Source organism: Emys orbicularis, chromosome 23 (assembly GCF_028017835.1).
Source record: "Emys orbicularis isolate rEmyOrb1 chromosome 23, rEmyOrb1.hap1, whole genome shotgun sequence".
NCBI classification, from domain to species: domain Eukaryota; kingdom Metazoa; phylum Chordata; order Testudines; family Emydidae; genus Emys; species Emys orbicularis.
This window is the reverse complement of record NC_088705.1, coordinates 6,955,176-7,229,577: the sequence shown is the minus strand read 5'-3', so window position 1 is coordinate 7,229,577 and position 274,402 is coordinate 6,955,176. Positions and strand designations below refer to the sequence as shown.

General features: G+C 50.2%; 12 protein-coding genes across 17 annotated transcripts; 9 read left to right on the top strand and 3 right to left on the bottom strand.

Moving 5' to 3' along the window:
- The first annotated feature begins 4,805 nt into the window (after positions 1–4,805).
- Positions 4,806–45,279, top strand: KPNA6 (karyopherin subunit alpha 6). Of its 2 annotated transcripts, XM_065421905.1 has the most exons (14): positions 4,806–4,873; positions 29,566–29,705; positions 31,548–31,643; positions 32,002–32,101; positions 32,526–32,620; positions 33,619–33,750; positions 33,979–34,067; positions 35,794–35,893; positions 37,696–37,859; positions 38,824–38,902; positions 39,681–39,806; positions 40,430–40,557; positions 41,949–42,127; positions 43,781–45,279. In XM_065421905.1, exons 1-14 carry the CDS (start codon positions 4,870–4,872, stop codon positions 43,966–43,968), a joined length of 1,620 nt encoding a protein of 539 aa, XP_065277977.1. In that variant the 5' UTR covers positions 4,806–4,869; the 3' UTR covers positions 43,969–45,279. The 2 variants fall into 2 exon arrangements, with proteins under 2 accessions (XP_065277977.1, XP_065277976.1); XM_065421904.1 differs by lacking the exon at positions 4,806–4,873 and having other exon boundaries at positions 29,237–29,705.
- A 9,427-nt stretch (positions 45,280–54,706) lies between these two features.
- TXLNA (taxilin alpha) lies at positions 54,707–65,484 on the top strand. The gene is made up of 11 exons (XM_065421705.1): positions 54,707–54,776; positions 56,323–56,573; positions 57,548–57,886; positions 59,515–59,606; positions 60,678–60,848; positions 61,717–61,911; positions 62,546–62,665; positions 63,018–63,092; positions 63,713–63,805; positions 64,402–64,497; positions 65,052–65,484. The coding sequence occupies exons 2-11, from the start codon at positions 56,357–56,359 to the stop codon at positions 65,367–65,369; spliced, it is 1,716 nt and encodes a 571-aa protein (XP_065277777.1). The 5' UTR covers positions 54,707–54,776; positions 56,323–56,356; the 3' UTR covers positions 65,370–65,484.
- Positions 65,485–72,003: 6,519 nt separating this feature from the next.
- Positions 72,004–78,538, top strand: CCDC28B (coiled-coil domain containing 28B). Its single transcript, XM_065421819.1, is given in 7 exon segments — positions 72,004–72,120; positions 75,565–75,600; positions 75,602–75,798; positions 76,217–76,386; positions 76,680–76,834; positions 77,091–77,113; positions 78,457–78,538. Coding segments are annotated over 7 exon segments (759 nt in total). The 3' UTR covers positions 78,518–78,538.
- Positions 78,539–80,916: 2,378 nt separating this feature from the next.
- Positions 80,917–89,554, top strand: IQCC (IQ motif containing C). 2 transcript variants are annotated; one of them, XM_065421734.1, is made up of 5 exons: positions 80,917–81,001; positions 83,807–83,950; positions 84,652–84,994; positions 86,925–87,046; positions 88,511–89,554. In XM_065421734.1, the coding sequence occupies exons 1-5, from the start codon at positions 80,954–80,956 to the stop codon at positions 88,550–88,552; spliced, it is 699 nt and encodes a 232-aa protein (XP_065277806.1). In that variant the 5' UTR covers positions 80,917–80,953; the 3' UTR covers positions 88,553–89,554. The 2 variants fall into 2 exon arrangements, with proteins under 2 accessions (XP_065277806.1, XP_065277805.1); XM_065421733.1 differs by having other exon boundaries at positions 84,649–84,994.
- Positions 89,555–90,931: 1,377 nt separating this feature from the next.
- DCDC2B (doublecortin domain containing 2B) lies at positions 90,932–103,794 on the top strand. The gene is made up of 11 exons (XM_065421842.1): positions 90,932–91,209; positions 93,063–93,120; positions 93,932–94,008; positions 96,258–96,389; positions 96,949–97,095; positions 98,442–98,481; positions 99,647–99,715; positions 99,960–100,149; positions 101,483–101,586; positions 102,368–102,427; positions 103,717–103,794. The coding sequence occupies exons 1-11, from the start codon at positions 90,932–90,934 to the stop codon at positions 103,792–103,794; spliced, it is 1,233 nt and encodes a 410-aa protein (XP_065277914.1).
- A 793-nt stretch (positions 103,795–104,587) lies between these two features.
- Positions 104,588–109,902, bottom strand: TMEM234 (transmembrane protein 234). 3 transcript variants are annotated; one of them, XM_065421502.1, is made up of 6 exons: positions 109,866–109,902; positions 108,057–108,208; positions 107,550–107,616; positions 106,685–106,777; positions 105,395–105,501; positions 104,588–105,107 (listed from the first exon to the last, which is right to left on the bottom strand). In XM_065421502.1, the coding sequence occupies exons 1-5, from the start codon at positions 109,876–109,878 to the stop codon at positions 105,431–105,433; spliced, it is 396 nt and encodes a 131-aa protein (XP_065277574.1). In that variant the 5' UTR covers positions 109,879–109,902; the 3' UTR covers positions 104,588–105,107; positions 105,395–105,430. The 3 variants fall into 3 exon arrangements, with proteins under 3 accessions (XP_065277574.1, XP_065277572.1, XP_065277571.1); XM_065421500.1 differs by having other exon boundaries at positions 104,588–105,501; XM_065421499.1 differs by lacking the exons at positions 104,588–105,107; positions 105,395–105,501 and having other exon boundaries at positions 106,440–106,777.
- A 19-nt stretch (positions 109,903–109,921) lies between these two features.
- Positions 109,922–119,125, top strand: EIF3I (eukaryotic translation initiation factor 3 subunit I). Its single transcript, XM_065421498.1, has 11 exons — positions 109,922–109,994; positions 111,472–111,564; positions 112,615–112,702; positions 113,343–113,408; positions 114,331–114,480; positions 114,589–114,716; positions 115,183–115,293; positions 115,826–115,915; positions 117,244–117,317; positions 117,487–117,579; positions 118,668–119,125. The coding sequence occupies exons 1-11, from the start codon at positions 109,992–109,994 to the stop codon at positions 118,747–118,749; spliced, it is 978 nt and encodes a 325-aa protein (XP_065277570.1). The 5' UTR covers positions 109,922–109,991; the 3' UTR covers positions 118,750–119,125.
- Positions 119,126–119,453: 328 nt separating this feature from the next.
- On the bottom strand, positions 119,454–129,832 carry LOC135893645 (myotubularin-related protein 9-like). Its single transcript, XM_065421497.1, has 10 exons — positions 129,636–129,832; positions 128,154–128,262; positions 125,171–125,296; positions 124,560–124,733; positions 123,870–124,087; positions 123,322–123,483; positions 122,575–122,716; positions 122,067–122,287; positions 120,272–120,423; positions 119,454–120,045 (listed from the first exon to the last, which is right to left on the bottom strand). Exons 1-10 carry the CDS (start codon positions 129,830–129,832, stop codon positions 119,867–119,869), a joined length of 1,680 nt encoding a protein of 559 aa, XP_065277569.1. The 3' UTR covers positions 119,454–119,866.
- Positions 129,833–133,379: 3,547 nt separating this feature from the next.
- On the top strand, positions 133,380–136,586 carry FAM167B (family with sequence similarity 167 member B). Its single transcript, XM_065421877.1, has 2 exons — positions 133,380–133,694; positions 136,323–136,586. The coding sequence occupies exons 1-2, from the start codon at positions 133,380–133,382 to the stop codon at positions 136,584–136,586; spliced, it is 579 nt and encodes a 192-aa protein (XP_065277949.1).
- Positions 136,587–142,433: 5,847 nt separating this feature from the next.
- Positions 142,434–170,835, top strand: LCK (LCK proto-oncogene, Src family tyrosine kinase). Of its 2 annotated transcripts, XM_065421826.1 has the most exons (14): positions 142,434–142,459; positions 155,221–155,312; positions 155,558–155,580; positions 155,727–155,806; positions 156,955–157,045; positions 157,547–157,645; positions 157,929–158,032; positions 158,681–158,830; positions 159,314–159,466; positions 163,639–163,818; positions 166,228–166,304; positions 166,979–167,132; positions 170,096–170,227; positions 170,633–170,835. In XM_065421826.1, exons 2-14 carry the CDS (start codon positions 155,226–155,228, stop codon positions 170,833–170,835), a joined length of 1,533 nt encoding a protein of 510 aa, XP_065277898.1. In that variant the 5' UTR covers positions 142,434–142,459; positions 155,221–155,225. The 2 variants fall into 2 exon arrangements, with proteins under 2 accessions (XP_065277898.1, XP_065277897.1); XM_065421825.1 differs by lacking the exons at positions 142,434–142,459; positions 155,558–155,580 and having other exon boundaries at positions 155,221–155,327; positions 155,725–155,806.
- A 4,285-nt stretch (positions 170,836–175,120) lies between these two features.
- HDAC1 (histone deacetylase 1) lies at positions 175,121–195,743 on the top strand. Its single transcript, XM_065421782.1, has 14 exons — positions 175,121–175,217; positions 180,302–180,414; positions 181,614–181,731; positions 185,330–185,404; positions 186,956–187,094; positions 187,706–187,847; positions 189,551–189,643; positions 189,940–190,048; positions 190,232–190,372; positions 190,849–190,957; positions 191,077–191,207; positions 191,814–191,960; positions 193,580–193,628; positions 194,130–195,743. Exons 1-14 carry the CDS (start codon positions 175,169–175,171, stop codon positions 194,155–194,157), a joined length of 1,443 nt encoding a protein of 480 aa, XP_065277854.1. The 5' UTR covers positions 175,121–175,168; the 3' UTR covers positions 194,158–195,743.
- Positions 195,744–198,034: 2,291 nt separating this feature from the next.
- Positions 198,035–201,508, bottom strand: MARCKSL1 (MARCKS like 1). Its single transcript, XM_065421668.1, has 2 exons — positions 201,146–201,508; positions 198,035–199,378 (listed from the first exon to the last, which is right to left on the bottom strand). The coding sequence occupies exons 1-2, from the start codon at positions 201,239–201,241 to the stop codon at positions 198,746–198,748; spliced, it is 729 nt and encodes a 242-aa protein (XP_065277740.1). The 5' UTR covers positions 201,242–201,508; the 3' UTR covers positions 198,035–198,745.
- Positions 201,509–274,402: the final 72,894 nt, after the last annotated feature.

Here is a 274,402-nt window from a genome sequence, read left to right as displayed (position 1 = left end):
AAGCAGGTCCATGATCTGCCTAGGTGTATTCCCCTCCCTGGAGTGTCTCTCTCCCCTCCAGCACCAGCTGTGGGATGCAAGGGAGACCTGCCTACTCTGACTCTTAGCCTCAGGCTCCGGTTTTCTCTATTCCTGTCCAGCCAACGTGCTCTGGCTTGCCTGGCACGAGGCTCCGCAACCTAGGGGCAAGCAGAGTGCATCAGCTCCTTGCCTCCCAGCTTCCCCCCCCCCCCCCCCTTTGCACCTCCAGCTGTAAGGCCGGGTTTGGCTGGGTGGTAGCAGCAGCAGCTGCCTCCTCCATCCCTGAATCTGACCCAGCTCCTAGCAGGTTGGTGAGGAGGGCCAGGGGGAGACTAACTTGGCTTTTGTTGGAGGGCCTCATTTGGAGATGAGACACCTTTGGAGGGGTTTGATTTAGGGGAGGGAAAGAGGCTGGATGTGGGAGGAGGTTGGGGTGGGGAATGAGTGATTGGGTGGGGGAGGGGTTGATTTTGGAGAAGGGGAGCATGGATTGTGTCGGGGCCAAATAGTTGGATTGCGGGGTGAGCTGTGCCATGGGGAAGCCCTCCCCAAATCATCTCCACAGGGGCACTGCCAAACTAGCTTCAGCATCCAGGGTGGGAGAGCGAGGCAGAGGGGGCCCTGGTGCTAAGTGTATGTCCTATGCAAACTGCTTCTCCCCGGCTTTTTCGTGGGTCACAGCAGGCAGATCTGGCTGCTGGTAATGGGTGGAGGTGAGAATGGGGGTAGGGAGGGGGCAGCAGCTGGGTCACACAGCCCAGCTTGTCCTGGGCAGGAGATGCGCTAGCATGGCCTTTCCCTTAAGGTGGCATGTGATGCCAGTCATGTCCTGCCTCCAAAGTCACATGACTTAGCCAAGAGGATGCACTCTGGGTGCTATGCCTCTGTCCTTGAGAAGTTTGAGACCAAAGGGGAGAGCGGATTTGCCCCCTCTCTGGGACCCAGCTGCTTCTCCCACAGCCCAGCATGGGTCTCCCTCCTTGCTCTGCCCTGATGCATTTGAGTAACTGCAAAGAGTTGATTAAAGGGCACCCATGAGTGGCTGGTGCAGAGAGGATCCCACTCCTCCACCCCAGGCCGGGCTTAGTGAAACACCCAGGGTTGGAGCCAGCCCAGGTGCTGGCCCAGCTGACATGGGCTTGTTTTTCCTCTAATCTTAGCTTGTATCTAATTTTATAGAAACAACCAATTGGGCACAAAGAGCAGAGCAAATCCAGCTGCCTCTGCCCAGCAGCTTGCAGGCTCCCTGCAGAATGGAGAAAGGGTCTCCTGTGATGGGCACTCCCCTCAGCCCTTGCCTTTCCCAGCTTAGAGTCACCACCGGGCCGCTCTTGGGGAGACCCCTTTGCCCCTCTTCTCTGGCCTCACTTGCCTTCCCAGGCTGTGTGCACCTGAGCCGGTTGTGCAGGAAGTTGCTACCTCAGCTCCTGGAGCATTTGTAGCCGGTAACAGAACTTGCTATGTGTCACTTTCACAGAGATGCAGGAAAGTGGGGGTGGTCACTGGCTTTCCTCCGGCCCTACCAGCCTGGAACTAACACTGATCTTCTGTGCTCGGCCACAACAAAACTTTGCTTTTAAGCCCCGTGTTAGTCCAATCAGCTGTGAGAGTTCACCGTGTTCTGGACTCCCCTAATGGATGACTGGCCACAGTCCAGGCTGGCTCTGTGCATGTCTGTGGCATTTCCACTCTACTACCTTCTATAGAGCTATGCCCTGCGACGGCTGCCCTTCGACACTTAGGAACGGAACTTCTCCCTTCCTGCCAAATGCGAAAACTTTATTTTTGTTCTTCGCTCCCTTGAACAAGCTGGTTTTGGAAAATGGTTGAAGCAAATGTGTATCTGGGATGTGTCTTTGCTTTAATCCAGGGCTAGCCAGTGGTTGGGATTTTAATGTTTAATCTTCAATACACAAGGGGGGGGTCGGCTTCGCTCCAGCCTTGCGCATGGGATAGACCCTTACAGCTGTGCAAAATGGGTGTAACTAGCATTCTGATTTGGAAGCAGTTAAGTGACATATTCCAGGTGAAAGGCAGGGGGGAATCAGGACCCTGGACAACCTGCTGTTCTTGATCTAAGAAGCCTTCCGTGAAGATAATAAACAGCAGTGACATAAGTAAACTGTACATACGGAACTACCAAACCATTCTTCTCAAGGAACGATAATAGTTTCTCAGTGTTTTTGGGTGCGGCTTTGCTCCTGTTCCTCTAATTCCTTCACTGCCAATCCCACCCTTTGTCCATTGATCAGCAGGTTATTTAACTGGGGACCTCTGTGTGTGTGTTTGCATTGTGATAAGAACAGGCTGCTTGGTCTCCACGGTCTGAAGAAAGAGGTGAGTAAGAGAAGAGAGACCAATCAGCCCCCAGCTCACAGAAGATTGACCAGCCAGAGCTTCATGGGAGGGGATGTTGACTTGTGCTCCAGTGTATTGGTAAAGTTTGCTGGAGCATGTGAGGCTAGCTTCCAAGCTGGGATGTGTATCTGACCAGTTCTGCAGGGCCTGGCTTGCGTACAGTACAGCCAGACGATGCCACTGAGGTGGGGCTGGGGATATCATGCTGTCCCAGGAACCGTAAACCAGTGGAACTCTACGTTGTTATCACTGCATAGAGATCATGCTCCTCTCTAACCAAAGGAGGATGCAAAAACCCGGAGTGACTAGATGGCAGCTGGGCCCCCAGCCCTTCTCCTTCCATGTCTAATAGAGCCAGAGGAAGGATCATCTTAATGCTGATTTCTCGAGGGGAAGGAGAGAGAAGTGCCCCCAGCAACCCTATGAGTGGGAGGTACATGTGGGTTGTATGTGACTTATCCTTGGCAGAGCTATGAGAAGTGCCCCCAGCAACCCTATGAGTGGGAGGTACATGTGGGTTGTATGTGACTTATCCTTGGCAGAGCTTCATTGGGAGTGGCCGAGCAGCCAGGGCTGGAGAGAGGGACTGATAGGCAGTGGAAGGGTGCAAGCAGCAGCCGTGCCTCATCAACGGGGAAGCCATCAAAAAAAATTAAGGCTGCCCATGGGACAGAGTTCATGGGAAGGAGGAGAGCTTCCTCCCATGCAAGAGGAGATGGCAAATCTGAAGCTGGATTGTCTCCTTTATGTACACCCCCCCAACCTCCTCCCCCCACACCCCACTTCCTTTGAAGGTTAGAGGAACACAACTGGAAAGTCGCTGCCTCCTCCAGCTAGGGTGAATATTCTTGGGAAGAATTTTATTCTGTACCACCGCCAGCAACTTCCTTTTCTCTTCACTCTATTAACAAGAGGAGAACAAACATCAGCCATTTCCCTGGGTTCTTTCTACAGGATGCCCTAAGCGCTCTACGAAATCACTCCCACCTCCCGTAGTGAGTCAGCAGAACCCACTTAATCCTCTCCCAGCAGGCTTGATGCTGCTAGCATAACACACAGCTGTTTTTTTTGGGGGGGGGGATACGGGCAGGCTCAGTCCTGCACTCTCTCCAGCATGGAATACACTTAACAATACTTCCTACCACAGACAGCAAGAAAATGTCATTCGCCTGGATGTGTAAATCTCCCTTGCCCGCAGAGACAAGCAAACAGGCTTCAAACACATAAGGACATAAGATCTCTCTCCTGCCATCCATCTCCACTCTCTGGCAAACGGAGGCTAGGGACACCATTCCTAACCCATCCTGGCTAATAGCCATTAATGGACTTAACCTCCATGAATTTATTCAGTTCTCTTTTAAACCCTGTTATAGTCCTAGCCTTCACAACCTCCTCAGGCAAGGAGTTCCGCAGGTTGACTGTGTGCTGTGTGAAGAAGAACTTCCTTTTATTTGTTTTAAACCTGCTGCCCATTAATTTCATTTGGTGGCCCCTAGTTTTTATATTATGGGAACAAGTAAATAACTTTTCCTTATTCACTTTCACTCGCACATTTCCTAGGGCTGGGTGGGTAGTGATGCTGGAGGAACAGTTACTGGGCGCAGTCAGAATTGGAACAGGATGGATCAGGGAATGAGTCATGGGATATGGAGCCTTTCACCTCTGGGTCCCAGCTCCAGTCTGGGTCGGGTGGCAAGTAGCAGAAAGTCGTTGCACTGAAGTCTGTTGGGACATGTGCTGTGGGACTAGCTTCGGGTGGGTGAGAGCGGCCAGGCCTAGGCTGTGCAGAGGGGGATGCTGGTGCTGGAGTGAAGGGGAGGTTCTGATTGGCCAGAATCAGCCAGCCTGGTCCAGAGGAGGAACTGGAGGAAGCAGGATGTCAGCCAAGGCTGGCAGGAGCAGGGGCAGGGGTCAGGGCCGGCGGGAGCAGGGGTCAGGGCAGGGGTCAGCGCCGGCGGGAGTAGGGGGCAGGAGCAGGGGTCAGGGCTGGGGGGAGTACGGGTCAGGGCAGGGGTCGGGGCAGGGGTCAGGGCCGGCAGGAGCAGGGGTCGGGGCAGGGGTCAGGGCCAGCGGGAGTAGGGGGCAGGGCAGGGGGGGCAGGCTGGCACCCTGGGTCCTGCCACCTCCAGCAGAAGCCCATGGGCGCTGTGGGGCCCCGGCCTTGGGCTCCCAGACCAGCCCCCCCATGGGCCCAGGCCTGACCCCTCTGGGCAGCTCTGGGAGCCCTGGCTCGGCCTGGCGCCTTATTCCCATGCCCAGCCGCAGGAGGGCGCCCAGGAGCGCAGACGCCTGCCGCGGGCGGGAGGAGGCACCTCGTTCCCCCCGGCCGTGTCTCTACCCCTTTAAAGGGCGGGGCGCGTTGTGGGGAGGTTTGTCCGTTCCCGGCCGCCGTTCTCCTCTCTCCCTCCCTCCCCTCCCCCGTCCCCGTCCGCCATATTGTGGCCGCCGCAGCTCGAGCCGGAGCCTGGTGACGAGCCGCCGGAGCCGGAGATGGGTGAGGAGGCCGCTGCGGTCCCGCTGCGCCCTGCGGGGGGCGGGCCCCACAGGGGGAGGCTCCAGCCCGGCGGGTCCGGCCGCCCCTGCCCGCTCCGGGGCCCGCTCGCCGGGCTCTGACACCGAGCCCATCACCCTGGTATCCGAGCGCCGGGTCTCCGCGCCGGGCCCCTGGGGTGGGGTTAGCCGCCCCCCTCCCCCCGAGTGTGTCTGGGGTTAGCCGGCCCCTGGGTGCCCGGCCCCCCCTCAGCTCCCTGGGCGTATCTGGCTCTAGGGGGCGGGGTCTGTCCCCTGCCCGCCCCGTGCCCCCGCTCTGTCTCCCCGGCTGCAGCGCCGGGTCTGCCCCCCCGGCCCCCCGCTCTCGGGCAACGTTTCCTGCGCTGGGGGTGGCGAGCGGGGCCTGGCGTTGCGGGGCGGCCGGTGTTTCTGACTCCCCGGTGGGGTGGCTGGTCGTGCGTCCGTGGGGCCTGAGTCTTTGATGGGGGGGTGATGGCGATGCTAGAGGGTGACTCCGGGGCCGGTCTGGGTGGCAGCGCCCTCCCGTCTCTCTAGAGACGCTTCTGCTTATTCATTCTGAGCGCAGGTTGCTTGGCACTCCCCCCCCCCCCCCCCCATATATCTGCCTGTTCTGTCTTCTGGTGAAAGCTGCCCCCCCATCATGGTGAAGCAGCATCCTGCGGGCATGAGGACACGCATGCTGATGGGGTGTAGTTAGGGCCCTTGGCTTGGATGCAATTTAAGGGGTTGTGCAGGTTTTGGGGAGACCATGAGAAGCAATAAAACGTTGCTGCAGCCTGCTCTATGGGGGGATGCACAAAACCCCCTTGACCTTTTGCATAATAGGGGGTTTGTCCCAGTGTCCTAGCCAAAATTTCCCCGCCCTTCACTTTTGTTTTAATTAGTTTGTTGGCTGACATCTCCCACCCCAGAAGTGGTAACATTTCAGAGGTACTGCCCTTTTCATCTAGAAAGGAAGGTGCTATATTGTGCTTCAAATGTTGCATGGTAAAGAGTATTTGGTTGGGCTTTATCAGCAATACTCGGAAGAGAGGAAACCGACAACCACAGTCATTTTGTTGTTCCCCAAAAATCATTGCAGCAATGGGATAGTTTGCCAACCATGGGCCTGTTCACCTGGCTGTCAGGCTGGTATGCCAGCCATAAAATGCACAGGGTGGGGAGGAATCACTTTATCTCTTGACTTATAAAATGTACTTACCTAACCAGCTCTTTGGAGCTGGGCATTGTCTATCTGCATGTCTGGGAAGCACCTAGCACACTGTGGCCTCTGTCTAAATAATACTCAGGGCGTATGTATGAAGATTAAAACATAAGCTACTCACTATCTGCTACTTTCTGCAAATTGCTGCTAACCAATCCCTTCCCCTCTCTCATTGAATAGATGAGCCGTATACACTTCCTGAAGGTCAGTGGACCAATTCTTCCTAACCCAAGGCACCCTAGCTCTGTGTGTGTTTTTACCAAAGTCCAGTTCTGAGGCAAAACTTTCACTGTGTATGTGGGGAATCAATCAGTCTAGGACTGTTTCCTAGTGACTTAGTAGGGGAGATATCCTGAGGTAGTCAGGAATGAGACTTAAAAATGCTTCTCTGTTCTGCAGATCTATTTAATCCTTTTGAGAGAAGCATGCTGCTGAGTAGGGGCCTGTATAGCTCTGCACAGATGTTCGGCTTGTTGGTGCCCTGTCCTTGGTTTCAAGCTAACTAGCAACAGCTGTTTGAATGTGAGCGTTGCTTACAGGTTTCTAGCGTTCTCTGAGCAGTATGAAGAGGAATTACTTTTCTGAGAACTTAACTATATAGCTGACCTCTCCTGCCTCTCGGTACTGGTTATATAGTACTGTTATATTATTGTTCTTGGGTTGGGGCAGGGGAAGCCCGGTTCTGCCTTCAAGGAAACTATGCCAGAAACCTTCCAGCAGCAACAATGTTCAAATGCAGCTGTTGCTAGCAAATCTTCATCCACAGTATGAATATGGTCTAGTGTCAGGTCTCTCATTAATCAACGTGTATCTAGGGATCTTGGACTGCTTTACATTTTAAGCTTCATAGAAGGTGAAGATTAGATTAGCAGAGGATTGTACAGAATGGACTGCCGTGGTTGCAAACCTCCTGTAATGGAGATGCCACATAAGAAGCTGATGACTGGAGAAAACTGAGCTGTTCCTAGGGGCCTGTTTCCCTTGCTGTGTTAAGGAATTAAAGTTTTGCAGGATAATGCTGCAGTCATGTTAAACATATCTAGGTCTTCCATGGGTAGCCAAGATCAAACTGTTGTAACACCACTCTGTTAAAATGGTTAAGACCGTGTTTTAAACACCTGAATAGAGTGCTGCTCTGATTCTGACTTAGGTTAAAATAAAATCCTATTTAACTATAACTACTCTATTTGTAATATGTAGTCCATGGTGGTGGTAGACGAGTACAGTGACTTACTCAGTTCTATAGGCATCAGCACTTCCTTATCTTTGCTTTAGGGAACTGTAGTCCTAGAGTTCAAGTGCTGGTTGTGGACTTCACAGAAACTTGATTTGACTCTTCTGTCTACAGCAGAATAGGCTGTCTTCTGGCGTTGTGTAGAGAATGAGAGAACTCTCCTAGCTGGGCTATTGTCTAGTCCTAAGCTGTGTAGTAAATATTATGGTTTATAGCAAACTGACATCTACAAACAAATGACAACTGAACATTGCCTTTCAAAGACTACTTTAGTAGCATCGTGAGAAGCTCTGATCTTCTCTCATTGGGCCTGAAATGAAGACTTCCTACCCAGAAAAATGTGAGACCCTGTTTTCTTGGGTTTTAACTAGCAGGGCATGATTTGAATTGGAGAGCGGGGAAGAAAGGACAAACTATACAACAGACTAAAGATTCTTTTGTAAAAACAAGGACTAGCGTCTTGTTGGAGTTGACTGCTGATATTGTCTAGTAAGCCAGCTCTAGTTCAATGTCCTTCATGGGAGGATACAATTAGCACACCATGACCTTGCCACAAGCTTTTACTCCACCTCCAAATACCTCTTCTGTGGCCCACCACAAAAATACTACTTAAGGTGGCCACAAGTCTGGGGAAGGTGATGGTTAAAGATGTTCTAGACTGTGCAATTCTATAAGGACTCATGCTAGAGCTTGGAATGTAAATCCTGACCAGAGAATTAGATATTAGATTTAAAAAAAATCACAGTAGACAAGTGTCCAATAGCCTGAACAATTAATTTTAAAAAAATATATTTTCTCCTCAATCTAAAATTAATGGTTTAATCCAAAGATCACTTTCCCCTCCCCTTAATGTCTCTTACTAGCTTATTTTAAAGAGACATACAGTTTTGTGACAATTATTTAATTCAAAAAAGACCATTTATTAAAATCCTACACTGATAGAATGTTAAGGTAGCATGGCATGCTGGGATTGGACAGTGTGGGATGGATCACTCGATAATTTCCCTGCTCTGTTCTTCCCTCTGAAGCCTCTGGCACCGGCTGATCAGAAGATAAGATGGGCCACTGGTCTGACCCAGGATGGCTGTTCATATGTTCTTAAGTGTTCAAAAGTCAGAAACTGTCAAAGCTGAGGTGGTGCAGATGGTGTTAACTCTGCCTCTTTATGTATCTATAACACTAGGCCAATGATTTGGCCATGTATGTTTGTCAAATACAATATTACTCTACTACTCTTATATGTGCGGTGTTAGAGAAGAGCTCAGAAGCAAGTGTTCATTCATTCACTATGCAACTTGGGCACATAAATGATGTTATTGGACTGTTTATCTAGCATACCAAGTAGCACCAAGTGTTGGTACTAAGACAGTACTGTTTGGGTCCCAAAGTTGGCAAGTTTAAGTAGTTAGGTGGCTGCTTTGGCTTGATTGTACATATTGGTCTGGATGCAGTGAGCATGTATTTAGTATTGGGATAATTGAATGTGCGTTAAAATGGTTAGTGTAATAAAGGTAGGGGAATTGGTATCCCCACTACCTACAGTTAAAAATTAGTGGTTTTGGTTTTTTAATTTCTATACAGTACAAGTAAGCGTCACATGCACCTAATCTCTTATTGGAAAAAAATATACAATACTATCTGACTCTTAAAGAGCACGTTAGCAAAGATGGGCATGCCGGGATTTTATATACCTCATTGCCTTGAAACTCATCTTGCAAGAAGGCTATCTGGAATGGTGCAATTGTCATGAGTATTTCAAACACTGAGTTTAACTGTTTGACTTAGTTAAATGCCTAATCCTCTTGTTTAAGCACTTACTATAAAGGCCTAGCTGACTTTAGCTGTGGCAATATTACACATTATAGATTTTCAACTCCGTCTGTGCTGGGGAACTGCACTTACTCAGGTGAGAAGGCTGCTGAAAACTTCAGAATCTTGTTTGGGGGTGGCTTGCAAGCAGAACTGAAGCTGGAAAGTGTTTTTGGCAGTCAGCTGAGGAATGGATGGCTACCTTTACATGGAGGTATGGGGAGAATAAATGCAATCTTAACAGGATTGAATTTAGTGAAAAACCAATATAACAAGTGACTGCTGATTCCCTAGAAGAAAATCTTTACTTTTCCCTCTCTACGCAGCCAGCTCCATGAGTAGACTGGCTGCATGTTCCAGTAATGATGTCACATCACTAGCTCTTGGTAGCTAAAACAGAAGGGAATGAGCCAATGGTGACTGGTGCACCAGACAGCCAAAAGAACTGCGTGGATAAGCGTTTTACTAGCACAGAATGTACTGTGTGCAAAGCACACAGCTATGGGATCTAAGGCAGGCTATGTTAAGACAGTTCTCAGCGTTCACTGTATTTGTTTTTATTTGTGTTAAACATTCAGGAACATGTTTGTTCAATTAAAATACCTACCTTGAGAAAATGTAAAGGTTGGAGAGTCAAACATTTAACACAGAAAATATCCTAGTTAAAAGAACATTCCTAAGTCCTACTCTTTGCAGAACGGTTTCCCTATTAGTGTTTATAAGTAACACTTAAAAATAGTGTAACTAAGATCAGAAGGAATATTTTCAGTGTAATCTGTACATTTGATGGTACTTTCCAGTATAGTCAACTTCACTCCTTTGTGTCTTCCACTAGGGGACAAAGACAACTTGAAAAAGTCACTGTAAAACTGCACAAATTAGTAGGGGGACTCAATGGCAGGTGCAATACAAGAAACCACTTTTAACTAGTTGTTATTAACTAATTTCAAGTTGTTGCTGTCCTTTTAAGGTTTATATGCAACACTGACTCAACCCCTTTGTGCATGTGCCTTACGACAACTAAAATACAACTTAGTTTTTCCCCTACAATTGTAAACATCCTGCAAATTCTCTTGGTTTAGTTATGAACTCTTCAAGAAGGGAGTTCCTAAGACAAATGTTGACAGGTCCTTATCTGTAGCTGCTGCTGGTAAACCTGTTTGTGGAGGAATCTCTTTGCCAGCTTGTAAAGCAAGAGACTGTTCTAAATTAAATCCCCCCCCCCCCCCCCGAAGGACACTATCCAATTAAATTCTTTAAAAGAATTGTTCAGAATCCACTTCGATAGCACATCCTTTGAAATAGTGTCCTGAATTTTATAAGGGTTTTTGTTTCTGTTCCCCATTAAGATTAGTCTGTCCAACAAGGGAGAAACTGACTCTAGAAGAAGCAGTGAAACAGGCCATATACAGTGTGCTTTCAATTGCATAAAGTAAATTGAAAGAAACAATCTTTTTGCTAACTTACTTCAGTTACAGTAATCTCTGGTAGGTACAAAAATTTTCCACCTGTGGTTTTCAAATTGAATGGGTTTCTTCCATCCTTCAACCTAGCCACTATATTAGGAAGTTTAAAGAAAGGGGAGAAGGACTAAAATGAAATTCCAAAATATGTTACCTCTTGCTGTTTCATTATCTCCATAATGTTGAATGGTTTAGTTTTCTAATTGAATGTGACCATTTTTCTGCCACTTCCTTCATCACAAACTATATCACCAACTTCCTGCTAGGAAGTGCCAATTAGCAGATGAATGCACTAGAGAGGCTGGAAACTTTGATTTATACTACGTTAGTTTTAGTAGAAATTTGTATTCAGAACTATTGCACGTTCATAGCTCTTTCCATTCAAGGATCTCAAAGCACTTTATAAATATTAATGAGTTAATCCTAGCAACCTTGTAGGTGCTGTATAAATCCAAAGTAGTCTCTGATGAAAGAGCAGTGCATACTACTCACACTGAAGCAGGTTTCCATGGTCTAACATAATACTTGCAGACACATCAGTCACTTAAGATTTTCATGAATAGTCCAAATATTGTATGGTGGTGATCCACTTCATTGTTTTTTTTGTCCCCCCCCCCCCCCCCCCGTCTTGGTTTCCAGCACCATTAAATAACCATTAACTCATCCTTCTAACCCATGAAATGCTCATCCCTTTGGGATGAAGGAGGTGTGTATTCTGCAGTAGGTTTGCTTGGTTTTTAAACCTAAGCCATTCCTTCAGAGCACAGTTTGTGGAAGGGCAAGCATTTCATTGGAAACAATCCCTTCAAAGAAAGGAACCTACTGAGTTTGTCACCCTAGTGATTATTAAAATTGATCGGTTTCCTGTTCAGTATATGTGGGCCTGTTGACCTCCTTGAAGATAATTGTGTAGGTAGCTGAAAATATATGTTGATTCCTTATCTGCTGCAGGCAGCTGTTCGGGATTCGGCAAAATGAAACTGGGCTTGGAAGACAAACTTCTAGACAGAAGTAGAAACTTCAGAGAAATGGGGAAGGAAACTTTTTGTTTCCATTGAAGCTTGCAGAGCTTGATGATTTGTCCTTGAGATGCACATGCAGTGCAGTCGATTTGTGTGTCTGCAGGCAAATACATGCCAATCTGTATTGTAAAGCCTTGGCCACCCTATAATGAATCTCTCTCTCTCTCTCTCTCTCTGTGTATATATAGCCATTATGAGACTGTTCCTACGTTTAGAGGTGAATGATGTTGTAAATCAGGTGTCTAGTCCACTGACTTGCCTATTAGTATTGCCCTTTGTGCTACAGTTTCAATTCAGAAATACTTGATTGGCATGACAAGTCAGGCAAATGTTGACAACATATAAAGGACCGTAGGTATCTGTCAGAAGTAGGTATGAATTGTGTTCTGTGATTTATCTTGTGTGCCTTTGTTATTACTATTTCTGCTCCAGAGACAAGGTGAGAACATAGCACTAGGCCATCTCTGCCATCTTTCTCCTTTCTCGCAGGCCTGGGTACAGGTTCTGGGCCGCCCCCCCCCTTGCTTTTGGTGGAAAGTTTTATCATTCTTGATAACGTGAGTATTGGTCTCACTGATTGGTTTAGTAGGCAAGTCTGCTAGAGGTCAGGTGGGGGCTTTTGGTTGCTGTGAGATTGTCACATCTTAACGTCTGATATTGCCGATAAAGTAAGACGAGGAAACCATGTTAATTGCACTTCATCTAGGTTTGAAGTGTTGGATTGAAATGCTCCAAAACCAGACACATGGGTTCACCCAGGTTGTTTTCCATGCTGTGGTTGGGGCTCCTCAGATTTCATAATATAGGAAGAGTTTTTTTTCTCTTGGGACTGTTCACTGTCCTGAGCTCCTAGAAGGCAGCTACTCGCTTCCTCCCAGATGGATAAACTGAGTTCAGTGCAGCTTACTGGACTAGGATCTCTTAGATGATGTCAGCCCCTGTCTTTTCTGGATGGCCATATAAATATCACACTTGTAAGGAGGCTGTTAAGGCTGTATTCCTACTTTGAACTTTAGGGTACAAATGTAGGGGCCTGCATGAAAACTGCTAAGCTTATCTACCAGCTTAGCTCTGGTTCGCTGCCACCATTTTAAGAATTCCCTTCCTGGGAAGCCTTGAGAAACCTTTCACCAATTCCCTGGGGAATACAGATCCAAACTGCTTGGATCTTAAACAAGGAGAAATTGACCCTTCCCCCCTCCTTTCTTTTACCAACTCCTGGTGAATACAGATTCAAACCCCCTTTGGATCTTAAAACAAGGATAAATTAATCAGGTTCTTAAAAAGAAGGCTTTTAATTAAAGCAAAAGGTAAAAATTATCTTTGCAAAATTAGTATGGAAAATAACTTTACAGGGTAATCAAACTTAAAGAGCTCAGAGGAATCCCCTCTGTCTTAGGTTTAAAGTATAGCAAACAAGATAAGCACTCTGGTAAAAGGTACATTTACAAGTTGAGAAAACAAAGTAAATCTAAGACGCCTTGCCTGGCTTTTACTTACAATTTTGAAATAAGAGAGACTTGTTTAGAAAGATGGGGAGAACCTGGATTGATGTCTGGTCCCTCTCAGTCCCAAGAGCGAACAACCCCTTAAACAAAGGACACACACAAAAGCCTTTTCCCCCCCCCAAGATTTGAAAATATCTTGTCCCCTTATTGGTCCTCTGGGTCAGGTGTCAGCCAGGTTACCCGAGCTTCTTAACCCTTTACAGGTAAAAGGATTTTGGAGTCTCTGACCAGGAGGGATTTTAGTACTGTACACAGAGAGCTGTTACCCTTTCTTTTATAGTTATGACACGCCCCCCAAATCACAGATAGTGTTGGACGTTTGGTTCCACACTGGCTGTGATTTCTTTCCTGGAGCTCTAGGAGAAAACAGAGTTAATAAGACACACGTACCTTTAGACATACTACTGATTATATAAAAACTAACAATATGTTTCATTCCAAAAACAATTGTTAACCAGTTAACTCTGGGAAACTTTTCCGGGAGAGTGCATCAGCCACTTTGTTAGAAGCTTCCGAAATGTGTTGTATTTTAAAATTAAAATCTTGGAGAGCTAAACTTTACCGAAGAAGTTTTTTGTTATTTTCCTTGGCGGTATGAAGCCACTGTAGCGCAGCATGGTCTGTTTGTAGTTGGAAACGCCGTCCCCAAACATATGGGCGTAGCTTTTCTAGCGCGTACACAATGGCGTAGCATTCCTTTTTGCTGATTGACCAGTGGCTTTCCCTCTTAGACAGTTTCTTGCTGAGAAACACGACAGGATGGAATTTTTGATCTGGTTCTTCCTGCATTAAAACTGCTTCCACGCCTCGCTCGGAAGCATTTGTGGTTATTAGGAACGGTTTGTTAAAGTCTGGGGCCCTTAGCACAGGGTCAGACATGAGTGTTGCCTTAAGCTGGTTAAAGGCCTTTTGACACTTATCAGTTTACTGAACTGTATTTGGCTGTTTCTTTTTGGTTAGGTTTGTTAGCGGGGCGGCGATTTGGCTGTAGTGTGGTACAAATCGCCTATAATATTCGGCCAAGCCTAAGAAGGATTGGACCTGTTTTTTTGACTTTGGAACCGGCCACTTTTGGATAGCATCCACTTTGGCCTGTAGGGGATTTATAGTTTCTTGACCCACCTGGTGCCCCAGGTACGTCACTTTGTTTTGGCCTATTTGACACTTTTTAGCCTTAACAGTTAGTCCTGCCTGCCGGATGCGCTCGAAGACTTTTTTTAGGTGCTCCAGGTGTTTTGTCCATGAATCAGAAAAAATGGCCACATCATTGAGGTAGGCAACTGCAGATTTTCCCAATTCTGCTAGGAGACCATCTACAAGTCTTTGGAAGGTGGCGGGTGCATTTCGCAACCCGAAAGGGAGTACATTGAATTCATACACCCCTGCCTGGGTGACGAAGGCTGACCTTTCCTTAGCGGGTTCATTTAGTGGTACTTGCCAGTACCCTTTGGTTAAGTTTAAAGTAGAGATGAATTGGGCATGTCCCAATTTTTCCAATAGCTTATTTGTGCGTGGCATTGGATAGTTGTCAGGACGAGTTACAGCATTTAGCTTACGGTAGTCCACGCAAAAGCGTATTTCCCCATCTGGTTTGGGAACTAGAACCACTGGAGATGCCCATGCACTGGTAGAGGGGCGGATTATACCCATCTGTAGCATGTTCTGGATCTCCCTTTGTATAGCCGCTTGGGCATGAGGTGACTCCCGGTAGGGTGGGGTTCTAATTGGGTGAGCATTACCTGTGTCAATGGAGTGGTATGCCCGTTCGGTCCGCCCTGGAGTGGCTGAGAAAATTGGTGCAAAGCTTGTGCACAGGTTCTTTATCTGCTGTCGCTGCAGACGTTCCAGGGTCGTGGAGAGGTTCACCTCTTCCACGCCACCATTCCTTTTTCCTTCATAGTAGACACCTGCAGGCCACTCCGCGTTATTAGTTTCCTGGGCTGTAAACTGGCAAACGTTTAATTCTCTAGAATAAAAGGGCTTAAGAGAATTAACATGGTATACCTTAGGCTTTATGTTGGAGGTGGGGGAGGCTATGAGATAGTTAACAGCTCCTAGGCGCTCCTGGACCGTGAATGGTCCTTCCCACGACGCTTTCATTTTATGGGCCTGGAGCGCCTTTAAGACCATGACTTGGTCTCCTACTTTGAAGGACCGTTTTCTGGAATGTTTATTATACCAGGCCTTTTGCTCTTTTTGAGCATCCTTTAGGTTTTCTTTAGCAAGGGCTAAAGAGTGTCGGAGGGTGTTTTGTAGGTTGCTTACAAAGTCTAGAATGTTAGTCTCTGGAGAAGGCGTAAACCCCTCCCATTGCTGCTTCACCAACTGTAATGGCCCCTTAACCTTGCGGCCATACACAAGTTCAAATGGTGAAAACCCTAAACTGGGATGTGGTACAGCCCTGTAGGCAAAAAGCAACTGCTGCAACACTAGGTTCCAATTATTGGAGTGTTCATTTACGAATTTACGTATTATGGCCCCCAAAGTTCCATTAAACCTCTCCACCAGACCATTGGTTTGATGGTGATGAGGGGTGGCAACCAAGTGATTTACCCCATGAGCTTTTTACAGGTTTTTTATGTTCCCTGCCAGGAAATTAGTTCCCGAATCTGTAAGTATGTCGGAGGGCCACCCTACCCTGGCAAAAATGTTTGCTAATGCCTGGCACACACTTTTAGTCTTGGTGTTGCTTAAGGGTACAGCTTCCGGCCATTGGGTAGCAAAATCCATGAAAGTCAGTACGTACTGCTTTCCTCTGGGTGTTTTCTTTGGGAAAGGACCCAGAATATCCACAGCTACTTGCTGAAATGGGACCTTAATTATGGGTAGTGGCTGGAGAGGGGCTTTAACCTGGTCTTGGGGCTTTTCCACTTGTTGGCACACCTCACAAGACCGGACATAATTAGCAACGTTCTTGCCCATTTCCTCCCAGTGGAAGGACTTCCCCAACCGGTCTTTGGTTCTGTTCACCCCAGAATGGCCACTGGGATGATTATGGGCTAAGCTCAAGAGTTTTACCCGATACTTAGTGGGAACTACCAGCTGTTTTTGAGGATGCCAGTCTTCCTGGTGCCCACCAGAAAGAGTCTCCTTGTATAAAAGTCCTTTTTCTACAACAAACCGGGATCGGTTAGAAGAGCTGAGAGGCGGTGGGGTGCTCCGTGCCGCCGCCCAAGCTTTTTGAAGGCTGTTATCTGCTTCCTGCTCGGCCTGGAACTGTTCCCTTGATGCTGGAGACATCAGTTCCTTCTTGGACTGTGGACTGGGGCTTGGTCCCTCTGGAAGCGATGCAGGTGCTGGGGCTTTTTCCATTGACTGTGAACCGCTGTCCGCTGGTGCACTATGTGGTATTTTAGGCTCTGGCTGAGCCTCTTGGGTAGGGTTATCTGCTGCTTCCGCCAGTTTAGGCTCGCTGGTGCCCTCTGGCATTGGAGTTGTAGACGGGGTTGCAAGCGCTGGACTCAGTGCTGGCAATGGTTCTGGTGCTGGTTGCGTTGCCAGTTCCGGTTCTGGGACTGGCTTTGGCTGGGTCTCTGGGATTGGATCCACTACGGCTGTTGCAGTCGTTGGCAGGGGATCCGGTTCCACCACCTGTGTTTGGGTCTTCGGTAACACAGACGGGGTCCTGGTGGACGGCTCAGGAACAGGGATGGGGGTGAAAGCTTGCTTAGCCTGGCTGCGGGTGACTATTCCCACCCTCTTGGCTAGCTTCACATGGTTAGCCAAGTCTTCCCCCAGTAGCATGGGAATGGGATAATTGTTATAGACTGCAAAAGTCCACATTTCTGACCAGCCCTTGTACTGGACATGCAACTTGGCTGTAGGCAAGGTTACAGACTGTGACACGAAGGGTTGAATTGTCACTGTAGCCTCCGGGTTGATGAGTTTGGGGTCCACTAGGGATTGGTGGATAGTTGACACTTGTGCCCCAGTGTCCCTCCAAGCGATAACCTTCTTTCCGCCCACTCTCAAGGTTTCCCTTCGCTCCGAGGGTATGAGAGAGGCATCTGGGTCTGGGTTTCTTTGGTGTGATTGGGGTGTAATGAACTGTAATCGGTTGGGGTTCTTGGGGCAGTGAGCCTTTATATGCCCCAGTTCATTACATTTAAAACATCGCCCTGCTAAGGTATCACCGGGGCGATGTTGGTTGCTGGAGACTGGTGTGGTGGGGTGAGAAGGCGTCTGGGGTTTCCCTTGGGATGTGGGTGGGGTCTTGGGTTGTTCCCGGTGATAAGGTTTTGTTTTGGCTTGCCCCTTCTGATATTCGCTCCAACTGCTACTAGCTTTTTTTTTTCTGTCACCTCCACCCATTTGGCTCCAATCTCCCCCGCCTTGGTTACAGTTTTGGGCTTCCCATCTAGGATGTACCTTTCTATTTCCTCAGGAACACCCTCTAAAAACTGCTCCATTTTTACTAGGGAAAGCAGATCTTCCAAAGATTTAACATTTGCTCCTGATACCCAGGCATCACAATTTTTGTTAATGTGATAGGCATGCCGGGTAAATGACACATCTGGTTTCCACCTTAGGGCTCGGAACCGCCGACTGGCATGCTCGGGTGTTAGCCCCATTCTGAGTCTGGCCTTGTTTTTAAAAAGTTCATAACTGTTCATGTGTTCCTTAGGCATTTCAGCCGCCACTTTTGCTAAGGGTCCACTGAGCTGCGGCCTCAGCTCTACCATGTACTGGGTTGGAGGGATGTCGTATCCAAGGCAGGCCCTTTCAAAATTTTTTAAGAAGGCCTCAGTATCATCGCCTGCCTTGTAGGTGGGGAATTTCCTGGGATGGGAAGTGGTACCTGGAGAGGAGTTGTTAGGATGGTCTGATGCACCCTGCCTAGTTCGTGCTGCTTCCAGTTCCATTTCTTTTTTTTTTAGCTCCATCTCTTTTTTATGGGCCTCCTGTTTGGCTTTTTTCTCGAGTTTTTTAATTTGAAGTAGTTTTTGATGTTTTTTTTCATTTTCTTCTGCTTCTAGTCTGGCCAGTTCTAGTTTGCTAGCTGCTTCACTGGTAGTTATTTTCCTGGTTTTCTTGTGCTGGGTCTCGCCCTCTGCAGTTGACTGAAACTGGGATGTATTTAGCTCAGGCTCCTGCTGAGTGCTGCTGAGTTAACAGAGAGTTTCTAACTAGCTACTTCCGAGGATGTAAAAAAGAAAAAAAACACAATTCAGCTTGTAAATTATCTTTACCAGTTGTTTGCTCATTAATTGAACCCTTCTCTTAACAAAGGACCTTGTTAAAAAAACTTAACACCTCTGCCTTCAGGCAAGGAGAGATAAGATATGCATCTACCTTCAGCTCTGCTTTCCAAGCAGCTAGAAGGGAAAAAAAAAATCTTACTGGCTTTTGGGTTTAAAACTATCCCACCACTGCCACCATGTCAAGGCTGTATCCCTACTTTGAACTTTAGGGTACAAATGTAGGGGCCTGCATGAAAACTGCTAAGCTTATCTACCAGCTTAGCTCTGGTCCGCTGCCACCATCTTAAGAATTCCCTCCCTGGGAAGCCTTGAGAAACCTTTCACCAATTCCCTGGGGAATACAGATCCAAACTGCTTGGATCTTAAACAAGGAGAAATTGACCCTTCCCCCCTCCTTCCTTTCACCAACTCCTGGTGAATACAGATCCAAACCCCCTTTGGATCTTAAAACAAGGAGAAATCAATCAGGTTCTTAAAAAGAAGGCTTTTAATTAAAGCAAAAGGTAAAAATTATCTCTGCAAAATTAGTATGGAAAATAACTTTACAGGGTAATCAAACTTAAAGAGCTCAGAGGAATCCCCTCTGTCTTAGGTTCAAAGTATAGCAAACAAGATAAGCACTCTGGTAAAAGGTACATTTACAAGTTGAGAAAACAAAGTAAATCTAAGACGCCTTGCCTGGCTTTTACTTACAATTTTGAAATAAGAGAGACTTGTTTAGAAAGATGGGGAGAACCTGGATTGATGTCTGGTCCCTCTCAGTCCCAAGAGCGAACAACCCCTTAAACAAAGGACACACACAAAAGCCTTTCCCCCCCCAAGATTTGAAAATATCTTGTCCCCTCATTGGTCCTCTGGGTCAGGTGTCAGCCAGGTTACCCGAGCTTCTTAACCCTTTACAGGTAAAAGGATTTTGGAGTCTCTGACCAGGAGGGATTTTAGTACTGTACACAGAGAGCTGTTACCCTTCCTTTTATAGTTATGACAGAGGCAGAGGGAAGGGACTGTCCCTTGTTCCACTGTTGTGTTCTGGGCAGCTTGACGAGTGCCTTCTTTCCCAGAGGTGGCCATGTTTGTGGTGCTGTAGCCTTATACTCTGAAGTGCCCTGGGATGGACAGAGCTATGGATGTATACAGTATTGTTTTGGGGGGGGGGCGGAAGAGGAGTATTTTGATTGTGTGACTTTTTGAAAACCCCAAACATCTGACAACTTGCCTTGTCAAAGATGCTGTGTGTTCAGGGATGTGCAAAACATGAGCATGAAGTGTGTCTCCTGCTCACTTCCCCACTCCATCACTGACAGGTCTGTAGCTAGGAAATCTGAGGGGAATTTATGCAAACTACAGGGTGGCTTTTGTTAGACCTCTGCAAGTTAGTCATTCTGACCAAACTGTTTCAATGTGTCAAGTCAATAAAATACCAGGAGACTGAGGTCAGCAGTGACCAGGCATTTCTTTCAGCTGTGGGTTTTATGGGAGCAAGGAAGGGTACAATGCAGCAGGAGTACTAGTGTGCAAACTCTGAGCTGAGAAGCAGGGAGGTAGGTCAGAAATTTTGAGTGGTTCCTTGGAACTTGCAGACAAGTCTCAGAAAGATGAGAGGAAAATATAACTAAAACAAAGAACATAGTAAGTGAGGTTGATTGAATGGTACTTGGCAGTTATTAGTCAATGAATTTTTCTGGTATTTGTCAAATAACTTATTTGGTGCCATTTCAAGGTAATTGACCAGCTTCACAGCTGGTCAGTACTGTTCAGCAAATATGTTAGATTGATACCAGTGGAATTCATCACATATATTCAATGAATTTCTCTACTGCAGTTGTAGAAATCTAATGCTTTTTTAAAAATTTAACTAAGCTGATGATGCTACAGTTAAATACAGCATATAATAAACTTAACACAACTGTTCTGTTTTTTAAATCTGAAGATGTGGCCTCTTGTGGTGGGGGTGTGGTGGCACATGTCTCTTTCACCCTGGTTATTAGGCTGTCTGAGACAGTAGGTGTTAGGTGTGGTTTCCCCTGCCCCCCCCCTTGTCCTGCCCAGCAGCAAAACTGCTTTCATATTCTATTTTAGTTATAGAAACTTTCTTCCAAAGCTGCCTTTGGGAAAGGGTGATTGGGCTAAAAAATTCCATGCTATCAAATTTGCTAATGTAATTGTTTCCCCTTTCTGTCTGCTTTTGCCTCTGACTCAGCAGCCCAGGTCCTGATTTAGCCATGTGAGTCCCTGCAATGACTCAGCGAGGAGGCTTTTAACCAGCTGCCAAAAGGGAAACTATTTGAAGCAGGCATGTTCTGTAATGCAGGGGGTGAGCGAATAACAGCCTGAAAATTCCTAGTTGGGTTTCTGATCCAGCAGCCCTAGACTGTCACACAGGAGGTTTGTAATGACTGCAGATGAGCGGGAGAGTAGAGATTGTAGCCCATGTTGGCCTGCACCCAGATGCTTTTGGAGGGGTCAGAATGGGCAGTCATTAGACCAACGTTGCGTACAAATTGCAGGGATTCTCCCTTTATTTTAATTAAAATGATTTACCCCTAGCACTAGTGTATGATTAGGGTTGGGGTGTTTGGGGGATGCGGAGAGAGATGAGCTGCGCCTCTAAAATTGTAACAGCACATTTTAAATTAGCTTTACAAAGCCTCAATGGGACCTAAATCAATGACTTTAAAAAAGTAAAACAAATGATTTAAATCCTTCTACCGCATTCCCAGCTATGAGAAATAATCACTGGCTAACAGGGTATGGTTTTTGTCATGCATCACTTAGGCTGAGGATACACTATTAATTTTAGTGAGGTGTCTGGATACCGTGACGTTGGGCATGGTATTAAAAACCTAGGTAGGATTTTAACAGCTCTTTTGGTAATTCTCCACGGGTTTCCTGGCAGAAATGATCTTACAAAAGGAAATGAAAAATTAATCTCTCATCTGCTAGTCTACTGCCAGCCTCTCACCGGGAAGAGAAAAATAGTCCAACTGTAGAGGAATGATTATTTAAAAAAAAAAAAAAAAAAAGGAAGGTTGTTATGGAAAAATTAACACATCAGTTATGTATCCTGAAAAATAAGACTTGTACTTAGATATTTGGTTATAATTTATTCAATAGTCAAAATACATTCACCTGCAAAAAAAAAAAAAAAAAAAGCAGACCTGTCTATTTTTTGTGTATTAACATTTGACAGACATGCCTGGTCTCTTAAATATGGATAACTGGATGTCACTCAGTAAAATCACTAGAAACATGTCATAGGTGTCATCATGATGCTCACTCTGTCATATGGTAACACCCTGTTAAACAGAGATCTGATGACTGTTACTGGATAATGTCTCTCTAAACAAAAGCTACACAGTTGTTGTTATTGTTTTGTTTCTGATATTTACCTGGCAAGGATTTGTTAACCTGTTACTACTACTTAAATAGTAAAAACCCACACCCTGCCTCCAAAAAACTCTCGGGTAGGATTTTAAAACCACTTCCATTCTGTCTCTCATTCTGTTGCCAGAATGGAAAGGCGGGAGAGTGAAAAGAAGTCGCTTACTTGTAATCCAAGCAACCACTAGTCTTGTGTTTTGTGCCACAATCCTCTGAAAAGACATGACACACAGTGTAGAAATAACATCCAGTTAACTCTCTGATTAGCTGAATGCCTTACAGCCCTGTAAAGTGTGTAACCTTTATTCACTGTTCAATTTCAATGCATATGCAGAATTGATTTGGAAAGGCTTTTTATACATTTATGTACTTGCATTCATTCTGTGACGGGTGTGCTATAACATCTCCCTTAGTCTTCAGTGAACTGAGCTGCTAGTCTCCAGCTGATTTTTTTTCTCCTCCTAGATGTAACCTCACTAATGTTAATCCAGTCTCATCAATCTCTGAATCTGAATCCTTGTTCGGTTTCTGCACCTGTTCGGGTTTTTTAATGGATTCATCTGTTCCCACTGGAATTCAAATACAACTTGCCTTTGAGATGCTGTGCTGCAGCCACGACCCTCTTGGTCAAGAAATTAGTTTGGTTTCTGACTGGAGATTATAGCACTGCTCCCTCAGTTAGCCTTGGGGTGGGGAGTGGTCACTTCCCCTCCTTTCCTGTGTTGCCAAACTCAGACTGGACTCTACATCTTCCCTACACTGGGGACAACTATCCTTCCAGCCCACCCAAGGACTACGTTCAGGACTAGTAATCAAATGTATTTTTTGCATGTCTCTACTGATCCCTGCCACTGCCTGGTCTCCTTGATCGAAGCTTCACACAGCCTTGCTCCATGGTACATATTGAACCATATGCTCTATACAGTTTTTGGATTTTCTGAAATACAGGTCTGGCCTATTGAACTAGGGCTGCTTACTGTTATGCATTCAGGCTGTGAAAGAACATTTACTACTTGATATGCACAGCCTGTTTCTTAAACCTATTTAATGTGTCATTTTAGCACCGTTTATTTGATGCGTTTTGATTTGGCATCTTGGGGGCTAATAGCGGATTTGATTTGGAGGTACAGAGCTCTGGGATTCTTGAGGAAAGAGCTCTATATAAATGCAAATAGTAGCTCTTCTACTCAATGGAATTGCTGTGAATAAACTTTATTGCAGTAAGAAGCTTCTTAACTATGGAACGCATCAGCCTATGAATGAGCAGGATATCAAAGTGAAATCTGTCCCAGACTTGGCCAGAGCGATGTGATTAAACCGAGACTAACTAGACTAGCCACCTGCATGTTCCTCTTTTAAAGGAAGAGTCTGAGCTGTATTTTGTGTGATGAATGAGGAGCAGCTTCTCAAATGGGCTTCAGCCTCTGAAAGTGAAAGAGCCGGGAGTTCTTAAAGGTTAACGGATTTGGTTTTTGTTGTGCATGCTCAGGTGCTGGAGTGACAGCCCTCCAGACCGATGTTCTTTAGCCACAGAACAAGCATTGTCTAGGCAGATGCAGTGCAAGCTTCACCTATGCTGCCTTGCCAGTGACTGCCATCCCTGCCTGGACATCTGCCATCTGGGAATTAGATATACTTTAGTTCAAGCAGCAATTAAATCGGGGAAGTCCTGTGGGCTGTGCTGTCTAGGAGGTCAGACTAGGTGATCACAATGGTCCCTTATGGCTTTATAATCTGTGAATTGAGCTGAGACTTTCCCAACTCCATTTGTACAGGTCAGTGATCAGCCATCAACCGGCTTAGTGGTCTTCCAGTTATGAAACTAACTGGAACGTTAGTGCCTGTAGATTAGGATAAAATCACTTGTGGTGCTGGACCTCTGGGGTGGGGACGGTGGGGTGGAGTTTCTAGGTTACTGTGCTGTTTTTTAGAATGGGTGTCAGAGGTTTAGGTGTGTGAATGAGGTACAGCTCTCTATACTTAAGACTGGCTGCACATCAGTTGATAGAACTATTTATGAACCTAATTATACCAGCACGAGGGAGAAAATGACTTAAGGCAGGTGAACTTGGCCCACAAGAGGGCAGCTAGGACACTGGTAATGTGCACTCTTCATAGCCATTTATTAGGCAAGTGGTAATACTTAACCAGTCCGTAACACCTGCCAACCAAAGATCTTGTATCTTCAAACACTGACTCCCTGCCTCTCAGGAGTTCTGTGAGGCTTAATTTTCTCCTTTTTACTGATGGCAAGCAGAAAGGCAAAACTGAACTAGAGAGGCTGCGACATGCTGGGGTAATGCAGTGTGATGCAAGAAGATCCCCAGACAATTAGAGTGTTGCTGCCCTTGGCAACATGAGATGAGAGTGAGGACCAAGGGCAAGCTGGTGAAATGAAGTACAGGAGGCTGGACGTGCTGCTGCCTTGCTGTCCTGAGAAAAGGATGTTCATGGTCCCCTTTGCAGGAGTCTTCTGAATTCAGGCTCTTATGTCCAGGTTTTCCCTCTGAGTCTTCTCCAACGCCAAGACAAGCATGTTGCCGGAGGAGGGCAGGACATGGCCCTGCTGCTGCCAAAAGGGCCAGAGGGTTTGCTACCAAATGTAGAGGCCATTCCCCACTCTGGGGAGCAATTGGGCAAGCTGAGCATGTTGCTTGAGCAGCATTCTGGAGCAGAGACTTACTCTTCTGAAGTCTTCCATGAGGAGAATAGATTGCTTTTAATTAGCTCTTTGCAGTTGTTTTCCTTGAAACAAGCACAGTAGTTAAGCTGGGAATCCCAGACTCCTGACTGGTTCACTACCCAGTAAATTTTTTTGGCATAGCATAGACACGACTTGATGATTTTGGGCAGTGATCTCATCAGATCTTGACTTAATGGGTAGGACTGAGTCAGTGCTTGTAGAGGGGGAAACCCTCTCCCAAGGAGAACTCAAGGTGACTGGATAGATGGCACCCTTGTAGTGAGTCAGAACAACTTACCTTGTAAAATGCTTTGGGATCCTCCAAATTCAGAGCAGCCATATAAATCTAAAATTTCTAGATTATCAACATCTAAAACTCATGAGCAGTTTTTTAAAAGAAAAGTGCTGATATCCAGGTTTACCTTAAACTACAGCCCTTCTGGTTGTGAGAAACATAGCATTTTAAAGCACCAACTCAGGACATTAAAATACCAAGTGGAAGTGTGTGGTTTGAGTGGCATTTAAACATCTGTCTTCAATATTTTAGGCCGTCTTGAAGCTTTAACAGTTGATAGCTCTTCCTAGCAGCTAAAGATTTTAAACTATGTGAATAGCATTACTCAGTGGGGCTGTCCTGCAAGTATTTGAGCAGTGGTGAAGTTTGGGTTAATAGTTAACATTGACACAGCTTGACTTGCAGGTAGGTTGGGTTAATAGGGACTTTTTCACTAGAACAAACTTAAAAAGAAGCAACTTGTGCACAAAGCATTTTTCCTTGGCAAGGTCCTCTCTATTCCATATATTTGCATTTGCTGAAGAGCTTGTACTTCACAGCCCATCTCCTGCTGCCTGAGCTTGTAGTGAAATCCTAATCCTGAATTTGTGACATCTCTGTTGCCATGGAAATGGGATGTAATGTCACAAATTCAGCATTACTACTTCACTAGAGGATCAAGGAGAAGACTCCCTGGGAAAAGAGTCGGATGAAAGCACCTGAACTAGTGAACGTGTACAAGAGGTAATGGAAGATCGAGTGCCAGGTAAATTGTCTGAAGTCTGCTGTGCTTTGTTTTAGCCAGTATGTAAATCCCTCTTGAATGGCTTGCTGAATCTACAGGGCCTCCCAGCAGTAGCCCAGCATTTGTAGCCCGCTCAGATCCATAAGGCTCTTTCGGATGAGGTACACGGCAAACTTGGCACATTTTAAGAACTTGGATCCTGATGAGACTTCCATCTGGTGCTGGTCTCACTGCGCTGTTTTCCTGGCGTCCAGAACCTAAGAGAGCTGTCCAGAGCACCAAGGCGTGCCCAGCCAGGAACAGAGATTGGGATTGTGCAAGTTTCCAGGCAGCTGAACTGTCATGTGTCATTTGGCTATTTATATGACTAACAGGCTAGTAATCCTGTATGTCGTACTAAGCCACTTAACTATTTTCCTCCTCCCTTTTTGTTTTGTTTCTGTCCTGTTCATTAAAACTGCCTTTAACGTGAGCCATCACTTTTTGAAGGGGAAGTCTTGATCTGGATTTTTTAGGATGCCTTTGTAATCTTTCAGAACACAACTAGTTGCAGTTACTGTTTACCGTATGTGGCTGTAATAGAGCCATTAATGTTAAGATAGCAGTATTGTTACTTATAGGAGTGGTACTAATGCTGCTGCTGTTGTATCGTTTCATCCCAATTAAAGTTTATGTGCTGACCTTGGTATTTCTAATGTGCCTATTTTGACATCTTGGTACAATATGAATAAGGATCTTAATAGGTTTCAATCAGCTCTACCCTCTGATTCAGCTGCTATTACTTAATTCTTGCCTCCTTTCTAAGCCCCCCATAATAATTGGGCTGAGGGGAGGCAGGTGGGAGAAGTTAGTTTCCACATGGTCTTCACTTTCATCTTTAGTGAAGAAAATCCATCTTCAAGGGCTAGTCATGCATAACTGGTGACATTTAGAATAAGGAAAACTGCTACATTAAGTATATTCTTGGGAAATTGCCAGTTATTCCTCTGAACTTCAAATATGAGACAGACCCAAACCAAATCAGTGACCAGATCCAGCCTTCAGTTCAGGCCCATTTATAGTCTTATGAGGCTTTTTGCCAAGGGGTAAAAACTACATTGGTTTGAAGTGCAGAGCAAAAGCCCCATCCATAGAACAACTATATGGTAGTCGGGGGGGGGGGGGGGGCGGGGGGATCTGTCTGTGACAGAGTAGTAGTGTAGAACTATATCACCCTAACTGGGTGAAACCCCTAGTCCAAGGTTTTGTCAGAGTCATAGGGACTTAGTTAGGTCTTGCCTGTTTAGAAGAGGTAACTGTTGTAGTTAGGCTCCCTGCAGGAGTAGTCAATAGATGGACTGCAGGACAAGTCTGGACCACTAGATGCTTTTGAACACACTGTGAAATCTTTTTATTTACTTACTATTTATCACTACTGTTGCATTTTGTATTTTGCTGTGGAGTCTGGACCTTGACTATACTTTGACCAAGAAATTTGGACCTTGACAAAAAATAATAGATTACCCCTGGGTCCCTGACTTAGCTGTAGTATAGACAGGGCCTTGGTAAGTGAAAAATGCACTGCCATTTAGAAGAGGGACCAATGATTGTGCTTGAGGTTGTATGATGTGCCAGGGCTAGAAGTGCTTGGAACTATTACAAATGTTTTCAGGCTGCATAAACTTTTCCAAGCAATGATCCAGGATCAATGCTCACTAAAAGACATTTTAGTCCTTGACTTACTGTTTCTGAGAAGGTAAGCAGGGACTGCTGTACCAAGGCAGAGCAAGCCTTTTTTTTTTTTTTTTTTTTTTTTTTTTAAGGGTTTTCATTCTTCAGTTTAACTAAACTTGTACCAACGAGGAACTGCCTTTTTGCTGGGCTTTGAGATGTTAAGCAGAGTTAGAAGTAAATAGTTTGTACCATCTTGCGATCCATCCTGCCACTCATTCCATCTCTTCATGCATCTTTTGTTTTCTGGCCCTCCGTTGTCTTGCTTGTCCATTTCACAACAAGGAACAGTATGGGGTAGAGAGGCTGGCTGCTTGCAACATGCATATATGGAGTGGTGCAGATATCCTGGGGAGTTTGGCTTTTTTGGTTTATTTGTGTTTGCAGACGAGTCCCCTCTCAGTTTTTTTGGCTGAGGGAGAGAATGTCCTCTAACAGCAGATACCATAACAAGATTCTCTTTTTTCTGTGATCGTGTCTGTGTTAGGGTTTCTTCCATTTTTTTTTTTTTTTTTTGTGTGTGTGTGTGGCTTTATTCCCCTGGGATTTTGGATCTCTAATTCACTTAAATCTTTACCTTTCCTATTCACAGGTTAACTCTCCTGACTATTTAACTTGCCTTGACATTAAGATGTTGGTCACTTGTACCTCTCTCATTTATGTAATCTGCTATAATAGAAGCTGACCCTAAAACTGGGTCTTTAAAATATTTGTCTTACACTAAGCTAGTAACTTGCAACTTAAATTACACTATATCCTGAAAACCTTTCCCCTTACTAAAAAGAACAAGGAGTACTTGTGGCACCTTAGAGACTAACCAGTTTATTTGGGCATAAGCTTTCGTGGGCTAAAACCAACTTCATCAGATGCATGGAGTGGAAAATACGGTAGGAACCCACACCCACACACCACTCTCTGTGTGTGTGTGTGTGTGTGTGTGTGTGTGTGTGTGTGTATATAAAAAAAAAAATCTCCCTGATGTCCTCCTGCTGGGAAACCTTAAATGGGTTCTCCTGACTCACTGAGGCTTGTGGCTTTAACTCACGTGGATATAAAGGAGGAGGGAGAACCTCTAGAGAAGACTTGGGTGTGGGTGGAGTAGTCCTGAGGTAGGAATCTTAGGAGCAGCCAAGCTTTTTGGGGTAGGGAGACTTGTTCTGAACTTTATCGTGTGTTTTTGTTCTCCTGGGAAGGGATTACTCTACACTCTGTAAATTGTATCTTAGAACAGCATTGGGAATGACACCTGCTCATGTAATGTTTGAAACACACTGAACACAAGGCTTGGCTGAATCTATACTTGAATACCAAACTTTTTTAACCCTGTTGAGGCAGTACTATGTTTGCATAAACTGGATATCACTGAGAAACTTACATCGTCTTACATCTGAGTTCCTCTTTTGCCACTAATTAGCAATAATTGCTCTCCCTGTGCCAAATACAAGAATGTTTGTTTATTTCTGTGAATCTAGAGTGGAATATGTAGGCACCAAAGTTTACAATATTGTTATGAAACAAATGACAAAATAATTAGCAGTGCTTCTCAGAGCTGAACACCATCAAAATAGTCTAGTTCTCTGGACAAGCCTGGCCTACATGCCATTCCCAGCTGAATGATGTGTTGCATGCTTGTAATTTCTTTTTTTTTTTAAAGGGCCTGGAATTAGGCTGAAATTTGTTTGAAGTGAATTTTGCTGGACTGTTTTATGCCTTGTCTAGACTTCAGACCTACTTATGTTCACCTCTGAACGGTTTGGAGTTGTGCTTGTGCTGTGTTAAATTTATGGAAGTGTGAACTTCATAAATTGCAAAGTCTCCCTACATTACAACATAAAATGGGTCTAAATGGAATTTCTTTAACTCCTAACTCAGTGTAACACCTTCTGTGCAGACCAGGCTGCTCTGAAACGTCTGAGTACATGTTGTGGTTACTGGTCATCAAATTCTTGACATGTTGGCCTGCTGTAGAGGACGTGGGGTGGGGAGGAGAGGAAGAATAATCTTCTTAGAAGGTGTTGTTTACACCTGTGATTATAGTACGGTGCAGGTACTCTTGGCACAATCTAAAGTATTGAAAATCCAGGTAGCTTCAGGCTTGCTGTCTCCTGAGGACACTGGTATAGTTCAGTGAGTACTAACCTCATACAGTGAGAAGTGTGCCTCATACAGTGATGTACAGGTCCAGGTTGCTTTTCAGAGTTGTAGATATGTTTGTGTCAAGCTTCTAGCTTAGAACATTCTCACACTAATACAATAACACACCAGTTGTAGGTCAGTAATGCACTTTCTAAGTTGGCTATCTAAACTGCATCTTATGTTAAGAGATTGTTAAACTGAACTATTCTGTGCAATGGCACACGTGTGCCCATTTTCCTTGGGGGAGAAGGGCAGTATGACTGCAATGAAATCTGATCCTACTTTTCTGGTTTCTTCTTTCATAGAAACCATGGCAAGTCCCGCGAAGGATAAGGATAACTATCGAATGAAGAGTTACAAAAACAAAGCCCTAAACCCTGAGGAAATGCGTCGGAGAAGGGAAGAGGAGGGGATCCAACTACGCAAACAGAAACGAGAGCAACAGGTAACCTGCTGGAGGGGGATGTTCAGGGGCTTAATTCGACCAGAAATGCTGTTACCCAGCAGTTGCCCCTTCAAGGGGCCAGCTGATGAAGAGTTGATGGGTCATTTTTCTCTTTTCCCCCTCTCTGGGCCCCTTCAGCATATGGATGTGGAATGTTGCTGTTTTTTTCCACACCCTTGTTCAGAATGTGGCTCGTTTGGAGAACTCTCTGCTCCCTGCGGGATTCACAGGTATTGCGCATGCTGCAAATGCAGTGTTCCAGATACCACAGTGGAATTCTGTCTGGCTTTCTGTGATCATGGATAAGGGGAAGACTTCCTAGATCTCGTATCTTTGGGCGGGGGGGGGGGAGAAGCAGGGGGATCTAAGGACTTCACGGCCAGCTAAAAAATGGCACTGCCTGCTCTTGAGGAGCAAGAAGAACAAGTAAATGAATGGGCTGCAGCTTTTCCTTGTCCTTGGTATTTTTTTAGTTGGAGTATGTGAAAATGAGATACAGTGACTCCTCACTTAGTCACCCCAGTTAAAGTTAAGTCACTATTCAATTAGAGAACACGCTCGTTTAAAGTTGCACAATGTTCTAATGCCCTCCACCCCTCCCCAGCGCCTCCTGCTCGCCGGAGGGCCCCATGGATCAGTGCCCCCCCCTCCATCTCTGTGCCTCCTGCCCGCCGCAATCAGCTGTTTTGTGGCGTGCAGGGAGGTTGGGAGGGAGGGGGGACGAGTGAGGATAAGGCATGCCCTAGGGAGGGGGCAGAACTGGGGAGGCAGGGTGGGGCCTTAGGGGAAGGGGTGGAGTGGGGGTGGGACCTGGGGCAGAGCCAGGGGTCAAGCACCCACCCCTGGCAGTTTGAAAAGTCAGTGCCTGTGGCCCAAGAAGCCTATGGCTGTCTCCATCTCTGCAGGGATCTAGAGGCCCAATGTCTCTGTGTACACCATGCAACCTGGCAGCAGATTGGTTCTCTTAGGAGATGACTGGACTCCCCAGCACCCTGTGGGAGATGGGGGGGGGGGGATTAATTGACTAACTGGATCAGGCATTTGTGTGATCTGCTGCTCCGAGGCCAGCAGAGACATCCCCATTGGGTGCTGGGGAAGGATGCAGCACAGTGTCCCTTCCTATGTGCTGCCGCTTGCCTGCTCTGCCTGGCTCCTGTGTCAAGCCCAAACCCACAGAGCTTGCACGGGGAGGACTCTGCAGGCCTAGGAGTGGGGGTGGTGTTGGCCCACACCCTCACCAGAGCTCTGGGGCCAGAGGATATTCACTTACCTAGCCACAGCTGAGAGTCAAACCACATATAATGTCTTTTGTCTGGTGAAAAAAATTTCCCTGGAACCTAACACCCCCACCCCCCTTTACATTAATTCTTATGGGGAAATTGGATTCACTTAACATCGTTCCTCTTAAAGTCACTTTTTTCAGGAACATAACTACAATGTTAAGTGAGGAGTTACTGTAGCTAGGACTACATGTAGAACTGGCAAATGCTGCAAGCTTCCCGCACAGCTCTACCTGTGCCTCAACCCTGGTCCACAACCTGGCTCTTCTTTTCTAAACTCATTGGGCCAAGTTCCGCACTTGCCTACGCCATACAGTCCCAGGGAAATCCATGGATACTACTAAGGGTAGGACTTGGTCCACTCTTACCAGGATTCATAGGTCAAACTATTCTGCAGAGGTGCTAAGCTAGTGTGTTAAGCTGCCACTCCCTTATTAAGTTGCCCTTGGTCTAGCACATGGCATATTTTGTTTGTGGAACAAGACTGCCCAGTTGCGATGGCTCGAAGTCAGGCATTGCCTTGTGACCGATACCACTCACTCTGGTTGTAATCTCTTTTCAGCTATTTAAAAGGAGAAATGTGGAACTTATTAATGAAGATGCTGCCATGTTTGATAGCCTCCTCATGGATTCCTATGTCAGCACTGCCACAGCTGGGGTAAGGCCTCTTGAGTAACGTTGTCCCTCCCTTACAGACTCTTAATTCTGTGGATCACAAAATCAACAAACTTTAACCCTTTACAAATGCATAGGTACCATGCCCTAGTACTCCTTAATTCACTACCCTTCGTAACCCCATGTACTCGTCACTTCTATGAATATTGCAGATGGGACTCCGGTGAGTTTTAAAAAACTTCCAGGATTAGACTTTCAAGAGTAGTGTGGTCCTGACTTGGATTAGTCTTCAGATCAAAAGGATGAGCACAGGATTCTGGTGGTACTAAGTTCTGATTTTTGAGGTCTGCAACCATAAGTTTGGAGTTGTGGTTCTGACATTGTTTTTCCTGCCGTCTTAGGAGGGAGTGATCACGAGAGAGATGGTAGAGATGCTTTTCTCAGAGGACCCTGATCTGCAGCTAGCGACCACCCAGAAATTCAGGAAACTGCTCTCCAAAGGTAAAAGCAGAGCGCCTTTTCTTAGCTAGCTCATAAGCTCTCATAGGTAACTGTCTTAGCTGCCTGAAGCACTTAGCACAGTCTTGGTGCTGTACAGAGAATTAATAACTTTGGGGGCAGAAGAATTCCATCTAATGTCACTTATGCCCATTGCCATGTCTGTTCCTGATTAACATTGGATGGGGAGGGAATACCAAACCTATATTGACCATTAGTATGGTCTTTTACTGGCTTTTCAGCATTTAGAAAATGCTCCCGTGACTTACAGCTGGGTGAACTGTGGAAAAAGCCTTCTGGCTAGTTGCTTTGTCAGCTCAAGTACAAGTTAAAATTGTTGGCGTGGATGATTTAATGCAATGAACTTGACCTCCGTATTAAATTTAAATGCCCCTACTGAGTATTGACCCTGCCTCCTCCTTCCTAGAGCCGAATCCTCCGATAGATGAAGTGATAAATACTCAGGGAGTGGTGGACAGGTTTGTTGAATTCCTGAAGAGAAGTGAAAATTGCACACTACAGGTAAAGGAGAGTACCGTGAAGGATTCATATTGTGAATAAAAAGCACTTAAATAAGATGACACTTCAGAGCTGAGCAGTGTGAATCTTACAGCAGCGAGCAGGCAAAGGCGGTATCTTAGAGCCCAGAAGTTGCAGAGCATGAGCCTCTTTGAGGAGACGACATTTTCTCACATCCAACTGAGGGTGTTATGAAGATGGTCATCTACTTCCTTTTCCTCCAGGAGGTCTCATGTCATAGGGATCAATCTCCAAGGAGAATTTAATGGGAGCTTAGCCATTAGTCACTCGTGAAAGCATGCAGCAAAGGGAGATAAAGAGCAAAATATGCAGCTCTGCCTCACCTGGGGCTCAGAATAACCAATGCCAAACCTATGCTGGTAGCCGGGGGAGTGGCATGGGATCGAGTTGGCTGTTTGAGTAGAACAATCTCTTCCCTTCCCACCCAATACAACGATCTGGTCAGGAACTCTTCTGGGCCACCTGGAGACTGCATTCCTCATAGTGGGGAATGGTCTGAGGCTTTGGGGTGTGGTGGTGGTGAGGTAGTGCTTTCCGGCCTGACCACTGAAAAGTGGAAGTGAGCTGCAGCCTTGTTAATCCCATGCTGAGAAGAACTGCAGTCTTGGTGCAGAGAGGAGACACGTGTGCAACTGCTTCAGTTTTTCAGTGTCCAAGACCGTAAAATGATATTCCCTTTGCTTCAGGTGGGTGTGGGCAGGGTCTACCCTGGGTAACCCAAAATCCACCCCCTCCTAAAAAAGCTGTAGATTTCCCTAGGACTACCATTGTTGTGCCAGAAACTAGCGCGCTCAGTGAGCAGCCAGATTATGGAGGAAAACTTGTTGCCTCGTAAAACAATTCCCCCTGTAGACATGAGAGCACAAGATGAAAGGAGGATAGGCCAAAATCCATAGCTAATGTTTTGCTCTGGTTAGGGTTGTAGGGCTTATGCCATTGTGCAGCTGTTGTGTAACCTATTACTGATGTGCTTGTTTCAGTTTGAAGCGGCGTGGGCTTTGACGAATATTGCATCAGGAACCTCCCAACAAACAAAAATAGTCATTGAGGCGGGGGCAGTTCCTATCTTCATAGAACTGTTAAACTCTGACTTTGAGGATGTCCAGGAACAGGTATGGTTCATTACAGTTTTCTGGGGATAGGCTGAGTGTTATAGACACTGGATTTCAACTAAGTGTTTAACATGCATGAAAGTGTTTGGCAAGCCGCTCCAGAGCAGGAGCTTCTGTCAGTTTGGCCTAGTTACTTGGAGTCCTAGAAACATTTTCCTAGGACAGTGCTCCCTTCTTCCTCTATTCTGAGACTGTGTGAATGCTAAAACTGCTGCTCTTTCCTTCCAGGCTGTCTGGGCGTTGGGGAACATCGCTGGAGACAGCTCTGTGTGTAGAGATTATGTTCTTAACTGCTCTATTCTTCCTCCCTTGTTACTGTGAGTAGCCATGAACACTTGGCAATACAGTTCTTAAAGCCCCAATGTACTAAAGCAGAGTATCCTCTTGGTGTCCAAGTTGGGTTAACAGAACTACCTAAGAGTGTGTGTGTGTTGGGAGTCAGCTTAGCCTGCAAATAGGCATCAGATGAGTTAGCAGATGAGACTGGTGTCTGATACAACATGTCAGGACTTGCTAGATAACTCGCCTTCTCACGCATCCTTACGCTTGCTGTGCACAGCATGAGCGCCTGTTGCAGAGTATGCCAGACAGCCCTTTCTGAAGTCACAGGGCCTATTTAGAAGTGCATATACAGTAAGTGCAGAGAACCCAAAGTAGGGTGACCAGATGTCCTGATTTTTATAGGGACAGTCCTGATATTTGGGGCTTTTTCTTACGAAGGCTCCTATTATCCGCCCCACCCCCTGTCCTGATTTTTCACACTTGCTATCTGGTCATCCTAACTCAAAGAAATACAGCTACACTATAAACTTCAGGAACCTGTTAGTCTGAGGTCTTCCCAGGGTTGAGGAGAAGGAGGAGTTTGCACTGTGCCCTCTGCCTCTGTTTGTTTAACACTCGAGTCCTGACAGCTGCTTCAGCACACTAGAAATGGAGATGGGAAGATTCACCTAGATAGAGTGCTTTCAAGTACTAGCCATATTAATTACTCTCAAAACTGTCTAAATTGCCCCATCCTATTCTGGGTGAACTGATGCTGCTTCTAGTGGCAAGATAAGTGCTTTGCCACAGGTGGTGCAAGCAAGTCAACAGACTCTTCTTACTGTAGCTGCTGACTTCAGGCCCCTAGAGGGTAAGCTGGTGACTTTGGTGTCCAAGAGCTAAGGGATTGATTTTATTTGTGGTGGTGATTGTGACAGGTCCACAGAGCTGGTCATGGTTCAAGAGGAAAGTACCACATTGCCCCATCTTATTTCATGCAGAGTCTTAAGAGCTGGGTGGGAACTTCTCGCTCTGTATAAACCATGAAGTGTTAGAGAACAAAGCTTCTAATTTCAACTGGAATTGCTGGGCCCTCTAAGAAGGTTAAAGATTTAGCTCTTTAAAAACTGGTTTTCTCCTGAAATGTACTTTACTACAGGTTAAATCTTCCATACTATCAGTGTTGGCAGTGTTGCCCCCTCTCCTCCCCCTCCCCCCCCCCCCCCCAAAAAAAAAAAACAACCCACACGAGAAGTGGCATTGATTGTATTGCAAATAGCTCTGTTCCTGGGTCAGTACTGAACTAGTATTCTGGAGGCCTAAAGCTGTTGATCTCTTCAGATGAGATCTAAAAATGAGGTCCTGATCATTTGTGGTAACTGAATATCCCATGAACCTCTTCATAAGAGTATGGGTGCTTCTCTGGATGTCTTAGCCAAATTCAATCGTGGGAAATCGCATTCTGCCAACCTAAATTTCCCCCCTGCAATTTTAGTTGAAGACAGTATATGCTTCCTGTTCAGAGTTGTGCTGTTAAACAGCTATTGTTTCTGCCCTAGGGGTAGCCACAGTTCATCTTTCTTCATGATCCATGCGTGAGGCTCATGAAATATGCAATATTAGCATTATCTGAATTTTTCAGACCTGGGCTTAGCAAGTGGGTGCAGCTGTCTCGAACTTCTTGGACTCTTATTGCGTTCCTTCATATTGAATCGTGCTGGTTTACAGGCAACTCAAACTGACTTAACCTGGTAGTATAATAGCTGGTGATTCTCTTTTTAGGCTCCTCACCAAGTCCACCAGGTTGACAATGACTCGAAATGCTGTCTGGGCCTTATCAAACTTGTGCAGAGGGAAGAACCCACCACCTGAATTTGACAAGGTGAGGAATGAATCCTTTCCTGTTAATGGGAACAGAAGCTGTTGTGGAGAGGGAACCCCAGCAAGACCCTGAGGTCTGCTACCTCTAGAGGTCGTCAGAAACATTCAGACTAACCATTTGTTGGCGTTTGCTGATCTGTCTAAACATCTGATGGAGATGGATGAAGTTCTGCTGGGAATAAGGCAGGGGCCTGATGGGACACGGGCTGCTAGGCAGCTTTTGAAACCTGCCTGTTTCCTGCTAGCTTTCCATCCCTGGGCTCCTTGGCAGTCCACTTGCTGGACTGCCTCTGAGTCAGAGACCCCAAGGTCTAGACCAGGGGTGGGCAAACTTTTTGGACCGAGGGCCACATCTGGGTATAGAAATTGTATGGCAGGCCATGAATGCTCACAAAATTGGGTTTGGGGCACGGAGGGTGGGTGGCTCTGGGTGGCGCTTACCTCAAATGGCTCCCGGAAGCCGTGACGTGTCCCCCTCCCCCACCCCAGATCCTATGCGGAGGTGTGGCTGGGTGGCTCTGCTACGCACTGCCCTGTCGACAGGCACCGCCCTTGCAGCTCCCATTGGCCATGATTCCCGGGCAATGGGAACTGCGGGGTGGTGCTTGGGGCGGGGGCAGCATGCGGAGCCCCCTGGCTGCCCCTATGCATAGGAGCCAGAGGGGGGCTATGCTGCTGCTTCTGGGAGCCATGCGGAGCGGCCCCCGACCCTGCTCCCTGGCTGGAGCGCAGCAAGCCCCAGACCCCACTCCACAACGGGAGCTTGAGGGCCAGATTAAAATGGCTCAGGGGCCGGATCCAGCCTGCGGGCCATAGTTTGCCCACCCCTGGTCTAGGCCATGCAGGCTGCCCCAGAGCTGGGGCTCCATTCTCTTCAGTGAGAACTCAAAACTTTGGAACAAACTGTGAACTTCAAAATATAGAACTCCTTCACAGCAGACTTACTTATTACCCAGGGAAGGCCTTCTCTTCTCCGCACCCCTTCCGTTTGGTGCCCCGTCCTCTTCAAAAAGATGGTCAGTAACAGCATGAACATTAAGCAGGACTGGAGGACCTTTACTCCCTATTTTGGTTGTTAACACTGTGTGGTTAAGGTCTGTTACTTGACAACTCCCTTGATAAGGCTGGAGAAGCTGCAATGATGTATAGTTAGAAATATGTGTAAGGCTGTGCACTGTTACATAGGTTAACCAAGTATGGTGGTGACTGTTTGGGTGGCTGTCTGTCGACAGTACTGGCTGTTCAAGATTATCAAAGGGGCAGGGAATGAGGTGGCTTTCTTACATGAGAAGAGTGCTTGTCATCCAAGCTGCAAACAGTCCAGCTGTTGCTCATTTTATAAAGAATGGTAAAAAGCTCATAACTGGATATTAGTTTTGGAGAGGGATGACCCCTTATATGCTGGGTTAGTGAGCGTTGGAGAGGCCCTGTTGTAACATGAATCTCCTTTGCTACAAGTTTTTGTGAACTATGTAGAAACCTGTGTATCCAAAACTACCCCCATTACATCAACAATTCTCAACACTTTGTCAGACAACTGGCCCCTGAACAATATATGTAAGGTCCTATGTAACAAATGTATGAATGGAAACTTTGGTTTCTGATGTTCTTTGGTGCTGTTAATCATGGTGGGTTTAGAAATCTAGGTGAGAACCCCACCCGCCCACAGGATGGCATCCAGTTCATCATTCACACACACAGACATTTGGCATAGCTTGCACACAAAGCTGCCTTGCCTCTTCTGAAGGAACCTTTTCTAAACTCTTTCTCTGGGGTGGGGGTGGTTGGTTATTCTTATTTTAGGTGTCTCCTTGCTTGCCGGTATTATCCCGATTATTATTCAGCAGTGACTCCGACTTGCTGGCAGATGCCTGCTGGGCACTCTCCTACCTATCAGATGGCCCCAATGAGAAAATCCAAGCAGTAATAGACTCCGGGGTGTGTCGGCGACTGGTAGAGCTGTTAATGTAAGTGTGTTGCCCTGCATAAGAGGCAAAGACCTTGGACCGAACAGCCCATGTGAATATGGGTTTGTCTTGTTAACCTTTGCTTATCAAGGTAAAGCTCACCACAGCACTAATGTTTTCAAATTGGTGCCCATTGGGCACAAAACTAAGGCTGCTTGTGTCAGAGGGATTATCTAGTATCCTTGGGTATATGGGAATATGTGACATGGGTTGTGTTGGTCTATCGGACGGGGGGGAAGTCTCTGTATAGTGCTGGAAGAGTAGCTGTAGTGCCTTATGCTAGGAAGAGCATGATACACCAAGACCATGCTGGTCCTGAGACTAGTCTAACCCATGAATGGGCAAAGGCTATGGTATTGATGCCAGACTAAGACCGTACACTCTGTGCTGCTCTACTGCTTTAAACCTCCTCTATGGAAGCTTAAAGTAATCTTTTGTTAGCTCTATTATAATGTTAGAAGAAAAGGATCAATAACCGAATAAGTACAGCACTTTCCAAATAAACTTGTCTCTTGTTGACACTCCTGTAATATTTATCCATTGAACAATCTGTAGAGTCATTGCTCTGTTTTAGATCTGTTGATGAGTTTGTGTGTTGTCTAATGCAGATGGCTTTCATTTGCATTGCATCTTGAGGGTTTGAAAAATAAATGCATTTTCAGGAGTGTTCTGGTTACTGTTAATTGGATGCCACAACAGTGAGGAGGGGCATGAAAGACTAAAGTTAGGAGTGATTTGAAGGTGACAGGAAGTGGTCCATGATGAAGCTTATGGTTGTAAGAGGACAAAGAATGTTCTTATGGTGACACAATCCTTGCTCTTTCAGTGACCGTCTTTGGTTTGGACACACGTTGCTGTGTGCTTCTGATGGTGGAATTTTAACTAAATGGGGGGTGAAGAGGGTGGAAGGATTCTGTTACAAAGGGCTTGGACTGATGTTTCTTTCCCTTCCTCTTTCTTGCAGGCACAATGATTATAAAGTAGCTTCCCCAGCTTTGCGAGCTGTAGGCAACATTGTGACGGGTGATGACATCCAGACCCAGGTGAGTGGGATGTGACTAGGTCTTCTCATATTCAGTGTTCGAGCAGGAGGGAGCGTTAAAAATGTCTCAGATAAAAACCCAGATCATCACTAAGAGGAGGGAGTAAAGTTCTCATGGCAGATCTGCGCTCAGATTTCTAGGCTTGCCACTAGAAGATGAAATCTAGCTTAGAACACCCACCCCTTAATCAAAACAGGAATGGCTCAACCTGCAGGGTTGCCCATAAGATGAATTGAGCCATGATGGCATGGCTCAAGATTTAGCTACAACAACAAAAGTCCCTTCTGTGTATTGGTGCTTGTGAACAATATAGTATATACAAATATCTCATTGTAGCCAGTGTTTGTGTAGGGAGACAAGTCTCAGGACTCCAGTCATTGAAATTTCTCATTTCCAGCATCCAAGAACTAGGGATGACATATTCTGCCTCTGCTGCCTCCTCCTCCTTGAGCTCTGCTACAACAGGAGATGAGGAGCAGGATGCAGTGGAGGGAGGCTTGTCTTCTGTCTGCCTCCTGAACCACACAGAGCGCATTCCTGGTAGAACACTTTGCAATTGGGATGTCTGATCCTACACATGCCTCTCTGAGATAGGAAAAGCATTCTCTTCCTGCTGCTGCCTAATGGAACACCTCATTCAGTGGCAGGAGTTTCTGGAAAATGTTGGAAGAAAATATTTTTCCCCATAAGAATCCAGTAAAGATGTGCTGAAAGTATCCACACTATGGAAGTGGAGGAAGGCGAATGGTGTCATCCTATCCTGTACTCTTCTCTTAAGGTGATCCTGAACTGCTCAGCTCTGCCTTGCCTGCTTCATTTATTAAGCAGCCCTAAAGAGTCTATCCGGAAGGAAGCTTGCTGGACCATTTCTAACATCACAGCTGGAAACAGGGCTCAGATACAGGTAAAGTTTCCAGAATCCTCGCCAGGCCCACCTGCAACACTCTTGGATCCATGGAGCACCATTAAAACAAAGCTTATGTGATTCTTAGTTGGTGTTTAAAGGCCACATTTTACACCCTGGACTTCCCTCTTTTCTCTGGTTATTTGCAGGCACAATTAGTCTCATTGTTCTACTTGACTGCCCCCACAACGATAGTTAGACATCTAAGTGACACTAACTGTGCCCACAAATGGTGCCTGGTCTGAAACATGCTCTAAATGTCTAATCACTGAGTGAGCTTGGGGAGATGGGGATTAATCTGCCTCTTCATTGTGGTTCCAAAGTTCAGATGTACACCTAGAATAATGCCTTTCAATCGGTGTACAGCATTGGATTGTAATTCTCCTTTCTAAGGGCCTAAATCCAAACAGATGCACACAGTGACCAAAGACTGATTTTGGTATTGGTGCAATAATAGGAGATTAAGTTCTTGGATAGTAAACTTAATCTTACACTTACAGGACATGGTAGGAGAAGCAGGTGAGGATCACTGAAAAGGTTATAGGTTTCGGTTCCCGGAGCCTGCTAGCTTTTTAGGAGTCGCTTGGCCTGTCCTAAATGCTGCTTCTCTCTTCTTCCTTCAGGCAGTCATAGATGCAAACATTTTCCCAGTGCTGATAGAAATCTTACAGAAAGCAGAATTCCGCACAAGGAAAGAGGCAGCCTGGGCCATCACGAATGCGACATCAGGAGGAACCCCAGAGCAGATCAGGTACGTTGAGAGGCTGTTTTTATGTGTACTTTGTCTCTGACTCCATGAAGCTATAGCAAATTTGTACAATCAGTTTGCCATCCGCATTTGTGGCTATCCATCCATCGACTCCTCTGGCTACCTTGGCCTTGAAAGAAGCTCCAAGACCTATTCAGAGATCCAGCATGTATTTATAGCTTTCTCTAGGCTCTAATTCTTTCAATGAAGAGACTACATTTTTGCTGTAAAGCCATTCGAGTAGGGATAAGTTACTGGTGCTGCTTCTGTATTCACCATCGAGACTTGCTGTTGAGAACCAGAAGAGTCCTTGTTCATTGTTCATAGTTCAGAGTCTGAGCTATAGATTAGTGTAACTGTTTTTTATATAACTATGCTACATTTGAGGTGTGTTTTTTAAACAGTATCTATTTAAAAATTTTGTGCCACACAAAGGATGCACTTACAAGTCTTTAGCATCTTGGCCATGCAGTCTAATTCTGGAAGTATCTGGTCTGCGTCATGTACCTGACATGCGTATGCTCACACTCTGGCTCTGATACAGTTCAAAACCCAGTGAAGCACTTTAATTTCCTAATCCATCAGTACTTGCACTTGGGTTTAAAACCCTTTCTGATTTGCTTCATTCAAAGTACATTTCTATGTCTTTAAAATTCTGTTAAGCGTGCATCTAATAGAAGCAGCAGCATTACAAGGTGCCCCTATAACTTTGCTAGTATTGTGTGCTTTACCCAGGAAAAATGTAATATGGACTCTATGCAGGTGAATTAGTGGTGTTAACTTTGTTTTTCTGCAGCCGGTGTAGGAAATGCACAAATAATTTTGCAAGTCTAAATTTAAACAGATGTTGGGTATAAATCTTTCACCGTATCAAAGAGTATAAATACCTGGCTAATTATAGGCTAAATAATTTAAAAATATGCTGCAAAATTTAAGACCCATGCAAATGTCTTTTTTTTTTTTTTTAAATTCCAGTGAAGTTTTTTGGTGGGATTTAAATAGTGCATGTGACTGTAAACAAGCGATACAGATGACTCCAGTTTCATAGTTTACTTTGTGTCGTTTAAGCAGCTTGGACAAACCAAACTAGAACGTCAAAACTTGCCTGCCTATAAAGTCAGGCACCTTAATAGATCTGGATTCTGACTTCAATGGGAGTTGAGTGCTAACACATTGTAAATAAGGGCCCTGGTTGTTAGAGGTTAAAGTGTTTAATTTAAACACCCGGCTTCGAGAGCTAATGGTGAAAAGGATGTTACCTGTTAGGCAATATTTAAAATACAAATTTCCTTAAACCTGTCAGTGTCCCTTTAAACGTAAATGCATGTCACAATGTTACTTAACCTTCCTTCTTGATAAATTGAATGTTTGTCTTCCCTGTGCCTTCTCTTCAGGTACTTGGTAAACCTAGGCTGTATCAAACCTCTATGTGACCTGCTGACTGTCATGGACTCCAAGATTGTTCAAGTGGCCCTGAATGGCCTGGAGAATATCCTGCGGCTCGGTGAGCAGGAGGCCAAGCAAAGTGGCACAGGCATCAACCCCTACTGCAGCCTCATTGAGGAAGCCTATGGTAAGTGGCTCTCACTGGCCTTGGAGGAAGTAATGCAGGATATGTGTTAGAGCAGAGGTTCTCAAACTGTGGTCCGTGGACCACCAGTGGTCCATGAGCTCCATTCAGGTGGTCCGCAGATAGTTCCCTCTCAGGTGCGTGCCTGGGCAGCCACACATGAGAGAATGAAGAGCCACCCACCTTACTATGGAGCCACGCAAGCGTGGCTCCACTGATTAGGTGTCTGGACCCTGAAGAGGACGCACATGTAAGGTGAGGTGGTGGCCTTGGGGGGAAGAGGGGGTAGGTGGGAAGGGGCAGTGGGGTGAGGCAAATTTGGGACATAAAGGGCTGTGGTGGCCAGAGAGAGCACACTTTCCCCAGCTCCAGGGCTGCAGCTGCTGGGGAGAGACCCCCCCTCCTTCCCAGCCTCAGCTCTGTGGTGGGGGAGACCCCCCCCCCTCCTTCCCAGCCCCAGCTCGGGGGCTGCCATGGCAGGGGAGAGGGCACATCCATTGCCTTAGAAAGGTAAGACTACTGATATTAAAATATGAGTTGTGTGCTTTTATTTGTAGAACAAAAAATGTTTAAGGTTTTTTAATACTGCGTTTTTATCCAAAGCGCTTTACAATAGTTAGCGAACGGTACAAACAACATTTGGAAAGATCATTAAGTGATCTGCCAAGACCCTCCGCAATTTTCAAGTGGTCCATGGGGGGAAAGTTTGAGAACCACTGTGTTAGAGGCTGCTTACGCTCTATTGCTGAAAGTGTTGGTCCACTTCCTCTAAACTTCAAATGGGTATGAGATGAGGGATGCTAGAAGTTCTGGATTAACTGCTGTTTTACCCCAATAGTTAGTCTGTATAAGCACACGCTCTGTGGCTTGTTGCATTCTGTGATTACGGGTAGCTAGGATGAGTACCAGGGAAGGTATAAGTGCCAAATGGATTCCTTGGACCAGAAGTCGCTTGCATCCAAGATGCTGGAGGTGATTGAAGATAAAGTTGGGGCTCTCACAAATTGGCATCATTGATGTCCCAAGTTAGGGCTGCCCGTCAGGAAAACGAATGACAATTCCGTAATTTTCTTTTAGGTACTAACAAGACACCTGCATAAAAATCACTCTTTTTATAGGGCCCAAAGGTGTGCTAGTCACTTAATGAAAAACAAGAGAAGCACAGTTCCTACCCTGGAGAGATCACAGTCTAGTCTTGTCACTTCACTTCTCTTCCCACTTCCTCCTATGTCTCTCCAGAATGTGAGCTCTTTGGGGCAAGAACCTGTCTTCCTTTTTAGTCTGAAGTGCCTCATGCACTGTTGGTGCTCTGTAAATGATCTGGCCTGTGAGACTTCTGATTTGTGGTGTATCCTCCAAATAGGAACAACTCCTCATCTTACTAAGTTTTAATTGGACCCTTTAAACATGGGCTGGGAGAGAGATTCAATCCAAAAGCTCTTCTGGAGTAATGGAGCGTGTGTGTGTGTGTGTGTGGGGGGGGGGGTTGTTGTTGTTGTTGTTGTTTTAGATATTCTAACTCTGGGCAAAATGCAAGCTGAACAAATGGTGGTCTTGTGGCCCCAAACAGTTGAAAGGGTGAAGGATGGATGGGGGCTGGGAATAGTATGGATGTTCTGATCAGTCTTGCCACATTCCATTTTTCTCTTTCCTAAGGCTTGGATAAAATAGAGTTCCTGCAGAGCCATGAGAACCAGGAAATCTACCAGAAGGCCTTTGATTTGATTGAGCACTACTTTGGAGTAGAGGATGATGACTCCAACCTGGCTCCCCAGGTAGACGAGAACCAGCAGCAATTCATCTTCCAGCAGCCTGAGGCCCCTATGGAAGGCTTCCAGCTATAATGTGTTCAGATGGGGAAGAACACCACAAACTTGCCAGAAATCAACTGGGAGCAGCCAGAATTCTAGTCCCATTTCCCCCCTCCTTACAAACGGAAGGCGCAAACACCCACGCCAACCCATTAGGAAACAGTTCCTCCTTCGAGAACAGCTAGAAGCAATGCTTTGCTCTCATGGAAAGAAGGGGATTTTATTTTTTACACTTTTTTTTTTTTTTTTTTTTTTTTGCTGCTGCATACATGTCTCTAAAGCAGGCACCAAGGTGGAGGAAGGACACGGAGGTAACAAATTGCACCTCTTGTTTTAATTTGTGGTGATCTTTCACAAATATTGTGTCACTTGTTACCTCGGGTACTTAAATGAAATTTCAGTGGGGGGGGGCGGGGAACACAAATCAAAAGTTAAGCATTCTCTTCTCTGACAACATTAATCCTGGAAGCTAGGGTTGATCTATTTAATTTTTTTTTGCACATCTTACTCTTTGTTAAAGACTCTAATCTGCCAAGAGCAAAGTTTAGCCCCTCACCTTTTCACAGCTCTCCTTCAGTGGACCGCGCCATTGGACATGGGCCAAGTTCCCCTTGAAACATACTGTAAATGGACAAAGGAGAAGTGGGAAGACTTTTCCTGGGGAGGGATTTTTTCCCTTTGTTTAAATTTTTTTTTCTTTAAGAACTGTTATTGGTATTTAAAAAAAAAAAAGAGGCAACAAAACCCCAAAGATGGTAATTGTGAAGAGGTGGGGAGATGTTTTGGTGGTCTTTGAAAAGAGGAAGCACAGCTGCCATTGCACGGGCTTCACTTGCATTGCTACTGATTGAAGTCACAGAACTGTTGAAATGGTGAAACCCATCTTCATCTTTACTTGAAATTTTTTTCATGAAAACGTGTATTAAGATTTGGTTTTTTTTTTCTGAATGGATGGGGTGGGGGTGGATTGTTTATTTTATGGGGTGGGGAGGAAGGAGGGCATAGCTACACTTGACAGGAGCATTGTGTGCAGTGTTAACTCCAGTAGCAAAGGGCCTGAGTTTTCAGGATTACTTTCTGCTCACAGTTGGATCATGTACATTTTACTTCAAAAGGAAGAGTCAAAGCTCTGTATTTTTTATATATTATATATAGGTAGATATTTGTCTAATTGGCTTCAGAGAAAAATATATATGAAATTTCTGTAATTTATGTAAATAGAATACTGTGAGGCAGGTACACCTGGAAATGATGGTCTATGAACTCACTCACTGGTTGTCCTGCTTCTTTTCCTCTGTTTACTCACGTACTGTACAAGCAAACATAGATTTGTCTTAAACTCCTTTTCCGGATTGAGTTTACTTAGCCAAGAGTGATGATAAACACAATAGGCTATGGAAAACCCAAACAATTTTGGGATTTGAGGGAAGGGGATGGGGGAAATGTGGTTCACCAAGGTGTCTAATAGACTCGCTGTGTGCATCCCCCTCCCTGTTCTTGCTGTCCTAAGCAAGTGCAAGTTTGGAAGCCTTTGGGACTGGGAATTTCAAGAGGGTAAGAAACAAAGCATGGTGCCAGTTGTTGTATGAAATCAAGAAATCCAATTTCACAAGTCCTTCACGTTTAAAAAAAATAATAATAAACAACATCTGTGCATTTGACTGGTGGCTAGCTGTGGCTAGAGTGATCTCTAAATGTGTAAACTTTCTTTATCACTTGCTGCAGTACAAATTTGGGGTGGATTATTTAATATTAGCTAGAGCCTTGTGGCTCATGTGTGACAGCTTAGCCATGGTGTACTGGAGTGCTGTGCTATTGCAGGATCTGGAGAAGCCTACCAGGGAGCTTGGACGTTAAAATTGGAACCTTTGTTTATCTGTGAAGAATGAAACTGAATATTGTATTTTAAAAATGTATTAAGGTTTGCGAGTTAACTCGACAAGCCACTTACATTAGCCCAGTGGCTCACTCACATGCCTCTGGCTAGTGTGCATCCCCTCCCTGTTCTCTTTAAACAGAGTGGGGAGAAATGCTTTTGTCCGTCCTCTAAAGCAGTGGTTCTCAAACTAGGGCTGCCGCTTGTTCAGGGAAAGCCCCTGGCAGGCCGGGCCGGTTTGTTTACCTGCTGCATCCGCAGGTTCGTCTGATCGCGGCTCCAGGCCAATGGGGGCTGCAGGAAGGGTGGCCAGCATGTCCCTCAGCCCATGCCGCTTCCTGCAGCCCCCATTGGCCTGGAACAGCGAACTGCGGTCAGTGGGAGCTGCGATCGGCCGAACCTGCAGACGTGGCAGGTAAACAAACCGGCCCGACCCGCCAGGGGCTTTCCCTAAACGAGTGGCGGCCCTAGTTTGAGAACCACTGCTCTAAAGCTTGGGTTAGCTGCTAAGAAGGCTTTTGTATTGAGGCTTTTATGAAAGAAAGGTTCATTGTGTAGTTCAATGTAATATGTATTGGGGTAGCTTGTTAAAGGAGAGCATGCAAATTAAAATCTCTTCTAATGGATCCTTATGCAGTTGATGGAAGATGAAGAAATAAGAGATCTGGATTTATATTCAAATTCAAGCCTTAAGCAGAAGGCTAAGTCTCAAATACCATCAGTATGATGGCAGAGTATATTCCCAGATTCTGGGATGATCCAGGGGTCAGCCTACCTACAATCTAACTGGTCCAGTCTCATTCAAGAGTCTTGCTTGCCTCAAGAGATTTTTTTTTTTTTTCCCCCCATTAAAAATATCAGTGAGCAACTGAGGGTTAAGTGAAACTTACACACATTGGGTGTTCTATCTTTCTCCTAATCTTTTTTTTTTGTAGTGGGGGGGCGCGTGGGTTGCTGCTATTTTTCCTTCTGCTTGTAGGCCTTTCAGCACTAGCATCAATGAGGGGTTTCCCATGGCCATGCATAAGGTACTTTGGGTTCTAGGACGTACCCTAAAGCTCGGTTGTTGCACTGACACCTTTCCCTCACCTCTTCTCTTCCTGTATCTGCAAATAATCCAGCAGTGGATTTGGAAGAGAATTAGATGCTGTAGCAAACTGCTTTGCCAGGGATCATTGAAACTAAAAAATGCTGCCCTGAATTGATGTATAAGCAGGCACCCACTTTGTGGAGAGTAGGAAGAGAATGTGGATGGGTAAAAAGGATTGTTCTCCTGCATGGCTGTTTGGGAGACCTTCAGGGGCTGGATGTGGTAGCCAGGCTGCCTGAAAGCCTGCAGGTGGGGTGGGCTAAATCTGCAGAATCAAGCTGTTTATCAGTAGAAAATAACCAGTTTGTTGAATAGGAACTGTTATCAAGTGAAGAAGGGCTTCAGAGGAACAAAATTCATATGATCTGTTTCATGGAGACAGTGAAATTCACTATGGAATTGAACAGTTCTCCAATCAATAAAACCTTATTTTAAGCTTAGGGTAAACATATTCAGTGTCTAATTTTTTTAACCAACTAGTCTCTGGATATTCATATTGTATTTGAAATTGGATCTACAGCCAAGGGAAGTTAACAACTTTGAAACCCAGAACTGGAGAAGACTTGTGTGGGACTCTCCTGTTTCCCTCCTCCTCAGCTCTCTGTCTCCCATCAGGCTTAGTCTGGTATCTGGTCAATACTGAGCCCCATCTTGCTTTTATTCTTCCAAAAAGGCTCCCTCTTTGGCAAATGAAAAGCAGTAATGTATCCCTTCCATAGACAGGTTCTATGTGGAAGGCCTTATGAGGTATGTTCCAAAGCCATCTGTGACCCCATGGTCCCTTAACTCATGAGGGAGACATTCTTGGAGCTGCTATTCCACCAGTCGGCTATCTAAGGTGTTATATGAACCAGAGTACTATATTAGGTCTGTGGTGAAGAGAACATATCCTTCCAGGATAGAGCCTGGTACCTCCATGGCTTTAGGACTGCATCTCTATAGCAAAAAGGTAACCAAACTAGGTAAGATCTTGATTCATCCACAATCTTAGTCTTCTGATGTAAATCACTTAAAAACCACGGTTTTGTGTGTTCTATGCATTACCTCAGGACCATGCAAAAGAAATGAAGCTCTTCACTCCATTAGAGCTTCTTCCATTCATTGCAGCATGAAGAGGCATTTGGATCTGCTTTGCAAGATCGCTTTTTTTTTTTAAATGAGACTTTCGGCTCCTGAAATAAGATTGAAGTGAAATGATGTAGAACTACCTAACAAACTTGTGGCAAAAGCTGCAGAGGTAGTAAGGATGGCTTTTTGTTTAGAGTGGTCCTACTATCTTCCTGCTGTGAGGAAGCTTGCTTCTTTCCTTGATAGTGAGAGCCATTCCTACACACAGCCGTGAACTATTGTCTGAATTACAACTCAAACCTTCCCTTAGCAACCACAGAAACGAATACTTAGGCCCAAGCCATGTGTTGAGGTATTGCTCCTTCTTATAATTAGCTTGACAGCTTTTCACAGAAAATGGTGGATAATTGGTTTACCAAAAAAAACTTGCACCCTGCCCTTCTCTTCTCCTCCCCCCCTCACCCCCCCAACAAAAAAACCCCAAAACAAATCTTAAGGGCATCACTTCCTGCTGTCTTCTGAATCTGAACTTTACGACTGGTATTAGGGAACAAGTTTTTGGCTTTTGGAAAGCTGCTCTTGCAGAGTGCAGGAGAATCCATGCTGATGTCAACCTTGTTGAATTTATGCTAAATGTCTGTAGATAAGCTCTCTCCAGAACCTCCACAAATGCTGTTCTGGGGTGTCGCTTGGTTTTTAACACACCTTCATTTTCCTCCCTCCCCCCACATTTAAGCTACTTCTATTTTTTCTCAGCTCTCACAAGTGCCATTTAGATCTACAAGAGATGTTGAAATGTAAGCATTCATCTTATAGGTCGACTTCTGTTTTGAATATTACTGTTTTGTTAAACAATGTATGGCCTTTTTTTCTATTAGTATTGCACTGCATACAGTAGTTGCACTACAGACTCTACCAACCCATTCAGTTAACCTCAGTGCTACTTTTGTGCTGTCAGCAACTTGGGCATCATAAATCCCCTAGGTCTGGTGTCTACTTCATACACTTATCTTCTGGGACCACCATCTCTTAGCCGCCAAAGTGTTTTGGGAGCACCTATTTTATTTCCTGCATACTATATTGCTCAGTAATTGTGCACATCTAGCATACCTCCAAGTGTGGCATACCCAGTGGATGCTAGCTATAAAAACTAGCTCTACCATTCTCGTTGTGTAGGGACTTCTGCCTGTTGGCAGTACCTCCTTTTTATTGGTTACCTAGAGCAATAGTACTACAACCCAGCGCGAAAGCAATATCAACACAGAACATGTTGGGGATAATTTGAGGAAGGGTCCGCAAGCAAGCATGCAATTACAGTTAACTGCTAATGTTTGGGTTTCTGTGGTCTCTAATACATGACTAGGGCAGATACCTGGTACAATTAAATCTCTTAAAGTATTTAGCAGAAGTTTAATCTATGCAGTTTACTGGATCCCTTGCCTCATAATTCTGTCAGATCTCTGCAGGTTTCATAACTTGAAGCACTCTTGAGGGTTTTTTTATTCCTAGACCAGCCTCTTCAACACGATACTGCATTAAACAGCACAGCCTCTTCTCTCATTGGCTGACTTGGTATGTTTTCACAATCCAGCAGTTCAGTTAGGTCAACATTCATGTGCCCTTCTTTAAAGGGTGCAGTAAAACTTCAACTACAACATTGTCGAACCAAGGTGCCCCAAAGGGGATTATAACACTGCAGTAGCAAAAAATGGAAGATCCATTGATGCAGAGGCCTTATATAGTACTAAAAACTGATCCAAATTCTAGTGTTAAAATGGTCTAAATCCAGACTGACTTCAGCTTGGCTCTGTATTTAGCCAAGTTACAGATACTTGCTAATATGTTGCAAATTACCAGTGATGTCTTTAAGCAAACTACTACTTTCTCTTAAAATTCTTTGATCAGAAAACAGTCTTAAGGCTGCCCACAGTAGGTACCATTCTGTCCTCCTGTCATATAAAAAAATGTGAGGACCTTATCTCAGTGGAGTTTAGGATCTTCTCAGCCAGGTGTACAGACTAAAATCTCCATTGTCACATTTCCTAATCCATAAGCATTGGGGCCTGTTTGCTATGTTGTAGAGCAGCACTAGTGCTGAGCTTGCATTCCTGACAGCAGTCTCATTCTGAAAACTGAATTGCATCAGACTGGTGTGACAGACATCTCCAGATTAAGGTGATGATGGGGCTAGAGGCTGCTGATTCATATCAGTGTGATCCCTTTGGAATTACTCATTTTAGGGCAAAGCATTCCAGGCTTCTAGTATCTTCATCGGTTAGAGCATTAGAATTAGCTAGTCAGTCTAAACTTCTAGTTTTTCCTCCTTGGGCCCTGTGTTAATGTCATCTTTAATACCTTATCGCTTTAGTTTGGGGCTAAGATTTCATCCTTTTACTGTGTGGAGCTTGGGCTACTTCAGTTAACCTAAGGCAAATAAGCTCTCTGTATTTGAGGATCATGGGATGTATATATCCTCCTTCCATTTAAGACTTGACCTGTGCTTGGTGTCTTGTATCGATAGGCAGCAGCAGTCAGAACACACAGCAGCTGTCTGCACAACAGAACTGGTGCAGTGACTTCAAAAGAGCCATAAAGGAGGTGGAGCTCTTCATCTGAATCCTACTTTCCTTTCCTTCACTGGAGGTGCAGATCTAGTTTCTCTAGTAAACCTGAACTCCGGCTTGCCATTTACCCTTCATTTATTACAGATATGGTAAACTCCTGAGTGAATAAGCCTTTTATCAGCACAGGTCTATGCAAACTCCAGAATAATCCAACTGAATATTTTTGTTTTTGACAAATGACCTTCTACAGCCAGTGTCACAACTGATCAGGATTTTAAAATTCATTCTGGGGAGCACAGGAGGAGAAGAGATGGGTACAGCTGTCAGACCTCGAGCTACAATACTGGGCTGGAGTAAAGACTACTGGAGAGTGAATAGTATTTTGGAAACTTTCCTCATCAGTTCTGGATCCTTCCTTGGAACAATCCAGGGACCCAGAAACTGAAGATGTCTACCATTTTTTTTAATTTTTTTTTTTTTTTTAAAGCAAACTGTTACAGGCCCTAGGAATGGCATTTTAAAAGGCTTATTCTGCTGCAGTAACAGTGCTCAAAGCACTAACCCATATGAAGCCAAACCCTTGGGGTGGAGCTGATGCTGTGTTCTGACTTTTTTTTTTTTTTTGGTTTATTTATCAGCTCATGTGTGGGTTGTGTTATGAAAGCACTAGTGGGCATGGCACAAAAAGGAGGAATAGTATGTGGTTGTTTACCCAAATCAAAAGTCTGGGAATGGGACTTCAGGATGTAGCCACATCAACAGCCAAGAGTGATTCAACCTGTTTTGTTCCTCTCCCCCCCCCCCCAACATTTCTTTTATAAAAGTCAAACAACTCTGGCTATTTTTCCAATGTGTGGCCCTTTAGAGGTACATTATAGCCGTACCATGGTTGGTTGATAGGCCTTGTGAGGATACACACCTGACTCTAGTGTGGATTAGTATGATGTGTACAGATTAAAGAAATCTCTACACATTCAGAGTTGAAAATGTATCTAAGTTTCCAACACTGTAATAGATACAATGCAAAATAAAGAGTCTGTTCCAAAGCTGCTCTAGGTGCTCAATCTGTCTGGATTATTTTGAGTTTGTCAAAATGTGGGGCTCCTGGCAGCTGGGCTAAGATGCATCAACAGGATGCCCACATATTAACAGAACATCCCAGTACCAAAAAGCTTACATGCCAATATACTGGTAAAATCATTGCCAATAAATGAGTCACTAACCGCAAGGAAAACTCTCCAAAAGCTTGGATATGCATAAATGTTCAATGTGTAAAAAGCTGACCACTTTGCAGGGCAAGCACATTTCCCTCTGTCTACCAATAAGTTTGAACTGTGCCAGCTCAGTCCTTGCCTATTACTTACTATATTGGGATCAGCCTGTCATGCCTATTTCACTCTAACCACAGAGCAGGAGGAGGAAAAAGTACTAATCAAAGCAGTCTTCAAACTCTGCATTCTGTCCTTTCCACTCAGCTGGGACTGAGGTGCAGCTGAAGGTCTGAGCATTCCTAGCTGTAGGAGACCATTTGTAGTAAGACTAAGACCAAACTATAAAGGTAGTAAACACTACTTTAACCATCCTATATCCCATACTGTTGCAGGTGGCATGTAGGCAGTACTGTGGAAACGGAGAAAGGTCCCTGCCTCAACATGCTTACACTTTAAGTTACCCAACTAATTCATTCACAGGGGCAAGGTTTAATTAAACAGTACCAGGCATATATTGTAGATCATATTGGAGAAATTTTCATACAGGTTACCTGGTCCAGCAGTAATTGTTAAGTGCTGGAGTGGCAATTTTCTTCCAACCTTAGTACAGTAGAACCTCAGTTATGAACTGATCAGTCACAACACACCATTTGGAATCAGAAGTACACAATCAGGCAGCAGCAAAAAAAGCAAATACAGCACAAGTACTGTGTTGAATGTGAACTACACAATCTAAAGGGAAAGATTTTAAAAAGTTGACAAGGTAAGGAAACTTTATGCTTGTTTCATTTCTTCTGCGTAGTAAAGTTTCAAAGCTGTATTAAGTCAATGTTCAGTTGTAAACTTTTGAAAACCATAATGTTTTGTTCAGTTACAAACAATCTCCATTCCTGAGGGGTTCATAACTGAGGTTCTACTGTATGGCAAGACTGATGTCTTCTTTAGACAAAATGTGGCCCTCTAGTCTCTTGGTTACCTTTGCTGAGTAAGCAGTATGGTGCAGCCCAGACCTGTTCCTGGGCATCAAGTGTACACCTCAGCCTGCCATAGTTGCCGAACCAACATGTAAAGGGTAAGGAATGCAATTTCCACCTTAGCTAACATCAGTTCCATGTTTGTATGGAAGGGTGCAGCTGTTCCCTAAACAGCTTAACAGCCACTCATATAACTCAGGTTTCAGAGTAGCAGCCGTGTTAGTCTGTATCCGCAAAAAGAACAGGAGTACTTGTGGCACCTTTAGAGAGCTGTAGCCCACGAAAGCTTATGCTCTAATAAATTTGTTAGTCTCTAAGGTGTCACAAGTACTCCTGTTCTTTTTTCATATAACTCAAACTTCCTTTGTGTAGGAGCTAGGGCTACATGGCCTAGCCTATGTCTGTTTCCATTAGGTCATTTTTCTTGATTTTTATCAGGGGCACACATTTGCTCCAGACCAAGGCTACCCCTCTACCTGCAGTGTAGCTTAGGGCATTTGAAGCTGTGCTGGGGTGTAGGTAAACTCTTAACATTAAGGTGGCAAAGTAGCCTCTGCCTGTCCTTTAGGATTGCCACCTTTTAAATTGCACAAAACCAAACACCTTTGCCACAGCACCTGTCCCACCCCTTCTCTCTACCCCCACCCAGCCTCGCTTTCAGTGGGCTGAGATGTGGGAGGGAGTGCAGGCTCTGGGGTGGAGGCTTTGGAAGGGAGTTTGGGTGCAAGAGGGGGTTCTGACCTGGTACAGGAGGCTTGGGTGTGGGAGGAGGTTCAGGCTCCAGCTGGGCAGCACTTACCTCCGGTGCCTCCCAATCAGTGGTGCAGCAGGACTAAGGCAGGCTGCCTGCCTGCCCTAGGTCCCTGCCGCTCCAGGAAGTGGCCAGCATGTCTGGCCCCTAGGCAGAGACGCAGCCAGGCACTGCCCCTGCAGCTCCCATTGGCCAGGGTCCTGGCCAATGGGAGCTGCAGAGCCAGTGCTTGGGGCAGGGAGAGCGCACTGCAAGAAGCCTACCTTAGCCCCCCTGACTTTTAACAGCCTGGCCAGCAATGCTCATGGGAGCTGCCAGGGTCCCTTTTTGACCAGGTGTTCCAGTTGAAAACCAGATGCCTAGCACCCCTGTCCTCCACCCACCTCGGGACTAGACTGTAATGCTTGTCAAACACAATCAACAAAAAAGCTGCCTTTACCACTCCCTAAAGCAAGGGGGGGGGGGGGAGGAGAACTAAACCTGCTGCTGAAGTTATGCTTAAGAGACATTACAGGAGCCAGGCTTGTGCGTGAGGCCTCCCCTCGCCTCACAGATCCCCACCCCGCCCCATGGCTTGTGCCTCCCTGCCCCCTCTCCTCACAGCTTCCCCCACCCCATGGCTTGTGCCTCCCTGCCCCCTCTCCTCACAGCTCCCCCACCCCAGGGCTTGTCTCCCTTTCCCCTCTCCTCACAGCTCCCCCACTGCACCCCAGCAGTTGTATCTCCCTGCCCCCTCTCCTCACAGCGCGCTCCCCCACCCCACCGCTTGTGCCTCCCTGCCCCCTCTCCTCACAGCTCCCCCGGGCTAGTGCCTCCCTGCCCCCTCTCCTCATAGTTTTCTCCCCCGCCGCTTAGGGCACGAGGAGGGCGCTCCTCCTGCCTGCACTGCTCTCTCCCCCATGCCGTTCCTGTCGCGTTGCACGCCGGGAGATGTATTATCGCCCCCTGGCGCGAGGCACGCCGGGAGATGTAGTCGCACCGGCTGCCCGCCTCGAATGCCGCCGCTTAGCTGTATTTCCCGGCAGGCCCCGCGCCGCCCGCTCGCGGATTGGCTGGCGGGCCCGGCGGGTGGCGACGCATGCGCTCTCTGTACCCGCTCAGAGGCCCGGGCTGGAGGCTGCAACCGCTTGACCCGTCGCAGAGCTCCGCCGCGGGGAAGAAGGGCCGCCGAGCGCCGAGGAGGAGCTGGGGGCAGTGGGGACCCGTATGTAGGGGGCTCTCCAATCTACCGGAGTGCGGCCGGCGGCCGCTACTGATTGGCTGAGGGTAGGGAGCCACGTCAAGCTACTCGGCGGTGACGTCACGTGGTACGTCGGTGATGTCATTGCAGGGTAGGGGTGACATCCCTGCCTGCAACCTTCGGGGCAGAGGGAGCCCGTGCGGGGGGGGGGAGGGGTCTGTGAGGGCCAGGGCGTGGGGGGGGGGCATGTGTGTGTGAATGGGGCAGGGCTGGGTGCTGTGGGCGTTGCGGGCCAGGCGAGGGCAGTGCGGGGAATCACGGGGTATCTAGGGCAGCTTGGGGGGGGGGGGGCATAGTGCATAGCGCAGTGGGGGCTGGCACAGGGCACTTGCAGGGGATGCTGAGACAGTGGAGCCTGTGGGCTCTGTAGAGTTGGGTGTGGCACCACAGGGCACACTGGGTAGGGTAGTGGTGTGTGCAGAGCGTGGGATGCCACAGCGAGAGGGAGCGTTTGTGACAAAGGGGCTGTGGGAAATCAGTGCTGCTAGGCCTGCATGTGAGAGATGGGTCCATCTTGGTGCCTGTGCATGAACAGGTGCCGTGCTTGCCTGGCCCCCGTTACTTCTTAACTTCCTCCCCTGGCTTCACGTGGCTGGTTGTGCCCTGTGTTGCCCTCTGAGAAGAGGCCTAGATTAACCGTGTGTAGCTCTGCCCGAATTTGGGACAACGTTTTTCTCTTGTCATATGTGGGATCCAGATTGTTCTGGGACAGATAAGCTGCCTGTGTTTCATAATTATAAGTGTCTCTGAAATGGGAGACTGCAGGGTTGCTGCAGCAATTGCTTTTCCTGTCATCTGAGTGGTGAATGAGAGATTGAGGGTGAGAGAGAGAGAGAGAGTGTATCCCTGGAGGGGCATGAACATAGAAAGAAGGTGGAATTTGGCCTGCGTCTGTCAGTTGTGTTTCATGGAGCTGTTGATAAATCTCTTTGACCACCAGCTCTTCTTGGAAATTGCATGCTTTCCCTCCAGCCAAATGCGCCTGTTGTTTTAATAGACGCTGGCCCCTCTTCTGTCTTGAGGATCCTGATTCAAGATTTTGGCCTCTGTGCTTAGTAAAGGCAATGCATTCAATACTAGAGAGAGAGGTTCTCATGTCAGCCTGCATGGGCCCCTCTAGGCTAATGCTGTGATCCATGGAACCCATTTCCTGGTGGCTTGTGGAATGAAATGTTCTGAGAGCAAAGCATGAAATGAGGGGTGGGGACCTGGGTCTGTCAGAAGGCTGCGGTCTGCAGAATACAGAAGTGAGAGAACCATTTACTCCAGGGGTTTGGAGGAACAGTTTACTCAGCTGGAGGAACAGTTACCCTGACATGAACCCTTTATGGCAAGGGGGATAGCTTGGAGATATGGGAGGAAGGATGTGTGCGCTTTCCAATAGCAGAATGGGGTTAACAAAGCTGCTGTTGAGTAAGAGGCCGTGTATGAGTCTTACAGCTAGCAGTGGATGGGGAGGGTCAGTGAAGAACCTTGCTCTCCCAGTTCTGAATGTTTCGATCCCTGTTGATTTCACCTAGCAGTCAGTCTGTTGCAGGGTGGTGATTTCTGCTAAAATCCCATGAATCCTCATTTCTTAAAACTAAACTCAGGTGACATTTCTCTTTCACCAGGGTTTATTGAGACTGAGTGGGGAGAAAAGCCTTGATGAAGAACCAAGGTGGGGAGAACAAAGCTGCTCTGCTGCCTGCTAGTCCTCCCAAAATGAACAGCAATCTGGTGCTAGAGGAAGGAGACTTAGCCGAGGCTGCAGCACCCCCTGAAGCTGGGGACTCCCCAAGCCAGTCCAGGACATGCAACTCTGAGCCTTCTGCTGCTGGCAATGCTGAGAGCCTGACCAGTGAGGAGCAGGATAAGAATGAGGGTGTGTTTCTGTTTTGAACTGAGTGGCCAAGTCTGGCTGTGGCTTTCTCTCTGGGGTGGCTGTTGTAACAAATTTCCATTCACTCACATGCGGGAGGCCTGTGGCTTTAGAAGCAGAGTCCTGGGTTTCATATCAGGTGTGTGTAATATCTGTATATGTGCAGTCCCAAAGTAGTAACCGTGTGTATGGGATGGTGGATACAAAGGGGTGAAGATGCATCCACCACTAGTTCTGAGCTGGCTGTATTGAATTATTTACTGTTCATCCATTGCTCTGACCTCTAGGACCTTAGAGTCAAAAAATCAAACAGACCTGCTTTATTGGGCATTATTATTAGCCGCCCCCTCACCACCACCACCCCCGAGCCTATACATTTGCTCTGCTATTGGTGCTATAGATATAACAAAAATAACGCTCCAGCTTGGGAAGCCCTCTAATTAAGTAAGTAGTTGGTTGAAATGAACCCTGCCATCCACACTGATGACCAGTAAATTTGGGGTCTGGTGAATGCCCAATGGCTGGGATGACTTCACCAACTGCTGGAGGACCTTACTGACCTCTGCTGTCAGGGTGGTGCATAAGGAGAAAGTCTGTCTCTGAGCTAAGATAGGTTCTAAACCATATACTTCACTCCAGGAGCGGATCTTAGCAGGCTGTTCTTATGAAGGAAAATGCACGTTGAGCCTGCTCCCAATAAATGTAGTGGGAGTTTTCCCACTGACAGATGTTGGGAGCCTGGTCATGCTCCCTAGATCGGAAGGGAACTCAGCCAGAAGTGCAGCTCCGTTGTCAGAGCAGCTAGAGATGCAGTACCCCAGGAGAGTGCATGTTGTTGAAAGTTTGCTGGCCCTGGTAGGAAGCCTTTTCACTGCTCTCTGGTTATTACACAGGGCTACCGCAGAGAGGAGCTAGCAGAATAGAAATTGTTAGAGAAAGTGTCATGCTTTTGTCCTCGCCTCTCCTGTCTCCCACAGCTTCTCGTGTGGAGGAGGAGACAAAATCCTCCCAGCCTGCCATGTGTGATGTCTCTGAAGAGCTGAGCAGGCAGCTGGAGGACATCTTGAACACATACTGTGTGGATGCCAGCCAGGAAGGTCCAGGAGATGATGGTGGGCAGAGTGAGCCCGCGGAGCCAGACGAAGCAGACAAGTGCCGGAGCGAATCCCCCAGGAACGGCGAGCAGGAGCCAGGCTGCCCTGAGATGAATGGAGAGAAGGAGGGCTCCAAGGGGACCGAGGAGTTCCGAGCCAATGACGAGTGTGGGGACCGTGATCAGAAACGGGCCCAGGAGAAGAAGAAAGCCAAGGGTCTCGGTAGGGGTTCCCAGCCTTGGTCTGTGGCCAGCCTGGGGTGGGGAACTTTCCTCCTGGGGCCTTCCATTGTCATAGTGATTTAACTGCCCTATGCTAAAGCCAGTGAAATAAGCATCCTAACCATGCACTGCACAGCGATGCTGAAAAATCATATGGCTCCGTGTGCCATAGGGATGTGAAGAAATATGCCCTGTGCTGCTCAGGCCCAGACCAACCCTGAGCACTGACGGAGTGTCTGAATGCCGGGTGCACACAGTTTTGGGCAGGGCATGTACAGCTTCGCGCTTCGGGCCAGGCTGAGTGCACGGCTTCTGAGAACTGTCTTCCCCCCCCCACACACACGCTCAGTAAAAGAGAAGGATGCAGGTGAGATCCTACAGAGACCATCAGTCATTCCTGCATTTGGATGAGACCGTAAATTGCCCTGTTTGATCTGCATAAGCTGGCAACAGAGGATTTCCAAATAGGGTAAGCGTGCAAAACGAGTGTGCAATTGCCCGTCTAATTTGCATCTACGTTTATTGTAATTGCTTTAAAAATTAGGCATGAAGTTGCACACACAACTATGCACTAAACTTCTTTCCTCCGCTGCATTTACCGGAGGTTGGGATGGTTTAGCAGTTAAACCTGGACGTGTGAGTCCAAGACTCCCAAGTTCTATTTCCTGCTGAGCCACATGCTGTCTGTGCGGCCTAGGTCAAGTTGCTTATCCAGCCATCTGTCTTAGTATTGATATGACCCCCCCCACTACTGTAATATCTGAGCATCTCATTGATTTAATGTACTTATTCTCCTGGCACCCGTGTGCAGATGGGGAACTAAGACTGAGGCTCAGATCTTCAAAGGTATTTAGCTATAGAGCCCTGCAGCCTGACCCGAACCCCATGGGATTTGACTACAGGTGTTGAGTCCGGGTCAGGTAGGAAAACAACCAGACCGGCTCTGGTCGGCGCTCCTCCTGCCCGGGGGTCAGCACTCGGGTGGCTGCATGTCCTGCTCGTACTGAGCACCACCACCTCGCTGCACCGTGTGTGCTGCAGACTGGTTGTGCTGAGGAGTCACAGTGCATGCAGGCACTTGCAGCTGCCCCCACACTGGCCCCATGGACCTGAGGAGCAGATCCAACCCCCCAGCAGGAGATGGCAGTTGTGCTGATGCAGGTTCGGGGGTGGGGAACTGTTGGGGTCAGGTCAGGAAACAACTTGACCTTCTTGAGCTTACGTCAGGTGGGCTTGGGTCTGGGTCAGGCTTAAAAATTAGGCCTGGGAAGATGTCTATTTAGGCACCTACCTCTCACTGAAATCAATGAGGTGTCTAAATACCTTTGAGGACCTGGACCTAAGTAACTTTCCCGAGGTCTCACAAGAAGTCAGTGGCAGAGCAGGGAATTGAACCTAGGTCTCTGGAGTCCATCCTCCCAAGGAAACCACCCCAAACTAAATTACACTGGTGGCTCAAATTCATGTGGAGAATCTAGGAAGTGCATCCGGGATCCTAGCTGTGGTTTTATGTGTATTTGGTGCAGGGAATGTAGCAGCTTCTGGTTTCCACTTGGGTGCTTCCCCTTTGTCTTGTGACCCAGAGCTCCGTGTGAAAGAGCTGTTTCTGCTTTATGTCTTGCATTTCAGGCAAGGAGATCACTTTGCTGATGCAGACGCTGAACACGCTGAGCACCCCAGAGGAGAAGCTGGCAGCACTGTGCAAGAAATACGCTGAGCTGGTCAGTTCCTAGCACTACGCTTCAGGCTCTAGGGCAGGAGACGTCTCTCGCTGCCGAGGGAACAAGATTGTTTGGCGACACAGGGGACAGACATGGCCCTAGGTTGAGGGGGACAGCCCACGCATACGCTGCAGTTATTAAACCTGGGTTATTAAACCTAGCTGCATTTTTGAACCCAGGTGTCCAGAGAGTTTTTAAATCCAGATTGGATATTCTTCTAAAAAATCTGCTCTAGAAATTATTTGGGGGAAGTTTTATGGCCTGTGCCATACAGGAGATCAGACTAGATGATCACAATGGTCCCTTCTGTGCATCTAGAGCAGGGGATAATGATACCGACCCATCTCTCATGGAGTTTGTGAGGGTTGATTAATACTTAGCATGTCTACAGCACCTTCCATGCAAGAAGCCTCACAGTCCCTTACAAGGTGGGTAGCCTCATCACCATTTTACAGGTGTGAAAACTGAGGCACAAAGAGGGGAAATCACTGCCCCAGTATCACTGACACAGCCACAGATGGGATCCAGGAGTCCAGACTCCCAATTTCCCCTGCACCAACCACTAGACATCACTCCCTCTCCACAATATAAGAGCTATTTTAATACTGGAAAGAAGCACGTGGATATGGATTAGCTGTACAGGGAACGGCCTGACTCAGAGCCGTCCTCACAGAAATAAGTTCCATTGGAATCCAGAGTAGCGAATGGTGCCCAAAGAGGTTCCTGTAGAGTGATGAGTCCAGGGATAGAGGCTGAGGCCCACGCCATTGAGATAACACTGCATGCCACACCCCACCCGCATCTAAGCCAAGGACAGTATTTAATGCTAGAGCCAGCCCCTGGCTGCAGGAAAGGTGCTGTGCCCAGCGAGAGCTCTTGCTGGAATGGGGGGCTGTATAAGCCATGGCTTTCTCCAGGCCTCATTACTGCAGTGACTGTTTGCACTGTGATGCTCTTGTTATTCTCTTGGGGGCTAGAACATTCTCCCCCTGAACCCAGAACCCTCTCCCTGGGGTGTAGCTGGAGTCTGCTTTGCTGCATCTTTCCCTCTCTGCTTCTCCCTCCCTCCAGCTGGAAGAGCACAGGAACTCCCAGAAGCAGATGAAGATCCTGCAGAAGAAGCAGACTCAGCTGGTGCAGGAGAAGGACCATCTGAGGAGTGAACATAGCAAGGCCATCCTGGCCCGCAGCAAGCTGGAGAGCTTGTGCCGTGAGCTCCAGAGACACAACCGCACCCTCAAGGCAAGAGCCTCCTCGCTTCCCACCTTGGGGGCTCTGAACCTGAGAGAGAGGCACCAACGGAACAGGACTCTGCTTTCTCTCTCTTCCCCAGATCAGTGGTTGCCAACCTGTTAGGGCAACTGTACTCATTTACCAGAGTAAGGGCTTGGCCGTACCAGCCATTGCCTACTGCCTGCCATTTGTTAGTGTGCTGACCTTGCACTGCTTCTTAGCTTGCACAGACAGTGAGAGACAGGGGATTTGGCATGTCTAGTGAGACGGACAGACAGTTTAGAGCAACTGGTGCGTTGCGATGGGCTAGAGCATCCCAGATGAAGGAGGTGTGCAGTGGCAGTGCCCTGGCATCCAGCACAGAGGCTCTTTGGTAAGGTGGGAAGCTGGGAGCCTGGAGTACCAGTTGCACTCTTGAGTTTTCATAGCTGGGAACCCCTGGGTAGAAAGCAGTGTCTGGCGTTCAGCCTTACCCCACATGGGAGGCCAGTCTGGTCTATGTGAGACTGTCTGAGGCCAGCCCACTTTCTGCATAGCCCTGTGTTAGATTTCACTCCACGATACTGCCCGTCGCTAAACCTACCCAGTGCAGGACAGCTGAAATGGGCAGATCTGACTTGTCCATTGTCTGCCTTTTGTCTCAGGTGGATGGATAGTTGGAGACAGGGGGGAAAAGGGCACCAAGGTGGGATGGGAGGATGCAGGGCAGGGGCCACGCAAACCTCTTTCCTCTTTGGCCTAAACGATAGAACCTGTGCCCTGAAGGGCAGGGTGATCTGGGTAAGTTGTCTGTGGGTCAACTGGTCCAGATGTTCCCTGTGCATTACACGGGGGGATTGACCTGGGTCCCTCCATTCCTTTTCCTCTTCTCCCATAGGAGGAAGGCGTCCAGCGCGCACGGGAGGAGGAGGAGAAGCGGAAGGAAGTGACGTCCCATTTCCAGGTGACGCTGAATGACATCCAGCTGCAGATGGAGCAGCACAACGAGCGGAACTCCAAGCTGCGCCAGGAGAACATGGAGCTGGCAGAGAGGCTGAAAAAACTCATTGAGCAGTACGAGCTGCGGGAGGAGGTGGGGCACCCATCGGAGGAGAAAAACGGGGGCCTAGCAGGGATAGGGTGGGGGGGTCTGCAGAGCAGATGGAATCCTGGGGCAGCTGGGAGGGGGATGTTTCCTCCACTTCCCTCCCACCCACCCACCCACCCACACACACACACACACACACACACACATACGACATGGATTCCTGGAGACTGGGATGATATTCATTTGTCATGATAGCACTGCAGTGCTGTTGGCTGCACAGAGCTAGTCACCCCAGACCTGCCTGATACTCCTTATCACCATATTACAAATGGGAAACTGAGGCATACAGCGGTGAAGTGACTTGCCCCACGCAGCGAGCCAGTGGCAGAGAGAGGATTAGAACCGAGGAGCCTTGTGCTCTAAGCACCAGACTGCTGCCTCCCCCATGCAGTCACATGAGTTATTGGAACCGAAAACATTGAGGTCCCTCCTTCGCTAACCCAGATACTATGAACTAGTGGGCATGCCCCACATAGAACGCACAGGGCCACTGGGCGGCCTGTGGAAGTGTCCTCCAGGGTCATATGCCCTTCTGCTCCTGCAGGATCACTAACGCACCATGTGGGGAGCAGAGCGTAGGTGACCATGTTAGTAACAGCCCCTGTATTTCCCTTGGCAGCATATCGATAAGGTGTTCAAACACAAGGACTTGCAGCAGCAGCTGGTGGATGCCAAGCTCCAGCAGGCCCAGGAGATGCTGAAGGAGGCAGAGGAGAGACACCAGCGGGAGAAGGACTTCGTAAGTCTCCAGCTTTGGCAACTATCTTAGCAAATCCTGTTGAACCTTTTAGCTCTCGCCTCCCTGCTAATGCTTTCCTAAGAGCAGCTGGCCCGTTGGGAGGTAAGGAATTGCCCAGCCAGATGAGGCTGTCCCAGTCCAGTAGCCTCTGCAGTGGCCGTCCCCAGCAATAGAAGCCTTGGTCTGTTCTTCAGCACTGGCTGTGCTTTGCTACTGGATCAGTGCCAAGCCCCTGCCTTGCAGGTGTGTCTGATTCTGACCCAGCTGGCCCTTCCCGAGCTAGGATGGACTCAAGCTCTTCCCTGGAGTCCAGTTAGCTAACTGCATTCCCATCTCCCTCGTTCTCCTCTAGCTGCTGAAAGAGGCCGTGGAGTCTCAGAGAATGTGTGAGCTGATGAAGCAGCAGGAGACCCATCTCAAGCAGCAGGTGAGGTAGCATGGCCCAGGCTGTCTGGCTCTTATGGTTCCCTTCATCCTGCAAAGAGGTGGAAGGAAACCCGGTTCCCTTGGGGGAGGGGGCGGTCTGCACTGGTGTGATGGCACCTGGATTTCAAAGCTTGGAAGGTCTCCATCAGCACAGGAGGTACAATGCAGAGCGGGACCTCCCTATGCCCTTTAACCTCTCTGCTTCCTTGGAGGAAGGAAGAGGTCCCGGTTGTACCAGCATCTTTCTCCGTGCTGGGGTAGGTTGTCCTTTCACACGGGACAGAAGGCCTGATCCCGCAAGGTGCTGAAGTCAGTGGAAGTTGAGGGCACGCACCACCTTGCAGGATTGGGCCTAAGCAAGATGGGAGGATTGTTCCCCTCTGTCTAGTCCAGGACTCTGAGCATAGCAGCTTGGTGCTGCGAGGTACACCATAGAGCCCTGAGCTCTACTGAACCACAAGGGCTTGAATCCTAAGAGTTAGCTCAGTTCTTCACAGAAATCCAGCCTCTCCCATGCTGGACACTGGACTGGGGAGGACTGGGGAAGGGAAGCTGAAACGAGATGCCCGCTGTGCAGTGTCAAGGTACTTGGCGCTGAGCTGTAATTCCCTCTCTCCCTAGCTGGCCCTCTACACAGAGAAGTTTGAGGAGTTTCAGAACACGCTTTCCAAAAGCAGTGAGGTGTTCACTACATTCAAACAGGAGATGGAAAAGGTACTGTGGCTGTCACCCCTATTGGCCAGAGAGCTGGCATGGGCCTCTCTGATGTGTTAGAGCCACTGTCTGCCACCATCCCCACTGGGTTTCCAAGCTGGTAAAGCGGCAACTCCTTGATCACGTGGAGGCCAGCTTTCACCATCCTCAGAAATCCTCGAGGAGCCATGTACTCCTGGGAGGTAAACCAGCTAGATACAGCAATCATTAGCAGAAGGAGCTTTCCTGTGGAACAGAATGGATGGAGTTGATCTGGGATTGGGTGGGAGAGGTTGGTCTAGGGTTAGTGGTGATAGGCAGAGCCTGCACCTGAGCCATCTCAAAGGTATGAGGAATTTGGAGCTGGGCGTGGGAGTGGCTTAGTCCCATCTCTTATTTGGGTTTGTGGGGGCCTGGTCAATATTCCCTCTCAGTGAAACTGACTCCAGTGGGTGAGATGAGGCAAGGCGGAAGGGCTGCTGCACTTTCCTGGGCCGGCTGGCATCTGACCCCTTGCTCTGGGAATGTCCATGCCCCCTCAAGGGTGCTGTAGAAACTGGCCAATCGCGACGCTCTGTATCACTGTTTCTCTTCCTTTTATTACTGTATTTCTGTAGATGACAAAAAAGATCAAGAAGCTGGAGAAAGAGACCACTGTGTATCGGTCTCGCTGGGAAAGCAGCAACAAGGCTCTGCTGGAGATGGCCGAGGAGGTAAGCCCCGTCCTTGGTACCACGCTGCGGCACCTAGTCAGGCATGTGGTTCAGCTCTGCATTTTATTGGGTACACTGAGACTGGCAAATAGCCCATAGCGAATGCATCAGAGAGCGACCTAGTGGTTAGAACAGGGAGTCAGTACCAGGAGTCTGATTCCTGGCTTTGTCACTGACTCATTGTGTGATCTTGGGCAAGTCCCTTCCCCTCAGTGTACAGAGGGGCAAATTAAGGCAAAGGGGATAACGAGACTCACCAAACTCGTGGTGAGGAAGCAAGGGTTAATGATGATGCTTGAAAGGAAGGTGCTACCGAGATGGACAGTCACTCCCTGTACCCCCGGGGAACAGGTAGGTTGAAAAGGATGGTGACAGTATATGAGTGTTGGGTCCTTCACTAACTGCTGATATGTTTGCCTGTGAACTTAGCCTGTTTCTTCCAGGAGTTTCCCTTTGCCTCTCTTCCCCCGCCTCAGACCCTAGGTTGCTGTATTAGCTGTAAGACTCTCAATTCCTCACCTTTGCTGCTTAGGGACCGTTGACTCTTTTTGCAGAAAACCCTTCGGGACAAGGAGCTGGAAGGGCTTCAGGTGAAAATCCAGCGCCTGGAGAAGCTGTGCCGAGCCCTGCAGACCGAGCGCAATGACCTAAACAAGAAGGTGCAGGACCTGTGTGCCCATACGCCCCAGGCCGAAGCAGACACGCTGGAAGCCCTAAAGGACCCATCTCGAGACAGCTTTGGTGAGCCAGCACTAGGGGGCGCTGTAGCACAGCAGTGTCCCAGGGAGGATTGTCTTCGCTCAGCAAAGCCGATGCACTGCACAGAACCTGCGGAGAACCCCGGAGAACTGAGCATAGGAGCTTTGGGTTAGGCTGGGACTGAGGAATGCTCTCGCTGTGCTGACTAAGCCCTTGGATCAGCAGGTGGAGATAGGGGAAGGGATGGTAACATATGATTGGTTCCACAGACTGATCTAATGTCCTTTCCTTAGTCCCGGGACTGGGGGCTTTGAGATTTTCCAGTTTAGGCTTTTGGAGATTTTTTTTTTTTTAATATATACATATATAAAACGATGTGCAGGGCAACATACACTTTTATATATGAATATATATAAACTAGATTGACCCACTTCCCTGCGTGTGCGTGGATATCTAATACACGGATTTTCAACTGATTGGCCCTTTTGCTAAAAGACCTTGTTAGTGGTGGGCTGTGATGCCCTTTTAAAAGCTAGTGCAGCCCAGGGGGCCAGATGGGTGAACCGTCTCCAGTCCCTCCCGCCAGCTCATAGCATCCAAACAACTGGAAATGTCACGAGTGCGGTCTGCAGCCGTTCTGCTTTCAACGTGACTTTAAATCAGAGAGTGGAAATGGGGAGAATTTGAAGCATTTCTCAGCCTTGGATTCTCCTTTTTCTCCTTCCTGGTTTAAATCTGACCTGGCTGTAGGCAGGCTGCTGGGGTGTGCTGGCTTATTTTTTCCTGGTTAGCACTTTCTCTTTCCCTTAGAAGAAGGAGGGAAGAGGCTGTTTTTCTTTGTCATACAGTCCATGTATTGTATGGGAGCAAAAGGAAATGGAGAAACAGTGGGGGTCTTGGACACATCAGAAAGCCCCCTAGTGGCCGTCCCTCTGGGCCTTTGATATTTCCAGAACCTGCTGATGTCTCAATAGCCTTATAATTCACAGTTGCCTCTATGCTATACGCACACATGCACAAGTGTATTAAAGAGTTAATCCAAAGGTCTACTTCCTACTTGTTTTGCACATGAATACCGTGAGGGGGTGAGGAGGTCCTCCAGGTTATTGTCTAGATTCCTTTCCCTGTGGAAGGGCCTCTGTGCTGCCCCACGGTAGGTGTTTACAAAGCAGTGGTTCCATAAAGACAAAACCTCAGCTTTCTCCTTGGCTGAATAGTTGGGCCCATGAGCAATGTGCTCTGGGCTGAGCCCCTGAGAAGGGAGCTATGTCCACATGGATATTCTACTGGCTGGGACGTGCTGCTGCTCCAGTGCTCAGGCAGGCTCCTTTTGACTTTGTCGTAACAGCACCTCATTCACAAGTACCCTTCCCCAGTAACATACCCATCGGACCGTCTTCCTGGCTGTCAGACTGACAGCTGCTCTGCAGGGAAAAATTGCTGAGAGAAATGGACGCATGCAATCTCTCCCTTCAGCAGAGTGTGAGAGAAGCACACGATTTGTCCATCCAGTCAGGCCCATGAGATGGGGAATCTACTGCTTTAACAGGTCCTTATGGGGGCAAAATCTCACTGACTTCAGTTTGGGAGTCTTGCCTGAGCAAGGACTTCTGGGTTTGGCCCGCAGATAACCATTTCTCTAAACTCCTCCATTCATGTAAATCTCCCCATTTTGGGGGGCAGTCCTCTGGTAGTTTTGAAGCAGGCCTCACTAAAACTTTATTTCACGATATACTTTATTTTCAGTACCATCCTCCTTTGCTTAAAACCCAAACATGATCTGCTCCAGTAAATTTCAGTCACTCTCTGCTCTGTTATCTTGCTTGGACTGGACCCGTTTGGTGGGGAACTTTAATTTTTCTTCCCACTGTTTCTCTTCTGGCAACACTGCTTAGCAGCTTCTCTCTGGGCAGCTACACAGGGCCTTGTCAACCATCCACAGTGCTGTTTTGGGGATCGGCCAGCAGAAGGTGCTACTGTACACTCGTCCTGTCTCCACTTGAGTTCAAACCGTATTGACAGTATGACTTTTCCGGTTAATGCAGTATGTCTGTAGTGGAGACAGGACCTAACAAGCTGGAATCTTTCTGGTCTTCACAGAGCAGGAGGTCTTAGCCTGCTGATTAGCCTGGGTCTCTCCTTAAGTCAGTGAAACGTACTCCATGGAGCTTGGCTTTGGTTTTGTCTTCTGGCCCCCTTGCTTGAAGTATCACTACTGTCAGCTCAGGGAAGTCTCTCTCTGCCTGTCAATGCAAACTGGGACTTACTGAGCAAGAGAATGTATTTATGACCTGACGGGACCACGCCTCATTTTTGGAAGGTTAGTTAAGGTGAAGGGCTGCAGCCTGTATCCGGACTTTCCTCAGCTCCTGCTGTTTAGAAATCCACACTCTTTTTGCGATGGTACAGATAACCTGTGTCTGGGATCTGTTGTATGTATCTTCATATCCAATAGAAATGCACATAAACTACTTGCTGGTGTGTTTGTACTTCTTTCCCCCTACACGGTGAGCCAAGTTTTCTGTATCTTTCTAGAGAGAATGATGTTCTTTTCCTGTATCCTAATTACAGGCTGCATCCACCATGGAGTGTGCATAAAATATTTGCAAGTAACCAGGGAGAGCAGGAAATGCTGGGCATGGGGTGGGTCAGTGCATCACTACATCCATATTGCTGCTTGTGGGGCTGCACCAGAACAGGGCCCTCCTTTGTGTGTTAGGAGGAAGCATTGATGAGCTGGCAGCCAGTTCAGCATTTTAGCAAGAGCTGGGGGCAAGGTGCAGTACATTGTACCCTTTCCACACAAGAATGCTGATGCTGTGTCTACACTACAGACTTCTCCTGCCAGCAGAGTTTTGTCGGTCTGGGGTGTGAAGAGCAATGATCACTGACCGACTGAGCTGTGCCAACCACAGCCACTAGTGTAGATACAGCTATCCCACCAAAACAGAACTTTAGCTTATCTTGCTCAGGGCGGCTGGAATAAGCCATATCAGCAGAAGTGCAGTTTTGCTGGTTTTAAGCTGCATCCACGCTAGGAGTATTTTGCCTATCTAGTGTAGACATGGCCTGAGCCTGCCGGCCTCAAACAGCATTCAGGGAATCGGCTGTTTTACCTCAGGCCTGGCCCTTTGTTTATCGCTTGCCAAACACTGGCCCGGGGTCTTGTCCCCTGTTCCTCCTCCCCGTGCTCTTCTCTTTGATGCCATGTAACCTCAGTGGCACTGAGCTGCAGTTTTGATTTTGCCTTCGTGGGGATGTCACTCCAGATGAGCCCAATTTTACACAGGTCTTGTGGCTGTCGTGAGTTGGGCTTGCACTGTATCCTGTCCCCGGGCAGAACAACTGCTCCTGGTGAAGCTGGGGGTGGCAAAGAACCAGCCTACCCAAGTCAGGATTGTCTTTGAGCGTCCCTTCAGGCTGTAAGTGGTGCCTACGCTCGCTCAAGGAGAGCTAGAAGCAGGGATTTCCATTAATGGAATGTAAAGGGATGAGATCTCAATGGAAGCACAGCTTCTCCCTGGGCTGTTAGGCAAAGACTTGAGTAATGCACCAGCCCACGGAGCTGGAGGCCTTTGGGTGCTGAAAACTGCCAGGCTTGGCTTTAAATGTAAGGCATCAGAGGGAAATCGACTCCTCTTGATGCCATCCCAACAGCCTCCCCCCTGTGAGGGCCTTTTTCCTCCGCTTGCTGTGTGACCCCTTGTACTAAGCACTCCTATGGGACCCTGCTCTGAACTGCAGCTACCCCTGGCGATCTCCCCAAATGGTACCTCTGAAGCACCAGTCCTGGCATGGCTGTTAATGATCAGCTGGAAGGGGCTGTGGAGTGGAGGGCAAAAAGCAGGTGGTGCCTTTTGAAAGAGGAAGGGCTTGGCAGGAAGCACGTAGCAGGAGATGTTGCCCAACCTGCACAGATGTCCTGGAAATGGATCCTGCTGCTGGAGCCTGTCAGCACTGTGAGGTTGGGAAGCAGCATCCAAAAGGCTAGTATTGCACCTATGGTGAACCTCTTCTGTCCCCTGCAGGAGACAGACCCCTGTGTCCTTGCCAACCAGCTGGGCTGCTGCAGTCTCTGGCATGCGGTGTTCCGAGAGGGGGATTGAGGGTTACGTTCACCCAGCTGGGCCCGAGCCCTCCTTTACAGCTAGCTTTTAACATTTCCTTACCAAATAAAATGCGGTTCTTTAGCTGGACAGTGCACTTTAAGTTGGAAAGCCTGTCTCTTTCACCAACAGAAGTTGGTCCAATAAAAGATATTACCTCACCCAGCTAGTCTCTCTTAGGTGAATGAGGCAGTTCACACCTCTCCGAGCCATTGTTCCAGGCTCTCTGCAGATTTCTCTCTGCTGTAGTTACGCTTGGTTCACATTTTTGAGATTTTATTCACAACCATAACAGTTAGAGACTTACTTATTATGATTATTTTACGTATGAAAGCTGAGATTGTGGAGAACAAGATGACAGATTGAGACAGGTGCCACGCCCCTGTCCCGCTGCATACTAGTCCATTCTGGGCCCTGCCAGGAACAATATTTCCCCTCTCTATATCACCGACCCACTACCCTGCTAGGGCCCACAGGCAATTCCTATATGACACAGTGTACTGCAGGCTTTTGCCATCAATGTCAGCGGGATCCGGATCCAGATCCATGAGGATGGAAGGTTCAAGAGAAATGGCAGAATCAGTTTTAGCATGGCCAATATTTCAATAATTTTTTCAACATTAAAAGTCTGTTTAAAATCATGATATATTTATAAAGGGATTATATTAATAATACAGCACATGTGTAGTAAAAGTATTAATAGCTTTCTAGAATAATTTTACCAATACAATATATAACATGGATACTATATATTTTAATATATAATTTAGTATTATCCTACATAAGTTCAGGGCACCTGCATTCCTCCTCTATGGTCCAGCAAGGGCACCCACTCTAGGCTGCCAGCTCCCCAGCTGTGGCCTCTCTTGGGTGGAGACCCACGGTTCTCTCCCTTCTGATCAGGGTATTTCCAGGCTGAACGGTTGCAAGCACGTTTTAGTCTCAAGGTAAAAGCAATACAGACAAACCATATTAAAAACAATAAAAGAACCGACACACGTGCTAATAAGCTTCCCAGAGATCACCCCAACTCCAACATGGGCTCTGGCTGGTGAGCAGGCCTTCAAATCCCCACACAGAGGTTTGCTGGTGGTTTCAATTTTGTTAACACCCTTTGCTCAGAACAAGATCCATCATGGATCGGTGAGTGAGTCCTTTATCCACAATCGGGGTTTTAAAAGAGACCGTGAAAAGGTAATCAGCCAGACAATGGATCCTCTCCTGGAGGCAAAACTTCCATAAGCCGAGTTATTGACTAATCGGAGGAATTATATTAGCATACTACTCCTGCCCCCTAGGGATTTCCTGAGAAACCCACTTAATTTTAAAAGTTCATATTGTTTCAAAAAGTCATTTGAAGTTCCTACTGTTTCCCAAGATTTACATTAGTCGTGCCTCCTAGGAAAATTACATACAATCCCATAATGACATGTAAACAACTGTATTTTAATACCATCAACACCAAAGGTATTGAATTTAATTCAGTAAGGTTCATCCAGGAGATTGCCCTGTTTGCCACAGTGAACTTTAAATGTATGTCTACACAGTATTTTGGACCAAGCCTCCCAGCCTGGGTCAACAGACATATGACCTCCCCTCCCCCCCTCTTCAAAGCCTAAACTCCAGCTCAAACTGAAACTTCAAAGCACTGTCAACACTGGTATTTTTAGAGTTCTAGCACAAGTCCCCCTGGCCCATGTCTCTCGACCCCAGGCTGGGAGGCTCACTCCAAAATACTATATAGACATTCCTTAAGAGTTAAAAAAATCATGAGTCAGGCCCCAAAAATCAGGAGAATGGCTTCATTTTTTAAAAATAGTAAATGTCGAATTTTGTGCTTTTTAGGGGGTCACATTTTCAAGCTTTTCTCTGCAGCCAGGAGGGCTAGAAGCTTACTTTTCTTTTAAGCTGAGATAATCACATGACTCCATGAGCTGGGGCTTTAGGGAAAAAAAGACCCTATGTTGTGAGACTTGAGATAAAATTGTGAGGGCTGGCAACACCATCTCATTTTAATGAGACTCTAGCAGTTTCAATACACATTTCTGCTAAAAGGAAAATTGGAATATATTCCATATAGGAAAGGAAAGGGTGAGAGTGTGATAGAGCAGGGGTTCTCAAACTGGGGTTTGGGACCCCTCAGGGGGTCGTGAGGTTATTTCATGGGGGGTCACGAGCTGTCAGCCTCCACCCCAAACCCCGCTTTGCCTCCAGCATTTATAATGGTGTTAAATATATAAAAAAGTGTTTTTAATGTATAAGGGGGCGGGGGTCGCACTCAGAGGCTTGCTGTGTGAAAGGGGTCACCAGGACAAAAGTTTGAGAACTACCGCGATAGAGACGCTGAGCCAGATCTTCAGCAGCTGTAAAGGGACACTCTGGCGGCGCCCCGTGCCTGTGACAGAGACAGTGATCCTGTCTCACACCAGTTTCACACCACTGGAGCTGTTCTATGTTGCACCCATGTCACTGACAACGAAATCAGGCAGGGGAACCCAAGGACATGAAAGCAAACCCTGGGCTTGAACTCCGCTCTCATGAAACGGGTGGCAGTCAGCAGTTGCCCCACTGAAGGCAGGGGAGAAGTTACACGGGAATTAAATCAAAACCTGTCCCTCGTGTGAGTGACCTGATCTCCGGACATCTGACTGCGCGTCTGAAGAGCCCCGCCTAGGCTGGAGGAAGGCCCCTTCCCCTTTAAATGCAAATTGTTGCGTGGGCCCGGCTCCTGTTGACACGGAGGCTTGCAGGGCGCTCTGCCGCTGGGAGCAGAACGGGGTCAGGTTGCTGTAACCTTACCACGGGGGGTGCCTCTCAGGTCAGTGTCACCTCTGCGGGCTCTTGGCTTGGCACGGGAGGGGTGGTGGAACGGAGGCGGCCCGAACGTTCCCTTTTGGAACGCTGCCCGGCTGCATTGTTGCTCTGCGGGTTCTGTTCCGGGCACGGGGCTTGTGCCGCTTTATTCTGCAGCTGCTTCTGCTGTGGGGTTTTTTTGGGGGGGGGGGAAGCAGGGAGGTTAGAGACCATGGTGCGGGAGTCCTGCAATTTGCTGGGAAGGGGTGAGGGGATGGGGATGGGACTGGGAGGGGAGGCTGGTGCTGTCATCTTGATCTCACACCGTGGCATTTCTCTTCTCTGGACATTGGCTCCCCAGGTGCAGTTAACTCCCCGGGCTTGTAATGCTCGGGTGGAAATGAAAATAGGCTCTGAATCTGCTAATTGACTGTCCAATGTCTGGGGGGTGGACGGCGCTAAATGGAGTGGATATGCTGCTGCTATTGGGTTTTTTTGGGGATACTCTGAAATAGCTGTCTGGGTAACTTCTTATGAACCACAGCCATTTTCATACTGAACAAAGGGGGGATCTGTTTCCACAGCCTATGACTGGGCTTTGATCAGACCCAGCAGCTAACCGCTTCACTGAGGTGCCATTGTACAGAACAATGGGAAATGAGTATGGAGGCAGACTAGCGGGAACCCTGCTGTGTGTTATTAAAGCTTGATCAATGGGGCTGGTATAAAAGTCGGAAGGAATCCCCGTTCTGCTGAGATATCGCCACAGGGCTGGGTTTGGGCTTGTTGCTTCGACCTGCCAAAGTGTTCCCATGCTAAATTGGGTCCTAGAAGCAATCCAGTGTAATTAGGAATCCTAGACTGCAGTAGTGCTTAGAGGCCTTGATTGGGATCTGGGCTCCATTGTGAAAGGAGGCATTGTACAAACACACAAAAGCCCTGTACTGAAATGTAGAGTCTCTAAAGAATATAGCCGGAGAGTTCTGCACAGCTTAGAGTGATGGGATAGAGCCCTTCATGTCTTGGTCACAGGTGCAAATCCCAGGTCAGCAGTACATTAAAGCAGTCTTCATTTGGTGACCTCCTAGCAGGTGTATGTTTAAAACAAAACAAAACCCTTTCAGTTGGAACTAATTAGCCCCTGGCTGATAGTCTCAGCAGAGGCTGGAGATCCAAATCATCTTTCCCTGCCTGATGTGATTTCCCCTCCACCCCCAGACTTGAGGACATTGGAGTGGGTGAATCTTGCCCTGCCCCATCTCTGGGGAGGTGCACAGTTTGCTCCCCAGGGCCCCTTTTGCCTAATTCTTAACAAATAACAGACAAAATGACTGAACAGTCTCTTTCATTTGTTCATTTCAATATAAAATGGTGTTTATAAATAATACTAGCTTGTGCAGGTCAAAAATCACTGCAGGTAATTAATTAAATAGAAATAAACCCAGAGCAAGTGTCCTCAACACCCTCATCTAATTCCTCTTGCCTTTAACCCCCCCCCCCCCCAAATGTCATTGACCCTCTCTTCTTGACCTGGGCTCTTACTCTGAGCTTCAGCCTGCTTTTCCAGCCTGGCCTTTTCTGTTTGAATGTAATGGGCCAGATCCCCAGCTGGTGTAAATCAATATAGCTCTATGGAAGTCAATGGGCTGGGTCCCCAGCTGGTGTAAATTGGCGAACTCCTGACCTCGATGGAGCTATGCTGTTTTAGGCCAGCTGAGGATCTGTAATAGGAAAATATCATCTGCTGGTTGCGATTACGACTGATCAGTGTTAAATGCTCGCTTGAGAATGTCACTTTAAAAACCAGGATTTTGATTCTTCTTAAACACTAACATTTTTATACCGCGCTTGGAGAAAAATTGAATAGCTGCTTCATTTCCTTGCCCCCACGTCCTATCTTGTTAGATACAAAGAGAGCCTTGAAACTTACAAATATACTCACACATAGAGTGCATTTTTAATATTTGAGGGGACGGATGTAGAAAGAAGAGAAAGTAAAACTTTGGGAAAGGCACCAGGGGGCGGGAGAGAGAGAGCGACCCAGGGTATGTGCTTGTTTGGATGTGTGGGTATTTAAATATTTCTTCTCCTGCTGTGATCTCATCTGATCTTGTTAAGCAGGGTCAGGCTGGGTAAGTGCAACAGGCCATGCTCAACATAGTGACTGGTTTGAAAATGATACTGCGGTTACTGCAGCTTCCTGGGGCAGTGAATAGGCAGTGTTCTGTGGCACGCATTGTACTCTGATCGGAGACCTCCAGTGGTAACACAGGTCCCTGTGAATGAAAGTAATACTGACCCCAGTGCCTCAGCATGGAGCTAGGGGCCCTATACCACCAGGGCGCTGTCCTCTTCTGGATGAGATGCAAAACCAAAATAGCGACCTTCAGCTCGGACAGAACTGGGGACCTAAGAGCATGAGCCACTACAGGCTTGAGTCCCCTAGCTGGGACCTGCAGCAGAGGTCTGTCATCAGTGGAATGGGCATAAAGGGGGATATGTAATACATGCTGAACAGGGAGTTTCGTGCACCCCTGTGTCTAGCTCCCTCTTATCCCAGAGGTGGCCGCATTTCAGCAGCAGGTGGTGTGGCTCCTCGTTTGGCAGGCACTTGAGGATCCTCCTGGCTGAAAAGAGCAGCTTCAGTGGAACTTGCTGTCACAGACCCATCCAGTTCACATTAGCCCTCCAGACCCAAAGGGAGGGACTGGGAGTGAGGCTGGGCAAAGCAGGTTGTCTGGACCCTGTTCTATTGGTCATTTGATCCTGTAATTTTTCCTAACTCCTCCTCCTGGCTCCTGTTTGCAGACACCCCTTGCTGTGGGGGTCGTTTCTGGAGAGGCTCTGGGTGCTGTTCCCACCCTTCAGAAAAATGCTTTGTAGTGAAAAGGAAAAGAAGCCCAGTGGTTAAAGTGCGAGCCTGGGGGGTCAGAAGAACCAGGTTTAAAACCTGCTCTGCCGTACTACTTGTGTGACCTGGCACGAGTCCCTCTCTGACTCAGTTCCCCATCGATTAAATGGGGATAACACTTCCCTGCCTCAGACAAGTGTTGTGAGGATAAATACCCTCAAGATTGTGAAGTGCTCAGATAAATACCTCAGGCAGATCTCCTGATCTGGGGCAGAGGGAAATCTGGGAAGTACTGAGCATTCTTTTTCTTAGCCCCCAGGCCAGGGGTAATCCATCTTTTTTTTGGTCACGGTCCAAATTTCTCGGTCTAGATATAGTGAAAGGTCCAGATTCCAGAGAAAATAATAAAAAATGATGATAAATAAATTAAAAAGACTTTGGGAGTCTGTTCAAAAGCGTCTGGCAGTCCGGCTTGGGCCCGCGGTCCGCTGACTGATTACCCCTGTTGTAGGTGATCCACATGGGAGAAGCGTCTGTCTGCACTTGAATAGCTGAAGCGGAGAAAGGGGGTGAAAGGGGGGCTTTGTCTCCTTTGTGAACAGTGTCTCCTTCTTTCAGTGCCCAGAGGTTCCTTGCTGCAGTGTGTTACTGAGCCTGTGACTGGTCCCTGCCTGGGGATCGAGTTCTCAAGATGGAAGACAAGAAGAAGAAGAGGAGTCCGAAGCCTGGCTTAGCTCAGCCTGTGTCGTCCAGCGCTCTGCGCAAGCTGCCCGTCCCCACCAGCAAAAGCACCACCTTCTCTCTGGGGCTGCCTCACCTGCCCTCACCAAAGCAACGGGCCAAATTCAAAAGGTCAGTGCTGGAGGCTGGGATGATGGGGAGCCTGGGTTAGAAATGCTGCATGTCCCCAGGTATTAAACCTGAGACCGCGAGCACCAAAACCACTCAGGCCACTCCTGCTTGAGCTACCCAGGGCTCGAGTTGTGCCCGAATGCTCTGCGATGCCGGTCAGGCACGTTTGGGGGAAGGTGAAGCAGCGTTCCAGTACAATCACTTACTGCAAATGCCGGGAACACGCTCCAGAAATGATGTTTTTTAGGACTGGAGCTACAGCAATAGCTCCTTTTAGCTGTAAGTAGCAGGCTGCTGTACTTACAAAGAACCGTGAGCTCCTTGGAGGAAAGACCAGGCTAACAAGTTAGGAGGTTGCATCTCTCGGCATGGAAAGGCCTCCAGCCAATGTTCATGTGGGTTTGTGTTTTCTATCTAGGGTGAACAAGGAGAAATCTCGTCTGCCTCAGCCTGGGGGCAGTGGGGGCGCAGCACTGGGGGCCCCTCTGCAGCACTCCTTCCTGACCGACGTCTCGGACGTTTATGAGATGGAGGGTGGGCTGCTGAACCTACTCAATGACTTCCACTCGGGCAAACTGCAGGCCTTTGGTAAGCAGGGGGCAACTCCTCTAAAGGAGGGGTTCATCAGCCTGAATGGGGTCCCCAAAGCATCAGTGCCTGGCCCTAGGGGTGCTGGGAGCTAGGGCCACCCAAAGCCACGATGGCTGGCACTGGAAGATCTGGCTAATCTGGGAGGCTCCTGCTAGCTGTTGTGTGATGTCTGGGGCAGGCCCAGCCCATCTGTAATGGGAAACCCCGGGAGAGCTGGTTAGGAATCTCTACTGCAAGGGGATGTTTCTTGGTGGTTGAGTGTAACCAGGTCCCTCTCCTGGGCGGCACAGGGAAGGAGTGCTCCTTCGAGCAGCTGGAGCACGTCCGGGAGATGCAGGAGAAGCTGGCGCGCCTGCACTTCAGCCTGGATGTCTATGTGGAGGAGCTCTCTGAGGACCAGAAGAAGACGGTGGCAGATAGTAACCTAGATCAGCTGCTGACTAATGTGAGTACCAGAGAGTTCTCTCCTCATGGGCTGATCCCTGAGCCGTCCCTCGAACGCATCCCTGCTCCCTCCAAGCCCCGCACTTAGACTGTGCTGCTCTTAGTGACTAGCGCAACAGGGCCCCGACCCCCTCTGGGGGCTACCACAATACAGATAATGCCCCCTAATGAACTTCAAAGGCAAAGTGGGGCCCTGTTCCCTTTATTGTCATAGCTGCTTGTGCTTATTCTAATGGTGGTTCTGTTTCCCTTTTCAGTTGGAAGAGCTCAGCAACTCCATGTATCCTTCTGCCGGGGCCTATGGGGGCCAGGGGATTCTTCAGGGGGCCTGTTTTGTATGTGCACAGCTGGGTGACCCCTCAGGCAGGGAAAGGAAGAGGGAATCAGCTTTGAGACACTTGATCGCCACTCTCCAATATCTTCCCCAGACCATGGCATTGGATCTGAGGTGCCATTAATAGATGCTGGTCATCTTCTGCCAGAGTCTCTAGGCAGGGAGCCCTGTAGAGCTTGGAGGCTCCTTGGGAATTGCCAGGGGTTTCAAAGATGCCAGCACTCTGCTGGCGCCAAAGGTTTCCAGGCGAGCCTGTCATGGAGACCTCTGTAGGACACCATTTTAGAGGGAGAGTTGGGTTGGAAGGAGGAGCCTGAGGGTGGGATCTGGAGGAGTGAGTAACATCTCTGAGCGGCACAAGCCGTGCTTTGCCCATCAGTGGGCAAAAGGTTAGAGGGAGCCCTAATGCACTGAGCCGGAGCAGTGATGGATGCTGGCTGGAATCCACTTCTAAGGGTAACCAGGCGCCACCAATGGAGTGAGTAATGCGTCTGGGTCTATGAAGGAGCTGGATAACTGTGGGACCAGTTTGAATTGGCATGTGGTACTGGCCACTCTTGGAGACAGAATCCCAGCTAGGGTGACTCGGTGGTCTGATCCAGTATGGAAATCCTGCATCACTGGCTGGGCAGGACAAGAGGGAGTAAAATCTCCTGCTTCAGGGTGTCAGCGCTCTCTGTAGAGGTCAGGAAGGAACCCTTCCCCCATCTCTGCCATGCACAGACTATGGCTGGAGGGAGGAGACCAGACTTTTTATTGGACCATTGATCTGTCCTATTGGGGCAGGGAGATGCTATATTCTATGGATCATTGGTCTGATGAGGCGGGATACTGCATGGTACAAACCATTGCCAAATCCTACGTTCCTGTGCTGCACAAGTGGGGGCGGGGGCACTGGTGCTGGAACCGGAGGGGCTATGGGGCCATGCCCACCACTTTTTAACGTGGATGTAGTTTGGGTGGCGGAGGGTGGCGTTGCCCCTCCGAACTGCAAGCCTTGGACAGGCACGGAACGGCCCAGCCCCTGCCAGCGCCACTCCGCGCCTGCCCAAGGCTTGCAGTTTAGGGGGGCAACACTGCCCCCGGCCTCCCCAAACTATGCCCATGTTAAAAAGTGGAAGGGCCATGGCCCCTGGGTTCTCCTGGTTCTGGTGCCGTTGCTACCGGGTACAGAGACTGGCTCAGTTGGAAGGTTTGTGTTAGGAACTCCAGCCTCTCCCCCCAGGGATCTTGTCAGTGATGAGGCTGCAGCTTGATCGATTCTTCTTCTTCCTTAACATAAAACTCAGCCAAAAGCTGCACCTAGCGGAGAATCCAGACCTGGAGGACGCTGCCGCTGCCACTGCCTAGCTGAAAAGGCTGCTTGGTCCCTCCATAGGCAACAGAGGGCAGCATTGAGGATTCTGGAGCCAAGGGAAAGCTGCACCAGTTTGAATCTCTGTCATGGCCACCTCTGAACTGTACAGAAATGTAGGAGTATAAAAGGAAGGACACCCCTAAGAGATGGGGTTTGGGAGTGGGCTGGGGGAGGGGCATGTTGTCTAATAATTTTGTATCAAAATCCAGGATTTTTAGAGCATCCGAAAAGGCCAAACACTGTCAAGGTAACTTGAAAAGTAAACCAGAAAATCGTAGAGGAAAGACTGGGAATCAGCAGTGCTGGGTTCTCTCTCTCCTGATCTGTTCCCAGCTCGCCAAGTCGCTGCACCTCTCTGTGCCTGAGTTTCCCCCCCCCCTTCTTTTTAAAAATGGGGTTAATGATACTTGAGCAACCTTGTATAAAGCTCTTTGAGATTCCTGGATAAAAGGTGCCATAGCGAACAAAGTATTGTTAATAGGAGATAGAACATTTCATTTTCAGGCTGTTGGTTCCACTCTGATTCAGTTTGGACCCTTCAAGGGGCTGTGAGTGAAATGAGTTTGGTGGGTTTCAGTCTAGTTCCTAGTGGACAAACAGCTACATCACAAAACCTGCTGCTGTAAGTGGCTTCCTTATTGACAGTCCTCCCAAAGGAATAATCAAGGCCTGAAAGGCCATGAAGATTGAACTCCCCTCTTTCCTCGCTCCCAGACCTTGTCTTTCCAAGGCAGGTTTGTGAAACAGTGGAAGAATACAGCTGCTCGCTGTGCAGGAGCTGCAGAGGCATTTAAAATATCTCTGGCTCCAGCCCTGTTGATCTGGCAGTTGTCACCAGCATGAAACTAACTGAAATGTAAACACAGAAGCAGCAACCAAGAAAAGCGCAGTAAAGGCTTTTGTTGGTTTAGCTTCCGCCTGTTCTACAGTGCAGCTGCCAGCCCAGAACTGAAACCACCAGGAGAAGTGTGATCACTTGAAATGAAACAGAGTTTTTTGGGGCTAGCACAAAAATTTCTGCTAATAGTGTAACAAGTCATTCACTGCTGCTGCTGTCTGATCCTTTTCCTCCAACATTTTTTAATGGTTGAATTTCTGCAATGATAAAAATTTTTATATTGAGGCCTATAACTACCCCTCTTGCAAAATACCCCAGGCTTTTTGTGGAAATTCTTTCTATGTGGGCTGGGTAATATTTCCATTCTAAAAAGGATAGAAATGATGACTTTGCTAGACCAGACATCAAAAGTAAGAAGAGAGGAGTTTAAACAACTAATATTTCTACACTTACACACACATCCAGTCTTAAACATCTAAGCTGCTTCAATTTGACACTGAAGGTGAATATATGAGTGTATGTTTACGTGTCAGAATGTTTTCTAGTAGTAGAATGTAGCACTAAATGATGAAATTGTAATGTAAATAAACTAGTTGTGGTATTTTGCTGTTTTCACCACCACTTTAATTAATGTGTAAAGAAAGAAAAATGGACTGAAGTTTAAAACAAAGGAGGGGGTAGCCAGGACTCCTGGGTTCAATGCCTCCATCTTTCCTAGCTTGTGATTTTCAGAAGTGACTAATAGTATTGGGTGTCCAATGTGTGAGACACCTGAATGGGGCCTGATTTTCAAAAAATGCTGAGTCTGTTCCAGCTCCTTTACAATGTCTGGGGTTAGGCTCTTAAATATTGAGGCTTGCTACTGTTTTGCAAATCTTGTCTATTAACCGCTCTCTGCCTCAGTTAGCCCATCTGTAAAATGGGGCTGAGGATGAATGGAGGAGGCATGTGGGTAAAGCACTGGGAGATGCTCTACCACAGACAAAGAGGCAAAGTTTCCCTTGGAAAGCAGTTGGTTCCGGGCAGGGGTGCACCCAGAATTTTGCTAAGGAGGGGGCCAGGTTAGCGGCCCAGCTGCCCCAAATCTGAGGGGCAGAGTGACGCCCTGTGCTTGGTCACAATGCCACTCGCTTGCATTTGGCCTGGCCACCCCTGCATCTGGCCAGCAGGAATGGGGCTCTGCTGTTACATCACCCAGCTGGTCAGGAGGCAAAGAGGGGGGCTTGGGCCCCCTTTTGCCCCTCCAGAGGGTCACTACCTTCCAGTGGTTAGGGGTTCAGCGGGGGGACCCCCCCCCAGCCTGTGGGGCACTTGGCCAGGGGGCCACTCACTGCCCTTCTCCTGCTGGCCACAGGCTGTCTACTGCCAGCCCCGGGTGGGCTGGATTTAGGTGGGACCGACAGTAATGGGTCTCCTCCCGCACGTGACCGCAAGAGAGCAGAAACTCCCGCAGGGTCTGAGGGGACACTGCAGTGCGGGGGGCGGGAGGGAAGGAGGCGGAAGAGCCCATCCCCTGCCTGCTGTCGCCACTCGATGACGCCATCGGTCGGAGCCCGGTTACCAGGCCGCGCCAGCGGCGGTTCGGGTGGAGATGGCGGCGGAGCAGCAACGGCTGGTGAAGGGGGTGACGAGGCTGCAGGTGAGGCGCGCGCGGGCTGGGCGGGGCGTGGGCAGGTATTGGGGATAAGGTGGGGCAGGTCCGGGGGGGGCTGTATATCTGAGGGGGTGCAGCTGGGGCTATATATATCTGAGGAGTGGGGTGATGCATCTGGGGCAGGTCGGGGGGGCTGTATAGCTGAGGAGTGGGGTGATGCATCTGGGGCAGGTCTGGGGGGGAGATGCAGCTGGGGCTGGGGCAGGTCTGGGGGGGGAGATGTATAGCTGAAGGGTGGGGTGATGCATCTGGGGCAGGTCTGGGGGGGGGAGATGTATAGCTGAAGGGTGGGGTGATGCATCTGGGGCAGGTCGGGGGGGCTGTATAGCTGAGGAGTGGGGTGATGCATCTGGGGCTGGGGCAGGTCGGGGGGGCTGTATATCTGAAGGGTGGGGTGATGCATCTGGGGCTGGGGCAGGTTGGGGGGGCTGTATAGCTGAGGAGTGGGGTGATGCATCTGGGGCTGGGGCAGGTCGGGGGGGCTGTATATCTGAAGGGTGGGGTGATGCATCTGGGGCTGGGGCAGGTCGGGGGGGCTGTATAGCTGAGGAGTGGGGTAATGCATCTGGGGCTGGGGCAGGTCGGGGGGGCTGTATAGCTGAGGAGTGGGGTGATGCATCTGGGGCAGGTCTGGGGGGGGAGATGCATCTGGGGCAGGTCGGGGGGGCTGTATATCTGAAGGGTGGGGTGATGCATCTGGGGCTGGGGCAGGTCGGGGGGCTGTATAGCTGAGGAGTGGGGTGATGCATCTGGGGCTGGGGCAGGTCTGGGGGGGGAGATGTATAGCTGAAGGGTGGGGTGATGCATCTGGGGCAGGTCTTGAGGGAGGGGGGATGTATATCTGAAGGGTGTGGTGATGCATCTGGGGCTGGGGCAGGACCCGGTAGGGATGACTGTATATCTGGGGTGGTACATCCGGGTGTTGGCACATCTTGGGGAGATAAGAGGCAAAGTTTTCTTAATCTATTTCTGCTGCCCCAGCTCCTGCTGTCTCTTGCGCTTATGCTTAGTCTGGAGACTCTGGGTCAAACACCTCCCTACCGTAAACTGGTGCAGCACCACTGAAGGCGGTGGTGGGCTGTTCTCTTACTCCAGGGCTGAGTTTGCCCCTCTGCGCTGGTTTCACTGAGGGTATCACAGCTCCTTGGTGCTCCTGTCTTTAGTTTTTTTTCCTGTGTGTTTCATAGAAACAGGCACAATATACAAATAACATTAGGGGCCTTGATCCTGCAGCACTGATGTCAGTGGCAAAATTCCCATTGACTTCAAAATGGGTGCATTTTTATCTGTATTCAGAGTTTGTTTGCATTTGAAAGTTAATTTGGATTAAGGTGGGGTGTGAATTTAAAACACAGTAGCCCTTAGTAGCTCCATGGTATGAGACATTGTAGACAAGCCCTAATATGGTATGAGTAAGTCACATGTTCCTTAAAGAGGGGATGCCTTTTTAGTGTTGTCTAAAAGAAGCTTAACCAGTGGTCTGGGCAACAGCCCTATAGGCCTGTAGGAGAGAAATGTATCTCCTCAATGAAAGAGGTTTCCCAAAACTTGGAATCTTACCCTCTGAGGAAGTGACTTGAAAAGCACATTTGGAACTGTGTTCTTCATTCTATTCTAAGAAACTTTAAAAAGACCAAGTGAGAGAATTTGGGCTTTGTAAAAATAAGTTTTACAAAACGGAAAATTAGTAGAAAACAAAATCCAGTGGAAACAGTTTTAAAACACACACAAACATCCCCTGTAGTGTTTGAAACCTGTTTTTTCAGATTAATCATCTAGAAAGTGACACTGACTAGAGAAACAGTGAAATTGATGGGCTCTTTTCCCTGTCTTAGCCAGAAGAAATACAAAAAATAAACCAACGAGTTGCCTAAGCAGTAACAATAAGTTAGGGCCTGATCCTGCAAATATTCACTACCAGATATAATGCTCATGGCCATGAGTAGTCTATTTGATTTAAGTGGGACTACCAGGGTAGTTAGCATTGTGCTTTATAGCGTTTGCAGTATTGGGCCCTAAGATTTTATTAATGATTGTTTCTGTTTTAATAATCTAAGGTGCTGTGAAGTAATAGTAATGTTAGGAACGGGATAGATAAAACAGAAAATATCATAATGCCACTACATAAACCATTAGTATGCCCACACCTTGAATGTTGCATGTAGTGCTGATCATCTCATCTCAAAAAAGATATATCAGAATTGGAAGAGGCACAGAGAAGGGCAACAAGAATTATTGGAACAGCTTCCGTACAAGGAGAGATTAAAAAGATTAGGACTGTTCAGCTTTGAAAAGAGCTGAGTAGAGGGGAGGATATGATCGAGGTTTATAAAATCACAAATGGTGTGGAGAAAGTGAACAGGGAGGTGTTATTTACCTGTGTCATAACACAATAACTAGGGGGTCACTCAATTAAATTAATAGGCAGCATGTTTAAAACAAACATAAGGAAGTATTTCTTCACACAACACACAGTCAACCTGTGGAACTCGTTGCCATGGGATGGTGTGAAGGCCAAAAGTATAAGTGGGGTCAAAAAAGAATTAGATGAGTTAATGGAGAATAGGCCCATCAATGGCTATTAGCCAAGATGCTCAGGGACACAACCTGATGCTCTGGGTAGCCCTACCTCTAATGCCAGAAGCTGGGAGTGAACGACAGGGGATGTATCACTCAAAATTGCCCTGTTCTGTTCATTCCCTCTGAAGCATCTGCAAATCTTCTCTGTGATGGGAAACGTGGTCAACCATCTCTATGACTATTTAGGGATCTCTGTCTTATCCTTCGTAGGCCTATGTCAGGGGTTATCTTGTGAGGAAGAGGTTCCAAAGCTTACAGGAGGACTATGAGAACACGGTAAAGGAGATTGAAGGGGATTTGAGTCAGTTGCAGTGGAAAGGTCGCTTCATACCAACTCCTGTCTTTCCTCAAAAGGTATGGTCCATTCAGTTCATAGTACGCAGTCACTCCTGGTAAAGGCTGGCATTGCTGATATGATCGGCATGTTCTCTGTGAATAGGGATTTCTTACAAAAAATGGTGTAGCTAAAACGGTATTCAGTACTTCTGCATGTAGCAGGTAGTTTCTGGACTTCATTATCACAATTTGTGCTTGGATTCAAACTATGGTCTGGCTAAATACTATAAATACAGCCATATTGGGGAAACCTGGTTGTCTTCTGACACAATTAAAGCTTCCATCTCACACTATAGACTGACCTAGCCATGTGTTAACCACTCAAATCATGGTGCTGAAGCCTGGAAAGAACCAACTGTCTCTTCTCCATGACAGACCCCATCTGTCCATAATACAACCAGGCACTATTTGAGACTTGCTTTCTTGTAGTGTTTGAACATGGGTCATTAACAAGCTTTATAAAAAAAATAAAAAAAAATGTAGCTTGGATATAAACTGTTAACCATTTCCCAAACCATGATCATTTAAAACTCTTTTGTGGGCAGAGTGAATTTCTGGAAAGTAGTGAGGAAAGTTATCAGACCTGGTTACAAACATCTACTAAGCGAGATCATCTTGGCCAGGAAGAGCCTAACCTTGTTGGATTTTTTTTTTATTACTTCCCTCTATTCGTTAACTCTCCTCCATGTTTAACTTCTCAAACATTGTTTCTCCAGAAGCAGATGAAAGTAAAGCGATTAATTGATCAAGAGTCTGGATCCAAAGACCATAACAACACAGATAAAGGGCAGCAAAAGCATTGTCCTCTTGAGACACTAGAACCAGAAAAGGATTGTGACTGTAGGAGTTACATGAAACCTACAGCCCAGCTTCAAGATGATGAGATGGTCTCAAGAGGTGAAAGCAACAGAGCGAAGCAAAATTTAGAGTGTGATGCAGATAAATCCACTGGACAGGACTGCAGCTTGTCAGGGGAGAATACGGAATGGAAGAACAATAGCAATGCATCATCTGTATGGAGCAACACTGTTCTGGAGACAGGGTCTACTATAGCCAGCCAGGGTAAGAAACAGGAATAGGGATACACATTATAGCCAGCACCTCTGAACCCTTCCAGCATGGCATGTGTAACCTGGCAACATACTCGCCCACCTGAGCTAGATTGTTGGGGAGACAAAAGCCTCAGGAATACAATAGAGAGACTAGAGCAATGAACCTTATCCAAGAGATAGCATAGAATGGAGTCTGGGGCCCCTCGCATGAGTTTCCTGTTTAAATCATATCTCCTCTCCAAGGTCTTGTCTACACTAGGAAATTATCCATTGCAGATACACATTATTTAACTGCAAGGACAAACTAAACTTGGTTCCACATGAGCTCAGAAACCTTGATCAACCCCTGTTTGGGGCAGGGTTCCAGGTTTCTCACCTGGAAACCCTTCTTATCCAATTCCTCCCATTTTCCAAATGTAGGTTCTGCCTCCCAGTGAGCATCAATTGCAGGGGAAAATACACCCTCTTATCCAAACCTTTGTTTGCCTAAATAAATTCCATGTCACCTCTTCCATTAGCATAGGGTAAGGGGAAGATCCCTGCTGGATTTGAGATCAGATTAAAGATTTTTCTGCAAAACCTTTGATCGCAAGCAAGCTAGATTTTCTATTCCAAGCAGCTTTATGCATATCCTTCAAGCTCATAGTCTTGCTTGGGCTGCTTAAGTTAGGAACAAGCTTTATGTAGCTCTCCTTTCTTTGTAGGTCCTAGAGACTAACTGAAGACCCTCAAAGCAGGCAATATCTCAATGTTATAACCTCTCTACATAGGCACCATGATCAAGTATAGAGCAGAGTCTAGGGAACACTGTCTTGGAAAGACTGTAGGCTGTAGCCCTAGAAAACTGTGCTAGTCCATCAGGATGGATTTTGTTCAAGAGTGTAGGCATTGTACCCAGAAAAGTGTTTGATTTTTATCCTGTTTGTGGACGTGCATGCATGTGTTTGTTTTGATACAGTTGGAAGTAGGTTAGTCTCTTTCTTGATGTACCAGACACAAGAAAATAAACAGCCTCTCATGGAGCCAGAAAGTGAATAATACAGATGGATTGTCCCAGCTTTGGCAGCAGTAACCACACAGGAATATTAACACACTAGCTTCTGTATAGTATGTCTCTGCAAACAAAGGAAGGTGATTGATTGCATTCCCCACGTCTTATGAAAGATGCACTAGAGGTTAACTTTCTAAATAGCTTGCTCCGAGTCTGTGTGCACTGGCTTGGGTGAACAGTCATGTGTTCTTGGATACTACAGTGATGAGGGCCATATGAGAAGCGAGAATAGTACAAAGTAGAATTCTGATTCCAAATGGGGTGACCTGCCTCTCTTTGTTGCAATGGATTGTTGACTTTGAAATCTGTCGACCGCAGTTTGTATGTTAAGGTGGTTAACTGTTTCACTGCTGATTGTTCTACCAAAACATTCAGTTCCCCTGGGATTGTGGGTGGAATTTGGGAAGAGTACCTCCCGCCCCAGTCTGGCCTCTGAACACGAGAGATATCCCATCCCATCTCCTAGAACTGGAAGGGACCTTGAAAGGTCATCGAGTCCAGCCCCCTGCCTTCACTAGCAGGACCAAGTACTGATTTTGCCCCAGATCCCTAAGTGGCCCCCTCAAGGATTGAACTCACAACCCTGGGTTTAGCAGGCCAATGCTCAAACCACTGAGCTATCCCTCCCCCCATAAATAAAGATATCCCATCTCCTAGAACTGGAAGGGACCTTGAAAGGTCATCGAGTCCAGCCCCCTACCTTCACTAGCAGGACCAAGTACTGATTTTGCCCCAGATCCCTAAGTGGCCTCCTCAAGGATTGAACTCACAACCCTGGGTTTAGCAGGCCAATGCTCAAACCACTGAGGATCTAAAGGGAACATGGCTAGGCTATAAAACCAAATAACCCCTTAAATAGAATTAATCTCTGTTTTCCATTTCTGTGCAGAGCTTCCATTCAAGAGCATAAAACAGGAGCTGCCTCAAACTCTTCCCGACCTCCAGTGTTATCGAAATCACTTGGCCATGGAGTTGCTGTGGCTGCAACAAGCTATCGTGAGCCGTAAGAATGTAAGAGCCTGTCCTTGCCTCTTGTTGTGTTCAAAGGTTGGCTTGTCCAGACAAACATTTGCAAGAGGAATCTGCAGTTAATCACTGTGGTGGGGATTGGATTCAGTTACATAAGAGTTTAATCAGATGATGGAGGTGCATTTCTCTTTTTTGGAGGAGATGATCATGCTTAACACTTGTACAGCACTTTCCATGTGTAAACATCAGCTAATTAGATGACGATATGGCTGAGGTTAGCTATAGGTGTGTTACAAAGACTTCACTGCTCTTCTAGAATGTACTGCAGTCCATATTCTAAACCACACTTGTTCATCTAGTTTATCCAAATACGTTTTGTGAGGTAGGGTCTGTTATTTCTTTATTGTTTTGTTCTGTCACTTGCATGCTAATCCTGCCTTCAGTGCTAATCTCCAGGCATGAGTGTGAATTAGCAATGATCAGTTGGTAAAGAAATAAGGATAGAATAATGCTTCTATTGTACCTTCCATCTCAAGGTCTCAACGTGCTTTACAGATATGGTCAGTGTTATCACATCCATTTTATGAATAGGGAACTGAGGCATGGTGAGGTTTGGAGACTTGCCTGAGGTCAGACAGTTAAGTCAGTGGCAGAGCGGGGGTAGAATGCAGGAATACTGACTCTCCTGGAAGTCCCTTGCTTCAGCCGCTAGACCTCTACCTCAGTTTCCCTCACTTTCCTACCAAGATGTGCGTACAGAATTCTGTGTTTTCCCTGCAACAGTGGATGGGATTAGTAATGCAATCATCAGTGTGTTTCTTAGTAAGAGTTCCTGCTGCTGAGGGACACTGAGGGTTGACAATCTTACACCATAACCTACTCTAAAAACAATTAAATGTGGAGGATGTTGTCTAAAATGCCAGTTACTCTGCTAGGCAACCCAACACCGGTAAACCTGGAATGTTGGGGCTTATTTCCAACTGTAGGCACAAAGGGGGAGAGATTTCTAGTTGCCTAAACCTAGGACTAAGGGTAAGGTATTCCTGACTTTTGTTGGTGACTTGCTGTGGGACCTTGCAATTTGTGCCTCAGGTTCTGTGTCTATAAAATGGGGATTAGGATATTCACCTATTGTGTGCGTGCGCACGCACACACGGGCTGGGTGGGCATGCATGCGCGGCTTAATTAAGTTTGTAAAGTGCTTCGTTGCATGTGACTATTGCTGTGTGTATACTTAGCAACGTCCCTCTGCTCTTGTGAATAGGCAAAATCCAAAGGACAGATCCTTTGCATATTCGAGCACTATGAGCTGGCCATGAGCAAGTAGCCAGCAGAGGGAGGAAGCCCTACATGCCTCAGTTGCATTCCTTTCAATGTTTAAGATTTCTCACCACATATGAGGACTTCGGTGGTAGCTGGGTAACCTGCAGAGACAGCTGCTCCTCTGGTTTCAAGTCTAGCAGGATTTAAGCAATATCATCATTTGATTTCCTTTTTGTCTTGTAGTATTTGATCCTGAAGCAAAGGCTGGGGACTCCTGAGCGATAGGAAACTGTTTCAGAGGGATGCAGAGTATGCTCACCTTGTTCTGGAGGAGCAGCTTTCTCTGGGACTAGCTGGACTGTGTCCCATCCACTGCAGGAGGGGAATCGTCGCGTGAGCAGCATTAACTGCAGCTGCCTGGGAAAGCACTAGCTCCACTGTGACATAGACGTTCCTCATGGTTAACTTGGGACTTCCACGGGGACTTTGTCCCATTCGTCAGAATAAGAGTTCGTTACAATGAAGAGGTTTATTTTTAAACTTGAAAACTCTTGGTGAAAACACATGTTCAATATCTGCCCCATGCTAAGGAGGACGTTCTATGTACTGAAGGGGTTATTACCCAGCCCTTACCCAGAAGAACCCCATTTCTGCTGACTGAGCCTGAGAGGGAAATCGCAGCCAGACTAATTTTTTTTTAATGTACTTTTCTTTAAAAGATTAGTTGATAATTTGTGGTTGAACCGAGCTGCAATGAAGCAGCCTGACGCTTTGAACACCAGGAATGGGCTCCCCTCCACGGAGCAGGAATGGCTTTTTGTTGTCAGCTTGCTGAGCCATGTATTTGGAAAGAGTCTGTCTCCCACATACCATGACTCTGTTCCCAAGACTTGGAGATCCCAAAATACTCTATGGCCAAACCCTGCAGACTTCACTCCGGCAGAACGCCGGCTGAGCGAGAACCACAAGGGTTTGGCCCTGTGTGTACGGAATGTATTATCTAACCAGATGCTTTTCCCAGTGGGCTTTGTTGACTCTTTTTTGTTTTAATGGGCAACCCATGAACATCAGAAAGGGGATTTTTCCCCATGGCACGGTTGATCCCTATCCCAGACCCATAACACTTTGTGAGTGCAGATGCTCTGGGTTCTGTCTCTTTCCATGTGCAATCATACACATATTTAATGTACAGTCTGGAACCATTCCAATGAAAACCTGTGTCAGTTCCTGAACATACTCATTTGTTCCTCATTTTTGTTTCTGAATAAAATATTGTCTCTCCCCAGATTTGTCTCTGCCATTGGCTGGGCCAGATGTCTTGATCCCGCCACCTAGCACAGACGCTATCCAGTGAAAAGCAAAGCAAGCCTAACCTCAGTTGTAGTGTCAAATGCTAGGGATGGGCAGAGGCTATTGCTTCAGGTGACAGAGTACATGCTGAAGGAAAGCTCTCCAGGTGTAATCAGTTCACAATATAAATAAAGCTCTTGGGTGCATTCTTTAATGCATATGTCTTCCTGGCCAACTGACTTGACTCCATTTAGTACAGACGAGCCCTGTAAACATATGGAGGGGTACTTCATTGATGGGCCCAGCCAATGTAAACTCTGTGGGCTGGATTCTGGTTCTGAACTACTAACTTGAGCAGGATGAAGGTTTGGCCCTCTGTGTTCAAGAGCAGGCTGGTATCATCACTTCACCCCCTCTGCAGAGATGGGGAAATCAGTAACTTTGGGAATCAGGCTGGTGTCTTGAATCTAGGCTCTCAGCAGTGGAATAGAGAGGGAGAAGACAGCAGTAAGTATAGCTTTCTTTGTGGTGAAATATTTTTTGAGTGGCTTTCATGCAAGTGAGTGGTGTTTGGCTTGAATTCCTCTGCCAACTGGTCTGCAGTAGTTCAAGCTCCCCCCTCCCCACCAAGTCCTGGTACTATCTTTCTACTGCATGTACTTTTCTGCCCCCCTTACTACAGGAAGCCTGTGGCAGAGCAGGGAATTGAACCTGGGTCTCCCTGGTCATGGGCTAATACCCTAACCACTGGACTATCCTTCCTCTCCTGTAGGCCAGCTAGTTAGTTCAGTCCCATAGTCCATTTTGATGATGGTAGCTAGGGAGCTAATTAATGCAGATGGGGGGGGGGGTTTGCTTTGTGATGCAGATACTTGTCAACTAGGCACTGCATTGGCACCTATCAAACTCGTATCACACAGGCCACTGAGCAGTTATCAGAGAGTGACAACTTTCAGACACCTCCACTCTGGGCTGGATTTGAATTGCCACTGTATAGGTAATCAGCCCTGTCTGCTCTCCTGAGCCATCCAGTCTCCTGATTTTGGAGCTGTGCTGGGCTGTGAGGGAGCTTTTGGTGCTGTTTGTGTGTAGTAGAGGAGAGGTACTGAGGAGTTGTTTGGTTCTCGGTTTGAGTGACTCAGCCTCCAGGCCGGCCCATAAAACTCCCCCCTCTTGCTGGGCCTGCAGCCATGGAAACGGCAAGCGTCCCTTTCAGAACACAGCTCTGAGAAGGGAGAGGGAGCACAAAGGCAGCCAGACAGCAAGGGCTTGTGCTTAGCACGAGGGTCGCTGGGGTTTTCCTCTTCCAGCCTTTGCCCTGCGCTGATCGGCTGGTCTCTCTCTGATCAGTGGGGTGGACGTGGCTCAAGAGGAATGAGCTCTAGCACAATAGCTCTGGCCCCTGTGGCCAAGAACGTGATGGTATATCGCAATGGGGACTCCTTCTTCCATGGAAGGAAGTTTGTGGTGAACCAGCGCCAGTTCCAGACCTTTGAAGCGTTTCTGAATGAGGTGACCAGCACCATCCATGCCTCTGTGGCTGTGAGGAACATCTACACCCCCAGGCAGGGCCACCGGGTCACTGAGCTGGAGGACCTGCAGAATGGATGCCCGTATGTGGCAGCTGGCTTTGAGCGGTTCAAAAGGCTAGAGTGAGTAGATCAAACTGTTATCAAGTCCTGAAACTGAAGTTAAGTGACCTTAGATATCGATCCCCACGTGGCTATTGGGGAAGGAAGAGGTAACTATGCAGCTGAAAACAGACAGCACTTCTGTGTGTGTTACGTTCTGTAGCGAGTTTAAGAGGCAGAGTGTGGAAAGAAATTGGAGACTGAGCAGATAATGGGGGGTGCATGAGAAATTCATGCAGTGTGTTTGGTTTGCCATAAATATGGCTGACAGCGCTGAGCTTAGTGTCTCCCCTTATTTTGATTGACAGAGCCAGCTCACCAAGGAGCTCATGCCTGCTGTCGTGCGTGCCTCATTCACCATCAATAAGAACCAGTCTTTATCGAAAGAAAATCTTAGTGTAGCCAGTGGGATGTTAAATTCTTTTGTGCCACACAACTTGTCAGTAATCTTGGTTTTCACTTCCCATCAGATTATCCACCCTTAAAATTAATAGTTGGGGAAGTTCAAGGGACTTTAAATAAGTTGAATATTCAGGATTTTAAAGGGCATGCAACCATCAGCTGTATGTTAGCCTGAAACTGGGAAGGAAGAGAGCTGTCCTTTTAATTGCTTCACTCATTGGAATCAGTTGTGAATATTCCTAGATGTGCTGGATGAGACTGGAAATGTAAATCAAGGGGATCTTTCACATTATAAGAATAAGAAAATATCTGCAGAAAACTGTGTTCTGGCAGGGTGTTGGTATGTGCTGTGCAGTATTATGTTGCGTTATACACAACTCGGTGTCTTAGGGAGCTCAGTGGGAGTTAGCTGGGGCTCTGCTGTGGGCTTCCATCACAAGTGTCCCTAGAAATGTCAGCCACTGATGCATCATCCCCATTCTACCAGGTTTCTTATGTTCTGCACGGAGCAGGCATTTCCAAATGCGTATTTGTTTTTTAAATGCAGCCTAAACTATAGTGGGCCAGATTCATTCCTGGCATAACTCCTTTGGAGTCAGTGAAGTTTCATGAGGGATGAATTGGACTCAATAAGTAAATATTGTGGAGGAAACTGTCAAGCTGTATTAAAAAAAAAATATATATATATAGAGAGAGAGAGAGAGAGCGCTCCTAGAACTAGAAGGGACCCCGAAAGGTCATCGAGTCCAGCCCCCTGCCTTCACTAGCAGGACCAAGTATTGATTTTGCCCCAGATCCCGGATTGAACTCACAATTCTGGGTTTAACAGGCCAATACTCAAACCACTGAGCTATCCCTCCCCCCATATTTATTGAGCAACACTGGCCAGTGCTTGGAGTCTTGGGCAATGTCTTGCTCAAGGGATGAAACATGATGTTCACCAGAACGTGAAGTTGGCATATGTGGTATCTGGAACTCAGCCTGTTTGGCTGAGAATTGTTTCATTATAACAGTTTTGGTTAGTCTAGCCTTCTGGAGGGCAGATGAGGAGAGAAGTGCAGAAAAAATGATAATTTCCTGCTGATAAGCACTTGGGAAGTGGAGAGTTTTATATACAATGTGACTAGCTGCAGCGTGAATTTAGGCAACACTGTTCTTGACTTCTGCAAATATCTGTATGCCAATCAGCTAAGAAGTGACCAAACCAGTTAACGTTGGTCCAGTTGTTGCTGGTATTGACCTCTAAAGAAGGAAACACTAGACATAATCATCTTGTGATTGTAATCAGTTAAAAACCAGCTAGAATTTTGTTCTCGTAGCCTGATCAGTCCACAGTTTCACTTCTATTCATGCTGATGAGACGTAGAATAAGGTATTAAGTTTATTATATACAAATGAAGTTCCCTCCAGGTTAGGATGCTGGAGGTTAGAAGAGATGTGTATTGATAATTTTCTTGCCTCTGTTTTTACAGCTATTTAAACCCCGGAATGAAGCAACTCAGTGGGAGCAGGAAAAAAAATGGCTTGCAGGTGAGTCACAGTGGGAGACAGGTGGTTGCCTTGTTCAAACAGTGAGCAGAATGTAAGGCTTGGTCAGGGATTAGGACACCCGTTCTCTGCTAGTAGCAGGTAGGAGAACTTTGTCAGGAATGACTTTCTACAAGGCATGTGTTTCTCTTCTTCTAACCACTCCCTACGTGAGGGCCTGGTGGTGGAGGTGGGGGGGGAGGGGCAGTGTGAGATCTACCTGGGTATATGACATTCTTCCCACCATGACTAATGCTGTAGAGAAAGCAGTAGGGGGTGCTCTCCTGCCAATCTCTTCAAAATGTCCACAGCTTGTAAATAAGTTTGTCAGAACAGCAGCTGGCTGCGGTGGAAATGGGCCTGTTTAAACATTAATGGAACTGAGAATGTCAGTCCTAAACCGAGCAGGGGAGGCAGTTGTGCAGAATGCGCAGGAGTCCGGAAGAAGTGGGTGTGGGTGACAGGAATAATTGTGGGTGCCTAAGAATGAAGGCCCTGAAAGTGCTTTGGGAGTCAATGGGACATCCCTTGTGTGACTGCCAGCAGAGCTGAGCCCTTTGTTTACATTCCATCACCATCATTAGCACTTAGACCTGTACACAGACTTAACCCTGGCAACCTTGGTATGCACCTGGCCTTGCCAACCTGTGTGTGTGTGTGTGTCAGTCTGACTCTGACTCTCCAGGACTTCCCTGCCAACAAGCTCCACCTAGCAGCAATGAGACCATGCAGCAAGTTAGGAAGTCCAACCAGGCAGGCCGCTCCTAAGCTCTGCGTTTGAGTGACATTTGTGTGTGCTGAATCTGGCCTGTAGATTCGCCCCGTGGTTCCCCAGAAGCTGAACATGGCAGCGCGATGGCAGAAGCATGTCCACCTGCCCTGCATTATACAGTGAGTGCCTTTTGACTTTTCTCTAAAGTTTCCCTTGGGGAACAGGAGGTCTGGGGAGACTGGAGGCAGAGTCCTTGAGCTCAGGAACTGGGGGAAGCTGGCTTTGGAGGAGTGTATTCCTGCCCCAGTCCCTCCCAGAGCTAGTTGCTACTTCTATCTATGCCTCCTTCATTCAGAGCAAGCTCCTCCCTGTCAGGACGGAGTCATTTTGTAGAAGTAAGGGACCCCTCCTCTTCAATGACCAGCCCTCTGTAGCTGGATATATTCTGGGCCCTGCTCCTCTAGCCCTAAATGAACCTTGCAGCCTTATGTGTGGATTGGTTTTCTACGAGCACAATTGTTTCATCTCCTAAAACAGAACAAGCATGGAAAGCCCCATTAGTACCAGAGTTTCCTGGGCTTTTAACTGATTGGACCAGATACTGATTTAGTGTAAATCCAGTGTAACCACATTGGCTTCAACTGGGTTAACTCTGGATTTACAACAGTGTAAACCGAGAGCACAGTTTGGTCCAATATATGAAGCACTGGCTGTGCATATGGATTATTACAGGCCGAGACCTCACTGTTAAGTTCTGAATCCAGTGTGCTGTGCCTTGGGATGATCTGTCTTGACTGGGAGGAAATTTGTGACACGCTAGCTGGAGATCACACTATCTGTACGTCTGACCTCAAGAGTCTGGCATTATAGGCCATCTCCAGTCCATTCAAAAGATTCCTGCTGAGATAATAGTCTTTGACTGTAGCTCTGACCACGTCACTCCTCGATTTTGAATCCCTCCACTGACTTCACCTGTTTTAAGTTCAAGCCTCTTCTCCTCATCTTTGAGGCTCTTCGCAACTCTGCCACTCTACTTATCTGCTCTTGTCTCTTCTGTGTCCTCTGCCGACGGTGCCAGCCTTTTTTATTGCTCCCCCCACAACCATCTCTGTGCTTCCTCTCATGCTGCCCCTTGAGCTTGGCATGCTCTCCCCAAGCTGATCCATAAAGCCACCACCCTCCAATCCCTCCTCAAGGCCCACTTCTTCCATGGTGTCTCCAATTAAATGCCCAGCTGATAATGGACAGCGGGAGGGGCTGTTGGCTATAATTCATATATATCTTTAAAAGAAAATTTTGACATATGCACGTGTAAACATTGTCCATATTTTGATGGCCTCCCTTTCCTCCACCCTTCATATATTGTCTGTTCCTGGGGGTAAAGGCGAGATAAGTACATGTGTTGCTTTCCTCTATCATTGCCTTGTTCACTCTGCTCCTATGTTGTCTTCTGTTCCTGCCTCTTCATCTGTTGTTTTAGATCAGGGGTCTCAAAACTCGCGGGCCATCTGTGGCCCGAGATCCTCCCCAATGTGGCCTGCGGGGCTCCAGCAATTTTGGGTCCAGGTCTCTCCCTTGGCCCTGCCTGCTGCCCCTGGTGCTCCCTCTCTCCCCCCGCCCTCCCCGCATCCCCCGGGCGATTTACAATGGCCCGGGGGCCTGCCCACCACTGGCAGCGCAGCGGGGCTGAGCAGCGTCTGCCAGCTCACTCCACGGGTCTGCTGGCCCCTCCCTTGCGGCCTCCGCGGTGCCTGGGGGAAGCAGCATGAGGAGGACCCCTGGCCCACCCTGTCTTGGAGCCCCAGGTAAGCGCCACACCCCCGACCCCCTCCCAGAGCCTGCACCCCCACCCCCCTCCTGCCCCCAAACTCTCTCCCAGAGCCTGCACCCTCTCCCCCTCCCCACACCCTCCAGCCCCAAACTCCCTCCCAGAGCCTGCAACCCCACCCCCACTCCCTGCCCCAGCCCAGAGCCTGCATCCAGCACCCAAACTCCCTCCCAGAGCCTGCACCCCAGACCCCCTCCCCCACCCAAACTCCCTCCCAGAGCCTTAGGCAGGTGGGGGGTGGAGTTTCGGGGAGGGTTCTGGGCGGCATGAGTGACATTATTGGCCCACTGGGAAGATTTGTGGACTGGCTCTGGCTCGAAGGTAAATTGAGTTTGAGACCCGTTAGATGATAAACTCTTTGGTGAAGGAACCATCTCATATGTTTGTACAACACCTAGATCCAATCCTGGTTGGGACCCTTCGGCTCTACCACTACGCCCCGATAATAATGAGCTGTTTAATTGTGTGGCTGTTGGAGAGCTACTGGCTTGGATGTGTGGAAAGTTCTAGAGGAGTTGGCTCTTTGTTCATGGGGGTTAGGTGTACAGATACTGGGAACACAGGCTCATCACATATATTTTCTTGGCCCTTTTATTGAAGTGTTTTCCGGAATGGGGATTTGCTGAGCCCCCCTTTCCGACTGCTGCTCTCCAAGAGCACCCTGCAGGAGTGGGACGCCATCCTGGGCCTGCTGACGGAGAAAGCCAACCTGCGCAGTGGAGCTGTTCGAAAGTGGGTATCCATAAGAGGCACTACTGGATTTTCCTTACCTTATGTCCATCTGGTCTGTGCTATGTCCCCTTACACTGTTTAGTGGTTAGTGCAAGAGGACCGGGAGTCAGGACACCTTGGTTCTAATCCTGTTTCTGCCACTGATGTGCTGTTTGGCTTTGGTACTCAAGTTTTACCTTCTGTAAAATGGGGCTAATACTTACCTCTTGGGGACTTGGTGAGAGTTAATGTTCATTATGCTCCGGTGAGAATAGCTATAAGCAAATCATTATTCTCCTTATATTATGTCGTATGTGTATGGGGGGAGGGGAATCTTACTGAACAAATACAGTTTACACAGTAAATTAACATAATAGGAGTGGAGTGTAATAACTCCACTGACTTCAGCAGACCTTCACCAACAGTGAGCTTGGCCCAATCGCTGGCCTGTTTTCTATGTTCTGCTCCCATTTTCTTGATCACAGGGTGTTCTTCCACCCAAGCCGGATCATTTGCTGCTCCTCCCTCACCTGCCCCACTCCCATGATTTTTCTAACCCCCTTGCCATCTTCTCCCATAGACTCTGCCAACTGGATGGAGTCCCAGTCTCCAGTGGCGAGGAGTTGGTGAACGGTGAATACTATGTGGCGGTCGGGGTGGAGAAGTACAAAAATCTGCCCTACTTTGAACTGCTGGTGCCTAAGAATTCTGTGCACCGGGCATTACGGTAGGTAGGCAGGTACCTGTGGCCTAGAGATTGTGCATTATGCTGGTCCTAAGCTTAAAAATAACCTTTATATTTATGCATGGGAGTGAGGAGAGAGGGGGAAATAAGGGAACAAATGACTAGTTCTTCCTGTAATTTAATAATCACCCACGCCCCAATTTTCAAAACTGTCTGACTTTTTTGGGTGCCCAGTGTGAGACTCGCAGGGGCCTAATTTTCAGAGCTGCTGAGTCACCTGTAACTCCAAAGCTTTAGGTGTCTCAAATTGGGCACCTAAAAATGGAGATGCTCAAAGACCACCTTTGAAAACTGTGTCTGGAAATAACCCAGAAACACTTCAAAAAGCAATGTCGCAATGTTGAGCCAACTTTCAGCGATGCTCTCCGCGTGTGATGGGAACCAGGCAAAGAGCACTTAAAGGTGTTCACCTGGAAAGACAGGGAGCCCTTCCCCCCATCTCCTTGCAAAAGTGTGTGTTGTCTGAACCTTGGAAACAACTTTAGCAGCTTTTATTGAGTTTGCATATCAAATTTCCCAACTTGAAATGGGAAATGTGAACATTTCAACAAATCCATTTCTTTATTATTAGGATTCTGTTGTGAGAGTGTTTGAGGCCTTGGATTAAAATAATCTGAATTATGATAGAAGTCGGGGTACAAAATTGGGGTTTTTTTAAAGCATTTTAGTGTCAGGGGCTGTTTTTAACACGTACAACCCCCCCTATGAAATCCCCGTGCCCAGCACCAGAAAAAGAAGTAGCTTGGCTGAGTTTCCCAGTAGTCCTGTAGCATGCGCCAAAGAGCAGTTGTCAGTTGGGAATAGCCGCAGATTTGACTGGTCTGGGATTGGCAATGGGATAGATCCTTCCACCTCTAGGATGGTGCTTCAAATCTAGCCTAGGTCAGCAGTGACTAAGAGCTTTTTTCTTTTAATCACCTGCTGGCTGTTTAGTGGCTTGTGTGAAATGAGTGGTGGGTATTGATTCAGTTTAGAGTCAAACAGCTCTTCACAAGCATCACGAATTCTCATTCATGCGGGTCGTCTCCGCAGAGCAGTCCAGGATTGACTAGGTCATGGAGACAGCTCCCTGCTCAGGTTAGGGCTGAGGCACACTGGAGGGGGAGCCTGCACTGATGCTACCTGCACTCTGCCTGCTCTGAGAAAAGAGACCTCCAGAGCTGTCAATCCAGCACCTTTCACTAGCACTGCACTCGCTTGTGAATGTGGAAAAGGGGAAAAAAAAAATGTCAGGGTGAATATTTGTGCATGCGCATCCCATGGACGCACACCCTGTCTCTGAATATGTTGGATCTCAACATGCTGAAATTTGGTTTTTTGTGTTTCAGGAACCATCCAAATAACAGACGCAGGATCCACAATCAGGGGGTAGGTAGCTCAGCCTGCGTGGGCTGCTACACTTACACTACAGACCAGCCGTCAAGCTGGTTTAGACATAAATCTGTACATAGTGGACACATGTAAATGGATGCAGCAGAAAAGCTGCCCCCAACACCGATTCTGATACAATATCCTCTGGATGTGAGCAATGGGACCTGGCTGGAAATGCCCATCTTTGCTTCATTTCTCTCTGTTTAAAGCAATAGCGGGGTTCTCCTCAGCTGCCCTGTGAAGGCACCCTACTTGCCTGCTCTTTATAGTATAATAATAACTGGCTGAGCTTGTGAGGCCTTTATATCAACTCGATGGCATTTTTCTGTTTGGACATTCCAGCTAATAATACCGCTCATTTTAGCTCTGTCTCAGCTGAGTTTAAAATGTTGACAATCCTGAACGGGGGAGAGAAGATGAAAGAAAGAGAGAATAAGAATGGTGGGGGGAATGGGTAGCCGTGACACGGGGGAAGAATGGGGTTGCACACAGAACCTCTGTCGGGGGCAGGGGGAGAAGTGGAGGGGGCTGCAGGGAGCTCCTGAAATAGAGGAGGGCGGCAATGGGGAGAATGGAGGGATGCAAGGAGCGCCTGGTGTGTGCAGTAAGCTCAGCCTACAGAAGCAACCAAGTATGCAGCCCCCTAGTAAGATCGTTCGTAGATCTTAATGTTTTGCCATGGCGTATTATCTCCATCCAACAGAAGCTGCCCCAGAGCAGGCCTTAAACACCCCCCTTCTTTCTTAATTTTGGAACCTTGATGTTGACTTCTTCGGATCTTATTTTCTGATGGTCCTGATTGTGGCGTCCTTTCCTCTGGTATGCCAGTGACCAGCAGGAGACATTTGTGTAGCCAATGACCATCTGGTTCTCCCTTCTGTCGCACGGTGCCCCATAGAGCTGGCTTGCAAATTTGGGCTCGTGCCCTTCTTTTTGTCACTTCATGATCAAAAAAGGCAGCTGTTCTGAGACTCCATCTTGGAATGGACAGGAGAGAGTTCTCGTAGGAAGTGGTCATACAGGGATCTCGGCTACAGGAGCTGGGGTGAGCTGGGCACTCCACTGAAAACGAACTGTCCCAACAAGTCCAGGCTGCCATGTCCTTTTTGAGGGGTGTCTGTCTTGTTACATTTGTTGAAACATTTCCTGTTCTTGTTCTCAGTTTGGTAAAAGCTATGCCACCTCCCAGGATGGAGCTAGCGACTCTGCCCTCATTGATCCACCTCCGCAGGTAATGAATATAGCAAGCACTGGGTGTGACCCACTATAGTTAAGCTGCATAGTAGTTTGCATTAAAACCTTGTTTTCAGAACTGGTATCATATGGGATCCTGCCAGTCTGAGGTGTGCTGGTGGGGCCATATTGGGCAGATGGCCTAGTGTCTCTATAACTAGTGCTGTAGAATCAGTCTCTCATTCTCACAAGCCCTAGGTTAAGAAACAAACTAAGGAAGTTATTGTGAATGTTAATTTCAGCCGGACTATCGCAGGGTGCAGTCCACAGGAGCTGCAGAGAAAGACAAGACCCCCGTTCCTTCTCCAGCAGTGCGCAGACAAGCCGGGAAATATCCACGCAAAGAGGAAGAGTCTGTTTTCCACGCTAAGCCTGTCCGTGCAGGGCAAAACAGGACGAATAGCAGGAACATGCAACACTGGCCTGACCAAGGTAAAGAACATCACTATGGATGTTTAAGAATGACAGGGAATGGCCTTAATTTGATGCTAAGGGAGCAGTCTGTCTAACTCCGAGGTGCTAAAGGGGAACAGTCGCTAGAGTATCTCCTAACTGCTGTTGTAATTCCATTCCTTCCCCTCCTCAACAAATACGCCATGAATGAAACTTTCTTGATACCTGAGTTGTCATGAAGCTGAGATACTGAACTCTGTCTGGAGTTGCCTTGAGCTGCACCCCGCTATATTTGTTGGGGCAATAATTAAAGAGCATAAAAGGTGAAAAGCAAATATGCGTCTGAACGCCTAGCAGCAACCCAGGGAAGGAACTGTGGTGGATGTGGAGCTGCTCGGCAATAACTTACGAATCCTTTATGTTGACCTGATTATTTGGATGTTTATATTATTTGGATGTAAACTATATTGGTTTAGTTTACTAGGGGGGCTACAAGGAAAACAAGCAGGAAGGAAACACAGTGGTTCAAGATAAGACACCAGCCCCCCTTAGTAAACACCTGAGGTTTGTTAAGAGACAATGCCAGGATGGGAAAAGCCTGGGAATTAGAGATCAAAAAGCACGATAGGAGTTTAAAAAGGAACTCTCTCTCTCAGGAGGGGAAGGAGTTGTTGGGGAGCTGTTTGGGGAAACCAGACTGACATAGGCTCCTCTGGGGTGTCAGGAGTAGTTAGGCCTGCCTTGGTTACCGTCCGGGGATGGTAAGCGTATAGGTAAGATAGACTGATGTCTTAAAATCATTTTTCTCTATGTGCTTTATTCCTACTGTTAAACAATACATTGGTGTAAGAAGGCTGTATGATGACTCTATTCACCATTGGTCACAGATTCCCGAAAGGAAGAACCGCAGGTACCAAACCCAGTTGGACCTGCTGGGTCAGCATGGTCCGTGCCCAGGCCTGGTCTAAGAGTGGGAGAAATGTATGATTCCACCCCAGGAGAGATGAAGGCATGAGGTCTAACAGGGCAGGAGGGGTAGTCCGGGAGACATAGAAAGGGGACAGAGGTGCAGCTCACCCTGTAACTGTGTCAGGAACGTTTTTTAAATGAGATTTTTTTTTTTTTTTTAACGTGCCAGCATCTCCTTAATGAACCAACCCAATGTTCTGAATTGGATCTGCTGTATCAAATCAAACTCTAAACATGGTTAACAGCTTAGTAATGCTATTTCTTCGATGCCAGCAACATGGCAGGCGGTGATGAAAAGCCCCCAGAAACGCTAGACTGGACCTAGCCATTCCTATAGCTTAAGCTGCACTAAGTCACATCTAGTGTCTGTGATACCCTCTTAAGATCTTTCTTCTCCTCACAGAAGAGGGAAGTGTCTATAAAGTAAAAGACCCGAGAAAGGAGATGCGAGGTGCCCGGGAAGTAATGGAGGATGAATACACAAAGATGGAGCTACCTGTTGATCAGGTATGAGGTTTAACTCTTTCTGGTAAATTACTAAAAGGCTTTTTTCTCTCCTGTGTTACTAACTGTCCGGGAGCTCAGGCTGCTGCTGTGAGAGACAAGTAGTTTCCCACTGGGGTCCATGGGAGTTACTCGTATCTTGCAGCAGGAGAACCGGGCCCCAGGAGACGAGCCTTCCAGAGAAACTGTCTCATCAAAACTTTTCTTAAACAAAACCATATAGAGCTATTGGAGACTCCTCTCTGCAATACAAGCTATGTAATGGTAAATATTCCAGATTCCCTGGAATCTGAGAACCCGTTTGATGAATCATTAGTCTAGCAATGGCCTTAAGTAGCTTCTTCCGTTTTATAACTTCTTTTAAGTCCCATTCTCTTCTTTGCTATTTTATTGGTGCCACCACAAATTCCCTCTTCTGAATGTGTGAAAGTGGAAATAACCGCAGGGGGGGATTGGATGTATTTATTTCAGCTGTTTAACATCTATAGAAGTTCTCCTGGAGGTGTTTGTGTGGCTAGAGCCCTGCAAATCTGTTGTTGTGGATCAGATGCGGATACAAATTTTGTATCCGCGCAGGGTTCTAAATATAGGATCTCAAAGGCAGGGAATCAGCTGTCTGCAACTCATAGCCTATGAGGCTGCTTCCCCACCTTCCAGATCCTATATCCCCCCTTCCCCCCATACAGAGAGTTGGCCTTTCTACAGGGCTGTAAGAGTCATAAGTTCTCCAACAGAGCGGAGACCTGGAGATAAGATTTTTGTTCTTATTTTCTCCCTTCTCCAGAGAGCTGCAGAGACTGTGGAAGAAGTTATACCAAAAAACAAAATGACTCCTCACAGCAAGGTACTGCTAAACAGTCCAGTATACTTGTAAAGTGTGTGTGTTAGACAGAGTGTGTGAAAGTAAACCAGTTAAGATTAGATATCTAAGACACAACTGGCTTTAATTTAACAGGAAGGTACTCAGTACAAATGTGCTATCCCCTAATTGTGATTTATAAAACAACTGATACAATAAACTCTTCAAACCAAAATAACTGCACACAATATCAGGGGAATGCTATGCCACTTACTGTGTGATAGTGTCTCACCTTGTGTAACTGTAGTTGTGGCTACAAATCTTCACTGTAAAAACCTCTTTATCAGAGGCTTAGATTTCGAATGTTTAAAAGATTGACAGCTGAACCTTGGCATCCTCCAAGGGTGGATGTTTGGCCTCTGCACCTGAATGTCACCACCTGCAGCAGCCCTAATTTTTAATACTATAATGCAGCCTGTTAAGCTACTGGGATCCTGATGGTGCAGTGCATGCTGGGACCAGGTTTCTGCAGGTTGCACCTCTATTAAATATGGAAGCAGAAGTATTTTATTTCATATAAATTAGGCATTGCCAGGGGTGCTTTTAGACATGCGAAGTATGGATGCTGGTGACACACACAGAATCAGCTGCTCAACACATTTGTAACAAATCTCTTCAATCACTTAACAGCATTGATCTGAAAATTGTCTTTTGCAATGAAAAATCCCAGGGTTTTTTTGGGGGGGGGGAGTTAAAGGTGCCTGCTCTTGGGGGGCAGTAACTTTTCTTATTCCAGTTTTCATAAGAATTTCTAGAGTTAATGCATTTTGTCCCATTGCATATTTTGGGACTGTTCCTGTTCCCTTTTAAGATCAAAGGTAAAATTCAGACTTAAATCGGAGCAGTTCCTAGCTAAAGTCAGAATTACCTAATGGAGCACTCTGCCCTCTGGGATGAATTTGGATCCTTGCATTCTGTATTTACTTCAGAGGCTGGGGCAGCATTTCTTTGTCTGCAAAGAGTACCCTGCTGCCTCCTGCAAATGCTGATGTTGGTCTAATTGGCCTTTCATCCACAGACCTCAAATTGCTAGACAAACACTTATTATTTGAGCCACATAGCCTTCCTGTGCAGTAGGCAAGAATCACTAGGCCTATTTTAAAGGTGTTTAGACTGAGGCACGCAGAAGTCCGCGGTCATATAGCAAGGCCATGGCATAGCTGGGAACAGTATCCAGAAATTCTTAATGCCAAACCCTGGCTGTAACCACTATACAACACCACGTTGGTTACATTAAAAGTTATTTGTATTGTTTTGTCTTTAAATGGGAAAAGGTTGGGAGCACTGACAGATCGCGGAAGGCCTTGACAATGCGAAATTACGCCAATGACTCAGAGGAGGAAGAGAACTGAAAGAGCCATTTCTCTGACAGTGTGAAGCTCTGAAGAGTTTATGAAGTGACTGTGATGAAATGGAGACCAAGTTAGCTTTACTCTCTGTGCAGTGGTCGATAACATAAGCACCTTGATCAAATCCAAGGACTTTTAAAAATGCTTGTTTTAAACAATAAGAATGCCTTCATTATCTGGGCTTTGTAAAGCAGGCTTCAGGTGAACAATGAGTCCGATACATTCATAATATATTTTTAAAAATATAAATTTAATATAAACCCTTTTTTTCTTCCTTTCTTGGGGAAGGTGCTTTGGGAAGAAGATGGGAAATGCCTGGGCCTACATTTTTTTAATTTCAACAGTCAAGGAGCTGGTTTGTATCTGAAATGGGGGGAAGCAAATAATTTTTACTGTATAGAATAAGTTTTACTCTACCATGAAAGGGGAGTCCTTCCAAACACCTCTGCAGCTGAGAGACTAGCTGGCTTCTCAGTTAAGTAGTAAGTCTCAATCCGGGAGGGACATTGGCTCAGAGAGCCCTGAACCTACCCAACCTAACTGAATCCCACCACGTGAGGGTCGCCCCATCACCATTGCCCAGCCCACCTACTTGTACCCATGGCTATTTGTACCCCCTGGGTGGAGGATTGACCCTCACTGCTTAGCAACTGTGTCTTGATCTCGCCCACCCCCCCCCCCCCCATTGGAGACACTACAGTCTGTATGTATTATGTGTGCTGCCAACCCCAACATAACAACATCTCCCCCATACTCTGTATGTTCCCCCCAATGATTGACAACTGACTCTTCAAATCTTTTGTACCGTTTATTTTTAAATATTCTCTAATAAAATTTATTATCCAGTAAGTGCTGAACAAGACACGTTAAGGATAGTCCCTGCTCTGAAGAGCTTACAGTAAGAGGCACACACAGAAGAAAAGACATTCTGGAAAAACTGAAGGAGATAAATATGAACCATTTAGTTTATTCAGCCTTTGTGTTCTAGAAATGCTGTGATGTAGCAATTAGAGTATAGGAGGGAGTCTTAGTGCGGTAGCTTCCTCTGTAAATAAGCTTGGTGAACCATTTTCTGCTGTCCTGTGTCAAATATTCCCCTGATATATGAAGTTTTTTTTCAGATTCTAAAATGTACTATCTAGTGATGAGATGACCCTTCAACTCTGCAACCTGGTTGTTTACATTTTTTTTTACATAGTAAACTCTGGTTCCAAATCCCTCACTGTGTGGGTGGGAATGTCAACATATCCATCATGGGGATGTACAATAAATGGAGATTACACGATGGGCTCCAGCAGTGTGGAACTTTGGGAGACCTAGAAGGGAGGTCAGAGGAAGATCAGGACACTAATTTTTTGCATAGGGTTCTGTACCTAAATAAAGTATTGGGGGCTCAAACCCCAAATATTCGAGGCTTAGTGCCCCAAAAGAACAAGACCTCAACCTTGAAAAGGCAAAGAGACTCCAACAACTGTTTTCAGAAATCTTCTTCTTTAGGTATCAAAATTCACCCTTCCACGTTGCCTTGGTTCTAGACCACACCGCTGGTGGCTGATTTGGGTCCAGAGAGGCAGGGGTACCCATCCCCAAACAATGGCATTACCTTCTGCACATTCTTTCTTCTTCCACTCTGTGTTTCTCACTTGTTCACAGAACCAGCTATACATAGAGCAACTCCCAAGATAGTAAGCAGCATTCCTACCACGGCTCCTAAGGAGACAGGACCACATCATACAAAAATGGGAGGAATCATAAGCACTCACCACTAATTAGTTAGGCCTTGTCCTCTATTCAAATGCTACAGTGATGATGTGGTCTGACTAGCTAGAGAGAGAGGATCAGAAACATGCTAGTTCCAGATGAATTTCAGCAGTGTTGTTAATAGCAGGTTCTAAGACACTTTTCCTCATATCTGTGCAGAGATTTATTTTTTTAAACAACTATATTATAAAATTACTACGGACAACATGGCTCTAGAGCATAGTTCTTAGGAAAATAGTCCTTGTTTGCTCGAGTCAGGGAAACCTTGTTAACACTGTGCTAACAATAGCTGTGTTTAAAGACAAATGTAGCTATTAGCATGGGCCTATGGAGCTGGACTTCATCCCAGTCAGTTACAAACAGTCTCAAACTTGCAGCCATTTTATGAAGTTATCTAGTGTCACACAGTGGACTGAGGGAGGGGGTGAGGAAGAAGAATCTTCATTGGTATTTTAGGTTTTTATAGAACATCTTTCTTGGCCTAGAGGGGTGTCCACCAGTTCTGTTCTGCTCACATGTCTTTATTGTGTAAAGGCCTGAACCTGAGGTACGCGTACCCTTAACTTCCATGGACTTGAAGTGTACAGGATGGCTCTAAATCTACAGATTTCACCCTCTCTTAACGATGATCCTAGAAAGCTGAATAAGCTGTTATTGGAACAAAATGCCATCACGCTTTCAATTTGCTTGGTTTCTTCCCTCCCCTAAAGCCCTCACCAGGACAACATTCTTATCTTCTGCAGCTTACCCACAGTGTAGCTCCTTAATGTAAAAATATTAAGTTACTACTAGCAGAGTAGAGTTGTCCAAAACCTAGTTTCAAATCCCTCAGTGAGACAACAGCAACTGATGATCACCCACAGACTAGTGCTCTCTTATATCCATCCATGAGAAGGTAGGATGAACCAGATCATCACTCTGTACACATCTAGGGGAGGGGTCCTCAATAAATCCATCCCCAACTATGATAAGATTAACTATTTAACTAACCACACATCTTGCCCCTAGAATTACATGATCTAGCTAGACCTCACACCAAACAATGGTAATCTAGATGTTCAAGGTATGATGCTGAATGCCAAACTGTGTGCAGAGCACACATATAAAAGCATTGCACTGAAGTATGACTTACTTTTACCACCAATGTCTTCCCCAAGAATCTTCCCAGTTACGACTGTGACTATCAAAGCCAGAGAGTTACAGAGAGGCACCGCCAGGGACAGGTCTGAAATTGAACAGGGAATGTTGACATGGTTAGTTAAAACAGTTTAAAAACTAAATCTTGTAAAAATCACTTTCTCATGACCAATGCAAAACTGCTCTATCCTGTTACGTGTAGGCTTGGAACGCTTAGATTTTTGTTGGTAAACATTGATTTCACCGTACACACAAACCAACTAAAAAAAAAATTAATGGAGATATCCTATCTCCTAGAGCTGGAAGGGACCTTGAAAGGTCATCGAGTCCAGCCCCCTGCCTTCACTAGCAGGACCAAGTACTGATTCTGCCCCAGATCCCTAAGTGGCCTCCTCAAGGATTGAACTCACAACCCTGGGTTTAGCAGGCCAATGCTCAAACCACTGAGCTATCCCTCCCCCATTATTTACAGAAATTTACAGATAGGCAAAGTGAGAAAAATGCTGCTTGAGAACTTATTATATTTTAAGGAAATTTACTTTGTATATTTTAACATGTGATGTGACAATTTTTGTATTTTAATGATTATAAATATTTAATTTTTTGCATCTCAATAGCTGTCATTAAATAATGCCCCCCCCCCTAATTTCTTGCAACTTTGAAAATGTAAATTGATAAAAATACAAAAAATGTTTAATAATAAACGTTGATATGTCAAAATTAAAAAAAAAAAAAACATTCTGCCAAGCCTCGATATGTATAATTGATTTCTTGGCTGGGCCACAGAACTTCTCAAGGATGAAATTGTCTATCCAGCCCCAGCTATCCCACTACACTGAAACATAATAGCAAGGACTAACCTGTAGATGCCAATGTGAGATAGTAGATTATTGATCCACACTGATTAAACAGAAATGGCACCATGTACTACAAGGAAAACACAACATATTCAGTCACAGCACATGAAACGACCATATACATAGCATGAATGTTATGTGAGGACATGAAGCTAGTTGTTAAGAATGGGGGATTAGGAGCCAGGACTCATTTGTTCTGTTCCTCACTCTAGAAGGAAGTGTGGTCTAGCAGTTAAATCACAGGGCTCTGTTTATGGTTGTGCCACTGACTCCTTGTGTAAAGTGCTTCGAAATCCTCATGGAAAAAGTGGTACCATATGCAAGATAAATGAATATCACAAAGGATAAAAATCAAATTTCCAATAAAAACCATCAAGCCCAGAGCAGATATAATTAAATGGTCAAGAAAATTAATGTTAAAGCCAGATTAAGCCACAGACATTCAACACAATCTCCATCCAGGAGGCCCCCTTGGCACTACCTGAAATGGTTTGGAGGGGGTTCTAATACCTTATAATTGAGGCACAGGAATTTCATCTCTGCAAGCAGCTGCAGCACCCGGTTCCTTTGCTTCACCTTCTCCATTCCCTCTGTACCGGTCTTCAAAAATGGGTTTGTCCCTCCCCACAGAATAGCCACTAGGACCAGCGCAGACACTTCCCCTGCAACACAATCACAAATCACCACAGTTCAGGGATTATTTGTGTCCTGTAATATGAGTTTCTCACTTTAGTTCTTACATCATCCCAACTCCATGGCTGCATGTAGTGCAGGGTGGAACTTGCCATTTGCTCTGCGACTAATTTTGTGTTCTGAACATCAATCCTGCGTCTGCCACTGTGACCATCACAAATTCCTTCACTTTTCCCCTCTCTCCTCCTGTGTTAAAAGCCCAATTGTGGAAAGGGCCCAGCACCCAGAACTCTCATTCTACCCTCTCTCTCACCCTTACTGCTCTCTCTAACTCAATGCACTCCCACCTCTTTGGAACAGTCTCTCACTCCATGTGTCAAACTATCAAATCCTTTAAACCTCACTTCTTCCACAAAGCCTCCTAGGCAATGATCTTACCAACCAACTCTCACAAAAGAACTATTGTCCCCAGCATAGTATTTGTCTGAGGTCGACTATAAGCTCCTAGACGTAGGGGCCTTTTCTTACGATGTCTTCTGTAATGTAACAAGTACATTTAGTGCATAAGTGTTATTAACATAGTGTTATTTACTAAATAACAATCAACCTTAACAATGATGTGACCAGCTCCAGTACAATAAATGCAACCCAATCATCACATTTGCAAAGCACTAAAGAATGAGAGATGTTAAACAGTTCTGAGCTTTTATGGTGCATTACATATTTTAGAATAGTGCAAAACACTGAACAGTCCTGTTTGAATGCTGCTGACAGTGCAGTATTTTGCAATAAATGTTACTATGTAATGTTCACACAGGTTTATTACACACATTTAGCTGTGCTGCAGTTCTTTTTCTGTCCATTTACTATTGCAGATTATTCCAGTCCATGAAAGCAGGTTAAATAAACTATCAGTGAGAAAGTTGGGCTCTACATTACTTAAGGGTCTTGTTAGCAGTGTGCTGTGGCCCAGTCAGTGCCGGCTTGAGATGTATTGGCACCAAACACAAATCAGTTTACATTTTTGGCACTCTCCCCATGCCACCAGCCTGGAACCATGCAGCATTTGTGCTTTGGACCACAACCTGTAGGGTGTGGGGAGCAAAAGGGAGTTGAGCAGTTTAAAAAACCTGGCTACATCATGTCCTGGGAGGCAGCTGCCACCCACTCAATGCACAACTGGGCGTGTTTGTGTATACAAGGCCAGTGAAGCGACTGTCTTAAGCCCTTCTGTGGTCCCATTACAGATGGGAAACCTTGTCAACCCCATGGTGGAGGGGGAACTGCCTGCTTTCCCCTTCCTACGTGGAGCCCCCCTCCCCCCCAGCACTTGGGAACCCCCTGACTATCCTCTTCCCCTGCAAGTGCACCCCTAACACTGAGGACACCCTGAACCTCACCTTCCCCAGTGGGGAGCCCCCAACAATGGAAATCCCCTTCCCCATGGCCCACACCACGGGGACCGTCTAGCACAGAGAGCCCCCGTGTGGGACCTTCTCCCAGCAAAGAAGCCCCTGTGCCCCATCCCCACCTCCAGCTATGGAAGCCCCCCCTCGCCCGTGCCTCACCCTGGGGGGCCCTTCCCCTTGGGCCCCACCCCCTGTACCACCCGGGGGGGGACCCTCTCCCCGGGCAGGGCGAACCCAGCACTGTCCTGGGGGGTGACCCCGGAAGCGGGAAACTCACCCCCAGAGGCCATGGCGGCGCCAGTTCACTTCCGGCCAGGCCGTGCCCCCTGACCCGGATGTGGTTCCTCCCCCTTCCCTTCACGCGGAGCGCTGCGCAGGCTGTTGCCGGGGTTGAGCAGTCGCCATGGTGAGTGCGGGGCTGGGAGCCTCCTGGGCTGGGCTGGGCTCGGCTTGGCGGGAATGGGGGGGCCTTGGGCGGGGAGACCAGGCTGGGGGAGGCGGCTCTGTGGGGAGTGAGGATTTCACCCTTTTTCCCTTCCCGCGGTGTCCTGCCCCCGCCCCCCCCGCCGGGCCCGGAGCCCCTCCCCGCGGTGTCATGTCCCCCTCCCCCACCCGGGCCCGGAGCCCCTCCCCGCGGTGTCATGCGCTCCCCCCCGCCGGGCCCGGAGCCCCTCCCCGCGGTGTCCTGCCCCCGCCCCCCCCCGCCGGGCCCGGAGCCCCTCCCCGCGGTGTCATGTCCCCCTCCCCCACCCGGGCCCGGAGCCCCTCCCCGCGGTGTCATGTTCCCCTCCCCCACCGGGCTCAGAGTCCCTTCCCGCGGTGTCATGCCCCCCCCTTTCTTCCCCCCAGCCGGGCCCGGAGCCCCTCCCCGCGGTGTCATGCCCCCCCCCCCCTTTCTTCCCCCCAGCCGGGCCCGGAGCCCCTCCCCGCGGTGTCATGCTCCCCCCCCCCTTTCTTCCCCCCAGCCGGGCCCGGAGCCCCTCCCCGCGGTGTCATGCCCCCCCCTTTCTTCCCCCCAGCCGGGCCCGGAGCCCCTCCCCGCGGTGTCATGTCCCCCTCCCCCACCCGGGCCCGGAGCCCCTCCCCGCGGTGTCATGCGCCCCCCCTTTCTTCTTCCCCCCCGCCGGGCCCGGAGTCCCCTTCTTCCTGGCCTGGAGCCTGTCCCCCTAGCATAATGGCCCTTCCTTCTCTCTGGTCCAGAGCGCATCCCCCAGGGTCATGGCCCCAGAGCTCCGCATTATCCCTCTCCCGCTGAGATTCCCTTTGTTGTAGGGGGGTGTCCCAGTGTAACATGGCACCTGATGCCACTCCAGTGCAATGCGGGTCCCAGTGTGAGGAGCCACCTGGGCCCTGTGGCACAGGGATCCCCACCCTCAAGGTGAGGCAATGCTTGGCACAGCCAGTATTGTGGGGATAAAGCCCCCTTATTGGGTGGGATCAGCAACCTCCTGAAGTTCTTTCTGGCTCCGTGTGTCTGTGCATCTAATTCAATCCACAGTCCTCACCGTTTCAACCTGCTGGGCTCAGAAGTGTCAGGGCTTGTGAGATGACAGGTCCCCTTCCAGGGCTACTCAGTGAGACCTAGCAGCCTGGGAAAATAAACAGCCAGTAATGCTGTGTGGTTTGGGGACTCTGGACTCTGCTAAAGTTGACTAACAGGCTCACACCAGGGATGAATTTAGCTCCATCTCTGTGGGAAGATGAGGTTTTCTTAGGCAGGTTTCACGGTATAAAAAGGTAGAAACAGGAGCAAATGGACTAGCTCTAGTTGTGTTTGATGGAAACTCTGTACTTGTGTATTTGCATAAATCGTAAAGCTCGGAGGTTTGTCGTTTTGTTTTAAAATACTGGATTTTTTTTTTTAATGATCTATCTTCCTTTAGAAACCTATACTGTTGCAAGGTCATGAGAGGTCCATTACTCAAATCAAATATAACCGTGAAGGAGACCTACTCTTTACAGTAGCCAAAGATCCTGTAAGTATTCCAGAGCCTTTGAGTTAAGTGTTTCATGTGTCTCAAACTTTTCTTTTTTGGGGGGGGGGGAAGAGAACTTAAACAGGATTCTAAAAACATGAAAGTTCTTGCAGCCTGTTTAATATTATGGTGAGGTGTCACAAAGCCATACCTGAGATGGGGTCAGTTTTTAGTTTAACAAGTTATTATAGTGACTCCCTTTTGCAAGAGGCTGGGATTTGGGAGTAGCCGTGGGTTTCCATCTTTCTAACCTATCCCACAGAGAGTTCTCAGTCCTGCATGGTAGCACTATACAGTGTTTGGCTTTTACAGAGACTTTGTATAAAAATTGGTAATTAAACAGTATTTTATCATCTGTATAGTCTGAAAATCCATTTTGTCCAGGGTGTCGGATGTACCTCTCTTCTCCTATACCCGGAAACAATTATTCCCATTCCTAGAAACCTTCGATGTTTCCTGTTCAGTTTGAGATCTAGTATAAAACCAACCTGCCTCCTCTTCAGGATCCCTCACAGAATTGTTTTTCTACATCTAGCACTTCTTTGTGTTCTCAGTGTCTCCTCTGTCTTACTTGAACAGCATCTATTTCTTCCTCCTCTCCCTGTGTTCCCCCTTAGGCTGTCCCGGGAGTGGGATTTTATTGCCTTTCTCCCCTCTGATCCTTTTCAAATCCTATTTCCAGACCCATGTAGAGCGCCATCTCTGCCTGGCTTTCAACATCTATTCTGTCTAGCTGCATTTATAAAGTATCTGTTGCCATACCATCTAGACATAGCACCTCTTAACACAAAAGGTGCACCATACTTCCGGTGTATCCATGCTCATTCATTCTCTACATAATTTGACCTCTCCACCCTTTAACATTCCTGTCCTACTACCTCTACTGATGTTGCCCATTAGCTATATTCTGCCGCATGTGCTCCTGTTCTATATGTGCAGTGATATAGACTTGAGATACTCCAAGATGAGACCATATGGAAATAAATTGCATTCATTTATTTAGCAACTTGATCTAAAGTGGATGCTTGACTAATTGTTTTGCTTTCCCAGATTGTCAATGTCTGGTACTCAATCAATGGAGAGAGGCTTGGCACTTACACTGGCCACACTGGAGCTGTCTGGTGTGTGGATGCAGATTGTATCCTTTGGTGACTGAAACCTGTCTGTCTGCTTGTTTATGATGATTCTTCTCATGTGTGAAGTGGGGTGTTTTTATTGTGGACACTAGGTGGCAGGCACTACAATGAGTGATTTTATTGCTGGTATCCTGGTCTTTCAATTACTCTCCACTGGCTTCTCCTTCTCTCCCCGCCCCCCTCCCCCCCCACGCCCCCCAATTTGAAATAGTACATAAACTGTAGGCCATTGTGTTCCACCCTCACTTATTCAGACATCACTTTTTACTGTCCTACTGTGCTCAGGTTCACAGGGCTCTGGAGTTCTTAGAAGATGCCTGAATTTCAAAGTGACCTTCGGTCACCAATGCAGATAGGTGATAAAATAGTTACATTAATGCGGGTTTCTTGCATTTAAGAGTTGAACTCTTAATGCCCCAGAACAGGAAATTCAAAGTTATGGTTCCCTCTGTGTATGTGCCTGGACGTAGTATGTTGGAATGAAAGTTATTTCATCTGCATGATTTTTTTTCTGATTCTAGATAAATACTGTAGCTACTGCATATCTTGTGTATTTATGTATTCTACGGCAAAATGTGGATATTGGCCTTTTGGGGTGATGGGGTGTGAGAATTTGTTGGCATTCCCTAACTGATGATGCAGGGGACACAAGACACGTGCTTACTGGCTCTGCAGACAACTCCTGCCGGCTCTGGGACTGCGAAACAGGTAAGACAAGAATATTGGGGTGAGAGGGAGTGTTTAACTATTCTCTAATGAGAGAGTTTTATCTATGAAATCTATTTGCCTTGAGATGTGTGGCAGGGAAATAAGGTAGGATTCTAATTCTCACTTTAGGACCAGTGGTGAAGATGGGTTTGGTCTCATTCTGACCCTTACCAACTAATGAATATTCTTTTGTAAGTCCCTCACTATCCAAACTGGCAGGAAGTAACAGTGTCTGCCCTGAAAAGGCCAGGGACTGCTGGTGCAGGTTAGGATTGAGGTGCATTGGCAGAGTGGCGTGTGGATAGCTTGTGCAGAATAATTTGCTTTATCTCTGGCCAGTATCCTAACTTTCATGAGTGCCTAATTCATCCAGAATTTTAAAGAAAACCATCTATGTGCACATATGGGTTTCCCGGTCTTGTAAATCATATTTCAGTGGATGAACTGGTGTCATCCTGTGAGTAGGAAAGGTGTCCGGCAGGAGGTCCACAGAAAGACAGAATGCTTCTTTGACCTATAGCATTGAGATTCACTTGTCACAGCTCAGAACAGAACTTGCTGGCCTAGCTAAATACTCAGTGGAAAGATGAGCAATGAGAATAGACAGATATGTGCGTTAAGTGGTTGACAGATTGATCATAGCTGATGGCAAGACCCAGGCTGAGTTTCCGGTCTTTGCTTAGTGAAATGTATGTGATGAAATGGATGGTGTTCGCTAATCTTATGACTTGTAAAATCCGGGAGGATTTTTCACAAGCACTTCGGAAAATTAAGAAATGCTTTGTACAGACTCTAGCCCCCTCTTGCTCTGAGCATTGCATACTGGCTAGCTCAGCGCTGCGATTCCCCCTGCAGAAGGGAGGGGTGACGGTAAGGGATGAGGATGTCCGGTGCAATCTAACAGGTTCTCTCCTGTGTCTAGGAAAGCAGCTTGCGCTGGTGAAGACTAACTCAGCTGTGCGAACCTGCGGCTTTGACTTTGGAGGAAACATCATCATGTTCTCCACAGATAAGCAGATGGGGTATCAGTGTTTTGTTAGCTTCTTCGACCTTCGTGACCCCAGCCAGATTGGTAAGGAATTCAGGCAAATACCTGCATGGAAGATGGGGGGACTGTGGGAAAACTTGGATCACCTGCAAATCAGAGTCATTTGTCTAACTCTTCCCTTCCTCTCCGCAGAAAGCGACGAGCCTTACATGAAAATCCCATGCAATGAGTCTAAAATCACTAGCGCTGTGTGGGGCCCTCTTGGTGAATTCATCATCGCGGGGCACGAGAATGGAGAGCTGAACCAGTTCAGTGCCAAGGTTATTGTCATGAGGAGCAGTGTGCTCCTCCTCTTTAATTGAGGACAGAGGGGGTGGGTGCCACAAAATACCCGTAGCGGCCACAGGGAGGAGTGTTGAGCCAGAAGTCAAACCAGCAGCTGCTTGGTGTAGCCAGAAGGCTGCCAGATGAAGTACACAGCTATGGAGGGCTGGTCTAAACTACTGCTTAAGTTGATGTAATTCACATTGCTCAGGGGTGTGAAAAAGATGTAGTGCTCTAGTGTAGACTTGCCCTGAGTATCAGTTTGGGCTGCAGTCCGGACATGGATGAGACCACCATTGCAGAGTGGTGGTTTAGAGCCATAGAGTTTAAGGCCAGAAAGGACCACCATATAATTCACTGGGGATGCTAGGTGTAACTGGGACCTCTGTATATGAGGGATGGTTTGCACCTCTCTCAGCAATGGCTCGGTAGCATTAATTCTGTGTTGTGTTTATGCCCCAGTCAGGGGAGGTCCTTGTGAATGTCAAGGAGCACACCAAGCAGATCAATGACATCCAGACCTCCAGGGACATGACCATGTTTATCACTGCCTCCAAGGACAACTCAGCCAAGGTGAGACCTCCCTTCCCTACCTCAGTGGACCCCGCTGACTGATGGCCCTGAGAGCAAACGCAAAAGATATTGCTGCCTTGAATGTCTATTTCCTTGTCCCTAGAAACTTATGAGTAACTATGGAGCCAAGTTTTCTCTGTCTCAAAGTAGACATCTGCTTAGTGGGACAAGCCCAGTAAAGGGTAGGGTAGGGTGGGGTGGGGTGGGGGGGCTTACCTTGGCCAGATGAACAGGCACAGATGATGCAGTGATTTCAAGTGTGCTGTCTCAGGCACAAGGTGCAGAGGGGCTTGTGTGCTCCAAGTTGTGTTCTCAGAAGTGTTTGGGCGTTGGCACCCTTTTGCAAGAGTTGGGAACCCTGTCACTAACTGCTTCGGGGCGATGGAGTCGCCTGTGGAGGCGAGGCAGAGCTCCAGGGCTTTAGGAGGGGGTTGGCTTTCCACTCTATGCTCCCAGCGTTGGGAGCCTGCTTGTAAACGGCTGTTCCTCTCATTCAGTATCAGAATAACCAGCTTTGCCTCTTGCCTTCTAGCTGTTTGACTCCACGACACTCGAGCATCAGAAGTCGTTCCGGACCGAGCGGCCTGTCAACTCTGCAGCTCTTTCCCCCATCTTTGATCACGTAAGCTAACTGATAGGGGATTGGCGTGGATGCAAGGCATAGACCGGTTTTGGGGGGCTGTGGGGGCGAGGGTTCAAATCCTAGGAATCTTGTAATTCGCTCCTATGACTGGGTCATCTCCATCCTTCAGGGATTAATGCAGGACTGTTCTCCACAGTGCACTCTTCATTCTAGTTCTAGGCATCCCTCATGAAGTGTGGAGGGTCTATGGCTCATTCATGCATCATCTTCCCTCTGTATGCACCCCTGGTTTGGGTTTAATGGCGCCTTTAGTATTGCATCCCAAAGCCTCTTCCCTCTCCCCCCTCTAAATCCTGGTGTTACATTCCCTTTATGTCGGCTCTGAGATGTTAGGTGAGATCAGGAAGTGCTGATCACATGTTTGTGGCAGACTGCTCCATTATACACCACCCTGTACGGGGGAGGTGTGAACTGAAAGAAGACACTTCTCAATTAAAATAGTTTACTCCGGTGTTGCTTCTGACAAAGGCAACGTGGAGGGGAGGAGAGGGATTATTTCAGTCTCCTGAGTGCTGAAATCTGCAGCAGCAACCAGGCGGCTGGGAACCGCCCCCCCATCTCAGTCTGTCAGGGGAGCGGAGAGCACGTATGAGCCTGGCCTGCCCTGTGTTGTTTATGCTGGCAACAGCTAAAAACATCTCTGATATCACAGCACTGGCAGGCAGTACTAGCTAGAGGTCAGTTGGTGTTCCTGTAATATCCCTCCCCTGCCACCAACCCATCCATCTGCAGGGAGTGGGAGTGTTAAGGGGGGAGAGGCATTGCAGGACTGGAGTGTGCAGTGTGAGAATGGAGACTGGGGGTTTTGAAGAAGCCTAAGGGATTTGGGCACCCAGCACACTGAATTCCAATGGGAGCTGTGTGCTGAATTCCCTTAGGCACCTTTGAAAATCCCGACTGAACAGGGTTCCCACGCCTCTGGCTGGATCGGGAAGTGTGTGTATAAAACAGGTAACATGAGAACACACAGAACTGAGACACTGAACGTTGGACAGGTGACAACCTCACTCCTAGTGCACAAAGAGCCCAGGAACTGACACCATCTCTTGCACTGTGCTGCTGAGTGCTAAGCCTCCAGTTCACGGCTTATTAAATGCTCCCCTTTTAGCAAATGTGTCTTGGAGGCAAGAAATCCCATGGGAGCTCTTTCATAGTACTGCTCCAGCCACTGATACCAGCTGGGATAGGAGAAAATGTCCCACTAGTCTTTGCTCTGGCTGCTATACTGAGTTTCTAGATCCTGGCTCTCATCAAGCGAGAGTGACTGGAGCAGCATCTGAGTGTGTTTGGCTTCTTCCTATTTGCAGGTAGTATTGGGGGGTGGACAAGAAGCCATGGATGTGACCACAACCTCTACCAGGATTGGCAAATTCGAGGCAAGGTTGGTCCTTCTTGTTCCTTCAATGTGGAGGGAGATTTGGGTGTGTTCGTAGCAGCCTGAAGACACCTTTCCTGGTACTCTTTGGGTGAAATGCAGGCCAGACTCTGTTCTTACATAACTGGAGCTCTGAGCCTCTTGGAATAACCAAAACCATCTTCTTTGTTCCTAGGTTCTTCCACCTGGGTGTTGAAGAAGAGTTTGGGAGAATCAAGGGTCATTTTGGTCCAATAAACAGTGTTGCTTTCCATCCTGACGGAAAGAGGTAAGGATCTCGCTGGGGTTCCCTGGGCTTTTGAAAACCAGTGGTGGTGCTGACTGAAATGCTGGCTAGGGTCAGGCATGTGCTAGATGCATTTTCCCCCCTACAGTACAATTAGGCCTTGCCTGCTTCCCCTGTAGCACCCAGCTACACTCTGCCAATAGACCTTAGTTCTGACCTGCGGCATCCCCAGCTTGGTCACATCATGGACTCCTCATGCTGAGACACACCATCCCTGCTGTTCCAATACCAATCCCCCTCCTCTTGAGATGTAGAGAACCCAAGGCCTCCCTGCCCTATAGGGGGACCGCCAGCCTCTTTGGAAGTATTGGCTCTTGGTTAAGATCTAGTGTAGGTGGTCCAGAGACATCTACATGGGACATCGCCAGTACCAGGTTGAGTAACCGAGACCACCAACCAGGGAAATAACCCACTTCCTTCCCTGACGAACCAAGGGACACACCCCACCCATGTACTTATTCCCTACACCAATACTGACATGGATTCTTAATACATTCCATGGGTGGCGTACCCGAGTCCACTTATCCACCGACGCTTTAAAAACTCCCACACCCCAATCTGGATCTCTGCTGGTTATGTGATATGTATGTACCTCGTGAACCTTGTAGCTGATACTTGCAATCCCCCATAACCCAAGCCCGACCCCAGATGTACAGGACCTTCCCTCTTAACTTGTGTAAATTTGATTTTAAACATTAACTTTAATTTATCTTAGTATGGGAGACAACCTGCCCTAGCAGAGGGGACAGATGAGTCCAGTAGGTCTCTTCTATCTTTACCTGCTGATCCTATATATCCAGTAATAGCTTTCTGCGAATATCCATCCTAGGCCTAGACTCACTAGCTCTTGGCTCCCACATCCTCATAGATATGAGACCCTCTGAGGTCTGCTAACCCAAAATCTTTACTGGGTTACATCCCCTGATTATACCGTTGTCCCATATCAAAATCCTTTACTAGATGAAGTGGGGGTTACTAGCCTGGGTTTTAGAAAGGGGTGTCATTGACCTCAAACTCTTGAGGTCCCAGTGTGGGGCAGTGGTTTCATCTGGCTTTCTTTCCCCATGCAGTTACAGCAGTGGCGGTGAAGATGGTTACGTTCGCATCCATTACTTCGACCCACAGTACTTCGAGTTCGAATTTGAAGCTTGAAGCAGCTCTTGTTTCTTCCCCCACCCTCTTTATTTTATTCCCCCCCCACACTTTCACTTGTTTTTTTTCAACCCCCCATTGGCTCCTCTCCTGGAGTTTTGTCCAGGCTTAAAGTTGGTCTGTTCCAATGGGCAGCAGCATGGAGCTCTTGGGATTGAGTGCTGAGGGTGTGAGCCTAAAGGAGAAACCAGCCTGGAATGGTAGGATCAGCTGCTTTGTCTGAGGTAGTCTGAGTGGTGTGAGACCAGAGGGAAAAATGGGCCAGCTTGCTCCCTGCTGCTGTGGACACTAACTTCCTGCCCTGCTGGAGATATTTATAAGTCTGTGAGAAAATAAACTCAAAAGGAAATGATAAATATAAATCTTTTTTATAACCAGATGAGTTAAAGCGTATCAGTCCTTGCAGTGGCTGTGGGTAAACTCAGCTTGGTTCTCTCTGTTTCTCTGGTTACCCTGGATAAATCTCCTACCCACCCATCACTGTCCAGTGGCATCTCCCCTTCACTAACACCCAGAATCACTGAATCTGTAAACAAGCCAGAAAACAATTGCTGGCTGCTATGTTTCCAGATGACAAATGCACATGACCCCATTGCTTTGTGCAGGAAGGGAGACTGAGCTGACTTTCCTCAGGGAACAGTTGCTTCCCGCACTAGGAAGGTTTTGGTGCTGAATTTTTTTTTTTTTTTTTTTTTTTTAAGCTCTGTGACCCCGCATCAGCTGACCCAAGTTCTGAGCCTCAGTGCTGCAGGTTTTTTATTGCAGTGTAGACATGCCCTGAATATTCCCCACTCGAAAGGAGGAGATGTCATGAGTAGAGACCATTTTACTGTAACAAACCTAGTCTGTACTTTGTAACTGCTCAAAGCATTGTGCCACAAGGTTGGGGCTGTGCGTGCCCCACGTGTCCTCTGATCCTGGTGCGTTCGGCTCAGAGCCTGGCCTGCTCTCCAAATTTGTATTTGGCTTCAACAGGGCCCGTGTGACCAGCACAAAGCCCTACTCCCTAAGAGGCAGCGTCTGTCCTCGCTGCCTCTGGAGCAGTCTGAGCGATAGATGGGAGATGTGGCCAAGCCTGAGCCACCAGCCATTCTGTTGCAGCCACCGATGTTCTGGTTCATCCTTCGTTTGCGGTCCCTGTGATTGTCAGTGGGTAAGCAGCATCTGGTTGTGAGTGGCACAGTGTGCGCCCTGCGCTCTCCTCTGGGGCATCTTCACAGTTTGTCACTAGTCGCTGGATTTCTGCCCAGGCCTCATCTAAGTACTGAGAGGATCGGATCCACCGGAGGAACAAACCTGCCAGACACATGCAGTTTGTGTTACTATGTATAGCCCCCAGCTCCTACCCTCAGCCCTCGTCAGCAGCTGTCCCCAGCCTGTGCTCCTACGCTCTTCCCTGCAGTGACTGAGGGGAGCAGTCAAGGTTCCTGCCGATTGAATGCAGGGTCCTTGCAGTGTGGTTTAGGAGACCCCTGTATTTCAGGAGTAGCTGGCTAAAGGCCAATGCCCAAGCAGCACTTACCTTGCCAGAGCTGCAGGCTCTGAGGCTCCACGGACGGCCAGATGACCAGGGCATTGTATGTGTACAGGGGATTCAGGTGTTTTTTCAACTCGCTGGGTTGGTTCAGCCAGGACCAGAGGGAGTGAGTTTTCTCCTTCACTTCACACAAGCACCTGCATGAGCATCCAGCAGCATTTGAGTCCGTTCCCTGGGGGTCTGCAGTGCACTGGCAGCCTACAGGGATGACCGCTCCTGCAGCGAGCGCGGTGCTCTCTGGCCATGGGCCTGGGTTGATGCTCCTGCCCACGGGCGAAGCAGGAGCTGGCAGGGCCTTGTGAATTTGGAGCTAAAGTCCTTTCGTGGGAGTAGCAGAAACCCGGTGCTGGAGCGGGGCTTTGCTCCAGCTGGGGCCATGGGTGGCTGTACAGCCAGCAGTGGAGGCAGGGAGGGAATATGCTCATCCTGTCCCTTTAGGGGTACGGAGACACCAAAATACCCACGGGGGAGGGGAGTGGGCTGTCACTGGGAATTTGGTTTGGCTGTGCTTGGCCCCAACCAACTCAGGTAACGTGGGAGCTGCTCCGTCCCTGTGGGCTGCAGCAGGCGCTGGGCCTGCTCTGCAGATCATGCCACTCCTAGTCAACTGCCTAATGCGGGGCTCAGGCGCCTAGCTGGGGGTAGCCAGGTTTGGAAGTTTTGGCCTATCCCCTCGCATAATGGTTCTCCATCTTTCCAGAATACTGTGCCCCTTTCAGGAGTCTGATCTGTCTTGTGTAGCGCATGGTTCAGCTCCCTTTAAAATTCCCTCCTTGCCAAATCAGACACAGAAATACAAGTCCCAGCACGCTAGGACTGAAAAATTGCTGGCTCATTTTTACCATTTCATTATAAAACAGTGGGTCTCAAACTTTTTTACGGGTGACCCCTTTCACATCGCAAGCCTCTGAGTGCGACCCCCCTACTAAGTTAAACACACTGTTTAATATATTTAACACCATTATAAATGCTGGAGGTAAGGGGGTTTGGGGAGGAGGTTGACAGCTCGTGACCCCCACCATGTAATAATCTTGTGACCCCCTGAGGGGTCCCCACCCCCAGTTTGAGAACCCTTGTTATAAAAAAAATCAATGGGAATATAAATATTGTACTTGAGCCTGTTTTCCACTTGTGGGCATTGGCTGAAGCCTAATCCCTACCGCCCAGGGCTGAGGCATGCAGCTTAGCTTTGTGGGGCTCCCTGTGGCGTGAGGCCCAGGGCAATTGCCCTCAATGCCACCCCCTAATGCTGGCCCTGCACTTGTTACCCCCCAAACCTGTCCTGTAACCCCCAGATTGAGAAACACTGATCTAGATGAGTTGAGTACTCCCTAGAAGACCTTTGAGTACCCACAGGGGTATGCGTACCCCTGGCTGAGAACCACCACCCTAACAGGTGTGTAGTCTCCTAAGGCTGGTCTGAGCAGGACATGCAGGGAGGTGATAAGTGCTTGCTAGAGAGAAAGGCACACGCCGTTTGCTTCACTCTGGTGCCTTGCAAAGCTAGACAAACGATCCATGCGGGATGACTTGGTAGTAACTGGTGAGGTGAAAGAGGGCAGGGATCATAACCTTCCCCCACCTTACCCAGTGAAAACACTAATGTGAGATCACTTATCAGTTGGGTGGGGGCTGCCCCCTGAACCCCGGGGGATTGTAAACTAGATTTGGGAGGGGGCAGGCACAGTCCTGCTAGCTCATCTCCGAGGCCCAGCTCCTTTGATCAGTATTGTCCCTGCTCTCCGGATAGCTGTCCCTTCACAGCTCACTGGGCACTCACCTTTCCTTCTCGCTGTTGCACAGAAAGGTCCCGTAGCAAGATGCGTACGTGTGTTCGAACAGCACCAGCAGGAGGCGCTCGTTAAACTGCAGGGAGAAGGGGAACTGGTGCCCCAGCTGCCAGACACAGTCGAGGAAGAGGAGGAAGATGGGAGCCTCCTGCTTGAGCCGGGCGTGGGAGTAGGCGGAGTGGGCACAGCGGAAGTGAAACGGGTGTCCTGCCTGCAAAGCCAAGGGCAGAAGGAATCCATCAGTGCGGGGGTGGGGGAAGGCTGGAATGAGTGGGCACCAGGCATGGGGGGGTGAACTACCCAAAGGAGTTGCCTGTTCCCAGAACAGCGGGGCCCTTGGGTGAGGACCAGGGATGGGGGGGAGCTGGCGTGGGTCTCGCAAGCTGGTGTTGCTCTGAGATTTGGGCTGGCTGCTCTACCCTCTATTGCGGCTCTCGGGTTCGTGGGCCGGAGCTGCTTTGGGATGGTGGTCTGGGGGTGGGTTTGTGGGGGGGTTACCTCTATCCACTCCCGCTCCAGCAGCCCCTGGAAGCCAGTCAGTGTCCTGCAGTCAGGGTCTAGGATCACCTGGGCCAGAGCGGTCACCAGCAGGGTGGTATCTGTCCCCTCGGCTCCATGCACCAGGATGCAGGCCTCTTCCCTGAAGGCAAACACAGCGCGGCAGTCACCAGAAGGAAAGTGCCCTGGGCCCCTGCAGGCCAGTGAGTGGTGGGGTCCCAACTTGCGGCCAGTGAGAAAGTGACAGAGCCCCAGGGCTGAAGAGAGCCGCTGGGGCTGCCTGGGGCAGGAGGGGACAGGACCGGTGTTTGAATCACAGCTCGGATGCCTTAGGCTGTCGCTGTGTGTGGATCAAGGCTACCAGGATGCTGACAGCTGGGGAGCTTTATCTAATGCTCAGTACCTTCCATCATTAATCCTCCTGTACATTTTTTTTTAAACACAGATGGGGAAACTGAGGCCCAGAAGGTGTCCGTGACTGCTGAGGCTGCATGGGGAGTCAGTGGCAAGACTGGGAACAGAAGGGTGTCCCTTGTTCCCAGTTGGGCTCCAGGGGCTAGGCCAGGTACCTCCCAGGAACCCCAGCTCACATACAGCCTGTTGATCTCTTTACAAAGACCTTTTCCAGGGGGAAAGAATTGGCAAGAGCCTGCAAGGGGCAGCAGGGCTCAGAGCAGCAGGTGATACAACTCAGCACACTGTCCCCAAAGCAGCTGAGTGCCTGCCCCTTCCACCCCCTCCTCTCACCTCTCCATGCACTGGGCGGCCAGGCAGGCGGTGCTCAGGGCCCCCTTGACGTGGGCCAGCCATTTGGAGCTCTCCAGCTTGCTCAGCCAGCGGTCCATGCTGAGGGAAGTGTCGTTGCAGGCTTCTACCAGCTTAATGAAACTCTCCTGGAGCGGGCGGCCCCTGAGAGGGGAAGGAGGAGGAGGAAGCCATCAGGGTGTTGCTTGGAGGGGGGTGTGCGTGTGTGTGAGATGGTTTCTAGGCTCCTTTAATAAGTCTGCACCACCTGAGGAGAAGGGGAAGTTGGAGCGTCTGTCCCAATGTTCCTGGAGGGGGGGGTTGCAGAACTAGCACAGCTGGGCCAGTAACCACCAGTGTAATGAGTGGGCCAGGCCTTGGCATAGCACAGCTGCAAGTATTATGGTGCCAATGGAGACAAAAGGGCAGGGGGTTAATGTCTAATGTAAATGTCGACGCTCCCTGTAAGAGTCATGCCAGAGATCCCCATGCACGGCAGGTGACGCCACCAGCCTCCATGCTGGGGGCTTAGAGAGAGCTGCTGCGCTTACCTCTCCAGTGGCCTGTGCAGCCTCTTCCAGTGGGGATAGGAGGATTTGGGCTCCGTGCCGCCCCCCATCACCCGAGCCTGCTTGGCTGCCTGAGCTGAGCGGGTGTCGATGATGAAGCCACGCTCCCCTCCATCCAGGACGGCGCTGAGCAGCAGCTCATCCTCTTGGCAGCGCTTCCTGTTGGGCCCTATCAGTGGCTGGCTGCTACGGAGCATCACCTGCAGGGCAGAGGAGTAAGGTCATCTTTCCTCCCCTTGTGTACTGCTGCAAACAGACCTTAAGCTAAGCAGGCTTTGGCTTGTTTAGTATTTGGTTAGGAGACCGCTGAGGGCAAACCCAGCTGCTCTCAGAGTCCTGGCTCGGTTCCAGCTTAGATTCAGTGGTTCTCTGCTGGCTCTTTCATTTCCCCTTGCAGTTTGTTGGAGACAGTGTTCTTTGTTACTTCCTGTACTGAACAGCTGTGCAGTGTTGCTGTGAGCTGTTCAACAGCTGCAGTGCCTCACCCCAGAAGTGGCTCAATTTGTTGGTGAAGTGCTTTGGGATCCTCAGAGAGGTCGTATCTGATTATAGTGCTGTTGGTGGCAGATACACAGGGGAAGCACTGATCTGCAGAAGCTTTCCCGCTCTCATTCACCCTCTGAGAGGAAGAGCTGGGAGGGGAGCAAGAAACTAAAAGGGAAACAGACTCACCGTCCCATTCTTCTTGTGATAGTAGCTGAGGACAGGGAATCGTCCCCCCTGGCGGAACCGGGCGGCCTTCTTCAAGACATTATCGTCCACTGTGGCTGGTACAATTACAGCTAGTGGGTAACTGGAGCAGATGGTGAAATCCCCGTTAACACAGCTCAGCCTCCAAGCACTTGTCTGGGAAGTACAGAAGTGTCAGGCTCTGATTCCTACAGCTTTCACCTCAGGGGGACAGAGTGGGTGGGGTGGGGGGCATCTATCCCAGATGGATATTTTACTCTACCCTGGAGGGCCCACCTCCACAGCAGATATCTGCACGGCCCAGCTAGTCCTTGCCCTCTCTGCTAAGACGGTCAGCGAGGGGGCCTGTGGTGGAGGGTGGGTTTTGTGATGTGGACTTCTGCCCCTTTTGCCCCTCCCCCCCCCGCCCCCTATCAGTGGCCCAGCCGGTATGGTTGGCACTTTCTTACCGATATGCCGTACTGGACCGTGCCCTATGTGTGGTGTATGGAGTGGCTCAATCCCCCACCCCGTCTTGAAGGACATTTCTGGAGTGATCTCCCCCCCCCCCCATTGATCTCTCATTGAAAAGGTTTCTGCCCCTCCATACCCACCTCTGAGGCGATTTGTTGGTAGTAATGTTGGAGGGGGTAAAGCTGCCATCCATCCTTGAGCTTCATGCTTTGGGGTCTGTAGAAGAATGGGTACATCATCATCACTGAATCCACAGAAGAGAGGGCCTAGAAGAGAGAACAAGGATGAACACACACATATAATTGGTCTCTATTCATAGTATATGGACCAGCACCCACACGATACTGACTACGTGCTAGGGAAGGGCTAGAACAGCCCACAAGAGCCAGCCTGCATCCAGAATGCAGCTAATGCAAAGACAGCAGCTATTAGAGGGGATAACACCACCCCCAGCGGGCCTCAGGGCTTCTTTGCACCCGAATCCAATTTTAAGTCTTAATGGCAGGAGAAATAAGGAGCTGAGCTGGGCTGTGCGCCAGCCACAGAGCTAGTGCAGCCCACAGCTGACTTCATCTTTCATACATAGATTCTAAGGCCCAAAGGGACCAGTGTGATCATCTAGTCTGACCTGTATAACAAATTCCTAGAGCAGATCTTTTAGAAAAACATCCAATCTTGATTTTAAAAGTGTCAGCGATGGGGAATCCACCACAACCCTGGGTAAATTGGCCCAAGCTTAATTACCCCACACTGTTCAAATGTACGCCTTATTTCCGGTCTGTTTGTCTAGCTTCAACTTCCAGCCATTGGATACAGTTAGACCGTTCTCTGTGACACTGAATAGCCTATTATTAAATATGTGTAGATCTTTATAGACTGTGATCAAGTCACCCCTTAACCTTCTTTTTGCTAAGTTAAATAGATTGAGCTTCTACCATCCTAAGGCAGGTTTCTAATCCTTTTACCATTCTTGTGGCCCTTCTCTGAACCCCCTCAAATTTATCAATATCCTTCTTGAATTGTGGGCATCAGAACTGGACACAGGATTCCAGCAGCGGCTATACCGGTGCCAAACATAGAGGCAAAATAACTTCTCGGTTCCTACTTGAGATTCCCCTGTTTATGGCTCCCAGGATCACATTAGCTCTTTTGGCCACAGAGTTATCCTGGGAGCTCATGTTCAGATGATTATCCACCACAGCCCCCACCCCCACTTGCTGACGATTCCCCATTTACAATTACATTTGAGACCTATCAGTTAGCCAAGTTTTACTCCATTTAATGTGTGCCATGTACATTTTACATCGTTCTAGTATTTTAATCAAAATGTCTTTGTGGTACCAAACCAAACGCTTTAGAGAAGTCTAAGTATATTACGTCAACACTATTATCTTTATCAGACAAACTGGCAATCTCATTAAAAAATATATCAAGTTTATTTGACCGGATCTATTTTCCATAAACCCATATTAATTTGCATTAATTATATTATCATTCTTTAATTCTTTATTAATCAACTCCCCATATCAGCTGCTCCATTATCTTGCCAAGGATCAAGGTCAGGCTGACAGGCCTATAATTACCCAGGTCATCCCATTTACTTTTTTTAAAAACTGGTATTACATTAGCTTTCTTCCAGTTTTCTGGAACTTCCCCAGTGCCCCAAGACTTATTGAAAATCAACAGTAATGGTAGGGTTACCATACGTCTGGTTTTTCCCGGACATGTCTGGCTTTTTGGTAATCAAACCCCCGTCCGGGGGGAATTTCCAAAAAGCCGAACATGTCCGGGAAAAATACTCCCTGGCTTACCTTAGAGCGGGCGCCGGGGGCTGCTGTGCTCCCTGACTCCTGGGCTCTGTAAGAGCCGAGCTGCCCGAGCACTACCGGCTTCGGGCAGCCCCCATGCCTCTGGACCCTGCGCCCCCGGCCAAGCACTTCCCCTCCCGGGCTCCAGCTACGCTGGGGAAGCGCCGGCCGGGGGCGCAGGGTCTGGGGGCTGCCCAGCAAACCGTGAAGCCGGTAGCGCTCGGGCAGCCCTTTTTGCGTGGCTGGGAGGGAGGAGGGGGAATGCGGGGTGCTCAGGGGAGGGGGCGGAGTTAGGGCGGGGACTTTGGGGAAGGGGTGGGGTTGGGGCGGGGCCGGGGTGGGAAAGGGGGGGCGGGGCCCCGTGGAGTGTCCTCTTTTTTTATTTTTTAAATATGGTAACCCTAAGTAATGGTCCAATGAGCTCCTCAGTCAGCTCTTTTCAAACTCTTGGATGCAAGTTATCTAGACATGCTGATTTTAAAATGTTTATTAGTAGCTTCTGTTTAATATCCTCCAGCGATACTCGTGGAATGGAAAGAGTGTTAGCATCACCATTTGACAAGACTGTTTCCCCCCCGAATACAGAACTCCTCCTTATTGTCTTTAACTGTGCTGGCCATAGATTTCTCCTTATGGCCCTTTGATTCCCCTTATCAGTTTTCTACAATTCCTAACTTCTGTTTTATATTCATTACTATCGACTTTCTCTTTCTTCCATATGGAAGTGCATCCCCTGGAAACTACAGGCTCCAGCATGCAATGCAGTCAGGCCACCTGAATCAAAATGGCACATTGCATGCTGGGAACTGTACTCTCTTTGGGCCACACCTTCACATTAAAGATGAGGGTGTCTTGATCCTGCATCCATTCAGGTCAATGGCAAAACTTCCACTGAGTTGGCTGGGAGCAGGACTGGGTTGCAAGCCAAGGCCTTTGAGATCCTGGTCAAGTTTTCAGTGTAGCCCTCAGCTGGGCTACAGCAGGGTGCCCCTAGGTCATCACCATGTGCTAGTGAGATGGACCCAGCAGGTGCCTCTGAAAGCCCCTAAGGAGATCGGAATGCAAACAAAGGCCAGAGGGAAGTCAATAATTACCCACGTTAATGATGAACTCAAAGCAAACACCACAGGGGCACTGCGCTTCCTCTTGCCAAATGTCAAAACCTTCCACGCTGGGCAGAGGATCTTTCCAGGGGCTGCATGTGGCTGCCTTCCAATCCCAGCCCAGCCCCCAGCTACACTCTGGGTGGCCAAAAGGCCATGCCCGTCCCTTCTGCAGAGAACGAATCTCGAGCCACCAGTAGGCACTGACTGACCTCAGTGGAGCTGGCGATGTTGAGACATTCCTCCATACCCGGGATCTCCAGCTGCAGCACCTTCAGGTCTTTGCACTTGAGTGTGATTGTGCCCAAGGAACTTGCAATCCTGTGGGGAGATGCCAGACAGGAGCTGGGAGTCAGACCCTATGTCCTTGTCTCTTGGATCAACCACAATCCAAACCCCCAAAGTAGAGTCCAGCTGCTGCATGTGTGAGCGTGGGTGCGTGTGAGCATCGGTACATGTAATTAAAAAGAGACGTGATAGACAAGAGGCAGGTGAGAACTGGAGTGTGCATGAGAACATACGTGTATAAGAATATGTCTAGTGGCTTTATTGCCCAGGCTGCTGGAGAGGCGCGTCTGTGCTGGGCAGTTGCTTGCATTGTTTGCCTTCACGGCTGCCCTGGAGGATGGGTGAACGTGTGATTGTGGAAGCGTGGCTGTGTCTGTGCACGTGTAAGTGCAAATGTGGGAGCATGTGCTTGGGAGGGTCTGAACGGGAGGACGGTAAGGAGCGTGTGTTAGAGCGTGTTTTATTCCACCTGTCCCCAGGGTGTAAAGGACGGGGGTTTCCAGTCCTTCTGGAGCAGCTCAGGCACGTTGTCCGTCACCAGAGGAAAGCTGGCTCATCCCTGAAGAGTAAGATGGAAGCACCGTTCACTCTGGCTGCCCGGCCCCACCTTCTCCCCTGTCTTTCCCCGACTCCTGACAGAAGCAGTGAGGCGAGTGTCCTCCCCACCTCTCTGTGGAGAGGATACTAAAGCAAGCGTTGCAGACACAGGTCCCTGGTGCCCCAGCCCAGCGCAGCGGTCTGAGCGGGAAGCTGGTCACTGGGTTAGTGCAAAGCCAGGCGTTTTAGGTGGGTTAGAGCCAATACAGGGGTAAAAGCCAAACCTGGTCTCTTGGTGGGAGCTGTTAGTCCTGGAGGTTTGGTACCAGCCTAGGTTCTGAACACTGAGTCACAGAAAAGAAGAGAGGTTATTGCCCAGGGCTTGAGCTGCACCATCTGGCTAGCCCCAAGGGCAGAGGAGAAAATGGAAAAAGAGGCGAAAGCCTGTTCTGTCCCCTAACCAGCTGCTCGCCCCATGCTGGACGCAGCGCTCAACTGGGACACGCAGCAACGACAGCTGAAGGCAGAGTTCAGTGTCTTGTCCCAGCCCCTGCTCTATGCTGGGGGCAGAGTTGGTGAGATCCACTCTGTTGTTCTCTGGGTCACCAGGGCGGACAGGCACCAAGGGAGGATAAGTGAATGGTGAACAATGTGGGTAGTGCCTGTAAACAAGAGACAGACCCCTAATTCAACACACGCCCCCCCCCTCAGATCTGGGGGCGTGAGCCGCGTGACTTCCACTGACGCCAATGGGCCCATCCCAGCTCTGACCACCCACAGACTCTCTCTCTCTCACTCAGAAGGTGAGACTGTGTCAGACACACACGCCTCCCCGGTGGGACATCATGGAGGGGGCAGGGGAGACTCACCTTTTCTCAACAGCGTCCACGTTCCGGATGAGAAGCCAAAGCTCCACCGTGCCCTGCTCCCCATGGCCCCCGGGCTGGGACGACAGCAGCAGGTGATGGCTGGTGATGCACAGCGTCCCCTTGATCGGCGGGAGCCCGGGGCATGAGAGCTGCACGTTCTCCACCTTCGCTGTCTTGATCAGCTCTGCAAACTCCATGGCGACGGCAGCGGTGCCGAGCTGAACCCTGGCAAGGAGTGCGGGGCACAAAGAGCCCCAAAGGATTGTCACGTTTCCTTCCCAAAGGGTTGACGGGCAACAGCGACCAGCAAAGTCCTCGGCCAGCACCTAAAATGGCCACAAAAGGAGACAGAGACTCAGCGTGAGATGGGGGACAGGCCGTGGGAGGCGCAGAGCATCCTCTCTTTGCCATTTCCTTCCCACCCCCTCCTACAGGTTCATGCTTCCCTCTTTCCACTGTACTGTCTTAGGCCAATATAGGGTCATCCCCTGCAGTCTAGTCTCAATTGCTTTATTCGATCCCTTTTTAAACAATCCACATTTATCGCTGCTTAGGGCCCATGGAGCTTTCCATCTGCAAAGCACGGATGGAGCATTACCTAATTCAGCCCTGGGTCCTATCCTGGGAGTGGGTCAGTGTCATTAGCTCCACTTTACAGATGGAGGCACGGAGAGGCGACGTGACTTACTCAAGGGCTCAGAGGGAGTCAGTGGCAGAGCCGCGGTTAGCACTTGGGGAGGAGTTCCCAGCACCCAGGCCTCTGCTCAGGCTGACGAAGCACCCCTCTGTCTCTCCTTGCGTATGTCTACATGGATGGTGGTACAGCCCTGTGCGTCATCCCCAGGGTTATCATTTAAAGGTTATTATTGAAATCTGAAATGTTTAGCTGCAGGTGAAAATCCAGCCCCTACCTTGCAAGAAGCTATTGTTATTATTTAGGATTTATAGTGCGGCAGCGTGGAGGAGCCTCAATGCGCTAGGAGCTGTACAAACCCAGCCCTGCCCCAAAGAGCTTCCAATCCATAATTCATCCTTGGAGGCTGAGGGGTTAGCTCCCTCCCTCTATTCCCAGGCACGCTGGGCTCCAGAATAGACCCCTTTCTAAAACCAGAAACGTCTTCAGAGCTGCTCCGCTTGGCCAGGCTCGGTACAGGGACATTAGACAGAACCTGCTCAAACCCCCTTCGCCCCTAAGTAAGGGGTGGAAGCAGGGATGCTTTCCCCATCTTGGGGAACAGGCTTCTCTTTTGGAATAAGCAGCAGCAGGAAGCAAGTGATTAATACCCCCCAACATCTGGCCCCCAGCAACGGCCACTGCCCTTACCTGTTTCTGGAATGGCAACCCTCAGGCTGCAGTCAGAGAGCTGGGTCATCAGAGGGGGCAGATCCTGCTCAAGGGGAGCTTGAGCCCAAACCTCTAGTGCTGGGATCACTGCCGCAAAGGAATTCTTTGGCTGGAAAAGCCATGCCCCAATGAACAGGGGCGCCCGGGGGCTGGCAGCAGGATATGCGCCACAGAGATGGGCACAGCGGCTTCTGCAGCAGGCATGCAATACCTTGCGGCAGCTGCTGCTTCTGAGAAGCTGGTGATAAGCATGTTCTGATGCAGGGGTTGTGAAACACAGCAACAGGAACTGAGCAGGCTGCCGTGTGGGTGAGGCCGAGAAGCAGAGAGGGAGGATGTCGGGTTTAAGGTGGCCTGGCTCCAGTTTTTGATTTAGTTTCTCCCTGGTGTGAGGCTTGTGCCCATGAAATGAGCCCAGGCTTGGGTCTCGCAGGCCCTGCAGGGACCCAAGAGCTTTGCCTTTGAATCACTGCAGGGGGCTTTTCCCAGGCTCAGGGACGTGATGGACAGGTAGGGGGGGAAAGAATCCAGTCTGGAGATGATGGGGTCCCCTCCCTCCTGGGGACTGGGGAGGATGGGGCAGCAGAGGAAGTAAAGTTCTGGGGATATCAGGGTGACAGAGGGCCTCAATTTGGGGGAGGGCGGGGGAGACAAGGGGAACCTGCCCGTTGGAGGCACAGGGCTCCTAGCTTCGGGCACTTTGGGAGGGCTGAAGAATTGAATCTGTGGAAAGGGGACAGAGTCTCGATCCCTCAGCCGGGGAGGGAGTTGGGGAGATTGAGGGCATTCTGGTCAGAGGGTGCTAGAGACAGGCCTGGAGGGGTGTGGGGTGTACAGCTGGCTGATAGAAATATGCCCGGTGAGTCGTGACTAGTAAACAATTCCCCCCCAGACACTGTAGGCTTCTTTACCTATCCTCAGTGCCACCTTTTCTGTTACCCAGGGCCCCTGCCCAGACCCAGCTCTGCAGTCTCTGTTACCCAGAATCCCCCAGGCCCACTGCCTGGAACCAGCACCACAATCTCTATTACCCAGAATCCCCCAGGCCCACTGCCTGGAACCAGCACCACAATCTCTATTACCCAGAAGCCTCAAGGGCCCCTGCCCAGACCCAGCACCACATTCCCTGTTCCCCATATACCCTATGTTTCCTTCTCTGCCCCTGGCTAAGCATTTTTTTACCTGTCACCCTGTACTGAATGGTCCTTGTTTTTCTGTACGGGGTGTGTGTAGGGGTGGGAAATGCTGCCTTCTGCCTCTGCACTGCAATCTCCTTAGGTTGTCCATTCTCTCCAGGGCCCCTGGGTTCCACCTTAAATGCAGCACAGCTGTGAAGAAGCAAAAAAGCCACTGGTTAAAGTGACCTGGCCAGAAGCCCTGAGCACGGCTGGGAGGCGGGTGACCAATGAGAGCCCTCAAAGGGCGGGATTTATTAGCAGAATTGTAGGTCTAGGAGGCCCTATAGCTGAGATCCTGGGGAGAGACCCCTCCCAGGAGGCACAGACTAGAGCAAACCCACACACCCCAGCTTGGCCTTCCCTCTGAAGGTATCACAAAGGGGTGCGTGGCCGACTCAGCATAGCCAAACGTGACCCGTAGGGGAGATACTGTGAGATGCCACGTGCCCATTCAGATCTCACATGGGATATCAGCCATGTGGCTACGGGTGCAGAACAGCGTCATGCTGCCTGCACGGGTCCTTTGCTGTTCTTCCCTCGCATGGCTGAGGGGTTTCTCAGGGACTCTGAACAGAACCCCCCGCTGCAGTGAACTCCAATGTTTCTTGGGGACTCCACACCAGCCCCTCCATGCCAGGCCTCTCCTTCCTCTAACCTCGCCTCTCCTGCACGATCTGCACCGTATGATCCGCCCTGGGCGCTGTATAAGTGCCTGGGGGTGGGGCAGGAAAAGCCTTGAACAGAGCTGAGCTTTTTTCTTTTTCTTTCTTTCTTTTTTTCTTTTTTCTTTTTTTTTTTTTTATGGCTCTGTAGCAGCCCTGAATCTCAAGTGACCTTTCAACCTCCCTTGATCTCGGAGCTGGGTGGAGAAGCAGTTTCATTTCTGTCCCGATAATAGACCGGGAAGGGAAGGCGCGTCGTGGGATAAATTACTTTTCGCTCCTACAGTCCTTTATGTCCCCATTGAAACTTCCTTTCAAAGAACAGGGTGTCTCCTCCCAGCTGGAGACAATAATCTTTTTTTAAAAAAAAAAAACACCTCCCCAGGCCTCCAGGCAATTAAAGTTCCTGCTCGTTTATAATCATCACCGAGTTCCAAGGCTTTATTGTTCATTCCAGAAATAAATACCGGTAGTTCTCCTGCTCACACGCACACACGCAGAGCGAGCCAGCTCTGCCACAGGCAAACGCTCCTCTCTCTTGTACCTGGCAAGCACAACCATGTCCTTCAGCCACCTGAAGTTCAAGGAGCTAGGGGAAGAGGAGTCGAACTCAGACAAGGAGAACCTGGACAGCGTGAAGGCCCTGACGGCCAAGCTGAAGCTGCAGACTAGGAGGCCTTCCTACTTGGAATGGAAGGCCCGCGTGCAGAGCCAGTCCTGGAGGAACGGGGTCACGGAGGGAGCCATCAGCTCGCTGAATGAAGAGCAGGGCGGAGAGGTGTTTCTGGAGGGGACTCAAGCCGACGTGCCGTCCAGGAGCATCTGTGGGTTTGCCACCATGGACGATGCCCTGGAGTGGCTCAGAAAGGAGCTGGTGAGTAGCTTTGTTGGGAGCACGGCCTCTGTGGGAGAAGAGCAAGGGACAGAGAAGGCAAGAGATCTTAAACCATTATCCCAGGCCCCGCAGCAGTAGGGCTCCTGGGCTGCGGAGCTCAGCTTGACATCCCCAGGGCTAACGGGAAATGGGACAAAGAGAACTCCTGGGGAAAGGGGAGGGAGTATGAGGATGCTGGGGAGGAGGAGAAAGCCCCTGCCATGGGCTGGATGCTCGGCAGTTCAATTTGTACCTGGCTTGGGTGTCACATCCATGGCCCGGGGGGGGTCAATTTTAAAGGTGGCACGAGGCTGGTTTGTTCTCCATCACCCTGCTTACTTCAGTCCTCTGCACTTCGAGCAGGGCTCATTCCCTGGGTTCGTACCCCCGGAATCCCAGCTGGGGTTTGGCATTGCCTTGTCCATGTACAAAGGAGCCGTTTCGATGCCAACATGCCCATTTTGGTGCCTACCTTTCTCCCTAACTCTGGTGTTTATAGGCCTTGATTGACATGGACTTTGAGCATTTGTGTGTGTGTGTGAGCTGTCTCTCTCTGCAGGGGGACTCCCTGCCAGGAAGGGCTGGTTGCTTTACCCTCGCAGTGGGTCGGTGCGGATTCATGGCAACATGATTCCTCCCTGAACCATTCTGGTGCATCCGCAAGCATCACATCTCGCAGCTGTGGCTGGTCCAGTGCATTCCGGGACTCCTGGAGCACCTGTTCCCTAGTGCCCTGTTATAGACGTGAGGGCTTCACGGATTTCCAAGTGTGCGGCACTGCTTTGGGGGCTGGAGTTTGGGGGCCAGCTGACCTGGGGCAGCTGCAAGGGTCATGGTTTCCTCTCCGTGCTAGGGGGAAGCTGCTGTAGCCAGCACCGGCTCAGCTGGACCCAAAGGAAACACCACACTCCTGGGGTTGCAACGAACCATTACAGTCAATGCTTGTGAAAGGTCTGAGCAGCTCGGATGTGCGGACGTGGGGTGGCTGCACATGTTCTGCCAGCTCAAGGTGTTCCAGGCACCATTTGGTGCAACGCTTCTTTGCTTAGTGTAGACACGGCCTACGTGCGTGTGTGTGTGTGTCTGCATCAGTGCAACTGTGTGTTTGTATGTTTGTCCCCAGCTCGGTCCACGAGTCTGTAAGTGCTCGCACACGTCTGTCTTTCTGATTGTCTGCACATTTCAGTGTGTTTGTGCCTCTGCGTTTGTGTGTCTGTGTTTGTACATCTCTGTGTGTCTCTGTCTCTGTCCAGATATCTCCGTGGGTGTCTGTCTCTGTCTATGCATCTCTGTATATTTGTGCATCCATCTGTATGTCTCTCTCTGTCCATGCGTGTCTTTGTGTCTGTGTATCTCTATCTCTATCTGTGTGTCTTTCTGTCCATCTGTTGCTGGGTGTCTGTGTGTGTTCGCATGTCTCGGTGTTTGTGTCTGCAGTGTGTCTCTATATCTCTGTCAGGGTGTCTCTGTGTGTTCGCATGTCTTTGGGTTTCCTTTGGCAGTGTGTCTCCATGTGTCCATGTCTCTATCTCTGTCCATGAGTCTGTGTTACCGCATGTCTTGAGGTTGTGGCTGGCGGTATGTGTCTCTGTCTGTCCGTGTGTCTCTGTGTGTTTGCATGTCTCGGGGTTGTCTCTGGTGGTGTGTGTCTCTGTCTGTCCGTGTGTCTCGGTGTGGTGTGTGTCTCTGTCTGTCTGTGTGTTCACATGTCTCGGGGTTGTCTCTGGTGGTGTGTGTCTCTGTCTGTCTGTGTGTCTCTGTGTGTTCACATGTCTCGGGGTTGTCTCTGGTGGTGTGTGTCTCTGTCTGTATGTCTCTGTGTGTTTGCATGTCTCGGGATTGTCTCTGGTGGTGTGTATCTCTGTCTGTCCGTGTGTCTCGGTGTGGTGTGTGTCTCTGTCTGTCTGTGTGTTCACATATCTCGGGGTTGTCTCTGGTGGTGTTTGTCTCTGTCCGTGTGTCTCGGTGTGGTGTGTGTCTCTGTCTGTGTGTCTCTGTGTGTTTGCATGTCTCGGAGTTGTCTCTGGTGGTGTGTCTCTGTCCGTGTGTCTCTGTGTGTTTGCATGTCTCGGGGTTGTCTCTGGTGGTGTGTGTCTCTGTCTGTCCGTGTGTCTCTGGTGGTGTGTGTCTCTGTCCGTGTGTCTCTGTGTGTTCCCATGTCTCGGGGTTGTCTCTGGCGGTGTGTCTCCATGAGTCCATGTGTGTCTATCTGCGTGTCTCCATAGGACTGTCTACACAGCAAACCGCAACCTGCAGCAGCGACTCTCAGAGCCCCGGTCACACAGCTCAGGCTACCGCGCTAAAAATAGCTGTGCAGAGAGTGCAGCCTGGGCTGGAGCTTGGGCTCTTAAGCCCCCTCCCCGAGTCTTCAAAGCCTGAGCTCCAGCCCATGCCACAACGTCTACACGGCTCCTCTTAGCATGGCGGCCCGACCCTTGCAAGCCTGGACCCGGACTCTGAGACGCGTTGCCGCAGGCTGCCACTCGACTTACCTCCTGTGTCCGTACCCCCGTCTGTGTGTCTCCGCATGTCCGTGGCTCTGCATTAGGGCTGCTCTCTGGCTCAGTGATGGGGTGACCCGTGCTCCGGCTGGGCCCTTAAAGGCTCCCCTTTCCCTCCTCTGCACAGCAGGAGATGCAGGCTGTGGATCACCAGCTGGCGCGGCAGCTGATGCGGCTGCGGGGGCAGATTCACCAGCTGAAGGTGGAGCAGGTGTGCCACCAGCACAAGGAGATGCTGGACAATGCCACCTTTGGCCTGGAGGGCTGTGAGGAGGACACAGACCTGCTGTGCAACATTCCTCCCAAGGCCGCCTTCTTGCTCTCCACGCCACTCAAGCACATTGGCGTCACACGCATGAACATCAACTCCCGGCGCTTCTCCCTCTGCTGAGGGCCCTGGCCCCCTGCCCAGGGCTGTTTGGGCAGGGCACCTCTTCACGGCAGGGAGCATTAGCAGGGACCCCTTGCCGCGCCCCAAACCTGGCCCATGTGCATGCGCGTACCTAGAAGCTCAGGCTGAAGGCTCAGGTCCTGAGCTGGTGGGTCGCGTTATATACAGGCCAGCGTAGTGGTCAGCCCAGTTACGGCAGCCGAGGGAAGTGGTGAGTGTACAGCGTATTCCCCCCTCCCTGATGACTGGTGTTGCAGGTCTGTGGGCTAGCAGGGCTGCCACCTCCCGTCAGATGCCGCAGCCTGCCACCCGACCCTCTCCTGCCATTCACAGCCGCCTCTGGTCAGTCCCTGCAGCGTCCCGCGCTGGATACCGCAGCCAGCTAGAAACCAAACCTGACCGAACCGAGGCTGGGCTAACGCTCTGCAGGGATTGCCTGGCACCAGAGGTGCAGAGACCTGCCAAGTCTGCAGTGCTGAGCCCCCCAGGCCCAGGTGGAGCTCAGCGCGGCCCCTTGAGGAACCGGAGCCTGTGACTGGTTTCAGTCCCCGCAGCAGCCATGCTACCCCTTCTGGGCCTGCCTTGCAAAGACAAGTGGGTGGGGTCCGTGGAGCCCACATACCCCACCCCTCCAACGCCAGTAGCATAGCTCTGGCCAGGGGCCAGTCCCTCCTCAGCCAGCTCTGTCCTAGCTTAGGAAGCAGCGTCTGTAACGCACAGCGCTATGCACATACGTTAACCCCGGAGTCACACTTCCCTAGCGCTGCGGGGCCAGAGGTGCACAGGCTGCAGTGGCAGGTGCTTGCAGAGAGGGGGCAGGGTTTGGTGAGCAGCTCGGTGAATTCTCCCCAGCCTGTGAGCCTCATGGCTCAGCTGGGTGGGGGAGAGGGGGCGGTCTAAGGCGTCTGTGATGCACGTCACGCTGCTGGGTCCCAGTTGCTGCTGCAGAAAACCCAAGAAAAAGTTTCCGTGCAGAAATAAAAGATGGCGTCGGCAAAGGTGTCCTTGTTTCCTTCTGTCTCTCACACACACTGCGGCCTGGCTCTATCCCCACACACATGTCTGATCAGGGACACGCACACAGTCAGCTCCCTTTGACCTGCAGACGCATCTATGATCTGGGACACTGACAAACGGGGCCTCCTCACTCAGACCCACGCACCCATCCACCCACAGACAGAAACACACAGGCCAGGTGGAAACACACAATGAGGGAGAACTGCCTTGACTCTCAGCCTCTGACCAGCCGTCTCTTCCGATTCGGGCTGCTCAGTCTATCCATCCTTGACCGTGCTGGCAAGTGGTTTTGTGCCCTCGCCCGTCCCCCTTCAACGGCGCTGTTTTGGGCAGCCTTCTAACGAGCGGTGAGAACCTTGGGTTTGTCGCTCTCACTTCCGCTGGGTGTTGTTGTTTCCACTCGGTTTAGCTGAGGCCTCAGATGAGGCAGGCGCCCACTTCACAGTGAACCTATGAGCAGCCCTGCCTAGCCAGGTGCCTTTTCTCCTCTATGTGCAAATAGGCATGTTGGTTGTGCTCCATGTTTCACCTTCTTGCTGTCTCCTCATGCGATCATCCCTGAAGACACTTGCAGTTTTCCCCTGGAACTTTTTACAGGAGTGTCTGGAATCTCCGGGAGGGTCATTTTCAGGGGAACATTAGTTTTTACAATCACAATGGATAAAAAATTTGCACTCATCCAAGGATCTCAGAGCACTTTACAAATTCTATTCAAACCAACTGAGATTGGTCAGTATCATTCTGCCTATTTTAGATATGGGGAGAATGAGGGACGGAGATAGGGCATGACTTGCTCCAAAGACACGCAGCAAACCAGTGACAGAGCTGGGTAGAGAATCTAGGAGCTGGTCCTCTTCTCAAACCATTAAACTACCCCCTCTTCCCAGAGCCAGGAATTGAAACCAGGAGTCTTGTCTCCAAGTGCCCCGCTCAAAACATAACAGCACATTACCTCTGTTAGAACCAAGAGCTCTGAGTTGCACTGAACGATCCCATTAAGTGATCATTATACTCACAATATTCAACAGAAATAAAGGAAGATTTCCTGAACTGAATAATAATTAGAGCCAGTTGACATTTTTAATACAATAAGTTTTTTTTTTAATTAAAATGTTGGGTTGTTCTTTTTAAATCTTTTGCCAAAAAAATTGTTAATGTTAGTGACATTTTTAGTTTTATGTGAAAGCCTAGTGTTGACAGTTTTTCTCAAAATTGTTATCAGTAAATAAAAAATGTTGATCACCATTTTGCTAACCTTTTCAGTAATGTTTTCCATTTAAAAAAAAAATCAGGACAAGTTCTGAAAAAGTGGGTCCATTTCAAACCCTTCCAAAACTAAACAGAAAAACACACGGAAAACTTGAAATTTTTGCAAAACTACTGTTTCATTTTTTGACTGGCAATAAATAATAATAATGAATTGGCATCAGCTGTTTTTACAGCACCTTTTGTTCTGAAAGCTCCTAAAGCCCTTTGCAAACCATATCCAAGAGGAGAGCACTCCAAGCACCACTGAATTGCAGCCATCTTTGGGGTGAGGCCAGGACTTCAGGCAGTGCTTTGAAAAAACACAGCGACATTACACAATACTTTAGGACAGGAAGTCAAGATCTTGTCACACTTGCAGGGGAAATTAGGGCTGCAGAATGTAATTATATCAGCTGGAATCTGGCCAGAGCTCAATGTTAGCATCTCTGCTGGGTAAGAGAGCTTAATTGTAGAGGTTTAAGCATTTGCTCTTGTCCTGGCTCTTGTGAACATCTTCGATTTCCCTCCATCGCTTTGCACTATGCTCTCCAGGGATTCTCTCCAGGGACAGAGTCGCAACCCAGGATATCCTGAGATCCTCATGCACAGTGCAGTCAATTCCAACACACCAAATTAGCTGCAGTTGAATTACCAGCATGAGGAACGCAAGCTGCCAGGAGCCTGCGCTGTGATGAGGCTGGAGATGGCTCATTAGTGCTGTTACAAGTGTAGTTGGAAATGTCTCTGTGCTGGGCTTGGGCTATCTGCCCTGCACCCAGGCAGCAAGCCCCTCTTCAAACTGCTCTGCCACAGATTCAGCTTCCTGTCTTCCCCTCCCCCTGCCCAGCGCAGGCTGTTCATACCTGTGGCTTCACATTTGATCTAACAAGCCAAGACAATAGCTTTGCGGTTCCTCTGCTGTCTCCAGCAACCGAACGCGCAGGTCTGGTGGAGAGGGGCTGAAAGTGAAGCTTTATGACTTCGCTCCTCTTTGTTTGGATGGGAGAGAAAGAATCAAAGCCCTTGTTTTCTTCCAGAGACTCTCTCACTCCAGCTTGGTTAATGGTGTTGCTGGATGCCGGGGTTTACGTCACCGGGGCTTGCGGCAAGGCAGTGCGGTCCAGTGGCTGGGGCATTGGCCTGTGACTTTGCCGAGCCGTGTTCGCGTCATGCCTGGGACCCTGCGCAGGTCACTTCCCCTCTGGTCCCACCCCCGGCTCTTTGTCTATTTAGCGTGTAAGCACATCAGGGCAGGGACTGTCACTTGCTAGGTGTATGTACAGCACCAAGCACAATGGAACCACTGGGGCTACTGTGAAAAAAAGGATCATTGTGAGGAGTAGAGCCGCTGGTCTGAAATAAGAGGAACAAAGGCTCCACCTAAGGTTTAACTCCACCAGCCTAGCAAGTGTTAAGGCTGCCCGGCCTTATCTATGCTGGCCTTTCAGAAGGCATTAGCAAACACAACACTCCTTTAAATAGATAAACCCTTTCAGCTGCGCTCTCTCTCTCTCTCTCTCTCTGCCTGGCCTAGTCACCACTAAGAAATGGGCTTCAATGCTCCCGGAGTATTTCCCAGGGCCCTCGGGGATTCAGCCCCTGGGTCAGGATTGTGATGCGCTCAGATATGATGGGGATGGGGACCATGTAGACCCCAGAGGCGGCGAGTTGTATGGGCCGGTGGTGCCCAGGCTCAGCAAATTCAAGGCCCAGGGGGTCCAGCTCCACTGATGTTCGGGGCCGGCTCTCTCCCCCCGGCCTCGCCTGCTGCCCCCGTGTGCCCCCTCCCCCGAGTGTCCCTGCCTGCCCTGGGCCATGGGCGGCTGCCCCCTGCAGCTCCACGCTGCGTTCCCTCCTCGCCGGCTGCTGCCAGCTACAAGGGTCGGTGCCGGGGGCAGGCTGAGGCGGCTGCTGTGCCTGTGGAGGGAGGAGGCGCATGGCAGCCTCCCCCCCCCCGGCAGGCGACTCTGAGGGGGGGCCCTATCCTGGCTGGACCTCCAGAGCAGCAGCCTGGGGAGGCTTGGGTGAGTGTTGTGCCCAGGGAGAGCCCCCCCTCTCCTGGAGCTTGCTGCTGCTGGTGGGGAGAGGGATGGGGGGAGTCCTCCTCCCTGGCCCCCAACGCCGGGACAGCCTGCCTGCTGCACCCCAAACTCTTCATCCCTGGGCTAGCCCCATGCACCGCACCCCCTCTCACACCCCAACCCTCTGTCCCAGCCCAGAGCCCGCACCCAGCACCCAAACCCCTCCTGCACCCAGACTCCCTCCCAGAGCTGCACCCCTCCTGCACCCAAACTCTCTCCCAGAGCCTGCACCCCAACCCCCCTCCTGCACCCCAATCCCCGCCCTAGCCCAGAGCCTGCACCCAGCACCCAAACCCCTCCTGCACCCAGACTCCCTCCCAGAGCTGCACCCCTCCTGCACCCAAACTCTCTCCCAGAGCCTGCACCCCAACCCCCTGCCCCAGCCCAGAGCCTGCACCCAGCACCCAAACTCTGTCCCTGAGCCTGCACCCCTCCCGCACCCAAACTTCCTCCCAGAGCCCACATCCACCACCCAACCCCCCTCCTGCACACAGCACCCCAAACCCCCTCCCACACCCCCTCCTGCACCCCCAACCCCCTGTTCCAGCCCAGAGCCCACACCCAGCATCCAAACTCTCTCCCAGAGCCTGCACCCCAATCCCCGCCCTAGCCCAGAGCCTGCACCCAAATTCTGTCCCAGAGCTCATACCCCTCTCGCACCCAAACTCCCTCCCAGAGCTTGCACCCCAAACCACCTCGCGCACCTAAACTCCCTCCCAGAGCCTTAGGCAGGTGTGGGGGGGTCGGAACTTGGACCTGTTCTGGGCACCACCAAAAATTATACAAACCTGCCACCCCTGAACCACCGATAGGTTGCCCGTTGCTGCACAGACTGACCCGCTGCTAGTCATCCTGGTGACCAGGACCTGCTTTTCAGGGAGAGGGGCGGGAGGGGCTAAAAGGGGTTTTTTTTCTTTCTCCTCAGTTTGCCCTGCTGCGATGTGCAACATTTGAGCTCGTCACCCAATGAGAATACAAGTCAAAGTCCTCCCCCCCTCCCCTCCTCCCTCCTCCCTTCCCCCCCACATTTTCTTAACACCCTCTCCCCAGAAGACCAGTGTAGAACAGCAGCAGGGTCCTGGAGCTGCTTGCCCCTCTCAGGGCTTCCCTGGGGTCCCTGGAGACACCTGTGCAAATGTCAGGCATGTGACATCCAAGCAAAGTGGGTTACGGTGCCACGCTGTACCAGCCGCTTTCATCTCTGGAACCACTAGTCCAGGGCTGTCAGGAAACCCCTGAGTTTCTCATTAGCTCGGTTCATTTTGTGGTTACAGCAAGTGCTGAGAACAGACTTCTCAAGTTTGCTTATGATACATCAGAAGGCAGGAAATCAGGAAAAACAGACACCAAGCGAGAACAAGCGCTCTTGCAATTCCCTGATGTGAAGGACCGTTTGGCTGCCCTCTGGGAGGTGAGAGCCTACCTCTGGATGAGGCAGATGGAAATGATAATGTGACGGGGAAGGGAGTTGTTGTTCTCTGGCCATGGAAATCTAAGAGCTGCTGGTGTCCACCTCACTGCAAACAGGTAAGGGAAGGGCAGGGGCCATGAGCAGCCCTGGAATGGTGTCCTGGGGTGGGAGTCAGGGATTGCCACCATGCGGGGTGGCATGAGGGGTCTGCGCTGGCTCTTTCAGAGCCCCGGTTGGGGAGTAATGGTTTCTTTGGGGGAAGGATGACCCCCAAATGATACCCACTTACCTCCTTGGAGGGAATGAAGTGAGCACTGCAGTGAGTCCATCAAGGATCTATCACCATGGCATCTGGGCAATACATTTGGGGGTGGAGAGAGGAAGACTCTATCTCCTTGGCCTCTCTTATTGGTCTCTCTCGGGGCACACTGTGTTGGTTTGGGGATGTTTGGACAGACAGACCCACGTTTTAGTCTGAGTAGGTCATGGACAGGCTCCTGAGTTGCACCCTCCAAAACAAAACTTCTCCAAAGTGCCCCGTCTCCCCCCATACTAGGAATGGCTAATTCAGAGGGGTTCCCCTCAGAGAGCATACCAGGCATCTGGTGACCCTGTTGCTCCAAAAACCTTCACTTCCAGGGCAAAGCTAGAAGATTTGTCCTGAGCCAGCAGCCTTGAAACCGGACTGAAAATATGCCGGAGGGTCTGTTTGCTGCTGGGTTGTTTTGTCCCTCGGAGCAGCTCTCTGAGATACCATAAGTCTCAAGAAGCAGGGAAAATCCATCTCTGCAGTAAGAGTCACTGAATTACTTCTGGATGGTATTGTTCAACTTCAGTGGCTCTGATATGAACTTCTTTGGTGCAGACGCCATGGCAGGGCTGGCTTCTTGCCTTGCGTGGCTGCAGAAAGAGCTCTGTGTCCCATTCCCCTCTAAGACGCATCCTTCAATACCTAATGAGAGCAGTATGACTCTTCGCTCTGCTAAAGCCACCCCAGGAGCCACAAGGAACCAGAGAGGGGCCCAAGAGGCAAAGGGCAGGGTGCTTGGAAGCCAGGTTTTGTTCCCTCTCTGCAAGAAATGGGAAGGATCAGACATGGGTAGTTTGACTGCTCTGAGCCTAAGGCTGTTTGGACCATTGTCCTCCCTCCTTCCATCTTGCATTCCTCCCCTTGAACCAGAGCAGCTGGGATATGTGTGTGCTGGAGCTGGTCTGGCTGGCCACATGAAACACAAGGGTCTCTCCTGTGGGCTGGTCAGCAGTGATTGGGCTGGGAGTTCGCTCTTGTGGTGAGTGGTGACATTGTTGGATACCGCGTGTTCTGTCTAAATTTAGCCCCGGTGGTCCCTCTTAAAACAAGACTCTATTGCATCCTGCTCCAGCCAGGCATGTGGGGTCAGTGCTGTAAACTGAAGGGCTGGCGCCTGAGTGACGAACCCTGGAATATTTTTAGAGATGAGGGTTCCACTGTTCTTTTCACCATAGCTATCCCCAGCACACCCGCCCACACTCCTCCCAAACTGCGTGGCACAAAACCATGAGAGGAAAATATGCATGCACACACACAAACATGCGCAAACACATACACAAAGCCAGACACAGATGAACAGACACAGACACACAAACAGAAACACCCAGTCAGTCAGACACAAACACAGACAGAGAGAGCCTAGACATATGCACACAGACATCAGCGCACAGAGAGACAAACTGACAAACAGGTACCAACATACATAGGCAGACCGACACATTCAGTCACACAGACAACAACCCAGAGACACAGACATACACTCACTGACAAAACCATAGAGAGACACACAGACACAAACTCACACAAGCACACAGAGGCAAATAAGTGCAGACACACACACGCAGACCAACACAAATGTTCAGTCACATAGACAAACATAGTCACCAAAGAGCGACAAAAACAACTTCAGAGCCAAAATCCTCTTTGGCCTCAGACGTTGCTCAGATGATACCGATTTTCGGTGGAAATTGTTTTCTGGCTTGGGCATGAATACCTCCTACCTTGCCCAGGATACTTGTAGGAAGGAAAAAACACAACCCTGGCATCTTTTGCCTTTTGCTAATGCATCATATTTGAAATGTTTGATGTTATCTCCAGGCAATGGTATTTGGGACAGTTTGAGGTTTTTCTTCCACGAGGGTGGAAATTTCTTTTTAATTTATTTGTTTCCTTCTTGTTAATGGGAGACGCACGACGCTAAACTTCCCTGTCACGTCAGCAGGCCATAGGATGCCATTTAAAATACAACGAGGCAGCACCTCATACAGTTCGCTTTACCCCTCTTTGGAAGTGGCCTTGCCGAAAGCAATCAGGCTCCGGCCTTTTGGCTTCTTTAGGAAGCAAAGGCCTGAAAGCATTTTTCCTCGGGCCGGTCTACACTACAACCGCTGCATCAGCGCAGCTGCATTGTAGCGCTTTGATGAAGATGCTCTAAGTCGACGGGAGAGAGAGAGCTTCTCCCGTCTGCTTAGTTACTCCACCTCCCGACATAGCGCTGCCTACACAGGGGTTACGATCTGTAACTTGGTCACTCAAGGGTCTGGATTTTTCACACCCGTGAGACTTAGTTATACTGAAGTAAGTGTGTAGTGTAGACCTGGCCTTTGCAACCTTGGAAATATGGGTAGCTTCTTCCTGGTCTTGGTGGAGAATGTGTTGTGGGTGTCGGAGATGCAGATTTGGATTTGGCTGCCTTCGCTGAAAGGACTGGAGGGGCTGACTACCAAAGAGAGGGTTTATCCCCAGTGTAAAATAGGTGATAATGAAAAAGAAACAAACCCCCAGAGAAAAAAGAACAGGAGTACTTGTGGCACCTTAGAGACTAACACATTTATAAACTTTCCATTGAAGTGTATGAGCTTCTCGTGTTAGTATGTCAAATAGTTTGTTATGGCTGCGAATACGTGCACCTTGAACTGCCGGACACTGTCCCAGAATATGAGAAAGCTTATGCTCAAATAAATTTGTTAGTCTCTAAGACTAACAAAGTGCCACAAGTACTCCTGTTCTTTTTGCGGATACAGACTAGCACGGCTGCTACTCTGAAACCCCAGAGAGTTTTAAACATCTGGGGAGTCAGGCCCTGCGTAGACTGGAGCTTTATCTAGAGCAGGGCTTCTCAACCTTTTTCTTTCTGAGCCCCCCGCTCCCCCAACATGGCCCACCTGTGCCACAACAGCTGTTTTTCTGCATAACCAGTAGATTAAAAGCCAGGGCCGGCGGTAGGGGGTAGCAAGCAGGGCAATTGTCAGGGGCCCCACACCACAGGGGCCCTGTGAAGCTGAGTTGCTCGGGCTTTGGCCTCATCCCGGGAAGGAGGGGCTCGGGCTTCCGCTTTCTGCCCTGGGCCCCAGCGAGTCTAACGCGGGCCCCGCTCTCTGGTTTATTTTGGCTGAACCCCTGAAACCTACTCGCGGTCTCCCAGGGGGCCCCAGACCCCTGGTTGAGAACCACTGATCTCGAGCTCGAGATGGATTGTTCCCTCTAGCTCCCCCACCCCATCCAAACCCAGAACTCCCTCAGGCCTGTGCTGCCTCTGACAGAAGTCAGGGCAGTCACTCTAGGCTGTGACCTACATTCAGCCTGGGCTGAGCTGAGCATTTGTAGTTCCTGTGGGGTCATGCCAGCGGGGCAGAGCCATGATACAACGGCTGATGCAAGCTAGTCCTCCAGTGCTGGCCCACAGTTACCTAGAAACGCCTCCATGGCGTTCCGTTTTCACCTCTTTGGTATTTGTGAGATCACACCGGGGAGTTCTCCAGCCATTGCTGGAGACTTGCAGGGTAGACAAGACCTGAAATTCTAATATTACAATCCCCCGAGCCAAATAAAAACTATTTGGAAGGGGAGAGTGAGGAAGCTTTCAGGCCTTTCTCTCTGAAGCAAAGAAAGGGAACAACGATCCCCAATATTTTCCCACTTTCTAGGTCTCCATTAAGAACCATCCCTTCTAAGTGCTGTTAGCATCTCTGAAACTTCCAAGCCAAGCGACAAAGATTTTGCCAGCCCATCTTTGCTCTAACTGCTCTCCACCTCATTTGGACAGGAGCATCCGCTTAGTTTCTGATAACACAGGTTTCTGTTTTAACCATACCTAGTTAATGTACAGCTCAGCAGCCAACAAGATCAAATGTAACGTTTAAAATCGATACAACAGGGACCATTGACAACACACTTCTCTGTTCATGAACAAGGGTGTGTGGGCACATACGTTCACATAACTTCACAAAGATCTACACGCACACACACATCCTGCAATAAGAGCCACGTGGGTGACCTCTGTGCCTCCTACGAGCCCCTTGACTTCCATGGGGCTCTGTACAGGTACAAGGTTTCTGGTGTATGAACGCTGTTGCAGGATCAGGACTGTGGACACAATCTCACACACACACACATTCAGTCACCCAGATGTATAGGCCACATCCTCACAACAAAACCTACATTGCGGATGTGTTAAGGATACAACAGAAAGCAACGAACCCCTGGAAATTCACAGTTAGCTGAGCAATGCATTCTGTGCTTCGCAACACAAGGTCTCACATGGGGCCCACTCCAATACCCGCGGAAGGCACTGACAAATCTCCCATTGACTCCAACACAGCAGGACCCAGCCCAGGGTGATGGTTCACAGGCCAGAATCGATAAAGTAAGAAGATGGGCTAACGCAGGCCCTAGGTGTGGGCACTAAATGGACTCTGTGCTGATTCATTCTAATGCTGCACAGGGATATAGTCTAACGATTCAGAAGCATTTGCAGAAGTACCTGAGGAGACCTCACTCTCACGATCACGAGCAGTGCTGGGGTGACTCAGTGAGAGCCACCGTTTCACCGATGCTTCCCAGCCCTCCGATGTGTCCTCATTCAATTGCCTTAATCGGCTACTTGCCTTTATGGGAAGAAAACCTAAGGGAAAAGGAGTTCAGGGGAGCTGGCTGGTTCTCAAGGAGATCATATTAAACGCACAACTGCAAACTATCCCGCTGCAAAGGAAAGAGCGCAAGAATAGTAAGAGGCCAATATGGCTCCATCGGGAGCTCTCTAATGACCTGAAAATCAAAAAGAAATCCTACAAAAATTGGAAACACGGACAAATTGCTAAGGAGTTACAAAGGAACAGAATGAGCATACAGGGACAAAATCAGAAAGGCTAAGGCACAAAATGACTTTTACCTAGCAAGGGACATAAAAGGCAATAGGAAGAGGTTTTATAAATACATTGGAAGCAAGAGAAAGATGAAGAAAAGCGTAGGTCCTTTACTTAGCAGGGAAGGAGATCTAATAACTTGGCTGAGGTGTTAAATGCCTATTTTGCTTCAGTCTTCACTAAAAAGTGTAATGGTGACTCAACACAATTAATATTAATAACAAGGGGGCACAAGCCAAAATAGGAAACAAACAGGTTAAAGAATATTTAGGTCAGTTAGATGTATTCAAGTCGGCAGGGCCTGATGAAACTCATCCTATGGTACTTAACAAACTAGCTGAAGCAATCTTGGAACCATTTGCCATTATCTTTGTGAACTCCTGGAGGACGGGTGAAGTCCCAGAGGACTGGAGAAGGACAAACATAGAACCTAGCTTTCAAAAGGACAACATTGAGGATCTGGGAATTATAGATCAGTCAGTCTAACTTCGATACGTGGAAAGGTACTGGAACAAATTATTAAAACAATCAATTCATAAGCACTCAGAGGTATAAGGAATACCCAGCATGGATTTGTCCAGAACAAATCAGGCCAAACCAACCTAATCTCCTTCTTTGACAGGGTTACTGGCCTAGTGGATAGGGGTGGAGCAATAGACATGATCCATCTTGATTTTAGTAAGGCTTTTGCCCCAGTCCCACGTGACAGTCTCATAAGCAAAGTAGACAAAATAAACATAAGGTGGCTGCACAACTGGTTGAAAGACCATACTCAAAGAGTAGTTATCAATGGTCCATAGTCAAACTGGGAGGACATATCTAGTGGGGTCCCATATGGGTCAGTCCTAGGTCCAGTACTAGTCAATATTTTTATTAATGATTTGGATAATGGAGTAGGGAGTATGATCATTAAATCCGCATATGACACCAAGCTCGGAGGGGTTGCAAGCACTTTGGAGGACAGGATTAGCATTCAAAACGACCTTGACAAATTGGAGAATTGGCCTGAAATCAACAGGATTAAATTCAATAGTAACAAGTTGCAAAGTACTTCACTTAGGAACAGGGCCGGCTGCAGGGTTTTTGCCGCCCCAAGCGGCGGAAATAAATAAATAAATAAATAAAAGCCGCGATCGCGATCGACGGCAGCTCCACCACGCCGCTTTCTTCTTCGGCGGCAATTCGGCGGCAGGGCCTTCCCTCCGAGAGGGACCAAGGGACCTGCCGCCGAATTGCCGCCAAAGAGCCCGACGTGCCGCCCCTTCCCCTTGGCCGCCCCAAGCACCTGCTTGCTGAGCTGGTGCCTGGAGCCGGCCCTGCTTAGGAAGGAAAAATCAGCTACAAAATGGGGAATAACAGGCTAGGCGGTACTACTGCTGAAAAGGATCTGGGAGTTATAGTGAATCACAAACTGAATATGAATCAACAGTGTGATGCGGTTGTGAAAAAGGGTAATATCATTCTGAGTGTGAATTAACGGAAGAGTTGTATGTAAGACATGGGAGGTAATTGTCCCGCTCCGCTTAGCAGCGGGGAGGCCTCATCTGGAGTACTGTGTGAAATTCACAGTGCCACACCATGAGAAAGATGGAGACAAACTGGAGAGAGTCTGGAAGAGAGCAACAAAAATGACAAAAGGTTAAGAAAATCTGACTTAGAAGGAAAGGGTCAAAAAAAGGGCATGTTCAGTCTTGAGAAAAGAAGACTGAGGGGGGATCTGCTAACAGTCTTCAGATATATTTTACAAAGAGGACTGTGACCAATTGTTCTGAAGGTAGTACAGGAAGGTAAGACAAGAAGTTATGGGCTTAATTGGTGCAAGGGAGATTTAGGTTAGATATTAGGAAAAAACTTTCTAACTATGGGGTAGTTAAGCTCTGGAATAGGCTTCCAAGAGAGGTTGTGAAAACTCCATCATTGGAGATTTTTAAGAACAGGTTGGACAAACACCTGTCAGGGATGGTCTAGGTCAGGGATCAGCAACCTTTGGCACGTGGCCCGTCAGGGGAATCCGCTGGCGGGCCGGGCCGGTTTGTTTACCTGCAGCGTCCGCAGGTTCGGCCGATCGCAGCTCCCACTGGCTGCGGTTCGCCATTCCAGGCCAATGGGGGCTGCAGGAAGTGGCAGCCAGCACATCCCTCGGCCCACGCCGCTTTCCGCAGCCCCCATTGGCCTGGAATGGCAAACCGTGGCCACTGGGAGCTGCGATCGGCGGAAACTGCGGACGCTGCAGGTAAACAAACCGTCCCGGCCTGCCAGCAGATTTCCCTGACGGGCCGTGTGCCAAAGGTTGCCGATCCCTGGTCTAGGTTTACTAGGTCCTGCCTCGGCACAGGGGGGGCTGGACTAGACGACTTCTCGAGGTCCCTTCCAGCCCGACATTTCGATGATTTTGTGATTTATACAAAAGCAGGCTTTGCTCGGTGGCAAGTTTGATCATTTCTCCCCACAAAGCAAATGTGGAGAATTTAAAAATGGACAAAACCCTTTGAAATGAACCAAAAGAGAGGAAAAAATATGAGTAATGTTTATTTCGGTCTCCGTTATTGATTTAGTAGAACTTAGCTGACAGCTTGGAAAATCTCCTGCTTTCCCATGGATTCAGGTGGGAGTTGAATGCTCTCCATCATCAGTGGGCTTATCTCCAGTGAAATCAATGGAAAGACTCCAGTTAATTTCAATAGGCCTTGGATAGGGCCCCCGGCTGACAAGACAGCAGCTTCCCAGTTTTTTATTAATTATTCTTTTCCGTTCTATTTAACCTTTTATAGCTTGTTACCCTTCTCTGCAGCATAATTACCCTGGGGCTGTAAAACTGGAGTTTTCATAGTCAGAGAGTTTCAGGCCAGGAGGCACTAGTACACTGTCTTCTCTGTATTCCTGTAGATCATGGGCCTTTAAACACCAGCCAGCCAGTCCGCCACCAGAATCAGACCCAAGGGGTGCCACAGGCAGAGAACAGGAGGGACCAAGGTGAACCAGTCCCCAAGGCTTCTGCCACGGCAGGAAATTGATTAAGTGAGCTATACCCAGATAATCCTGGCAAGCGACCCGCGCCCCATGCTGTAGAGGAAGATGAAAAAAACCCCAAGGTCCCTGCCAATCTGACCTAGGGGGAAATTCCTTCTTGACCTTGAATATGATGATCAATTAGGGTCAGGCCCTGAGCATGTGAGCAAAACCCTCCAGCTAAGCGCCCAAGAGAGAGAATTCTTAGTGCCAGCTCAGTCCATTTCAGCCAATGTCCCATCTTGTTGGGGGGAGATTTTTAAGAGCACAAAAGACAAGTAGGTGTCTGGGTCCCATTGAAAATTGCTGAGCGTTGGGTGCTTAACTGCTGTTTGTGTCTTCGAAAAGCCACCTCCTTGTGCCTGCCTGCTGCCTGCTTAAACAGACATTAGCACAGGGCTGCACCAGGGAGGGGGAAAGAACAATTACAAATGAGCTAGGCGCACCAGCTGCACCACTTTGTTTTAGAACAGATGCACTCACTGATAACAGATCAAGCTTAACATTTTCAAAAGCAGCCTCTGATTGTGAGTACCCCAGCCGGAGACACCTGGGTCCTGGTGTTGAGTACACATAGCTCCCATTGACGTCATTCCCGTTGTGGGTGCTGAATATCTGGCCCCAGGTGTCTCCAGTTGGGTTCCCAAGAAAGGAAGCTTCCAATGTAGGTGGCCACTTTGGACAAATTGCTCCGAATACACAGGGACCCAGAGCATAGCCTGGGAGAAAACAGTTCACAGGCCAGAGTCTCAGCTGGTGTCAATAGCAACGTGGCCAACTCTGGCAATTTTATCTCAACTCGCGTGACACTTAGTGTTCTTAAAGTCCCAGGTTGGGAAATTCTGATATGGCATGAGGATCTCAGGTTTCATTGAAAACAAACAAACAAAAAAGATAAGTTTCTAGTTCTCATGGTTGCCGAAAAAATCCCTAAAGGCTCGGAAACCCAAAAGGCAAAGAGAAAAACCTCATGATTTTAAGCCCATCTCATGCTATTTAGCGGCCCGGTTCATGATTTTGTAACGCTCACGGTTCACAATATTGAAATTGGCTGTCCGTGGCGCTACTCCGGCTCCATCTGCTCCAGCCTGAAATACTTTGCCAACTTAAATAATGCTAACGTGAAGTTAAAGGGAAACTCTCAATGTCAAAAGCCACATTTCAGTCTAAACGTCCCCGTCCCCCCCCCGCTGCTATTACAAGTGAAGTCTAAGATTAGCAGAGATGAAATATGCCAGAGAGAAAATAATTCTTTGGGCCTGATTTTTCATCCCGGTTGATGCAACTAGAAGGAACTATGCTGGTGTGAAGCCAGTTTGACTGAGTGGAGAATCAAGCTTCTCAGCTTGTTCCCTTTGTGCGTTTCACACCATACCAAAGGGCAGGGGGGCTCAGGGGCTGGTGTATTACCTGCTACTGCTGTGAACTCATTCTGACACACTAGGGCTGTGTCTACACTGCCACTTTCAGCGCTAAAACTTTTGTCGTTCAGGTGTGAAAAAACACCCCCCTGAGCAACAAAAGTTTTCCAGCACATCTTCACTGGCAACATTAAAGCGCTGCCATGAGGGCAGGGGACTGGACTCGATGACCTCTCGAGGTCCCTTCCAGTCCTAGAATCTATGAATCTATGAAAACATGGCTTGTGTAGTCGCAGCACCAGCGCTGGGAGAGAGCTCTCCCACCACTCTAAAAAAACCCACCTCGGGGAGGGGAATAGCTACCAGCGCTGGGAGGAAATCAAGGAGCCGGAGCCAGGGCTAACGGATAGGTGCTCAGAGGAGGAATGGAAAACGAATGGTGAGTTGATGAGCCAGTGAGATACAGGCAGGCTGTTCCAGGGGGCAAGAGGAGAGGCTCTCATATCGCTAGAGACAAGGTTATATGCCAGGTGCAAATGGTCACGCAAGGTGCAAGCACTGAGAGAGAAAGGCTGCTCTCGTGGTTAGGGCACTAACCTAGGACTAGGGAGAGACAGATTTGATTCCCTGCTCTGCCACAGATGCTCTGTGTGACCTCTGGCAAGTCACTTAGTCTCTCTGGGCCATAGTTCCCTATCCCCAGAGAACGTTACCAGGCCATTGCAGACATGGGAGAGCTGTGTGCCACTGGGCTCTCCCCTCGCAGCACCCATTACACGATCACCTGAAATGAACGAAGCCGACAGTTTCTATTAAAGGAGCCACCTCTCATCTTAGCTTCCGCGGTTGTCCAGTGGAATGTGAAGCCTCAGAGACAGGCAAGGCCCCTCAGCACGAATTCCAAACCACTAGGGCCCAGCGCCTGTGAGTTCTGAGCTCTCTCACCCGTCACAGATTTCAAAGGGAGCTGGGGATGCTCGGCACCGTGCAGAGCAGACCGATGGCGAGGGAGGCAGAGGAGGGAGATGCCCTAAGCCAGGCTTTTCCGTGGCTGTGGGCTGACCTTTCCAGACTGACTCACTGGGCGGCATTCCCCTCCTCCCTCCCACCCCCTCGATTTATGCTGTGCTCAGCGTTTGTGGGAGGGCCATGCTTTCCAGGTGACTTGTGCGGCTAACGCGAAAAGGGCGCTTTCCGCTGGCCAGGCGCGCGTTTGCCAGCCCGCCCCTGACACCCCGCCTGCTGTTTTGCACATACCACATGTTTGTATGTACGTGCCACCCACACTCCTGGGTGTGCCGTTACGGGAGCTCTTCAGCGTTCGTCATCTCAAACACCGGGCCCAGGTTAGTCTGTTTGCTGGGGTGATTCTGCCCGTTTGGCTGATTCTTGATTACGAGGAACCGGTCGTGCGTGTTGAAAGTGTTGAGAATGGGGGGTGCTTGGCACCTCTGAAAATCACGCCTCAGGGTCTCAAGTTGGGCTCCTAAAATAAGGAGCCATCCAAAAGTTGTGGCCCTGGCTGGAAACTTGTCCCAACGGGCAGAAGGACTTGGAGTACAGCCTGGCACCAAACAATGCCCCTGCCAGTGCCTCAGCTAGTAACTCTCGTCCGTCCTTAGCGGATGGGGAAGCTGGAAATGGGAGCGAATGAAGCAGTGGGGTCGCCCCAGCAGAGGAAATGTGAAGCACACCCCGGGCCTGTGTATTGTCCGTGCTCTGCATGGACGCCGATGAGAGTAGCACGCAAGGATCATGCCCCTGAGAGAGGGGATGAAGATGCAAATTCCCAAGGTTGGGCACTCTAGCTGGTTCTGCTGGCTGGGGCAGCTTGTCTTGTCCTGTCTTCCCAGGTCTTGTTCCTGGCGTCAGGGAGCTCTCTGGGCAATGGGCTTGTCAAGGGCTGAATGGCTGGAGTTCATAAACTGCTCTCTGCATCGGGGTCGATCCTGTGAATGGCAGACAGTTACCTGGGGCTAATCTGCAGCTGCGCCCCTTGGAGCTGTGATTTCTGTGCAATCTCTGGGGCTATGCAGGGTTAAAAGAGGTCAGCACCTGGAGGGGGACCGAAGATGACCCTGGTGCTTTAGGAGGCGGAGTCTGTTCACCTTTGAGCCAATGTCTTGGCGTGGTGTTAAGGGCCCTGTCGTGCTGTATTTAGGCATAACACCAAGGACCTGCTTGCTTATGGTCATTAAAGACTCAATCGTGTTGTTTGCATGATCAGGGGCGTTTCTTCCAATGTCCTGGCCAGATTCCAACGTGGATAATTATGTTCGGCCTCCCTCAATTCCCTTCGCAGTCCCAGCTCCATCACTTCCTGTCCTAAACTCTTGTGCAACGTTGCTGTGGTCTAATAAATGGCGGCTGCGTTCCATCCCAGAGATGGCTGCGTTTCTGCAGCGGCAGGCAAAGCAGTGAATACACAGTTAATAGCTCACGCTGTGAAGGCTGTAAAGCACTATGCCTGGCTCGGGATGGGAAGTGCAGTTGAAATGTAAGAGGATATTACCACTGATTAACCTCCCTCCACTCCTCAGACAGATGGAGCCAATTACTGTGTGTGTGAGAGTAGGGGGCACCCATGTCCCCCTCTGTGCTCGATGCACAGAGTCTGTGCAGCCACCTGCTGTAGCGGTTGTCTCTTTAGCTCAAGCTGTAAAGACTCACGCTTTTAGCTTTGGAGGTCCTGGGTTTATTTCCCCAACCACGATGGCAGCTGTCACTCGTGTACAGACTCTCCCAGCCCTTTACGCATCCTGCCGGAGGGCTGGTCACAGTCATGCTCTGGAGCGCGTGAGAGACTGCTCCTCCGGGGGACACATATTGTGGTGTCGAAGTGGCCTCTGCCTTCAAGGGCTGAACTTCCCAGAAAGAGAGGCTGGGTGGGGCACTGGGAAGCTCCTCTTGTTATGCACAGGAGAGCTCTTGCATGTACCTTAAGCACTGAGTGACAACTGAAGACCACACATCAACCTAGAAAGGGAGGGGAGGCCCAGAGGCATATTTCCTCCTTAAATGCCCCCTGGGTGGGGATGGCCCCATGCTATGCCTCAGCCCCACAACCGAGCCCTGTGCCTCTGGAGGAGCCAACACCTAGTTCTTCCCTGCCCTCTGGGGGGCTATTGAGGCCTCCTTTAGAACCAGGGAGGAGACTGGATTCCAGCCGGACCTGTTACTTGTGGTGAGACTGTCGCCTGCAGCCTGCATTCCAGGGACATGCCCTTTTGAATTTGGTTTGCGCTGGGATGTTCAGGTCCCTCTGGGTGAGGAATGAAGACCTGGACCCTCCCTTTTCACAGCCTCTGGCTCTCGTCCCCCTCTTCCTGCAGGGACCATGGGCTGTTGCTGCAGTTCTGACTATGACGAAGACTGGATTGAGAACATTGACATCTGTGAGCGCTGCAATTACCCCATAGACCCGGCTAGTAAACCCCAGGTGAGGCGGATGGGGGAGAGCTCGCCTCTCATCACAGCATCGGGGTGGGGGAGGGCTTTTCATAGGGATGGTGCCCTTTTGGACTGGCATGGGTGGAGGAAATGGCCATACTTGAGGCTAAGACTTGCAGCAGCTCCGCAGTGCCGAGCGTTTGGGATCCAGTATGCAAGGGTCTCGTGTAGCTAAGGAGGAGCCTGTGAACCCAAAGCACAGAGAAACTCCTCACTCAGGCAGATGGAAGGGGAAGCCCTTGGTAACGCCCGGCTGGGGAGGAAGTGAATCTGAGAGGACGGTGTGAGGGGGAGACTGGAAGAAGCTGGGTGCGGGGGTGGGAGTTCCTTCTAGAAGAGAAAATCAGAGAAATCCCCTTCACTCTGGTCTCTTTTCTTCCCTCCAGAGGCTGAGACACAATGGCTCCGAGGTGCGTGATCCTTTGGTGTCCTATGAAATTCCTTCTCCGCCCTGCTCTCCTATGCAAGGTTGGTACCCGCAGACCAGAGCGCTAGGGGAAAAGGGGTCTCCGGTGCTGGGGAAGCAGCCCAGGCTCTGAGTCACCAGCGGGTTCTGTGCAAATGAGTCAGTCCCAGCTAGTGGAACGATAGCTCATCGGTGGGAAAGGAAAAGTGCATGTTAGCGACGTGACTCCCAAAGGTGAAGTCTTTCCAATAACTCACCTGTGGCCATTCATAGAGACACCTTGGGCCGGACCCTCTCTCGCCCTGCACCTTGTGCCATCGCTCACCTCCGTGCAAAAGGAGGGTAGAATTTTTACTCCCACTTTGCACGAGTGTAATAGACAATGTAAGGCATAGCGCAGGGGAGAGTCGAGCCCATCATCTTCCTCTTCCTCTCATTCTCTTTGCTTTTCTTCCCCTCTCAGTCCTCCCTCTAGCTTGTGTGGATCTAAACTGAGCGCTGATCAACGGCCCGTGGGGCACAGAGGCCTCTCTTGCGCACACAGCCCCAGTGCAAGTTTTACCCCCTCCTGGAGCAGGTTGAAAATGTTCCAGCGGAAGCGCCCGCCGTCGGCAAACGCTGATTTGTACAAAATCAAACCCTTTCGCGGGAACGGGTCCGTTTCATCGATGTTTTTGGTGGGAAATGATCACATTCATAATAGAATAAAACATAACAGTGAAAAGGATCAATGCCAAAATGGAACGCTTCCCTGAGGCTGAAATGAAAGATTTGTGGAATATTTTGTTTCATGAAAAATTCTGGGCTTTTCAACTTTTCCTCCTGATTCAGGGCAGAACCCGATTTTGAATTCTCACCATTTCCCACGGGACAAAAATTCTGAATTCCCCCCAGTTCTGCCCCCAACCACGGGCTTCTTCCACTCTGACCCAGAGGGGCCACCTCTCGGGTTCCAGCCTTTACAACCATTCCGCTTTCAACTCTCTGAGGAGACTTCCAATTAGCGCTCATTGGACGCTGGGTTGAGCCCTGTCGAACTCATTTCATGTAAGCCACCATACAGCCATCAGCTGGCAATAGCTAACTGACAGGAGCTGGGGCCAAACTAGCATCCTGGAGGTGAAAGGCTTCGCAGGCCACTGTCAGGCCCCTGATGCACCTCGCCTCTGTCCAGCCACCTCGTAAAGAGATCTCTTGCTTTTCTTTCCAGATAAACTAGTGGTAGCTTTGTATGACTATGAACCAACTCACGATGGCGACCTGGGGCTCCAGAAGGGGGAGACGCTCCGACTTCTGGAGGAGTAAGTCTGCTGCCTTTTCCCCACTCACACTAAGCCATGCATTGGAGAGCCACTTGGAGCATGCTCTCTCCGGTCAGCCTTGCAGGCTCATGGGCCGGTCCGTGCTGCCGGACAAGCACCTGCCAGGGAGGGGTCCTGCTGCCGCCGATTGCCTGCAGTTTCCTGGTGGGACCCCAGAACTGGAGGCAGGCAGGGCCCTTGGTGCCTTGCACTCCTGCCTCAGGGAGGGAGAAGGGGATGTGGCTGCATTTAGCAATAAGCTACAAGTGAGAGGGAAGTGCCCATTGGACACTAAGGTAAGAAGTGGGGGGAGGGACAACCCTCAAATGAGTCAGCATCACCAGGCAGTCTGCCACCTTCCCAGCCAGCTGGGAGCATCTTCCCCATGCCAATCTGAGGCCCCACTGGCCTCTTTCAACCAAGACCTCTGTGTCCGCGGAACCGCCCCTCCCCAGCAGGACTGGGGGGCTGACGTTGCCCTTTCTTCTGGTCTCGTTTCAGGAGTGGGGAGTGGTGGAAGGCCCAGTCACTCACCACTGGCCAGGAAGGGTACATTCCCTATAACTTCGTCGCCAGGGTGAACAGCCTGGAGCCGGAACCGTGAGTGGATGTGTTGTCTGGGTTCACTATTCTCCCCCCAGCCCAGGCCCCCCTGAGGGAAGTCTCAGCCCTGGCCATATTTGCCCTGAGCCTGGCTGCAGGGCTAGGAAACATGCCCCCGGTCCTAGGGCGGGAGGGGACTGGGCTAAGTGAGCCCCAATGGATCCCTGATTCCTGTCCTCCTAGGATGCATCTCTCGTTGGGGGTCTGCTGGCGTGGGGGTGGGCAGCGGGGTAGGGGAGCACGAGCCTGCATGGCACTAACTCTGTCTTGGTCCATGCAGCTGGTTCTTCAAAAACCTCAGCAGGAAGGACGCTGAGCGCCAGCTCCTGACCTCCGGGAACACGCACGGCTCCTTCCTGATCCGGGAGAGCGAATCCACCAAAGGTAACCTGCGGCCAGTGAGCGGAGGGCCGGGGGGGTGCCCGTGTCTGGCACCTCTGAGCCTGCCTCCTGCCTGGTGCTCTGAACGCACAGTGTTAACGCCGTCTGCTACTCTACGGGCAATCCAATCCTTTAGTAGCCTGATTGTACCACTAGGGCTACCGTCAGCGTGAGCTTCCCCATAGCAGTGCCCTGACAGTGCCAGCTGGGCCTCTGGCAGTGGGTTTCCTCCCAGCAAACCAGCAACTGTACCACACTTCTTCCTATATGGGTGTGTGCGCGTGTTTGCACAACTGGGCTGTGTATGGGGGTGCTCCCCTCCTCCTGGCATTCAGCTGCTCAGGTTATAAAGCAGAGGGGCAGGTACTTGCCATTCTGCACTGTCTTACCCTGGCTCTGGGGATGGTACAAACAGCCCAGAGTGCAAGACTGTCTTGTGCCAGTTGTGGTGCTGTGGTGACGGCCGTGGGAGCAGGATTTGGCTTGTTGGCGCACCTCTGCCGGTGCCTGGCATGGTCCAGCTTTGCTCCGGGAGTCCCCTTGGGGAGGGTGGGCAGGGGAGCAGGAACTGTGGGGCAGGAGTCTTCAAGGCGAGAAAAGGAGACCAAGCCCGCAGTGGCCTCATTCCTTGTTTCTTGTTGGCCTCGCTAGGTTCCTTCTCCCTGTCAGTGAGGGACTTTGACCAAAACCAAGGCGAGATGGTGAAGCACTACAAGATCCGGAACATGGACAATGGGGGGTACTACATCTCCCCTCGCATCACCTTCAGCAGCCTGCACGAGCTGGTGGAGCATTACACACGTAAGGCCCCGGGCACTGCCAGGAGAGGGCACAGCAACCCAAGGGAGGATGGGCACCGAAACGTCCACTTATCACTGCGGGAACCGCTGCGGTTCCACCTCCCATGGACACGTACAACAGCTCTTGCACCTCGTGCCCCACAGCGCCGCCTGCAGGGAGAGGCTGGGATGGGAGGAGCTGTGGGCTGTCCCAGAGTCAGGGCCTAAACCCCATACCCCACAGCGCCTACTGCAGGGAGAAGCTGGGACAGGGGGAACTGTGCAGTCTCTCTGAGGCTGAGTTGTGTTTCGTCTCCTCTCGTGAAGGCGAATGAGCTTTCGCTCTGGACAAATGGATCCACAAAAGCTGGTACCGAGTCACTGAGCACTTGTAGTGCCTGGCCCTGGCTGCACTCCCTCGCCCCGTCCTGTGTGCGTCCCCTTTGCTCTTCATGCAGCCTCATGTTTACCCCTTGATTTGCCTCCCCTGCTCCCCACCCTGCAGGCAATATAGATGGGTTGTGCACCCGCTTGGGCAAGCCCTGCCAGAACCAGAAGCCGCAGAAGCCTTGGTGGCAGGACGAATGGGAGGTACCTCGGGAGACTCTCAAGCTGGTGGAAAAGCTGGGAGCAGGGCAGTTCGGAGAGGTCTGGATGGGTGAGTAAAGCAGCAGCCATGACACCGGCCCTGAGGTGGGTGACGCTGACAGGCAGGCCAGTCACTGGGTGCGGGGTGGCACTGGTGGGCTCGGCTCCCAGGCATGGCCAGGGGAATGTCTGGTGATGTGCAGAATCCCGCTCCAGCTGGCATTTAGGAATGGCCCTGACAGGGTCCCAAAAGCTGCCTGCAGGCGTCTTCAGCCAAGGGTTGGAGGAAGGGTCACAGGGTGCGGTGAGATGACAGCAGGACCCCCAGCCTCCAAAAAATGAGGTCACATTGTGAATAAACATGGATCTCAGCTACATTTAGGTGATGGGTTTAATACTGTGACTGACTAGTGTGCATGAGCACCGCCGCCCTTTTCCGGATGGAAACAAAACTCATTAGTTGTGAGTCATAGGCCCTATACTGCCAGTAGGGAATGGAGAGTCTCCTGCAGCTCGAGCAGGCCTGTGCTTTTGGTGCAGGGGGATCAGGGTTCCATCCTTGCTGGTGCCCAGGGGGTGCAGAATAGTGACCGCTGGGGCATTCCTTAGTGGCCCTGGATTTATTACAGTATATTTAGCAATACCAAGGAGAGGCCCGGAGGGGAGGCCGTCTGCTTGGCTCTCTGCCCCCTTGCCTTCCGCTGTCACTCTCGCCTGCATCCGACTGGCACTATGGTTGCAGTTCCTCGGGGCACTGATTGCTGACTCAGCTCCTCTCCTTGTATCTGCGTCCTGGGAGGAAGTTCTCCCCAGGGCTGTGGCCAGCGGGAGAAGGGAGAGGAGGTTGGGGGTAGGACTCGTTCCAGGACCATCTTCGGGCACTTTGTCTTCCGGGGGGGTGCACGGCAGGAACTGAACGAAGACCCTGGGGAGGGGCAGGCTTGCGAGCCCACCCAGGGCAGTGATGATGGGTGCTGGACGGTTATCCGGACTCTGCCAGGCAGGGCCCGGGCTGTGGTTGGAAGGAGCGGCTGGGTTTAGTGGAAGTGTGGACTCCTGCCCTACCCAGCGTAGGATGGTATAGGGAAGGGAGGCCTAGTAAGAGGATACTCCTAGGTCACTGGTCCTACTCCAGCCCAGGTGTGTAGGGATCCAACGTCATTCCCGTCGGATGGCTCTTTGCTGCCCCATGTGAGATGAGTTGGGCAGGGTCTCAGGCCAGTTGTTAGCGGGGCAAATGTCTATGTTGCAAAAGCCCCCCTGGCTAATGGCTCCCGGGTGCCTCATGCTGTCATTTACATGGTGCAGTGGGATTGGAACGGTGGGGCTGGACCCCCACGCTGCACCGGCGTGCGGGATAGGTTGAGGCCCATGGGCAGGGGACCAGGGTGGGTGGGAAGCCGTCTCTTCCCCGCCCCCCTCTGGGGCTGTGCCTGTCCTATGGGTAAATAGAGGCTGCCAGTGCCTCCCAGGGACAAAGCCAGCCCTGATTCACAAGCCCAGCTCCCAAGCTCAGCGCAGCCTCTTCCCGTTCCCGCCAGGGCGAAGGGCTGGCCCAGGGTGAAACGAATTAGAAACAGACCTCGGGGCTCAGCAGTACCAGGGGGCGGAGACTTGCCCAGAGACTGGGTCCCAGGCCCAGCCCAGGTGTCTGTTCCCCTTTCCTTTGGCTTCTCACTCACAGACGGGGCTGCACTGGACAGAGACCCAGCTGCATCCCACGCAGGATGTGGGATGCAAAGGGAGGAGGGGACAGGGCCTACTGAGGGACGTGGCTCACCCGGCCCTGCCCATCACCAGGCCTTTGGTGCCACGGAGGGAGGTGGCCACAGTTCCCTCCTTATGGCTGGGTTCCCCACATGTTCTACTTGCCCTCCCTGCTGCTTTACTTTCGGCTCGCCCCTAACCCTGGCTGCCAAGAAGAGGAAGGGAGGGGTGGTGCCATTTTCAGTGGCCAGCAAGGCAGGCCAGCCCTACTTCCTTCTTCTCTCGCCCCAGGTGCTCTGGCCCAGCGCCTGCAACCCCCACCCCAGTGAACAGCTGCAAATCTCGGCTCTCGCGAGGCTGCACTGGCGAAAAGGGCCCGTCGTCCTCGGTGCTCCTGTGGCGTGCAGGGTGGCTGGCACTCCAGGTGGAGTGTGCCGGGGGCATGACCCCAGGGGTCAGTCTGGCTAACACTCCAGGGCTCTCCCTTTGTCTTCACATTGTCAATCCCAGTGGAAAGCCACGGCAGTCGTGCTCCAGGGACTTCAGCTTTCAAGGGAAATGCAACGTGGTCCGGGGATTTCTAGGTAAACAGCAGCCAGCGCTGCCCAGACAGTGGAGCTTCCTGTCTGAGGGCATTTCTCATCCAGCGCCCAAGGGCTGCCAAGCAAATAATCCAGGACAGCACACGGCAGCACAGAGCCACATGGGAGCTGGATCTCAAAGCACCTGAGTTCCGGCTTCAGTCCGGAACTCACGCCCTCCGAGTGGGCCCTGGATCTGCTCAGCACTCCCTAGCTTCTTTCCCCTCCTCTTCAGGGACCTTCCCCTGAGGCCTTTTGTATTGCCTTGGTGAAAAGGAGGTGGAAATAGCCCTTGGCTGGCGTAGAGATGGATAAGGGTCCTAACCTCGCCCCTGGCAGAGGGGGGGCGGATCAGGGTGTGGCTGGAATACATGGCACGACAGCTATTACCTGCTTCTCAGGGACCAAAGGGAAGGAAAACATAAGCTAGAGCAGTCCAGAGGCTGCTGTAACTTACACCAGAAGCCAGGCAGACCCCTGCACTGCCCAGAATATGGGGAGCGCAAAGATGTCCTAATGCCACTTCTATCCCACCTTCCACTCCTGCCCCAATCAAGTAACTGACAATTGGGCTCAATGTCCCCACAGCCTCTTCCCCCTCCACTCCCGCCCTGGCCTCATGCGCTGGTGCCCAGAACCCCTGGTGGAGACAGGCTTGAGTCCCAGTGCTCGGACAGAGAATCCAGCTTCCTTTGGGTTTGGGCTGCCCGGTCCCAGGCAGGGTGTGGAGAGCGGGTGTGTATGGGGCCTGGCTCTATGTTCTGGGCATGTGGAGCCCCGCCTGGCATAGTTGCTGTTGGCAGTTTTGTGCTGCGCTGATAAGAATCGCGCGTACCAGAAAGGCCCTTGTTGTGGCTGTCGTTCTGGTATCCGGGCCCAGCTGCTGCTCCGAGGGCTTGTGTCTCTGAGCTGCGCTGTGACAAAAAGAGCAAATCATGAAACCGCCCGATGGTGCAGCAGCTGGAGGGAGAGCAGGAGGGCGCAGTCTCCTGTCTCACCCTGGCACCTTGCGGCGGGGGCTTCCTTCAGACACCTAGGGCAGGCCTGGTGCCTGAGCTTGTCTGTCCCTCCCCGTGCCAGCGAGGAACACCCTGGGAGGCTCTAAGCTCCCCGCTGTGGCTGCTGTCCTCTCCCCTGGCCGGAAGGGAGGGGTTGCCATGATGCAGGGCGGCAGGGGGTCCTGTCACAGCACCATAACCCATGGACTGAACCTGCCATTGCAATGAGCACAAGCTCCTCTCTCTCCCCACTCTGAGTACCCTTGACCGTTGGTTCAGACAGTGGCATGGGCCCTGCTGGGCTGCCCTGCCCCTGTGTGCTCCATTGCCCAGGAGGGGTTTGCAGGATGGGGGTGAGGACTGAGGGCCCCGCCGGAGATGGGCAGAGATGGCTGTTGGGAACGGGGGGAGGGAGAGGAGGGGTCAGCACCCCACTCGCTATCCTGGTCTAGGAGCTTGTGGCTCTGACGGGCAGGGTGTCAAAGGTCAGACCCCAGTGGGTTCCTCTCTCTCGTTGACCAAGAACCATGAATAACCCCCCTGCCCCCGGGTCGAAATGTGACTAGAGATTCCCCCCCAAGGGAGTAAGTGCAGATCGTGAAGTTGCATCTCCCACACACGGTGCCCTATGGGCGCCGGCTGCAACAGTCGCTTTGTACCTGCCGTCTCCTCTCTCTGGGCATAGACTGAGGGGCTGCCTGGTCTTTGCGTCTCCAACGCCCCCCACTCACTGCTCTATGGGACCCCAGCTGTGTGAGCTCCCTGGGGGGAGGGCAAGTCAATGGAGTCACACCAGAGATGGCTTGGCCCCAAGTCCCTGCTGTTGTGAGCTCCCTCCCAGCAGTGCCGGCTGGGCCCCAGGCTGACAGTGTAGTGGTAGGAGGATCGTGCTAGCCACTCACTGCGGTAACACGGGCCTCCTGTCCCTCCTTGCCCCCTGCCCCGTCTCTCTGCAGGTTACTATAACGGTCACACCAAAGTGGCCATTAAGAATCTGAAGCAGGGCAGCATGTCCCCCAGCGCCTTCCTGGCAGAAGCCAACCTCATGAAGAGCCTGCAACACCCCAAGCTGGTGCGGCTCTACGCTGTGGTGACCCAGGAGCCCATCTACATCATCACGGAGTACATGGAGAAAGGTGAGCCCGACGGCAGCTACCCTGCCATCCCGAGCCGCGCACTCCCCAGGAGACTTGCAGGGTGGGGAACCAGGCCCAGCCCGGCCTGCTGAGGAGCTGCCGTCAGTTTGGGGAGATCCACCAGCCGGTACCCCTGCAGCTCCCTGCTACCCTCCTGCTTTGTGCAGAGACCTTCAGCTGTGGAGCATCTGAAGCAAGAACCGGCAGGGCGCCCAGAGCAGAGAACGAGGCCTGGGGGAGGCGGGTAAAGCCCTAAGGGCTCATCCAGAGGCTTCCATCCCTTCCTCCAGGCTTGTGCTCAGCTTGGCGGTGCCTACGGCTCTTGCTCGATTCCCAGTGCCCGCCCCCCTCCCCAGACGGTGCTCTACTGAGAGACTGAGTAGGGCAGAAGTGTGGTCCAGCTGTTAGAGCAGCGACTCAGGAGCCAGGACGCCTGGGTTCTTTTCCCAGCCCTGCCACTTACTCACTGTGTGACCTTGGGTGAGTCACTCCAATGTCCCGTGCCTCGGTTTCCCCAACCTTAGCATGGGGATGATGGCAGCATGGGGATGATGGTGGTTACAGGGTTTGGCGCTTATCCACTGGTTGTTTGCAGAGCACTGCGTGGCGGAAGCGGTCCCAAGAGGGGCACTGTTACTGCAAAGCCTCTTAAATGCCCTGTCCTGCTTTTCCCCCTTTCCCCTAGAACTGGGCCTGAGGGACAGCTCCATCTGAACTCCCCAGTGCCTTGGAGAGCTGACCCGGAGCCTGGCGTTCCCTTGCCTCATTACTAATGAGACAGGAAACCACCCTGGGCTCGTGGCGCTGCGGCTATTCTAGTCCCTCCGGCGGGCGCTGCCTATTGTCTCACGCAGTCTTTCATTTCCTTCGCCTGCTCTGAGAGCCAAGAGCAGCGGGTTCAGGTCACGACCTCCATTATCCAGAGGGTGTGACAGTGAACCTGGACAAACTAATCCTGGCAGAGGAGGAGGGAGGTCAGCTGGATGGGACAGGGAGAGACAAGACCTACAGACAGCTCTCCCTTTCCTGCCTGCCTCCACTCCGTGCCAGGCTGTGAGCTTCCTGTGAGCTTCCAGGCTGTGAGCTTCCTGTGAGCTTCCTGGCAAGAACTAAAATGATTAGGGGTTTGGAACGGGTCCCATATGAGGAGAGATTAAAGAGGCTAGGACTTTTCAGCTTAGAAAAGAGGAGACAGGGGGATATGATAGAGGTCTATAAATCATGAGCGGTGAGGAGAAAGTGAATAAGGAAAAGTTATTTACTTGTTCCCATAATATAAGAACTAGGGGCCACCAAATGAAATGAATGGGCAGCAGGTTTAAAACAAATAAAAGGAAGTTCTTCACACAGCGCACAGTCAACCTGTGGAACTCCTTGCCTGAGGAGGTTGTGAAGGCTAGGACTATAACAGGGTTTAAAAGAGAACTGGATAAATTCATGGAGGTTAAGTCCATTAATGGCTATTAGCCAGGATGGGTAAGGAATGGTGTCCCTAGCCTCTGTTTGTCAGAGGGTGGAGATGGATGGCAGGAGAGAGATGACTCGATCATTACCTGTTAGGTTCACTCCCTCTGGGACACCTGGCATTGACCACTGTTGGCAGACAGGATACTGGGCTGGATGGACCTTTGGTCTGACCCAGTCTGGCCGTTCTTATGTTCTTAAAAGTGTCGTAGAAGGCAGGAGTCCAATCCCGAGGGTGCAGCATGGCCCTTCTCTGTCTCGCCGGCTCCATGGCAGAGTCGTGTTCCCTTCCCCTGAGAGTTGGCGGCTCTGCCAGAGGAAACGCGCCTGCCTGTTATGTTTGGCTGTTGAGCAGAAAGGCCGATGGGACCCAGGCTGCCCAGCCAACTCCAGGGTTGTTCAGGTCTATTTTTAGACCTGGGTCATGTTGCTTAAGAAGTTTGCAAGGAGTTGATTTCTCAGTATGATCCTCCCATGGGACGATGGGGGCTTATAGGGTCCTTGGGGAATGTTTCTCAGAGGGGCCCAGGTCTGTTGTTACGGGGGCGGTTCACACTGCATGGTGCCTGTGTGTGTGAATTGATTGTCGAGCAATTGGTGGTGGTGGTGGTGGGGGTTATACAGGGCAAGCTCCTGGCTTCAGAGGGAAATCACATGATGGCAAACCAGCAAAGGGAGCAATAACCTCCCTCCCCACCCTGTGAACCCAACCCAGCCTGGTCCCGCACTGGCTCATTGTTCATCCAACTGGGCCAGGTGGGGTTTTAGCAAATCAGTCCCTGCTCCTGTCTGAACAACCCAGGCCAAATGGAGGCCTTGGATCTGCTCGCACCTTTGAGAAGCCCTGCCCTGATGGACGGAGACTGTCCGGGGCTGGGGCTGAGGGCGGCCGAGCTGGTTCCTTCAGGGCAGGGTTGGCATTGACTGGGGCTGGTCCTGTTGCAGGGAGCCTGGTGGATTTTCTCAAGACCCCCGAAGGAATCGGACTCACCATTAACAAATTGCTGGATATGGCAGCGCAGGTGAGGAGGAGGAGCGCCGGGAGATGGGAGCCGGATAGGGCTGATGCCAGGCTGGGGACGAGCTGGCAGAGTCTGTCTCCAGGGGCACGGGGGGGTTAATGTTCCCTAGGGCTTTATGCTCAAGTGATGGGAGCAGGTCTCGGCCTGATACCCTGGGAATGGATGGGCCCATCCATCCAGAACCCTGCATTTTGACACACTTCATCATGACTGAGAGGCTGAGGGCTGGACAGTGGGGGGGCTGCGTGTCGGGATGGAGGGGCATCGGCAGAGCTGTGGGGTGGGGGCAGGGCAGGAATAGCAGTGGGCTGCTGGTCAGAACCGAGGGGCATGGGCAGCACTGGGGTGGAAGGAGTTTGTCCAGCACATGCCTGTCCTGCACCTGGCGCTAGCCCCAGCGGCCATCACTCCCTCATGTTTACAGTCAGTAACCCCCCCACCCCCCATATCCAACGGAGTAGGAATTTCCCCTCTGTGTCTTTCCTTCTCCACTGCACCCCACGCCCGACTCCGGCCACCACACGCCCCCCGGCCCTGTCATCTGCAGGAGATGCTTGACTAGCTGAGGGGAGAGCAACCAGTGGGGAGTGGAACTGAGATTGCAGGAGCAGAGCCTCAGTCTCCCCTGTGCCCCTGCCATGTGTAACGGCCCCCTCTGTGCCCCCCCTCCCCAGATCGCAGAGGGAATGGCCTTCATCGAGGAGAAGAATTACATCCACCGTGACCTGCGAGCTGCCAACATCCTGGTGTCAGACACCCTCTGCTGTAAGATCGCTGACTTCGGGCTGGCTCGGCTCATCGAGGACAACGAGTACACGGCCCGGGAGGGTGCGTCTGCCACCTTCCCCGCTCCACCCTGCCAGCTGGGGTGCCCCTCTCTGGGAAGCAGGGTGGTGGGGTTCCCTGGGCAGGTGTGGGCTCTGACAGCAGAGGGACAGAGATCCCAAGGCTGGAATGGGACCTTGCAGCAGGGCAGCGGTGTTGTGTTTGATGTGCCCAGTGAGAGGTTGCAGGGACAATTGCCCCAGCTTCTCTCTCAATCTGATCCTCTAGTTCCAGTTTAGGGGGGTCTCCTGCCCCCAGGAAACCCCTGGCTGCTGCTGACTTCCCCCTCCTGCAGCACCGCTCCTCTGCTGGCTGATCAGAGGAGCAGGGTGGATTTCACACCTCCCTGATCGCCCTGGTTCTGCCCTGGGGGAGCAGGATGGGGAGGAGGATCTGGACAAGCTGGAGGGGTGGGGGAATCCCCTCAGCTCCCCTTAAACAGGAGCATTCACAGGTGGACAGGTTTGAAACAGGCTCCTGCAGCCGTGAGTTCCAACCCCTCCAGAGGTGACTAATATCTACCATCAACAGCAATCGGATTTCATGCCATTTACCCTGGGTGGGTCATCGGGGGGAATCTAGAAATCCTCTTCTCTGCATGGATATTAAAGACCCCAGGGCACTTCTTGAGAGTCAGGGTTTTGCTCCACATGACTACCCTGCACCTCACGACGGCTGCATTTCAGTGAGACTGTGCGGCTCGGCTGTGGAAAGTGTTTGAGGGATTCACCAGGTCACAAGGTTACCGGCCAAGGCACTGATCACTGCTCGTGAATGCCTTGCACAGAGGGTGAGCTGTAGTGAACCTCTTCCTCCGCCACCCGCCCATGTAGCATTGGAAACTCTAGCTCGTGGCAGGATGCCGGCCTGACGCGTCTCTCTGCGTCTCTCTCCTCCTGCAGGGAGTAGAGCAGCAGCAGGCTCAATATAGACACCCACAGCCTCGCAGTAACATCCCAGCCCAGTGAGGAAGTGGGAGCCCACCACAAGCAACCTGTCGCCCCTGTGTATCTGAGCTCTTTGCAGCTCTTGGTGAGCCCGAGCTGCACAGGATGCTGCAGTGCAGACCTGAGCTGGGCCTGGGGGGTGGGTCCTGCAGAGGCGAGCTGGGACCTGGAGCTGCCTCAGCCGGACGCTCCGAGCATCATGCGCCAGAGAACATCTGGCCATTTCTGGTAGAAACAGGCTGGCGTCTCGCAAAGCTGGGAGCGGGGCTGAGACCTCGCACTGGCCAGGATGGGCAGGAGGCTCTGCTCAAATGTACTGGTATAACTGAAGTGCGAGGGAAAGGGGTTCAGGGGTGCAGAGACAGCCCCCCACTCACGGTAGGCTGGGGGGGAGGGAGCTCTGGGGGAGAGCGTAAAACCTGAGGGCAAGGGCCAGTGTGGAATGGGGTGCAAGGAACGCTGTGGGGCATGGGGGAGAGGGGTTAGAGGTCTAGAGGCAGCCCCTCCCAGTGTGAGAGCAGGACCTTTACAGGTTATGGGGTCATGACTGTTTTCTTCAGTAAGGGACCTAGACACATCTGGAGAGAACAGCCTGGCTGCCCCCTGCCCCCCAGGCCAGCGAGAGCAGCAGGGCGAAACATTTATAACCTCTCTAGAGCAGAGGGGCTGCTCCTCCGGACACTGATTGCCCTGTAACTCACACCAGTCCTGTAGGATTAGAGCCCTCTCTGGTGGCTCATGCAAGAACAGCCAGAACTAAAAGGCCGGTGTTGGCATCTGTTCTAGGGTTGGGCGGGGACCCCACTGGTTCCATCGCTCAGGTCAGTTTCAGTAACTCTGGGGCCATGATGAGATGTGCAGATGATATCCAGGTCTGCACATCAGTGGTCTGTGATGTGTGTCTAGGGCATCTTTCTCAATGCCAAAGCAGGTTTTTATACCCTGGGTCCTTGTGTGATTCACTGGCTAAGGCGTGACTCTCTTTCCACCTCCTCCTTCCTTTCTCCGAGGATAGGCACAGCTTTCGAGCTGGCTCGGGGCCCCACCATTTTGTGCAGGGAAGAAGAGCGTGTCTTTCGGTTTGTTTCACTTGGTTACAAAGTCAGTCTCCACAAGTTTCCTGTGGCCTCTAGGCTTCTCAGTTTCTCCTTACAGCTTGTGACCATCGCGGGTTCTGGGTTGGCTCTGACAGTCGTGAGTGTGTGGATCACAAACCATGGCATGAGCCCAGTGTAGAAGGCTGGGAGGATGGAATGAGTCAGCCAGCCTGATGCAACAGTGCAGGGATCTATAGCTAATGACCTTGTAGTTAGCTGTCCTTAGCATGCATCATACTGTCCCCGTATGTTCTGCTTTAGGGTCTTGAGCATGCTTGTTCTCTCTCTTTCTCCCCTTATCCCCCTAGACTCGGAGTCACTGTTTAAAACCCTGTGCAAGGTTTTAGCTCTGCAGTGCTGGGAGCTGTGCAAGCTAAAAACCCGCCATAACACCTTGACAAGGGCACTGCTCACACGTCCCCTAGATTAAAGCTTTTCTTTACTGATGGCTGGAATGGGGGCTTCTGTAGAAATGGATAAAACTGCCCATAACCCTGCAGTTTGGGCAAACAAGAACAGCGCTTCCAAATAATAAAACCTCCGACAGTGCCAGTGTAGAATCTAGTTAGGGGCCTTTTGTGGGGGTCTTTAATTCCTGTGAATATTGTCAGAGATTTTCCAGGGGCGGCTGGGGGTGTTGGGTCTGGGGATTCTGTGTTTCCTGCCCCAGCAGGCTGAGCGGGGATGGGAATTAAAACAACAAGCAACCAGTCTCCCAACTGCTGCCCCGAGCATGGGCTGCCCATGGCATCGGGAGGCTCCCAAAAGCCATTGAGTGTGCTGATACATCTCTGAGATGGGCACTGATGGGGAAGGAAGGGGATGAGTTTAAGTGATGGGCGAAGGTGTAAGTGATGAGGGCAGGTGGGGAACTCCCAGGTCGGCCTTAACCTCTTTTTTTTAATCCCCTTGCATATTTCAGGAGCTAAGTTCCCCATTAAGTGGACAGCACCAGAAGCCATTAATTATGGGACATTCACCATCAAGTCTGATGTTTGGTCATTTGGAATCCTCCTGACTGAGATTGTCACCTATGGACGGATCCCTTATCCAGGTCAGGACTTCACAGCAGCACACCCAGGCCCATCAGCATCAGCAGAAAGGGGTCGTGTGTGTGTGTGTGTGTGTGTGTGTCTTTCTCTAGATTACTAATGCAGGACCATTTTGACCTATTTCATCAGCCACATAAAGTTGGAAAAATAGTAGGACCCCTGACTGTCAAGGGGTGGATCCATCTCCTATGCCCCAGCACCCCCCAGGAGGGGGTGTTGCAGGGCACAGTGAAGACGTGCCCAGCTACTCCAGTCCCAGATTGGATCAGCCAGAGGTGCAGCAGGGAATAGCGCAGGATCACAGGCTGTGGGGAAGGGCATAGCTACGCCTCTCCCAGCACTGGGGTATGTAAATTGCACTCTGACTCGGCCGGTTCCTAATTCGGGGCTGTGTGTTGTGACCACAGGGATGACTAACCCAGAAGTGATACAGAACTTGGAGCGCGGTTACCGAATGCCTCAGCCCGACAACTGCCCAGAGGAGCTGTATGCACTGATGATGCACTGCTGGAAGGAGAGCCCAGAGGAGCGCCCCACCTTCGAGTACATGAAGAGCGTTCTTGAGGACTTTTTCACTGCCACAGAGGGCCAGTACCAGCAGCAGCCGTGACAAGACCCTGAGCCAGGGTTGGCGGCGTCCTCACTTTGGGATGTGCGGGGGGGTGGGGGGGAATGGTCCCTGTACATTAGCTCCTCAGAGACTCACAGCTCAGGCCCGGGCCTTTGGATCACAGCCTAACCCTGGCAGAAACTCGTCTCTCCCCCTCACGCCAGTGACGGTTTTTACGTGTTTCTGGAGCACACATTCATGCAGCTGATTCTTCTTGATTCTCCAAGCACAGGTGACGTGTGTTTTATGAGTGCTGACAAAAGAGCTGTGTGACCCAGAGGGCTGCAAGGTTTCTACCTGAGCTGCATGTGCAGGTGCACACATGCTAGAGCACCCACACAAACACCGGGGGCACACCTGTATGCCCACAGCACTGTACATGGGTTCACTCAATGCACACATACTCAATATATGTGTGTGTGTGTGTGTGTGCACACGGGCCATAAACACACAAATATTCAGCTATCCAGACACACACAATGGCTTAGGCGTGTAGACACACCCACACGGTAGAGACACACACGGACATGCAGTGTGCATAGTGCAGAGAGCTGCACTGTGAACAGTCAGACCCATATCTCTGGCAACTAAAATCATCCTTTTGCCCCAGTGTGATGCAGAAGCCAAGTTCTCTTGCAGCCCCAGCTACAGGTTAGGCTCAGAACCCACCACAAATTGCACTAGAACCAAAGAACCCCTTATCAGCACTGAACTTCCAGCATGAGAAGCTCAGAGAGCTGCAGGGTGGAGCACCTCATGTCCCTTCCATCCCTACCTATGGGTTCCCAATGCAGGATTTCCCCAGTGCGTTTTCTTTCCCCAGTGAAGATGGATGGTGTATCAGTGCCAAGGGGTTCTGCCAGCCTTGTGACAGAACAGTTCACGCACAGGGCTGTGATCAAGGCACACAAATCGCTGCACTCACCACAGCTGCTCCAAGGGAACGCAGGGCCCCCTTGTGCAATGTATCAGAGGCAGAAACCTCTTCACACCAGAGCCAGACTGTCTCTGGGACACCACTGCCCACGTCTATGTGTCCCAGTGCCCATGAAGCAGCCACTCTCTGCCCTGCTCGCTTGCTCATTTTCACTCTGAAACCACACAGCTGGACTCTGACCAGTGGCTGTCGCACACAACAGGTCCTGGAACCCTTTAGAAAGTTTGGTAAAGCAGTCACCCAGTTCAAACATTTTAGCAAAGGGAGAGAGGAATGACCAGGCAGGAGGAAAAGGAGAGGATTTCAGCTCAGACTGCAAAGGACCTGGTGAGTCCAAGAGGTGTGGAGAGATACAGAAGGCTGTTTCAACCGGCAGGAGCTGCAGAGGCAAAAGCTCTTCTGGTTTCTCTGCACTGTTGAACGTGACATTAGTGTCCTGGAAAGTCGACAGAGACAGGTTCAAACCACAACATTTAGATCCAGAAGTGGTCTCAGAATTTGACTCGGCAGGTGTTGGCTCTAGTCTGGACCAATCCCTACAATCGGGGGTTCTGCCTAGTCTCACAAAAGGCTTGTTTGAGAGAAACCCTCCCAACTCCCTGTTTTAGGAACAAGCCACCCTGAATAACCAGCCCGTGCAGGGCTCTTTTATTTCCCATTGTACTTTAAAGCCCTGTCTTGTGTTGCTCTTTGATTTTCAGTAAATAAAGACCTTTGAAATGGAGCCTCCTTCCTCCATTCCGGGGTGGGGGGTGAGGGGAGCTGGTCATCCTAACTTGACATTGTGTGTATACAGAGCTGAAGGTGGGCTACTGGCTCTCCTTCTCAGAACCTCACAGGGGAGCCCAACAGGGAACTTGCAGGATTGGGCCCTAAGCCAGGCCCAATAGGAGGCAAGGGCACTTGGTGAGGAGGGGGGAGCCGAGGCAGCATTTCTCAGGGGGCAAGGGGTGCACTTGGTACCAGCTGCGGCTTGGTAGGGGGCTCAGGAGGGACGTACTTACCGCCTGACAGGGTCAATGGGAGCACTCAGGCAGTACCCAGTAAGGGGGTTCTGGTATCACAGTTTCAGGATAGCTGTACCAGTATTCCCCATGCATGGTCCACGTTAGCTTCCGGCTCCCAGTCGTCATGTCTCTTGGGCGGAGACCCGTGTCTCACCCCTTCCTAACCAGGGATTTTAAGGCTACACAGTCCCCTGGTTTACCATGTCAAATTCCCAGCAAGCCAGTCTGCCTAAAAGGACAGCGTCTGTGCTTTGCTTTCTCTCTATGCCCAGTGTATTGCCCAGAGGGGTAAGTTACCACCCAGTTCCGGCTAAGCAAGCACATTTGTTCTTAAGGTAAAAGCATTCCAGCAAAAGCACATTAAAACAATAAAAGAACCTACATGCATGCTAGAAAGCTTACCAGAGGTCACCCCCCAAATCCAGCCTAGGGCTCTGGTAGGTGTCAGTCCTTCAAAATCCACAACTGGGTTTTTCCTGTGGTTACAAATTCATATCCAACAAAGATCCAGAACCAGAACCCAGGCTGGGAAGACCAGCTGTTTCTGTATATCGCTCGTGCCTTTGATCTTGGCCTTCTGTAACAGGTAATCAGCAGACACTCACCTTCTCCTTAGGGCATAAAAGGCTGGGTTTTCGCATTACCAGAGTTGGGGAATTTGCATTAACCTTTCCCTAGGTATTCCCAGGAAATCCACTTAACATTTATTGTCCCAACTGTCCACACTTGTCTGGCCCATTTTCAATATAGTCTTTTGAACTCCCAGGTTTCACATCCCCCTAGAGAGGTTACATACAGTCCCAGCCCAAGATAAAACATAAACTTAATAGAACTAAGTCTTGCAAGGATATAGCAGGAACTTGTCACAACTGGCATGCGGGGGAGCTAGGGTGACACCTGTCAGGGAGTCCCTAGGTGCGGGATCTGGGACTGTGAAATGACTAGGGCCCTACCAAATTCATGGCCATGAAAAACGTGTTATGGACCGGGAAATCTGGTGTTTTGTGTACTTTTACACTATATACTATACTACAGGGGGAAAGTATACAAAGTTTCTCAAACTGGGGTCTTGACCCAAAAGGAACTGCAAAGCTATTGTAGGGGCATTGCGATATTGCCACTCTTACTTCCGCACTGCCTTCAGAGCTGGGCAGCTAGAGAGTATGGTGTACTGCCACCCTTCTGTGCTGCTGCTGGTGGGGCGCCCCCTTCAGAGCTGGGCATCCAGACAGCTGCTCTCTAGCCACCCAGTCTGAAGGCAGCGCAGAAACCAAGGTGACAATACTGCGACCCTCCTCCCCACAATAGCCTTGCGACCCCCTCTTGGGTTGAGAACCCCACTTTGAGGAATGCTGACATAAGGGCTTTATATGTTCATATGTTGCTGTTTTTAAGTATATATTCAGGCTTTGTTACAACACAGTGAAATTTAAGATTTAAATATCTGAAACCATGAAATTCAAGATTTTTAAAATGCTATGACCGTGAAATTTACAAAAATGGACTATGAATTTGGTAGGGCCTTAGGCATGACCAAACAGCTGCCCCTCATGCGTGTCAATGTGTCCTAGGGTGATGGCAAGTGTGAAAAATGGGATACTTTTTTTGGGGTGGGGGGAGGAGAGGGGTAGTTGCTCTATAGAAGACAAAGCCCCAATATGGGGACATCTGGTCACCCTAATGTGCCCCCCGCAGCTGGGGCAGACACACAGTGCGCCCCCCCCCCCCCCAGGTCCCCTGTAGCCATGCTGGCCCCAGTGCATTGTGGGACTTCTGCTACCCCCATCCCTTTGTAGCCCTGTCCTACAGGGCTCCAGCCAGGCCCGTGGGCGCGTCCAGACCCTGGGCAGTGCATTGTGGGCCGGCACTAGCAAGGGATCAAATGGCAATGTGGGTACAGCCATGTGGCACGTGATGTCGTGGCAGCAAGGGTCAAGTGGTTTAGCCCTAGCTGCCCAGATCACCTCTCCTGTGAGAATGGTTCAGTCCTGTCAGCTCTCCTGGGAATGGTACCTGCCTGCGTGATTCCCCCCCCCCCCATTCTCTGAGAAATGGTACTTTCCCTTTACCTCCCCCCAATGGTAAACTCCTGTCTGACCAGACCCCCATTCTTCGGAATGGTACAGTCCTGCCAACCCCTTCCTCCTTTTCTGCCCCTGCTCTGGGAATGGTACAGTCCAGGAACACTTGCGCTCTACCTACTGTGCTAATCCTACCGCCCCGCCCTACCTGACTTCTCATTGGCTGCTCCGAGGGAAGTGGGGACAAGCCATTCCCCGATAGGTCTGCTGCCCCGCGGGGGCGGGAGGAACTGCTCGCGGGGTGCTTGGCCCCCGGGGCGCGTTCGGTTGCGCTGCGGGAGGGTTTGGTGCGGTCGGGCGGCAGGAAAATGGCGCTGACACAGGGGACCAAGCGGAAAGTCTGTTACTACTATGATGGTGAGAGCCCCGGGCCGGTCCTCGCGGGGGGTGAGGAGGGAGCAGGAGGCTTTGGGCGGGGGAGGGAGACATGGGATGGGGGGTCTGGGGGCGAGGATGGGAGGCTCTGGGGAATGGCCTTGGAGGGAGGGCGAGGAGGAGGAGGAGGGGGGCGCTGGGGAAGGGCCTGTGGAGGAGGGGTGAGGAGGAGGAGGGGGGTGCTGGGGAAGGGCCTGTGCAGGGAGGGCGAGGAGATGGAGGGGGGGCACTGGGGAAGGGCCTGTGGAGGGGGGGTGAGGAGGAGGAGGGGGGGCACTGGGGAAGGGCCTGTGGAGGGGGGGTGAGGAGGAGGAGGGGGGCGCTGGGGAAGGGCCTGTGGAGGGGGGCGAGGAGGAGGAGGGGGGCGCTGGGGAAGGGCCTGTGGAGGGAGGTTGAGGAGGAGGAGGGGGGCGCTGAGGGGGGGCGAGGAGGAGGAGGGGGGTGCTGGGGAAGGGCCTGTGGAGGGGGGGGCACTGGGGAAGGGCCTGTGCAGGGGGGGTGAGGAAAGGAGGAGGGGGGCACTGGGGAAGGGCCTGTGGAGGGGGGGTGAGGAGGAGGAGGGGGGGCACTGGGGAAGGGCCTGTGGAGGGGGGGTGAGGAGGAGGAGGGGGGCGCTGGGGAAGGGCCTGTGGAGGGGGGCGAGGAGGAGGAGGAGGGGGGCGCTGGGGAAGGGCCTGTGGAGGGAGGTTGAGGAGGAGGAGGGGGGCGCTGAGGGGGGGCGAGGAGGAGGAGGGGGGTGCTGGGGAAGGGCCTGTGGAGGGGGGGGCACTGGGGAAGGGCCTGTGCAGGGGGGGTGAGGAAAGGAGGAGGGGGGCACTGGGGAAGGGCCTGTGGAGGGGGGGCGAGGAGGAGGAGGGGGGTGCTGGGGAAGGGCCTGTGGGGGGTGAGGATGAGGATGGGGGGGGTGCTGGGGGAGGGAGTGTGTGTGGGGGCACTGGGGAAGGGGGTGCTGGCCTGTGGGGGGGGTGAGGAGGAGGGGGGCACTGGGGAAGGGCCTGTGGAGGGGGTGCTGGCCTGTGGGGGGGGGTGAGAAAGAGGAGGAGAGGGGCACTGGGGAAGGGCCTGTGGAGGGGGGGCGAGGAGGAGGGGTGCTGGCCTGCGGGGGGGGGTGAGGGAGAGGGGCACTGGGGAAGGGCATGTGGAGGGAGGGTGAGGAAGAGGAGGAGGGGGTGCTGGGGAAGGGCCTGCAGGAATGGGGGTGTGGATGATGAGGGGGGTGTTGGTAAAACACCTTTTGGGGGGGTGAGGAAGAGCGGGTGCTGGGGAAGGGCCTGTGGGGGGTGAGGATGAGTATGGGGGAGGTGCTGGGGGAGGGAGTGTGGCTGGGACACTGGGGAAGGGGGCTCCTCGATGCTTCTGAAAACTTTCAGATCTATAGTGGTAATATCAATCAGACCTTTCTCTTTCTGTCTTCCTTCAGAACAGCTGCTTGCTTTTAGTTGGGGATGTTCTGTGGCCAGGGGTATTGTTTAATACCAGGCTTATGCTTGGTTGGATTGTGGGTGTAGGTACTGGCTATGGGCGGCAATGCTTTGTGTGTGTTTAATCATTCCATGACACTTCCCCAAATGTTGGGTGTTAGCTCCTGGTGCCCTGGCCAAATTGCAACCTGGGTAATTCTATTCTGCCTCTCTTTCTTCCCCCTGTAGTTCAGTGGGAGAAATCACAATCACATAACTGCTGTTTGCTGTTCCACACTTACTGCTGTGTTACTTGCCAGCAGGGGGTGTGCTTCAGTGATGGATGAAATGATCTCTTACAGGTTGTGATCTTCCTTCATAAAAGATGTTGTGGAAATATCATGTGTATCATAATTTTTTTAATCCTTGTAGCAGAATAACTATTAGTTGTCGTCTTGTGGGGTTAGGACAGGGTGGGCAAACTACAGCCCGTGGGATTGCTACCGCCGTGGGTCCTGCACCCCTACTGGAAGCAGCCAGCACCAGGTCCCTGGGGGAGGGAGGGGGGCAGAGGGCTCTGTGCATCTTGCCTGTGGGTACATCGCTTCCCCCCCCCCCGCAGCTCCCATTGGCCAGGAATGGGGAACCACAGCCAATGGGAGCTTTGGGGGAGGTACCCACAGGCAAGGGCAGCACACGGAACAGCCCCCCCCCCCCCCCCCCGCCCGGGCTGCAAGGACACAGGCAACGCACTGCTGCCACCCCAGAGCCGCTCCTGGTAAGCGGCGCCTGGCCGGAGCGCACACCCCAAACCCCTCCTGCACCCCGCAACCCAACCCCCTGCCCTGAGCCCCCTCCCACACTATGCACCTCTCCTGTGCCCCAACCCCCTGCCCTGAGCCCCCTTGTACACCCAGCACCTCTCCTGCGCCCCAACCCCCTGCCCTGAGCCCCTTCCTGCACACTGCACTCCCTCCCATGCCCCAACCCCCCTGCCCTGAGCCCCTTCCTGCACACTGCACTCCCTCCCGCACCCCAACCCCTGCCCCAGCCCTACATTCATGGCCCTGCATATATTTTCCCAGATGTGGCCCTTGGGCCAAAAAGTTTTCCCACCCCCTTGGTTAGGATGTGCTTGTAGTGATCATTCAGGCATCTTAGTATGGTTAATTTAAGTGCTCTGCTCCATCAGGTATATATCAGTGACTTTTATCTCTTCAGTACAGTAACTTGCAATGTTAAGCCCTGGTTCTAAAATGAGATCCACCCCTGCATGCGCACAGTACCCCATTGATTTCAATGGAGTGCTAGACAGGGGTCGACCTCTGCAAAACTTGTTGCTGGATTGGGACCTTAAGTTAGGCCAGTTACCATGATATTGCAAGTCTGACTTTCATCCTTCTAATATCCACAGGTGATATGTGCACATTAGACATAAAATCAAAGTATTTGTGACCTATCAGTGTCACATTAATGCCCTGAGGTTTTTGGTGCATCCTTCAGGGTTCCTGGAAATACTGGTTTCTGGTGGTGGTGGTTGTGGGAATGCTGTACCTATGTCAGTGACTGTCAGATGGTGAATGAAGGCTCTGTCTGAGGGTCCACAGTGCTCCTCGGGTCTGGAGACACACAGTTTTCACACGTGTACTCACGCATGGGTGATTGGTGATAAACTAGGGCTTTGTCGTCACGGACACAAAGGTGGTGGTGTTTTTTGTTTTTGTTGGTTTTGTTTTTTACAGAGGATAACTAACATGCGTTAGTTTTATTGCTGTAAAATCTGAAGTGGGGACAAGGCACTTGTAGTTTTTATAACGAGGTAGCTAGGCAAAGTCAGCACTCTAGCTCCTCCACCGCCTGCTTATGCTTGATCTAACAGTAAAATTATGGTGCTTTGTCTCCAACGTGTTCTTACAGCGGGATAGGTAATGCCTGTTAGTGATGATAAAACTTTTTTTTTTTTGTAATCAGTCTATACATAGACTAGGATGCTAGTAGAGTCCAGCTTGTAATAGCATCTTAAGGTACGTCTACACAGCAAAAAAAAAAAAAGGGGGGGGGGTACTCTTAATTTAGTTTAATCTGAGTTAGGTAGTTTGGGTTAAAATAACAGTGAAGATCCAGCAGCTCAGGTTAGCAGCTCAAATTCAGTACAGGCTCCCTTTAGGCTTTAACTGGAGCCCGTAACCCAACTTAAAAGCGGAGTTGCCATGTCTTCACTGCTATTTTAACCTGATTTAGCTAACCCAAATTAAGAACACACCTTTTTTTGCAGTGTAGACATGCCCTTAGAGGCTGCAAAGATATTCCCACTGCTTATGAAAAGAGAGCTGGTAAATAACTTGGTTTAGTAAAATAAACCTCAAGATAGACTGGTCAGTTCAAATCACTTGTGAGTTGCCCACTGTTAGTTTGGTATTTAGAAAGTGCTGGCTGCCAGATGATTCCCTAGCTAGGCTCTTCAGCTTTCTCTGTGGTTCTTTCAGGTCTTGTTAATGCTTGGGATTAACCTAATTTTCAGCATTGGTATTGCTGCACCAGTGCAAAGTTCTGTGGTAGACAAGGAAAGCTGCAGTCTACCCCAGTTTCAAGCAGAGTTAAATTCCACCAGTGGAAATTGTGGTTTTACTCTTGTCTACACTAGGGGAAGCGTAGAAAAGGTTTCAGTCTCTGCAGGCTTTGGGGGCAGTGAAAATTACTCCTGAATGTTGAGATCTATGACGAAACATTACAGACTCTCAACTGAGTCACCTGCCAAGCCAGATTGCCTCTCTTACCTCCTAGGATGGTTTGGGGTTGTGAAACTAGTTGACTTTTTTTTTTTTTTTTTTTTGGTCAATGTTGAGTGTGAATCACCCATAGGATAAGCCTTGATGCACAGCCTGGTAAGGATGGATGAATTAAAATAATCGGGGCCATAAAATATTAGGATTTTGTTGATCTTCAAAGTGCATTGCAGGCATTAACTGTCTTAGCAGCACAATACACATACACGTCTGCCCCTGCGAGTGAGGAAACATTATTGCCATTTTACAGACGAGGAAGATGAGGCAGAGAGTCCAAGTGATTTGCTTGAGGCTATTAGACAAGATGTTGTCTGAGCTGGCATTAGAACTCGAGAGTTCCTGGCTCCAGACCAGAACTTCGGCTACACAGTACTTCATTAAATACAGCAGAGTTAAAATTGATCCTAACCGTATGGAGGTGACCCTAGAAGGTTTCAAATTTTGGGAGATGGCGGCACTAAGGGACAACTATGTGTAAAATGTCTGTCAATGCTGTTCTTGCCCCTCAGAAGCTGCTTGTACATGGTGGGATCTTTCCGTGTATGGTACAAACTCGATTAACCAACCCTCAATGATTTGCAACAGTGTCACGTTCCCCAACATCTGTTAATTGCACTGAAAACTTCCTTGGTTTTCCAAGACATCAATTATCCAGTCTCCCATGAAACTATGAGAGTTGGTCTAAATCTGTGAAGGAAAAAAAAAAGGGGGGGGGGAGGAACATGACAAGCATACATATTGCTGTAGAAAAGAGAAAATGACAAAATAAAGGTCAGATGGGACTGAGCTACAGGTGGCTCCTGTCATCTTCCTCTGCAGTGACGCTGCTCAGAGGATAAAATGTTCTTTTCCACTGTAACCAAATGCTTATCGCTCTCAGGGGATGTTGGAAACTACTATTATGGCCAGGGCCATCCAATGAAACCCCACAGGATCCGAATGACCCACAACCTACTGCTGAACTACGGCCTTTACAGAAAAATGGAGATATATGTAAGTATAGGCCCAGACACAGAGAGAGAAGTAGGAAGCTTGTATGGAGGGGCTTGATCCACTTCCCGAGCTGTCACTGTATTGCAATGGCACAGGGTCTTGCAGACTGTCACGTGTTTTATTGGGAACTTGTGGAGAAACAAGATGGAGGAAAAAGAGTTGGAAAATATTCCTGGGGAATAGGTCAGGGTGAAGGTAATTCAAAGAGATTGTTGCTTTTAAGACTTCCACTGGTCTTGTGTTTAGCAGGGTGTTCCTTGTTTTGTTCCAAAGTTCAGGTAATCTATATATAGGAAATGTTTTTCTCCCTATACCGTGACTGTTTTGTATGCCTAGGCATATAATAAAAAGCCCCAGTCTCCTATAATAACATTCCTCCACCCCTTAGAACAGGGGTGGGCAAACTTTTTGGGCCGAGGGCCACATCTGGGTGGGGAAATTGTATGCAGGGTTGGGGTGCGGAAGGGGGGTGCGGTGTGTTGGAAGAGGCTCAGGGCAAGGGATTGGGGCAGAGGAGGGGTGTGGGATGTATGAGGGGGTTCAGGGCAGGAGTGCAGGAGGGGTGCGGACTGTGGGAGGGGGCTCAGGGCAGGGAGTTGGGGTGCGAGGTGCAGGCAGGGGGCTTAGGGCAGGGATTTGTGGGGCAGGGTGCAGGCGGGGATCAGGCTCCGGCCTGGCGCCACTTACCTAAAGCGGCTCCGGGGTGGCAGCGGTGCACACCGGGGCCAGGGCAGGCTCCCTGCATGCCTGCCCAGGCCCCACGCTGCACCACTCCAGGAAGCGCTGCGGCTCCTGGGGGGTGGGGGTAGAGCGGAGGATTCCGTGTGCACTGCCCTTGCTGCGCCTTCAGGTACCTCCCTCGAAGCTCCCATTGGCCGTGGTTCCCCGTTCCCAGCCAATGGGAGCTGCGGGGGGCGGTGCCTGGAGGCAAGGGCAACGCACGGAGCCCTCTGCCCCCATGCCCGGGGGCCGCAGGGCTCGCGGTGCCATGGGGGGCGATCCCGCGGGCCGGATCCAAAGCCCTGAGTGGCCGGATCTGACCCGCAGGCCGTAGTTTGCCCACCCCTGCCTTAGAAAGTAGACCTATTTTTGCTTTAATAGCACTGGTTTTAGCTGTTGCTATTCTTGAGAGTAGGCAGGCATTGGAGTGGGAGAAGGAATATATGTCAAATAAACCTTGTTTTGTTCTCTCCTTGCAGCGCCCCCACAAAGCAAATGCAGAAGAAATGACCAAGTATCATAGTGATGACTACATTAAATTTCTGAGATCTATTCGCCCTGATAACATGTCTGAGTACAGCAAGCAGATGCAGAGATGTAAGCTATGCGTATGGTATTGCAGCTTTTAGCCTGAATAGCTGTAGTCCTGGGAACCCTGGTTAGCTCTTAGAGCTCGTTGTCAAAAGAGTAGGGAGAATCTTATGAAACTTGTCTTTTTTTATTATTATTTTCATATTAACCTAACCACTTAGATTATTATTTTTTGCCAGAGTTGCACACTCTTTTCCTCCATTGTGGTTCTGTCCCTAACTCCTTTGATCTTGAGATCGGTGGAAGCTCTTTCATCTTCTTTTCTAGCTTATAAACAGAACAGTGTGGACATACCTGTACAACAGGTATTCTGCATAAGCAACTTGTAACCTAAGGTTCTGGAGTTGTTAATAATGGTGATGTTCTGGGGACCAACTTTCCCAGATATCGGTAGGATGGGTTTTTTTTTTGAAGCAGGAGTACTGTTGTTGGTCACAGCATGGTAGATATGCAGAGAGCCGGTCTTTATTTTAGAATCTGTAGATCTATGTAATATTTTCATAATCTGGGAACACTAGTGTCACTATTTCCTATTGTAATAGGAGATATATTGTTGGTAACTGTCTTCCTTTTGGGGATATTTCTAGAGATCTGTGGAATTCATGTCCTTACCAGTATAAAATATTCTGTGATTTTTATCAGTCAGCATCAAGAAATCTGGCTGCTTAAATTGTGGCTTCACAATTTGTTCTATTCTGACTAAGATTTAGATCCTGCAAGCCCTGAATTCAAATTGACTTCATCTGAAGTTCTGTGCACTGAGGGCTTTGAGGACCAGGCCCTCAATGCTGAAAGTGGTGTTAGTTTCAGTTCTGATGTCACACCTGACAGGCAACTTCATCGGTATTATGCAGGATGTTGGACTAAATGACTAATGTTCTTTCTGGCCTTAGAATATCCTTAGATGCATGGATTTTTTTTTTTTCTCTCCATGTGGAAAAATCTTTTGCAGCTTTCATGTTATAGAATCTTAAATACCTTTTCAGACTTTCTGCAGCTCTATGCTAACATTTTCCAGCAATTAATAGGTAATGAACTATAGTTTTCTGGCTGATTTGGACAAATAAAATGGCTAGGAGTTCACTAAAACAGTATATTGGTTGTGTGCACTCTCTTCATTCCTGAAATCTGTAGAATTGTTGGCCCATGGGGCTTATATTTATGAAGTGTATATGTAATCCCCTGTTAACTCTTGAAAGAGTTATGGTCTAGAGGGTGAATTATATGCACTTTTAAACTATTGTGAGCCAAAATGCACACCGTATTTAGGCACCTGAGTGTAACGACTAAAGGAATGAGTAATATGTGTAATGTGTACCAAAGTACTTCCTGGGGTAAATAATATGCCTTAACATAGTAAAGTACATATTTACACAAACCTAACTGCTTACCACTGAGACTGGAATGGCTCATAAACACCCACACTGGTCTCCCTCTGGTCAGGTTTGCATTTTCTATACTGTACTTCCAAGCAAGGGTTTTACTTTAAGGAAATTAAATGTGACATTTTTTTAGTACATATGGAGGTGAGACAAAAGCCAATTCACAATTCAGTCCAATGACCCCTCCTTGACAGGGCTTGCAAAATATATCCTCCACCACCTAGCCAGAGGACTAATTCGATGAGCCAGAAATAGAGATTAAAGATGGAGGTGATGGGGCCCCACCACCCAAGTGCAAGGACAGTGCCTGGTGAGGAGCCTAGCTTCCTTTCTGTTCTTAGCTGTTGAGAAAGGAGTGGGTGCTGGGATTTCCACAGGGGTGCTATTATGGGGACTCCCATCTTTGATATGAGTGGCAGAGTGGCCTAATGGGTAGGGCACTGGACTGGGACACCTGTGTTCTATTCCTGGCTCTGCCACTGGCTTGCTGGGTGACCGTAGGCAAGTCACTTTGCCACTCCATGCCTCAGTTTTCCCATCTATACAATGGAGATAATGATACTGACCCCCTTTGTAGAGTGCTCTGAGGTCTGTTGAGGAAAAATGCCATATAAGAGCTAGGTAGTATTATACTGGGCTCTGACTAGAGGGCATATCATACATATGATGCTCCTGACCCTGCTCTAGCTGTTGGAAATGACAGAGAACTTTTTCTCTTCCCTGTCCAGAGCCACATATTGCTGTAAAAGGCTTGATCTCCTGGCTGCTTTGAAGGGCTTGGTGGGAAGAGGTCTCCGTATGAATGAATAGCTCCACCATTTGCTTCTGCTTATACAGAGGGCCATATCTTTGCCAAGCAGAAGCAGAGTCACACTATTAAAAAATTGTCCATTTTGCTGCTGCCCACAAGGTTCTGAATGGTAGCAGTGATACTAAATGGTCTCTTTAATCTCAGTCCATCGGTAGATATTCTGTGTGTCTGAAGACTCAAGAAGATTATACTGCAGCCATAAGGGCTAGAAATTTAATTTGTTGTAATGGGAAGCTTACATTCTGCAGCAACAGACCTCCCCACTTGCTGGGAATAGATTCCCACACATCTCTGATGAGGGAACTATTCAACCACTGCTAATTACCATGCCCCACTGGGGAACACTTGTACAAATTGGAACATTTCGTTTGGACTCTCCTGATTCTTACAGTCCATAAGAAACGAGTTCCATTTAAATCTGGAGACTGCTTAAACTTGCTCATTCAACTGTACTGTCTCCATGATTTTTCACTAGCCTTTTTGGAGGCGAAGAATTGAATGAAAGCAGCATTTCTCATGCTGGGAAGATTCACGGGAGATGAGTCCTGCCTAAGTACAAAGGGAAAAGTTCCGCTCAGCTTCATTACAACATACAGATTTTTGTAAAAACAGGTTTTGCAAAACATAGGCCCTATGAAACTTTTTAAAAATCATGTAAACATTTCTAATAGGAAAAATTCTTTGGAAATAAATGGTTTCCCTGCAGTGTTTCCAACCCAAACATGCTACAGGATTGAGAACCTAGAAGAAAAATTGGCTTTTTTTTTCAATCCAAGCTATGAAATGCACAAAGTAAATGAACAGCATACTTCATGAGAATCAGACTGAACTTTTGAAATGTTCAGTCTTGATAATCTAAGGTGATGTTAGTGACATATTGAAGGAGACCTGTTTACAATGTGTGATTTTTAAATTGATAGTGTCACGACTCACTTTCTAATACAATTAACTGACAATTGAGTTTTATTATAGTTTATTCCACTAGGTGGTGCAACTCTAGTGTAGATCCAGAGTGCATGTGAAATGCTGGTTTCATTCTTTAGTGTCTTAAAGAGCAGCAGGGGACTTGCACTTATAGCATCTCTGTGTACCAATGGAGAGCTTTTACAACCTTAAGTGCAGGTTCTGTCCTTTCCTGCAAGCTGTCACAGTAATGGCAGTGGGCTGAGCAAAGACTGAAGGGAAAGTTGCAACAACTGACTACTGATACAATGAAGTCTTTAGTGAAGGGATGATTGTCTACTTCTCATTGAATATTTTATTTATTATATACATGTAAATTAAATAAATGATGCTAATATATTTGATGCTCTACTGAGTCTGTTTATGTCCTTAAGTTAGATTTACAGCATAAACTTTGCCTCTGGTATGCAGGCTTGTCCTGCTAACACTTATGTCTTTCTTTTTCAAGTCAATGTTGGGGAAGATTGCCCGGTGTTTGATGGGTTGTTTGAGTTTTGTCAGCTGTCTGCAGGAGGCTCTGTTGGTAAGCACAAGAATCCTAGATGCTTTCTCTTTTTAGGAGAATGTCCATAATGTCGCTCTGTCAGAAAAGAAACATGATGTTGGAGACATTTCTAGATTCCGTAAAAGAATTGGTCTGACACGTTGTGATCATTCTCAAGCCCCGATGCATTGGAATGAGATTGGTCGGTGGTTGAGAATGCTTTATGACTGTATGTAAGGTCTGGGTCTTCAACATTAGCCATATTCTCACTAATCCAAAGATCACTTAAGTGGTCATGTTGAGGAATTTCTGTGTATGGAATGAAAGCATCGTGAATGACTTTGTTTCAGTAAAGCTAGCCCTCTGTTGTTGAAACCTTGGTTTATTTAAAGATATCTTGTTTTTTATAAAAACTTGCTCCAGGTCTGTGTGACCACAGCCTCAGAGCAGGTGTTTTGTTTTACAAAAAGAAATCCACTTGTCTCTCTCTTTTGATAAGAAGGAAAAATAAAAGCAGGAAGATTTCAACAAACTCTCTAAAACCTGTATCATTTAAAATAAAATGGCATCCTTATTCGTGAGTTTTTGCTGCAGTGTAATGCAGCGTTGAGAGACTTTTACTGTACATGTGCTTAAAAGCTTTGTGGCTTACTACAGACTGATAGATATCCTTATTTTCTGAAATATAAAGTCTGACTACACTCAAACTCCAAAAAGATAAACATATGCTTGTCCAGCTGACAGACACATCTGAAGTACCTATTCCGGTCTCTTATCACTAAGGCTCTGATCTTACAAAAGGATTCATCTGTGCTGACCCTTAGACCCATGCAAAGTTGCACTGAGCATAAGAATGGACATATTGGGCCAGATGGACCTTTGGTCTGACCCAGTATCCTGTCTTCAGACAGTGGCCAATGCCAGGTGCCCCAGAGGGAATGAACAGAACAGGGAATCACCAAATGATCCATCCTCTGTTGCCCATTCCCAGCTTCTGGCAAAACAATTCTAGGTTCTACCAAGATCTGAACCGCATGTAACCACACAGTGGAATTGTGTGCAGGCTCTAGGGTTTGTGGGAGATCCCTTTGCCTAGTTATCTGTACAAAGAACTAAACAAAGCTAACTGTGTACGTGACATAAAACTATCCATGAAAGGTTCTCTTTAGGAAACCGATAAATAAAACTAAACTGTACTTTAACCGGGACTCGAGCTAGCAGGCTGTGGACCTGTTTTCAAATCAGGCTCCCCATTTATGTTCTGAACTAGAGGTGTGACATGGGAGCAAGACTGTACTGTAAAAATAGATGCTTAATCTGAGCCCTCCCAGCACCTTTACATTACACTGATCTCTCTTCTACAGAGATATTACAGTAGTGTCACCCCCTAGCTGAGAGTCTTCTGCCTTACTGGTTTGTATGAGAAATCCAGTGTTGTTTAAACCTTTGATATTTGTACTGTTATACATGCAGGCATATGGAATGACACATGTGACCCCACAGGGCATGCTGCCTTTGTTTGTTCTCCAGAGTTTGTCAGGGCTCCATTCTGTCTTTCATGCTAATGTTCTGTAATTCTTCTCCCTGCAGCCAGCGCTGTGAAGCTGAACAAGCAACAGACAGATATTGCTGTGAATTGGGCAGGAGGCCTTCACCACGCTAAGAAATCGGAGGCTTCTGGCTTCTGTTATGTCAACGACATTGTCTTAGCCATCTTGGAGCTACTAAAGTACGTGCAGTACTTCTTATCCCTTTTGTTTGTCCGTTCTGCTGCATTTTCTCTGAGTCCTTTCCACTTTTTTCCTAATTTGCTCCTTTTTGTTACCTTGTTAGCTGTCTTTTCTCGGGAGGGCTTAATCAGACGTCTTTTTTGGATGCAGTGCCCTCTCTTCAGCAGGGGTTGCTGTACTTATGGTATGATGCAGTAGATGAAAGGCCTGGAGGCATTGTGTGATCACTCTTTGGTGCTTCTTCCTTGGCACAAAAAAGTGGCACTCCTGGCGACTTTTGGCATGAGGCAGCTCTAAGTAGGAGGCTTGGACGTAAAATGTGCGATTCACTGGTTGAGTCTGTATAAACTGAATTGTATCAAAGATCAGTTGCCGCAGCAATAGCCACTTCGATTTCCTCGGTGATTCTTTTCCGCTGCCAACCAATTCAAGGTGTATGTCAGTGCTCTGCGTCTGTTTTGCTTAGAGACTCCAGAGAGAGACAGCAAATTGGTAACCATACAGCCTGGGGATTAGCACCAAGTTCTTTACTCTCCTCCCATTTGCTCTGCTGGTGAAGACAGTTTCCATTCTGAAGAAATGCAGCATTTTGACTCCCTTCTGATTCTAGGTACCACCAGAGGGTGCTGTATATTGACATTGATATTCACCATGGAGATGGCGTGGAGGAAGCCTTTTACACCACAGACCGTGTCATGACTGCATCCTTTCATAAGTACGGAGAATACTTCCCAGGAACAGGCGATCTGCGGGTGAGAATGGAGGCTTAGTAGAAACTTCCCCTGGAATTTGATTTGTTCCATCTATTCACTATCCAACTAATTTCACCAAAATGCTGTTTCTGTGTTCGCTGGTTTAGATGGACTCTCTCAAAATGGCAGCCTTTGTTTAATAAGAAATGTGTGTGACAATTAACTTTTGTTCTTTGAGTGAGTGCTGAGTCTCTGTGGTGTTATATCTATTATACAGTAACAATGCCCAGACATCAGATGTCAGTTAGTCTACAGCCTCGTAGTGTGGGGACTCTGAACATCGCATCTGGGTGGGCCGTATTTATTGGCAAACTGACTTCCATGCTCCCCTTGTGGCCCTACTGCTTTGATCTCACAAGTTATGCCTGGTCTGGCCATGCCAGTACTTGAATGGGAGACCTACAAAGGAGCACCTTGTGCTGCGGAAATGGTACTGGTGATTTAGCAGGTGGCTTTCCTCCCTCTGAGTTGGTGCTGAGCCTCATGGCCCATGCTGGGACATGGTTATCTGGCGGTGCTGTCTTTCGTATGAGACACAACTGTGGTCCTGCCTGCTTCTCAAGAGGTAGGGATGCTAACCCTGGAGTCATGGTCTGATACCAGTTAGGGTAATGGCATTCTCCTGACCTACATTTCCCCCTTGAGTTTTAGTTGGGTGTAGAATTGTCACTGACTGTCCTAAGTTATGGGGTGATATGTACTTGTAGCTAGCTGCCACGTTCGAACTTAGAAGCAGCCACACTACAGCAGTGAGTGAAATTTTTTTTTTTTTTTGGTCAAGTGCTTTGGTATGGTAGTGTGCTCTGTAGATAGAAGATATGTAATTGTTTTTAAAAATCAAAACTAGACTCTTGTAAGATTCCTCCAACTGTCAATACTGCAGGCTCAGCCTGGTATCGGACTGCAGCCTGATTTACATTTTGCTCTGTACGGCCTTGCCAACAGTGTAGAGTCTGGAACTGGAAACTTGACGGCCAGTTTTCCGCTTTCCTTGATGCAGGAGAGAATAAAATCTGGCTTTTCTGCAGCGCTACTGGATCTGCACGACATACAGTTTTTACTAGCGGAATGTGCAACCGAGAACTCTCGGACCCAGAGTGAGACAGTAGATGTCAGTAGGAATTGTTCCTTCCCATGTATCCTATCACAGCAAGATGCTCTTTGTGTCTGTTCCTGGGATTGAACTTTCTGGGGCAAGCAGTAATGTATTCAGTAGAGCATCCTTACTTGTGGAACCTGTTTCCTCTAAAAATGCTATTGGCTTGTAACTGGGGCTGATACAAGGCCCACCTGTATGGACTTTTTAATGACCCTCTCAACGAGGCCCAAGTTTCATAGAACTTGTGACTCCAATTTGACTCAGTTGAATGTTTGACTAGATGCTGAGGCAAGGGCTGTCATGTCAGTAGAATTCCAAGGTGCTGTTTTACTCCCTTTCTTGACTATAACCTCGCGTTATCAATCTCCGTTATCAGTCTAGACATTACTTAGCTTAGTTGAATGCAAAGGCCAAATGTACCCACTTTCCCCACGGCTAATCCTCTGTTGAAGTCACTGGAATCATGTCCGCTTATGTCCCCAAGTGCCTTGGCTTGGATTCTGATAAACCTGGTGGAATCTCAAACTTTCCTTTCTGCGTTGGCACATGTATGTTAGCGTTTCTCTGGTGACCCTGTGGTCTTTCCTGTCTCTCACTCCAATAGGATATTGGTGCAGGCAAAGGCAAGTATTATGCTGTCAACTATCCTCTCCGGGACGGAATTGACGATGAATCCTATGAGGCAATATTTAAACCGGTAAGCCTCTTTTTCTGAGTGAGTCTTGGATGCTGCTTTGTCTTTTTCTAGTGGCACTCTGATGAGGGGAGGCGCAGTCCTGTGCTGTAAGATTCCCTAGTGTTTATTCCTACTTGACAATTATAGCGGGTCACTTGTAGACTCTTATCTGTAAGAGCTTCAATGTCACCAATATGGGAGGGAGGCAACAGCCATTGAAGCATCAGTGAATATCTCTGTCAGCTGCTGACATGGATTTCATTGTGTTGCTGTGACACCGTCCCAAGGGAGTGTGTAACAACGGATTTCTTGTCCAGGTGATATCTAAAGTGATGGAGACGTTCCAGCCTAGTGCAGTTGCCTTACAGTGTGGATCGGATTCTCTGTCAGGGGACAGATTGGGCTGTTTTAATCTGACCATCAAAGGTAAGAGGACACTGCTTCTAGCAAAGCAGTCAAACCAGTGCGGTGGCCTTGAGGAAAGCTCAGACATGTAAAATACAGTATCTGTGGTGGCACTTGTGTGATTGATGTAATCACTGTGTTGAAAAGCTTACTGTCCAGTTACCCAGTGAGGCTATGAACTTTCTCCCATTCCCTATGCTGCAGGTCATGCCAAGTGTGTGGAGTTCGTAAAGAGTTTTAACTTGCCTATGCTGATGCTAGGAGGGGGTGGCTACACAATCCGCAACGTGGCTAGATGCTGGACTTATGAGACTGCCGTGGCTTTGGACACGGAAATTCCAAATGGTAAGACTATCATGTGTTGTATTGAGAGGATGGGTGTCTAGTAATAGAGCTTGGGGAAAATTTAAATTGCTCCGAGTAGGGGTAGGAGACCTGTGAAGTAGCCTGGACACTTCACTGGCTGCTGATTTTTATCGTGTTAGAGCTCTCTGAGCTACCGCTGTGTATGTGGTGTATTCTAGTCCTCTAGTGCCTCCTTAGAAACCATTTTTCCCCTACAGCACACAATGGTTGGTGTGTCCTGCCATCTCACTGAAACTAAAAGGCCTGTTGTGGGCACCATGGGGTTAAAGCAGCGAATAGTCTTTGGCCCCACTGTCACAAAGTTGTTTTTCTGAGCATCCCAGGAGAGCTCCAGTCACCCCAAAAGGAAATGTTCCATTTATTCTCATAGCACCTTGAAGCTCATGTGATGTTTGCTGTTTCGATACCAGACCAGTAACCAATCAAGGTTATTCTGTCTTCTAATCTTTGTGCAGAGCTTCCATATAATGACTATTTTGAATACTTTGGACCAGACTTTAAGCTCCACATCAGTCCTTCAAACATGACCAACCAGAACACCAATGAGTATCTTGAGAAGATTAAGTAAGTGTTGTCTGTTACTCCTAGCAAGATTGGTCCCTTACACTGGGGGCTTGTTTCTGTTAATGCCTTTTAGATCACCAGCATGTGGGGGTTTTGGTTTGTTCTTTTGCTGGTTGTAGGCAGCGGCTATTTGAGAATCTACGCATGCTCCCTCATGCCCCTGGTGTCCAGATGCAGCCGATTCCCGAGGATGCCGTGCAGGAGGACAGTGGAGATGAAGATGAAGAGGATCCTGACAAACGCATTTCAAGTAGGTGCCCGGCTGTGGGCATAGGTTGCCTTGCGTGATCACGGACCATGCTGCTGAACCTTCCCTTGGTGAAGCAGTGCTGTTGCTAGATAACTTCCTTAACGAAAGAATCTAGATTTAATATTAGAGCTCGAATTATTGCCAAAGCCTCCTGTGGGGAAATGACTGACAAAACACTGAAAGCTGCACTGTCCGTTTATGCTGCCAGAAGACAGGCTCCCGCTGTTCTAGCAAAAGTCGCCCTTTAGCTGTGAAAACACTAGCTTCTATCCAAGCTGTCTTATGCCCTTTGGGTCTGGGAGTCAGATTTTCCCAGTGTGAAGTTAGTTAACCTGTTTGTGCTGGCAGCTCTAGACATTCTGCTGTAAACCTAACCCAAGGCGCATATACTTGTTACACTGAGAGATCTCCGGTTCTGACATTGGCTGCTGCAAGTAGCTGGCTAAGCTGTGATTCTAGTAGGATTGTTGTATTGCTGCATAGTAGTAAAGATTTTTGGCACGGCAGAGCATTCCACCTGTACCTTCCTAAATGTTTATTGCCTTACGGACCCCTGGGAAAAAGACTCCAGTGTGACTGAGGTAGCTTTACCCTCTTTGCTCTCAGTGCGCTCTGCTGATAAGAGAATAGCCTGTGATGAAGAATTCTCAGACTCTGAAGATGAAGGGGAAGGTGGTCGCAAAAATGTTGCCAATTTTAAGAAGTCCAAGCGCGTAAAAGCAGAAGATGATAAGGAGGAGGAAGAGAAGAAAGGTAGGTGTAAAACTGGAACTAGCCGTATGTCAGACTGCTCCCTAGAGCAGGACTCTGTAATGTGAGGGATGAGTAAAGCTGCGTTTTTGTTGCAGAAGTTAATGTTTCTGCGGTTCATCTTATAGATTGCTGACGACTGATGTGTGAGAGATGATGTTTGAACCACTCCACTATCAATGGGAACCTTGAAGGAGCTGCCAGAGTTAAACCCGGGTTGCCTGGCAGGCTAATAGAGAACAGGAGTTTAGTAACAACACCCCAGTGATGCATGGGACTGACACAGTGCTTAACGTAGTCTGGAAAGAGCGTGTTGGCGTGGGGTCTCATAATCTGGGGCAGCTGCTTTGATAAGACAGCGCTTAAAGTGCGACCTGGCTTAATTAAAACAAACAAAAACAAATGTTGCCAGGTCTGTGACCCCGTCTAACTGTCCCCATCCTCGCATTTTAAGCACTGACTGGTGTACTCTCCATGAGTGCTCTAATTTCACCCAGGCTGGGGAAGTTTCTTCTTCCCCAAGGCAAAAAAGACTCTGCTCTCTCTGATTCTGGTTTTAGGTGGGTTTACCAAGGTCAGCTCTGGTCTGGCAACTGTTAAAATCTGTCCTCGTGTCACCATCCCAACAATTACCATGAAGATGGAAAAACAAAGTATTGGGCTTTGAGACAATGTCTGATACTTCTGTGCTATTGCCCTCATCGCTCTGCTCCAGCAGGCCTAATGATGATCATCCCTCTGCTAAAGGTTCAATGTGAGGCTTTAGGTATTTTGGGAAGAGGAGGAACAAACATCTGAGTCGTCTGGTTCCTTGGGGTTATAAGCGTCATAACCCCAAACTCCTTCAGAATACCACATTGTCTAGCCACTAGCCCTAATTACCTTTGCACTGACTTGCTGCAGTGGGGCCCTCCTAGTGTCTCTCTTTGGTGACAGTTCTCTTCATTGGTAGAGTGAGCATAGTGCTGTGAATCAGTGGCTAGTCTATCTTTAACAAACCACAGGCCACATGTGCGCAAATGCAGCCTGAGCCACTGACCGTTCTAACCTGTTCCAAAGAGAAATACGCATGTAACAAGCTTAGAATGAGGTGACTGTTAATGGAGTCCTCAAAATAACTACATAAAGGCTACAACCTGAGCTGTATCATTGCGGGCTCCCTGAGATCTGGTATAATACAGCGTGTTGCCAGGTTTGCAAAAATCCTTGTCACTGCCACCCAGAAACATTCTGTGGCTTCAAACACAAGCTGTCTGACTCTCTGCTGGTCTGTTCTTTCTTTTCTTGTTGCTGGGACAACTGCTGTAGTTACTATGAAGATTTATGACTCAGATTGGAGGACAATAGAATACAGAGCTTCAGGGTGCCACAAGTGGCTCAAAACAGGTTGCTGCCCCAGACTATGGCTTCAAGTGTGGATACCTGAAGGGTTCGCCGGTTTCCAGACTCTGCCCCACACATGCAGAGTAGCTGGCATTATCTGTTTTTCTACTGTAACTGCCTCACCAGTGATTTCTAATGTAATTGGACCTCCCTGACTGGTGTCTGATTCTGCCAGGTGGGGCTGGTGAGTGGTTGCTATTTCTCTGCCTCTTTGCTATTTGGGTTTTTTTCTTTTCTAGATGAGAAAGAAGAGGAAAAAGCCAAAGAGGAGAAAGCAGAACCCAAAGGGTGAGACCTACTTCTGCCTTATGGATTACCACCCCCCCCCCCCTCCACCCACACCCACACACACACACCCACACCCACACCCACACCCACACACCCACACACACACACCCACACACACACACACACACACACACACTAGGATGCAATGTGACTTAGGTGCTGGGGAGTTGAGCAGCAGGATGGTTTTCTAGGTGCTCCCTGTAGGTGACTTTCTGAGTTTCTCCATCTGTAAATTATAGATAATACCCAAGGCCCTCTTTTGGTAAAGCACTTTGAGGTCCTTGGATAAAAGGTGCTAGAGAAGTGCTTAAAAATATTTTGCAATGTGTGTAAAACTTCATTGTGTGTGTGTAAGATAAGGACAGATGTTGGTGCATCTGTTAGGACAGGACCTAAGGGTAAAGGCTTTAACATGTTACTCCACTGTTTTGCTACAGCTTGATCACAATCTGATTCTTTTGTCAGTTCCTTAACACACGCTCTCCACTCTTGGCTCTACAGGGTAAAGGAAGAGACTAAATCAGCCTAAGATGACTGCAGCTGGACAATACCTTTCAGTACATAGTTATACGTTTGCTTCTCTGGTAGCCTCCCATTCCACAGGGTTTATATTTTATATGTTTCTGTATATATTTCTATATAAATATATAAATGACTTAAGAACTGTAAATTATTCCTTGCTGCATTCCGCTGAGAGCAGATGGAGAGGGTTCTGAGTAGACAGACCTGCACTATTCAGAATTAGTGACCGGGAAGTTTCACTCTTGCCTTCCGCTGCCTCTCTGGTGTGTTTTAAAAATCATTTTCCTCTTCTCTACCCTCTCTTTGAAATAGCCCTTTGGAGAATACTGAATTTTATTTTATTTTTTTTTAAATATAAAGTAGAAAGTGTCTGACTTTCAGGTCAGGTGGAAATATGGCCATGAAACTTTGGGAGAACTTTTGAGTTCCCAACTTATGCCTGTGAGAGAAACTGCTCCTATGGTCTTTGGTCCAATTACACCATAGTAAGTAACTGCAAGCGGATGCCAGTTCTCAGGGTCAAATAGTGCAGTTCTTGACTAAAGTTGGCTATCTACCGCAGTGGATTTGTGGAAGGAGTTGAAGCCGTTTGAAAGCAAATATGTAACGTTCCCTGGTGGATCAGCCCAAGGTGCCCTGTTCTAAGGTATAGATCTGGATAGCACAAAATGAAAACTGCCAGCTAGCTGGTGTTTTAAATAAAACTTTCTAAAGTGGATTCTTTTAAGTCAAGTTAGTGTGGCAGCATTATACATCTCATATGAGAGAGAAGGGCTCAAAAAAATATTTTTCTTCATATACCAAAACCCCTATGTGGGGGGAAATGCATTACTGCCTATTGTCTTCCTGCGTAGCTCTCCCTGCTTTTTCCCCCTCTCAACTACCCGTGATTACATAATGTGCATTCTGAGTGCTGATCTAGGTCCTAGACTGAAACCACTACAGAAATCCCAAGTCAGCTAAAGACCAGCTTGCGAAGAGCCTGGTTGAAGCTGCTTGTCAATGTGGCACTTGCTGAAAATTCTCATCTGATGTGAAGCACAAATGTTTTTAGATAGGACCTTTCTCCTTGTTGTCCAGGCCAGTAACTGGGGGGAACCTTTTGAACCTGCAACTTAAGCTGCTCTCTTTGTAATGGTACAGCAGCACCCCCTGTCGCTTGAGAACAGAACTGGTCTTTACCTTGCATCTCACTTCTCATAACTAATCATTGGATGAGCTTTCTGTGAAATGCTTCACTGAGCTCCAGCCTTGCAGAAGTTCTGCAGGCAGCTTTCACTTGCTGTTTTCTCAGGGGGATACCTCTGTCCACTAGAGCATCTGTACCTCCCACAGAGCGCTGCTGATGGTTTCAACTCCAGTAATGCTGCTAACTTAACACAGGTTATTTTTAAATGTTTTATTTTTTTAAGTACTCTTCTTTTCCACCGTCTCTAGTCTCTTGAAGCTGACTGCAGCTCCTCCTGCTCTTCTACGTTTTTGTGAAGTGAGAGATCGCTGTATCTGTGTGTCTGGGGGGGGGAAATATATTGTGGTTTTTTAAAAGATGCTTTTTATTTTGAAAATCTTTGTAATAAAAATGACACATTTCTATGTTGGTGTGAATCTTACCCTTCTTTGTGGTCAGAGGACATAAAAGGGAGGGAGGGGGTCTACTTGTTGTAGATCGTAGACTAGTGATGACAAAATAATATAGATCACTGTTGAAAAACGTAACCATTGAAATTCAAGGCTTTGGGTGATTGCTTACTGTGTCCTCTATCCCTATTGGTAAGCAAACTGGCCTGTATTCATCCTTTGAAGCCACTGTATTTATAGCAGGACTGAATTTGCTCTGTTGTTCTTTTCATTTACAGGTCCCTGTATAGGCCTTACCTTCCTTTCAACTTTTCTTTTGTTTAAAGTGTTTCCGGTATCCTAATTCTCCAGCTGCCCCTTTGATGAATGGCTGGGTCTGTTTGCCATGGTTCCTGCATTGTATCCCCCTTACATTTTACACTAAGCATTAGAGAGGCATTTCTTCTCTCTGCTCCCTTTAAGCAGCTCTCAGCTGTTCTTGTGCAGCACTGTCCTCGCTGCAACTGGGGTGTGCACCTTGGTTTGCATTTCCCCTGGAGAACTGAGTAGGTCAAGTCTTATTGCTGAGAACGTTGTTTCAGTCCTTCCTGAAGTTGATTATCTTCAGTCTGCTACTTAATTAGGAGGCAGTTGACTTCTGCCACTTGAGCAGTGACTGCTGGTATAATTGGAAGAGGGGAAAAAATGGGGTCAGGCATAGCACTGTTTCGTTGTAGTTCAACTGAAATCTAGAAACATCTTAAATGAGATGAGTGGGTTATTGTGCCTGATTCAGTTCTAGGACTCTTACTTGCTATTGTGTAAGGTGCAGAAAATCAAAGGTTCATAAACTAGTATTTCCCTATAGGGGGAGCAACCTATTCCAGCAGCAAGCCTAGTGATGGGTCATAATTAATCCTTTTAGATCCCTTTCATTTATCCCCTTTGTCAATTAATTTGAAGGGGAGGATGGGCATCTCTTCATTTCCAAGGGATGAGGCAGTGACTACAACCCATATTGTATTGTCAGCTTGTGAACATTAGCATGCAAGTCTCTGTGGTTCAGTAGTACTCAAAATGGCTGCCACACAGCTCTCCAGTACTGGTACAGTTAACCCTCTAGCAGCACATACCATTGCATGTGTAAGAACATAGGTTGTAGAATGATCCCTACGGGTAAGTGCAGCTGTGCCCATTTCTATGGACCTGCAGCATGTACCACCTTCAAAAGGTAAGTTAGAGGTGACAACTTTAATTCTGCAGGACAATATGGACAACACACCAGCTGTGCTGAAGGTACCAGTAGAGATGAGACTTGAGCTAGAGATCAGTCAAGTTTAGCCTCATAGCACTGACGGTAGGGTGAATGCATACATAGTGATTCTACTGTAGCAGCTGTCAGTCATTACAGGCAGCAATCCACCTTTTAAAGGAGAGGCCTATAGCTGCACATTTCCCCTGTGCACTGTCTCACTGACTGGGGGACACCTCAGCCAAGACTTCTCTAGAAGTTTATTAAAAAAGACTCCTGAATGAGAATAGGTACAGACTACAGCCCCAGTACAATACAAATTGAGCCTTTAAAAGGTGCAGCCTTGTCATATCATTGTTGCTCCTGCCCTCTGGTTTTACAGAAAAAGCCTGGCCTCTTAAGTGAATAGAGAAGACTTCACTTGTTTAGTTTCCAGCTGTACCACAGGCTCCTAGGTGAGTTTGGACAAGCCACCTAATCTCTGCCTGAATTCTGACTGTAAAGTGTTTACTTCCCTACCTCAAGAGCTCTAGATTAAATTAATTATCAAGTGTTCCCCCTCTCCCAGTGACTAGCCATGCATGTCTCACACAACCCCAGTCAAGTCATTACAGGCTTTGTCTATCAATCCAGGTGGTCTTTTAGAATTAGCTTATTACCTCTCTCAGAACTGGAAGGGACCCTGAAAGGTCATAGAGTCAAGTCCAGCCCCCTTCCTTCAGTAGCAGGACCCAGTACTGATTTTTGCCCCAGATCCCTAACTGGCCCCCTCAAGGATTGAACTCACAACCCTGGGTTTAGCAGACCAATGCTCAAACCACTGAGATCAATATGTTGTAGAGACCATTAACTAAAGAATTCATTTAGGGAGAAGTCAGGGTCACACAACATGCAAAAACATTCCACACAGTATGGGGCAGTCTGGGACACAGACCCTGCAGAACAGTAGTGTGTAGCTTGTCCAGCTTTAGATGTGCTCAAGTCAATTGAGTGCTACTACAGTTAGGAATAAAATGATTAAGCAACTCCAGCATCACTATCTCCTTCAGTATCCCAGACAAAGTCAACAAGTATACCCAGGAAGGGGTCACCATTTATTCCTTTTAAATGTTACAAGGAAACCCAGACAATTTTTTTTTTAGAGTTAGAAAATTGCAAATCAAATGTTTTGGCCATTAAAAATTATTTACAGAGAAAACAAAAAAACTTCACATTATACAGTTTGCACTCTCCCTCCCCCCACCCCAGAAAAGTTACCCCTTAGAAGTAAAATTAAACACAGCGGACTTACAAGCTTTATGGGTTTAAGCCAATAGTAAGACATTATAAAAAACTAACCAGATTAGCTTTTAAACTGTTTGTTTCTATAAAAAGCCCAAAATACTTTAAATGAAGTCAGAACCAGGAATTTAAACCAAGAAAAAGAATCCGTTGAACAGTCAGTGGCTTATTGGACTTTGAAAGCTGCAGTAGATCAGCAGAGAGCCCAGAGTTTGGTGTAATAGATGGAGTGTGACTAGATTCCAGTTATGTCCAGGATCATCTTCCTCCAGGTTTAAAGGATTCAGGCAAACTAGTCCCAAGTGGTGGTGGTGGGAATCCAGACTAGTTTTCTAACAGTGAGCTGCATGGAGGGGGAAGGAGGCAAATAATTCAGGCATCTTAATTTTAGGTGTTGTCAGTTCTACTTTGAACATACAGGTGTGTGGGCAAGGCAGCAAGTCCACGGTGTTATTGGGATGAGGATGGCACAAAGTCTTTAAGTTATGACAATGTCAAGTGGGCTCTATTCTTCCTTCTGCTCAGTTGCTGCAGGTGTTGTACTGGCCTCAGGCTCCACGGGTTTTGAGGACTCCTCTGGCTTAGCGGTAGCCTCCTGGCTTTCCCCCAGCTGCTGCTCCTGTTCCTCTTTCTCCTTGGCTTCCCCTGCTTCTGCATCTTCCCTTTTAGGCTCTGCTTCCTGCTGCCCCTCAGCAGCAGCCGGACTGCTGTCCACTGCAGCAGCTTTCTCCTCCGCTTTCTCTTCCTGTGTTGTACTGGTCTGCTCTGTTTCATTGGCAGAGCAGGTAGGGTTCTCCTCTCCTTTGGCTTCTGCTTTGGCCTGGTCATCTGTGGGAGAGGACACAGCAGAATCCCCAGCCTCTTTCTTGTTCTTCCTGAAGGAGATCCCGCTCAGCTTGAAGGGCTTCTTGAAAGAGAACTTCTTCTTCTTCTTGGGGGTCTCCTTGCAGGCTGCAGCACCATCAGGCTTGGCCTCCCCACCTTCAGCAGCTGGGGCTGGCTCAATGGCATCTCCACTGCCAGACTCTGCCTTGGCCTCATCTTTGACTGGCTCAGCAGATCCATTGCCATTCAGTGGTGGGGCTTCTCCATCAGCCTTTGGTGAGACATCCCCATTTATCTTCACATGGCCATTCTCCTAGTGGAAGAGGGAACCATGACATATTAGATACTATAGCTAGACCCTGGAGATCCAGAATACCACCACTTCCCCCAGACCTCAGTGACTTTAGCTGGTAGGATTAAAAGGCGTTGTCACCTCCCGGAGAGGAGTTGGTGTTGGCTATAAAACCCAATTCTTGGGAAAACTGATCAGGAGGCAAAAGCTAGGTCAGGAGCATGCCCCATGATATGCTGACTAGCCAGGAGTCAGTCTCACTTGGTAGAGAGCAGGGTGAGGAGTGGAAGCATTTCCCAGTGGCTAATGCACAAGGCTGGAGCTCTCTTCCCACGGAGTTCAGGCAAATGAGCCTTGGCTCCTGCTCCAGTCCAGGGGGTCTATGGCTGATGGGGCATGGTGGGGGGGAAAGAGGGTACAATTGGCAGATGGGGAGGAATGTACTGGGAGGAGGGGGGGTGCAGTTATAACCCTCTATCTGGAAAACCCCCCCCCCCAATAGCCTAATGGAGCAGGCGTGCCCCGCAATTAACCCAGTGCTGGACAGCCCGGCAGAAACTCAGTCCCAGCTGGTCAGTTGCCAGCGCAGGTGAGCCAGGCCCTAAATTCAGGAGGATAAAGCGGGGGGTGTTCGCCTAAGAGGAACCGCTACTGCGCCGCCACCAGCTGGCGCTCGCGCTCCACCTCCAGAGCCCGGGCAGGGTGGGGAGCTTACTGCCGCCCGCCAGAGGCATTGTTGCACGATGCAAGCGGGGGAGGAGGGGGGGGCACGCTTCAGCCGTGATTACCCCCCCCCCTTGCCCAATGTCCGCTTTCCATTTAAAAAAAAAAGTCACCCTTGTCCCTCCCTGGGGGAGCCAGCCCTGCAATCCCCCGCCCCCGGGTAGAGCCGCAAGGGGGGCGGGGGGGGGGGGGGTCTCAGCTCCCCGGGAAGAAAAACCTCAGTGATTCGAATTGCAAAGGTCCTTAGCCTGGCTGCATTCATTGTCCTTCCCAGCAGCGTTTCCCTTCGCGTCTCCTCGCCCCGCTCCAGAGTGCGCCCTAGTGAACCCCCCGCCCCAGTGTGATTCCCCGCGGCTTCGGCCACTAGTGTATTTGGGGTGGGTAGAGGAACGCAGCCCCCCCCCCCCCCCCCATTAACTGGAGGCGCTTAGAAAACGCGTGAGAAGCTCTCGCCCCTCCAAACCAGACCCCTCGAGCCGCCTGGGTCCGCCCGCGGGAGCTCGCCGGGGTTCGCCCTGGAATGCGGCCATCGCCGCCCCCACCCCCAGTTCTGGACCCGGATCCTTCCTTTGTTTTCCACCGAGCACTGGGGGCTGCCCGGGGCTTGAGCGCCAAACAAAGGCAGCCCACGCCGCGGTCTCCAGCAAGACCCGGGGAGGGGGACAAGGAACGGGCGGCGGGGAGACCATGGCAGTAAAACTCAGGGGGGGAGGGTATTGGAGATTGCAGGGTGGGGTCGCACCCCTCCCCCCCATATTTGGGGCACGATCCCCTCCCCCAGCCAAGCAGGTTTCGGGGGGCTCACTCGCAGGGGCAGACCCAGCGCGCCAGGGCTATGCTTTCTGCAGAGCAAGGAGCCAGGTGGAAGGGACAGCGCCTAATTCGCCTCCGCAAAGCTGGAGGGTCCCCCCCCCCAACTCCGGGGCGGGAGCGTAGCCGTTAGCCCATCCCTAGCGATTCCAGGGGGCTTAAAGCTCCCCCCGGAGAGCCCCCTTCTTATACCGGGGGAAGGGGACAAAGCAAAGATCCAACCCCCCCCCCCTCAAACCGGGCAGAGAAACCCACCTGGCCGTTTGATTTGGAGGGAGACACCGCAGCAACATCGGCCGATTTCTGAGCCATCACGTCTCCTTTGGCCGCTTTGGAGCCCTGGCTTCCCATGGTGGCTGGAGGGAATGGAGACGCACGGAACAAAAAACGATGGTGAAGCTCCTAAAATCCTGAGATGCGGGGGGAGGGAGGGGGGTTAAAGCCACTCCCCGCTGCCCCAAACTTCTGGGCAAACTCCTGGTAGTACAAAAAGCAAAGCGACAAATCCGAGGAGCGAGGGAGACGCGCCCTCACCGGGGAGATCAGCTCGGTGCCCCCGGTCTCCAGGGTCGCAGCCAGCTCCGCGCACTGAAGTAGGGACCGACAAAGAGGATCACTACACCCCTCCCCGCCCCAAGCGCCTGCTAATAAGCGCGCAAAAGCAAGGGGCGTGTCGGGCATTTAAATACCCGCCCAATGGCAGGCGTGGGGAGGGGACAGGCAGGAGTTGCGCCCCCCGTACAATGGGGAACGTGCTCGGGCTGGGAAATGCTCAGTGGGAAAATAGGCCGTTTATCCCCCTCCCTCCACAGCGTTTGCAAAGGGGGGTGCCGTGGGGGGGGGGGTGTTACAGGGATAGGGGGTGGCTTGTGTGGGTGATGAGGGGGTGGGCACACGCTAGGTGTGTGTCTGGGGGGAAATGCAAGAGAGGCCGCTGCATCTTGTCAGCCCCGCTCAGTTCTTATTTGGAGAATATCTTCTATTGGTTTCCTGGCTGGAGGAAAAAGTGCAGGGTCTGGCCCAATGAGCTACAAGACTTCAGAGCCTCAAGGGAGTTTTTCGTGGCGGGAGGAGGGGAGAGATTGGCGTGGTAATCAGATTGTTGCCCCACCACCACCAGCAGTGTAAAAATGAAACTGATTGGAAACAAAAGTGAAACCGACCAGTCTGTTTTCACTCTACAAGGTGAGTCAAAGGCAGAAATAAACACATACAGGTGGGAAATGAATTGGATTGTTGCTGTGGTTTTAGTTTTCCAGTTAGTCCATCTGCTTAAACATCGCCCTTCTGTCTGAAGTTTGTACAGTGTGGTCTTACAACTCAATCGCCCCTTAAAATGTATAGCGCTCCAAGAAGTCATTTTTTCTCCATTTCCCCCTCACTTTGTCTATGTTGTGCATTTGACAACACTTTGTGTCAATTTAGTTTCCCTGTTTCTTTGGTTTCCCCTTGCTGTTTGTGTGGGACTTTCATGCAGCAACAGGGGAGAGAAAGATCTTGAGCAAAATAGGAAAACGTCATTGTAAAACCACAACAATTTCAAGGCAGATGTAGCATCTGAAACAACATCCAGCTCGTTTTTTTAAATTTGACTAGATTTCAAATTGACAGTGTCCCTGTAATAGGGAGAGGGTGGTCTTTATAACACAGAAGAGGATTTTCTTTTAGAACCTATGCATGGGCTTCATTTTCATAAGTGCTGGGCACATGCGGCTCTCATTAATGTCAGCTGGAGTTGTCTGCACTCAGCGTTGCTGAAAATCAGGCCCTTACGATGTTTAACCTGGCTGTGTCCATTTTAATACATCAGTAATTTCATATGTAGGCCTTGGTCCTGCTAGTCCTTGCCCATGGCACAGCAGGGACACCAAAGATTTCATGATCTGGGGAAGATAGCACATGGGCACACGTAAGGGCATTGTGGTCCACATGCATCTGCTGCTGTAGCAAAGGGATGGGGTACGGATGGAGAATGGGTATGTCTAAGGAGACATGATTTTAACTATGATCATTCAAATAAGGTTTCAGAGTAGCAGCCGTGTTAGTCTGTATCCTCAAAAATACAGTATCCCTGCCGTCTTGGGAGTCAGTGGGCTTGAGGCTCAATGCAAACCGTGAATGCTTGGCTTTAACTGCCCCATATGTAGCTTCGCGGGAGCGCAAGAGCCTAGCGCACCCAGCTGCGGCCTGCACAAGGCAGTGTAGGATCAAGGCCAGCAGCATCTAGGATGGAAAACAATGGGTTGTTGTGTTTGTTTTACCAACAAGGTCATGTTTTGTCTTCCCCCTGCTGGAGCAATATTTCTGTGTTAATTATATTGGGCCACAGTTGTCCTTATTGACTCTTGGTTTCCAGTTGATAAAGCCTTTGAATGGCTGCCATGCGGCTTCTTATTTGTCTTCCTGATCTTTAATCCATATCTCAAATCTGGAGTTGCCCAATTGGCCACAAGGGTTGCAAAGGAGCCATCGAGGATTTACAGGAGTTAAATAATGCATGCTTTCCGAATTAGCACATGTAGCTAGGCCCCCATTTGCTGGAAAGAGGTGAGTGGGTCTAGTGAATCCATAGGGTGTGTTGAGTAAACACACTGTGATGTTTGAGTTCAGCATGAAAGATTTTGTTCTTAAACAAAGAACTTGAGAGCAAACCCCCACCCCCTCTCTTTATCTACTGGGACACAAAGAGAAAACAGCCAGGGAATTGGAAGTTACAGTTGTTGCTCTTTTCTGCAAAAGCAGGCGTGTCAGTCTTGTTTGATGTTTTCTGGCTTTGGTCTGTTTTAGTGCAATCCCTAATGTTATTAAACCATAGCTAATTAATTTTCTTTTTGAATGGTTGGAGTGATTTTACAGTAGTGCTCATGAAAGGGACCATCTTGACAGCCGTGGAGACTAATTGTCTTCTGTTTATCTACAAAACAGGTACAGCACAGGGAGCCCCATAGCACATCACCAATATTTCTCTCCCCGTATCTGGAGTAGAGACAGGAGAATTCCGTATTTGGAGTCCATTCGTTCCTTGGCCTCTCTCCTGACGCTGCCAACACGGAGGCCAACGGCAGTGCCAGCTTTTGTGGACACCACCGAATAATCGTTTGACGGTCCGGTCTTCGCTACACCTAGAACCTTGGTAAGCATGAGTAATCTCTGACATGCGCAATCATGCATGTCAACTGATCCCATTCAGAGTGCCCCATCTCAAGTGTGTCCACCCTCTGGGCCTCTCCAGACCAGCAGCCTCACCTTGTTGGTACTGGTGCATTCTGGGAAAATGTGGACACTACAGCTATCCCATGCTGTCTCAGCTACCTGTGCAAAGGGTAGAGAGCTGTAGGGTGTTTTTCACAGGGTGTAATACGCTTTCCAATGTCCCCCTTGTGCAGAGATCTGGGGGACAGGAGAACTGGCCAACCCAGTTACACAGACAGGGGTATATGGGGCTGGATACCTGGCAGAAGAACTGTGTTAGAGCCCAAATACAGCCTGTTTGTTATGTTAATGAAAGCTCAGTTCCAGGGCATGGTCCAAATGCATTCTCCATATGGTTAGGATCTACGTATATGAGCTATGTTATTTGACAACCCAGCCTGGGTGCAGTTATAACATCACTTACAGTTCATAGTCCACCTTTCTGGGTGACCCCTAAACTCAGCTGGGTTTGAAACTGGCATAGAATGAACGGCTCCAATCTCCGGAGCAGTCTAGCCTCCCCCACCCGGGTGGGGCGGTTGTTGTATCAGATTAATGTGACTTCCATATCTAGCATGACTGTCTGTCTGTCGTGCAAAACCTGTACAAACCTGTGCCTATCTCTCTAGCAATAGGAAGTGCCTGGTAGAGGGTCTGTGGAGTCTGAAAATGCAACTACAGTCATTGAAAGAAAAGCCAAAGCCAGGGCTGGAAACAGGCATGGGAGGAAAATGTCCATCAAACTAGCTGGATTTCCCTGTGCTGGCCAATGCTCTGTTTTTCCAGTGTTTGCAGAGATCAAGTGGTGTCCTGTCCCATATGCGGTTTAGTTTAGTCTGCATTAGGTGCTGTGTGTGTTATCATTTTGCGGGGGGGGGAGGACACACCAAACACAAAACCCTTCATCTTCCTACAAGCCTGCCCCGTAGCAGCGAGCTCTGTGGAGCAGTTGTATTCTCCCTGACACCGCTGCGCCGTGTAGCATATTATGTCTCATCTACTCCAGTGAAAGTCCTGGGCTGTCTTTGCCAGTCTGTCAGAGCAGGGTTTGCTGCCGATTGCATTAATGACTGGAATGCTGTATGGGATGAGTGGAGCGGGAGCCTTGGCTGCGTGTTATCAAACACAATCTATACACCCTTCTCCCCTATGGCTATTTACTAGGCAGGGATTTTCCTCCGTGAAGGAACAGGCTGATATTATATGGACGACGGGGCTTGTTTATCGGAAAGAGGGGATTTTGGGGGGGGGATAACAGGGAAACCTGCTCCACCAAAGCTGCCCTGGGCACATTGTGCAGCTGCACTAATGCTACCCAGCCTGCCCCGCCAGATCTTGGCTAGCCGAGTTTTCCATCTGTGATTTCCCCCGTGCAGAACCTGTCTCTCTTTCATTTTGCTTGAGGGGGGAAAGCGCTTGACACCCTGCTGCTCTCCTGCCACAGCAATCATGGGCCAGAGCTGAAGTGATGGGAGGCAGACCTGATGTTTCTAAAGGGCGAACTGTAGTATGATGAGACAGGTCAGGATGCAGACCTGCAGGGGAGAGGGAAAAAAGCCCCTTTTTCTCATTGTAAGAAATACGATAAATCTCACTGGTGTTCCTGTAGATTTCATCCCAAAAGATCCCCAATCACCAGCTCTTTCTCGATCCCAGTCCTTTAAACCCCAGGTCTTCTGTGAGGCCACCAAGGAATGTGTTTGTAAATAGAGGAAGTCCCCTCTGGATTTCTAAGTGGGCCCGGTCTTCTAAGTCTTTGTGAACATTACTGAATGTCTATCCTTTATCCAGAACTGATCCTAGCAATGGTGGATGTGCTGAATTACACCAGGAGCAGGCCTGTTTACCTCTGTGTCAGGAAACCCCGCTGTTGTGTAGATGTCCCGATCCTCAACCCAGATGTGCATGGGATTCTGGGGGCAGTAGTCCATCTGTGCAGATTTGGGACCTAGTCTTCTGACCTTTCAACTGTACACTTTTTAGGGGGGAGGGACTGTGTGGGTTTCTGTTTTGTACCTTGCTGGTACAAGGCAAATGATACGTGACCAATCTCTTCACGCGTGTAATCACGATACCACTGACATGCAGCTACTTCTGGGGTGGAGGTCAGCAGCAGCACAGCACCCTGCACAACAGTGGGGTTTACAACTTAAATTGGAAAAAATCCTTTTGTTTAGAAAGGTGTGATTCTATAAAATTACTGTAATAAATGTAGAGGAGAGAAGATGGATGAGCGTAAAGGGCCTCCATGGAAAACTCACTGAAGTCAATAGGAGTCTTTCCATTGACTTCAGTGAGCTTTGGATAAGCTCCCAGTTGCAAAACTCCTAGGGATTTCTATGGTGCAGGAAAAGCAAACTCACAGTCTATCTGCTTTTCTACCAGACAGCCAGACTTATCTGGCTGCTCTGAGTACTGTTTGCAGTGTTGTTGTAGCTGCATTGGTCTCGGGATATGAGAGAGACAAGGTGGGCGAGGTAATATCTTTTACGGGACCAACTACTTCTGTTGGCGAAAGCAACAAGCTTTCAGGGTCTGCAGCGTTGAAGAGCTCGAAGAAGAGCTCTGTGTAAGCTTGGTTAGCTTGTCTCTTTCACCAGCAGAAGTTGGTCCAGTCAAAGATATTCCCTCCCCTACCTTGTCTCTCCTCGTACTCATCACTCCTAAAAGAGCTCATGGAAGCCTGCCTGCCTCTGTTGTTTTCCACTTTCAGAGCCTAGTTAAGATGTTGATGATGATGATTAATTTATTGTGTGTTAAGTGCCAACAGCCTGCAAGAAGCAGAAGCAAACATTGTCCCTGCCTGGAGGAGCTTCGAATCTAAGCAAATAAGCAACACACCCTGACCCTCCTACCTTTGTTATGCCTTCAATTTGCATGCAAGAATTAGTTTGGTTAGTTATTCATTTATATAGAGCTATTCACAAGTGTCTTATCAGGGCTAGTGCATCTTAACCAAGTTAGCAGCTCCCTCCACCCGCCCAGCACAAACAGTGAGACTCAGAATAAAAGAGAGAGCCTTTCATGTAGCTTTAAAAATAGCAATGGTATTAACTAATTATCTCTCTCTGGGGAGAGAATTCCAGCAGGGAGAATCTGGCCAAAGCTGCATTAGGCCATTGGGAAAGGATGGATTGTAACAGATTCTGACACTGGCATAGCAGGAACGTGGAGAACAGCTCCTTCAGACATCCCTTGGCCCTTTCAGAGTCTTTGCCCAGTGTTAGGCTATTAAATCCATATTTAGGCCTTGCCTGCGCTCCAAATCTGTACCATTTTCAATATAGTTAAAGGATAGTTAACTCTGTCCTGCTGTACCGCTGTACAGTCCACACAGTACCGCTTTAGCTCAGTAGAAAGGTGTTTATACTGGTAGAGTTCCAAGGAGGAAGAATACGCTCGATGGGTATAAGGCACCCTAGCCCTATATGAGAGCAAGGTACTATTACTATATTGGTGTAACTGCATCCACACTAGGGGTTGTATATCTGTAAAAAAAAAAAAAATCACAACCCCACCGACATAGCTATTCCAATGCAAAAACTATGTGTGGACCAGGATTCCTAGATAATTGATCTGATGTTCAGACACCTTAAGCACTCAGCAGCTCTCACTGGTTGTGACAGGTCTGGTTTTCATCATGCCCGCTGCTTGTGTGAATGACCGAATGGCAGGGTAATAGTGTGTGAGTAATGAGGGCAGTGTAGATTGGAAGGTAAAGAGTGGACGGAGTAAATGGGAGAGCAGCCAGGAGGCAATTGTAGGAATTAGTGAATTACACCCTGCAACCCCCTAGACTTCAAAGCACTGTTTGTATTTGTAGCAGAGGCATAGGAACAGAAAGTGACTTGCCATGGTGGATCTGTGACTAAAACAGCCTCCTGTCTCCTGGTCCCACACCTGACCCACTGGAACAGGTGCCGTGCTGTATAAGTTACTGTAGCAACTGGGATAGGGGTGGTGAAATTGAGAGCAGACTGTTGCCCATTCAACACTAGCGTGAGTGGGGACTGTCACCTTGATGAATTACTGAGGGGGGTCTGCATGGTGCTGCTCAGGAAAGTTAAGCCAAATTAACTAACGGTGTGAATTTAAAATGCACTAGTTAAACCCCTGTGCCAATGCTCTCACTCAGAAGCAAAGTGGCTTTTGTTTGCTTTAGCTTAATTCACTTCCAAAGTGGAAGAGAATGTCCACACGGGGGTCTATAACGCACTCTAAATACACACCATTAGCTAATTCAGTATAACTTTCCTGAATCCTGAGCATCTCAGTGTAGACATGCCCAGAGTGGCCAGACAGCAGGGTAGGTGGAGATGCCACAAGGAGAGAGAGAGAGTGAGCAAATCAAAACAGTAGAAAGCTCCCATTTCAGGCACCTGGTTGTGAGGTCATTGTCAGGAGTCACTAAAACGCTCAGCCTGGCACTAGGTGTGGACCAAACCCTGCTGAAGCCTTGGCCCTTGCATGCGTGTGGCATGGCTCAGGAATGTGGTTAAAACGTAATTCCATCCTCTACCCTCCAGGTCTGAACTGTGCTTTAACCATATTGTACTTGGCTCCGGCCACGCCATCGTTCGTACAGCGTAGGCTTCTGCAACGGTGCGTTTGTAGAGACGTGCTTTCTTGGATGGGATCCCTCCGTTACTTCCTAGTCGGTCTGTCAGGGTGGCTGGATATTGCTAGTGGGTATAATGAGGCAGGGCCACAAATAACCGTAAGTGCTGAGGTGAGGAATGATGAGATTTCTCCCTCTCCACTATACAGTGTTGGGTTACTCGGTGCTGCTGCAGCATTTGACTAGAGACGCGGCACTCAAGAGTCCATCCAGCTTTGGCTCACGGTGTCTGGTACAGAGCATCCTCAGCGACCTTTATGTTCTGGGCAATTTGCAAGGGATTGAAAAGATTAAGGGGGGAGGAGGAATCTTCCCTGTGGGTTGTGCAATAACAACACACTCTCTCTTCTGTGTTACACGCAAGGAAAGAGATTACAGCCAAGCCAACAATGGCCAGATTGTGAGCCCTTGAAACACACCTGGATGAGGGGCAGGTTTGATTTCCATAGAATACGATCGCGGTTGGGGGCTGAGGGGGAGAGTTTGAAGCTTGGAGGCTTTCAGGAGCGGAGGCGGCTTCGAAGATGATGTTTCCTGGTTTCATCAGCTGACGATACCAGTGGGGTTTGTGCAGAGGAAGGTTGCTGGGAGCGTGCTAGCAGCATGGCAGATGGCTGCTTCTCCATGGTCGGGAGGGGGGGGGGGCGGAAGTGACTCTTGATTGGACAGCAGCTTGTTAGGTGCTTTGGGATCTATGGATGAAAAAAAAAAACTGTTGCTATTCTCTATTTTTAATTGGGATCATTATGTTGTTGCTGCTACTTGATTGGATAAGGAATGACTGGCCTTGAACTGGGTGATCTCGTATCTAGCGATGCTTCGTAAAGTACCCATCACTGGAAGCACTTTTGAAGAGAAATCAGTGTCTTGTATTACAGAACCTGCTATTTACACAGGTGTTTGGTTCTGTAACATGCTTAGGACATGGGTTGGTCCTATCTACACAGGCCTGACCAAGTCATGAGCAGATCCCATCAGGGCACCACCACCTTTGGGGCAGTGTGTTGTAGCATGATAAATGTTGTCATGCAGGCCACTCCTAAGAGAAAGAAACTGAGGGCCTGATCTCCCCAGTCACCTGCAACTCCATTGAGTCGACTGGAGTGACTCCTGGTTTACAGCAGCGTGAGAAGAGAGCTGAGGCTAGAGAGACTAGCAGCTGTGAGTCAAGAGGGGAGAAAGAGAGAGACACTTTGGCTCTGACCTCTGAGGCCATTTACTGCCTTCTAGGAGAAGCGTTTGAACACGACCCAACCCCAATCAAATAGCCACCGCGTACCAGGCGGGCCGAGGGACAAGGCTTCAGCCAGGGTCTTTTCTGCAGCCCCTTCTCTTCCTTCCGTGCCCACGAATGGTACCAAGCCGGCACCTCAGGAGCTCAGAGTCTTCTACTTCTCCACAGAACAGGCCCAGCGGCATCATGCCAGCTTGCCCTGCGCACAGCCCACCGCCTGCCAGTGAGCCTCAGCCTTCACCTGCAGGGACCCCTGCTCGATGGGAGAAGGGAATTCAGTCTCCAGGGCCCGTTCAGTCCCTGATCCCTCTGCCGAGGCTGCCAACTGTGGTGATATTTGTGCTCCTGAGAACTGCCCCTGGGAATTAGACTGAGGCCTACCCAGTGCCTTGCTGCACATGGCAACAACTGTCAGTTGCGTTTCACCTGGGACAGATTTGACCCAACATGCTGGAGGGGAAAGACTCCGTATCCCATGGCCCACCCAGTCTGTGTCTCTCTCAGCTCAACCCAAGAGAACAGAAGCTTGTTGCATGTTCTCACCAGCGCAGGACGCTCACCCCACACACCTTATCTCCCTTGTAGGCTGCACTTGAGCTGCGATAACGGGCTTCCTGACCCTGACCAGCCAGTATGTTGCCGGTTCGGTGACGTTACGACAGCAGGCCAGCTGCCAACGCCTCTCCGGGGAGAAACCGGGCCATGACTTCCAGCTGGCGGCGGAGGGTGGGAGGGCAGCATGAGAGGGCGTCAGGGTGCTCTGGAGCCTTGGACAGAGCTCTCTGCCCGGCACAGTCAAGGCTGCTGCTCAGTCAGCTTTTGGCAGGAACGTCGCGGCCGGGGGCTGAGGAGGGAGCTCGTTTTCTGAATCTCCTCCTCATTGAAAGGGAAGTTTATAGTGGAAACAAAAGTGACTTTCAGGCCCAATGGAGCTCGTCCCACTTGATTTCCTCTAGAGTCTCAACGGAGGTGCAGGGAGGGTCTTCCCGTACTCCACACACTATCACGTGGTGGGGGGCGGGCTGTGTTAGAATGGGGGTTGGACTCGCCCCCCCCCCAAAACCATGGGAGCGTGTTGGAGCCCTGCGGAGTACCTGCAACTCCATTGCTTCAGCGCTACAAGCCCTGCAGCAGACGCCCATCCCCTCTCTAGATCCGGCCCCAGGATTTCGGATGTGGTTCTACCGTGTGGTGGCGGATTAGCCACTGGGCCACCAGGGGCCCTGGCCAATTGGGGTACCCCGTGCCCCGCTCCACCTAGCGCTCCTGCTGGGGAGCGGGGAAAGCCCCCGCACTCCAACTCCACTCCTTGGCAGGAGCGCCAGGCGGGGAAGCCCCCACGCCCCGACCCCATTTCCCCGGCAGGAGCGCCATGTGGGGCGGCTGGGGGGGGACTGCAGGTGGAAGGGGTGGGGAGGAGCCCCCAGTTGCTCTGGCCCAGGGCCCCACAAACCCTCAATCCACCTCTGATACCGTGGTTTTGTCCCATCTGCACAGGCAAGGCCAAAAGCAGATAGGTTTGGCGCTCCTGCTCCCATTGGAGTTGGAGGCAAAGCTCCCACTAAGCCCAAGCAAAAGCACACCTGCCTGGTAATGACCTGTCTGGAGCTGCTGATGTGCACGCTACTCTCTTCTAGCAAGAACACCCAGAGAAAAATCCCTTCCCTGCCCTAGGAAAGCCCTGGATCAATACAGCAAGGAAGTCACTGGTGTGGGATGATGCATCTGAATCTGAAGCAGATGGCCAACGGGGAATGCAGTGCTGGCCAGTCACCACAGGATGTTTTCCGGTTTGTTTCCTGCTCTGTCCAGGACATGATGCTACAGGCAATGGTGCTGGAATGCGCGTGGGAGCAGCTGGGGCGCCAGGGAAAAGATCTTGTGTTCCTTTTAGGTTGGAATAGATCGTGGGGTCTTCTGCTTGTGTCATGTTTACTCCGGTGGAGCCTCTGTTGAACTTGGTGGGAGTTTTGCCTGAGTAAGGCCCTTGGGCTTGACAGTGCTGCCATGTGCCGGCCAGGAATCAGTCCCTTTCCGTTGGGTCTCTGCTCCAGGCCCGTGACTGACCGGCCTCCGAGGCTATGTCTGTGCTACGCTCTTTGGGTAAATCTTTCATCGTTGCACTACCCGAGCTCCACGGGTGGTAGCCGGAGGCCAGACCAGGGCACGAATGTTACAACTGCCCTGCTTGGAGCAAGGCAAGAGGACACAGGGATAAAAATGATGGTGCCCTGTCTGCACAAGTGCCCCCTGTCGCCCCCCTCACTGGAGGAGCTGCACTGGTGCTAGTGTAATGGTGGGAGATTCCCTAAAACGGTCCAGTGCACCCAAGGCCTGCGTGGTTGGAGCAGACACCCTGCACCTCCTGACCAGCAAATTCCCCCTGCTTCCTGCTGATCTCCACTCGGCTCCTGCTGCCCAGGAGTAAAACCAGCTTTTTGCCCCAGTGGAAAGAATCATGAAACTAAGCTGCTCAGCTCTAGAGCAGAGAGTTGCAGACTCTGGGGCATCCACCGACCTGACCCTCCTTTGGGATCACGTTACACCCTGGCTCCGGGGCACCAGAGCTCCCCAGAAATGGGCTCGAGAACTACCGACTTGCAGCCATTGGACAAAGGCCCCTTCCCGGACTAGGTGGCATCTGTCCCGGGTGTGTAGCTCTCCTGATTGGGGCACGGGAAAATCACTCTCTGATGCTCCCTTTGGCACGCTGGGCCCCCACCCCCCCAAAGGCAGCTCTGCGATGTATGGGCCTCTTTCTCCAGGCCAGTCAATGTGTCTTTTTGTTGTGCTGCTGGGGTTTGATGCCTGTGAGCAGAGAGGGACAATACGTGGTATTGTTTCCTTTCAGCAACATCTGACGATCCCGGAGAGAGTGAGAGAGAGCGCGCCAGCGTGTGCAGAGGATGGAGATGGGGGGGAGGGGATTTGACCAGGGCAGGGATGGGGGAAGAGCTAACCAGTGGCGTGGGCTGCACTAGAATCTGCCAGGGAGAGGATAGGGAATTACAGCTCCAGAAAATCTGTGGGGGAGGGGGAGGGGCGTGTGTGTGTGTTTGGGGGGGGGGGGGGGCGTGTGGCAAAACATCCGTTGACCTCAACTAGGAGCAAGATGGGGCTGGAAACATGCCATGCAGAACAGCAGCATTTTGTGTCTGGCTGCAGGGAGCTCTGTGCTTTGCACCCTAGTGTTCTGGGGGTGTTTTAGGGGGGCAGGGGTGTTGGGGCAGATCTCCTCTGCCATTTCCCCTTCTGGGAACAGGGCAACATTCCCGAGGAAGAACCTGCTGGGTCTTTTCTGTGCTTGCTCCTTCCTGTGAAATGGCACTAGCTGATCTAAGCTCCCTCAGGGCAGGAAGGCTCTGTCCATACTCTGGCCTTTACCCTGAGCGAGCAAGTGGAGTTGCTCCTGTTTATTCTTCGTTGCCAGTTCACCAGTCTTTGGAGAGCAGCTAGACGTGACTCTTCTGGGGCTTCTGCAGAATGATGAGTAAAGGTCAGGTAGAAGAAAGAGGAAACCCAGGGCAGAACTACAGGAATCTCTTGAAGTTTCCACCAAAGGGGCTTTTCCTGGTCTCCGCAGTTTGCTGCAGCTATTGGGTGAGTGTGAGATGAGCGGAACAAAACCCTGCCTCCAAAGATCTGGATTGGAGGTTTGTGGCTTAGGCCCTCCGGCAATGAGAGGCTGATGCTGATGTGTATGCGGGGGCGGGTAGCAGTCTGTCCGGAGAAGATGGAGGTTGTCCTCAATGTAGCCTCCTCCAGTAAGATGAGATGATGATGAGGTGAAGACAGGGCCTGTGTAGAAAATTAATACCAGGGGGGAGAAAACAAACCTGGGGCAGAGGATCGGTGCCTTGCTTGATGCCCAACTACAGCCACTCAGATACTGTGGTGATGAGCATGGTGTGAGAACCTACCTGGACGAGGACAGGCGGAGTGGCGAGCATCACATCCCCCCGTGCGACCCATGGCTCTCTGGCCCTTGTTCCATCTCAGTCACGTTGTTTCTGTTCTCTCCGATACCAAGGCTCTTGGTGCAGTTCAGCCAGCGTCCACCTCACAGAACCACCATCGCCAGCGGCACTGGTTGGCCCATTGGTCAGCAGCCTCAGCAAAGAGGTTGTGGGGGTCTGGACTCTCTTCCGTCTCCAAGGGGTGGCTTCTCCGTGGAAGCACATTGGTGGGGCAACATGGAGGGGCCTGTGTTGCCCCATTGCATGTGTCATCTGTAGGACTAGGGATGTCTGTCTGGCACCCTCCATTGGCATGGCATTGACTTTAAAATAGCCCTAAGCTTGAGAGAAAAAAACATTTAAAGAAGTTGATGTTACTGTTGCATTAAAGATGACTTTTAACTGGCTGATGGTTTACAGGCTGGGTGCTGATTCTCTTTGGTCAGATCGGTGGGCACAGAACTCCAGGGGCTCAGCCCTGGCTTTGCTGGTGTCAGTGGGGCCCGACTGGCCCCCTGTGTCTGCAGATCCCGGCCCAGGGAGGAGGGGGAACTGAGGTCTCTCTGGAATGGATTGTTTTCTCTGGAGTGGCAGTGACACAATGGATGGCCAGACCTCAGGGGTGGGAGGCCGCGTGCTGTTGTCTTTTTGCAGCCTCTTCCCAAACAGTCTGAAACAACAGCACTGAGAGGTGCAAACTCCCCCATTCACGGTAATGGGCTGTTAACTTTAAAGCCCAATTAGGAGCCCTTAAGTGTCAACACCATTAACCTTTTCACTGTGGCTCCCTCTGCCAGAAAATCCCAGCGAATTTGCAGGGTTAATTCACTTGGGGCAGCCTGGGCCCCATGCACAGGGCAGGGAACTGGAAGGGACAATCCCAACTCGCCTTTGTGAAGTGATCAAAGGTTGGCGGAGGAGAAGTGTGATATAAATGCAGAGGATTATTTATGATTGCTGGGAAAGGATAAGTCCAGACAAATAACCGTGTATCCTAGAGCTTAGAAAGGGAAAAGTCCCTCCCTACTATGTCCCATCCAATGTGTTTCCTGACCAGGGAAGGATCCCCTAAATTCAATGCAGCACGTTTTGAATACATTGGCAATGCGATTTCAGCTCTTCGGGCAATGGAGTTGTTTGCTACCAGCCTTTAAAAGATAAGGGGAAAGTTTATAGCTTGTTTTTAGGCAGGGCTGGCCAAGAAATAAGGCAGGAGTAATCAATTATTTTTTTGTCAAGGTCAAAATTTCCTGGTCAAGGTCCAGACTTGAGAGAAATGTTTTTCACACCACAACAATAACGATGATGATAATAAGGAAATAAAAAGATTTTGCAGTCCATTCAAAAGCGTCAGGTGGTCCGGATTTGACCCGCGGTCTGCCTATTGACTACACCTGAAATAAGGTTTCTGTTTGTTTTGCAAACACCAAACCAAACCAATAATAATAATAATAAAATAAAAATGGAGGTTTTGATCTTTGGTTTTGTCCCAAGCGGAAGGAAATCCAGACCTTTAGAAATCTTCTGCAAAAAAGCAGAGAGGGAAAGAGACTCCAGAAGGGCATTTACATGGGATGTGGAAATCCAGTTTCAAATCACTGCTCTGCTTGATTAGGAGTGGGGACTTGAACTTGCATCTCCTGTATCCCAGGTCATAGAGTGCGGGGAGGGATAGCTCAGTGGTAAACCCAGGGCCGGCTCCAGGGTTTTGGCTGCCCCAAGCAGCCAAACAAAACAAAACAAAGCAAAAAAAAGCCGCGATCGCGATCTGTGGCGGCAATTCAGCGGGAGGTCCTTCGCTCCGAGCAGGAGTGAGGGACCGTCCGCCGAATTGCCACCGAACAGCTGGACCTGCCGCCCCTCTCCGGAGTGGCCGCCGCAAGCACCTGCTTGGCAAGCTGGTGCCTGGAGCCGGCCCTGGGTAAACCCAGGGTTGTGAGTTCAATCCTTGAGGGGGCCATTTGGGGATTTAGTTGGGGATTGGTCCTGCTTTGACCAGGGGGTTGAACTAGATGACCTCCTGAGGTCCCTTCCAACCTGGTATTCTATGGTAGAGTGTAAGACCAGAAGGGATCACCAGAGCATCTAGTCTGACCCCCTGTAGATGCCAGCACCCACACCCGAAATTAGACCAAAGTATTACAGCCCCCGGGAAACTAGACTGTGCCCCGGCCACTGGGCTATTGGCTAGTCTGGGCTCTTTCACTCACTCACTCACTCACCAGAAATGCCACCCTGGACGTGAGAAACCTACATTGCAACCAATCAATGTTTTCCAATGAAAAAACGGTCCTAGGAGAATTCCCAACCGGCCCTATTTATAGTGTCGCCCGTGAGCTGGCTGCTGTCAGCCCCAGGCTGCTGCTTGTGGGGCTTCGTGGATTTCTATCAAGCCTGATTCAGCAGCACTGGAGTCCGTTGACTTTTATATGCTACCCGGTCTGCGATGCTGCGGCGCTGATGTTCTCCATGTAAATCCCAGCTCATGGCAGGGCTGCTGCCCTCAAGCCCACCCCGGGCCCAAAAGGCCAGCGTTTGGCTCTGTTTGTTAGGTGTCGCATGGGCTGGCTTGGGCAGAGCAAACCTCCCAACAGTCCTGGCTTTTGTGGGACTGTACCGCTTTGACCGCCAACCCCGATTGAAGCAAAACATTTCCTGCATTCAGGTCGTCTGGGGGGACAGAGAGCAATGTTTCATTTGTGCCCTGGCACCTCTGGGCTTGGCAGTTCAGAGCCCTGGCACCTCCGGCGCTTGCTGCATCAGTTATGAATGTAAAGAAATGGCTTGAGCCCCAGCACCTCTTTCATTACAAATTAAGCACTGGGGGGGAAAGGGGCGGCGGGCATCTCCGGGGTGGTGCCGCCTCCTGTTTTAGCCACTAGCAATGCTGGGAGGCATGGGAAGGTGTGGCTCCAGGGGGAGGAGCAGGGGCAGTGGGTGGGGGCTCTCTGCCTCCCCTCGCGCTGGGGAATCACGCACCAGCCTGACCAGATGGATGGATTGTTTGCAACTTTCCACCAGAAATCCCCCCTCCCCCAGCCCACTATCAGCGATTGCTTATTTACCAGGAACAAAATTCCCCTCTCTCAAAACAAAACTGAAAGTGCTGTCACCATGACAGCAGCAAGCAGGCAGGAGCCCACGCAGGGGTGAAAGGGCAGGTTCGGCTCCTGCCGTTGCGGGCCAGATCCCTGATAAAGAACAGGGCCGAGACACCACGGCGATGGGCCTGTTTGAAAACTCTTTGCATGGACATCTCATTCTCGCCTCCCAGGTCCTGTGCTCAGATCTCTGGCCCCCACCTCTTTCTGGGCAACCAGGAGCGCCTGGAGCTCAAGGGGCCATGCGTGTGACTTCGAGCCCCGGCTGAGCTCTCTGCTTGGCGTATGTCAGCCCAGCCACGTTTCTGCAGTCCTGGCTTAGCGACCCTGCTCTGTCTCTCGTTTATCTCAGCTGACCCCGAGAGCAAAACCCTGCTGCTCCCCGCGCCTGACAGGTCACAGGGGAAGGTGATCTGTGGCCCGCGGAGGGTATTGCTGATGGCAGAGAATAGTGTAGGTGACAGCAGCTTAGCACTAGCTGAATTTCAAGCTGTTCCTCTGTCTTTCCTCTATCCAGAGGGGCATACTGTGGGTCAGTGAATCGTGACACTGGCAGGGCACGACAGGGGACAGTGGTTGTAGTCTGCCTCTGCTGAAGATCAGGAGCAGGGGCGGCCAACCTGTGGCTCTTCGGAAGTGAATATGCGGCTTCTTGCATAGGTGCCGACTCTGGGGCTGGAGCTACAGGCGCAAACTTTTCAATGTGCCGGGGTGCTCACTGCTCAACCCCTGGCGCTGCCCCAGGTCCTGCCCCCACTGCACCCCTTCCCGCTCCCTCCCCTGAGCCTGCCGTGCCCTCGCTCCTCCCTCTTGCCCTCCAGAGCCTCCTGCATGCCGTGAAACAGCTGATTGTGGTGGGCAGGAGGCACGGGGAGGGAGGGAGAGGCGCTGATCGGTGGGGCTGCTGGCAGGCGGGTGGAGCTGGGGGCGGGATGCGGGGGGAGCTGATGAGGGGCTGCTGACGTATTACTGTGGCTCTTTGGCAATGTACATTGGTAAATTCTGGCTCCTTCTCAGGCTCAGGTTGACCCCCCCTGACCAAGAGGAATCGTGGGGGTTGGGGGTTTCGGTCTACCCCATTGTGGAGGTTAGTCCATAGAACAAACCCAGACCAATATTTAATTAGTAGCGGACTCAGTCCAGGGCTGGACTAGCAGAGGGGCTGCAGGTCAGGATTGCGGGGCGTTAGGGGAGCTGTGTGCAGGAGCCAGGGCTGGAACAGCAAAGCGGGACCGAGAGGCGGAGCAGAGCTCTCATGGGGAGATGGGCCAGGTCAGGCAATCCTGCAGGTTGAGAGTTGGGTGCTTTGTCAGGGCTGTGTCGTGTGAGTGACTCCAGGACTGGTTGGGGGTGGGTGGGGGGCTGCAGGACGGACGATGGAGGATCGTTACAGTAGGGTTATGAGTGATCTTGCCGCAACCAGAGGAGGAGCGGGGACATGTCCGGTCCCTGTCCCCAACACCAGCCTTGCTCACTTACCAGCATGGAGCTCAAATACCCTGACGGCATGTGCCTGGGACCTGTGCCACCATCTTAGGCACAGACTTAGAGCAAGCCCAGGGGCTTGTCTACAAACGCTGTAGCACTTCAGCGTAGACACTCCCTGCGCTGATGGGAGGGGTTCTCCTGTCGCTGGCGTCAATTCACCTCCCCGAGAATGTGCTGTCGGTACTGGGGGGTTAGGTCGGCTTAACGACATCGCTCAGGGGAGTGAATTTTTCACCCCTCTGAGAGATGTAGCCGGGTCGACCTTGCTTTTTAGTGTGGACCTGGCCCGGGAGTTTGCTGGCTGCGCTCGGCAGGCGCCGCAGGTCGTGAGAGCAGAAACCTCCCATCTAAGGAGACTGAATGTAGCCGCTGTCACACCGAGCATCTGTCCTCACCGCCACAGGCACTCTCTGGCGAGGGCTAGCTGGGCTCTGCCATGGAGACGGGGTAAAGTGAAAGCAGCATTTACTCCAGGATCAGGAACCAGCAACCTTGGGTTGTTTCTTTGCTCCAAGGGAAAGTGTTTGGATTTTGACAGGAACAATTTCCATACGCGATAGAGCACAGCTACGCACAGACATAGCTGCCCCTCCCCACCTCACGCACACAGAGGGACATGGCTACGCAGCACACAAGTGTGCACACGCTAACATGCATGGGCACACATCTACATACATGTGCATGCAAGCACACAAACATGCACAAGACACACATAACACAGGCCCGTACAATACATGCATGCAGGGTTACTTAAACGCATAGGCATGTACCAAGGTATTATACACACATACAGATCCATGGACACAAAGACTAACATGCACACACATACACAAACCTTGAACAAGCATTCTCACACAGACACACGTACACACAAATTGTGTGATTGCGTACAATCTAACACATCATCCAGAACACAGAGACACATACATTCTACCCCCCACAGGCGAATTCATGGGACATGGTGTGCACATCACACACACACACACACACCGCAATTCTCCCCTCCCCCCACATCCTCACCCCTTCAGGGCATTGGTAACTAGGCATTACCTTCAGGTATTTAGATCACACCTGTACACACACACGCACACACGCAGCAAACACACGCTGTGTACACCATGCACACTCACACACCCCTCCCAGCCACACCGCATGCATACGACACAGGGCGACAGCCCTTTTGTTACCATCGTCAACCCCTTTCGCCCCCAAAGAGCCAAGAAACAGCCTGTGATTAGGGACAAATCGAGGCTACAAAAGCGCTTCCTTTTTAAAACAAATCTGAGCCTAATGTGACCATTGTGCCGGTCTCCATGGAAACGAGGCCTGAGAACACAGGTCCCTAGCTTGTACGGTGGGGGACCCGTCTCTCTTTCCCCCGCTCCCCCCCAATCCAGGGCTTACATCCTCCCTCCCTCTCTGCCTGGCTGCTGCAGATTGAGGCGGAGTGAAGAAGCCCCTGGGGACCCTGTGACCTCTTGGAAAGGGAAAGGGCAGCTCAAGGTTTCCAGACTCTGCCACCTGGCTCCTGACCTTCAGGAGTGCAGAGGCCATGGAAGGGGGGTGTCATGGCTCACCAGAGAGCTGTCTCTTAGCAGGGACTTTTCCCCTAGGCTCACTCGGCACTGGAGAGCCTCCGGCAGCCCCGAGTGAAAGGCAGGGCTGGAAGGGAACCAGTGAGCGTCCTATGCCGCTAAGGCTGGCCGTGCTTGGTGCCTCTAGCCCCCGGCTCTATCGGCTACCCCCAGTGCGTGCGGGGGATGGACAGGCCCCCTTTCGGAGGGGGCACTGGGCTCTGAAAGACATGCTGCAGAGGGGGAGGCCCCTGGGCTCGGACCCTGCGCCCTGCCAAACCCATCTTGTTTGGGCTGGGACAGCTTTGGATAAACTGGTTTGAAGTGCGAATGCAGGAGCCCAGTACGGGATGCAATGGTCCGTTGGCTCAGGCAAGGGCAAGATAGCGCTCCCCCGACACGGCACTTGGGCCCAGATCCTGGCTGCTCCTGCAGGGATGTGCCAAGAGAGCCCCGTGGCCAGGCAGCCACAATCCCAGTGCTTGTGTGCCTTGAACAAGAGGTAGGTGGGTGGGGGTGGCTGTCATGGTCAGAGGTGATACACCCAAAGGGGGGCGGAGTTGTGACCAGTGCCACCTCCCTGGCATGCTGGCTGATGACTAGGACATACCTCCCTATAGCAGATGCAAGGCCCGCTTCTGAGCGTGCTTTTCCAGAGACATCTCTCCTGCCTCAGCACTGCAGTGGCCCCCGCCACACCTAGCGCCTTCCACGCTTTAAATATCAATCTGTCTGGCTCTTGATCTTAGTCAGGAGGACATGGGGAGCTTTGCCCACACTACCTTTTCTTCTCTCCCTCCCCCACACCGCAGTGGTGCAAGGGCTAGTTTAAAGAAGGCACCAGTGGTGTGGTGCTGCCCTGCTCTGAGCAGGATTAGACAACACCATTCAAACACCAATGCTCCCAGCATCACTACCCCTTGCTGGAGCTGCCCCAGGGCTCGCAACACTGGGACACTTTAACCAGGGACAATATCAATCTGCAGATGCAGAAAACCCACAGCTCTGAGGAGTCTGGGCCCCCTCTTGTAGAGCTTCAGTTGCTGTTACAGACCTCGCTTATGCTGGAAAAGCGGTAAATCAGTTTTTTTTCATTAAACCAATGCAACTCCCCAGTGTAGACGCACCTAAACCAGTTTAACCTCCGCTTTAAATAGTGTTAGCTTAATTCGATCTAGCCCAATTTAAGGGAGAGTTAAAATGGTTTTTCCATTGGGGAGGTACAAAAGATTTAACTAGATCACTTTAAAACTGATTTAAACTGGTGCGGCTTTTCTCCTCCAGTCAGGACCTAAGATTTCATTTTAAAGATAATACAGCCCTTGAGGCTGTCTCCCCAATGCAATTGATTTCCCCTCCCCCCAACAGGGCGCTAAGTGTACCATCTAATTATTGCCATTAAAATGCTAATGTCATTATCCATTTAATTCCTGATTCTCCAAAAGGCCTTGTCCAGGGTTTGAAAGGCTCTTGCCTAGGAGGAGCTTCGGTGCTTTGAATATGCAAAGAGCTGGCTATTACATCAGCTTCTTTTGATTATTCAAACGATTGGGATGCCTGATGCTGTCCTTAGGTAGGAGGGTCCTATTTGTTTTCACACTGTGAGCAGAAATATGTTGGGCGTTGGTTGTGCCGAGCTCAGGATTCTGTGGGATTTCAATGGGCCCCACTGCAGGGCAGTAACAATTGACCCTAACCAGGCTGAGCCATCTGTGAACACAGCCCGGTCACAAACTCAGCAAAGGATTCAGTTGTGGTCTAGAAGGGGTGAAAGGCCTTCACTTACAACCTAACGTATTTGAGCATGGCTTCCCTGGTTTTATAAGAAGATCTGGTAGGGGAGGTGAGAGTATCTGAACAGGAAGGAAATCAAACATTACCAGCTCAGAAATTCTACCCAGTGAGGGGGGAAATCATTGGAGATCTTGCCGCAGTTCCCCTAGATTCCTGCTTTCCCAGCCCTGCAGGGAAGAAGAGACTTTGGGTACGTCTACACAGGGATAAAAGAACCATGGCACAGCCACGACTGGCCCGTGTCAGCTGACTTGGGCTCGTGAGGCTCAGGCTGTGGGGTGAAAAATGGCTATGTCGACATTTGGACCCTTCACCCTCACAAGGTCCCTCCCAGTGCTCAGGCTCCAGTCCGAGCCCGAAGGTCTACACAGCAGTTTTTCAGCCCTGGAATCCGAGTCCTGTGAGCCCAAGTCAGCTGAGCCAGGCCAGCCACGGCTTTTGTGTTCCCGTGTAGATGTACAGTAAGAGACCAGTCAGGAAGGACTGAGGGTAGCTGTGGCACTGTATGCTGATTAACGGGTCCAGAGTGCATCTTGGCTCTTGTGCAATCTTCCCACTGATGGGCCAGTCCAAGGCCTTGTATCCGCCAGGGAATTTTTACTAAACTTTGCCCATTCAGCTCCACTGATGATGGCAGTAGTGGAAGCATCAGGTTCAAGGTGGCTACCCACCATTTAGCCGCCATGTCATGTGTCCTGCTCTTAGGGTGACCAGACAGCAAGTGTGAAAAATTGGGATGGGGGTGGGGAGTAATAGGAGCCTATATAAGAAAAAGACCAAAAATCGGGACTGTCCCTATAAAATCGGGACATCTGGTCACCCTACCTGCTCTGAGCAGGGTTAGATGGACATGCTGCTTTTACCTGTGCCCTGTTTCCTGTCCTAGCCACTAAGGAAGCCTCAGGCTAGCTTCTGTCTATGAACCAAGACCACAGCAGCTTCATAGGTTGCTGATTTCTCCCCCCCCCCCCCGCTTCTCCCCCACCATCCGCTGTGCAAACTTCAGTGACAGATGCATCTTCGCCAAGACTTGCATGTCCGTAACCATGGAAACAGCTGTTCAGACTCCAGGATGCCAAAAGGAGAGAGGGGAGAACAAGAAAGAGAGAGGGGGGAAAGAGAGACAGGGAAAGAGAGGGCGTGAATGGTGAGTTAGCCTGTCTATTTCTGTGCCTATCAGCTGGCTCATCTGTTTGCCAGCAGGACAATAGCACCTCCCTCCCCTTCACCACCAGGCCTAGATGGAAGCTCGGATGTGCCTGGGAATGTGAGCGGGGATTTATAGCAGGAAATACAGTCGGAGCAGGGCAGGGTGGTGTTGAGAATACAAGCCACACGGACTGGGCCAGGCGCTGGCTAGAAGCTTGCAGATTTAGCCTTAAGGTTTAATAGCCAGTTATTTTGATTTACCACATTTCAACCATGAGAGAGAAGCCACTGACAAACCTACAGCACACACTGCCCACGCATGCATCCGTGCAGAGACACTTGCAAATCACACGCACATGCTATGCTCATGGATGCATATACATATAGAAACAGAGTTGAGTGCATACATACCAGGGCCGGCTCCAGGCACCAGCCCAGCAAGCAGGTACTTGGGGCGGCCAAGGGGAAGGGGCGGCACGTCAGGCTCTTCGGCGGCAATTGCCGCCAAAGAAGAAAGCAGCGCGGTGGAGCCAATCGCGATCGTGGCTTTCCCCCCCCCCCCCCCCCCGCAAAAACCCTGGAGCCGGCCCTGACACATACTATACATATATGCCTGTACACGTGCCCAGACCCAGAGGTAGGCACAAATGCATATGCTCCCATCAGCATGCACACACAGAGGCCTATACATGACCACCTTTACTTACACACATGCATATGCACAGAGGCATCTGCACTCCCTTTGCACATGTACTGTCCCCTGCACACACTGTGCACACAGACAAACACACAGAAAAGGCAGGCGGCAGGTGCTGGTTGTGAGAAGAGTGAAAGAACGTGGGGGAAAGAGGCAGAGAAGAAATCGGGGAAGTGGCAGTGTTGGGGTGGCGAGGTTCCCAATCTTCCCTGCTCCAAAGGGAGCAGAATAGGAGTTGCTGTGCAGGGTGGGAGCTGGGGATGGAGGAGGAGGGGAGGGTGATATACTCCGCGGCCAATTGACTTCATGTTCATACTGTTTGTTCCTTTTCACCTGGGTTGGGCCGGGCTGTAGAAAATTGCAGTCTGTCTGCTCATGTGTTCCTGCCCATGGATTGCCAGCCCAATGCCCCATTGTCTGCTAGTTAACTTTTAACCAAGGGCTCCCTTTCATCTGTTCCCCTGGCCCCCACCCCACCTGTGGCTGCCAAGGCTGACACAGGATGGCCCTGGGATAGCTGCTCCCAGATGGCTCTGGGGAGAGAGAGCTTGCTAAGGACTAAGCTCAGGGAGCGCCCATCCCACCTCCGCCCTACTGACTTCAGTGGGAGCTGATGGCTTTCCATGCCTGGCAGCATCTAGCTGGGGCGGGGACCTCTCCGGGTGTAGCTGCCTATTTGCAAAGTGCCCACAAACTGGGTGCCTTCTGGCTGTCTCTCCCCTTCATCTCCTGAGGCAGAGCGTCTCCTCCTCCCAGCAGTTCGCTCTGTCAGCCCCCAGGTGCTTGCCCGGCCTCGGTCTGTCTGGGCAGCTTCTAGCCATTTTGAATGGTTCCTAGAGTCCAAGCTCCCGCTTCTGAGCCCTCTGTAAGTTGCTGCTGGAGACTGGTTCAGCTGGGCCCCAGCCCTGCTGCTGGCTTCTCTCTCCACTTCATCCTCCGGTCTCGAAGGCACGTGCCATGCAGGCCTCCTTGCTTCCTCCTGATCGTTCTTCTCCTGGGAGAAGGGCTCACCTTGGCTGGAGTGGGGGGGAAGGTTGGTAAATGTCAGTGGCAGACTATTTTGCACGAGAGTCACGTTCGTTAGAAGAGGGAGAACCAGTCTCCAAAGCATTACACAGAGCACAGCAAACTGTGAGGAGAAGAATGGAAGGACAATCTCCAGCCAGGGACACCTGGACGTTGGCTGCTAGGGCGGGAGGGACGGGACCGGCTCAGGTCGGACACTCGGTGAAAGGACAGAGCTGGGACTGGCTGTTCCCCTACAGCCCTGTGTAGCTCTGCTGTGCTGGGTCCAGGTGTTATTGCCTTTCTGTCTCTGCTGGGCCAGCCCCCCCGGGTCCTGTGCCGGGTGCACTGCCCACCCCCTTCCCTCATCCCTGCTCCAGTCTAGTGTGCGCTTGCTCCTGCCGAGGGAGCTGTCAGTGCTGATGGTTTGGCAGCGAAGCAGCTCAGCTGGAGAAAAAGCCTCCGGCGCTCAAGTGACCCACTAACCTTGTTCTTCTTAAAAATGCACAAAATGCAGTCTCCAGCCTATGGGGACTCCTCTCTCTCTCTCTCTCTCTCTCTCTCTCTCTCTCTCTCTCTCTCTCTCTCTCTCTCTCTCTCTCTCTCACACACACACACACACACACACACACACACACACACACACACACACACACACACACACACACACACAGTCATGTTCTCCCTCTCCTCTCTCACTCACAGCCACATGCTCCAGTCATGTTCTCCCTAACACACACACACACACTTATGTTCTCTCTAACACACATACACACACTGTTCTCCCTAAGACCACCCCATACACACACACACACACTGTTCTTCCTAACACCCCTACACACACACAGCCACACGTTTAGAGTCACATTCTCCTACACACACACCCCTCTGCGCTGACTCTCAGGCTCATTCAGACCCACTCTAAGACATGGGGCTTGATTCCGGGCTCTGCTGCTGCTCCACAAAGCCATGGTTAACAGCCTCCGGGGAACCCCCGCTACAGGGCCACCCTACCTATGCCACCTCTGTGAAAGGGTGTGCCATGGGTGTGGCCATGGGGCACGTTAGGGTGCAAGGGGGAGTAGCTGAAGTGCTTTGTGCTCTGGGTGGTCTGGAGCAGGCCTCCATAGTGGCCCAGAATCCCAGATAGTACCAGGTACAGGCCCCTTGCCAACCGCTGGCCCCATGCTGACCCTCCTGGGGTGCCCAGGACAGAGCCTGGCATATGGATCCTCAAACACACTCCCATGCTCCAGAGAGGAATCTGAGGTTTTGTAGAGAAAGGAGCCAGCTGCAGAGGGCGGCTGTGGCGCTAACCGTTCCCAAAGCCCGGGAGGTGTCTGTGCCCTGGATTTCCTTCACTTTGGGTTTGTGTCTGGTTTTCAAAGGTATCCACAAATGAAGCATGTCAGGGTAGCTTATGCTAGTAGCCAGCCCCGCACGGGTCACCCAGAGACCTGGGGGAGGGGGCTGCAGGAGGGCAAAGCAGGGAGGCAGCAGGTCCATGCAGTGCATATGTTGCCGCCTCTGCGCTATTTGTCTCTGGTTATTCTGCTCCCATCTCCTCCCCTCTCCCCGTGGCCAGCATGGCACGGCTGCCCTCGCAGACAGCAGGCCTGTGTCTGCCAAGCTTGCAGCGCTGACCTCATTTCTCTCTCCGCTTCCCAGCGCTCCTACGCTGGAGCCAGGCGGTCACCATTCCCAGCACTCTCTGCCCCAAACTGCTATGGAAAAATCCTGCAGCGGGGGGCGGGGGGGGAATCGGCTCGTAATCTGGGCTGACCTGGGGGCTGTGGGATCAGGCAGACCGGGGAGGCTGGTTTCGGGGAAGATGTGAGCTTGGCAGCCAAACGCCATTGCACGGGGTCAGGCCAGCACAGACTGACAATGCCCAGAGGCCTGATCGTTGTGATGGATCCTGTTTAATGAAGCTCCGGCGCTGTGCCATTGCGCCGGCACTCCGGAGGGAGGGGCTTCCCCTGCCCCCATCAGGGCTCTTCTGAATGCCAGCCCTGCAGGCCTTGTCTGCTCCACCCTCCCCCCACCACCCTCCCTGCCTTTAATCTTTCTCAAGCTCTTGTCATGGGCACCATCTCCCCATCCCGGTCGTAGCCACCTGTGGGGCGCAAAGGAAGCCCTGCCAGCTGGGCAGAGCCATGCTAAGGGTCCCCTCCTCAGCCCCTCTCTCCAGGAGCATTTAGAACCTGGAAAGGTCAGATGCGCTGTCAGGGGGTTGGTTTCCCTCCAGCTGATGTCTCTTTAATTCACCAACGCAGCCAGGAACGAACGTGCTGCCCAAAGAGGATCCATTGGCTACAGTGTGGTGAGAGCTAATGGGGACCCAAGGGCTTTTGAGACTCACCCTCCCCTCCCATGCACGCTTCCTCCCAACTCCTTGAGCCCGGCACTGCCCTTAGCTGGCAACAATCAGTTGGGCCCTGCACCTCTGCTCTGATCCTGATTCCACCCTCACTGGCTGGCTCCCAACCCCCCAGGGCACACCCTGCCTGGGTAGATGGCTGAGGCCGGGGTAACGCTCTCTGCTGTACTTTCATGCCTGGTGGTAATTCACGCAGCTTTTACTCCTTGCTCCATCTCTCTGTGCCCTGCTGCGGGGCTTTTGGGAAGCCGGTGTGCAGCCTCCGTGATCCTGAAGAGGCCTGGTCTGCGCCCAACAGTTTGACTGGCATATAGCTATGGTGGCTAGGAGTGTGAAAAGCTGCAACTGACATCGCTTTTCTGGCGAAAGCCCTAGCGCGGATGCAAAAAAGGACTTGCTCTGTTGGGGGAACTGGTATAAGCGACACCAGCTCACGAGCTCCTCTGCTAGTAGAAGCTGCGTCTCCACCCGGCAGATTTGCCAGCAGATCTCTCTTGACGCTGCTTTCCCCCATCCTGCCTGGGGTGCTCGGCAGGGGTGCTGGGGGCAGTGGGTAGCTGGGAAATGTCAAGCCCTGCCTGCTGAAAACAACAGGGACATGTCCAGAGCGGCTGCTGGAGCTGATCAGGTTCTTGTGGTGTCATCGGGGGAAAATGCACGTCCGGAAGCTGTAGATTTGGGGGGCTGTCAGCTGACCGGCCTAAGGAAGGTGACGGATTTGCAGGAGGTTCTGGATCCCAGACCAGGGGTCCGGGGGAACCTATCATTTGTAGGGTTAAATCCTGTGCCCAGCTCACAGCCCTGGGGAAAAGGGAGCAGTGGGATCTCTTTGGGTGGCAGGAGAGGCCAGAATCCGTCCCCATGCTGTGGAACATCATCCTCGCCCGCAGCTGCTGAGCCTCCCCATCTAAGTGGGGTGGCCTGGCTGGGGAGACTTAGGCGGCGTCTCATCCCCCCCAGCTGCCCCTCCAGACTCGGGTGTAGGGAGCTGTACAGAGGTTTGGCTCTCCGGTGCTGGTTGCTCTGTGCCCCTGCAAAGCAGAACCACAGCGGGAAGGGGGATGGTGGGGATTTTCCCTGTGCTGTATGTCGCTGTGATCAGATGCACTGACTGGTGGGCTAACACTCCATGACACATGCCTGCCCACTGTCTCCCGCCCTCGGGCTGGGCAACACCTCTAGGCAGCGCAGGCTTTGTCCCCAGGCCCCAGCCACTAAGGAGTTAATGCATTTCTCTCTCGCTCTCGCTCTCTCTTCCTGCTGGTTTAATTTCAGTTTTATTTGCATTTCTGATGGAGTCCAAAGAAGTCGATGTAACACCTCATCTGGAGTGTTAAAGAGACAGGCACTATATTTAGATGCCTGCGCTCACTGAAGCAGCGCCTGACGCTTGCCACTGTCACTCAGCCAAGTTAGCTTTGTCCCTCCACCTGAGCTCCTCAAATGATAGCTGAAGTTTAGAGTGAGATGAGTTTTGGCTTCTCAAGGTCTCCAGGGTTTTGGGGTCAGGATGGCAGCCGGATGCGAGCCTTCCTCCCGTGAGCTGCCAGGCACGCAATGGGCATGTGGGTCAACCGAAGCGTCTCGACCACGGATTATGGTGTGGGCAACATTGGGCTGGTGCAGTATTGCCTTGAGCTGGGCGTGGCCCCGTGCCGTGCTTCTCTGCATTGCGAGGGCAAGGTGCTGTGCCATCGCCCCGTTGTGACATGGCGTGGAGGTGCTTCTGTGTTCTTGGGCGATGACGGAAACGGTTCTTTTCCATTGCGGATTTTGAGCGGGGCCCCCCACCGTAGTGCCTGCCGCTGGCTCGGCACGAGGACGTCTCCTTGTAACAATGGACGTGACGCGCTGAGGTGGTAGAGCCATGAACATGGCTTGTGAGCATAGCAGCTCCACACAGACCCCAATTAGCTCCCACCCTAACGAGAAATTCCCATCCCCCCATTCAGGGGTGGGGGGGGAGGAGGAGAATAACTCTCCCCCCAGACTGATCATCTGCAGCAGGGTAAAACAAACCTCTGCCTTCAGTCTCGCCCTGGGTGTCGTGACAGGATGAAAGATGAATGCTCCAACTGTCTCCCCTGTTTATCTGCCCTGCAGGGATGGCCGAGTGTTTCAGTGCCTGAAGTGTCTCTCCTGTTAACATGGGTGTCAAAGGGTATGTGAGGGTCCACACAGCACCTGGCTCAGTGGATTCGGGTTTGGGCTGTGGGGCTAAAAATAGCAGTGTAGACGTTCGGCCTGGGGCTGGAACCGGGGCGCTGAGACCCCACGAGGGGGTAGGTCTCATGCCTAAGGGACAAGGGTAGGTTTACAGTTCAGGCACTGGGTGTGACTGCAGCTCACACGGACAATCACAAGCTAACGTACATCTCCAGTAGCGGTGAAGCTGCAGCAGTGCGGGCTGTACAATCCCACCCGGACCCCTGGGTAATTCTTTGGGTGGCTAGCCCCTGCCGCGGTGGCAGCTTCGTGGCTACTCCTGTCTGAGCTATCTAGAGCAGTGTCGACGTACCTTATCTTGTGTGTGTGAGATGACTGCATACAGGTGAGAAACTGTGTACAAGCGTGTTAGTACGTGATCCGTGCGTGCAAGCCTATGGGCCAGTGCTTTTACATGTGTGTTCAAGTCTGTGATGTGGATTTCAATGCTGCTATCCTGACTAAGCTCTTCCCCCTATGAAATGAGTTGGCTGGATCTCGGTCTAGTTCCACTTGACAAATAAACCCCCTCCCTTCAGTCAGCGCTGATCATCTGAGCTAGGCTCTTGAGAGAAGCCAAAGATAGAAAGGGCCTTGGGACTGGATCAAGATGGGGTGTCTTTCCGAAAGACAGTCTCTCGTTCACACAGGAATTATTTCGGGAAGTCCCGTGGCCTGTGTTATGCAGGAGGTCAGCCTAGACGGTCGCTCCCTTCTGGCTTTAGGAGCTATGAATCCACTCTCTGGGTTGGTTCCCCCAGGCCAGGGTTGAGACCTGGGGGAAGCTTACATTGTGGTTGCCCTTTGCTGTACCTATTCTGAGAATACACAGGCTCCAGGGCTGTCCTGGTTCTCCTCATCACCCTTCGCCTGGCACGGGCCAGGGCGGCCTTCCATCCGTCCAGGAGGAGGAGGCTGGATGAAGTGGGAATTCTCTGTGACTGCACCTTTTTTCAGTCCCTTGTCCGTGGAAGTAGCCGAGCAGAATTGCTCTGGGCACCATCCACTGATTCCTTGAACTCCTCCTCAGGGCAGTGGGCACAGTCCAAGGTTCTCTGCTCAGTGACCCCCTCTTGGACCGGACCTGCTTCCCCATCCATGTTTACATTCTGTGTCCCCAGTAATCAGTTAAGAGCTGGGCTCTGGCCCTCTCTCACCTGGGGTAGGGTGGGCTCTGCCCGCCATCCCAGGCTTTCAATCGGCTGTCAGCTTCTGGCTGCACTAATACCATGGAGCAAACCGAAAAAAGAGGGATGGGCCGTAAACTGGAGCCAAAGAGAATCTGGAAAAGCTGCAGGATGTCAAAGGCTATGTGGATGTTTTATTAAAAAAAAAATCATGTGATGCAAACTGAGCCTTGAATGGTTAATCACAAGTGCCCCTGCAGCGGCACTATATGCTCCGCCTTTGCTATTGGTATATTCTCTTGCAACAATGTTGTCTAAATCTTTTCACAGGCAGCAGATTGTTTTGTTGGTGACACATTGTGCGGGGGGGGGGGGGGGGCGGAGGAGGGGAAATAGATTTGTTAGTTAAAACAATGAAAGTCTTTATTTAAAAGAACAAAAAGCAATGCCGCATGTGTCTGAATTAAATAAAAAAAAAATTGCAGGTCCGTTTTAAAACTTGACTGTCCGGTGGTAGGCGGTGGCGCATGACTCCTGTCGATTGTGTTTGTAGCAATACTTGAGCACTTAACATCTTTAAAGTGCTGAGCAGACACAGAGTAATGTAAACCTCACACCCAACCCAACTCCTCCTTTCCCCACGCTTCCCCCGCATGCACACCCTCCCTGTAGGAGATGCTACCCCTGTTTACACGTGGGAAAAGTGAAGTCACTCACTCTCAAGTCCCAGGCCTGTTGCTCAAGGTGCTGTGCTTTCACTTTGATGCTTTACGGCTTTCACAATGGCTCTGATTGCATTTGGATGGTTTCACTCTTTTCATCCTCGGATTGCTGTACAGTTTTGCTCTGAGCTATTGAAACAGCTGCTGAGGTGGATCCCCGGAAGTGCTGCATTTCAGCTGTGGGTGAAGTAAGCCTTGTAAACAGTAAATAGTTATACAGCGACACTGTCAACTTAAACAGCTCACTACTGCCCATTCTTACCAGCAAAAACCAGTTCTTTCCTCCCCTCTAATCTGTTTCCTTTGTAGATTTAACAGCACCATAGGTCCAGTCAGTCATTTTCTGTGAGTTTGCACACAGCAAAAGGGGAGAGAAAGAACATTTAGAAAAAACAGGAACGTCTGAGTGTGAAACCACAAACATTGGCAGGGTGAGGTGGTAACTAAGCTACTGCAAAACAGCATATTAGAAATGGCCTAGCTTTTGCATTCACATTGCCCCTTTTAAGTGCTGAGATCTTTGGCTGCAAGGTGCTACAGTCTATAAAGTAAATAGCAGCCATTAATTATGGTTATTGGCATTATTTATTGCTCTGTTGAGTTGTATTAAATCAAGCTCCAGCCTGGTTTTTATGATTGTAAGTGCTGGGATTTAAAAAAAAACAACCACCACCCACCCAGCCAGAAGCGGATGTTTTAAAGCACCATTTTCCATACTCTGCGGGGAGCGACTGCAGATGTGAGCCACTGTCCATCAGAAGACATGACCACTGTGCACCCAAGTGCCACCCTGCCCTCTGTCAGCCCTGAAGAAGTGGGTTGTAGCCCACGAAAGCTTATGCTCTAATAAATTTGTTAGTCTCTAAGGTGCCACAAGTACTCCTGTTCTTCCTGGGGGGGAGAGACAATGCTGCTCTCCCTTTAAAGAGAGGCTTCCAACCTCTGAGCCCATAGCCGCAGTTTTTACCCCGGAGAGAATGCAGAGCACCGGGGCCTTGGTGTGTGGGTGTGAAATGGGGAGGTGAACAAAAGAGGGGGGGATTCTTCCTGGCCCTTGTGGAAATCCCTGTGGTTTCCGGTGTAGTTTTTAACATTCATCCCCACTAAAGCAGCAGGCTCAAATTAGACTGAGTGAGTCATCCACAGCAAATGTTTGCGTCTCCTTCCCTTTATCTCCTGCCCTGCCCTGGGAGGGGGCCGGCTCTGCCCCTCCTACCCCATTGGACCGGGTATCCCTTCTATTGCCCCACACAACACCCGCCACAAGCTTATTTCTGGGGGACGGTGCCTAGCGTCGCTGTACCGCTGTTGCCGAGTCTCGTGATGTTCTCACGACCCGCGTGATATTTGATGTTTTTCTCAAAGCTCGTGGATGCAGGTGGGTGGGGGAGAATTTCCATTTGGTTAATAATAATTATTAAAAGTTTCTAGCCTTTGCGGTTGCAGCGAAAAGCTTAACAACGTACCCAGGTGAATAGGCTGTGAACATGAGCCCAAAAGTTATTTACCAAAAAAAAACCCCCAAACCCCTCATGAGTGTTAAGCCAATCTGATGATTATTTGAGGCCTGACTCATGATTCTGGCATGCGTGGGGCTGGTGACACTGAGCATCTACCCATCTCTCTGCATTTATAATGTGCCCATCCCCCTGGCATCTGTGATACCCAGCTGGGGCCAAGCGCACATCTTGCCCAGGAGCAGAGCCTCTCTGCTGCGTGGTGTCCTGCTGATGCAGCCGGGCACCCTGCTGGCCAGTCTCCCTGCACAGGGCTCTGTGTAGGTTGCTCCTCCCTCTGCATACCTTGCTGCCTTTCCTGATGCCAGCCAGGTGGTGGAGGACATGGAATGAGAGCCTCTCAACTCCTCCGGCTAATTAACATAAATTGACACTGACTAATTAACTGCTCCAGCTCATTAAGGCCTTGGTGCTATGCCTCTGGGAACAGCAGGCGGCCAGGCCATTGTCTTCAGTCTCCCACAGAGGCGCATTGAACTGGCCCTTCAGAGGCTTCATGGCTGTGGCTGCCCCATGGGGGCACCTGCCCCCCTTCAAAGCCCTGCTCAGCTGCGTGTGCTGCCTCCCGCTCACCCCCCTCCGGCTGCCCCTCCGCCCTGTCAGGCTGGCCATGGTGAGGCTGTTAAGAGAGATAACAAGATTGGGGCTTAATCCACTTATTCCTGACTGGCGGGGTGCCTGGTGACAGCCGGTTTGGAATGTCCCAAGGCCCAGTTAACACCCAGGAAGCCTCTGGCCTGGGAGTGCTGGCAGTTCCAGCCTTGGGGGTGGCGGAGAACTAAGCTGGGGGGGGGGGGGGGGACGACCCATGATAGGAGTAAGAAGTGACTGACTCTCCAGAGCAACCCTCAGTTTAATTTGAATCACGATCCCCCTTGGGAAAGCGGTTCGTTCCTGCTCACAGGAGTCAAGTGGGAAAGAGGCAGCCAGGGCTAATCACAGGCCTGGCGGCCAGGAGGTCTCGTCCCAGCTCTGCTGGGCAAGTCCCTTAACTTGCTATGCCCCAGCTGTGTAAGAGAGGGAGGGTTGCCCAGTGGGTAGGGTACTGGCCTAGGATGGGGGAGTCTTGGGGGATCTTGGGCAAGTCACTTCTGGCCAGATATTAAAGGTATTGAGGTGCCTAACGGTGCAAGCCATCTTTAATGTGAGAGGCTCAGATACCATGGCGATGGGGGTCAGATAAATACCTTTGATAGATCTACTGGGGACAATGATACTGAGCTGCCTCGCAGAGGGGTTGAAATGGCGCCTGGACACCAAGGTGACAGGCATTGTCTGAGCTAGGGACTGGAGCTGTTTTAAGCACAGACGATTCCGTGCACTCACGCTACCTTTGCTGAATCGGTTTCCGTTTTGCCTCACGTCCACACCAGCACTTCCTTAAACCATTTCAGTTGTGATCCCCTCTGGGTACCTCTCCCACAATTCCCAGCTCAGCCCCTAGAAGCTATGCATCCTGAGAGATTTCGCAATGCGCTGTTGGTGCAGTGTGAGGAGGGCTGGTTGGGTGATTTCAGTCTGTCTATGCCCAGGCTATGCCTCAGACTGAACCCCAGTTAAGCTTAAACCTTCTGAAAGATAATCTGTTCTGACCAGTTATTGGGCTGTTCATCTGTAGCTGTCCACCTGCCATGCTTCTGTGTGTGGACAAAGCATTCTAGTCACATTGCGTTGGCTCTGAGCAATTGAATTTCTCTAGTGTAGGCCTGGCTTATGAGATATGTTTGTAAAGTGTCCACAAAGAATGTATTTTAATAATAGGCTCAAACTAAAACCCTTCAATCTGGACACCTGAATTTTGGGGCATGGGGCCATCCCCTCGTTGTAATTTCTAAACTGATTGATTCCCTTCCCCTCTTCATCCAGGGGGAGCGTCCCCATTGCTGTGAGCCCTGAGGTTTCCCCTGTGTGTCTGCTTTATACTCCTCAATGCCCGTCCTCCGTCATGGCTGTTACCCTGGTTCACGAGGGCCGCCTGGAACTCCCTTCCCAACCCATCTGTTTCTTAACTGGCCAAATTAGGAGTTACGGAACAGCTTCTATATGAGGCGAGATTAATAAGTCTGGGACTGTTCAGCTTAGAAAAGAGATGACTAAAGGCGGATGTAGCAGAGACCTATAAAATCGTAAAGGGTGTGGAGAATTTTTTCAGAGGCATGTTGAATAGAGGAGTGTTATTTCCCCTTCACATAACACCAGAACCAGGGATTACCCAATGAAATTAATGGGCAACAGGTTTCAAACAAACATAAGGAAGTCCTTCTGCACACAACACACAGTCAACCTGTGGAACTCTTTGCCAGGGGATGTTGTGAAGGCCAAAAGTATAACTGGGTTCAAAAAAGAATGAGGTACGTTCATGGAGGATAAGTCCATAAATGGCTATTAGCCAAGATGGTCAGGGATGCAACCCCATGCTCTTGATGTCCCTAAAACTCTGACTGCCAGAAGTTGGGACTGGATATCAGGGGATAGATCACTTAATAATTGTCGTGTTCTGTTCATTTCCTCTGATGTGTCGGGTTGAAGGCAGGATACTGGGCTAGATGGACCATTGGTCTTACCCGTATGGCTGTTTTTATGTTCTTAAGTTGGGTTGCTGCCAAGCAACGTGAGTTCTCTGCCTCCCAAGCCCCAACCCCAGGGCTTCCACAAGAGTCCCAGCCACTTACAAGTCCCCAGACCACAGTGAATCGGGAATTGGAGTTATGTCCTTTATGTTTATTTCATCTCTCCTATCAAGGCAAACGTCCCCAGGACGCCAGGCGAGAGAGGACGTCAGAAACCTTGTTTTCATGGGAAAGGGTTGGGGAGGACAGGAGGAAGAGGAGGAGGGAGAGAAGGGAGGAAGGCAGCGCTGCAGAAATGTGTCCGAAGTCTCTGCCAACAAAACCCGCTGCATGTATGCCATGGTTGGAGAGCCACTGGGCCTGCTGAGGAAAGGACTAGCAGTGATGGGCCATGCTGATTCCTTTGAATTGACTCCTGTGGATTGGCCCTGCTTTGAGCAGGGGGTTGGACTAGATACCTCCTGAGGTCCCTTCCAACCCTGATATTCTATGATTCTATGAATGTCCATCTGGGTCCAAGGCGGTGGAGACAGCGTGGCAGCTGCCGTAGGGAGGTGAGAGGCAGCTCCCAATGTAGCCAATTCTTGCAGTGGCTGAAGGAGAGTCACTCACAGGACTTGTTATCCTTCAGTTTGCAGGGTGTGGATCTGCAGGGGAATGGACGGAGTGGGGCTGGGATTCTGTGTCTTTCACGTCAAAGTCACCAGCCTGAATTCAGCCTGGATTGCCTGTGACCAAACATTGTTGCCATCTGTTCATGCTTTGGCCTGTGTGAAACAAGCTGTTGGTCTCAGTCCAGTTCCTAGTGGGCAAGTGCCCACCTCGCAAAATCCACCATCCTAATTGGCACCCTCGTTGGCAGAGTGGCCTAGGAGTGAATGGACTACGGGTCTTGTCTACACTGGGAAGTTTTGCATATGTCCAACCATTGTTTAGTTGTGTTGGGGTAGCACTAAGGAGCCCTTCTCATGGACCAGCACCGCATTGTACTAGGTTCGCATATCAAGGCAAATGTCTCCAGGACGCCAGGCGAGAGAGGACGTCAGAAACCTTGTTTTCATGGGAACGGGTTGAGTCTTGGGGAGGACAGTCCTGGGCCTCGTCAGTGCTCGAGGATAGAACCAGTTGTAATTGAGCACAAACGGGTTGATTCCATGTGCCCATGCTAGCTTTGTTGCATTGGTTTTCTGCACTGCGCCCACAACAGTCGCAAAGCCCTCTGGGTAGCTATCCCACAGTTCCCAGCTCGACTGCCAGAAGCAGTGCGTTCGGGGAGGTTTTGTAAGGCCCCACCGATTTATTGTGTGATCTCCGCAGGAGGACTAGTCGCCTCATGGCAGAGCGCCTCCCTCCGCGCTTGCATTGAATTGGTTCAAACGGAACTGGTTAAGCTTACGTGGGTTATTAAACCTGTGGAAAGGCTGGTTGTTCTAACCAGCTAGCAAGCCATTTTCAGGCCACTTGTGTCTTATACAAACATCCCAGCAGCTCTAACCAGCATAATTTCTGCAGTGCAGACCAGTCTTTGCACCCATCACGGCTGCAAAATGGGTTTGATAATAGCTTTGTCTGGTCCGCGCCAGTGCAGACCAGGCCAGAGAAACTCGCCCCTAGCGGAAGGCCCTCCATGGCAGGGTTGAGCATGCCCTGTGATCACCCTCACCAATCCCCTTCTCTGGGTGCCCCTCTCTCTCATCAGTCATTGTGAAGTCTTTTTCCTTTGATACCTCTCAGGGCCAGGAGATCCGGATGTCAGTCCCTGGCAGAACCTGTCGGGCAACTTTCCTTGGTGTCTTGTGCAATAAACAAAGGGCAGAGAGTCAAACGCTCTGAGACTGTGACATGACCTCACCTCTCTACAGAGCCTGCCGCATGGCTCTGGATAGCCTCCCTGGGCCTGGAGAAAACATCCTCCCGCCACGTGTGTTTCCTGTACCTTTTTCTTTTCTTGCAGAGGCTCGAGTGGGAAACGATCACAGTTTTGCTAGCAAAGGGAGGCTGCCCCGGCTCCAACGGGCCGGCTGGGGAGGGCAGAGCTGCGACCTGCCGCAGGGTCAGAGCCCAAACACAAGTGCTGTGTGCACCCGAAAGGGCCAGAGGAGTAACTAAACCTGATTCCTTTCTACAGGAAGTCTTGTGCTTAGGGCACAGACCTGGGACTCAGGACTCCTGGTTCTAGGAGCTTGGTGACCTTGGGTGAGCCACTTGGCCACTCTGTGCCTCAGTTTCCCCTCTGTAAAATGGGGCTGATATTCACCTACCTGTCATTTCAGTAGCCCCCCCATAAAGCCCTCAGAGGTGGGAAGCAGTATTGAAATGTGTATTCCATGTTATTTGGGATGGGCCTGAATTGGAATCCTGGATTGTCACTCTGAGGAAGACCAGATCCAGCGCCCAGCAGCCGCTCTTCTCTCCTGGGCCCAGACTGGATGTCTGGGAGCCAGACCATTCGGACTCTTCAGATCAGGCTCCCGGCTCTGTGGGCCACATCTTCTCTCCCCATCCCCCTGTCCCGAACCACCCTTAGGGGAATGAGATCCCAGTTCTTCTGGGCAAAGGTCTCAGGACCGGCTAGAACAGCCCTAGCTCTGCATCTCCTCTTTGGGAAAGCAGCGTGGACAGGAGCTGGGATCCTGCACCATTTGCATAGCCCCTAGACAGACTTCTCCCTCCGTGTTTACCCCGCGTGTTTGAGCCCCTCTCTGGGGCCAACACCCCAGGGACCGGCAGCCCTGTACGGCACAAAGGCTGTCAGAGGCATCTCCCTGCTCATTGGTTCAGCGCCGTAGCCACAGCAACCCAGAACAAACCTGTCTGCTTGTAGCGCCTGAGAATGGCTGGGCTCCAGGTTTCTAGACACATTCGTGGGATTCCTCTGCTCTGGCCTAGACAGAGGTGTAATTGCCCCATGAGCCAGGGGCTAGGCCCTTGGCTGGGGGAGGGGAAATCTCAACAGGGTTTTCACTGGGGCTTGCTGTTCTGGGTTGGCTCTGTACACCGCCTCCTTCCCAGCTGGTGCGGAGGATGTTAGCGACACACCCCACCATCCAGTCCCTTGCACAGCGATCACCTCCAGCCCCCCTGGAGCACGGCCCCGGCAGATGGAAGGTAGAGTCAGGGTGAGGGAGATGCACGAAGGGAACGGAAGAAAGACGCTGCTATTGGGGTTGAAATTGGAAACGGAGCTAATGCAGTTGTTTTCCAAGCCCCCTACACAGGCAGCCTGTGTTCCCTTGACTCGCCAGGCTGCTGCCAGGACATGGGGACACTTGTTGGTGGCGGGTCGGGGGTCAGGGGAGATGTGAAGAATTCCCCTTTCTGTAATCTCTGGAATCCGTCCCAGCACTGACTGGGGGAACAAGGCGCCCGGCCCAGACACAGAACCCTCATTCTTCCTCTTCCTTTTCTCTTAACGTGAAAAATGATTGGAATGGCCACCGAGTCTGCGACCCCAGCTGTGCGGTTACCCCCGAGGGCTGTGGACCCCGGGAGGGCAGAGGCACCCTTTATAGGGAGTGAAGGGTGAGAAGGCTGGGGCGAAGGGAGCCCGTGACCAGGTGTGATGGGTCAGGGCCCCCAGGCACAGCATAAGGAATGGGAGAGGCACAGCACCGGTAGCAGAGAACTGGAGAAATGTTGCCCCCAGGGAAGAGAAAGACAGACAGACAGGGCCAGGCATGGAAGACAGCAGCTGTGAAGGACCCACCTGCCTCCCATGGCATTCTCTGGGCTTCTGCCATCCTCCCTGTTCATTTCTGCCCTAGCTTTGGTTTGGAGGCAGGAACCATGGGGTGGCTGAACAGGTGTCTTGCTCTCATCACGCTCCGCTGTGGGTTTACTGCACCATGTGCTAATGCCACCACAATAGAAAGGGTTACGACAGATACTCTAATTTGCCAGTTCGTTGCCCACAGTTCAGTTACTGTCTGGGCTGTCATCAGGCCTGGCTACATGCCAGGAGCCAGTGAAAGACCCGGTCGGGTGGTTTCAGAGCCCAGGGCTGGGGGCTTGGGGCAGACACTCACCTTGGTTGCCTGCAGAACCTAAGGGGTTGAGTTAGTGTTTGTCTGTGTGAGAAATTGCACTGATTTAACTAAACTGATCTAGAAATCAGTGCATCTCTGTTATGTGGATACTCTTATTTCAGTCTGAGAGTGCCCGATAGTGATTTAGGGCCTGTCTACAAAGAAAACACAGAAAAGGTAATTCGAATTACCTTCGAGAGCAGATTAATTAAACCACATTGAATCCTGGTGTGGACTCTCTTACTCAGAATGAAAATGACTTTTATTCAGTTTAGCTTTCACTTGGGCAGTGAATTGTGCTAAACCAAATTCAGGCCACTTTCCACACAGGGGTTTAATGCGGTCTAACTAATCCACTTTAAATTCACACATTTAGTTTAATTTTCCTGAGCCTCCCTGTGTAGACAAGCCCTTAGCTGAAGTCAATTTCTCACTGACTGATGCTAAATCACTATAAGGCCTTGTCAAAATGGGGAATTTTTTTCAGTGTAACCAAAGGTGTGAATTTAACCCATCTAGTTACTTGTATAACCCACCCTCACCCTGTAGAGACATTCCAGTATCAAAGTGACTTTTTTCAGTTTAGTTTATGATGGTTGAGGAGGGGTTTAAGCTAAATGGTGTAAAATCAGGCTAGTACTGCAATACATTGAAAAATTGAGCAGTCCGCCTGCAATGACGGGTTAAATGCCGAGCGGCTGTATGGGATCCAGCGGGGTTAAATGCCGAGCGGCTGTATGGGATCCAGCGGTTGCTTCCGGTGGATGGGAGACAAGTGGAGAGCTGGGAGGCAGAAGAGCTGGAGCTCTCATTTGTAGGACAAGGGGGATTGTACTGAATCAATGAAGGCCTTGCATACTCCTACAAGTTGTAGCAACTACACGGGTCTGAGCCAACAGATAAAATGCTCCTAGTGTGGATGCAGTTATGTTGGCGTAATTATGTTTATACTGGTATTGTTTATTCCTGTTCAGGAAGAGGAATAAGCTATACGGGGGTCTAAGGCATCTTTATCTGGGTACCAGTGCATCCACACTTAGGCATCGTATTGGTAAAAACCCATGCCCATAACCACCCTAGCCTTATAGGTACAAAAACTGTCTCTGCTCCAGCTCAGTGTTTTTCAACCTTTTTGTTACCAGGGACCGGCTTGCTGCCTTCCTAAACGGAGTCAGGGAGATCTCAGGGACGGGCACCAGTCCACGGACCAGTCATTGGGGAAACACTGCTTTAGCGGACGCTTTTGTCAGGCACTCGGGCCACAGCCACCCAGAGGTGGGGGGGGGGGGGGATTTTAGATCACAACTGTTGTCAACAGTGCAGTCGTGCTCAGCTTGCAGTGTGAGTGGGTGCTGACCACAGCAATAAGGGGGAGTCCCTATGGCGCAGGAGAAGAGAAATCGGGATTTCCCAAGCGGCTTTTCCAAGATGCAGTCACTCTGGGCAGCTCCAAGAACTGCCTGTTCATGCCTATTTTCTGCAGGGTTTGAGTGAGGAAGTGACACAGCAGTTAGCACTTCGCTGTGAGACACCCAATTATGGTCACAGCTGACAGGGAAAGCGACCTGAAAAACTCCCCTGTGCTGGGTGGACCCAGGGCAGGGCTTTGACACTGGCTAATGTCACATCCCCTACATCAGGAGCCACGGCACTATAGTCTAGTAGTCTGAGTACAGGACTGGGAACCAGGAGCCCCTGAGTTCTAAAGCCACCTGACTCTGACTCTGGAGCAAGTCTGTAGGCTAAATGGTCCCTTGAGTTGAGCTCCCCTGGAAAATAGGACATTCCTCTAGGCAGTGTCCATTCCCAGGAAGCATGGTTCTGACCTGAAACCCTGACCCTATTGAAGTCAATGGGGAATTTTGCTGTTGATTTAAGGGGACTAAGATTTCACTGTGGACCTGCCCCTTTTGTAATGGGCGAACCTATAACCCAATCCCAGGTCTGAGGTGGGGAACAGCTAAGCTTTCAGGTCTAGAAACAGGGCAGGAAATTCCAGCACTTCATTGATATTCACCTAATTAACCCTCACAGCCAGGTGGGGAGAAGGGAGGTGAGGGTCAATTTCCCAATGGGAAACTGAGGCACAGAGCTGGGAGGTGACATACCCAAGGCTGCTGAGTCAGTGGCAGAGCTGGGATTAGAACCCACGAGCTCCTGGATCCCAGTTCTATACTTAGACCCCTGCACACTGTTTCTGATACTGGCTGGGTCAGAATTCCCGCAAGCTGAGCCTCTTGCCGGTCACGTCTTCCCCTTTCTGAAAGCTGCGTGTGCAAATGAGCCGGGGCCAAAGGGGAGTGGGGACTGGGGAAGTTAATGAAAATTGTTTGACCCTCACAAGGATTTGGGTTCTTCTGACAAGGGTTTGATCAGGCTGATCCTTATTTCCCATCAGTTTGTCCTGTATGGGACTTGAAGTTAAACACCAAATCCTGCTTCTCCAATATCCCACCCTGCCAGCTGGGCAGGGATCCAGGAGTGCTGGAGGGGTGCATGTTGGGGAGCAATTTGCAGCTGTCCAGCAAGCCCAGGTTGCATGCTGTAGCATACATACAGGCTGACTCTCTGGAGTGGTAGCTGCACCGATAGACTACACTCACTTTGGGCTGCGGCACCCAGGCCAGGGTGAGAGCCAGGCCGTCCGCCTGAAGCATTCTCTCATGCACTCGGGAGGGACCTTGCCCTGCTGTACATGCACAGGAAGTGGCAGAAGGCGCTACCACCTGGCAGAGGATGGAGAGAGCCCTTGATCAAACTGTGCAGTTCTGTGCCTCCATCAAGCCCTCATCAACGGCTTCTCCTGCTTTGACACCCGCCCCCCGTCCCAGGTGCCGCAGTCTGATCAGTGAATGATTCCTGCCTGCGCCCACCTCTAGGGCACAGCAGTCAGGGACATGACACTCGTGCTTTCCAACCCTTTTATTGCAAGCAGCATTACAGCCATCAGTCAACCAAGGCCCAGGGAGCCACTCTGTTCAGGAGCCTCGGTCCCAGCCAGGAGGCGTCGGGGAGGAGTCCGGGGAGTAGAGGAGGGGCCGCTCCACTCGGGGTCACATCTCCATCTTGGGGCTCAAGCAGGCGCTGTTGGGAACTGTTCCTGAGGGGGAAAGGCACGTATACAATTCCCATGAGGCCCTTTTGCAGGATACCTCCCAGGGAGCTTCTGGGTCCCATTCACTCCTCCCACCCATGGGGAAGTCAGCTGCGAACCACCTATCTCCTGTCCTGGGAGGGACCAGACCACCACCCAGCTCTCCAGAGACAAACCCAGTGAATCCTGTTTTGAACAGAGTCTGAGCGGGAGGGGAAGGGAGGAGCAGGGAATACCCCATTAGCCCAGGGAGAGAGACTCAGCAACTTGCTCTGGAGCCCTGGCCTGGACTCCCTCCAGCCTCCCCCACCCGACCCCTGCAAATGGAGTGGTGCCCCGTGTTCTCTATGGCTGGGATGGAGACCCAGCGGGGCTGTGGACAGGGCCTGCATGGAGGGATGACCATGCGGTGGCCAGGGTGGCAGATCCCATTAGCAGGACCAGGAGAGGGATCAGGGCAAAGTCCTTTGCTCTTGATCTCTGAGACGAGAAGGTGAAGCTTTCCTAGGGGCATCCTGAGTCATGGGCAGAGTATCATTTAGCTCACTTATGGGCAACAAAACCTGAGCATGGCCGAGACAGGATGAGGGTGAGTCTTTCAGGTGGGGAAGGGCAGAGGAGAGACAAGTGTGCAGTGTCCCTTTAAGGCCCCATCCGCATTCTGGTGGCGCTGAGATGAATGGGGAATTGACTGGAGCTGGTGGCAGCTGCTCTGCTTGGAGGACCCATCTGAAACTCCCTCTTTGTGCTGCAGGGACATGCTCCCCGGCGCCGTGCTGACCACAACGGCCCCAAGCCCTGGCAGCCTGCGAGGGGACATGGAGAAACCCTTGCATAGGATCGTGTGTCTTTGTGTCTGTGGTTCTGTATACGTGTGTGTGTGTTGTGCATGCAGGGCTGTGCATGGATGGTTATGTCCCTCTGCATGTATCTGTGCATGTGCACATGGGTGTTTCTCTCCATGTATATTGCGAGTGCGCACATGTGTATTTGTGTATGTTTAATCGTGTTGATCACGGTAGTGCCTGAGGGCCAACTCCGGATGTGGCCCCCTTGTGGTAGGTGCTGTACAAACCCAGAGTAGCAGACAGTCCCTGCCCCGAAAAGCTTACAATCTAAATAGACAAGAGAGACACGGGTTGGGGGAAGACACACAAGCAGAGTGAACAGTGAGACGGCAGCCGTGTGTGTGCGCACATGTGAATGGATCCCAGCCCTGGGACAATGCTCAGCTCCAATCTCGGCTAGTCTCAGAGGTGGAGATGGGCATTTTCAGAGTGCCACTTTCTCTTCTCTTCTCGATGGCTTCTTGTACCGCCCGCATCCCCAAGGGAGCACCTTCCAGCAGTCAGTGCATCAATCAACGTGACTAGCGGTCACATGTGGTTCATTTTCTCTCTCATCCTCTCCCCAGTGGAGAAACTGTGTGTGCCGGGTTTGATAGGGATTTAAAAAAATCTGTAAATACGTACATGCTGCTCTGCTTGTTGGTTAGAGAAGGACGATTGAAGAAACTCTCCTGGCCCTTGGAGCAGAAGGTGGTGAAGGTCTCTAGTTCCTGGGGGAGTTCGTTCCACAGTCTGGACTGGCTCCCGAGAAGGCTCTGCCTCCGGCACAGACAAGCTTTACCCTGATGGTGCGAAGGAGCCCAAGGAGCGTGCACTTTCACCGCAACCCCCTCAGGACGTAATTGGTGTCTCAGGCCAGCAGGAGAACCAGCTGGGAGCAGGCTGAACAAGCCTCATTTTCCACTGCTGCTCAGAGCCGACATGTAGAACCCTTGTAACGTGATGAGGAACTTGGAGGAAGGCAACACACATTGGGGCAGTAGTTGTTGGGAGACCAGGTCATGTGCTGAGATGGTCATGCATGTAACGCCTGTTCCATGATCAGGGAACATGCAGGAAGGAGTTACAGGTGCCGACAGCATTCCTGCCTCGCACGTGGTGGGTTGCCAACACTACCATGTGTTTTACACCTCGCTGCTGGGCACGGGTTGGTTCCTCTTTCACCCGGGCCATAGCAGGGTGTCCATAAGCTGACCTCATGGTTTGTGATCTCAGATCGAGCCTTAGCTGAGCCCAAGACTCGAGCAAGCCTTTGCCCCGCTGATGACAGTCTATAGTGGCTCTGAACATTAGCAGCCCCCACCCTGAAGGCTCCACCAAGAGCCGCAGAGAGGGGCCAGGAGCATACAGAGAAGCGTGGCCTAGTGGTTTCAGTCCAGGCCTGCGAGCCAAAAAGGGTATGTCTATACTGCAAAAAAACCCAACCCAGAGCAGTCAGTCTCAGAGCTTGTATCTGCAGACTCGGTCTCGTGGGGCTCACGCTACGGCAATAAAAATAGTGGTGCAGATGTTCCCGCTTGGGCTCTGATGCCTGGGGAGGAGGGTGGGTTTCAGAGGCTGAGCAGGTACATTGACACCACCATTTTTAGCGCCATAGCATGAACCCAGCTCTGAGGCTTACTGCCATGGGTGTTTTTGGCAGTACCCAAACCAGGAAGTTCCAATTCTGACTCTGACACTAACTCCTTGGTCAAGTCACTTTCCCCACTTTGTGCCTCAGTTTCCCCATCTGTAAACTAAGACAAGAATATGCATCTCCCAGGGCGTGGAGTGAAGATTAATTAGCTAACGTGAGCTGACGAGGAGAAGCGCTAGAGTGCCAAGCATCCCAATGAGTCTATACACTGGATTTGTACCAATTCCAGTTAGGGGTCTGGTTTTTTACCAGTATAAAGTGGTACAACCCCTAGTGTGGATGCAGTATAAAGGCTTGAAACCAGTTTCAAACCACTGCAGGTAACATAGTGCAAAACTCTTGTAAAGACCCATCCCTGCCATCCCCCCCTTTCCTCAGGGAGGTGCATTCTCTCTCACACCCAGGACCGGGGCCCAGTGGGGACACGAGGGAAGGGGAAGTGATGACTTCACATTGCCGGGGAGGTTCCCCGTCACCGCAGAGGGATGGGAAGGAGGTGTCACCTCTGACAGGACTGGAGGAAGGAAACTGAAACTTCACGCTTTCCTCTTCACTGTGCGTTCCGGCCTCACTGACCCGGAAGCGTCTTCCCCTCCAGGCCCCTTTGCAGATCGCGTCCCTTTGACTCACCTTCCTGATCTGACTCCATCCGTGATGGGGCGCCTCTCCTGGGGGGCACGTCCGCACAGGCTGTGTTCTGCCTCTCGCAAGCTTGTGGCATGACTCACTAGCTGAGTAATGGGCTCCTCACAGCTTCTGCTGGTTCATCCCAGGCCCTCTGGCTCTCTCTAGGAGGCTACTGACCTCAGCAAAACCTGGGCAAACCGGAGCTGCAGCTCCAGAACCAGAGTCGGGAGGGACCCTGTGAAGAACAGAAGGGCTTGCAGAGCCACTATGGTGATGCTAGACCTTTGGCATGTCTTTGGTCCGGCTCCATTCACCCAGCGTCTCAAAGCATTTTACAGACATGACTTCATTAGGTAGGCCTGCGCCCCACCCCCATCTGTAAACTGAATAGAATGACAGTTGCCTTCCTTTGTAAAGGGTTTTGAAATTGTCTGGTTAAAGCCATTAGAAGTGAAAGGTATTGTGCTTGTGGTGAGCCCAGGTGAAAAAGTTTGGCTCAGAGAGCTCCACAGCAAATACAAGTTTAAAAAGTCAGTATCATTCTCTGCACTGTAGGGGTGGGGAAACTGAGGCACAGAGAGGCGACATGTCAGTGGCAAAGCTAGGAGTCGAACCCAGGCATCCTGACTCCCAGGCCTGGTCTACACTGGGGGGAGGGGGATCAATCTAAGATATGCAACTTCAGCTACAAGAATAGCGTAGCTGAAGTCAACGTATCTTAGATCGAATTAAAATTACTTACTTTGCGTCCTCCCGGCGCGGGATCGATGGCCGCGGCTCCCCCGTCGACTTTGCTTCCGCCTCTCGCCGAGCTGGAGTTCAGCAGTCGACGGGAGAGCGATTGGGGATTGATTTATTGCGTCTACACTACACGCAATAAATCGATCCCCGATGGATCGATTGCTACCCGCCAATCCGGCGGGTAGTGTAGACGTACCCCCAGTCTCCTCTTTTAACTGGTGGATAACACAGACAGAAATATTAATATAGACTAGAACATTATATGCTTAGACTTCTGTAAGGCATTTGAGTTAGTCCCACATGGCAATCTGATTAAAAAACAACAACAGCGCTATATAAAATCAGTGCAGCCCATATTAAATGGATTAAAAACTGGTTAACTGATAGATTGCAAAAAGTCATTGTAAATGGGGAATCCTTCTCCATTGGGAGTGTTTTGAGTGGGATCTGTTCTTGGCCAAATGCCATTCAATATCTTTAGCAAAGATCTTAAAATCATTGCAGGTAAAGTTTGCAGGTGACACACAAACTCTGGCGTGGTAATAATAATGAGGACACGTTACTTACACCGGCCAACCTGGATCGCTAGGTAGCTGGGCTCATTTGAACCACATGTGTTTTAACACAGCCATATGCAAGGTCATACATCTAGGAACAAAGAATGCAGGGCACTCTTCCTAAGATGGGGCCCGTATCCTGGAAAGCAGACCCTCTGAAAAGGATTTAGGGGTCATAGTGGATAATCAACTGAACATGAGCTCCCAGTGTGATGCGGTAGTTATGGGGATGAACATGATTCTTGGATGTATGAGCAGGGGAATATCAAGTCGGAGTAGGGACATGGTGCTACCTCTGTATACAGCATTAGTGAGATTATTACTGACTACAGTTCTGGTGTCCACACTTTAAAAAGGATGTTACAAAATTGGACAGCGTTCAGGAAAGAGCCACAAGAATGATTCAAGATCTGGGACCCCTGCCTTATAGTGAGACACCAAAGAAGCTCCATCTGTTTTGTTTGTCTAAGAGGGGACTTGATCACAGTTTACATGTACCTACATGAGGAAGAGATTTCTGATTTCTCTTTTGTCGAGCAGAAAAAGACATAATCAGATCCAGAGGTTGGAAGCTGAAGCTAGAGACATTCAGGCTAGAAATAAGGCACACATTTTTAACAGTGAAGGGAATTAACCATTGGAATCTACGTTATGAATTCTCCATCACTGTAAGTCTTTAAATCCAGATTGGATGTTTTTCTAAAAGACATGCACTGGCTCAAAGGAGAAGTTATGGGCCTAATGCAGAATGACTGGTGAGGGTCTGGGGTCTGTGTTAGGCAGGAAATCAGACTAGATGGTCATCATGATCCCTTCTGGGCTTATAATCTCTGACTAGAACCAAGGTGCCCTCACTCCTCGTCTGCTGCTTCACCCCTGTCTTTAGAGAGAGCTACCCCTCACTGGCCATCTATTGAGGGGGTGAGTGGGAAGAGACCAAGGACCTGGAGACACAAGTTCTGGAGGTCAGGTTCAGCTCGTACAAGGCTGCAGCCGTTCATGTGCACCATCAAAACGTAGGCCAATGTCCCGGGCTTGCAGATTTAGGCTGGAAATCTCAGGGGACAAGACTGTCCCATTGGGACACTTCCCTCCCCCCAGATCCTCATCTACAGAGTGAGGCAGATGGAGGCAGGGAGGAGCTACTGGGGGCAATGGGAGATGGGGAATGCATTGGGGAGGGGTTGAGAAAGTGAGTGCTGGAGGGCACAAACAGGGGAAATGGAACATTGGGGGGTGCCCAGTGGGGGGACGTGAGAACCCAGAGTGGGGTAAAGGGGGACTAATGCAGAGGGGACCCTTGAGAACGGGGCATGTCCCAACTGCCAGAAGCAAGAAAGACAAACCTGGCCTCCCCCCACATTGGGGAGAGAGCACACAAGATGCCCCCTGAAGAGATCAGAGAGGGGAACGCTGTCCTGTCCTGCAGAGTGCAAAGGAAAGACTCCTGACCATGGGGGTTTGCCCTCCATGAAGATAATTGTGGGTCGGGGGAACCTACTGAGGGATAGGGATTATTTAGAGACAGGCAGCCCCCTAGATTCAGATCGGAACCCAAACATCTGGGTGCTGATTTAAACCCCAATCTTGTTAATTACAACAGTTCTATTCAAAATGGATCATTCCCCAGGGTGCTGTCCGTCCCCGCCAGGCAGCTCCCTGCTCTTTGGAGAGCTCTCCCTGCCAGCTGTTTTGTGTAAGCTCTGTGTGACATGCCCCCTGTTCCTCCTGTCTCAGGTGGGCTGACTCGGCCCTAGCCTGCAGCTGTGACAAGGGGCCACGCACAATGCCCTTGTCAAGGCTGCAAATGGCTCCTCTCCTGGGAGCACATGTGGCTCAGGGGACTAGAAAGGGAAGGACATCAGTGGGGGGGAGGACGATCCCTCTCTCAGGTTTCTCTATTTTCTGGCTGTGTGGGCCCCTCCGACAGAGTCGTCTGGATGCCCCCTTCACAGGGGCAAAGCCCAGTTCCTACGTGCTTAGTTGAGGAATAAGCCCTGTCATAGAGCACTCTGGCTCTTCCACACTTTGAATCATTCAGGCCCCGCAAGCTGCCCACCTTGGGAGAAATAGTAAGTGAGCGGCAGAGATGTTAAGTGACTTGTCCAAGGCCGCACAATGGAGTTGGCGGCAGAGCCGGGATTCAAGCACAGGAGTTCCTAGCTTGTGGGCCACTGCTCAGTCCACTAGACAAACCCTATTGCCTCCTTGGGGGCCTGTGCGTACTCCAATTAGCCCCGAGCTGGGTACAAACGTTCCTAGTGTAGACCAGGTATTAACCAGATGGTGTGCTCCAGCAGAGGCTTTGGAAGCCAGGAGGGAGAGAGAGCTTGTGGAGAGGAAGGGGCCTGGGGTGACGCTGGTGAAGGCGGCTGATTAACCGTGATGTAGCCAAGAGCTGCAGGATGGGGACAGGGAGGGGGTCGTGGTGAGTGAATCACAGCCCTGTGCTGGCACTGGCCGCTCACAGGCAGGAAGCGCTGGGGTGGGGGTGGGGGGGGAGCAGGGACAAGAGACGAATCTGGGACAGGAAAGCGGCCTGCCATTTCCAGGGCTGGCAGGAAGAGCGTCAGATGAAAGGCCTGGACAGAGCAGGACGAGCCCCTTGCAGTGACGGAGGGAGAGGAAGCCGTGAAAGGAGCAAGGAGCAAGCTATTCTCTCTCTGAGCCACCTGCCCCCCAGGACAGACAGGGTCTGAAGCCCTGGCACTCAATCAGGGGATTGTCCGCAGCTTCCTCAGATGGGCCAGGCCGCTTCACCCCATGTGTCCCACCCCCCGGCCCAGCCCTTTCTCAGGAAGATCGTGGGGGCCTGTGACCTATTCACACTCTTCTCCATGCTGATGGCTCTCTCCCTTCCGGAGCGCGATCACAGCCTTGCTATAGGCTCCGTCCCCCTCAAAGGTGGCTGCACAGAGAAGTGAGACGGATTCCCCAGGGCGATCCATTCGGTCAGCGGCAGAGCTGGGGCCACAACCCAGAACTCCCAGGCTTGCGCTGTAACTACTAGGCAAAGCTTCCTCCCCAACACAACAACCCTCCCTCCCTGGCATAACAGGACTCTGTTCGCTCCCCTGCATCCAACCCTAGTTCGTTCTCGGACTGAATCCCACTGGGAGCGGGCGGCGGTCCTTACCTGTAGAGAAAATGGAATGCAGTCTCTTTTGAAACATACATGTTTCAATGCACATTCCCCGTGCTTCCCTTCCCATCCCGAAACTGTCCTATATTGTTGCTATGGGGCCGTTAAAGAGCTGCCACATTCCACCCCAGAAGTGGCTGCATACCAGTGGGCGGGTGAAGAGATTCCTGTGCAGAGCCATATACAGACATGTGCCTCTCTGCCAAAGCTCTCAACCTGCCAGGGTCTAAGTCGGTGGCACACAGTGAAGCTGTAGTAGAGGAGGAAGTGGTGATGAGCGGGTGGTGTGGGCTTCATTTCTTTTCACACAATGTTTTCCTTAGCCTGTAAGGTTAGAGCTGGGGACGATAAAGCAGCAGATGGGGACAGGGAGTTTGGATTGTTTGGATCTGGACTTGGGTTTGGGCCATTAGCCGCAGTCTTTGGGCCTGGACTCAAACATCGCCAGAGCTGAAGGGTGTCTGGATCTAGGACCCCACCCCCAAACAGGAGTGAGTGGATGGATGTTGTTGTGATAGCCGGGAATCTGGGTGAAGGGGTGAGCCCAGAGCACAGCACCTGCTGTCTCCTCCTTCCCCCTCCCTCCACCCAGCCAGCCGTGGCTTGCAGCAGGTGCCGTTGCTGGGCCGAAATGATCAAATGCAGCAGCAATGGCACCAGTGTAAAATAACAACACGGAAACGTTGGGGAGGGGCGGGGGGCAGAGGCCGAACATAATGGGGATATTCATAGCTGTGACTGCGAGAATGCAGCCCCTGATGGCTACTGACACATGGAGCCAGGGACTGCCCCTGCAAGATACCAAAGGGATTTCCCAGGCTGCTTCAGCTTCCTGTGGGAGAGGACAAGGGGAAGCCAGAGGTGACTGCACATGATCTGCAAATGCTCAGTGATGCCCCGGGTATGTTTGGGGGATCGGTTCCTCCTGTGGACGCCAAAACACTGGGTGGCTCCAGGATCAATCACTCCTGTCGCATCACCGCTCATGCGCCGGAGCCTGCATGTGCGTATGTCGTGCAGGCCTGCGTGTGTACGTAGCCGGTGTGCGCGCACGTATACTTGTGAATGCGTGTGTGAGCATGTATGTGTACATGTGCATTTGTGCCTGTTTGCACGTGCGCGTGGATTCCAGCATTGGGACACTGCTCAGCTCCAATCTCCATTAGCCTCCGAGATGGAGAGGGGAATGTTGCGGTCCCAGTTTAGTTGCTGTTGCCCCTCAGGGTATAACTGGCCAACGTGAGAATCAGAAGGGGAACCGGCTGGATGAGCCTCGTCTTTCACTGCAGCGAGGATCAGGTTCAAGGCTCTCATGTGCATCCTGACGGTTGGACTTGGAGGGATGTAACAGGTTCTGTGTGTAATGTATGGTGGCAAGGCTTGAGAAGCCTACTCAGCAGGGCCGGCTCCAGGCACCAGCTTACCTGGGGCGGCCACTTCGGAGAGGGGCGGCACGTCCAGCTGTTCGGCGGCAATTCGGCGGACGGTCCCTCACTCCTGCTCGGAGCGAAGGACCTCCCGCCGAATTGCCGCCGCAGATCGCGATCGCGGCTTTTTTTGTTGTTGTTTTTGTTTGGCTGCTTGGGGCGGCCAAAACCCTGGAGCCGGCCCTGCTACTCAGCTGCTTGTCTTTTTCCTCCCTCCCCTCTATGGCTGGGAACTGACAGAGAAGCAAGATGTTAGGATATAGAGCGATCAGGATGGAGGATAATATGGAAAGTATTATAATGCTATTATGTACATCGATGCTCTCTTCTATCTAGACAAGTCTCTGTGTGTGTGTGTTTGTGCACAGTTCTGGTCACTCATCTCAAAATAGGGTATTATTTGAGGGGGTTCAGAGAAGGGTGATGAGAATGATCAACGTCCTGGAAAATCTCTCCTAGGAAGAGAGATTGAAAAGACTAAGATTGTTTCCCTTAGAAAGGAGATGAAGGAAAGGGGCCATGGTAAACGTATATAAAATAATGAATCCTCTAGAGAAGGAAGCTTCTTCTCCCTTCTCAAGGAGACATTGAATGGAACTGAAAGGTAGCAAAATTCAAAACTCATAAAAGGAAATACTCCTCCCCCCACTCATTATGGAATTAGACTGTGGAACTCACTGCCACAGGACACCACTGAGGCCAAGAACTTAGCAAGATTCAAAGAGTGAGGGAATGGATGTTCAACAGGATAACAAGAACATCCAGAGTTATACCAGTTAAGGCAAACAAAGAGTTTTGGAAGGGATAAAAAACATAATTCTTCAGTATTTAAACTGATCTGTAACTATTAGGGGTCATCATGAGGCCTTCATGATTACAGATTATCCCACATCTGCTACTGTGAGATTCTTGCACCTTCCTCTGAAGAATTTGGCACAAGCCACTGTCGGAGACAGGACATTGGACCAGATGGACTTTGGGACTGATCCAGTCTGGCACTGCCCATGTTCCTATGAAGGAAGGTGCATGAGAATGACAGCTCCGTGTGCTAAAGGCGTTCAAGATGTGATGCGCTGTCACCGTTCCATGTAGTTTACTGCTTGCTGTTCACCAACTTAAGGGGTTCTTTGCCTGGGTCGTACCTAGATCTTGTAGAGCTGGTTCTGTTGCTCCTGGTTTCAGATGGCCCATTAACAAAGACCAAGTGGGCACCAGTAATTGTTCTGGACATTGCGAGAGCTGCTTCCAAGACCGCATGTGCAGCTCTGTAGAGGTGAAGGGCTATGTCTGCTGAAGGATAAGTGCAGCCCACATCTGGCAGCCACCTTCGTTGTGCATTCAGAAGCGCAGCCCAATGAGACTACAAGTCCCAACATGCAATGCTCCAATTTGAAAGAACTATACTGCATGCTGGAAATTGTAGTCTTGACAGGCCGCAGCAGGAGGGCAGCTGCAGTCTGCTCTGATTTGGCGCAGCGGCAGCCCCTGCCTTGGCTCTTTGTAAATTAAATCTAGCAAGTCTTTTCCGGAAGAGCTGGGGTCTGCTGGGATCCCTAGCTGGTGCCATAGACAGATCTCGCACATGCACGCCAGCGAGCATGGAAGAGCAGCACGTGCGTTCATCATCATGTGCTTTCCCTTCGTTGGCTCACTTCCTCCTCTGGGCGCCGGAGTCCACTGGCTTCCGAAGCGTCAGGTTATGAAACCGGCTGGAAGAACCTCCCCTGGAATGAAGAAATCACGGGAGGCGGAGTTTCCTGTTGTGGAAGTTTCGGTTGCGTCCCTCACCTCAGTCACGTTGGAAAGGCTTGGGCAACGCGGGTGAGGGATTGTGCTGATCTGGACAGGGGCTCTGCTTGAGAGACTGAAACCAGGGCATTGGGGGAGGAACTCTGTCCCTGGGCCAGGCCTGAAATCCTTACTCAGGCAAAACACTGATGAGAGAATCTTTCAAAGCACCCAGGCTCCGCTAGCTAGGCATGGACTGATTAGGACACCCAGGTCCCCAGTAAGGAAAGGGGACAGTGAAGGAGGCTTTAGATGGTAAGCTCTTTGGAGCAGCGACCGTCATTCGCTATGTTTGTACAGCAGCTAGCACAGTGGAACCCCGACTGGGTTGAGACCTCTAGGTGCTCCTGTAACATAACTGTTCAATAATAGTAGGAAGAAGGTGGATCCCCAGCTCCCATAGGTGCCCAGATACCTCGATGATGAACGAGTCGTGCTCCTGTTTGCCGGTCTCCCAGTACTCCTGGTGGATTCAGAGGGTGGGGTATGGGTCTGGTGACAAGACCGTTATTTAACCTCTGACCTCCCAGAGTGTTTAGCCCCAGGGTTTCTCTGACTCCAGCTGTCCCCCGAGAAGCAGCAGATAGCACACGGGAACTCATCCACTTACCTGGGTTGGCGGCATGGGTGACCCCCTCAAGGGTGACAGGTCACCAGCTCGTGAAGCGGCGAATTCTCTTGCCCAGGTAGTAATGGTTGAGATTTTGCCAACGATATTTCCACCTGCAGAAGGGGGAAAAAAATGGTGTGGGGGGATGCGGTGGGAGATAGGTCATAGGCTGAGGGCAGCCAGAGAGACGGGTTACAGGCCAAGGAGATTGGGCAGGACAAGCTGGAGTTTTGAACATATCATTGATCAGCCCCGCAGAAACCCACATGTGCAGACTTCTTTCCCACAGGAGAATGGGAGGAGAGTTGTCATGTCAGTGACACCCATTAAAGGGTTAATCCGTTGTTGCTAGGTAACAGTGTCCCACCATCAAGCCCTGCTTCTCCTATTCCACTGGGGGAATGTGTTGTCCCTCAGGCTATGGCTACACTGCAGATTTCCATAGCCCTGCTGTGGTGCGATGACGAGTTGTGACTCCGGCCTGACATAGGTGTGCAGGCAGAAGCCCCTAGTTTGGACGCAATTAAACTGGCAAAACCGGCCTGGCTTGTTTGGCTCAGGGTGATAGGCAATAATAAACACACACATGGTGTCACGTTGTTTACCCAGCCACAGCGACACTGATGAGTCTACATTGTAGTGTAAATACTCCTGGTACGCACTCATCTGAACGCACGCCTGAGGTGCTGGGGGAGGGAAAATGCAGACCCCATCTTGTAGAGGGACTTCTATAGAAATAACCCCCAGTGATCTATGCTATTCTGAGTCCCAGATTGCCCGCCCAGCTCAGTCCCGCCCAGATGTAGGTCGTCACAGGTCTGCTCTCTTTCCTAACTCTGCTTGGTGTAATAACATGGGCTGTGTCTCTGAGTGGGTGGGATGGGGTTCCGAACCGGTTAGCAGCAAGCAGGGGTTAACTCCCAGAGCATCTGTCGTTCTGGGGGAAGTGAGGAAGCAGTTAGGCACGGAAAAGGGGGATACAATTAAAAAAACCCAACCCCAAACCTAGTAAATATACAGGCACTTGGAAATAAGAAGAGCAGAAAGATTGGGGGAAAGAAGCTCCCCTGCCTAGTCACCGCAGGGATGGAGAGGCAGGTTACTCCAGCTGCTGAGTTTCTTGGTGGTTTCTGGACACGCAGGGCCATTTTGTTTCTCTTTGTGTGCACAAAGCTTGGAAGAGAGAAGTGCTCACTCAAAGACTGTTGCCAAATCAGCTGATCCACTCCACCAGTTTACAAGGGGCTTGCTCTTCTGCCCAGTTTCCATTGCAACTGGCCCAGGATTCAAAGGAGCGTTGGCCTTGAGACCTCATCATTCATGCGCTGAGCTGCCGTTCTCAGCTCCTCCGCAGCAGCGAGTAGGGTGCTCCTGGGTTTGTGAAGCCCGTTTTGATTGCCCAGCAGCAACCTGGGCTCTACACCAAGCAGCTGGCTGCGCGATGAGGTGAAAACGCATTTTGGAGGCTGCAAATCTGAAAGGACCAATGAGCTGGCAGCAGTGCGGGGCTGGGGACAGGCAGTGGGAAAAAATAGCATTAAACTGGCCTGCTTGGAAACAAAGCCATGGTGATTGTACAGGTGGTTTTTTCCCCAGTGTCCTAGGGAGCATTGTGTGGTTTATTTTCTACAGATCACTGGGGGTTATTTACATAGAAGTTAATTTTCAAGCGATTTAACTATTTAAATTAAGATTAAGTAACACTGTGTCCTGGGAAGATGACGTCTGCTTGATGCTGGTGATTTGAGGCCTGTGGGTTATACAAGCCTAGGAAAGGGTGAAACATATACACTTGCCTCCTGCAGGAACCCACAACCTTCCCGATGCCTTTTTGGCTGGCATCAGCTCCCACTTCCTTGGCAGCCCAAACCTGGATGCTCCAGCCCCCTGGTTCCTTGCCCCACTGACCTGCTGTCCTCTTGGTTTGGGAATTCCCTTGGCAACAGCTGAAGGCTGAAATTCTCTCAGGGAGGAGGGGGAGTTTTGGAGTTGCAAGCAGCTAACGCCTTAGATTTCATAACAGGCATGAGGATGCAGGCTGTTAAATATTTATCGGAACTGAAAGGTGCCAGCTTGGTAAAGTTCCCTCTCTATTTACTCTTCCATTTTTATTCCCTTTCTTCCCCTCAAGTCCCATCTGGTCTCCTTGGGCCACGCCTTGCACTGTAATTCTATAAATCACCATCTGCTCTTATAGGGGGAGTGTTTTCTTTTTCACTTGCTTGTGTCTGTGGCCTCTGAAATGACTGCATGCTCCATTCCCAGCCGGGAATCTCATCTCTGGGGATTTCCAAACCAGGCTTTTGACCTGCACTGTAACGAGTGTATAGTCTTGGCTTGGAACTGCCCCCGGAAGAGTCCATAGTGCTGCAGCAGCCCCGGCTGGGTCACATGAGAGGCCCAAGTCCAGGCTGCTGGGAAGCCGACTTCAGGTTAAGTTGAGGCAGATCAGAGAACGGATGAGAAAACACCTGCACATTGAAACAGAAGCCCTGGGGCACTGAGCAGTGCAGCAGGAGTTAATACACTAAGTTTTCACTCCTGGAGGCCTGATTTTATGTTCATCTTACAAGTGTAATGAGTTCAGCAGTCTCGGCTGATTAGCAAAACATATCCAGAAGTGGGTGGATTGGCAATTTCTCCTGGGGAGCGGCACAGGCTGAAATAGCAGGGGGCCCTAGGGTTAGGTGCTAGGAAAAGTCAGAGGAGCTGGAGGGACGTGGGCAGGGGTTACCACAGGTCAGGCTGGAGAGAGAAATTTAGAATTACTTCTCTCCCCAATAAAATAACCACAACCCTAAATCCTAGCCCGGATGCTGCCAGTTAGCACTCGAGGGGCAAGGGGATTATTCAGAGATTTGGCCATGGGAGGGTACTGTGCCCTTACACAGCTTGGCATTGATCCCTTGCTCTGCAGGCATGTCCATGGGGTTTGTGACAGCCTTCATACTTGGGCATGGCCTCCTTACCCCTGGGAGCCTAAAGAGAGACCTGGTGCCACCGCCCCTGTACCATGCCAGGGTGAGCCAGCAAGCGCCTTTCTATCCTAGTGCCACGTGCTTTTTGGTGATCTCGCCCCTGCCAGCCCTGGCAGTTCCTCAAGCCTTGACGAAAGCAGAGACAGATGGTGAGAGAGCAGCACAGGCCTCAGCTGGGACCAGAACACATGAAAATGGCAGAGAAAGGGCTGGGGCGCCTGTTACAGAGAGAAACATAAAGGGCCAGCAGGATGGGTGGGAATCACATATGAGGGTGAGAATGAAAGGGGACAGTGAGAAAAGGGGAGGTGGCAGAAGGGAGAAAAAAAGATGAAGAGGAAGCAGAAAAGAATTAACCAGGGGAGAGAGAGAGAAGAAGAAAGCCATGGAATGGATTGAGACTGAAATGCAAAGCGCTTCGTTTTTCTCTTCCTTTCGGTCTCTCCTGCTCCCTCTCTCCCCCACCCCTGGTGCCCATGTGTCAGTCAGCCCCACACCTGTTTGATTGCTTTATTATTAGCTTTTCTTCTCGCTGATTGTCTAATTTGGTGTGTGGTTTCGAAACAAAAGACCCGCCTCTCTGAATCTGCTATTAAATCCTACTGTTTAGCCCTGTTTCTCCCACAGCCAAGGGGTGGTTGGGTCTGTCCCAAGAGTCATTATCTCCAGGAGCAAAGGCACTGGAAACAAATTATTCTGAATTTATTCTAATTAGCTTTGCCCCTCCCCCACCCCCCGCCTGCCCCCACAAAATGAATTTGTTTGGGTGACAAAATGAGCGTGTGTGTGTAAGGATCTACGTACGCTGACTCCGTTTTGGCAGCTACGCATGGTGCTGCTGCTTAAGGATTATGACGGCAATTCAAGATTGGACTTTACAGGCCAAATTCTGCTCCACGTTACACCCCGCCCTTCCTGAGATTGTCCAGGTATAACTGAGGTTGGAATTTGGCCCTCCACTTTGCAACGATCTACCATATGTGTCTGTGGGTTTGCAGGCCACTGCCGTCATCTAGATGGATTCAGGACAGCTCAACCGTGTGTCCTAAGTCCTATATTGCTAACAGCTCATGGAAACACTTCGGTAACTCTCCGGGGAGAGCCTGGTGCTTTTGGAATATGGCACTATGATGTTCCATGGAGTTGTTACTATATGTCCATGGGCTGATTCTTTCCCCACGAAGCAAACGACTGACCTTCCCTTGGAAAATGTTGGTATGCAACCTCCACGGTCAAAGCCTGCACTTTGACTGTACCCTTCCTTTCTCTCTCCTCACCCAGGACTAGAGATGCAAAGCTTGGATCCTGCTCTGGATCTGATGTCCCCAAAGCTGGGGAGGGGGTTGCATCTGGAGGTTTGGTTGGGGCCCTTTTCTGCCCAGGATATGAAGCTCTCATTTAAAGTGCTGTACTGTGAACTTTCAGCGTCAAACGATCAAAGAAGGAGTCGCTGTTATCCTGAAAAAAAGACCTTTGCTGCTGTAGCTTCCCACATTAATCTCAACGGGCAAAGCTGGAACTGGGGCAGAAAGCTTAGAAGTAAGACGCATTAGTCAGCAAGAGATGAAGGCTCAGAAGGAGAGGGGGAGCTGAACAGCCCTACGGTAGTAAATTCTGCTGCATTCCCTGCCTGGTTCCGTGAGCCAGGGGACTGGGGAAGGCCTTGCAAATCTTTTTAGTCATCTGAGTCCACTAAAACGCTGGCTAAATGAGTCACTCTTGGACAAAGGTAATATATTATCACTAGAATAACAATAATGCTCTGCCCCTTTCATCTGAAGCTCTCACCGTGCTTTACAAAGAAGTACAATCATCCTCGTTTTAGAGATGGGGAAACTGAGGCACTAAGGGGCGAAGTTACTTACAGCCACACAGTGAGCCTGCAGAAGTGTTATGATTAGAATCCAGTTCTTGGGGCAACCAGTCCCATCACTGGAAATATGCTACTGCTTTGTTTTTGATAACACGTTTTTTAAAAGCAAAACAGAAGAGGCAAAGAACCAAAGTGAGTTTCTTCTTTTCCCTGTCTAGAAACTGTAGGACACAAGAGGGAAAGTGGAGAGAGTCCACAGGGGAAAGGACAAACAAAAGTGTGAGAGAGGGATGATTTATATTTAGACTGTGAGTACTTCGGTGCAGGGACTGTCTCTCTGTTCTGTGTCTGTACAGCACCGAGCACAGGGAGGTCCTGCTCCACGACTCGGGTTCCTATGTGCTACCTCAGCACAAATAATAACAAAATGGTTTTTGGAGAGCGAGAAAAAGAAGGAATCAGAGAAATGTTTCTATAACCTGCTCCACAGCCCAAAAAAGAGCAACTGCACAGGTTAAATTGGGAGACCACATAACGAAACAAGATCAAAATGTCCAATTTTCCCCAGCTTCCCGACTCTGAGAACCTGTGTTTTGGGTCCACATTCACCAGCGTTACCTGCAGAAACCAGATCCTTTCCCTCCCTTTTACATTAGGTATCTTTTGGCTCCGTTGATGATGCTATTGCTATTTCTGGCTGACTCGGGTGTGTGGCTCGGTGTGCAAAGATCTACCCGCTGCACGCGTGTGTGCACGCACACACACTCTCTTTAAATCTGACCCATCCCAGGAGCTCCCTGAATTCCTAGGCTTGGATCAGCTGTCAGATGTGGCGGTGTCTTTGTTTTCGGACCTGCCCGGACTTATCCCTGGTGCTCGGCCTGCTGGAGCTCACAGCACCAGTGGAATCAGAAGTCGGGAAGGGATCTGAATTCAACTACATGAGCACCAAGGAAGAACCAGGCAACCAGTTTGCACCAGTTCTCAGCCAACTTCACCCCCATAACTTTCCTCTGCAGGATATCAAGAGACAAGCCTGCCCAGCCAATGAAATGCAAGCAAAAAGCATGACCTCATCGGAGCAAACATTCATTGGCCGAGCATACTTGGAGGCCAGGACACGGTTACTCAGCAACTACAGAGAGCTAATTAACCCTTTCCTTGGCATCTCAGACACTGTGTTGTGAATGGCAAATCTCCCTTCCTCTCCTGGTTTCTTTTAGCCAATCAAAGCCATTGCGCCTTCCTAGCCGGGGTCTTTAAAAAAGAGAAGGAGGGAGACAGGGTGAGAAGATGACGGGGTGACAGGCCCAGCCAGCCAAGGAAACCACAATCCCACCTTCCGGCTCCCATCCGATCCCCCTTGAAACCATGCAGAACCTACCTCGGCGTGAGACCTGGGGAGGGTAAATAAACCCTGCATTAGCCACATCAGGGATTTCGCTTTATTAACAGTATGAACAAGGGAGAGTTAAAGCTCCCAGCTAAAGGCCAGTGACTAGCTCCAGCAGGGATAATCCTCGTTCATTACGGGGCCCGGTCTGGTTTGGGGAGGCCCCTTGGCTTCACCCATTGGCTGACCCTCTCCCACGCCATGCCTGCCTTCACGTGAGTCAGTGGCCCGGGACCCTGCTCAGACGTCAGAGCTATTTCATTCCAGCTGCCACCGCTTGTCTCCCATAGCCTCCTGCACTTGGCACCAGACTCTGCTATGCTGACTCTTGTGGCTGGGGGGGGGGCGACCCCAGCATGCCAGCCCCAAGGCTAGCTCCCAGGGCGAGGTGAGTGAGCCAGCCCAGCAGCAGATTCCCCTCCCTGGTCCCAAATCGGAGAGCGTTGCCCCCGTGATAGCACTTAGCTTGTCCACAGCAGCGGCCATCTGCAGAATCCAACGTGTTTTTCAAACACAGATGAGTTCATCCCTCATCTCCGCTCCTGGGAGGAAGGGAGACTTGTTCCCACTCCTCAGCTGGGGAAACCGAGGCCCAGAGCAGGACACGATCCAGGGCAGAGCCAAACAGATCCCAAGAGACACTCAGAGAACAGCTGCTAGCCGCAGCCTCCAGGCTCAGAGTAGCCCTGGGTTAAGTGCTGGGATTCTGTTCCACCTCACTCTGTCCCTGGGAGCTCCCATGCCCCTCTTCCCTCTCCACCTTGCAAAGGTCCCCAGCCCCAGGTCCTGCTGGGCTCTGTACTTACACCAGGTTGTGTTTGAATCCGCAGCAGCTTGGCCAGTGGACAGACTCTACTTCGGAAAGGCCTGTGTTCCCAGGGAGGATGAGCAGCCGCCGCCTGGGTGTGGCCCATGTGCTGCCCGATGAATAGCGCCTCTGTGGGCTGACCCAGTAATCCTGCAGGCCCCGGTGACTGGAGTAAGCAGGGCGCAGAGCAATATTCTTCCTCCCTGCATAAATTGGCATCTCCACTTCATTTCTGCGGGGCAGCAGGGCCCTCGGCTTGCTGCATCAAGAGAGAGAAGCCCATGAGGTTTATACAGGGAAGTCTCTGCAGTGGAGTCGCGTGTTGGTTTGCGGACATGCCGCTCTTGTGCTCTCACTCCCCATACGGCAGTCCCACCCCGGGGCAGAAGTTTCAGGGAGCAGAAGGTGGATTTGAGCAATATTTGCCCTTGATCGCAGATAGGCTGACACTGGGACAGAGCACCTAGCATCTTGCATTTCCTTAGTGCCTTTCATCCAAAGGATCCCAAAGCACTCTGCAAACTAGAGAGAGGGGTCACTTCATCAAGCAGTGAAATGCAGCCACTTCTGGGCTGGAACAGATATCTAATGTGCACAGCGGTCCAGGGCTGGAAATGATGTCTGTGCCTAATTGTGCGGGGGAGTTTGGGGACGCAAAACATAACCACTCAAGACAGAATCTGGCTGGGACATCATCTTCAGGAAGCTCAGCTGTTGCCAATTGATTCAGTTAGAATTATTCCTTTCCAGCTGCAAATTTCTGATTTCTAAGCTATCAAGGGCATGGGGCGGGTGTTAGCGATCACAAATGTCCTGACAAACCCTCCTACTGAGAGAGATGGATCGCGCTTTGAGTCTGCGGCCGCTGTGAGAGAAACCGAATCTGACAGGAGAACAAAACCTTGGCAGGGTCTCTGATCCAAGTTCTCCGAGGGGGAGAGGCGAAGAGTGCTCACTGGTGAGTCAAACTGCGTCACCGAAAGCAAATTCCGGGGTGGGGAGAGGCTGAATTACAGGGGTCGCAAGCCCCTTGCGCCCATATCAGGCAAAAGCAGCCCTCTCTTGGGGGGCCGTCTGGCTCACTGAGGGTGGCCCAATCTTTACAGCGCTGTGGGCTGGATGCTAGTTTTGGGGCACCTCCATGGGCCCCATGCACAAAGCCACGCTTTGCAAAATGGCGTCCTCCGTGCGGTGTGCATACGTTGCCTGTGAGGTCCCGCCGTGTGGAGGACGCCATTTTGCAGAGCAGGTCTCAGACGTGTGCAGAATTTCACTGCAATGCTCAACACCTGCCATACGTTCGGGGCAGCTGTTGCTGGGGCGGGGAGGGGGAGAGAGGGAGGTGCCATTTGGACCACCCCTTTTCTAGCGTCTGTCTAAGTACTGTGATCCCGTGTGGCTGTGGAAGCAAGGTGAGCGCACGTACCGAGAGAGGAGATAATTCGCCACAAACAGAGCCGTCTCAGGAAACATCCTCCCGGCCTCTCTTGTGTCCAGCCAGCGGCTCTCTGGGTATGATCAGCCTGTCTGCACCTCTGACTGACCCACGCCGCAGACCGATCTTTATATATAGTGAATGAGTGAGGAGTGACTGCAGTCTCCTGCCAGGGTTCCTGTTCTCTGGAAAGTTATACTCCCTCAGGCCTTCCCCAGGGCCAGGAGACGCATTCAGAGAGGCCTAAATAAAGCCAAATAAGAATAACCCTCCAGCCGGGTCAGGAACCCATGATGGGGTGGGGAGTGTGCGTAGACCACTCCCCCTACTGGCCAGGGTACCTTGTAGGTTGTTTAGGTTAATAGGCAGCAGGTTTCAAACTAACCTAAGGAAGTACTTTGTCACTCAACACACAGTCAACCTGTGGAACTCATCGCCATGGGATGGTGTGAAGGCCAAAAGTATAAGCTCTTGGAGGGTAGGTCTCTCAATGGCTATTAGCCAAGATGATTGGGGCGTCCCTAAACCAACTGGATGACAGGGGATGGTCCTGTGGCACCTTTAAGACTAACAGAAGTATTGGAGCATAAGCTTTCGTGGGTGAATGCCCACTTCATCAGACGCAAGTCTTGCGTCTGATGAAGTGGGCATTCACCCACGAAAGCTTATGCTCCAATACTTCTGTTAGTCTTAAAGGTGCCACAGGATCCTCTGTTGCTTTTTACAGATTCAGACTAACACGGCTACCCCTCTGATACTTGATGGGATGGGTCACTCAAAATTGCCCTGTTCTGTTCATTCCCTCTGAAGCATCTGTCCCTGGCCTCTGTCGGTTCTCAGTGGTTCTCAAACTTTTGTCCTGGTGACCCCTTTCACACAGCAAGCCTCTGAGTGCGACCCCCCTTATAAATTAAAAATACTTTTTTATATATTTAACACCATTATAAATGCTGGAGGCAAAGCAGAGGTGGAGCCTGGCACCTCGTGACCCCCCATGTAATAACCTCGTGACCCCCCATGTAATAACCTCGTGACCCCCTGAGGGGTCCCGACCCCCAGTGGGCTAGAGGGACCATTGGTCAGACCCAGTGTGGCCGTTCTTTATGTTCTGATGCTGGACACTGGCCCAGTCAGAACCTGGGCAGCAGCTGGCAGTCCTGCCTTTGCCAGGCCCATGTGGACACTTTAGTGCCCTTGCAGAAGGTGGGAGTGCCATAGCCCGGCTAGATACCACGGTGATGGGCCCATTAGAATGGACTGATAGCCTGGCTAAACCCAGGCATTGGCACCAGCACGACCTGCTCATATATATCCAGAAGGCAACTCAGAGGGAGGCCAGAGCACCTCCGCGCCAGACGCTCCCAGGTTCTAATACAAGCCTGACGCTGTGGCTTTGGGCAAGTCTTTTTAGGCCAACACTTCCCAAAGTGGCCGCTGATTTTGGGTGCCCAGCTCGAGACACCACCCAGGGCCTGGTTTGCCGAAGTAGAGAGCACCCACAACTTCCTGTGAAACGGACAGGAGCTGTAAGTGCTCAGCACCTCTGGAAATGAAATGAGGTCCAAAGGGCCTCCCGTTGGGCACCCAAAATCAGTGGCTACTTTAGAGGTTGCTCTAAACCTCTCTGTGACTCAGCTTCCCCCACTGTATTAGGGGGACGATTCTCCCAAGCTCCCTCCCAGCAGGGGCGATTGGCTGGTTTGCTGAGTGTTAGAATTGGGTCAGAGTCATAACGTTTGGATCCCAGCTCCCCCGAGGCTGGGGACTGCTGAGATCCCAGGGTTGGGCCAGGCCCATCTCACCACGCCTTCCCATCACATCCACGGCTGTGCTGCGAGCGTTAAGGGAAAGGGTCCCAGCCACCCCCATCTGGGCAGCATTCAGGCCGAGGGAGGAGATTTGACTCCGGCAAAGAGGAGGATGGTGCAAAACCTTCCTTCCCACCGCTGAGCTGGCCGGAGGCTGAGTGCTGGGCACTGATCAGCGAGCCGGGGCAACAGTTTCATTTCATAGTGAAAGAGGCAGAAAAGGGGAAACATCTTCCATATCTTTGCTCCGGGGAAATTGATGACACAAGGGGTTTTCTAGTTTCTTTCCCGCACGCTGCAGGCGCAGACGCCCCTGAGGAAGCTGTGCCAGAAACAGGGGCATCACCCCATCTCGCGCCACAGCCCTCCAGGGATAAATCCTGCCTTCTTCACTCAGGCAACGTGCCCATTGACCAGGCCCCCAGCTTTCCTGGTACTGCGCTGGGATGTGAGACTCATAACCTCATTAGGCACAGGTGCAGGATTAGCCTTAATTGCCTGCGCTTTGGTGTCCATAACCTCCTCCCAGAAGGCTATTCCGTTACCTGCCGCAAACCTGTGCGTGCCTGGCATCTGGTCGCTAATCTCCAGGATTAGAGAGATTTGGGGCCCCGACAGATGGCGCACAGCCAGGGATTCGGCTGCGTTCGGTTCACACCCAGGAACCAGTGCCCTCTGGCCAGTCCACACCCTTTGATCACCACCTTCCTGGGGCTTCACCTCTCTGCAGCAGCTGGGAGGTAGCTTTGTGCTCTGGTCAAAGTCTCTCCCTGCAAACCATGGCTCTGGTTTCTGAGTGTTTCTACACAGTCCTGGCCCACCTCCGAGTCCTCAGGTTTTCTCTCCTCCCTTAGTCTCTGAGCCAGGCAGAATCTCTAGATAGATAGCTGTTGCTGTTAGCACCATTCTGGCAGTGAGCTTCTTCCCAGCAGTGCCCTACGTGTGTGTGTGTGTGTGTGTGTGTGTGTGTGTGTGTGTGTGTGTGTGTGTGTGTGTGTGTGTGTGTGTGTGTGTGTGTGTGTGACAGACAGACAGACAGACAGACAGACAGACAGAGAGAGAGGAATTTGGGACTCATGAACCAAGGAGCAGATGAGAGCAAAGGGAGTTATTATAGGGTAAAAACAAGGAGTCTGGTGGCACCTTAAAGCCTAACAGATTTATTTGGGCATAAGCTTTCGTGGGTAAAAACCTCACTTCTTCAGATGCATAGAGTGAAAGTTACAGATGCAGGCATTATATACTGACACATGGAGAGCAGGGAGTTACTTCGCAAGTGGAGAACCAGTGTTGACAGGGCCAATTCAATCAGGGTGGATGTAGTCCACTCCCAATAATAGATGAGGAGGTGTCAATTCCAGGAGAGGAAAAGCTGCTTCTGTAATGAGCCAGCCACTCCCAGTCCCTATTCAAGCCCAGATTAATGGTGTTAAATTTGCAAATGAATTTTAGTTCTGCTGTTTCTCTTTGAAGTCTGTTTCTGAAGTTTTTTTGTTCAATGATAGTGACTTTTAAATCTGTAATAGAATGACCAGGGAGATTGAAGTGTTCACTTACTGGCTTATGTATGTTACCATTCCTGATGTCCGATTTGTGTCCATTTATTCTTTTGCGGAGGGACTGTCCGGTTTGGCCAATGTACATGGCAGAGGGGCATTGCTGGCACATGATGGCATATATAACATTAGTAGATGTGCAGGTGAATGAGCCCTTGATGGTGTGGCTGATGTGGTTGGGTCCTCTGATGGTGTCGCCAGAGTAGATATGGGGACAGAGTAGGCAACAGGTTTGTTACAGGGATTGGTTCCTGGGTTGGTGTTTCTGTGGTGTGGTGTGTAGTTGCTGGTGAGTATTTGCTTCAGGTTGGGGGGCTGTCTGTAAGCGAGGACTGGCCTGCCTCCCAAGGTCTGTGAGAGTGAGGGATCATTTTCCAGGATAGGTTGTAGATCGTGGATAATGCGCTGGAGAGGTTTTAGCTGGGGGCTGTATGTGATGGCCAGTGGTGTTCTGTTATTGTCCTTGTTGGGCCTGTCCTGTAGTAGGTGATTTCTGGGTACCAATAGGCCCAAAAAGGACAATAACAGAACACCACTGGCCATCACATACAGCCCCCAGCTAAAACCTCTCCAGTGCCACCAGCCTCCCTGTTGTTTTTGTAGATACAGACTAACACGGCTACCCCCTGATACTTGATTATAGGGTAAAATATCCCCCACTCTTTTCATCTGCCCATCTTCCCCTAGACTGGTCTGTCCATGCAATGCCTGGTGCTACCCAAACTTGCCTTATCCAGAGGGGGGGAGATGAGTGAGAAGGGGAAATCCTCACCCTGGGATCTCCCAACCTCATCTTCAGACACTGGAGAGGATCCAGATCCTTTCCAGCAGCACAGCAGGGCAGTGGGGAAAGCCCCTGAAGTGCAGGAGGGTAGCTATTAAGGGAAATGGAAGCAACATTTCTCAGCACAGGAGAAAGGGAAGAAGTCACTGCGTCTTCTGGGAATCCAGTGAGCTGCTCCCTCCCTCCCGCCCCCGCCCCCTGCACAGTACTAAAGGGCTCTGCTCCCCTGGATGGAGCCCAACCCAGGAAATAGGGCTGCTCCGGGAAGACGGTGCTTCCACCCCTGCCCCCAACTCTGTCTGCAGGGAAGCCATTTCCACGCTGCAGGGGGTTCGGGCCATTGGGTGAGGATCAGCCCCACACGGCGGTGGCTCAGGAATCAGATATTTTTGGGGGGTGAGGAGGAGAAGCCTAAAGTAACCTTGAGGATCTAGTTGTAACATCTGGTGCCCACGGGCGAAGATAGGCAGCCTTCCCCCTGCTGTGGTAGGAGGTCCCTTATTTAGTGCCTAACGTCTTGGGACCCCACTATCCAATAAGGAGCTACTACAAATTGTTTGCTTGGATCAGGAGTGGGTGTTTCTAGCAGTAACTGCGCAGGGGATTGGACGCGGCAATGCCAACGGGGACTCTGGGGTTTCATTTTTGTTATTTTGTACCGTGCTGTCCAATAGGCTTCGTCTGGCATCTTTCATCGTTGTCCTTTTTACGATCTTGAAATGTAGGCGGTCACCTGTTACAACCCACCCCCGGAAGACAGGGCTGGGCTCTCCTCTCTCTACGAGAGGCACCAAGGGACATGGAGGAAGAGTAGCTGGGTAGAGAGTTACCCTGTGAAAACCCCTCTACTGATAACCCTGCTCTGATTTGCGGATGGCGGCACATCGGTGCCCCGAGGACGGGAGTTTGCTCTTCACGCTCACCCAGACATCACGCTGGCAGGAGTTTGCAACCAGTCTTGTCTTCACTGAGCAACTCAGCTTCCCTTTGCTCTGCTGTCAGTGGTCCAGCCCCGCCTGTAGTAATGTTATTGTAGGCTGGCCACCGGCATTCTCCCCACCATGTCACGTAGGCAGGGCCCAGGAGAGGTCTGAGAAGGAGGTAACTTTCCCAGCCCCCAGTGGGCTGCTCCTGTCCGCCGTGCATGTATCCACAGGCAGCTGAGCCAGAGGGGAAATGCGGTCTCGGGGGTCCCTCTGCACAGACCAGTGGCGACTAGCAGGGAGCGTTCTCATGTCCATTGGCACTTGCCCGTTGTGTTAGTGGTTCAGTGCTTGGTGTGGATGGTGCAGGATGGGTTACTCAAAGCCATAAGAGTACACCGTGTCCCCCGTCCCCCCCACTGCCCAGCAGCCTCCACACCCCAGGGACCGCAGCGCCTCCCTCAGACCCCCAGAAAAAGGCAGAGGCGTCAGAGAGAGGGAATGTCAGAGGAGTGAGCAGTGCAATCAGACTCCAGGACCCCGTGCTGAAGCAGCTGGCCGGGCTCCGTTTCACCCAGCGGGAGCGAGCAGCCTCCTTGTCTCAGTCCTTGACGCTTTAGTCACTGCTTCCCGCTGGTTTACATGGCCCGGGCTTGAGTGCCACCTGGAAAGAGTGGATTCCTCTGGGTGTACCTGCTCTTTATAGTGTGCCTAGAGTGTGTGCTCCAATGCACAGATACCCCAGTGTGTATCTATTAGGTAAGTGTCACATAGACTCTTTTTTAAGTCAGGCACTAAATGACTTGATCCTCTGTTTAATTTTATTAAACCTCAGAAGCGAAATATCCACAGTCAACAAACACCACCACACCCAACCTGAGTGTCTTGCACGTGAGGAAAGGGAAGGAAGGTGCGTACATCACAATAATAGGTAGGTCACTGGCCCTACATAAAGCTGCCGGCTAGGGAAAGGCCGCGATTCTGAACGAAGCGGCACTGAGCAAAGCAAAGCAAACCATGCCGCGCAGCGTGTGCCGGCAAAAAGCCGAGTTACTTGGCCGCTGGTGCTGACGTTAATGAGCGCAATCCCGGGCTGTGGTCTGCACCCTGGCCATCAGAAAAGCTCAACCACTTGTCCCTCTGTGTCCGTGTGTCTTTACAGCCGGTGGAGATGCCGCCTGTTAGGGAGCCCTCCGCAGGACTGCCTGTTGCCGTAGACAGGTGCGTGGGTGTGTGTTTGTGTGCACACCCTTGTACAGAGCCTCATGCACACCAGACTGCTAGGCTCCAGCCACAGCTAACGCCAACCCAGGGCAGGGCAAGTGCACCATCCCCTTTGAGTTCGTGCATGTGGCTGGGCCGGGATTGGAGTTAGGTGGGTGTCCCCCACTCTGCCCCCTGAGCTGTGACGGGTACCTTGGCCTTAGGAGTGAGGGGAACCCTCCAGTGTGTTCACGAGCTGGGAGTGGGTCTGGGAAATGGGCTCTGAATCTCCCCCTTCCCTCCCCAAACCATCTCATGGGCAATGATTCAGCCTCAGTCCTGGCTTGCCTCTGAGGCTCTTTCTAGCCTGATGGGGGTTAGGGTCCCCACTCATTGGTGAGGATTCAAGCTGGGGATAAGCCCAGTCCATAGCTACCCAGGCTAAAACCTAAAGTGTCTCAGCATTCACCAGGAAAGCCCAGCCCAGCAAGCATGTGCCCTGAAGGGACGTGCAAAAGGGGACCCGTGCCCGCACGCAGCTTCCCAGCCGCCCATAACCATGGTTTCTGCAGCTAGAGTGGAGCCTGCCCAGAATATCAACAAGGCCAGGCCGAGTGCTGCGGGCATCTCCATCGGCCCCAGCTCAGCATGGCCTGCTCCCTGGATCTCCTCCGCTTCAGACATTCCTCTGTCCGCTCCATTGCACGGGAGGATGTGCTCAGCCTGACAAATGAGTCCAGGGGAGGGAGTGTCCATTCCTGCCGAGCCAGAGTGGGAACAGGAAGCAGACAGATGCAAGAATCCCCTGGGAGCAGGTAACCAATGGGACAAGGAGTCTGCTGGTGACAAGCATCCCATATATAGCCGACAGTGTGCGTGGGCTGCACGGCTGCTGCACACCGTGCCAGGTCCAATCACATCACGGCCGGGCAGCACCAGCAACAATCAAACCACCCCGGCGTGGACCTAGAATCAGCACAGGAGCCTAAAATAGGTAGCTCGCCTCCTCCCAGACAGCAGCTGCAGCTCCGAGCCAGTCACAGTGTTCAGCCCATAAATCCTTCCTTCCTAGGAGATGCTAAAGCCCCGGAGCATCAAAGCTGATGCCTCCTCGCTGTCTGGCTTCTCCTTGCCTGCCTCCTTGCTCCCGGGATCTGCGTAGCCGGGGCTGAAGCGACTGTCTCATGTGTTTTGCAGCCCATGAAAAATAGATCGTGGTCAGGCCTGAAAAATGAGGGAGGGGAATAGAGGGAAACAGCAGAAGCCATTAACCCAGAAATCCTCTGCCTGCTCCCTGCAACACAGCGTCCCGTGGCCCAAGCAGTGCAGTGAAACCAGTCAGGTCCAAAGCAAAACCCGTTATTCAACCCCTGTGAGCACTGAGGGTCTGGGTAGAACGGGATCTGGAGCCAAACTTTCCCCTTGGGGTTCGAGAACCAAAGGCAGTCCTGGCTTTTCCCTCTCTCCATCCTTGAAAAGGTAAGGGGGAAGGAATAGCTCAGTGGTTTGAGCATTGGCCTGCTAAGCCCCAGACTGTGAGTTCAATCCTTGAGGGGGCCACTTAGGGATCTGGGGCAAAAATCTGTCTGGGGATTGGTCCTGCTTTGAGCAGGCAGTTGGACTAGATGACTTCCTGAGGTCCCTTCTAACCCTGTTATTCTATGACTAGGTCCCAGACCTGAGCCTGACTGCATATAAACGAATGTTTGAGGAAAACCAAAGGGAGACACATGTGAGGTTCCAATTCAGCTAGACAGGAGGAGAGCAAGAGCTGTCTTAATAGCAATTTAACTCAAAGGGTCCCAGGCAGATTGAACAAGGGGGGTTTCATTTATCCACTTATGCTATACGGCTACCATTCTTCTGATCAATAAATAATACAGCCTGGAATGATCAGTAACAACAACTGTGGCTTAGCAAGTGGGAATTGCTTAGTGGGATCCAGGCTTGCCGGAGAGATACGTGACTTCCTTGGACCCAAAAGGAGTTTCCAGCATGACCTCTTTGCCTAGGTGCATAAGGGAGTACAACGAAGCCAGTGCCGGCTAACCTTGCTCACAAGAGGGGCTGAAAGAGCCTGCTGGGACTCTTGTTAGACAGTGTATTCACAGATCACAAAGTGCCTCACAAGGAAGGCAAGTATCATGAGCTCCATTTTACAGGTGGGGAAACTGAGGCACAGAACAGCATGGTGACTTGTCTCAGGTCATGCAGAGGGTTAGTGTTGGAGGCAGGGACAGAACCCAGAGTTCCTTATTCCCCCTCTGGTGCCCTGGCCACTAGAATACGCTGCTTCTTTTACGACCGCCTTTAAGATGATCTAAAAATTAATGACAAAAACTGATGATGATGATGATTTGTATTACAGTAGCTCCTAGTGGCTCTAACCGAGCTTGGAATATCAATTGAGATAGACCCAGCATGGACACACAGTAAGCGCCTGCACTGAGGAGCTTATCTAAATAGACAAGACAGCCAAAAGGTGGGAGGGGAAACTGCGGCACAGAGCAAGTCTGTGACAGAGCTGGGACACCTTTCTGAGTGTCTTTTTCTCTGTCTTAACCTGAGTGTGGATAGGGCAGGGCGCATGGGAGTCGACAGCCGAGCCCTGAGGAGGGACAAATGGCTGATTCACTGATGCTAATCTTTTCTTTTCAGCTCAGTCCGGTTATTGTCATTCCTAAAGGATGAGCGAGCTCTGCTCATTCCCAGCACTGCTCCGTTCCCTGACTGGAGTAGGACACACACGCCTATACATAGCGCGCCAACTCATGGGAAAGCCATGCGTGACACAGCCCCACCACCACCGCGGCTGCTCAGACTGACAGCTCTGCTCTCTCTGTCTGGGGCTCAGCCGGCGTGTTGGAAGCGCGGTGTGTCATGTAACAGGGCACGGTGGGAGAGTTCTCTGCGTGTGAGCCCATGAGGGGCCATTGTGCTTTATGCTCAGTTCAACTGGAGCCAATTCAGCCCCGGTGTTAGTGGGCGCTGCTCCTGTTGATTTCAGTTGAGTTTATCCCGCTTACCCCAGGGCCGAATTTGCCCCATGGTGTGGACGTCTGTTTAGAATGGGAGAACAATTCCTCCCTTGGATGGAGCGTTGGTTGCCACAGTGATCCGTGCTGGCAGCTGCCAGGCGGTTTCTCCCTTGTCCATTTCCCCCTGGGGTTGGCAGGCAGGGGCTCCCCGCTTTCCCAGTGCCAGCCATTTCTCTCCCCCACGTTCCTCTTCAACGTTTCACCTGCATTTTTTGGCTTGTCCCAGGCTCGCACTAGGGCTGATGTGGAATTCATTCTCCATGGCCTGTTCAGTCCTTGGCCCCTCTATGGAGACTGTTGTTGAGGGGAGCTGTTAATGCCAGGTGTGATGTGTTGTTGACATCCGTCCCAGCAGGAACCCAGCTGAGAGCTGCCAAACTCATCTCACAGACGTTTAAGGCCAGAAGGGACCATAAGGACCATCTAGTCTGGCCTCCTGCATGACGGCCAGAGAACCCCCACCCCGTGATTCCTGCAGCAAGCCCATTGCTGGAGAACAAGGCAGGTTGAGGTCCCAGCACGGCTTCACACAAGGGCCCCGGGGGTGGAACATCCCCCACCTGCAGACTTGCATACTCCACTTCGCAGTGCAAAGGTCTCAAGGAGAAATGCTTCTGCATGAGACAGGCACAAAACCCTGCCCCCAGGGAGGCCCGCTGGCAACCAGGCCGGGGGGATACTCTGCCAGCTCTCTTGTGATCTCTCTCCTGGCTTCCTAGCCCCGCAGTATGGCTAGTTAAAGCCAAGAGGTGCTGGAAGACCTTACCCGCCAGGCTCTGAGTCACTCCCTTTCTCTCTCTTTCCCTGTGGCTGCAGCTTCCTTCAGAGGTGACCTATGGAAGGTGGGATTGGGGGATGGAGAGCGCTCAGATGGGATCTAAAGGGACCCGCTTGCCACTGTATAACCAGTAAATCGAGCGACCCAGCCAAGCCGTTGCCAAGACAGGGCTTAGGAGTCACTTACGGTCAAAATCCTGTGGTTAAGTGGTGAATGAGAAAGGGGATTTTCCCAGGCAAGGAGGAAATGGAGTGGGGGCGAGAAAGTTGCTCTTGTGCCTTTGTTTGTGGGATTTCTGCAAGGATAAAAGTGAAGGGAGAGGGCAAAACAAAGGCTGGCCCAGCATCTGGCATCTGGAGTGTGTGTAAACTGCAGGGGGTGACTTTTGTGGGGTACGCATGACCTCAGGTTTTGAGAGATTCGCACCACCCCGCTCCAGGAGGTTTGCCCGCTGAAAAGTTCTGTCTCCCATAGCAAGGGTTGCTCAGTTCTCTTGTGTGGGAGGAAGGTTCTGTGTTGGGGTATGTGGTGCGCTCTTGACTCCGTAGTGTCTAATATGTCTCAGTAACCGTTGCTGCAGGAGTTTTACTGCTGAATGGACCTGACGCAAGCCTTTGCCATTTTCAGCCGTGATGCCGTATTTACATACGGTTTTTTCATTTCATTTCCATGGTTTATAAAAGCTGAACGGCAGCTGTTGTTGAACGTGCACCTGCATTCGCCAGGATGTGAGCTGTGGGTTTATTTTAATGGTCAGATGTGAGATTCTCTGTTACATTGTTCTCCTTTCACCTTCGAGGATCCCCCTCGAAATTCAAGGGGCGTCCGTCTGGGGGGGAGGTGTTGGGCTATCTGGGAATGTGGATTAAGGGTTTGCTGGATGCAAAGCAGCTTGGAGCTGGTGAAACTGTCCTGCCCCTTTTTGGCTGCAGACTGTCATTGAGGCTCTGGCAGTAATTTCTCTGCTCAGTTAATCAGTTTCACCATTAGGAAGGCATGTGGTGGATACAGATTTACTAGACTTTAATGGCCCTTTTTATTGGGTCCGAATGAACTGAGAAAAACAGTCCTTCGGCACTGGGAAAGTAGCCCTGATGTGTGCACTTAGGGTGACCAGATGTCCCGATTTTATAGGGACAGTCCCGATTTTTGGGTCTTTTATTATATAGGTTCCTATTACCCCCCATCCCCTGTCCTCATTTTTCACATTTGCTGTCTGGTCACCCTATGTGCACTAGCTGGCACCAGCAGCACTTGCGGGGGTTCTTGGGAAAGGAACAGACCTTCCTGAGGTCTTGTGTAGGTGTACTAGCGTGGATGTGTCTTGGGTTTGTGTAATGGCAGATGCGTGTGCCTCTCTGCCTGCCCCGTGTATTAGGGGAAACGAGGCTCAGTATCTTCAAAACAAATGTAGGGGCTGAAACTGAAAGTTTTCTCTGAAGATCCCACACTGACTGGATTCCTCCACGCTCCTGACTCCCTGCAGCGAGACTCACCAGAGCCCCCGGCTCTCCAAAACCACTGGCCCTTTGAGAGCCAGGCAGGCCAGTCTCATGATACCAACCATCAGCACCTCAGCGCCTCCCTCTGGAACATGCCGCTCCCGGGTCAGTGATGGAGCTCCCCATTGGAGCTGCTGCATCACAGACGGCCCTTCCTCCACTGCCCACTGCAGGTTTTGGCTTTGAGTAGCTGGCAATTCCGTGTCCTTGCCCTCTTCCCATTTAGTTCCCTGGATCTAACTCCCGGGTCCCTGCGAAGTGCCCCATTCGCTCGTGAACGTGCTGGGGTCGCACATGGATAACGTGCATCCATCTCAGGACTGAGATGACAACTCAGCAGCCTTGGGTTTATGACTTTAACCAGCTAAATGTGTTGAGGAGCATCCTGGCTTGGACATAGTCCACCCGTGATTTGTAAGCTGCTCAGACCGCCTGTGGTCTCAACCTATAAAGGCCTAAGTAGTGTGGGACGTGTCCAAATGGGACACCCTCCCTCCAGGCCATAGTGCTGCAGCTGAGATCAGCTATGCTGCTCAGCACCCCGAGTGTAAAAGAGGGGGTCACTGCCAGGGCATTCCCCACGAAGGCCCTTTCTCTTGGAATTCATTCTCTGACACCCCTCACCCACCCCGCGAAACACAGCGGATGCACCAGAACAAGCATTTCAGA

What these genes read in the sequence shown, in the direction of transcription:
- MARCKSL1 (XM_065421668.1), bottom strand. Translation starts at nt 201,241, where the DNA reads ATGGGAAGCCAGGGCTCCAAAGCGGCCAAAGGAGACGTGATGGCTCAG. An exon ending in CCTCCAAATCAAACGGCCAG is followed by an intron (nt 199,379 to 201,145) that starts GTGGGTTTCTCT and finishes CTCTTCCACTAG; the next exon opens with GAGAATGGCCATGTGAAGAT.
- KPNA6 (XM_065421904.1), top strand. Translation starts at nt 29,475, where the DNA reads ATGGCACACGTGTGCCCATTTTCCTTGGGGGAGAAGGGCAGTATGACT. An exon ending in GTGAAAATTGCACACTACAG is followed by an intron (nt 32,621 to 33,618) that starts GTAAAGGAGAGT and finishes TGCTTGTTTCAG; the next exon opens with TTTGAAGCGGCGTGGGCTTT. An exon ending in TTGAGGATGTCCAGGAACAG is followed by an intron (nt 33,751 to 33,978) that starts GTATGGTTCATT and finishes CTTTCCTTCCAG; the next exon opens with GCTGTCTGGGCGTTGGGGAA.
- FAM167B (XM_065421877.1), top strand. Translation starts at nt 133,380, where the DNA reads ATGTCCTTCAGCCACCTGAAGTTCAAGGAGCTAGGGGAAGAGGAGTCG. An exon ending in AGTGGCTCAGAAAGGAGCTG is followed by an intron (nt 133,695 to 136,322) that starts GTGAGTAGCTTT and finishes TCCTCTGCACAG; the next exon opens with CAGGAGATGCAGGCTGTGGA.
- EIF3I (XM_065421498.1), top strand. An exon ending in CTGGTGTGTGGATGCAGATT is followed by an intron (nt 112,703 to 113,342) that starts GTATCCTTTGGT and finishes CTGATGATGCAG; the next exon opens with GGGACACAAGACACGTGCTT. An exon ending in TCGTGACCCCAGCCAGATTG is followed by an intron (nt 114,481 to 114,588) that starts GTAAGGAATTCA and finishes TCCTCTCCGCAG; the next exon opens with AAAGCGACGAGCCTTACATG.
- TXLNA (XM_065421705.1), top strand. Translation starts at nt 56,357, where the DNA reads ATGAAGAACCAAGGTGGGGAGAACAAAGCTGCTCTGCTGCCTGCTAGT. An exon ending in ACCAGCGGGAGAAGGACTTC is followed by an intron (nt 62,666 to 63,017) that starts GTAAGTCTCCAG and finishes GTTCTCCTCTAG; the next exon opens with CTGCTGAAAGAGGCCGTGGA. An exon ending in AGACCCATCTCAAGCAGCAG is followed by an intron (nt 63,093 to 63,712) that starts GTGAGGTAGCAT and finishes CTCTCTCCCTAG; the next exon opens with CTGGCCCTCTACACAGAGAA.
- TMEM234 (XM_065421499.1), bottom strand. An exon ending in TCCTGTGCCTCAATTATAAG is followed by an intron (nt 107,617 to 108,056) that starts GTATTAGAACCC and finishes TTTTCCTTGTAG; the next exon opens with TACATGGTGCCATTTCTGTT. An exon ending in TCTCACATTGGCATCTACAG is followed by an intron (nt 106,778 to 107,549) that starts GTTAGTCCTTGC and finishes GTTCAATTTCAG; the next exon opens with ACCTGTCCCTGGCGGTGCCT.
- IQCC (XM_065421733.1), top strand. Translation starts at nt 80,954, where the DNA reads ATGGCGGCGGAGCAGCAACGGCTGGTGAAGGGGGTGACGAGGCTGCAG. An exon ending in GTCTACTATAGCCAGCCAGG is followed by an intron (nt 84,995 to 86,924) that starts GTAAGAAACAGG and finishes ATTTCTGTGCAG; the next exon opens with AGCTTCCATTCAAGAGCATA. An exon ending in CTATCGTGAGCCGTAAGAAT is followed by an intron (nt 87,047 to 88,510) that starts GTAAGAGCCTGT and finishes TTTGTCTTGTAG; the next exon opens with TATTTGATCCTGAAGCAAAG.
- LCK (XM_065421826.1), top strand. Translation starts at nt 155,226, where the DNA reads ATGGGCTGTTGCTGCAGTTCTGACTATGACGAAGACTGGATTGAGAAC. An exon ending in GATGGAAGGGGAAGCCCTTG is followed by an intron (nt 155,581 to 155,726) that starts GTAACGCCCGGC and finishes TTCCCTCCAGAG; the next exon opens with GCTGAGACACAATGGCTCCG. An exon ending in TGCTGGATATGGCAGCGCAG is followed by an intron (nt 166,305 to 166,978) that starts GTGAGGAGGAGG and finishes CCCCCTCCCCAG; the next exon opens with ATCGCAGAGGGAATGGCCTT.
- HDAC1 (XM_065421782.1), top strand. Translation starts at nt 175,169, where the DNA reads ATGGCGCTGACACAGGGGACCAAGCGGAAAGTCTGTTACTACTATGAT. An exon ending in CAGCAAGCAGATGCAGAGAT is followed by an intron (nt 181,732 to 185,329) that starts GTAAGCTATGCG and finishes TTCTTTTTCAAG; the next exon opens with TCAATGTTGGGGAAGATTGC. An exon ending in GTCTGCAGGAGGCTCTGTTG is followed by an intron (nt 185,405 to 186,955) that starts GTAAGCACAAGA and finishes TTCTCCCTGCAG; the next exon opens with CCAGCGCTGTGAAGCTGAAC.
- LOC135893645 (XM_065421497.1), bottom strand. Translation starts at nt 129,832, where the DNA reads ATGGAGTTTGCAGAGCTGATCAAGACAGCGAAGGTGGAGAACGTGCAG. An exon ending in ACCAACAAATCGCCTCAGAG is followed by an intron (nt 124,734 to 125,170) that starts GTGGGTATGGAG and finishes TGTACTTCCCAG; the next exon opens with ACAAGTGCTTGGAGGCTGAG. An exon ending in GCCGCCCAGTGCATGGAGAG is followed by an intron (nt 122,717 to 123,321) that starts GTGAGAGGAGGG and finishes GTTTGCCTTCAG; the next exon opens with GGAAGAGGCCTGCATCCTGG.
- DCDC2B (XM_065421842.1), top strand. Translation starts at nt 90,932, where the DNA reads ATGAGCTCTAGCACAATAGCTCTGGCCCCTGTGGCCAAGAACGTGATG. An exon ending in GAGCGGTTCAAAAGGCTAGA is followed by an intron (nt 91,210 to 93,062) that starts GTGAGTAGATCA and finishes CTGTTTTTACAG; the next exon opens with CTATTTAAACCCCGGAATGA. An exon ending in TCTGTGCACCGGGCATTACG is followed by an intron (nt 97,096 to 98,441) that starts GTAGGTAGGCAG and finishes TTTGTGTTTCAG; the next exon opens with GAACCATCCAAATAACAGAC.